Source organism: Cnephaeus nilssonii, assembly GCF_951640355.1.
Source record: "Cnephaeus nilssonii genome assembly, chromosome: 24".
NCBI lineage: Eukaryota > Metazoa > Chordata > Mammalia > Chiroptera > Vespertilionidae > Cnephaeus > Cnephaeus nilssonii.
This window is the reverse complement of record NC_137095.1, coordinates 12461479-12728220: the sequence shown is the minus strand read 5'-3', so window position 1 is coordinate 12728220 and position 266742 is coordinate 12461479. Positions and strand designations below refer to the sequence as shown.

The 266742-nt window shown below is 47.8% G+C and overlaps 2 protein-coding genes across 13 annotated transcripts; one reads left to right on the top strand and one right to left on the bottom strand.

Moving 5' to 3' along the window:
• The first annotated feature begins 27569 nt into the window (after positions 1-27569).
• KLHL25 (kelch like family member 25) lies at positions 27570-42584 on the top strand. 3 transcript variants are annotated; one of them, XM_079764015.1, is made up of 3 exons: positions 27570-27702; positions 38010-39806; positions 40845-42584. In XM_079764015.1, exon 2 carries the CDS (start codon positions 38021-38023, stop codon positions 39788-39790), a length of 1770 nt encoding a protein of 589 aa, XP_079620141.1. In that variant the 5' UTR covers positions 27570-27702; positions 38010-38020; the 3' UTR covers positions 39791-39806; positions 40845-42584. The 3 variants fall into 3 exon arrangements, with proteins under 3 accessions (XP_079620141.1, XP_079620142.1, XP_079620140.1); XM_079764016.1 differs by lacking the exon at positions 27570-27702 and adding an exon at positions 37094-37182; XM_079764014.1 differs by lacking the exon at positions 27570-27702 and having other exon boundaries at positions 37901-39806.
• Positions 42585-45754: 3170 nt separating this feature from the next.
• On the bottom strand, positions 45755-230291 carry AKAP13 (A-kinase anchoring protein 13). 10 transcript variants are annotated; one of them, XM_079763884.1, is made up of 38 exons: positions 230082-230291; positions 183944-183987; positions 167124-167271; positions 158358-158654; positions 150910-151093; positions 141410-141608; positions 136523-139625; positions 131715-131848; positions 107007-107082; positions 103354-103490; positions 98749-99119; positions 97748-97801; positions 93752-93817; positions 91898-92090; positions 88937-89045; positions 83620-83662; positions 82435-82567; positions 76613-76787; positions 69174-69241; positions 67983-68049; positions 66151-66286; positions 65223-65335; positions 64474-64626; positions 63632-63882; positions 62480-62605; positions 62257-62374; positions 60852-61100; positions 58595-58671; positions 57395-57576; positions 57199-57281; positions 55934-56128; positions 55079-55249; positions 54605-54672; positions 54100-54144; positions 53419-53466; positions 52071-52520; positions 50280-50610; positions 45755-49784 (listed from the first exon to the last, which is right to left on the bottom strand). In XM_079763884.1, exons 2-38 carry the CDS (start codon positions 183974-183976, stop codon positions 49735-49737), a joined length of 8436 nt encoding a protein of 2811 aa, XP_079620010.1. In that variant the 5' UTR covers positions 183977-183987; positions 230082-230291; the 3' UTR covers positions 45755-49734. The 10 variants fall into 10 exon arrangements, with proteins under 10 accessions (XP_079620010.1, XP_079620007.1, XP_079620009.1 ...); XM_079763881.1 differs by having other exon boundaries at positions 53419-53469; positions 230082-230290; XM_079763883.1 differs by having other exon boundaries at positions 53419-53469; positions 64474-64623; positions 230082-230290.
• Positions 230292-266742: the final 36451 nt, after the last annotated feature.

The following is a 266742-nucleotide window of genomic DNA, read 5'->3' as shown; positions in this document are numbered from 1 at the left end:
GCCTGCCTGCTGGTCGAACTCCTGGTCGAGGGGACAATTTGCATATTAGCCTTTTATTATATAGGATATACACTGAGTGGCCAGATTCTTATGCGTTCAGAGATCATCATCATCTGGCCACTCAGTGTATATTTTTACTGATTTCAGAGAGGAAGGGAGAGGGAGAGAGAGAGAGAGAAACATCGGTGGTGAGAGAGCAGCATAGATCGGCTGCCTCCTGCAGGCCCCACCCCCAACCCAGGCATGTGCCCTGCCCTGACCAGGAATCGAATGGTGACCTCCTGGTTCATAGGTCGACGCTCAACCACTGAACCCGCCCGCCGGCCAGGCCTCTTTGCCTTCTGTAAGTTTGAAAGTTTTCCAAAGGAGGTTGATGCCAGTACATGTTCAGAACGTCACGAAAGCACCATGCCGCCGGGGAGGAAAGTCTCACGAAAACCCAATGGACCCAGCCGCCTCCTGCACTTACTGGGCACCGACTGTGCGCCCAGCCAGGCAGCGCGGCAAGGCCGAGCCTTCCTAAGGTGGCCTTGGACCCCTGGACACATGTAAGCCCCTCTAATCCATTTCACAAAAGCAGGGCGATAATGAGTCTCCTTCGGAGCTGATACAATTCAATGTGTCGTCCTGACCTTTCATCCCGTCCCCAGCATTTTTAATTAATAGACAGACACCTATTAAGGCGGCTGCAACCGCGATCAGCCACATTAACGGAGATTTACACAATGGAACAGCTCACCCAACGCCATCTGCTTTGGCCTCCGTTCCTTTGGTCTTTCAAATTTGTGAAGGACTGCGAAGGCTATTTTTGGAACCCCCCATTACGGCCGAATGAACAGTGCCTATTCTTTCATACTGTGAGTCTGGCCAAAAAAAAAAAAGAAAAAAGAAAAAAGAAAAAAGAAAGGCAAGTCCCTGAGAATCAGGAGATAGGATCGCATACCCCAGACTCTGCCAGGGACGCAACGCGTGACTCAAGACAGTCCCTTACCGGCTGAGTCTTGGGCTCCGCGTGGCAGGGAATACGGCTGATTGTAACGGTCACACATGTTATAGGGGGGACACAAAATGATGCCTACTCCCATAGGACAGGGATTATGCAAAAATACACGAGATGGTTTGGCTCAGTGGATAGAGCGTCGGCCTGCGGACTGAAAGGTCCCAGGTTCGATTCCGGTCAAGGGCATGTACCTTGGTGGCGGGCACATCCCCATTAGGAGGTGTGCAGGAGGCAGCTGATCGATGTTTCTTTCTCATCAATGTTTCTGGCTCTCTGTCCCTCTCCCTTCCTCTCTGTAAAAAAGCAATAAAATATTTTTTAAAAAATACATGAGATGTGTGGGAAGCCATGTGGTTTTTTGCGTTATTCTACCTGCTCACGGGACTCCCTGAGGACATCGCTCCGTGGATGATGCCCAGTTCCATTCCCTTTGTCCTCACACCTTCACCGCGGTCACGAGGCTCTACCCAGACCCACAGGACGAGACCCCCACGACGCTGCTCGCTGCCCGAGGGGCTCGGCCTCCCCTAGAAGCACAGCAGGGAGAAGCGGGTCCCCGGGAAGAGGATCCTGTTTTCTAGGCAAAGGGTGGCTTTAAGGGCTGGGAATTGGATCGCGTCCAAGGAGAGATTTCTTCCCGTAGGGACGTTGGAAAGAAACCAACAGGAGGAACCGAAGGAGGCACTTGGCGCAGCCACGGTGGAGAACAGTATGGCGTTTCCTCAAAAAATTAAACATGGGACTCCCATGGGACCCAGCGGTCCCACTCCTAGGAATATATCCCAAGGAACCAGAAACACCAATCGGAAAGGATATAGGCACCCAGTCAGAGAAAGGTAAAGGTCACATGATCTCACTCATTCGTGGGATATAACGAACAACATAAACTGATGAACACAAACAGAGCCAGAGTCACAGAAGCATGGAGCAGACTGTCCAACCTCTGAGGGAAGGCGGGGGAGAGGGGGTAAGAGATCAACCAGAGGACTTGGATGCCTGCATATGAGCATAAACCCATGGACACAGATAGTAGGGGGGTGAGGGCATGTGCTGGGGGGTAGGGGTGGCCGGGGAGAGGTCGATGGGGTGCAGCGGGGAGAAGACTCATGCAATACTTTAAACAATAAAGAATTTTTAAAAAGACGAAGAAGTAGGCACTGCCATCATGAATATTATTTTGTGGATAAGAGCAACCTGGGCTAAACCTATTAAGAATTCGCAAGAGCCTTTGATGCAACGACCGTATCATCCCAATGAGGCCGACCATCGAATATTTTCGGCGAGCACGAGGACAGAACATCTGGATCGAGGGAGGGGCTGGGAGGCGAGGGGAGCAGGACGTGGCTGAGCACATGCCCTTAATCCTTCCACAGAGGGGAATTTCCAGGCATAAGCATCATCGCCATTCCCCCCCAGCCCCCGAAGAGACACTTCAGACCCCCCACCTCTCGCAGTCTGTAGAGGAGGAAGCCATGGTACTCACCCCCGCCGGAATCGTGTAACTCGTAGCTCGAAAACGGCCTTGCCTCCTCTTCTTTGATTCGTGTTTGTGTCGAAGCAGATTTTCCGGACACTCTTGAACTCGAGTGTGAGTCACGGAGCCTGAGACGCTGCCCGGTGAGGAGAGGGAGAGTCACACGCCGATGGGAAAGCTCCGGGGATGCGTCCCGCCCCGTCGGCAATAGCCCGTGTCCACGTTTAAAGAAAATGAGCGCTGGGCCGGCCTCAGGGAGAGCTGAAATAAACAGGAAACCATTTTTTTAATGCGGGAGGAGGTATCTCTTGCAAAGCGCCTCCCAAACCACTACAACGTAAGGTGTTCACTTTATAGATGGAGAGAGAAAGAGAGAGAGAGAGATTGATTGATTGATTGACTTCAGAAAAGAAGGGAGAGGGAGAGAGAGACAGAAACATCAATGATGAGAGAGAATCATGGATCGGCTGCCTCCTGCACACCCCACACTGGGGATCGAGCCCGCAACCCAGGCATGTGCCCTGACAGGGAATCAAACCGTGACCTCCTGATTCATAGGTCACCGCTCAACCACTGAACCACACCAGCCAGACTGATGTCCTTTTCATTTCAATCCTACAAATAATCTCAGACAAGGTATACGTTAATTCCCGTTCCTCCTTCCTTCTTCCCAGCATTTCTACCTCTTCAGCTCCTCCTTATTATTATTTTTTTAATCCTCACTTGAGGATATTTTTCCATTGATTTTTAGAGTGGAAGGGAGGGAGAGAGAGCAGAGGGAGAGAAACATCGATGTGAGAGAGACACATCAATTGGTTGCCTCCCACACACGTCCCAACCAGGGCCGGGGAGTGAGCCTGCAACTGGGTTACGTGCCCTTGACCAGAATCGAACCCAGGCCCCTTCAGTCCGAGGACCAAAGCTCTATCACTGAGGCCTTGTTTTCTTTTATTTTTTAAAAATATATTTTTATTGATTTCAGAGAGGAAGGGAGAAGGAGGGAGAGAGAGAAACATCCATGATGAGAGAGAATCATGGATCGGCTGCCTCCTGCACGCCCCACACTGGGAATCGAGCCTGCAACCCGGGCATGTACCCTTGACCAGAATCGAACTGGGACCCTTCAGGCTGCAGGCCGACACTCTACCCACTAAGCCACACCGGCCAGGGCAGCGCCTGCTATTTTCAACCACCTCCCAGATCCCACGCCCTTCGCCAGAGCGGCTGCCGGTCCCGTTTGGGAGTATGGAGACCGGGAGGGGCATGAGCAGGGCTGGTTCAAGGGCAAAGGGACAGCTGGTACTTCCAGCTGCTCTCCCCCTTTCCCCGCCAGCCTGGGGAGGGCAGCGCGGGCCCGGGGGAGGAGAGAGCAGGGAGGCTGGCCGCAGCTCCACAGCCACGGCCAGAGCCGAGCCTGACAAGGCTTAACTGTCCCCGCGCGCACTGATGGGGAGGAGCAGGTGTGCCCACGGCTGAATGGGCATCTCGGCTCCCTCAGGGGCGCAGGGTGGGGCCGACTGGGCAGGGAACGGCAGGAAAGCGAGGACCGAGGCACAGCCAGGCCCCGGCAGAGCAGCTGGGCGCAGCAGCCTGGGGCTGCAGGGACCGGCGCCTAAGGGGATAGAAAGACGTGACCCTCAGCCAATCGGAGGCCAACGGCAATGCTACTCCGAGGCGGTCCTTACACGACCAGCCTCAGCATCAGCACAGGCTCAGGCCCCGCCCACACCTGCATCAGAACCCGCATTTTTAAAAACATATTCTTATTGCTTTCAGAGAGGAAGGAGAGGGAGAGAGAGAAACATCAATGATGAGGGGGAATCATGGATCGGCCGCCTCCTGCACGCCCCCCTCCTGGGGATCCAGCCCTCAATCCGGGCATGTGCCCTGACCGGGAATTGAACCGTGACCTCCTGGTTCCTAGGTCGATGCTCAACCACTGAGCCACACCAGCTGGGCCAGAACCAGCATTTTAACAAGACTTCCAGATGACCCTGTGCACGTTCAAGTTTAAGAAGCAGGGGGCCGAAGAGTGATGTCCAGACCAGCAGCAGCAGCTGAGAATCTACACTAATAAAAGAGAAATATGCAAATTGGCTGTACTTCCGCGATGCCCACCAGCCAATCAGGAGTGAGTATGCAAATTAACCCAACAAAGCTAGAGGGTTAATTTGAATATGCAGGCACGGAGCCGCCAGGCGGGGCAGGATGCCTGCTATGAGGGGAAGGGTGGGGGTGGAGGGAGATACAGGAGCGGCGCTCCAGCCAGAGCAGAGAAGACTGAAGCTTCTCACTGGAGTGAACACTCCGGCCAGAGCGAAGGCCTGGGTCCCGGGTGCTGGAGGAAAACCGGTGCCAGCAGCCAGAGGAAGGAAGGCCTATTGCACAAATCTTTGTGCAACAGGCCTCTAGTTTGCTAGAAATACCCACTGTCAGGCGTTCTTCACAGGCCTCGGGGATGGGGCTCGGCTAACGATTACCAAGCCATCCATGTAGATCCGAGGCACATTCAACTTTGAGCAGCATCACCCGGCCAGGGTGGCTCAGCGGTTGAGTGTCAACCCATGAACCAGGAGGTCACGGTTCGATTCCTGGTCAGGGCACATGCCCAGGTTGTGGGCTCCATCCCCAGTAGGGGGCGTGCAGGAGGCGGACACCCATGATTCTCTCTCATCACTGATGCTTCTATCTCTCTCTCTCTCTCCCTCTTCCTTCCTCTCTGAAATCAATAAAAACATATTTAAAAAAGAAGAACTATCCAACCAAGCCCCGGCCTGCTCACCTTACATCAGACAAACCCCAGACAATATGAACAATAATAAATGATTGAGGCGATTTTAAGCTCCGGAGTTTGGGGGTGGTTTGTTACGCAGCATTATTGCTGCACTTGCTAACCAATACACTTATATGTACACACACACACACACACACACATACATGCATGCATAAAGCATCTCCCAGAGGACTGAGTATATAGTAGATACTCTATAAACAGTAACGCTATTCCCTCTCCCCGCTACATTCAAAGTATGTGCTGGGACTACAGAGGCAAATAAACCTCATATCCTCGAAAATCCTTTCAGTAGTGGAATAAGAACGGTATCAGGGATGGAAGGGGAAAGCAATGAACCGTTCTCCCCAGAACATGATCAAACAGAGATTCTGCCAAGACAGAGATCGCCACCACTTCTTGAGGCCTCATCCCTCAGATACTTTCATGCGTTCGAGAAAGAAGGATGGGGAGGGGCGGGGAGAGCTTTCAGAGTTGTGTCTGCGCCTGGTCTTCCACGAAATCTCTGTTCAAGTCCTCGGGGACCAGCCTGGTTTGGGTGGTGAAGTGAGAGGAAGTGGCGAATCCCGCTACCATGAACTTGGAGCAGAAAGGGCCCTTCGAGCGAGATGAAAGCGCTTTTTCCCTTCATCGGGGCTGGAGGAAGTCGTTCAAACGTGGACCTACTTTTCTGCAGACAAAATGCACTCTCCGCAGCTGCCGACTGATGAAAGGGAGCCGATCTCGAGAGGGGCTTTGTCTACAACGGAAGAATGAAATCCACCAGCAGACACAGCACACAGATGTGAGGGATTTTTTAAAATATATATATATATATGTGTGTGTATTTTTATTATTGATTTCAGAGAGGAATAGAGAAATAGAAACATCAATGATGAAAGAGAATCATGGATTGGCTGCCTCCTGCATGCCTCACACTAGGAATCGAGCCCGCAACCTGGGCATGTGCCCTGCTGGTTCATAGGTCGACGACGTTCAATCATCGGACCACACTGGCCGGGCCGCACAGTCTTCCTGGCTCAGACCGAGATGGCCAGAGAACAGCAGCTGAGCCACGCCGGCCGGGCCGATGTGAAGGATTTTACCACCGGCCGTGTAATGCCTGTCACTGGCATGTCCATCCACTCTCGGGACGGCCCGATGAACTCCTCCGCGTCCTAAATCTCTGCTGTCAGGGAGCCACAGACACGGTTCTATTCTGTGCCCTTTGAAATGACCATTCGATACGAGCGGTCTGGGCCTCCCGGGGAATTATTGGTTTTTCGCTTGTCAGCTCAGAGGAAACGTGTGTGATGCCACTTGGCAGCCGAGGCGGCTGGCGGACAAAAAGGCACCAAGATGTGAAGCCTGGAGTCTGGAGGGACCGGCATTGTCCAGAATACACTCAGGCCTCCACCCCGGTGAGGGTGGGCGCCCCCAGGACAGGGACCTGGCTTAGGAGAGACGTGTTTACCTGATCAGACCCTGCTGGGGCGGGGGGGAGGGGGTATGGTAGCCAGGGCAGCAGGCTTCTCACTCTGATGACCTGAATTCCATCCCCTCCGCATGTCTCCAGGGCAAAGCACTCACTGTGTGAGCTCACCTTAGCCTTATAGCTCATATCACCTGAATGCATTAGAGCAGCAGAAACTGCAGGTGTCCGATTGCTTTTGATCTACAAAAACTGCAAGTTCGAGAAACATGCTGATATTTTTGGTCAGGCACAGTAAAATTCAAGCTTCTTTGAAAAATATGTTTTTATTGATTTCAGAGAGGAAGATAGAGGGAGAGAGAGAAACATCCATGATGGGAGAGAATCATGGATCGGCTGCCTCCTGCACACCCCACACTGGGGATGGAGCCCGCCACCCGGGCATGTGGCCTGACCGGGAGTTGAACCGTGACTTCCTGGTTCCTAGGTGGATGCTCAACCACTGAGCCACACCATCTGGGCAGCAATCTGCTGTCATCACTGGCATTGCTAACAGATATGGGGTGGTACCTGACTGTGGTTTTAATTTACTTACGTTTTCCTAGTAACTGCTAATACTGAGCATCGTTTCCTATGCTTTACTTCTGACCTATGGATCTTCCTTGGTAAAGTGTCTGCTCGGGTCTTTTGCCCCGTTTTTTTCAAACTGGGTTATTTGCCTTCTTATTGAAATACTAGAGGCCCAGTGCACGAATTCGTGCACGGGTGGGGTCTGGCCGGCCCTCCCGGAGGGAGGGGACATGGGAGGTTGGCCGGCCAGCCCCGCCCCTGATCGAACTCGCGGTTGAGGCGACAATTTGCATATTAGCCTTTTATTATATAGGATGGTTAACATCTAGACCAGTGATGGGCAACCTTTTGAGCTTGGTGTGTCAAACTTCGCCAAAAAACTGAGCATAACTCGGGCAGTGTGTCACTTTGAGGAAAAACTAACTCCAAGACTCTAGTCGCAAATGTTTCATCCTCAGGAGCAGCAAATGTTTCATCCTCGGCATGCGGCCGCGTGTCATCAGAAATGGCTACGCGTGTCAGCGCTGTCACGCGTGTCATAGGTTCGCCATCACTGATCTAGACACTAGTCCTTCAACGGGTATGTGCTTTGCACATATTCTTTTCCGTGACCGTCTTGTCTCTTTCTTGGCTTAAGCAGCGTCTTCTGAAGAGCTTCTGAAGGCTTTTCAATGTTGATCAAGTTCAATGTGTCTTTTTTTTCTTTTTCAAGGGTCCTGCTTTTTGTGTCCTATATGAGACGTCTTGGCCTAACCTGAGGTCACCAGGGTTTTCTCCTGTGTTTTCTTCGGCGAAGTTTCATAGTGTTAGCTTTTCCGTGTATGTCTATGATGGGCTCATGTTTGCATTGGGTTTAGGTCTGGTTCAAGGTTTATTTTATATTATTTTATATTTTGTATTTACTGTATTATTTCGTTTCAGTTTGCATATACACGCCCCATGTCCCAGCACCGTTGGTGGGAAAGACCAGGCTTTCTCTATTGAACAGCTGTGGCATCTTTGTCGAAACCAATTGACCGTGTGCGTGTGGCCTGTTTCTAGCCGCTATTCTACCCCATCGACCTTGCGGCTGCTCTTTTCCCGATACCGCATGGTCTTCATTACGTGGCTTCGTGTGTGCTTCCTTTCAAAGCTGTTTCTGGCTATTCCTGTCCCTTTGCTTTTTTCAGATACATTTTATTTTTAAAAATTATCTTTTTATTGATTTCACAGAGGAAGGGAGAGGGGGAGAGAGATAGGAACATCAATGACGAAGAGAGAATCATGGATCGGCTGCCCCCTGCACACCCCCTACTGGAGATCCAGCCCACAACCCGGGCATGTGCCCTGACGGGGAATCGAACCGTGACCTCCTGGTCCCTAGGTCGGCGCTCAACCCCTGAGCCACGCCGGCCGGGCAGATTCCGGCTTCAATAACGATCATGCCCTGTCCTGCGAACAAGTCTGTTCCAGCTTCTGCTTTGGTTTCCGGACCAGCATGCCCCGTGTCCGCTGGGAAGGAAGCACAGCTCAGAGCCCTCTCAGCTGGTGCTCATTCACCCCGCCGTGCCCGCTCCGGACCTCGCCATGGTTTCCCTGGGGCCTGTGCCCACCTGCTGGGCTTATCCTCTGTCTCTACCCGCTTCTCAAACCCAGCCCAGATACTTCTCCCGCCGGGGGCAGCCCCATACCCTGCAGCTGGGAGGCAGATAGGATTTGGAACCAGACAGAACTCTGCTTGCAACCCAGGATCTGCATTTCGGGCCAAGACAGTCCATTTTCTGAGTCTCCTTTTCCTTGTGCATAAGATGCCCCACCGCCTGCCGGGAAGCCACAGGGGAATAAGGCCTCGGGAGCGTCTGGCACATCCCTGGCCGTCATCAGCACCCGTGTGTCCCCCTTAACCACGCCCCCCACTCAGGCCTGCTCCCATTCCCCCCTCCCCAGCCCATACCACGTGTAAGGCATCCAGACCCCAGCAGAACCCCAGTGTGCGTGTGAGTCTGTCCCAGCCCGCGGTGTGGAAACAACCTGAGGGAGGAGGGAGACTCGGCCACAGGATATTCAGAACCCCGCGCCCCCCATGGCCAGAGCCGGACGCCCTCCACCCGAACCCCCCTGGGCTCCCGTGGTTGAAGAGAAAGGGGCGTTTATTCTTCACGACCCAGAACACAAGCCCTTTTGCACGTGGAGAAGGGAACCCAAGCTTACTAGCTGACTCTACCGGACCGTCTTCCTCACTTTTAATGGTGAGAGAGCCTGTCTCCCACGCGGACAGTTCTGGAAGGACAGGGGGCAGGACTCCAGATTGCATTTTTTTTTTCTAATTAGAAAATTCACAAGTGGCAGGTAAAGAGAGAGAGAGAGAGAGAGAGAGAGAGAGAGAGAGAGAGAGTGTGTGTGTGTGTGTGTGGTGTGTGTGTGTGTGGTGCCTTGGTGGCTGCTGCCACCTAGTGGATCTTCCCGTCACAGCAGGCGCGGGAGCTGACATTCAGCATTCAGGGTCACGGCATGCAAATGAGCTGCCCTCCTCCACCGGCCCGCTAAGGAGGGGCGGTGAAAGGTTTAAGCCCTTTTTAAATATACATATACATGTATTTTTTTTTTATTGATTTCACAGAGTGAGGGAGAGGGAGAGAGAGAAATGACGAGAGGGAATCACGGATCGGCGGCTGCCTCCTGCACACCCCACCCTGCGGGGAAAGATTTGAGCCTGTTCAGACATGCACCGATCCTCTGCTGGGCTGGGGATCCCCCAAGGTGAGGCCTGACCTCAGGCTCCAGGGGAAAACCAGCTCAAGAGCACAGGATACCCGGCTGAGGGCCAGGAAGCTCAGTGGGCAGCCCAGGTGCAAGGAGCCATCACGGTCCCACCTGCACCCTCGGTGACCGACAGTCTCGGAGGAGGACTGGGTTCCAAGGAAAACCCGGGCTCTCTCTCCACCTGCCAGTGCGCACATGTCAGCAGAAGGAGGTCTGGCCAGCAGCCCAGGGCGGGGCCCCGAGGCCCACAGTCCCCTGGGGGCTGGCTCTGTGTGTGGAAGCCCAGGACATGCCATCACATGTGTGTGTTCACTCCTTTGCCCTGAAGTGGAGAAGGACTGTCACCTTCACCCCCACAGATGAGAAAACCTGATCATCAGGAAGACGGCCGGTCTCCCAGAGGCCCTAATTTATTCATTTTTTTATAATATATATTTTTATTGATTACAGAGAGGAAGGGAGAGGGAGAGATAGAAACATCAATGATGAGAGAGAATCATGGATTAGCTGCCTCCTGCACGCCCCCTACTGGGGATCGAGCCCGCAACCCAGGATTGTGCCCTTGACCGGAATCGAACCTGGGACACCTTTCAGTCCGCAGGCCGATGCTCCATCCACTGAGTCAAACCAGCTAGGGCCCGGGGGCCACTAATTTAATTCCTGGCAAAGCCAAAGTCCATGCCGGTGGCTCCATTTCTCCCCAGAACTAGCATTTAGGGGTGGATACCAACACAGGAAATAACTTACACTATCAGAGAATCCTAATCAGGCCCAGCCTGTGTGGTTCAGTGGTTGAGCACCAACCCATGAACCAGGAGGTCACAGTTCGATTCCCGGTCAGGACACATGCCTGGGTTTGCCGGCTCCATCCCCAATCGGGGGCGTGCGGGAGGCAGCCGATCCATGATTCTCTCCCATCATGGATGTTTCTGTCTCTCTAGCCCTCTCCCTTCCTGTCTCTGAAAAAATAAAAATAAAAATGAAGTTTTAGGGTCAGCTCGAATATGCAAACTTCCCAAGGATGTGGGAGGAAGTGTCAAATGTCCACTTATAAATATTTCATTTTTTCTCTTAAGGGCTGAATGTTCTGCATGCGCCACAGTGACATGCCTCGAATTTTTTTTTTTTTTGCATCATGTATTATTAATAAAAGTCTGAAACGGGAGCCATGGCTCCTTCGTGGCCCCAACTCCACCTGCCAATCACATCTGTCTTTGCAGCCACTTACACTTAGGGTCCACGGTGTCTGTCTGAGGTCCCGGCTTTCTCCCCGAGGGCAAAGGGCTACGTGCAAAAAAATGCAAAACACTTACATAGGTTCATCGAATTAGCCCATTTTTTCTGGATTTCATTTTTTTTTTTTTTATTTTACAGAATCAGGAATGTGTTAGAAAAGGATGCATCCGCGTTACGTATGGTTAGAGCTGCCACCGCAGCGTTGGGGAATTTTAAAATTTCAACAGTCTTGCTTCTTGAGAATTGCTCTTCGTTTTAGTCATCCCATTATTTGGAAGGAATAAGATTCGGAATTTCTGATCCCTCGTTACTGCGAGGAAGATTTTTTCCCCCTTCAGGTATTGCATTTTTGGGGGGAAGCACAGACTCACTGGAGAAGTTAATCTAGGCCGGAGAAGTTCGCATGTTGTAATATGTTGCCAAATAAGCTCAAGTAAGCTGAGCCGTAGCGAGAACACCGTGGGATACTGCTCAGCAGTCACCAAGGAACAAACTACTGGTACATGCAGCATAAATCTCCAGAGGGGCACGCTGCAGGAACAAAGTCAACCCAAAAGGTAACATACTAGCCCTGGCTGGTGTGGCTCAGTGGATAGAGCATCGGCCTGCGGACTGAAAGGTCCCAGGTTTGATTCCGGTCAAGGGCACATACCCGGGTTGCGGGCTCAATCCCTAGTAGGAGGCGTGCAGGAGGCGGCTGATCAATGATTCTCTCTCATCAATGTTTCTGACTCTCTATCCCTCTCCCTTCCTCTCTGTAAAAAAATCAATTAAAAATATTTTTTTAAAAAAAGGGACAATGGGAGGGACTTTGTGATGGAAATGTCCGTGTCTTCACAGCATGAAGGTCCATGTCCCGACTGTGATATTGTACCTGGAGATGCTACCAGATCCATGCCCCGACTGTGATATTGTACCTGGAGATGCTACCAACCGGGAGAGATGGGTAAAGAGGACATGAGGTCGCTCTCTGTTATTCTGTTATCCTATATAATAAAAGCCTAATATGCTAAGTGTCCGGCCATCCAGTCATCCATTCAACCAATCAAAGCGTAATATGCTAACGATATGCTAAGGCTGCTCACCGCTTGCTATACCAGGGGGCAGACGCTCTGACCGGTAGGTTAGCTTGCTGCTGGGGTCCAGCGGATCAGGACTGAGTGAGACGGGCCGGACATGCCCTGGAGCCCTCCCACGGTCCCTCCCCAGCTGGCCAACCTCCTGCATCCCTCCCCAGGCCCGATCGTGCACCAGTGCGGTCCCTCAGCCTAGCCTGCACCCTCTCGCAATCCGGGACCCCTCGGGGGATGTCAGAGAGCTGGTTTCGGCCCCATCCCATAGGCCAGGCCAAGGGACCCCACTGGTGCATGAATTCGTGCACCAGGCCTCTAGTGTCTTATAACTGCATGTGAACCTACAACGACCTCAAAATAAAACTTTAAGAAACAGTCCGTGACAAATGTCGGAGAGGTTGTGGGAAAAAAGGGGAGCCCTCGTCCCCTGCTGGTGGGCATGTAGAGCAGTACAACCACAATGGAAAGCGTTCTGGTGGTTTTTCAAAAAATTAAAAACGGACCCACCCATCTGTATCCTGGGCATATACCCGAAAAACTCAGGTTGTGGGCTCGATCCCCAGTTGGGAGCATGCAGGAGGCAGCCTATCCATGATTCTCTCTCATCATTGATGTTTGTTTCTCTCTCTCCCTCCCTCTCCCTTCCTCTCTGAAATCAATAAAAATATATTTTTTAAAAAAAGAAAGAAAGAAAAGAAACAGTCATAGAGTCCCTGTGGATGCTTACAATGGTTGAACAAGCTGAGGTCACAAACAGTCTTTTTTTTTTTTTTTTTTAACCCTCACCCGAGGATATTTTTCCACTGATTTTTAGAGAGAGGGAAAAACAGAGAGAAACATTGATGTGAGAGAAACACATCAATCGGATGCCTCCTGCACGTGCCCCTATCAGGGGAGGAGCCTGCAACTGAGGTACGTGCCCTTGACGGGAATCGAACCCGGGACCCTTCAGTCCGCAGGCCGACGCTCTATTCACTGAGCCAAACGGGCCAGGGCAAAATTGAAAATACTTTGAAATAGTATTTAAATAATACTATTATTTAAAACCCAATGGAGGGCCATAACCGGTTTGGCTCAGTGGATAGAGCGTCAGCCTGCGGACTGAAGGGTCCCAGGTTCGATTCCGGTCAAGGGCATGTACCTTGGTTGCGGGCACATCCCCAGTAGGGCGTGTGCAGGAGGCAGCTGATCGATGTTTCTCTCTCATCGATGTTTCTCTATCCCTCTCCCTTCCTCTCTGTAAAAAAATCAATAAAATATATCTAAAAAAAACCCAAAAATACCAATGGAGGCAGTGCCCTCGGTGTGCCCGGATCTGTCTCCTGCTTCAACAGTGATTGGAGGGAACAGACCCGGAAGCCCCCTCTTCGAGGCTCCACCACCCTCCACCTTCCTTTCCAGTCGCCACCTTCAGAGCCACCTCAGCCAACACTGGTTTTTTTCTTTTTTTTCTTTCTGCCATAACTCCTTATTGCCAAACAACCACGAGCTCCCAAGTTCGTCAGAATTATTCCCCGAGGTGGCAGCCCCGTCACCGCCTGGCCGCCTGCCCCTGCGGGCCTCGCACACCTACCTCTCGGGGCTTCTGTCTCGAGGGCGGGCGCCATGTCTTCCTCAAGGAGGCGGAGGAGAAGCGAGAGGCCCGAGCGTCACTTAAAGATGCAAACCCAGCGCCGTGGCCGCGTTCTCTCCAGGACGAGCTGCCGCCTCCCCAGGGGAGTGGGGGGCACTCAGGACCCCACAGGGCCGCCCTGGCCTTAGAGGGGACCCTGACCCGGGCCCTTGTGGAGCGGCAGGCCCTGGTTCCGCGGCGCAGACCCGCGTCCCTGTGACTTCCGGCAGAACCACTTCCGGGGGCGGGGGAGGCTCATCAGGAGGATGGGCAGCACCTGGCTCGCCTGGCAGGCGGCCCCCAGGCGGGGCGGGGAGAGTGTCCCAAAGGCTCCCCCTCAAGCAGGACCAGGAGCCTGAGGGGCCCCTCTGCATCCCCTGGTGTCTCTGGCTTTTGCCTGAGCCTCTTCCTGAAACTACCAGCCATTCTTCTAACCACCCTGGAGCCCACTCCCATGCATTGGACCAAATATTAAAGCTTTATGCAGGGGAAAAAAAATTAATGAAAAAATATCCTCAGGTGAGGATAAAAAAATAAAAAGGAATACTAGGAAATGCCCAAAAGAGCTATTCAGGTAAAATGTCAATGATACACATATTCTTTCAAAAATATTGCTCAGGTCCTTTTTCATTCTTTCCTCTCTTGTCTCTCTCTCCATGAAAATGAAAATGAAGAATGATTTGCCTGAAAATGGGAGATAGCTGCAATACTAACAACAATAAATATATATATTTTTAAAAGAATGATTTGCTCGGCCAGTGTGGCTCAGTGGTTGAGCATAGATCTATGAACCAGAAGGTCACACAGTTCAATTCCAGGTCAGGGCACATGCCCAGGTTGCAGGCTCGATCCCCAGTAGAGGGCATGCAGGAGGTAGCCGATCCATGATTCTCTCTCATCATTGATGTTTCTCTCTCTCTCTCTCTCTCTCCCTTCAGTAAAAATATTTTTTAGAAAAGAATAATTTGCCTCTCGGAATAGTCTGGAATTCCTGAAAAGCAAACAACCAGACTGAGGGCTGTTTTTAGGCTGGCCACACCCCCTTCAGGGTGGGGGTCCCCACTGGGGTGCCTGGCCAGCCTGGGTGAGGGGCTGATGGTTGTTTGCAGGCTGGCCATGCCCCCCAGTGATCCAGGCTCCCAGCCCCTCCTTTTTTTCTTTTCTTTCTTTTTTTTCAGTGCCTCCTTGAGCAAAGGCCAGGGCCGGCTGGAAGCAGGTATCTTGGATTTATTTATCTTCTATAATTGAAACTTTGTAGGCTTTTTAAAAAATTTCTTTATTGATTAAGGTATCACTGAACTTTCTAGCCTTGAGCAGAGGCCAGGGCCGGCCAGGGCAGGTGGGAAGCTTGGCTTCCTCCATTGCTAGGGGCAACCCAAGCCTCCTGCTCGCTCCAGCTCCATGGCTGCTGCCATCTTGGTTGGGCTAATTTGCATATTCACTCCTGATTGGCTGTGGGTGTAGCAGAGTGATGGTCAATTTGCATGTTTCTCTTTTATTAGTGTAGATTGACTTCAGAGAGGACGGGAGAGGGAGAGGGGGAGAGAGAAACATCAATGATGACAGAGAATCATGGATCAACTGCCTCCTGCACGCCCCCTCCTGGGGATTGAGCCCACACTCCGGGGCATGTGCCGTTGACCAGAATCGAACCCAGGACCCTTCAGTCTGCAGGCCGACGCTCTACCATTGAGCCAAACCGGCTAGGGCTGCAAACGCATGTATACAGAGAGCCTGGGATACCCACGTTTAAGGGAGAGCGATGGTAAGTGTGTAGACGTATAGTCACAGGGAGACCTGCATGTCTGGGCCCGTGTAACATTTTCCACCGTCACACCCTGGGAACACCCGCATTGCCAGCCACCCCAGCTCCCCGGGGCGAGCTCCTGCAAAGACATCTTGCACAAATGCAAAGGCAACCTCAGCTCACCCCAGGCTCCCAGCATGCCTCGCCTCCCAGCCGCAGGCCTTAGAGAGCGCTTGGGTCCAAGCGCCAGGCGAAGGGAGCGGTGTCATAGGAATGTCTCCTCCTTCTTGCCCCTCACCGCCTGGCACTGTGGGAGAGGGGTCCCTTGATCCTCTCAGCTCTTTGACAGCCGCACATCAACAGTTCCTGCTGCAGCGCTGACTTTTCTGAACATTCAGAAACTCACACACACACACAGACACACACACACACACACACACACACACACACACACACACACACACGGGCCTCCCATAAATGTGTAAACTTGTTACCATGGAGACAGGCCCTGGGTCCGACAAATGTGGATCAACAGTGCCACCTAGTGGGGCGCCGGTTAACCTGCATCCCCAAGCGGCACAATGTTGCATGAGAGGGGACCTTTTTTTTTTGTCTTTTTTTCTTTCTTTCTTTCTTTTTCTTTTCTTTTATTGTTTAAGGTATCTGTTTGTCTTTTAATATATTTTTTATTGATTTCAGAGAGGAAAGGAGAGGGAGAGAGAGGTAGAAACATTAATGATGAGAATCACTGATTGGCTGCCTCCTGCACGCCCTCTACTGGGGATCGAGCCCGCAACCCGGCATGTGCCCTTGACCGGGATTCGGACCCGGGACCATTTCGGCTGCAGGCTGACGCTCTATCCACTGAGCCAAACCGGCTAGGGTTATTATTATTATTATTATTATTATTATTATTAGCTATCTGGTGTTCTCCTTCAATATCTCTAGGGATCTGGCCACCCATATCTACTTCAACCAACTCATTTTTTTTAAATATATTTTATTGATTTTTTACAGAGAGGAAGGGAGAGGGATAGAGAGTTAGAAACATCGATGAGAGAGAAACATCGATCAGCTGCCTCCTGCACAACCCCTACCGGGGATGTGCCCGCAACCAAGGTACATGCCCTTGACCAGAATCGAACCTGGGACCCTTCAGTCCGCAGGCCGACGCTCTATCCACTGAGCCACACCGGATTCGGCCCAACCAACTCTTATTTCCGGCTCTTTGCTTCCCACCTGTAGAAACTGAGTCCCATCTCCTTCCCATCGTATGAATGCTCTGCCCCACCACCCCATCCGTAGCCCTAAATAAGTCAGGAACTGCTGTGGATGTCGCATACAATGACAAACGTGAGCCGACGCCTGACATGTAGGAGAACAAGGTGCGTGGGGCGCGGGGGGGCGGGGGGGGCGGTAAAATCAGTAAGGTCCTCCTTTCTCATCTTGTTCACCTGTTCCGACAGTGTGGCTCCCGCAAACATACATGTGCAAGACGTAGGTTTTCTTTGTGTCCTGTCGATGAAGGTGCCCATTCTATCGAGGCCGCAGAACCTCGGAACCAGCAAATCCGGGGGCGCCTGCCCTCGCTCTACCCAAGTTTCAGAGACGCGTGTGGCCCTGAGTCTGGGGGCAGGGCGGGTCCTCAGGGTCTGCCAGGCCATGACCCCCCCCCCCCCCGCCCCGCGCGCAGAATGTGCTGCCTCAGCCACCCCTGCTGGTCCTCAGCTTAGGCACAAAAAGTGGTCTCCTGCCCTGGCCGGGTTGCTCAGTGGTTAGAGTGCCGGCCTGTGGACCGAAGGGTCGCAATTCCCGGTCAAGGGCACGTACCTGGGTTGAAGGTTCCCCAGCCCCCGTCGGGGCACATGCAAGAGGCAATCAATCGATGTTTCTCTCTCACATGGCTGTTTCTCTCTCTCTCTCTTTCTTTTTCTGTATATGAATTCTCGAACCAGTGACATTTCTAACGCAGCAGTGTGAATACCCAGGCAATATACAAGCAACTATGTGAGGCAGATGGCATGGTCTGCACGGTGACTTTTGCCCCTCTGTCAAAATCTTTATACAAAATCTTTTAAAACACACCCATTTGGCATCGTCTGCAACATTTCCATGAACATTAGTCACCCAGCCATCGCTAAGTGTGGCCTCAACATTTCTTCAGCACTTACCAAGACGGGACCCAAAACCCGGAATATAAGACCCATCAGGCCCTATCCCTGTCTGGCTCAGTGGATAGAGCATCATCGGCCTGCAGACGGAAGGGGCCTGGGTTCGATTCCCGTCAAGGGCACATGCCCGGGGTTGTGGGGTCGATCCCTAGTAAGGGGTATGTGGGAGGCAGCCGATCAATGATTTTCTTTATATATTTTTTTTTTATTAATTTTTTACAGAGAGGAAGGGAGAGGGATACAGAGTTAGAAACATCGATGAGAGAGAAATATCATGAGAGAGAAACATCGATCAGCTGCCTCCTGCACACTCCCTACTGGGGATGTGCCCACAACCAAGGTACATGCCCTTGACCGGAATGGAACCTGGGACCCTTCAGTCCCCAGGCCGACGCTCTATCCACTGAGCCAGACCAGTTAGGGCCCAATCAATGATTTTCATCGTTGATGTTTCTGTCTCTCTCTCCCTCTCCCTTCCTCTCTGAAATCAAGAAGAGTACATATATTAAAAAAAAAAAAAGACCCAGAATGACCTTGCCTGAACTAAGGGGCAGGCTCATCCTTTGCCTGCCCGGCCCACCCAGAAATTGGCAGGCAACGCCGCCCCGAGCTGTAAAAGATGCTAAGGCAACTCGGAGAGCCGGGAGGCGGGAAGCAGAGTGGGCTGTTTCTGGATTACGTCTATTCTCCCGGGCTGCATACATCAGCCCCAACTCCACTGAGCTAAGCTTCCTGCAAACGGTGGGGAGGGAAAACCAGGTTACTGAAGACACTCGAGGCATGAAACCACATATATACACTGCGTGGCCAGATGATGATGATCTCTGGACACATAATAATCTGGCCACTCAGGGTATATCCTATATAATAAAAGGCTAATATGCAAATTGTCCCCTCGACCAGGAGTTCGACCAGCAGGCAGGCCAGCCAACCGCCCATGTCCCCTCCCCCTGGCCAGGCAGGCCGGACCCCACCCATGCACGAATTCATGCACCGGGCCTCTAATACATATATATATACTGAGTGGCCAGATTATTATGCATTCAGAGATCATAATAATCTGGCCACTCGGTGTATTTAATGCCCTGGAAATGTGCAGTGGGTCTTCGTGAAAAGTGATCCGACCGAGGAGAAGAAAGTGGGGTGCTATGGGGGAGGTAGGTCAGTCCGTGACACTCCCTCCCCGCCACCCCGACCGGAAGGAGTCTTGGGTTGGGTCCTATTTTGCTACCTGGAGCTCACAGCAAAGCCTCGGCCACCGATTCAGCAAGACCACCTTGAAGACCGACCTCATGCTCAATCCTGCGTTAAGCACGGAGTTGGGACAACGAATACCATTCCATCGAGACAAGATTTGGTCCAAAGCGGGAGACTTGAGCAGCCTACCAGTGATGGCGAACCTATGACACGCGTGTCAGCACTGACACGCGTAGCCATTTCTGATGACACGCGGCCGCATGCCGAGGATGAAACATTCGCTGCTCCTGAGGATGAAACATTTGCGACTAGAGTCTTGGAGTTAGTTTTTTCCTCCAAGTGACACACTGCCCGAGTTAATGCTCAGTTTTTTGGCGAAGTTTGACACACCAAGCTCAAAAGGTTGCCCATCACTGGCCCTAGGCTGACAGGCAGGTCAGATGACAGGTAGCCAGCCAGCCCTGCAGTTAAGCCCCTGAGGCTTGACAATATGCGATCTGTGGCCACCAGAGGGCGCGCCGGCGCCTTCCTGAGCTCAAAGGGCCTAAGTGAGCTGGGCAGCAGTGGCTCCTGGAGGTTTCCTCCCACCGCACCCCCTCCCTGGACGGGGCGGGGGCGGGGGGGGCCCCTGGGACCCACAGCCTCTGCAATTACCTGCAGACAAGACAACCAGGGAGTCCGCGCCTACTGTCTGGCCTGGCAGAGATGGAGATGAAGAATAGAAGGAGGGAGGGAGGGAGGGAGGGAGGGAGGGAGGGAGGGAGGGAGGGAGGGAGGGAGGATATCGGGCTTGGCTAAATGCTTTCCCATCACTCATTTCATGTTTTACTTATGAATCAGTCCGAAAATAGAAGAGGAGGTGAAGCACAGAGGATATTCGTTTCGTTCCTGGCAGAGACTGTCCAGTTGGGACCTCCCTTTCATTCCCACTGCAAAAAAGGGGATGGGTTCCGTGCCCCCACCCAACCCCACAGTCCAGGCCCACTTCTGCATATGGAGTCTCCAGCTAGGGGGGGCACCTTAGGATCCTGCCCCAGCGCGCGCCCCCTACTCCCCAGAGTGATTTCAGAGAGGTAGGGAGAGGGAGAGAGGGAGAGAGAGAGAGAGAGAGAGAGAGAGAGAGAGAGAGAGAAACATCAACGATGAGAGAGAATCATGGATCGGCTGCCTCCTGCACGCCCCCTACTGGGGATCGAGCCTGCAGCCCGGGCATGTGCCCTGACCTGGTTCATAGGTCCATGCTCAACCACTGAGCCACGCCAGCCGGGCAGGGTTCGTTTTCTGATCGCCCTCACAGGGTCTTCACTTGCATTTACAAGTGTACCTTCTGATGCCCACCACCCCCCACCCCTCCCTCGCCTTGGAGCCTCGGGGGTAGCTCACTAGAGCCGCTGTTCTGCATCTCCCACAGCCGGCCACGACCCATTCCTGCGACGGTGTCTTCCTCCTGGCTTCTGGGAAAGCCGGGAGTGGGGCCGGCCCCGGCCAACATTTCTAAAAGGAGGCGTTTGTTCTGGGACGCTCTCTTATCTGTCTTCCTGCCGCTCGTTCCCACCCCCTCAGCCCGGCTCCTCCACAGCTGGCACTGCACCTGAGTCTGCCTGTGCCCGGCTCCACGGGCCCAGTCAGCCAGCCCCCGGCCCTTCCCATGCGGCTGCGTGCACGGTACGGGACAGCTGCACGGATCTGCTTTCTCTGTCAGATAAAGGGCCAGCCCCATGGGCGTGGCTCCGTGGCTGAGGGATGACCCCTGTGAACCAGGAGGCCACGGTTCGATTCCCGCTCAGGGCACGTGCCTGGGTTGCGGGCTCGGTCTCTCGTCAGGGATGTTTCTCCCTCTCTCTCCCTCTCCCTTCCTCTCTGAAATCAATAAAAATACTTTTTTTTAAATCCTCACCCGAGGATATTTTTCCACTGATCTTTAGAGACAGAGGAAGAGAGAGGGAAAGACAGAGAGAAATACCGATGTGAGGGAAACACATCGATTGCTTGCCTCCTGCACGTGCCCCGATCTGGGCGTGGACTGCGGAGGAGCCTGCAGCCAAGGTAGGTGCCCTTGACCGGAATCGAACCCGGGACCCTTCGATCCGTAGGCCACTGCTCTATCCACTGAACCAAACCAGCTAGGGCAGTGGTCGGCAAACTCATGAGTCCACAGAGCCAACTATCAACAGGACAACGATTGACATTTCTTTTCAGAGCCAAATTTTTTTAAACTTAAACTTCTTCTAACGCCACTTCTTCAAAATAGACTCGCCCAGGCCGTGGTATTTTGTGGAAGAGCCACACTCAAGGGGGCCAAAGAGCCGCATGTGGCTTGCAAGCCGCAGTTTGCCGACCACGGAGCTAGGGCAATAAAAATACATTTTTTAAAAAATAAAATAAAGGGTCCTAACCGGTTTGGCTCAGTGGATAGAGCGTCGGCCTGCAGACTGAAAGGTCCTGGGTTCGATTCCGGTCAAGGGCATGTACCTTGGTTGCGGGCACATCCCCAGTGGGGGGTGTGCAGGAGGCAGCTGATGGATGTTCCTCTCTCATAGATGTTTCTAACTCTCTATCCTTCTCCCTTCCTCTTTGTAAAAAATCAATAAAATATATTTTAAAAAATAAATAAATAAAATAAAGGGCTAGTATATTTTTTTAAAACTATAGTATCTTTTTAAAAAAAATGTATTTTATTGATTTTTTACAGAGAGGAAGGGAGAGGGACAGAGAGTTAGAAACATCGATGAGAGAGAAACATCGATCAGCTGCCTCCTGCACACCCCCTACTGGGGATGTGCCCGCAACCAAGATACATGCCCTTGACCAGAATCGAACCTGGGACCTTTCAGTCTGCAGGCCGACGCTCTATCCACTGAGCCACACCGGTTTTTGCATGGGCTGGTATATTTTCCGTGGTTGGGGACAGGGGTTTCGTGGGCACCGCTAGAATGGAGACGGCCGAGTGGCTACGCTGCGTGGGGGTGGAGCAACAAGGTCAAAGGGTGCCCTCCTCCCACGGTGCCCACACCACCAGCAGGTGCAGCAGGACACCCTCCCGCCTCCGGTAGACTCTGTCCCTGCCAGCCCAGCCCCGCCCTGCTCCTCTCTGCACCCAAGGCTGACGCAGTGACTCACCAGTGACCTTGATCCCAGCTGCACCCCCAGCAGGGCAACCACCACCTACCCAGCCCAGCCCTTGGGCACCGGAGCTGAGGAGACCATAGAGATTGGCAGCCCCACGGGACCAGGGGTTCTACCTTTTAGAAGCTTAATAAAAAGTGGAAGACCGGCCGGGCCAGGGCGGCCCAGGGGTTGAGCCCCACCGGGCAGGCCGCATATACACTGAGTGGCCAGATTATTATGATCTCTGAACGCATAGTAATCTGGCCACTCAGTGTGTGTGTGTGTGTGTGTGTGTGTGTGTGTGTGTGTGTGTGTGTGTGTGTATTAGAGGCCCAGTGCATGAATTCGTGCATGGGTGGGGTCCGGCCAGCCTGGCCAGGGGGAGGGGACATGGGCGGTTGGCCAGCCTGCCTGCTGGTCGAGGGGACAAACAGGATGCAGCCTGTTTAAACAAAGCTGGTACCATTGGGAGGCATACACCTGCTCTTCGGCTCGGCTCTCCGTCCTTCCTCCTGCCTGGAAAGTGGATGTTAGAGTCGGCGCTCCAGCAGCCATCTGGGGCCATGAAGCCCACGTGCAAAAATGGAAACCGAGCATGAAGGATAGTAGAGGGGAAACAGAGGAGCCCATGTTCTTGAGAACTCTAGAGCTGCCAACCAGTCATGGATTACTTAATGTTAAATGCATTTTGCATGAGCAAGAAATAAACTGCTATCTCTTAAAAAATACACACACACACACACACACACACACACACACACACACACACTGAGTGGCCAGATTATTTTGATCTCTGAACGCATAATAATCTGGCCAGTTTGTGTGTATATATATGTATTAGAGGCCCAGTGCATGAATTTGTGCATGGGTGGGGTCCGGCCAGCCTGGCCAGGGGGAAGGGACATGGGCTGTTGGCTGGCCTGCCTGCTGGTCGAACTCCTGGTCGAAGGGACAATTTGCATATTAGCCTTTTATTATATGGGATATACACTGAGTGGCCAGATTATTATGCGTTCAGAGATCACAATAATCTGGCCACTCAGTGTGTATTTCAGAGAGGAAGGGAGAGGGAAAGAGAGAGAGAGAAACACCAATGATGAGAGGGAACCATGGATCGGCTGCCTCCTGCACGCCCCACACTGGAGATGGAGCCCACAACCCCGGGCATGTGCCCTGACAGGGAATCGAACCGTGACCTGGTTCATAGGTCGACGCTCAAGCCCTGAGCTACAGGGGCCAGGCTGTGTTATTTCTTTAACGGACCCATTATTTTGATACCGCCTTTTCCCCCATGGAAGGCACCTTCACAGCACCCTCAGCCAGCTCTTACCTCTGGCCACGACTGCTCTTAACTATCTCACATCTTAAAAGTCTCCAGCTCTGGGCCAAATGGAGGCAAATCTGCACGGAGCACGTTCCAGGTGCCATGCCCATCACATACGTTCTCTGATTTCATCTTTACGATAAGCCTGTCAAGACAGGTTCTAGAATTCTCCCTTCACCAGTGAGAATCTCACAACGCACAAGCCAGAGCAATCCTCCTGTTCTACTCAGCATTTGAGGGTTCAAAGCCAGATCTCAGGCTGCTTGCCTCCACACCATACTGCCACCCCCCCAACCCCCACCAACAGTCACCACACGAAAACGCCCCCTCTGTGAGGTCTCCCCTATCATCTCGCAGCCTGTTAAGTCTGGAACCTCTCTTGTCCACTCTAAGCAGCTTTCTGCCCACAGGCTCTCCTCTCCCGTGTCCACCAGTCAAAGTCCTACTCCCTTTTCCAAATCTTTTGTGTACCCCCTCCTCCTCCCCGCACCTCCCACCAACACGGCTTCTACTTCCTGGGAGTTCTCCCTGCCGCGTGCTTGGGAGCTTAATCAAAAGTGGAAGACCAGTGTGGTTTAGTGGTTGAGTGTCCACCTATGAACGTACCACTTTTCTTGTCTTTTTTTTCTTATATATATATTTTATTGATTTTTTTACAGAGAGGAAGGGAGAGGGATAGAGAGTTAGAAACATCGATGAGAGAGAAACATCGATCAGCTGCCTTCTGCACACCTCTTACTGGGGATGTGCCCGCAACCAAGGTACGTGCCCTTGACCGGAATCGAACCCAGGACCCTTCAGTCCTCAGGCTGACGCTCTATCCACTGAGCCAAACCGGTCAGGGCTTGTCTTTTTTTTTTTTTTTTTAAATTATTCGTTTGTTGTTGTTAATCTCACCCAAGGGTATTTTTCCATTTAGGTTTAAGGAGAGTGGAAGAGAGAGGGAAAGACGGAGAGAAACATTGATGTGAGAGAAACACATCGATTGGTTGCCTCCTGTACGAGCCCCGAACAGGGCCCGGGCCGGGGAGGAGCCTGCAACCAAGGTACATGCCCTTGACCGGAATCGAACCCGGGACCCTTTGGTCCACAGGACGATGCTCTATCCACTGAGCCACACTGGCTTCGGCTGAACTTGCCACTTTCTATACTTTCCCAAGGCCCTATATCTTGTGTGAGGTCTGGTCAAATAATCAAATCGATACCCCCTCCCCTGGGAACTGACCTTTAGGCCACTTCACAATGGACATTGCCTGCGGCTGAGACCACATTCCACTTGCTAAGACCATTTATCCTTTCCCTTCAAACTTCCCCAGGTTCCAGACCCGCCCAGAGCGTTTCCCGCCGAAAAAGCCATGTCGAGTCCTTTAAAGGCTCTGACTCCCCATCTGGGGTGCTGGCGCCATTTTGGGGCTCAGCCCCTCTGGGCTGGATGACCTAATAAATTCACAACCCCTTACGACGCTTGGCCTCGTGCGTTCCTCCTTCGGCGACCCTAACCCTTGTCCCTTTTCAGCAGGAGGGAGAAAAGAGGGGACGCTCATTGTGCACTTACTTGTGGCTTTGTCTCCGTTAATCCTGAAAATAATCGTACGAGGACTTTCCCCCTGCCCGCAACCTGGGCACGTGCCCTGACCCGGAAACAAACAGGAACCCACCGGGAAACCGAAACCGCGACTTCCTGGTTCATAGGTCAACGCTCAACCACTGAGCCACGTGGTGTTCTTTTAATAATTTATTGATTTCAGAGAGAAAGAGAGAGGGAGAGACAGACAGAAACATCAATGATGAGAGAGAACCATTGATCGGCTGCCTCCCGCACGCCCGCCCCCACTGGGGATGGAGCCCGCAACCTGGGCATGTGTCCTTGGCGGGAATCGAACCCGGGACCCTTCAGTCCGCAGGCCGACACTCTATCCACTGAGCCAAACCGGCCAAGGCCTGAGCCACGTTTTAACAGATGGTCATTGGTGCCAAGTCAATGCCAACAGGCAACCCCAATTGGGGTGCACAGGAAAACATTTTACTCAGTGCCAGCCGCTCAGGTGTGATGCAGCACCTGTGGAGAAGCATGGCTGGGAGTCGGCCCTCTCTACACAGCACCCCGAGTGGGCACTGGGCAGTGGCTGGGCTCTGCCAGGCTGGCTTGCTCCAGCTCCGGCCTGGCAGAAATGCACAGTCTTTAGTGGATTGAGAAAATGCACTCCCCCAACCCCAGGGAGCGGACTTATATATCCAGAAGTCTCCGCCCCCGACCCCTCATTGGTCCGTCATCATGCAAATGAGGACTCCTAAGACAGTTTGACTGGCCCAGAAAGCACTGTCCGGATTGGTCAGAATGGAGCTGCTCTGATTGGTTGGGGAAGAGGCTCATGGGCGGGGGAATCCAGCTGTGCGTGTCTCATTGGATGGGGAAGTTCTCAGTCCTATTGGCTGAGCTAGGGTTTCAGGAATTCCTCTCTCAGGGATGGTTCAGCCATGGGAAACCCAGCGCAGGGAGGCAGTTGTTCAGGGCAGTGAGCAGGCAGCTCGCCTGGGCGGCCCTTGCTTAGAGCGGGCTGCTAAGCTGTTTGTTTTTCTTTTGTTTTAATAATTCTTCATTGTTGAAAGTATTGCATATGTCCCCTTTTTGTATCCAGCCCTATTGTCTGTGGCCCTGGGCCTTGCATATATGCATACAAGGTTCTTGGTTGGTTACTTCCCACCCACCCTTGCTAACCTCACCTTTTATTATTTTTATTTTTAAATTTTTTTTTCTTTTCTCCCCCCATCCCGCCTTTTAAATTTGAGCCCAATTAGCCACGCCTTACAGATGTGTCTGCAGGATACACATCAACCTGAAGCGGTGAATGAGATTCGAATCCCGGAAGGTAAGGAGACATGACAGACCGTTCTATGCCACCAAGACGAGCACATCCCACAGGCGTCCCGTACGTGTTTGTGGAATGAATTAGTGACTAGATGAATGAATGGTTAAAGAAAGGTCTCCTTATAGAAGGAACTTAAAAATGAGACAGGTAGTGTTGGGGCAGAAATAGCATATTGGGGGACTAGCTATTAGTTATAAGAAATATGAATCATTGCTCTGTTGTTAACCCTGATGGTTTTATTCTGATTAAAGAAAGCACATTCTAACCTGGCCAGGAGTTGTAAGCCCCTGGGACCTGGGAATCACCCTTGAAATGTGGTCCCATTATCATGGAAAGATTAACAACTTTGTTGCCCAAAACCATGCAGGGCCCCTTCCCACGACCCCTTCCCCCCCCGCCCCCCCCCCCCCCCCCCCCACACACACTGCTTGTAAGCTGTAACCATTATACCCATTTTTATTCCTTTTGCCTACTTCCCCAGGCCTGGAATATCCATTTTGCATACCCACTCTTTTTTTTTTTTTTTTTTACCTCCTTCTCCATGTAATCTTTGTTCTAGCCAATACAAGCAGATGGTGTATTGGGGTCGGTGGGGGGAGGAGCAGATGTTTGTGGATGACTTGCTGCTCTCCCATGCTGCCTGCATTATTGGAATAAATAAACGCTCATACAGGACTCAATCCTATCTTTGCTGCATTGGCTCAAGTCGTGACAGGCAGCCCGGACCCATTGGTTGTCCAGTTTTCAGCGGGAGCCCTTCAGGACCCTGAGAAATACGTATTCCAAATACAGGCAGGGTTTAGTTTAGCGGCTGCAAAAAAAAAATCCCAAACACTAAAACAAGCCCAGAGCACCAAAAAAAAAAAAAAAAAAAATGTTTCCTCCACGCTTGCTTTCAAAAAACTGAAAGTGGAGCTCCCATAGACCCGGTGCAGGAGGGGCATCTGCAAGCCATAAAGCTTCCCTCCTTCTGAAAACCCTCCAGCACCACTGGGTTTTTTTGTTCCCAAACTTCCTCCGCCGCCTGTCCCTTTAAGAATCTGGTCGAAGTCCTTTTCCTCTCCCCGCCCCGCCCCCTCACGGTACCGGTAGGGGCGCCCGCCCCCTTATCCTCCTCCGGACCAGATGACAGGTTCGGCCGCCGTTCGTCACAGAGGCGTCGCCTCTGATTGGCTGCTGCGCTACGGGCCGGGGGGCGGGGCGGGAAGGCCGGAGAAACTAGTTTGTTGGAGGCGCCGGGGCTGCACCGGGAGCGGCGGAGGCTCGGGCGCTGAGCGAGCCGGGGGAGGGGAGCCGGGCGGCGGCGGCGGCGGCGGCGGCGGCGGCGGCGACGGGTCGGGGCTGAGCGGGCGGCGGCGGCGGCGGCGCCCCGAGCGGTGAGTACCTGAGCGGGCGGCGGGCGCAGCCTCGGGCCGGGGGAGCCGCGACCCGGCGCCGGCGTTGGCACCGGTCACCCCCCCCGCCCCCGCCGGGCCCTGCGCGGCCCTCGCGGGAGGCCCGTGTGGGTGAGCGCGCCTCGGCGGGGCCGGGTTCCGGAGGCGCCGGGGGACAATGGTGGGGGTGGGGACGGGCCCGCAGCCCGGTCCCCGCAGCCGCCCCTCCGGCCTGGCGGGGCCTGGAGACCCGGCGGGCGAGGGGGTGGATGCCTTCGCTGCGAGCTCTGCACCGGGGAATGAATTGTTTTTTGCAAATGGATGGGGCGCGCGGGAGCTGGCGACGCTTTCCCCCGGGGAGTGGTTGATTCATTGAGTTCGCGGACTCTCCTTTTTTTAAAAAAAATTGCTATCGATCCTGGAAAGAGGAGTCCCCGCACTCTAGACCCCGCGGGCCAGGGGGCTGCCTGCCTGCCTGCCTGGGGCCGAGCGGGGCCGAGAGAGGGTTTACCCAGCGCAGCGCCCGCCGCCCCTGGGACCCCCTTGTCTGCCCACCGGGTGGCAGCCCCCGGGCCAGCCTCCTCCTCTGGCCGGCTTGTCCCTCCCCGTGCGCCCCTCCCTCCCCCCCCAACTTGCCCTGACTGCAGGACCCCTCACACTGGGCACGGTCCCCCTCCTCTTCCTTGTCAACCCCTAGTTACTGGAGTAGCTTTTCCTTTGGGGGACTCGGCCCCCAGGGACTCCAGGCCCTTTTGTGCTGCTGCTGCTCCTGCTGCAGACCCTCCAAGTTTCATTTACATTCTCTGCGAGCAAAGAAAAACCTTCATTCGGGACTGATCAAAGGGTCCCGGGGCCCTGAAGGTCTAGTCTGGCTATTCTTGGGTGCTGCTGGGTTGCCCTGGGGGGCGGGGGGGGTAGGCCCCCTGAATGTCAGCCTCCCCGGTGAGTCCGCACGGAAGGCAGCAGGTGTCTGGGGCTTTTAGGGTTCACTCTGGCGCTGGGACAGAGGGTGGGAAGTTGTCAGTGGCACTGGGGGGAGATGCAGGAACCCCCGTTTCTTACCATGGGCCAGACTCCGGTGACTGACGTGGCTCAGGTCCTTGGGGACCGTGAGCGTCCGTCGCCCATTCTCAGGTGGGACTGATGCTTCACGGGCCCAGGTGTGCTGTTAGGGCTCCTTAGGGGATGTGGGTGAAGGCCAGCATTTGGGGGACTGGGAAGAGGGAGGACACAAGCTCCATCCAATGGGGGGCAGGTTTGGTGTCCTGAGTAGGACCAGGCAGGCGTCCCGGGTCCCCCAAGCTGTGCTGTGCGGGCCCATGGCGTCAGCCCCCTTTCAGGCCCGGCAGCTCTGTCTGGAGTGATTCCGTGTGTCGGGAAGTGACTCCAGGGAGGTGGGGAATAGGAAGGTAGAGAGAAATGGTAGAAACCTTCACCCGGGGGCGCGGGCTGCAGCCGGATCTGTGTGGGGTGCAGCGAGAGGGGCTGTGGGCGACCCGCACACTCCACGTGCCCCTTAATAGCGCCTGGAACCTGTGGGAACCGGGTGTGGGGAGAGGCGGGCAGGAAGGACGGGAGACCGACTGCCTGGGCCTGGCGCTGTGTGGTTTGCAGTGAGAGGCCTGGGTGTTTTTTTTTTTCCCCATTTGTCTCTGTGAGGCTTGAGGGAGTCTTACCTAGTGGGGGTTTGTTGACTAGTGTTGGTTGGTTGTGGGAAGGGTCTTTGTTGGAGCCCTGCCCTCAGGGAGCTGCTAGGTGAACTGGCCCGTGGACTCAGCGTCCCTGGGAGTCCCCAGGGAGATGATGGCTTCTGGGTGCAGCCTTTCTGCCCGGGGGGTCCTGGGAGAACCCACTCGGCCAGCCCCCAAGACCAGCGCATTGCCTGAGCCCTCAGTCCCTCTGGACCAGCCTGCAGGGTGGGTGTGGCCTGGCCGGGGAGGGGGCGGGCCGTGGCCAGACACAGGCAATTCAATTGGCTGGGTGAGACGCTGGTTTTCACCCACGGTGGGAAGTTTCACCATGGAGGTGGCTCAGCCAGGGCTGTTGAAGCGTTTTCCCAGCCAGAAAGCACTGAGCCGGGACAGCGGGGAGGGGGCAGGTGCTCATCCCCAGCTTTTCCTCCCAGCACCTCAGCAGGACTCCCCCTTACTCATCTGGGTCTGTCACCGGGTGGGGGGTGTCAGCCCCGTGTCCACAGCAGGTTCCAGCCCTTTCCTGGACCCCAGACCCCTGGGCACCACCTCCCCAGCCTCGTCCAAAGGTAGCTAAAGCAGTACCTTCCCTTCAGGGGCTCCCCTTGCCAGACCGAGGCCAGGTTAGGAGCTGGGAGCGGGTGCTGTGGGGATGGGGGAGGGGGGTAGAGGAGGGCTCTGTTCAGTCTCCTCCGCGCAAGGTCAGGGGAAAGGGCATGGGCCGGGGAGCTGGACGTGGGTGCCCACGTGCCTGTGTGTCTCCTGGGCCTCAGCCACCACCACACACTGCTGTGCTGGCGCCAACAGACGGTCCTTGCTCACTGCGAACCCTCTCCTTCAGCCTGTCAGTGCCTTCCGGATGAAAAGGGGTGGGCGTTGGTGGCCCGCTGACCTGTTTGTAAAAGCGCCCGCTCTGTGGTCTCAGAAATCCAGTCCCGTTGGGAAATGTCCTTGTCTTTCCTGCAGCTATAGAAGACCCTTCCGGCCAGCCTCCCCCTGCTCCCCACAACGCTCTCCTGCACCCCTGGGTCGTGGGCGAGGCTTCCGGGGCTTACCTGTTTCAGTGGGACAGGCCCGGGGCCGGCGCCACCTCTCCGTGAGTCCACAGTGGGAACCCTCACGCCTGGAGCCTGCGGGCAGAAAGAGCACTTCAGTGGGGGGTCTGGGAGTCCTTCTCTGCCCCTACCCCGGCTGTATGACTTCATGTGGGTCCCCTTACCTTTTGCGGCCTCAGTTTGCTCTCCTGTAGAATGGGTGGATGCTCTTCTGTACAGTGCTTCTCTTGACGGCAAATGAGCCGCTGTAAAATCTCAGAAGTCTTTGCAACCTCTGGTGTTTCGTAGTTTTATGAGGCTTGAATTATTGGCTAAACCCTTGTGGGCAGGAAAAGCTTGAGGAGCAGCTGACAGGGCACACGGGCTGACTTAGGAGTCAGGAGTCTGCAGGCCTAGTTCCAGGACTGCCCTGATGTGCTGTGGGGCTTTGGGCAAGTCGTCATCCCTCTCTGGGCCCTATTTCCCTCCCACCTGCAGAAGGAAAGGAGTGCAGCGGGCTAAGCTCCCAGTTTCTTTTCCCTTCTTGGTGAGTAAATCGCCTCTGCCCAGGTACATGCGAAGGACCCCCAGGCAGCGGGTGTGCCGGTAGGCGAGGGGCTGGTGAAGCCAGAGGACTGGGTCCAGGCAGCACCAAGCTGGGCGCAAAGGCAGGTGGCTTGTGGGTGACTCATTTCCCAGGGGTGCTGGGGCTGGTCCTGTGAGGCGAGCGGGCCGCGATGTGGGAGCAGTTAGGGGAGCCCGTTATGCCCCCCAGAACAGGTGGCACCTAGCCTGTATGGTTTCTCCGGGGCGTGGAGCCAGGGCCACCTCTGAGAAGAGAGATGGACAAAGAGCTCCCAAGAGCAAGAGGCACTGAAGGGAGCCCCAGAGACTTCCCTGCAAGACCAGTTGGATGGCTCCTCCCACCAGGAGGCGGGCGCTGAGCAGGTTCTGGGAGAGTCTGCTGCAGCCAGAGCAGAGGCAAGTTGGCCATGGTGTCTCCCCACCCACCTCCCACCTCCGTCTGCCAGGAAGGCTCTGATTGGCAGAGCAGGATGCGGGCATCAAATGGAAACCCGCAGCCTGTCACTCTCTACCTGCTCCCGGCGGGTCCCCTCGGGGAGGCTGACCACCCATCAGTCCGGCTGAATGGAGTTCCTTTCCTGGTGAAGACAGAGAGGCTTTGCTCCTGTTAGGAGGGGCTGCCTGCCCGGTTTGCAGCGGGCCAGGCCGGAGGTGTCTGGGCCAAGAGACAGGCTGTCTTTCTAGCAAGTCCTGGGGCTTGTGAGACCCTGGTCCGGAGGCCACCCCTCCCCCCGCGGTGATGTTGGGCTCACACAGTGCCGCGGTGCCAGCAGATGGCCCACACCTCCCGGTCCAGGGTCCCAACCTGGAACGTGCAGATGGTCACCGGACGGGAGGCCGTGGCGGGGATTAGCAGACACTCAGATCAGTGCCTCCTCCATAGTGAGTCCTCGTAACGACAGTCTATTGCGATAGTACTGTCATTGCCATCCATCCCTGGGCGGTTATTTCCCCTTGTTTGCAAATGACAGAAACGGGACATGTGCTAGGGTTGTACTCCTGGTCCTCTGGGGAGTGGGTGAAGTCATGTGACTCGTGTTGGCCAATTAGATGGGAGCAGGAGCAGTGAGTGTCCCTCCAGGCCTTGCACTGAATTGTCTGTGCCCACACTTTCCACGGTGCTCTCTCTCGTTTCTCTTTGGCCTGGTGGCTGCTCTGTCACCTGGGTCCCCGGGAGCGACAGTGATGAGACAGGTGCCCCCACACACACACACACACCCCCACCACTGGAACTACGATGCATGTGGTATGAGCAAGAAATCCATCTCTGTCCTCTAAAGCCACCGAGATTTGGGGGTGTTTGTTGCTGCAGCACAACCTAACCCGCCCTGATTAAAGCTGTCAAAACCTCCGCAGGCTCGGCTGGGAGGACTGAGGGATAAATCTTCCACGTGGGATGCCTGCACACTGTAGGTCTACGGCAGGCCTGTTCTGATTGGCTCCCCTCCCGACCGCAGTTCCTTACCGACTCTTTGCAACAAGTGTTGCCACATCCTCCACTGGGTTTCACAGACCTTGACCCCTTACCTCCTGGCCGCGCCTTCTCCGGGAAAGCCAGCCTGCCCTTCCTCCAGGAGCGATGCGTCCGCAGCATCCAGCAGCTTGCAGGGCTGCCATCCATCATGGAAGCTAAAGTGGCTGCCTTCGGTCAAGTGTGCTTAACACGCGGTGCATTAAGTAAGAAGGCTGGGCCCGTGCGGATGGGGCGCGGAAGCATTGGCCCGCCCTCTGGGTCTGCTGGGACCCCCCTCCCCCTCCCAGGCCTTGGCTGCAGGCAGATGGGGGGCTGCGTGAAGGGTAAGGTCAGGACTCCCTGCCCACCTGGGACTCGGTGTGTGTGGCCCATTTGAGAGAGCAGGTGGGAACCAGGTTGTCTCGCAACGGGCTCAGGGTGTGGAGGTGTGGGGGTTCTGCCCTGGGGGGTGAGCTCAGGGGCAGGCTGGCCGCCCACCCCTTCTCCCCTTCCCGGGAGCTGATACGGAGACATCCTGGGCCTGCCTGAAGAGGAATGGCATTGACTGCCAAGTGGTGTATGAAGCGGCATCCTCACCCTGCCCCAGCCTGGCTGTGCTCCGGGCCGACACGGCCCGCCCATCCCCTGCAGGAGAGGTGGGGTTGAGGGGAGGCAAGGATGCAAGGGAGGGGTGAGGCCCAGGGCTGGGGCGGGCCGGGCGGCAGCCAGCAGACTAACCCCCTGAAAGCAGAGGCATGCGGTATCTAATTCTCGGTCAGTCCTGCAGCCTTGAAACCTTTCACACACACAAAAAGCTGGAAAACAAAATCGAAATCAATCCACAGCAAATATGAACAATTCTAACCCATTGCATTTTAGATGAAGACCAGGGCACGCATCCCTTTTGACTATTTATACATTTTTTTGTGAAGAAGGGGGCCATTGGGAGGCAGGGACAGCTAGAAAAAGGACCCATTGTCCTGGTGGTTGCCGCGTATCGGGAATGATCTGTGGCGCTGATTCAGTTACAGTGGTCATACCAATTTTCCTTTCAATTAACAATTAGATTTGTGTGCTTAATAGGCTGCTTCGTTTGTTTTCCACTTGAAAATTGGAAGGATGGATACGCCTGCACCCCGAGGGCTCCCTGAGGTCCTCGCAGTCGGGGGCGGGCGGGCCTCTGAGCCAGCGCGGCACTTGTGGGTCTGCCCACAGCGCCAGCCCGGGGAGGGCTGTTGCCCCAGGCAGCCTTGCATGTGTGTGATATGTGACTGGTGCCTAAGCCCTGTCATTACAGTGCTGGGAGTGACCCAGATCCAGCCGGCCGGACCAAAACAAACAAACAAAAACTCTAGTGTTTTTCCTGGTTGTTAAAATACTATCCAGTCTAGATCAAACCACTTACAAACGGCTACACAGTGAAAATCCGCCTTATTCCAAGTGGAGGGTAGGGCTGGGGCAGGGGTGGGGAATGACTGCTGGGTTCTTCCTTCAGCGACATTGGTAAGGACACAACGGGACTAAAGCAGCTGCCGGGTAGGCATGCTGGGCCCAGGCGCTCTGAATGCGAACCACTTCCTGTTTCATTTAATTCTCACAAAGTAGTGACTGTTGTCATCATCCCGTTATAGTTAGAAAAGATAAAAAGTGGACGGAGAGAGGCATGTTAACTTTCCCAAGGTCACACAGCAATGGCCGAGCTGTCGTCAGGGGCCCTGAGCCTAACCACTGGCATCGAGGAACTTTGACCTTTCTGGCATTGAGGACCTTTGACTTTTCCTTCCGGCGGCTTTGTCACAGTCCTATCAATGCTGGCTGCCTCCCCCGCCTGGCCTCTTGCCCGCCTTGTTTGCATGCTTGCATTTGTGTTGTGCATGCGTGTTGCACAGCCCAGCAGTTAAGGTCATGCGTGCCATGTTGGCCTTTGCTTTCTTAGCCCTCAGCATGGCCTGCAGGTGCTCCGTCAGGACTTGTCTCGGGGTTTTGGATGGGTGATGTGTGACCCTGGTAATCTCTGGGCCGTGTGTCTGGAGGACCCCGGTTCTGACTGCTGGCTAGGGAGCCCTCTGCAGTGGCCGGAACGTCCAAGGTGAGTTCTTCACTCCGATGTCTGGAACATCCGCAGGGCGGCTTGAGCCTCCTCACAGTATGGCTGCCGGTTTCACACGCTTGGAGGGCTGGCTTCCCCTTGAGAAGCATCAGGAGAGGAATGGAGGCTGCCCATCTCTGAAGGCCTGGCCCAGAACGGGCACCGTGTTGCCTGGGTCCTGTCTGCTCAGTCCCAGCAGTCCCAGCACCCGCCCAGGGACACGGGCCCAGCTCTCAATGCGAGGCTGCCACAGATCTGTCCCTCTTCAGTGCCCCCGCTGGCCTGGGATCGTGCCCTGCCTGTGCCCCGTCTCCCTGGCCTTCCTCTTCCCTGAGGGGCCACCCTCGCTCCCACCCAGCCTTTGCACTCGCTGGCCCTCCATCTGGAACCCTCCTTACACCCATCATCATCCTGGCTCCAGTTTCGGTTCACATCCCCTCTTCCTAGGGGCCTACCTGAGCCCACTGGCTTCTTGCCACGCTCTGTGGCTCGTTGCGGTTTGATTTTCTTCAAACTTCCAGGACGTGAAAATGTCCTGTTCACTGGCTGTTTCCTCATATGCCGGCCACCCCAGCCCCACCCCATGGAGCAGGAACCTGGTCTCTGCCCATCACTGTCTCCCATGCTGGCACCGGGCCACATGGGAGCTGATGGGAAACTTAGGGTGAGTGAGCGACCAGGAACCACATTACCTGCACCTTACCAGGGGCCTCGGCCTTTCCCACTCCCTCTGGCCTCCCTCAGACACCCTCATTATGCGGACCGCTGACTCCTGGCTGGGGAGGGGTCAGCGACCCCGGAAGCTGCTGTGACCGGCCCTGGTGCATTTTCCTCTCAGAATATGGGCCATTCACTGCTAGTTGCTGCTCTTAGTAAAGCAGGGGAGTGTTTCTGCAGGCCTTGCCCCTTCGCTACTTTGTTTCCTGTGCATTCAGTTAACTTCCAAGGCTGCTGAGCGGTGGAAACATTGTTATTTGGTGGCCCAGCGCTTCCCTGCAGGTGGGGACGGCGTGGGGAGCGGGGTGCTGCCTGAGGTCCCTCAGGGCCTCTAAACAGGATGGCAGCTGCCACTCTGGGGCATGGCAGTGTCGTGCAGTTACATGCTGTGCCTTAAACCCATCGAAGCCAGGACGACGCTCATATCCACTGGGAGTCCTCCACACTGCCCCCCCCCCCCCCCCCGCTCCTTGCGTGGCGCACAGACCAGAGGCCCCCTCGTGACAGGGTGGATGGAGTCACTGGGTGAAAGGCCACATTTTGCAAAGTGTCTGATGACTGAGTGACAGAAGCCAGAGTGAGGATTTAGCAATCACAGCACCATTCGGGGAAAGGTGTTGCAGGGTCCGGAATTCAGATTGGGCAATTCAGCTCGGGGGTGGGGAGCATCCTGCAGGCCAGGCCAGGCCCGGGCAGCCTCTGGTTTCCATGACACTGGTCCCAGGGCCAGGCTTGGAGATGGTGCCCTGTAAATAATTGCCCGTGAATCCCAGCCTGTGTGGCTCAGTGGTCGAGCATCAACCTATGAACCAAGGAGGTCACCGTTCACTTCTGGGTCAGGGCACATGCCCAGGTTGCAGGCTCAATCCCCGTTGTGGGGCGTGCAGGAGGCAGTCAATCCATGATTCTCATCATTGATGTTTCTCTTTCTCTCCCACTCCTGTCCTCTCTCTGAAATCAATAAAAATATACACTTTTTAAAAAGTCCTGTTGGCAGCCACTCGCCCTGGGCTCCTCCTGTGCGGAGAGTTTGGGGTTTGTGGCTCTGGGAGGGAACTGCAGGGACAGCCGCCAGGGCCCCCGAGCTGAGTCCCTTTCCTGCACGAGCCCCACCTCTGGACTCCCTCTTGCGCCCCCTGTGTTGCACGCGCCCTGCCGAGGAGTCAGCGATCTGGGCCAGCGTTTAGAGGTCTGGGCAGGCTCGGGGAGGTATCAGTGACTGAGTTGTGTGGTTTTGGGGCGGGGGCCATTCCCCTCACTTTCCTGTGAATCTGACTGTCACCCTCCCTGGCATGGAGATCCGCTAGCCCCACCTTCTGGGCTCCCAGCGGCCCCACCCGCCCCACTCCTGGTGACTCCGCCCTGCTGAGGTCTGGGCAGAATCCAGGGCAGACTGGGTTGTGTGGCTCTGGGCGGTGGCCTCTCGTCCTGCCTTCCCCAAGCCTGGCTGGCACCTCACCCTCTCGGGATCCATGAGACCCGTCCTCCCCGCTACCGCAGCCCCACCGGCTGAGCTCGGGCTCCTCTGGGCAGAGCTGGGACCCGCGTTGCGCGTTGCACGGTTCCAGGACGGGCACAGAGCCAAACTGTGGTCTGTCTGGGGCTGATAAACTGCTGACCTCACCCTGACAGCCCCACCCCACCACAGAGTTGTTTGGGCACCCAGAGGGTGGCAGCTGGACTTGGTTTACCAGCGACGTTTGCCGAGGGGCCTCAGACCCAGCCGGCACCGAGGGTGAAGGCCTCCTTGCTCCTACCTGGTGACTGAGAACTAGTCTCATGTGACTTGAGCGGTGCCAGAGAGTGACTGAGCCCAACAGGTAGAGGCAGGCAGAGGCGGATCTCGGGGGGACCTTGGGACTCTTGTTGGCCTGCCCCTGGCCCCTGGGGCCGGGCATCCAGCCTGCAACCGAGGTAGGTGCCCTTGACGGGAATTGAGTCCGGGACCCTTCAATCCTCGGGCTGACGCTCTATCCACTGAGCCACACCGGCCAGGGCTGTTTGCTTGTTTTTTGTAGCCACGGGAGGCACAGCTTGGACCCTCCCGGGGGTGGCTCATAACCAGGCCAAGACCTTTGGTTCCAGAGTGGATCCAAACTCGGGAGAGCAAAACCAGTTTTCTAAGGGCGGGTGAAGCCAGCCCATGCCGCTGTGTGGCCCTCGAGATGGAGTCAGTTGACATGAGGGACAGAGCTGAGCAGAGAGGAGGGGAGGGGGCGGGCCAGGCCACAGGGGACTCAGGGTCTGTGCTTCCATCCCAAGTCACTGCGTCAAGAATGGCCCCTCTTGCCCTAGCTCAGTGGTCGGCAAACTCATTAGTCAACAGAGCCAAATAACAACAGTACAATGATTGAAATTTCTTTTGAGAGCCACATTTTTTAAACTTAAACTTCTTCTAACACCACTTCTTCAACATAGACTCGCCCAGGCCATGGTATTTTGTGGAAGAGCCACACTCAAGGGGCCAAAGAGCCGCATGTGGCTCGCAAGCCACAGTTTGCCGACCACTGCCCTAGCTGGTTTGGCTCAGTGGATAGAGCATCAGCCTGCGGACTGAAGGGTCCAGGGTTCGATTCCGGTCAAGGGCACAAGCCTGAGTTGTGGGTTCGATCCCCGTGGGGGGTGCGCAGGAGGCAGCCGATCAGTGATCCTCATCGTTGATTCTGTCTCTCCCTTTCCCTTCCTCTCTGAAGTCAATAAAAAGAGAATGGCCGCTCTCACCTGTGTCCCTGTGCCCGCAGGTTGGCTCGGCATGTCGGTCAGCGTCCACGAGACCCGCAAGTCGCGGAGCAGCACGGGCTCCATGAACATCACGCTCTTCCACAAGGCGTCGCACCCCGACTGCGTGCTGGCCCACCTCAACACGCTGCGCAAGCACTGCATGTTCACCGACGTCACGCTCTGGGCCGGCGACCGCGCCTTCCCCTGCCACCGCGCCGTGCTGGCCGCCTCCAGCCGCTACTTCGAGGCCATGTTCAGCCACGGGCTGCGGGAGAGCCGGGACGACACGGTCAACTTCCAGGACAACCTACACCCCGAGGTGCTGGAGCTGCTGCTGGACTTCGCCTACTCGTCGCGCATCGTCCTCAACGAGGAGAACGCCGAGTCGCTGCTGGAGGCGGGCGACATGCTGCAGTTCCACGACGTGCGGGATGCGGCCGCCGAGTTCCTGGAGAAGAACCTCTTCCCCTCCAACTGCCTGGGCATGATGCTGCTGTCCGACGCCCACCAGTGCCGCCGGCTGCACGAGCTCGCCTGGCGCATGTGCCTGGCGCACTTCGAGACGGTGCGGCACAGCGAGGACTTCAACAGCCTCTCCAAGGACAAGCTGCTGGACCTCATCTCCAGCGACGAGCTGGAGGCCGAGGACGAGCGGGCGGTGCTCGAGGCTGTCCTGCGGTGGGTGCGGCACGACCTCGAGGGGCGCCGCGCCCACCTGCCCGAGCTGCTGCGGGGCGTGCGGCTGGCCCTGCTGCCCTCCGACTGCCTGAAGGAGGCCGTGGCCCGCGAGGCCCCGCTCCTGGCGGGCGAGCGCACCAAGGGCATGTTCGACGAGGCGCTGCGCTGCAAGGCCAGGATCCTGCAGAACGACGGCGTGGTGACCAGCCCCTGCGCCCGGCCGCGCAAGGCGGGCCACACGCTGCTCATCCTGGGCGGCCAGACCTTCATGTGCGACAAGGTGTACCAGGTGGACCACAAGGCCAAGGAGATCATCCCCAAGGCCGACCTGCCCAGCCCCCGGAAGGAGTTCAGCGCCTCGGCCATCGGCTGCAAGGTCTACGTGACGGGGGGCCGGGGCTCCGAGAACGGGGTGTCCAAGGACGTGTGGGTGTACGACACCGTCCACGAGGAGTGGTCCAAGGCGGCCCCCATGCTGATCGCCCGCTTCGGCCACGGCTCGGCCGAGCTCGAGAACTGCCTCTACGTGGTGGGCGGACACACGTCGCTGGCGGGCGTCTTCCCCGCCTCCCCGTCCGTCTCCCTGAAGCAGGTGGAGAAGTACGACCCCGGGGCCAACAAGTGGAGCATGGTGGCGCCGCTGAGGGACGGCGTGAGCAACGCGGCGGTGGTGAGCGCCAAGCTGAAGCTCTTCGTGTTCGGCGGGACCAGCATCCACCGGGACATGGTGTCCAAAGTCCAGTGCTACGACCCCGCCGAGAACCGGTGGACCATCAAGGCGGAGTGCCCCCAGCCCTGGCGGTACACGGCGGCGGCCGTGCTGGGCAGCCAGATCTTCATCATGGGCGGCGACACCGAGTTCACGGCCGCCTCCGCCTACCGCTTCGACTGCGAGACCAACCAGTGGACGCGGATCGGGGACATGACGGCCAAGCGCATGTCCTGCCACGCCCTGGCCTCGGGCAACAAGCTCTACGTGGTGGGCGGCTACTTCGGGACCCAGCGGTGTAAGACCCTGGACTGCTACGACCCCACGGCGGACACGTGGAGCTGTGTCACCACCGTGCCCTACTCGCTCATCCCCACGGCCTTCGTCAGCACCTGGAAGCACCTGCCTGCCTGAGGGCCCTGTGAGCCAGGTGAGCCCCTGGCACGGGCCTGTCCCCCCCTGGGAGGGGCAGCAGGTGACGGGGGGCGGAGGGGAGTTCTGGACCCTTCTTCAGAGCCAACGCCTGGCTCTGCGCCTTCCTTGCAGCTGACCTCGAACGAAGCAGGTGACCCCTCTGCCGAATGGGGTACAGCCTTAGGCTGGGGGGTGGTTCCCAGACATGGCTGCCTATCAGAACCACCCGGCTCTTCTGACAGTTCGGCACTGAGTCCAGGCCAGTCTGCCAAGTCCGAGGGCACACTCACCAAGCCACAGTGTCCTCACTTCTGACACCAGCTGCAAGCTAGGGGCGTCCCAGAATGCACTGAGGCTGTAGTTCAGGGTCATGTCTCATTACAGGAAAGGATATAGATTAAGATCAGCTACGGGCAGAGGGGCACGGGGGCGGGGCGGTCACAGCGCACAGCATCCTCTCCCTGTGGAGTCAGGACTGTGACCGTCCTGGCCTCAGAGAGGGACAATGCGCAGAGAACCCTGCCGGCCAGGGACACCGCTCACACCCAGCACTTAGGCAGGATCACTGGAATGCCCGCGTGGTTACGAGGTCCCAGGTCAGCTGGTACCGCAGGACCCAGAGCCCCCACCCTAAGTCACATGATGGCCCCACTCCCACCCTCAGCCAACACGCTGCTCTCAGGCGTGACATAGGTCACCTCCCAGACCCACAGGCAAAGGCCAGACCTCTGTTTGGACAAGGCCAATGTCTCGGCCGCCCAAAAGGCCACACCCAGGCCACGTGAGCCAGGCCTCCAGTGTGCAGCCGAGGGGAGACCCAGCCCGGGGTCCTGTGAGGAAGAGCGGGCAGATGCCGGGGTGGAGCTGGGCACCCCTGGAAGCTGTGGGGGTGCCGGGGCTTTGGGGCAGGCGCCTGGGACTGCCCGCCTCTTACCTGCTGGATGGGTGGAGACGCAGGTTGGCTTCCCTTTTCCCTCTCGGAGTCAGTGTGAGGCCTCCCCGGGCATGTGTCCACGTAGGCGCCATCCCCAGCCTCGTCTCTGTTGCTCCGCAGGCTCTGCGTGTCTCCCCACATCACGGCTGCAGCCGTCACAGGGGCCCCGTCTCTGTCGGCCACAGCGGGAAGCTCAGCGCTCCGAGCGGCCGCCCACCAGCTCTGGGAGCTGCTCTGAGTTTTAGACGAGAGAAGACGCCGTCTCCAGCACCAGGGTGTCTGCCTGAGGCTTTTCCCGCTCTGCAGTGGTTTTGGGGGACAGGATCTCCCAGAGGGGCGTGCGCACACCCGGGCTCCCTCTGACTCCGGGAGGACGCGTTTGCAGGACTTTGAGGTCACCTGTTTCCGCAAGTCCTGGACGGGGCGGGGGCCAGGCACGGAGAGCCCTGGATGGGGGGCAGCACCCCCCGCAGCCTGTGACTCACGTCCCTGTCCTGCTGGGTGTCACCCACAGAGGGCGTCCCAGGTCTCGGGGAGACGGCCCAGCAGGACTGAGGGCAGGAGCTACCGAGGAGAGAACCGAGGACACGTTGTATAAGGGCAGAAACCCGTGGGGCGACCTCAGTGACCTCCGCGAGGCCTCATTGGCGATGACCCCGGGCAGCTGGGTTAAAGACGAAACCTCCTGGCCCCTCCCCAGAGCTGGGCTTGCCCTTGTGACCTTGCCACCTCCCGGTCAGGCTGGCCGTGGCCCATCACACAGCAGGACCCAGGACCTTGGGTACCACATGCCGCTGGACCGGGGTGCCACCCCTCCTCAGAGCACATCACAAGCACCAGCAATGCCCCCGACTCCTGATGGGGACCCAGAGGGACTCCAGGGACATCCCCCAGGCTGGACGCATCTCAGTGTGGAGGTCAGCCACGAGGTCACCGCTCCGACCCCGCTGGCCCCTGGCACCCTGGCCTTCCAGCTGGTGACTGGATCTGCCCCATCTGCCCCCGGGCTCACAAAGCCCGCTCCGTCCCAAGAGAACGGCCAGACATCTGTTCGTTGTTTCTCACCTTCCAAGTGGCTGGTCCCTCAGTGTATCCCAAGCCCAGCCCGCCCCTCCCGGCCCCTCCATGCAGGCACCAGCCTTGGGGCTTCTCTTGGGGACTTGGACCTTGAAGTGGGGTTCACTCACTGATGCGCCCCAGCTGCCACTCGGGAACGTCCGAGAGCAGAAGGTACACCTCCAGTCTTCAGACTCTGCTGCTCCCTCTCGGCCCCCCTGCAGCCAGGGTCCCCCCCCAGGAGATGGCTCTGCTGGGAAGCTGGGGAGCCCTGGCCGCGGGGGCCTGGGCGGGAAGCAGCCTGCCCTGGTCTCAGGGCCCTGCCCTGTCAGCGCTGAGCTGAGCTGAGCGCGTCTCACAGCACAAAGGACCTCGGGTGCTCTCCCTGGCGGGACCTCTCTCCGCTTCTAAGTTAATAAATGAATTGAGAACGTTCTTGCTTTCTTTGGGCTCTGGGGCCTGCCTTGGGGGACACAGTCACAGGCTGACATCGATGGTCACCCCTCCAGGCAGGGCTCGGGGTCTGCCCCTCCTGTGAACGAGGGAGGCTCAGCCCGGTTCCCCCCGGCACCCAGATATCAGAGCTCCCCTTTCTGAGGTTGTTTGGCAGTTGTTTCCATGGGTTCTGACACTGTTCCCCGTTCCCCCGAGAGTCACCGTCTCCTGGAAAAGCCGTGGTGAGCGCTCACTTGAGAAATGCCATCGTCTCCACGCTCCTGCCTATGCGCTCCGAGCTCCCAGCGGACACTCATTTGTGTGAAATAACAAGCGCATCAAGGCGGGCGCCTTACTCCCAGTTGTTACCGCGGCCTGTCTGTCCCCTGCCGGGAGTCGGAGCTGTGCCCTGGGGTCCAGTGGAGGCCCCTGCAGACGTGTGGGTCCCTCCAGCTGAGCTCCGGGGGCACAGCGCAGGGTTGGGGACCCACGGGCTCCGGCCTCAGCTCCTTGCACACGGCTGGCTTTCCTTTGCAGGGTCCCTTTCTCGGGTGCAGAGGTTACCAAACTTCCTTCCTCAACGTCCATTTCCTTCGCCCCTTCATACTGCGAGCTTCCAGCTAATGTGTGTGAGGTTCTAGCCCGGCTGGCGTGGCTCAGTGGTTGAGCGTCGACCTATGAACCAGGAGGTCAGGGTTCAATCGCCATTCAGGGCACATGCCAGGCCAGCCGATGGATGTCTGTCTCTCATCAGTGATGTTTCCTATCTCTTCCTCTCCCTTTTTCTGAAATCAATAAGAAAATACTTTTAAAAGTTTTTATAAAAAAGAATCTAGAAAGAAAAGGCATCCCAAATGTTTGTGGGGAGTCAAAGGGAACCCCATTAGAAATATGTTTTCCTCTTAGCCCTGGCCGCCGGGAAGCTCAGAGCGGCTGTGTTTCAGCGTAGAGGCCGCGATTTCCCTCTTGGCACCGTGCCTCCTCCCATGCCTGGATTGTCGCGCCCCGAGCCACCCTGGGGACCCGGTTTACTGCAGTCCGAGGCCCCGCCCCTCCTTGGGAAGTGGACTTAATGACCCTGGCTTCGGCCTCCTGCTTCTGAGACTTGGAGAGGCAGAACAGCCGGGCCCCTGTGGGTGCCGGGAGCCTGTGCCAGGTGGTCCGCGGCCCCTCCTATGGACCCAAGGCAAGGCTGGGTAGACCGAGGTTGTCCAGGCAACTGCCCGGCTCCAAGGCTGCAGCTGGGGGTGGGGTGGGAAGTTCAGGGACCCTCCAAGAGACGGGGCAGCGAGGGAGGTTTCACCAGGAGCCAGTTCCAGTCACTCCCCTCCCCCCGTCAGCTCTCCCCTCCAGACAGTTCCCAGGGGGCCTTCCTGGGACCCTCTCCCCACACCCCTCCAGACAGGGTTTCCCACGGAGGAGGCAGGGCCCACAAAGGCGCCAGGAGGGAGGCACAACCCTAACTCTGTGGGGACTATTTCTAGCTGAGCAGAGCGGCAATTAGCATATGAAAGGAGCCTGGGGCCTGGCCAGGCTGTGACTGGGATACCAAACGTGGCTGGAGACTTGTAGGGGTGGGAGTGGGAAGGGCCGGGGGGGGGGGGGGGGGGGGGGGGGAGGGGGGGCGGGGGGGGGGGCGGCCTGCAATCCACGTTTCCAGAATTGGGTGCAGGGCAACTCCAGCCCAGCCAGGCCTCCTTTCCCCCTGCGCCTCCTCACAGGACACCCCCTCTCCCCCGGGGTGGCAGGGCAGTGCCCACGGGCTGGCCTCACCATACGAGACCCACAAGCTTCCGGGAACAGGAACTGTGGGGAGGCAGGCCTCTGGGAGGGACTTCTCACTGACACGGTGACATCCAGGCTACTAGGGGATGAGGTGCCAGGTCCCCAACATGTTCCCCGTCTTATTTCTGAGGCCCTGCAGCTCAGCTGACCTCGGTTCTGCTTGTTACTGCTTCCGAGGAAAGAAAACCTGCGCGCTGCATTTTCCCCTCCCCCTGCAAGCTCTTTTCTGGCCTTTAAAAATATATATATTTTATTGACTTTTTACAGAGAGGAAGGGAGAGGAATAGAGTTGGAAACATAGGATGAGAGAGAAACATCCATCAGCTGCCTCCTGCACACCTCCCACTGGGGATGTGCCTGCAACCAAGGTACATGCCCCTGACCAGAATCGAACCCGGGACCCCTCAGTCTGCAGGCCGATGCTCTATCCACTGAGCCAAACTGGTCAGGGCTTTTCTGGCCTCTTGGCTTCCTTTTATTTCTGACTCAGATTTCTGCCCTGGGCATTAGTTACCAACTTCCTGTCCGGGCAGAGCCGTTGCTGCAACCCAATCTGAGGCGGTTTGTACACCCCGGACTCTCCCTCGGGCACGGGACCTGCGGACAGAAAAATGCCACGTCTGTGTAAGCCACTCAGCAGCCAGCTCTGGGCTGGGGCCCAGGCTCAGCCCAGCAGGGTCCCTGGGGAGCAGGAGGGTCCGGCAGCCCTGGCGAGTGGCTGTCAGTATTCTGGCAGCCCTGAGCGCATTGTGCACCTGTTCGGGAAGGAAGGATGGAACCTCCTCGCGCTTCTTGCCTCCCAGACAGACCCCCGTCCCCGGCTCAAACCCAAGGACCATGGGAGGCCTTGCTGAGTGGGACAGGCACTCAGGAGGGTAGGGGATGCTGCAGCCGCAGTGACAGCCAAGGGCGGTGAGTGGGTGGGAAGGGACCCGTGTGTCACTGCCTGGGGAGAGGGGGGGTGTGGGGGGAGGCACAGCTGTTGCCAAAGCTGGAGAAGACTTTATTGACTTCAGAGAGGAAGGGGGAGAGAGAAACATCAATGATGAGGATCAATGATCAGTTGCCTCCTGCACACCCCCTACTGGGGGTCGAGCCGGCAACCGCAGCATGTGCCCTGACTGGGAATTGGAGTTTCTTCTTCCCGTTGTTGCGAGAGGAGCTTGTAAGTGGCAAAGCCAAGATCCCAGGCAGCTTTGCATGGCACCATGGGGCACAGTGCCAGGGTCCAGGGGGCCGGGGGGCCTCTTGCAGGAGCAGCAGGCGGCTCAGCACAGCCCCTCCGCTGTGGTGTGCGGCACGGTTTCTCGGTAGAGCCCGCATGCTGTGATCAAATCCAGCCAATCCCTGTGGGGCTCGAGGCAAATAAAATTTTCCTTCCTGAATCAGGTTTTGACAGTTGCCCTGTTTGGAGAGTAGGATGGGGGTGGAGAAAACTGGCAGAGAGGCAAATTCTCCATCTTTTCACATAGAGGATCCTATGGCACAGGGCATTTTCCACTACGTTGATTTAACTGGAGAGAGTTCCTGCACTTGGCACCCCCGGGGTTTGCGGTCCCGGCTGCAGCGAGAGTGGGAGTCCCCGAGGAGCCACAGTGCTTCAGGCTCTCCTGCTTCCTGTCCCCAAATGCAGAAATAGGTTCCACTGGAAGAAGGCTCTCCTCGGGGTTGGGGAGGGGGTCCCCCTGCACCAGGAACCCAGAGTCATCTCCAGCCAGCCCAGACCCGGATGGACAGCAACACACCAGCTGCAGTCGAGACGTAAAGAACATTTATTTTTTTGGAAGGGTCGGGGGGGACTTTACACGAATCTGAAGCCAGTAACTAGACAGGAAGATAAATAAAATACAAAGCCAGTATGTTGTGGCAAAATTCCAGAAAACACACTGAAAAAAATCTTTACAGTTTAGAACTGTTTACTTTATACATAATTACAAATGCATATACAGCACATGGGTTTCACCCATTACTTAATGGGATCAGCACAGAAATGGTCACACAGCAGGGGAAACACGGAGGAGAGCGGAGACGCGGGTGTGCGGTCGCCCTCCTGCCTGTCCGGCGCCCCCGCGCCCCCTGGGGTGCGTGACACACAGGAAGCCACAGCTGAACCGTGCCCACAGGGCAGGGCCCGGTCGGTGCTCTCGCTGCCCTTCCTGTCGGGCGGCTGCAAAAGGCAGAGGTGACACGCGGGGTGCAGACCGGGGGCTGGGGCCGATCCTCCGTTGGCCGCAGGGAGGCCCGGCCCAGGCCGGCTCCGGCTGGGTGTCCGCAGCGGCTCAGCAGGGTCTGCGGCGGAGAGCCTGGACCACTTGGGTTTGCCCATCTTTGAACCTCACGTGACGGAGAAGTGATTCGGGGCCTGTCTCTTTGCATAACTTCCATTAGAGGAGGACGGGGAGGAAGCAGCCTGTGTGTGTGTGTTTCCTACTGTGGCCGCATGAACATACGTGTCACCCTAACACCCGGCCAGCAGGCAGTCCGTTCCAAGGCGCTGGTTCAGGAGGAATGGTACGCTACGTTGAAAGAAAAAGGAAGCAGCAGGCCAAGCACACTGTGCCCCTCCCCGTCTTTTCGGGCCAGTCAGAGCGCCGGGGCCCGGCCGGTCAGGACCACCGCCGTGCTGTCCGACGGTCCTGGGCAGGGGCCAGGCACCACCCCCCTCCGCCCACCACCGTCACTGCAGGCTGTTCTGGGCTCCGCGTTCCAAGGGCACGTGGAGGGGGGTCGATGCCAGTGCCCCTCCAAACCTCCCTCTTTGTGGCCCTGGAGACCCCTCACCGGCCCATCTCTACACCCCTCCCAGGACTCGCTGTCCTCTGGCACAACTGCACCATCGACATGGGAGTAGAACGCGGCTCCCCTGTCAATGCTCGCACCCCCGGAGGAAAGACCCGCTGGGGAGAAAGAACCCCGGAGACAAGGACGGAGGAGGAAGGACTTCTGTGAGGAGCAACTTCTGGAGCACGTCTGGCCTCGAAGGTTACGCGTGGTCCCCCTTTTATTAAGGCAGAGCCCATTCTGTGAAACCCTCTGCGCTCTATTCCCGCCCCCGAAAGGTCCCAAAACCCCCAGGGCCTCACACTGCGCTTACCCTGCTAAGGCCGGGCTGGGAAGGCGACAGAAGGGGCGATGAGCAGAGGGACAAGTTTCAGTGGAATTACCCTGAGCCTTAAGAGGGAAAAAGGTAAGATTCGTACCTTTTCCAAAAAAACCTTGACACGGATTTCTTGCCCGCATACAGCTTACGGGGGTAGGAGGGAACGTTGGCTAAGGTTGAATTGTGGCAATTTGCGTGTTTGTGACCTTCTGCGTGTTCCAAGAAGGGAACAGCCGACACAGTGGGCACAAAAGCGAAGCCAGCCGACAGCATGGAAAGTGCACGGCACCCAGGCAGGGTGGCAATTACTGAGATGACAGACTGAGGGAAGGTGCCCCTCCTTCCGGAGAGCTTATTCCATTCTGGAAACCTGGGGACTCCGGAAGGTGTCTCCCTCGTCCCCCCAAAACTTAAACACAATGTTGGGCACCTGACCTCCGGAGGCTGATGGAGAAGCACAGCGTCCTCGCGTGGGGACACGAGGACTTGAACCTGAGTCACCCGAGAAGACAGCCCCTTCTCCCAGGGAAGAAACCCGGGCGGGGCTTCGCCTCCGCCACGAGGGAGCAGTTCCCAGGTCAGAAGCACAGGCACAGCAGCAAAACCCCCACGTTCAACCTGGGGGGGGGGGGGGGGGGGGGAGTCTCAGGCTGAAGCCAAGCTGTGCAGCCACACACACAGGCCCTGTCCCCCGCCTCTGGGCCGCAGCCCCGACAGCCAATCGCATCGTCCCTGGGCACAGCGGCCGGGGGTCCCCCCAGCAGGTGACAAGAAGACAGCTGAGCTCCGGGAGAGCCAGACGCACACGCACGGCTGTGCCGCGAAGCTGGGGACCGGCTGCTGGCTGTTTCGGGTCTTTGGTGGTGGGCGAGGGGTGGGGTGTGCACATGGTTACGGGAGAAACGGAGGAACCGGATGGTTTTATTCCTCAGGCCTATTGCTGCAGGGTAAGAAACCTCAATGACAGAATCAGGCAAGCGTCCCTCCTCGGTGGCAAGAAGACACCCCTAGGCCAGAGGATGCGCTGGGGGTGGGGGGGCAGGAGAGGGACCTTCCCCCCTTCATTTCTTTTGGGGCCTTCAAGGCACTTGCAGACACTGAGGAGTGAGCAGCCGCCGCCGTTCACCCTCCACAGTGATCAGAGAGGAAACCGTTGGGATAGTATGTTCGCCCTGAACACACACAGACACGGACACAGACACGGACACACACACACAATAAATAAAACGAAACTAGCTAACAATCTTAAACCAGACCTCTTCCAAATAAACTGAAAGATAAATATCTCCATCTGCAAGGCCAGCTTGCAATTCATCAAGCACCAAGTTACAGATTTTTTTTTTTTTAAAAAGGATGGTCAGGGCTCCCGAGGGGCAGAGGCAGGGGTGGGAGCCGCTGTAAAGCACGCGTCCCGGTGTCCCTCCGCAGCCACAGCGGGGCCGGTGCGGGCCTCGCGGGAGCCACGCCCACGAACCGCCCGCACCGCCCAGCTGGTGACACGCCGAAAGCAAATACAGACCCGACACACAAGGAAAAAAGGAGAGAAGACAGATGTGAAACAGGCCGCATCTGAGGCATCTCCAAAGGGGCAGAGCGCAATAACCAACAGGCCTCCAGGTTTTTTAAGAACTTTTTAAGAAGTTAAATTCTGCCAAGCCTCCGAGCCAGAGTGAGAGCCCTCCCAGCCACAGGCCGGCCCTCCTCCCCGGTGCTGGTGGAGAGCGCTGTTCACCCCTTCACTGAGCGACTGCTCAGCGAGGGCCTGGCCTAGCCGGGGGCGGGGACAAGCTCGCCGCGGGAGAAGCGGGTCCCTGTTGGTGGAGGCCAGGCAGGATCAGCGTCCTCGGGAGCCACCGTGGCCCTCAGGAACACTGCCAGGAGGCTGTGGCCACTTCTGACTGGTCGGTGACAACCAAAAAGTGTCACCCTGCAGGGGTCGTGCTGAGGAGGCCTCCGCGTCATCGCGCCCAGAACACGTGGGCAAACACCTTGGAAAGCCAGGGCAGAATTGCTTCCCAAGTGATCCATGAAATTTGACCCTTTTTTCTGCTGACTGCAACACCAAAATCGGGAGGTGCAGATCGTATGCTTTTGAAACACACCCAGTCTTTTCTCACTGGTTTTCACACGTGTCCGTCATCCCTTCTACATGCAAACAGGGGTGCGGAGCGGGGGGTGGGAAACCACCCCGGGGCCCAGCGGTGAGAGCCAGGCCTGCACGCGCCTGCGCAGTGCTCAACCGACGGACTGCGCGATCCTGCCAGCCGCACACGCACACGCAGACGGGGACTGTGCCTGCACACACAGGAGTCCCCTCCACCTGCGGCTGAGTTTCAGAGGCGGCCCCCGCGCTTCACACCTCACTGGGAACATTCTTTCAGCTCTAGGAGTCCTGACACGGCCCACGCCATCGCCGGCACTTCCGGGGACACTCTTTCAGTGTGACACCCTCCACAGGCCCGGCCCCAACCCAGTCGCCAGGGTGGGGAAGTCCGGGGCCTCCTCACCCACCGACGCGCGGGACCTTGCCCTCAGGTCCCGGCCCTGCAGTGCGGAGGAGCGATGCTTGAAGAGTGCGGTGTCCACGCAGGGACGCGGGAGGCGGGCTGGTGCCACGGCCAGCGGGGAGCGGAGTCAGCAGAAGATCTCCTCCCCCTCGGCGGGCACTTCCGACGCGGGGCCGTCTGGAAAAGGGGGCACAGAAGGAAAAAGAAATTCAGAAAAAATCAAACTCCCCCCTTTTCCTCCCCAAACACAAGGCTCCTAAGCTGCAGACAGATGGCGGGCTGGGGGGCCGCCCCTGCTCGCCGCCCTCATTCCTGCCAGGAGCCTGCGTGATACTGAAGTCCCTGGACGAGGCCGAGGAAGGGGGGAGGCTGGGGTGCTCCCGGTCGGTGGGTTCATTCCTGAGCTAGATGAACGCCTGCGAGGGACGCCTGCCCTCTGCACGCATGTGCCGCCCCCGACACGCATGTGCCGCCCCAAGCTCCCTGGAAGGCTCCCCGAACTGGTGTCTTGGTTTGTTGCGGGCGGTGCAAGGGGGTTTGGTGAGAAGGAGAACAGTTTGGCTGTCATACACCCCAAGGGTCCCTCTCATTAACCTGCCCCGCGCCACTAACATCCACCCGCTCCTCGGGCTCCAAGGACCCCCGGCCACCGGGAGCCGGTGAGTGACTCACCCCCAGATGGAGAGCGGCCTTTGTTCTTCTTCTTCTTCTCCTTCTTGTCCTTGGGCTTTGCCAATCCAAACAGGCGGGCGGAGGAGGAGGGGGGCGCCGGGGCCTGGCCGGGGCCCTCGGGCACTCTGCTGGCCTGGCTGGCGGAGCTCAGTATGTGAAAAGGCCCCCTGTCTTTGTGTGTCCGAGAGATGCTGTTCCTTTTCGGGGACACCGCGAGTTCCGAGTCCAACGACCCCGACTTGGCTATCGAAGGCGCGGGCGGCGAGGGGGGCTCCTCGGGGTTGGGGAGGAAGGACGGGATCCGCAGCAGCTTGGTGTGTGGGTGGGAAACCTGCACGCGAGCAAGAGAGGGGTGCTCAGGGCTGCGGCGCCCGGCGCTCCCTCCAGGGAGGCTGGCCAGGGCGTGGCCCCTTCCCTGAGCCCCAGTCCTCAATACGGAGATTCAGAACTGCTTCCCGGCGCCCCCCACGCAGTGTCTCTGACAGCGTGGAAAACATCACCTCTGACACCATTACTATTTCCACTGCGTGCACTTAACGCCTGCGTCATAAAGAATTAATGGGACCTGGGACGAGGCAGCTAAAAAAGAACTCCCACGCCCTGAAGAAAGGGGGCTGCGGCTCTGAAGGCTGATGCACAGGGACGTGGGGATTACTTCGGGGCTGAGAGAGTCCAGAAGCTGTTTAGGGAGACGCAGAGCAGCTGCAGTGGCGTTTGCACCAGGATTCTACTCTGGTCAAAGGCCAAACCAAGATAAAGCGGGACGAGGGCCGCCAGCCAACCCGAGCTCTCGGTGCCCGTGGGAGCCCGAGGACTGGACGGGGCGGGGAGGGAGGAGCCCTCCTGCGTCACACACACACACAGGACTCTGTAGGGAGCAGAACCGCCCCTTCCAGAAGCTGTCAGCTGAACGCTCTTTCACAGTCCAAGGTCAATCGATCCATCAAATGGCCCAGGATGTGCGGCTCGAGCAGGCGATCTGCCCACCCAGGCTTCCCCTCTGCCCCAGCGTCTGCTCCGGCATCTCCACGGGGCCCTCGTAGCTGTCAGTGCTGCCGAGGGAAAGCCTGCTTCCCGCGAGGAGCAGCTACAGAACGAGGGCCTCCACCCGCACCCCAGCACCCCAGCACGGACACCCTCTCGCACAAGAGCAGCTGCCTCCCTCCCAGGGGTGGGCTCCCCGGACTGACGCCCTGAGCCCACCGCCCCGTCCTCAGAGCCCTCCCTGCCCCGGTGCTCACAGGCTCGGCATGTCCCTGAGCCTGGCCCGTTTCCCCACACCGGCTACAGGCTCCTTCGGGGGCGTTCTGATTGCTTTCTTGTTGTTACCCCTCACCTGAGGATGTTTTCCATTGGTTTTCAGAGTGGAATGACGGGAGATAGAGGAGAGAGAGGGGAACATCGACGTGAGAGATTGAATCTGCAACCCAGGTAGGTGCCTTTGACCGGGAATTGAATCTGAGACCCTCTGATCCACAGGCCGGTGCTCTGACCACTGATCCACACCGGCCAGGGCCGCTCTGATTTCTCCCGTGGGACAGAGCAGAGGGGCTGCTCCTAAGTCCCAGCTGGCTGGCCACCATGTCAGACACGCTGAGGAAGTGCCACCAGCATTTCCATTCGCCCACCAACCTCCCGGGGATGAAAACGGGAGGAAAGACTCACCCCCTCCCCGCCCCTTTATGTGACCAGAGAGCCTATACAACGGCCTGTCCCTCGCTTCCTTCCTCCTGGTGCCGAGCACACAGGCTCCAGTTGCCCGCTGTCCCCGGCAGGCACCGCGCCCGTTACCTGACAGGCGTCGCGGTCCAGCTGCCTCTGGCCGAGCCGCTCCGCGTCCCGCTTCAGCTGCTCCTGCTCCCTCTCGAGCTGCTTCTGGGCCGTGCGCAGCCGCTCCAGGTCGTACTGGTAGGCCCCCCGCTTCTGCAGCAGCGCCTCCCGGTCCCGCTCCAGGTCCTGCTGGCCCCGCTGCACCTCCTCCTCGCGCTGGGCCAGCCGGGCCTCGCGCTCCTGCAGCGCCCGCTCCCGGGCCTCCCACTCGCGCTCCCGCCGCCGCCGCTCCTCCAGGTGCTGCACCTGCTGCCTCTGCAGGTCGGCCAGGTCCTGGCGCTGCCGCTCCAGGCTGCGCTGCTTCTCCTGCTCCACCAGGGAGCTGGGCCGGGACGAGCTGCGGGCCAGCGCCCTCTCGCTCAGCAGCAGCTTCTGGTCCTCGATGTAGCTGTCCTGCTGCAGCACCACCCCCTGCGGGGCACCAGGAGGGACAGGTGAGGGGCTGGCCGGGAACTGCGCGTCCTGCCCCTCCTGCCCTGGGCCAGGGGCACCGGGCACTAGACAGGACTCTGCCCTCACATTGGAGCTGGCCTGGGGAACACCCTCCGGGAGAGCCGGGGGTGCAGCCACCAGGGAAGCCAATGGTGTGGGGACCCAGTTTTGTGTCAAACTTGGCACGTGCTGCCTGCAGCCACGGGCACTGCCCGGGTGGGGAGTGTGTGCCTGGAGGTGGGAGCAGGTAGGATGGGATTGGGTAGATTTTCGAGAATGGAAGTGAGCAGAAGGGCAGGATGTTCCCAGAAAGCACTCAAGAGGAGGTATTTGGGCCCTGGCCAGTTTGGCTCAGTGGATAGAGCGCTGGCCTGCAGACTGAAGGGTCCCGGGTTCGATTCCAGACAAGGGCATGTACCTAGGTTGCAGGCTCCTCCCGGGCTCGGGCCCTGGTCAGGGCACATGCAGGAGGCAACCAATCAATGTGTTTCCCTCACATCAATATTAAAAAAAAAAAGGAAGAGTAGGTGTTTGGGAGGGCCGCGCCACACCCCAGAGCAACATGGGCCAGGGGCACGCGGATCACACTCAGGCCCGAGGAGAGTGAAATGGCCTGTGCAGGGCAGCGCCCTGTGCTTCGTGGCGCGGCCTCCCAGGCCCCCAGCGCTCCTGCCGCCTCGGCCCATCCAGACTGAGAAGGCTGACCGAACTCCAACCGCTGCGTCCAAGCCTTTCCTCACCGCGAGGGCCCCCTTCTCTACACCGAGGGCCCCACTGACCCGTAAGTAACCTAGAACCTAAAAACCCAGGCCGCCACGTCCCCCCTTACTGTTCTCCTGGAAGGCAATGCGTGCGGGGCGGGAGAGGAGGCACGCACCTGCAGAGTGCTGAGGAGCTCGTGGAGGTGAACGATGCTCTGGACCACCTGCTGCGGGGACACACGGAGACTCCCGTCAGGACGAGCCCTCCCCTAGCCCCCCGCCGGCCATCTGACCCACAACCTCCCCACGCACAGCAAGGCGCCTGCATTCCAACCGAGGACTTTCCAACTGAAAGCACCCAAGAGAAGAAGCGGGTTCAGGTAGCCAAGAAAAACACCACCAAACAAAGAACGGAGTGTAGGCGGGGCCTCAGAGCATAGTAAAATGTATTAAGAAGCTCCGGGTATTTAAAACCAGTGCCACAGAAATGACACACCTACCGATCTAACAGGACAGAAAGCCACAAAGCCAACGGTAAGAATTCAGCATGTGGTAAAGGAGCATTTGTAAACCAACGGGGAAGAACACGCAATGAAGTGTTCTGAGAAAATTAGCTAGATCTTTGGGAAAAATGAAGTTTGAACCCTGGCTCACACAAAAAACATTCAAATAGATTAAAACGTCCAGCGTAAAAGAGCCATAACAGAGCTCTAAGGAAACAGGCAACACTTCGGCACAAAGCCACGTGACGCCGGTGCCAGCCTGACAGCCCAGCCCGGAGCCAGCCTGCTCACACCAGGAAAACAAGCGAGGGTATTTCTAATGGAGCAATTACAACGAAGTCACAGCGCCCTTACCTCGTTGTTTCTCTTTAGCATAAACGCCAGGTTAGCATTCCCACCCTATGAAACAAAAACCAGAGTTTGCAATGTAAAAGCACGAAGCTGCCGGGGCAGCAATCACATCCAGCGTGCGTCTAGGTCACACTGCGCGCTCCTCTGTCCTGTTCTACCTCAGCCACTCGTGCAGGGCAATGAAGGTTCCAGGCTGAGCTGCTACTCGAGCCTTGTCAAGAGTTCAGGTTGGTCTGGGCCCTTTACACAAACCTCTCGACAAAACTGGTCCTGCAGGGCCGAGCCATGAATGTAAACATGAAGCTCTAAGCCGAGAGGCCACGCGGCCAGGGGTACGGGGCCTCCTAACAGGGCCGCGTGCTTAAACACGCGCTTTCCTCTTCAAATCAAGTGGGAAACAAAAACGGCAAGTCGGGAATCCAAACGAGACCAAAGTGGAGGAATTTGAAAGACTATGAGATCAGAGCGGAGTGCCCAGGAGGCCGTAGTGCGTTTTGGGAAAACCTGCCTTTTTCAGACCGCTGTCCGATTCCGTTCGCCGCAGATCCTGGCCATCGTCTCCCTCTTCCTTGTCTCCTAAACAAGCAAGCAGGTGTGTTCTTTCAGCTGTGAGACAGGTTAGCCAGGAAAGGAACACAACATACACGGCTTAGGGATACGATATTTCTGAACCCCACTGAGGACAAAGACTGGGAGGCCGCCTGGAGGCGGCCAAGTGATTCCTAATCCTTCCTACTGACGCAGAAGACCCGGAAGCAAATGGAAAGGGGAGTGCTATGCCTCGCTGCAGCCTCGCTGAGACCCAGGAATCCCTTTGTTATTCGACGTGAACCTGACACTGAGACAGGTCCCTGCGTGTTTGGGCAGCAGGTCCTTCTCAGAGTCTCACTGAGACATCACGGATGGTTGAGACAGGTGACGGCTTTTAGTTCTGTGCACTAGCCCAGGACTGCCTATGAAGCACGAGCGCACACTCACTCACCTTTGGAAGCGTTCATCTGATGGCTGTCGAATCCCCCGAAGGTCTCTGCTCTCCGGGGCAAGGAGACGGGGCCGACGGGGCCCACGGTGCCCTCCTGCCCCACAGGGCTGCTCCCCGCCTGTCCGAGGGGGCCCCCCAGGCTTCCACTCACCAAACCCTGAAGGAGCTCCACTGGAGAGAGGAAACATGCAAACCCCGCGTTAAAAAGCTCAGACTTTTCCAACATAAACTGTGTGGAAAAGGGTGATGGGAGGGGCTGTATATTAAACCTTACACGTAAAAACACAGGAGCAAGACTAAGCAGTAGTGTCTACAAAGAGTACGTGGCCATAAACCACGAAGAAATGCCAGTGATCACCGTAAAAGTGACAGTACCTGCCTTCAGTACCTCTTTTTGGAGGGAGGGAGCCGGCTCTGACGGGGACAGGATGTGGAAGGGCTGCGGGGTGACTGGCCACAGTTTATTTCTTGACCTGGGTAGTGACTACAAGGTGCTCACCAGGCCCTGGCCGTGTGGCTCAGTTGGTTGGAGCACTGTCCCATACACCAAGAGGTTGTGGGTTCGACTCCTAGTCAGGGCACATAGCCAGGTTGCAGGTTTGATTCCAGATTGGGAAGCATACGGGAGGCAACGGATGGATGTTTCTCTCCCTTCCTCTCTCTTGCTCTCTCTCTCACCCTCCCTCCTTTCCCCTGTCTCTAAAATCATTTTTTTTTAAAGGTGCTCACCCGGGAGCTCACTAAAGTGAAGTATTTGTTTGGGGTTGTTTTCTGTGTTTGCGCTGTGTAACAATAAAAAGTAACCGTGTGTAAACCACACTGGGGAAAGAAGGGGCAGCAATGAACGTAGCTTACCCTCATTTATTGCACTTTTCATTAAAGGTCCTCCCTTGAGCGCTTCCTCTGTGTTGGAGCGGAAGAGGATTCGAGGGCTGAGGGTTGGGGAGCACTCCTCCGGCAAGGGGGTGCTGCACTCCGTCATGTCCCGAAAGATCACCTCCTTCTCTTCCAGCAGGAGCAGGATCTGCTGGTCCTTCTGCTGAAGTTGTTCTGAGGTGGGTGGAGAAAAGGACTGGTGGTTTGATCCCTTAAGATGCGGTGACTAAGACACGAGCGCCACCTTGTGGTATCTTATGGGACAGCAGACAACACAGCTTCCCCCCCCTTTAATTTTCATCCTGGAGAATGACTATATCAAGTTTTCCCTCTGTAATTTCTATCTAGTAACCTCCCCTGGTCTTTCTAAGCAAACACGGGGATTCCTGACGTCACAAGCCAGCGCTCTTTTCCACGCCCACACTTCCTGCTTGCTCCTCAACCCTCTCTCTGGCTTTTGCCCATCACTACATCGACTCGCTCCAAGGTCATAAGGAGGTTTTTTATGTCATCCTTTCCAGCACGGGGGCCCCTTGGTCCCACCCTGGGCTGCTGTCTAGCCTTACACACCTTCCTCTTGGGGCCTCCTTCACTCCCAGGGCTTCAATTACTGCTGGTGCTAATACCCCAGCACCGGCAAAGGGGGGTGAACACTCGGCTCTGCTGTCAGAGGAGACAGGGAGCAAAATCCTGGCTCTGCCGTGAATTGTAGGTGGGCCCTGGTTTACTCGGCCTTTGTGCGCCTCAGCTTTCTCATCTGCATAATGGGCACGAGAATCCAAGTCTTGCAGGGATATTGATAAGACCACACAAAACAGTAGGGACTTCATAGTGGTCAAGCGTAATCAATAGGCACACTTCTCCCCAAACCTCCTCATAACTCATTTGTGAACGTATGGCACGGTAGCCAGGGTAACATAAAAACAGATTGACTGGAAAATTCTTTTCCTCAAGTACCCTTCCTTCTTGGTTTAATCTTAGATGTGACCTTGATTTTTGCAAAATCTTCTGTGGCAAAGGGTCCCAGACGACTGATACTGAGACAAGAGAATCAACATTCCTGGGATCTAGGGTGGGACACGGTCTTACGTCTGCTCTGTATCAGGACTGTGGCAGCTCAGACCTGGTTTCTCTTGTGAGAAGCTCTTGATCCCCCGTTTTCGAGTGTCTGCAGGGCAACTCTGGAACCCAGGCCCTGGGAGGACACCACAGACAGGGTCTCCGGCCACTTCCAACAGCTTTACCTTTTAACTCCCGGGCTTTGGTGTCCAGCATTTTCTTCTCTTCCTCATTCTCACTAGGAATGCCCTCATCTTCATCTCTGTTCCTAACACAACCAAAAGAAAAGGAGAGGAAAGAGTCCTAAGACGTGGATTACCCCGGGGCTGCCGGGCTTTAGGAAAGCGCGAGGCCGGAGGTCGGGCGGGCGTGCGGGCTTACAGGGTGTTGATTGTGTCCTGGATGCTCTGGATCCAGCTGTTGCGCTCCTCTTTGGAGCTGGCGTGGACTTCCACCATCTCCGGGTCCTTTATCCCCATGCTGATGAGGAACAGCCCCTTCTCCTCGTGCGCCACCTCCCGCACAATCAGCTTCTTCAAGGAGATCACTGTGGACTTCTGGTCCTGGAAGGGGGTGGGGGGGGAGGGGCAGATGTAAGAAATGTTCACAACAGTCTAACTCTTAGGGACAACTTCAATCTCAGGTGAGAACGGATGCCTTTTTGTTTGTTTTTTTATTGATTTCAGAGAGGAAGGGGGGGGGGGGGAGAGAAACATCAATCATGAGAATCATTGATCAGCTGCCTCTTGCACACCACCTACTGGGGATGGAGCCAACAACCTGGGCATGTGCCCTGACCTGGAATCGAACCATGACCATGGTTTGTAGGTTGATGCTCAACCACTGAGCCACACCAGCCAGGCAAGATGCCTTTTTAAAGCACATGGTTAAACAATGGTATATGTAGGATAAAGAGAAATATCTCATTATTTTACTTACATTTTATCAAACAGAAAAAAGTTCCACAAAGGGAATGACAATTTATGGCTATGCAGGTTTGAGTCATGTTTTCTACATGATGAATCCTTCCATGTTCCTCACAGAATCTGGCTAGCAATATTATAAATTAGCATAATTTATGGGGCATAATAGGTGAGAAATACTCCAGTGATCAAATGTCCAAGGCTCTCAAAAGGATTGTAAAGAAACAGAAAAAAACAAAAACTATATTTGGGGGTATGGGGGAGTTTGGGAGAGGGACAGAAAACTGTTGTTACATAAGAAATGATCCAGCCCTAGCCGGTTTGGCTCAGTGGATGGAGCGTTGGCCTTCGGACTGAAGGGTCCCAGGTTCGATTCCAGTCAAGGGCATGTACCTTGGTTGCGGGCACATCCCCAGTAGGAGGTGTGCAGGAGGCAGCTGATGGATGTTTCTAACTCTATCCCTCTCTCTTCCTCTCTGTAAAAAATCAATAAAATATATATTTTTAAAAAATGATCCAGACAAATTTGTCCTGAGCTGATTGATTCTGAGAGCCTGGGAGACCAACAATACAGTGTTTAATTTATGTTCAATTTACCCTAAACTGTCCTGAATACTGTTATTAATTACAAACAGAAGAGGCGAACAATTGAGCTTACCAATGACGCAAAGACGTACTTCTGGTCTTTTTCTTGAAGGAAAACTAAAATGTCAGTCAGCAGAACTGCTTGGACCTCTGCAGTGGGGGAGAGAAGAGAACAATGGCTGTTGAACAGGGAAGCTCAGGAACAGCACTTCCATCGGTAACTCGGCAGCACGCCGGAGCCAGGCAGGGCAGCCTGCAGGCCTCACGTGGCGCCATGGCCTGGATCTGGTCACCAGGCTTTAGAGGCGTTTCAAAATGGGATTTTTATCACCGATGCCCTGTCTCGGAAACGTTCAAGTATTTAGTTCTGAAAAGATGCAGCTCATGCGGAAAGATTTGAAGAATAAAATACTTGAGGAATATAATTGGAGAGCAGGACTTGAACAGATGTTAGATAGCAACATATTCCACAAAACAGCCCAGGTCACAGACTTCCCACCTTCTGATCAGAGGGATGGGAAAGGCGTGGGATCGCAGGCAGGAAGGCTGCCAAAGGTGATGCAGAAAGCCAGCTGAGTGTGAGAAGAGCAGGGCTGCACACCGCCCTCTGATTCACAGGCAGGTGTGAGCACGCGGGCTTGGTGTCACGTCCGCCTCAGCCTCTCCATGCATGGAAACAGCCTTCTCTGCTCCTCAAGTAACACACATGAACATCTCTAGCTGGATCTAGGAATCACAAGGCCACAGCCTGGCCGGCGTGGCTCAGTGGCTGAGCAACAACCAATGAACCAGGAGGTCGAGGTTCGATTCCAGGTCGGGGCACATGCCTGGGATGCAAGCTCAATCCCCAGGAGGGGGCGTGCAGGAGACAGCCGATCCATGATTCTCTCTCTTCATTGATGTTTCTCTCTCTCTCCCTCTCCCTTCCTCTCTGAAATCAATTATTTATTTATATATATATTTTTAAAGGACACCAACTCTTGATGTAACCCTGTAGGAGCACAGATGACACCCTGCATTACTGCCTTAAGGGTAAAGTCGGACATCTCTGCAGTGAGCCATCTCCTGGGCATCCTCTCTGGAAAGGGGACCCCGATTCCTCGGGGAGAATGGCACGGACATGCGCAGCCCTCCTGCCGCTCCTGCCGCAGCGAGACCCCCTTCCGGGTAATCACCGCACAGCCAGGGAGGAAACGGAAGCGAGGATGCCTCCCTTCTAGGGAGGGCGCGCTTTCCAGCCTGGGTGACAGTCCTTTTCCCTGCACTGCCTTTTTCTTTTAAGTTTACTTTTAAGTAACTCAGGTGCCTGCCAAAAAAAAAATTCTAAAACACAAGTTTCACCCTCAGCGGATCCTGAGGTTTGCATGCTCAGTGTCAGGGGCCCGGAGAAAACCCCTCTTCAACGGGCACCCACACAGTACGGGCTGTTCCTGGCACGAGTTCACTTGGGGTGAGAATGACTCAACACCCACTTCTATCTGCGCTGGCGGCCTTTCAGGTCAGAAAACCTATTGCTCCGCTGCGGGCTGGACCACAACTTCATGCCAACAGCTGGGACCGATTAGTTTTTGTTCGGGGAGTGGATAAACGGCTTTGTAAAGGGAAGAATGAGGAGCCAGCTCCAGGCAGCCGCAGCTCTGGAAAATCCAGGCCTCACGGAGGGGGGGGGCAGGTGTTTCTGACCGGCCAGCAGCTCAGAGACAGCGGGAGAGGGCCGTGCGGACGGCCGCAGCCAGGCCAGTTGGGCTGTTGCCCTTCTCTTGTAGGGACATACACCCTCCTTAACACCTGCGTGTCAAACTCACCCCTTGCTTTGTTTCCTAAAATCTTCTTTTCCAGTGTCCCCACTACATTTCCCTATAAACTTGCTGTACTTTTTTTTTTAATTAATCCTCACCCGAGGATATTTTTCCATTGATTTTCAGAGAGAGTGGGAGAGGGAAAGACAGAGAGAAACATCGATGTGAGAGAAACACATCGATTGGTTGCCTCCTGCACGGCCCGACCAGGGCCTGGGCCAGGGAGGAGCCTGCAACAGAGGTACATGCCCGTGACCCGAATCGAACCCGGGACCCTTTGGTCCACAGGCTGACGTTCTATCCACTGAGCCAAGGGCTAACCTCGGTGTGTTTACATGATTTTATAAGCTATCTCAAACCAGACCTTTTGGATACAAGATTAAGAACGATTAAATGATGGTTGTTCCCGCATGATGTCTGGGTATGGGCTCCCTCAGAAAAACCTGGTGGTGAGTTTCTAACAAAATACTTGGGTTTTGCCTGCTGTCCTCTGGCACCTGCTCAGAGCGAGAGAGAAAGCGCGAACCCCACCTTTCAACCTGCCCGCCGCGTTCTTCAGAAACACACTCCCGTCCCGCACCAGCTTCTTCCGCTTCAAGTCCTCCTTGGCAAACATCTGGCCGCTCTTCATCCTCATGATCGACTTGCTGTCTGTCTTCGTGTAAATCTCATTCAGACGTACTTTCTTCTCGTAACTCGCCACTTTGCTGTCCACGGCTCCAATCACGTCCTTCACGAGGCTCAGGGACTGAGCCAGGTCTTCCTGCTCCACCTCATTGTCTGCAAAGGAAAGGAGAATGGTTTCCCAGGGAGCCTTTCAGACAGGGCCGAAGGAGGGGCCCTGCCCTCCCCCCCAGCCCTCTCCCCGTGGGCACGCTGTCGGAGCAATGCCAGGCTGTCTGCGGTCACGTGCCTATCCCGCTCTTGGGCACAAGTTTGAATCTAAGTAAAGCTAGATATTCGCAATAATATAGGGAACATACAATTATATGCTACGTTCTCAAGTAGGAGGAGCCAAACCTTTTTAGGGAGGAAGAGGAGCAACAAGTATCTTACTTGTCTGTGGCAGCTCCTCTTCCATGTAACGGCCTACGAGCAGGATTAGCCGCGAGAGACTGGCAGCCTGAGTGCGTGAGGAGGAGCGGCAATCCCAGCGCTCACGGGAGGAAGCGGCGGGAACTACCCCCCGTCCCGTGACAGGGAGAAGTTATTCGGATCACTGCACTCTTCCCCCCCCCCAAAACTAGGAAAGTTTATTTAGGAAGTCACGGAGGCAGAAGGGAGCCTAGAAGACGTGGGCTCAAGGAAACAGGTTACAGAGGCAACAGAAGGGCCCTTGGGACCTGGGGGTGAGGATCCCGGGGGAGGGATACGAGCCTTCAGAGGCGGAAGAGGAAGGAAAGGTGCCCGCATGCTCCAGAGAGACAGACAGACAGACGGAAGAAAGGGAGGGAGGATGCTTGATGGGATCAATAAACGGTTCCTTTCCTTCTTACTCTGATCCACTCTAAGTCTGCTGACATAATGTTTCAAGTTTTTGTTTGTTAACCCTCACCCGAGGATCTTTTCCCATTGAATTTTAGAGAGTGGAAGGGAGGGGGAGAAACAGAGAGAGAAACATTGATGTGAGAGAGACACATCAATTGGTTGCCTCCACATGTACACTACCAGGGCCAGGGATTGAGCCTGCAACTGAGGTACAAGCCCTTGACCAGAATCGAACCAGGGACCCTTCAGTCCATGGGCCAGCCCTCTAGCCACGGAGCCACACTGGCCAGGGCGAATGTTTCACGTTTTTATTAAAACACCACGGTTTTGAAGATAAAAACCCAGGACCCCTTTAGGCGCCTAAAGCAGGCACGCACTCCTCAGTGGCTCTCTAGGATGGGGGCACCCAGGCACGGGCCCGGGCGCGGTGCAGGGCCAGGGTGCTCACCTTTGGTGCACTGCAGGATCCTCTGGAACAGCACGGGGTACTTGGTGATCCGCTGGGTGACCAGCAGTATGCACTCGGGGATGCCCAGCCGCCTCACGACCGCGCTGCTCATCTTCTTCTGCAAGGGAGCAAGAGAGCGTCAGCACCCGCCAGCGGAGGCGCGGCTCACGCTGCGTGACAGGGCGCCCGGGACCACCCGGGTGTTCGTGCGGCACGTCACTACCTTCACGAAGGCCTGGAAGCGCTTGTCCTTGGTGTAGAGGTCTTTGAAGTAGTTCACAGACTGGTTGTGCTGCCCACAGAACTTGCCGTACGTCTTCTTCAGGCGCTCGGCGTTCTCCCCTGAAAACTGCACAGAGGAGAGCGGAAGTTAGGCCGTAACTCGGGCGCTAAATTTGGAGCAGCATTTTGTACAAAGCTGCCAGTCTGTCTGTAGAACCCAAGATACTTCCTCATAAACTGCCCTGAAGGATTAAAAGGGTACAGCGGCTTTGGCAAACAGTCTGGCCGTTCCTCCAGAAGTTAAATAACGCAGCAGGTTCACTCCTAGACATAAAGCCATGTGCACAGCCCAGCTGGTGTGGCTCCTGAGCACTGTCCCATGCACCAGGAGGTCCCCCAGGCTCGACTGCTGGTCAGGGCACAGGCCCGGAGGGCGGCCCGATCCCCAGGAGGGGGCATGCAGGAGGCAGCTGAGAGATGTGTTTCTCTCATCCATGTTTCTCTCTCTTCCTCTCCCTTCCCATCTAAAAGTCAATAAAAACATGTATTTAAAAAATGTGTCCACACAAAAACGTACATACATATGTTCATCATTCATTATTCAAATAGCCCCAAAGTGGAACTAACCCAAATGTCCATCAAAGGATAGATGTACACATAAATTGTGACATACATGAATATTACTCAGCCACAGAAGGAAAAGAAATACTGATTTCATACATGCCACAATACTGATGAAACTTGAAAGCATTTTTCTAAATGAAAAGAGCCAATCATAGCCTCGGTGTGGCTCAGTGGTTGAGCACTGACCTATGAACCAGAGGTCAGGGTTCGATTCCTGGTCAGGGCACATGCCCTGGTTGCGGGCTTGATCCCTGGTAGGGGGCGTGCAGGAGGCAGCCAATCAATGATCATCTCATCACTGATGCTTCTCTCTCTCTCTCTCCCTCTCCCTGCCTCTCTCTGAAATCAACAATATTAACACAACAAAAAACAAAAACGTATTAGGAGAGAAAAGCTCCTGTCCTCATTTACAGAAAAGGAAACTGAGGCTCGGAGAGAGAAACAATTTGCCTGAGCACCAAGTTAACAGACGCTACAGCCGAGATGCGAGTGCCTGGCTGCCGAGCCCCGGGCCTCCCTCCCCCCTCACCTGATTCACAAGCACGTCGCCCATCCTCCTGATGAGGAAGTTCCTCTCGCTCTTGTCCACCAGGGACTCCTTCTTCCGCTCCAGGATCCTCTGGAAGAACTGGCTGTGGATGCTGATCAGCTCGTCCAGGCAGGGGAACAGCTTCTCCACCATCTGCTGCTCAAACAGCAGCTCGGTCATCATGCCCCGGCTGTACACGTCGCTCATGATCTTGAGCGTGCGGATGTGGTGCAGCTCCGTCTGCATCAGCTCTGCGGGGACAACGCTCGGTGGTCAGGGGTCAGGGGTCAGGGGCGCCGCTACAGGGCCCTCCTCCCAGACCCTGCCGCTGCCAACAGCCCCCGGGGTCTCAGGCTATCAGAGCCACGTTACAGAGTAACCCTCGGTCAGCAGCTGCCTTTCTCCCAGTGCTTTCCTCCTCCTCCTCCCGCTCCCCTGGGGCCCGCAGCAGGTGCTGGAGGCCTCGTCACCCGCGGCTTCCCCATCAGTCTTCACTGGAATTGAAACCTTTCATAATGCACTTTGTTCCTATTTCCTAGAAACAGGAAATAGTGGCCCGTCCCTAGTGCGGCGGAGGCAATAAGCTGCCAGAGACTTCTTGTCCGGCCTGTGGCATCAATAAGCACTCATATTAAAGAAAATGGCCAATAAAATGAGAGAAAACAACTTCAAAGAGAGGAAGAGGGCTAGGGAGAAGATCATGTCTCTATACCTCAAAGTTTTAAAGGAAAATCTTTGAGATGCTACAGATGAGAACTGACTCTCCACAGCCCAGTGAATGAGCCCACAGCACCCCCGGGCACGCGCACATCCGGTGCCACAGGGCCAGGGAAGGATCTCACCATAGATCACCTCCTGCCGCTTGACCGCATCCTTCTTTTGCTGCTTCAGAAACTTGCTGTCCACGACGCGGCTCCAGGACTCGGCCTCCAGCTGCTTGGACTCGCTCTCAAAGTCGCCCATCAGCTGCCCTTCATTCATGTCTGTACCTACTCCTCAAAACAGCAACAAGCCAGCGTCAGAGCCCTGCTCTGTGACCTCTCAGAAGCCCGGGTAGAAACCAGTGCCTTGGCTGCCGACACTCCGCATTAACCCGGGGGAGTCACAGACCACCTTCCAGTGTGAGAAGGGACTCGCTGCCTGTTTGGGAGCGGCAGGCTCTCGCCAAGGCTCTGCTAGAGTGGAGAGCATCACACAAACCAACTGTCATTAAGACACGATTCCTACGTGAAGTAGGAATTGGATGGGACCTGGTAACTTCGCTGGTTTAAGACAGTAGGCTTACCACTGAGCCGAGAGAGCTAGAACTTAAAAGTCTGGGGGCGGGGGGATGGGGAGGCAGAGAGAAAGCTTTTGTACTAGAATATGACCATATTAAAAGCAAGGACATCTTTCAATGGACAGCTATCTAACAAGTGGGCAGGTCTGATTACCAATTTATCACAAAGCACTGGATGTTTTAGAGACAATTCAGACAATCTTCACAGGGGTAAGGGAGAGGCAGGCACTAGATCCCACCAACGCCTCCATGCTGGGTGGTGCAATGGCACAGTCTCTACAGAAACGCAGAGTAGCCCACACTTCCTCTTACCCTCGTCAGTCAGGGACTCCGTGGACTCGTTGACCTTGACGATCTTATTCAGTGAGTCTGTTGAGTGCGACAGGAATTTCCAGGTGTTTGATATGTTCTCATCATTGCCAACTCTGGGGACAAAGAGCAGCGCGTCACATACACTGTGGTGAGCCGTGGTTTACGTTCTCCCCCGAGGACCTGGACGATCACAGTGACCGCGGCCCGATGGACTGCGTGACCACAGACACAGGCTTCCGCGGGAACCCAGGAACCAGAACTACCAATCCAAGCTAAACTTGAACTTAACGTCACTGCAAACTTGAACTTTTTGAGCCTTGGGTTTTCTTAAAATGATAGTTAAGAAGGAAAATACTCTCCCCCCAAACTGTATACACATTATACAAGAAATTTCTGTTGGAAACTCACTGTCTAACCACTGCATTTTCCCTCCTGTTCCCCAATTATAGACTGAGCACTTACAATACACTGGATTTTTTTAAAAATTTTTTTTAATATTTTTTATTAAATTTATTGGGGTGACATTGGTTACTCTTTTGCTCTCTTGACCCCAACTCACCAGCTAGCACAGTAGGCACCAGTAAATGTTTGTGATATGACACAAGTGATTGGCACTCACAATTCAGAATGAAATCATCTCTTTTCCTATTCGTACTTCTTATTTTGATTGGAAATCACCCTTTCAGAACTCAGGGGCTTAGAAGCGGGGTAATGATATACAGAAGCACAGGACCACCTGGCCCGATGAGGGTGTTTAAAGGGGATCCTTGTCACAAACTGTGGCCACAGCAGTGATCAAACGTAATCCTCCTTCTCCTCGGAATCACCCCGTGCACTCCACACCCAGTACCAAGAATCCTTCTGTCAAATGATACGACTGTGCCCTTGTCACCCGGATGTCACTGTGCTATCCCTGAACCCCACTCACCCAGCGATGTTCTGTATGGAGACACTTTTGGACAGCGACACGCACTGCTGGGACCGTCTATTGGAGAACATGGGGGCGGCAGTGGCCTCCTCGGCCAGGAGGACAGCGGACCGAGGGCGCTCCTTGGGCTGCGAGGCTGTGAAGGGAGAGAAGACACCAACTGAGCGTCACGGCTCCTCGCCCACCAGGCCTGACTCATCTGACAAAGGCCACAGAGAAGCCGCTGCTCCACAGCCAACTTGCCCTGGGAGTGCGCATGGGTGGAAAACTCCAGGGAGGACAATTTGGCAATTTCTATTAAAACTGTATATGCCTATACACTTTGATCTAATAATTCTATTTCAGGATACGTTTATTCCAGAAGATAAACTTGTTTGTATTTGAAATGACACATGTTCAAAGTTATTCAATGCAACGTTATTGATAAAAGATTGGAAATGATACAAATGAATATAAAAAGAAGATCAATTAATAAATTATGGCCTGGCCAGCGTGGCTCAGGGGTTGAGCATCAACCCAGGAACCAGGAGGTTGCTGGTTCGATTCCCGGTTAGGGCATGCCTGGGTTGCAGGCTTGTTCTCCAGAGGGGGCTGTGCAGGAGGCAGCCAATCAATGATTTTCTCTCATCATCATCATCATCATCCTCCTTCTTCTTCTCTCTCTCTCTCTCTCGCTCTCTCTCTCTCTCTTCCTCTCTGAAATCAATAAATACGTTTATTTTTTTAAAAAACACACAGATCACTGGGCTAAACCTCTGGAATTTCTGACTCAGTAGGTCTGGGTAGGGTCCAAGAATCTGCACTTCTAATTAACCCAGAAACTACAGTTGAAAAACATTGCCTCAGGGGTAAGTCGCACACAGGTTCCCATAGAGCCAATTAAGACGGCATCATTACTGCTTTATTTATGGCAGCAGTTGGAAACTCAGACATCCAGATTTGGGGGAACTGGCAATTAAAGCGTGGTGAATATTTATGGGAGAACACCATGCAGCAGTCTTAAACATGACGGATTAGAGGACGCACATTAGACATACTACAGTCGGCACCCAGGAGGGAAAGGAACGAGAAAGGGGATGGAGAATGAAAATGGGAGCTGTGATAATATTGTATGCCAACTGCAACTGAAAAGTAAATATTATTAGTAAAAAAGGGAACTATATTACGTAAAACCAAAGTGGAGCCTTGCGCAGACCGGTGAACACACAGCCGGATGTGAACGGGAGTATGATTTTCGTTACGTGGACCACTTGAAGCCTTTGAAAAGAAAGAAGCGCTTCCCAGTCTATCAAGCCGTTTAATAAGCAAGAGCGCTTTTGATTCACGCCAGGGTGAGGCACTAACAGCAAGTATAACTGCAACTCACCGAGTAGGAATTTCAGGTGCACAGGGGGTCACTGGCTTAAACAGCCAGGATCTCGGTGCTGCCTTTTTAAAAATTCTCATCCAAGGATGCGTTTTTGATTTCTTAGACAGAGAGGAAGGGAGAGAACTATCGATGTGAGAGAGAAACATCGACCAGCTGCCTCCCGCACACGCCAGACCGGGGATTGAACTCGCAACCTTTCGGTGTAGGGGATGACGCTCCACCAACCGAGCCGCCTGGCCGGGGCACGGTGCCGCCTTTAAGCGAACACACACACTAACTAGAAACCTTCTGAGAGACTGATGATGACATGGGAAGCTTTTGGTCAATGTGTCTGCAGCCTTCTCTGACGTAACACAAAACAGACATTCACATCGTGATCAGTAACCAACGAACAGACGTGCGGACGTTTAGGTCTTGAACGAGAGGGGCAAGAAGAACCACGAGAGGCGGCGGGGCTACTTACGCTTGCTCCTCATGATGACGGTGGGCAGGGACGACGTGTCGTGCGCCTGAAGGCTCCCTTTGGGCTGCTGAACGGAGAGAAAGGCAACCGTGAGGGTGGCATCTTCTCTTCACCTTCTGCCACGTTTCCAGACGCCACAGGAGAAAGGCGGCCAGGTGCTCCCCCTTCCCCGCGGTGTCCTCGGCAAAGTCCTCAGCACCCTCGTCCCAGCCAGTCCCCTGCGGGCTGTCCCCCGAGCCCACCACTCGCTCGGATCCCACAAATGTGCTCTCTCCTGCCTGGAAGGAGCCCACCATCCCTGGATGGCACTCGCTACCTCGTGGCCACCTGAGCATCCCCTCGTGGCCAACGGCCCATCAGCTCTTTCTTCTCACCCACGGCAGCGACGGGCACCCCTCATGAGACCCGGGTACGAGTCTGTCACCTCCACACGGGTTCCAGCTAGGGACTCGCTAGAAATGCACATCCCGACCAGGAACCTGAATCTCTGAAGGAGGGCCCGGTCAGCTGACTTCTAACAAGCCCCGAGGTGAGTCTGATGCACATTGGAGTTTGGGGCCAAGGCACTGGGTAAGCGTGTCTGGTTATCAATGAATCACACGGCACACTGAGCACGCGTGTAGACGTAGCTGGAGAGACTGTGGGTGACTACAACACACCGGGCACCTAAAAGCTATGCCCCAAACCCACGCTCTTCTCTTCCTGCCGCCTGAGAAGCAGGGTGCACCACCACACACTGCGACACAGCACGCATGCTCAGGCAGGGACCATCCCATGCCCCGCGAGAAAGGGGCTGCCGGACAAGCATCTCACCCTAACACCCCAGCCCGAGCACGGCAGAGCCCCCGCCCCCCGCCTGCGCCCCCGGGGTCCTGCATGAGGAAGCCGTATGTGAACAGCAGAGTAGGTCTGCAGACGTAGCTAAGGAGAAAATCACTCTAAAAGCGACACAATGAGAACCCCAAGAAATGTATCTAACATGAACAAGTTCTGAAAACACTGCATTTTCCAAAAGCCAGAAATTCCCAAGTATGGTCATTGGAAAGAGAATAAATTCCTTAAGAGGAAAACATTTATTTGGGGGGTTATTTTGGTCTCAAAGTTGGTACCAAAGGATGAAAAGAAACAAACCCCCCACACCTCCCCTCTCCCGGCTCTGAGACCTGATGGGTTCAGGCAGAAAGGTCTTACCTTCATCTTGACCTTCGCACAGGAGGCCAGGCTTTCTCGACAGCTTTTGTGGACAAAGGCACTGCAGTCTGAAAAGGAAGCAAAAACCCACAGGTGTCATTCACAGAGCAAACCGGGCCCCGGTTCCGACGTGGGCCCCAGCAGCTCAGAGCTCCCGGGGCCGTGCTCACACGGGGAACAGAGTGACGGAGCGCGGCCGCCGGGCCTTCTCCCAGGCGGGCGTGTGATGTCACCCGGAGGCGGAGAGAAGCAAGAGCAGATGTGGTTTCTGATTCACAAGGACTCGAAGTCTGGGATCTCAGGCAGGAAGCCGAAAGGCTCCCAGAACTAAAACTAAGAGTGTCTGCCATCGATACGCCACCCTGAGTCACGAGGAAATTCCTAAGTAAAGCCCCCGTCAAAGGGGCTGGGAAATGGGTGACTATGTCAGAGGCAGCGTGTGAGTCTGAAAACCTGTGTATGTCCTTCTACCTGGGCCCCCCCCGAATCAAGAGCCACAGAAGACAGGTCATGAGAACACCCCGAAGCACCTCTGGCAGCCCTGACTCAGCAAATGGGGAGACTTCCCTGACAGATGAAGACAAAACAGTTTGCCACGGACACAATTTTATTTCAACTCTGTTGTTTGTTTGCTTGCTTTTTTTTTTTAATTAAAAAATATATATTTTATTGATTCTTTATAGAGAGGAAGGGAGAGGGACAGAGAGTCAGAAACATCGATGCGACAGAAACATCTATCAGCTGCCTCCTGCACACCCCCTACTGGGGATGTGCCCGCAACCAAGGTCCATGCCCTTGACCAGAATCGAACCTGGGATCCCTCAGTCCGTAGGCCGACGCTCTATCCATTGAGCCAAACCAGCCAGGGCTGTTTGCTTGCTTTTTAATCCTCAGTGACGGATACTCCCTCCACTGATTTTAGAGAGCGTGGAAGGGAGGGGTAGGGAGAGAGGAGAGAAACATGGATGTGAGGGATCCACATCAATCAGCTGCCTGCCAGGCTGGGGAACCCGCAACCCAGGTACGTGCCCTTGACCGGAATCAAACCTGGAACTCTTCGGACCAGGGCCGATGCTCTAACCACTGAGGCACGCCGGCCAGGGCACCTCAATTCTTACTTGTCACTCTCTTGGCCTAACAGGGCCGCTGGCGGGGCAGCCCAGCCCTCTGTGCCTCAGAGGGGCCAGCCGTGCTCACTGCTGCCATGACGTCAGACACCAGGACCGAGCCAGAAGGCCAGAGGTGAAGTCCAAACAAATAAGACGTCCCTCTGTGGGGACAACTGCCTCTCCAGGGAACAGGCTCCCTGAGAATAGGAACCAGATGTCATCCATTAAGCAACGCTTCACACAGATTCAGGAACTACACAGCACAGCTCCTGCGCATGCCAACTCCCTCACTATGGGCCGAGATGTTCTCTTAGCTCGTACATATGGATGGGACGGGGGTGTGGTAGGGGTATGGAGTAATGATGAGGAGGGGATGACACTAGGATGGGGACTGCCAGAATCCAGACCCCAAGGCCTTCTCCCATTCCTTCCTCTACAGTGGCTCCTCAACGCCTGCCTACTTGGTCCACGTTCCTCTGTCATCGATGTTTCCATCTCTGTATCCCTCTCCCTTCCTCTCTCTCAAGAAATAAAGGGGGAGGGGGATTAAACAAACAAAAACTGACCAACGAGCACCCCGTGAGCAGGCCTTGCAGCCCGATGAGGCCCATCGCCCTACGGAGAATGACGTCACTCGCTGAGGGCGTGGTGCTAATACTTAGACTTCAGCAATACTCAAGTGCTCCGGCCAATGTTTGAGATTTAAAAGACAACTTCAGCTGAAGAATCATAAAAGCAGATGTAATGTTTAAAATGTGCTTCTGGTAAACAACTTTTCACACGAAGTCACTTTTCGGACACATGGCCCCACACCCACCACCCAGATGAAACGCTAACATGGTCACATGTCTTAGTGATCAACACTTTGCATGGACATCTGCTTCACACACTCAAGGGCCTACTTGACCACCACTCGGCCTGGTCCCGAGCTGTGCTGACTCCGCACAGCCACGGGCTCGGCGGTGTGCGTGGGTGACTTAGGAACTGCTGCCCCCCTCGCATCAGCCAGAGTCATGAGGCTGAAACCTTATTCTCTGTTCTGGAAATCAGACATTTACCAAGAACACAAGCTTCAGAGACAAATCTATTACTTTTTTCAAGCTCCCTGCCACAAACCATACCATGTTGTTAGGGAAGGCAAAGAATTATCTGGCCTTTTACTTATTGTTAAAGACGATTTCCTAACAGCAGTAAGCAATACGCCTTCATTTTTCAAAATTCTTGCAAGAGGTCTTGGCACAGAGAGTGATGGGAACAGAGCCCACCCCTCATTAGACTCCTCTCAGCTTAAAAGAGCAAACAACCCCGACTTCCATTTCTTTGCTGCACGAAGGGAATCGGCATCAAACACAAGACAAGGAAAACCCACAGGGCTGGGCACTACCATCTTATCTGTTGCTGCTGTTTTTCCTCTTTAAGCTCTGCCATCAACCACCTCAAATCTTTGGGGAACGTATATACTGTACATTCCTTCTCTTTCAGCAGACAAATAAAACCACCCATTAGTGAGAGCATCTGAGGAAGATCAGCTCTATGACGGTGAAGAGGAGTGGCCAGGCCCAAGGACCTGGAGTTACAGAATCCATGAACATGGACTGCCCCCGAGTGAGGGCTCACCTTCTTCAGTTCCACGCAGTCAGCGCTCTGAAAGAAGGGGCTTCTCAAACTGCAGGCCACTGACCATTGGGACATATGCTACAAAGTTCTGATTATTCTGGGGAAAACTCTGATGCTTCCTAAGGTCACAGGTTAAAGAAAGAGTTATATGTCCGGCCGGTGTGGCTCAGTGGTTCATCATCAACCCATGAACCCCCTGCAGAGGTCACAGTTTGATTCCTGGTCAGGGCACACGCCTGGTTGATGATGATTCTCTCTCATCATTGATGTTTCTATCTCTTTCTCCCTCTCCCTTCCTCTCTGAAGTAAAAAAAAAAAAAACCTTGTTTTTTTTTTGAAGATTTAGTTTACTTAAGGACAGAAAGATGCAACTTCTTCCTATCATTTCAAACCTAACCAAGCAAACTAAAGCAACACAAACAACACAAACCGCTTCAATAGGAGCAGTGGAGAAATATGTGCTCCACAATCCTTTCTGCTCCGTCTCGTGAGCCATCTGTGGGGAGTGGGAGACGCTGCCTGGTCTGGATGGACGAAGCTCAGAGGCAAAGGCCTATAAGACGTGCTCGGTAGCTGGTGTAATAACCACAGGCTGAGGTACAGAACAAGAGGAAAGCCACAAAAAAGAGCCAACTCATCCTAGCTGAAGGCCTCCTGTAACAGCATTTTCGTAAGAACACGCAGACAAGAATCGAACAGATGCCGCAGCGAGATGGAGGAGATGGTTTGCAATATGTAGAAACATTTTTTCTGGCTTATCGTGGCTAAGGATCACCATCCAATTCAGATATCTAAGACATCAATCTGCATTCTTACAATGGTATTATTATTTTGTTGTTGTTAATCCTTACTTAAGAATATTTTTCCATTGATTTTGAGAGAGAGTGGAAGGGAGGGGGAGAGACAGAGAGAGAGAAACATCGATGTGAGAGAGACACACTGATTGGTTGCCTCCCACATGCACCCCAACCAGGGCCAGGGACCGAGCCTGCAACCAAGGTACGAGCCCTTGACCGGAATTGAACCTGAGCCCCTTCAGACAGGCGGCTGACACACTAACACTGAGCAACCAGCCAGGGCTTATATTGGTATTTTTAAGAGACAACACATGACATTCAGTTAAGTAGAAGAAAAACAAAATGAAAATGCTCCCTCTCTGATCAATAACTGACTCTATTAGGCTCTTCTTTCAAATCTTCCTTTTCCCTAAACAATGAACTTCTTTAATCAATTGTATGTATTTTACTATTTCATGTAAGGAACGCACTCTACATGTGAGAAAACGCCTGTCTAGAGACCTGCCTTTCAAACCCAAAGTGAAACCCAACCATCACACACACCCTGAACTCTTGTGTTTCCTGCTTAGATCGCAGCTGGTCTACTTGTTTATTTTTTTAATCAAGAGAAACAGCCTACCACAAAAGTACTCAGAAGCTGCGAACACAACAGAAAATGAATCAACAATAATCTCAGTATCATTTTACATCTGTTTAAAGCAAACAAAAACAGAACCACTGGCCAAATCCAAAAACCCAAACATAACAGATTCCTCTGCAGGACTCCACCAAGGATTCCAACAACCACATCGCCGCGGCCGCTGGAGAGAGTGGCTGGCAGGCTGCTCAGAGGGCTCCACGCAACTGGGGAAGAGAGAACCGCCCCTCCTCTCCCATCAAGGTGACCTGATCCTAAATCACGGGTTGAATTTTGATTTCGGATCAAAAACTAAATCAAAATTAAAAAAACAAAACACAACTACAACAATGCGATGCAAACAGAAATGCCAGGTTTCTCCTCAATTCAGTCGCTGTGAGGTCCTGACAAGGGGCTTCCTTCCGTCGGTGCTCCCACTGCTGTCCCCACGCCCCAGAGGCGGCCACGAGAGGCCTGTGCTGGCGGCTCTGCTCCCGGCTGCTCCTGTGCCCGTGACCATGAGCATTGCCGCCCACGTCCACATCAGGGACTCAGCTCTGGATTCCAGTGGAGTTAAGAGATGCTGACTTGCTTGGGGACATTCTATCCAACTGAACCTATTAGTATTTGCATGCAAGAGGGTATCTTTATTTAAAATATATTCTTATTGATTTCAGAGAGGAAGGGAGAAGTAGAGAGGGAAACATCAATGAACAGAGAGAATCATGGATCGGCTGCCTCCTGCACGCCCCCCACTGAGGATCGAGCCCGCAACCTGGGCATGTGCCCGGACGAGAAATCGAACCGTGAAAGTGACTCAAGACGTTTGGAAGAAGGTGCAAATCAATACCGGCCATCACAACGCCATCATGATGCACTATGTGGCTGGGCTTCGAAACCACAAGTCAGCACTGGCTGAGCAGCTGCTTGAAGTCTGAGGGTCAGGGTCCGAAAAGAGAGTTCTGCTAAAGCAAAGGAAGCTAAGGGCACAAGGGAGGCAAGTGGCCGACTGGAAGCCACAATTCCTGAGACTCCTGGGAAGATCCTGAACACGAGGGGATGGAGCGAAGGGAAAAAAGACTGAGTCCCCGAATTACTCAGATTTTCCACTTCCTGCCGAGATAACAGATGGGGCCTCAGACACACAATACTCACTGCAGGCTGTCCTTCAGGAAGCGGGGAACCAGCCCATGACTTCATTCCTTTTGCTTCTTTGGGAACATGACTACTCATTGCTCCTTTCCTCTCAAGCCTTGATTCTCCCCTCATTATTTTGTTAAGTGACAGGCTGAGCACACTGTCACACATAAACCTTCATGCCACCACTAACTACCCCTGGAAGTGAGCGCTAAGCTACAGTGAGGCCAGGAGTGCCTCAGTTTGGGGCGGGGGGCGGAAGGGGGGGGCGGCCCTGGTACGCAAATTTAAAATGTATTTTTGAACCTTAGGTGCACACTGGCCCTACCAAACTGTTCCTTTCTGCCATCTGGTTCTTTCCATTTCATACTGCCAATCAAGAAATCTGATCTCGCCCGGCCCGTGTGGCTCAGTGGTTAGGCATTGACCCATGAACCAAGATGTCACCAGTCTGATTCCTGGTCAGGGCACATGCCCAGGTTGTGGGCTTGATCCCCAGTGGGGAGCGTGCAGGAGGCAGCCGACTGATGTTTCTCATCAATGTTTCTACCTCTCTATCCTTTTCTCTTCCTCTCTCTAAAAAAATCAATTAAAGTAATTTTTTAAAATAAATAAATTGCACAGTAAGACAAATATGGCTGCAGACAACATTTGGGGTATAATATATCCAGAGAAGTAATTTTACAAGAATGTGAGTGATACAGCCAGCCCTAAAAAGTCACAACCTCTGTAGCACAGAGAAGATCAGCTGTGGGCTATGTGTTAGCTGTTCTGCTCAGGAAAGGGATGGGAATTATTATTGCAGTAACTTCGAATCTGCTCAAATGAACTTTACAAAATTCCCAATTCCAGCAAGATCACTATTTTTAGTAACAGATCACTTGGGACACTCCACACAAATGACCCAAAACAAGATAACGTCATGACGTCACAGTCGGAGAAGTGCTTCTTGGAGTCTGAATTAGTCACTACTTAGTCTGAACTGTTCACAGGGATGACACGATGCCAATCGCCTTAGCTGTCCGGTGACGGGCTGGGCTCGGGGCCGCTGGGTCTCCAGACTGGTCCCCTCTGAGCACAGCAGCCTCCTTGGTTTGCTTGGGTGTGTGCTACCTTCACTTTCTGCCTGTGCAGCGTTTTCAGGCGTCGTGCCGTGGAGCAGGGTACAACGAATGACTGCATGTGGGTCAACGCCGGCCCATGACCTACTTTCGTGTGTCCATGAGCTACCAAGGGTTTTCACATTTTTAAATGTTTGGAAAAGTAAAAAAGATTAATATGTCCTAACACATGAAAATTACATACAATTCCATTTCACTGTCCATAAAGGAAGTTTACCGGGACCCAGTCATGCTCATTGGTTTAGGCATTGTCTACGCTGATTTTGCATTAAAACCGCACAATGCAGTAGTGGTTGCCGCCAGGTCTAAGGTATCTGCTATCTGGTCCTTGACAGAAACAGTCAGCCAATCTCCATCTCAGAGCAGCAGCATCTTATCAAAAGCAGGAACCACCCGGCCCGAGTGGCTCAGCGGCCAGAGTGGCTCAGCGGTTGAGCGTCGACCAATGAACCAGGAGGTCACAGTTTGATTCCTGGTCAGGGCACAAGCCCAGGTTGTGGGCTTGATCCCCAGTAGGGGGCGTGCAGGACGCAGCCGATCAATGATTCTCATCATTGATGCTTCTCTCTCTCTCTCCCTCTCCCTTCCTCTCCGAAATCAATAAAAATATACTAAAAAAGAAAAAGAAAACCAGGAACCATGCTCAGGGAACAGACCAGGGTTCCAGGTGATTTTCAGCAGGTCGGCAATGGTCACATGGAACACCCCTGCACAAAGGAGTCTCCCTTGGCCGTCTGCACACCTGGCTGCGGGCAGGCTGCTGATGCACACACCAGGTTCCAGAATAAAATGGAGCACGCTGACCTGACCTGGGACGACTGGTGGCTTTTAGGTTGGTGCCTATGAGACCGCTCTGGGGCTGAGGGACAGCAGGAAAAAAAAGGCTCTATGTTCTCCACCTCGAATGTCCTTCTTCAGGGGTGTTTAAAGAAAGACACAAAAAGGGCTACTTCTCCATCTAAAGGAGGAAGAGATAGGGGCAGGGTGGCCAGGAAGCGAGAACGGAGCGTCCGTGCGCGAGGACAGAGGAAGCGCGTCTTACTTGCACAAGTGTAGGCGTCTCTGCTGGTGAAGGCCTTCGCACACTGGCTGCAGCTGATGGGGCCCACGACGGGAATGGCACTAAAAGAATGGCCGTTGAGGAGCTTCCTGTCCTTCTCCTTCTCTTTGGAATCCTTCTCCTTCTCCTTGGTTTTCTCTTTCTCTTTCTCCTTTTCCTGCCGCAGAAGAGAATCAATGGTGAACGGGACGCTGGAAGGCCTTCCCTTCCCCTGAGCCACCCAGATGGCACGTGGTCAGCAGTGGCGGGCGAATGCTTGGAACAAAAGTTAGGAACGCTGTCCTAGACAACTTATGGTTTATTTTATTTTTATGTTTTGTTAATCCTCACCTGAGGATATTTCCCCATTGCTTCTTCAGGAAGAATAGATAGGAAGGAGGAAGTAGGGAGGGAGGGAAGGAGGGAGAGAGAAGCATCAGTTGTGAGAGAGACACATGGATTGGCCACCTCCCACACGTGGCCCCGACTGGGGGCAGGGAGCTAAACTGCAACCCGGGTGTCTGCCAGAAACCCAGGTATGGGCCTTGACCAGGAATCAAACCTGTGACCCTTCGGTGTGCAGGCTCACGCTCTACCCATTGACCAAAACTGGCCAGGGCAACCATTTTTAAAAAATTAACTTGTGAAAAACCACAGGAAGACTGGCCAGGCGAAGCAGCTGTCACTGGCTTACTCAGTGCTTCTTTACACCGACAAACACCATGCCCAGGGCCCACACCGGAAAGAGGCCCCGGTGCCAGAGAAGGTGGCGGCGTCTGCAGAGGCCGAGAACCCAAGCACAGCCGCACAGCAGCGAGCAGTGAGCTGGGGGGCAGCTGCAGGCCCGGGGCGGAGGGACGGCGGGAACTCGGGAGCAGCCTGAGGGAGAGGAAGATGATGGAGGGGCACAAAAAATGACCGAGGTTCCTCTCTGACTTCCTACACCCATCACAAACCCCAAGTGAGGACACATCTCTGAGGTGGTCACCCTCACCCTAGCCAGAAGTATGACACACACACCCACATATACATGTTCAGTTTTACTCACTGGAATTCCAAGGTTCACGATGTTCACGTTGGCCCAGTTTTCAAACTGGGGGGAGGAGGAATTTAAAGTCAACAACGTAAAGGTCACTTAGCACTGTCAGCGCATTCAGCTGGCTCATCAATGCCAGTGACTAGCTTCCTTTCACACCAACTGGACCGTGAACTACAAGCCACAGAGTAGGAAGAATGCACTCAGTGGTCCTCTAATCACCACCTGTGGGTGCCGTTTTCCAGGGAACACAATTCTGTTGTTGCAATCTAAAAAACCTCCTGGAAAATGAGCACCCCAAAGCCAGCGATAATGACAACTACTGAAGGCCTCACATTCTGAGTCAACGCCTTCCACACACTCTTTCATCTGATTCAGCAACTCTGAGGTAGGTGTGTGTGTGTGTATGTGGGTGTGTGTGTGTGTGTGTGGGGGGGGCATTGTGCTTCCCATTTACAACTAATAAAGATAAAGAGCAGCTAAATTTTTAAAAAATATTTTATTGTGTTTTTTTTTTACAGAGAGGAAGGGAGAGGGAGAGAGAGTTAGAAACATCGATGAGAGAGAAACACTGATCAGCTGCCTCCTGCACACCCCCTACTGGGGATGTGCCCACAACCAAGGTACATGCCCTTGACTGGAATCGAACCTGGGACCCTTCAGTCTGCAGGCCGATACTCTATCCACTGAGCCAAACCAGTTAGAGCAAGAGCAGCTAAATATTTGAATAGCTCCTATGTGCCAAGCACTGTCAAAAGCAATTTACATGCATTTTCTCACAAAAACCCAAGGAGTCAGTAAGTCCTAGTTATTAGCTTAGAGATGGTGAATACTGCATTTGCGGCCATACACGAGTAATTCCCAGCTGGAATTACAATGCAAACCTGGCCGACCCTGCAGCTCCGCTCCGTTCACGTCATTCCCCTGCCAGGAGCCGGAGAGGCTTGTTGACTCACAAAAGGTCACACAGCAAGCGATCAGCAGAACCCAGGTCTCCCGCCTGCTACTCAGAACCGAAACGATGACTGTTTGCTAAGTCTATGGTGCAGGCAAAGTCCTTTTTAGCAGAACACACAATAAAAATCTAAGCACCGAATTGCTACACTTTAGAACTATAAAAAAATAACAAGAGGAAGGGAGAGAAACTACTGTACTTCACTTTACAAAACAGGAAACTGTTCTGAGGGGAAATTAGTAACCGCTAAAGGACATAAAGCTCTAATAAAAGTCAATAACAAAAATGAAGTTTTTCAAGTAATTTCTTTCTTTGAACAAAATTTTGTTGAAGGCTTTTACACACACACACACACACACACACACACACACACACACACAATGTTCATCTGAAAAGCACCTGACTTTCTGCTCAAGAAAGCTAATGCATTCTCCAAGAGTAAAACAAATCTATGGCAACTTATTCTCTCAAACCTTGCAATGACTTTCAAGTCTGAATATATAACAAATAAGATCCTCATCCTTACAACAACCCAAAGCAGTCCTTCCAAGGATAAAACAAAACAAAACAATCAACTCCATTGTCGCTGTGTTTATTAGCATTCAGCGCTTTAAAGAAGCCAGGCTCTTACCTCCCCATGTTTTGATCCTATGAACCTCACTGTTATTTGGGGTACATCATAGAACCGACCCCATCTGACCGACATGATGGACCGCCATGCCAGGAAAGGTGTTCTCACAGGAGGAGGGGCTCATGCCAGCCGGGGCGAGCCCAGCAGCTTCGTGCTGCCATCAGAGAAAGCTTCAGAGGAAGCCCGGGACTGGTTGAGAAAGGGAGGGAGGAGGAAGGAGGGAGGGTGAGGCTGCTGGCTTCCTTCACACAAGCTTAACCATTTGAATGCTGCCTGTAAGCCAACTACCCTGGTGACGAGGACACAGGAAATGAAACAAAACGAATTCCCCAAAACACAGTGTGCGTGTGGGATGGGAACTCTGACAAGGATGGAAGCCAATTTGTTAACACCAGAAGCGAAGGAATACATCTTACCTATTTAAAAACAGATGCCTTGCCCTGGCCAGTGGCTACAGTGTCAGCCGTGGCCTGAAGGGTCCTGGGTTTGATTTCGGTCAAGGGCAAGTGCCTTAGTTGCAGAGTAGATCCCCAGCCCTGGTCGGGGCGTGTGGGGGAGGCCACCAATGGATGTGTCTCTCTCACATCAATGTTTCTCTCTCTCTCCGTCTCCCTTCCACTCTCTCTAAAAATCAATGGGAAAATATCCTCGGGTGAGGATTAACAACAACAAAAGAATTAAAAACAAATGCCTCATTTTATAAAAAGCATTAGACAAGCAATTGAATTTTTTTAAAAAATCAGAGACACTCTGGACAACTGGGAAGCAGGCTGTGATTATGCAACCTGTCGCACTGCCGATCTCCAAGAAGGCATCGGAGATGAGGAATCTGCCTAACACTGCTGACCGTGGCCCCGGTGTCTGCAGAGGACAGCTGTGTGGCAGGCTGGCTTCAAGGGGGCCGCCCACGCTCCTGTGAGCGAGAACATTGTGTGTGTGCACACTGTGCCTGAACGCTCTGTAGCAAGCAGCTTACTTAGCAGGAAACAGTCCTCTCTGTCAAAGGTACTGAGAGACAAAAGCAGAAACTGCCCGTCTTCCTGTTCCACTTCCTGTTTAGGCTCTCCGCCTTTCGAAAACACGACCAATACGTTTACCTGTAACTCATGCCACCTACTGATAATTCTTAAAAGGACATGTGAAGATCGGTCTCAATTTCTCAAACCCTGTGTGTATGTAGCTACAGGCAAACTGTATTTATTTTTTTTTTCGACTGTCTGAAATTTCTATAACCTTGCTCCGGATGCAGCAGGGCAAGGCCTCAAACCGTTCCAAAATGTTCTGGCAAGCACTGTAGGAATGCACAGGGTCACCCCAGACCCAAGCACGCTGGAGGCTTGCAGCAGGCAAACTGTATTACCCAGAAGAGGCACCGTCAGACACCCAGCGGCGGGCTCTGGGATCCTCTGAATATTATATAACTGTTTATTACCATATATTTAAAACTAACGTAACAAATTAACATAATGACTGTAATATATCTTGGTTAATAACGTCAAATTACTTTATATGTCTATATATGATCCTTAATTATAAGGAAAGTAGAAATTTCCAAACCACTTCTAGAGACTTTAGGAAGAAAATGCTGAAATTTTCCCTTTAAAAGCAGGAATGCTTACATTGTACATCAATAAAAACAGATTAGATGAGCTCTAGTAATATCTCTTTAAAAAATAATTTAAAAGTAAAAATGTGTCCTTTTCGTAAAAATAGCATTTCTAGTTTTTTAGCATTATGGAAAAGTCACATTGTTCAAGAACTAAGAAATTATCCACTTATTTCTGTGTTATCATTCAGAGCAGCGATTTTCAACCTTTTCCATCTCATGGCAAACATGAACTAAGTACTAAAATTCCGTGGCACTCCACTCACACTGGACGCCTGCTGGTGTGTAGGCTGTTCTCAGGTTTTTATTTGACCATCTAAGGGAAAAGAGGTCAGAGCCCCGGACTAAATACTCAGGTACTGCTTGTTTTAAACATTCTCGTAGCACACTGGTTGAAAATCACTGGTTTAAAATCATTGGTTTAGAGAACAAAATACTTTTGCATAATAACGCTCTACTGTTAGTGCAATGACATATAAAACCAGGGTATTAATGTAACTTAAAAATGTTACTCTGGCCTGTGTGGCTCAGTCGCTGAGTATTGACCTATGAACCAGGAGGTCACGGTTCAATTCCTGGTCAGGGCACATGCCCGGATCATGGGCCGGATCCCCAGTAGGGGCCATGCAGGAGGCAGCCGATCAATGATTCTCTCTCATCATTGATGTTTCTATCTCTCTCCAAATCCCTTCCTCTCTGAAATCAATAAAAACTATATTTTAAAGTATTGCTTCAATATTTCCCCTATTTCTTACTATCACTTGGTACACTGACAAAAGCTAAAATGTTCTACTGGAGGTTCTAAAACAATCCTAATTAAAGTTAGGTAGCAACAATTATGAAAGGTGACGCTTAAACCTCTTAATATATTTGGCCACCGGGGTACTCTAAACATCGCAGAATATGAAATAGATTGCAATCAAGGTTACAGACCTGCAATTTTCGAGGTTTCCACTGCTAGAGATAGCACTAGCCCCCCGAGATTAAATCTTGAAGCCAAGAGAGAAAGAGGAACCACCTCCTTGCAAAAGAGTGTTGCCATTTGGACAAGAGGTCAACAGATACAATTTCTGCCAGTGATGACAGACTTCCTTTTCTCCTGCCCTTTCTCTTCACCTCCCACTGGTAAACTCCAATCCTCTGAGATTAGTAAAAGAGTTAAAAAGAAAAGGACAATATTTAGTGACAGATTTGTTGAAAGGTGAGCCTGAAACGTCAAGAACTACTTGCTGGAAGTTGACCACACGAGGTTCTGCCTTAGTATTATCTAGTTCTGTGGCCTCAAACACACTTCTTTGTGCTTCATTCTGTGAAAGGAGGAGGCTGGGACTTTTTTTAAAGGTCAGGTTCCAGTTTCTTAGTTCAGTCTTTTTAAAAATATATATATTTTTATTGACTTCAGAGAGGGAGAAGGCAAGAGAGGTAGAAACATCAATGATGAGAGAGAATCATTGATCGCTGCCTCCCGCATACCTAACAATGGGGATGGAGCCCACAACCCCGGCATGTGCTCTGACCGGAAACAGAACTGGTGACCTCCTGGTTCATGGATCAAGGCTCACCACGGACCCACGCCGGCCGGACCAATGGCACTTACTTTGCTCTTTTTGCTGCTGGACATTTTATTCTTGATGTAGCTGAAAGTGCGGCTGACTTTTGTTCCACTCTTCCCTTCGAAGTCTTTCTTGGAGGGGCTCTGTGGTAGGAAGCTGTAGTTCTCCTCTGATATACTAGATAAAAACAAGAAGACTGGTTTTGAAAAGAAAAAGACTACAGAAGTTATTTTTAAAAAGTTAAAACAGCTTCTACATCCTTCTTCATGCCCATTCTGGTCAGGTGTCAGTGTAGCTACGAGTCAGGTGCCTGATGTTCTCACGTGGAAACGGGAGGCAGAGTGAGAGGGGGCAGGGGCTGCTGAACATTTGATACAATAACGTCAGAGAACAGCCTCCACAATGCCCATGTCCTGTTGCCAAAGGCACCGTATCATCTCACATTATCACAAGAAGGGGGAGTCCAGGACAGTAAGAGACTTCGAGAAAGACCATATTCACACAACTTTTATTACAATCTATTGTTATAACTATACTATTTTTATAGTTATTACTAATCTCTCACTGTGCCTAATTTACACTGAGTGGCCAGATTATGATGATCTCCGGATGCATAATAATCTGGCCACTCAGTATATATATATTAGAGGCCTGGTGCATGAATTCGTGCATGGGAATGAATTCGTGCATGAATTCATTCAGAGATCATAATAATCTGGCCACTCAGTGTATAAACTTTATCATTCGTATGTCTATATAGAAAAAATACAGTATACCTAGTGTTTGGTACTATTGCAGTTTCAGGCAGCCCTGGGGATTTTGGAATGTAGCCCCTGAGGACAAGGGGGACCACTGTACACACACACACACACACACACACACACACACACACACACACACACCCCAAAATGGTGTTAAGACTTATGAAGCAAAAACCCCCATAAGCGAAGAGCACAAAAGTTCATAAAGTCCAACAGAAGTGTTTCTCATGTGCATAAATGCAAGCCCTTTGTCATTAGGAGAGTGTGAAGAATAAAAGTGGAAAAAGTACTGAAGACATTATTTAAAAAGGATACAGTCTTCATTACAAACCACTTCTAACCACTGTTCCAAGTTTATCTCTCAAAAAAGTAAGAACCCAATGAACTCAATTAATTAAAGGCCACAACACATTTTGGATTCTCTTCATTTCACCTTGGGAAAAGGAGTAACAAAGAAATGTCTAGTACCTCTCCGTCAGATTAGCGCTGGTGTTGTGGAAAGACCGGGAACCTAGAACACAAAAATGGCGGCAAAATAGTTAGAACCAAAGGCTTGTACCCAAACGACAGAGAAAATGTCTAAAATGTTTACAATGACCCGGATGAAGCAGAGATGGCATCTGAAAGCCAGTGTGTGCTGCCTTCTCCTCCTAAGGGTTTGGTAGAAAGAAAATTAAAACTTGAAACCTTCAAATTAGAACTATGATAGGGAGTGAATTTCCCGGGACAAATGTTTAATCCAGGATTCAAGTAATAGAACAACCCTCAAATTAAGATTTTTTTCTAATGGTCAAACATACATAAGACATTTTTACATAATTCTTGTTCTTACCAAATTCAGTTCCTATTGGCCATCATTCATAGATGATGTCACAGGAAGAATACAAAATAGGAAATTAGACGTCATATTTGGCATGCTGTTTATTTTGCACTCAGACATTTCTATACTAAAAGCCTAGCTAATGTGCACGATCTTTTCCTGAGCATTGCTGGGAACGGGTTAGTGAACGGGAAGGAGCATCCGAGCTGGTGCAGGAGGCCTTGGCCGTGCGTGTCTCTAACTTGGGCCGAGATCTCAGGATTTCATCGGGGAAAGGAGGGGGTGACACAGATGTTGAGGTCCTCTCCAGGGTGGTGCTTGATAAACCTAGCAGCGCAGGTCCATCCTTTCTCCTTCCACAACTCCCGGACCAGGGGGTCAAGACGAAGGCTAAGCCCCCCCGAGGTTCCCCTGCTGCTTCCTCCATCCTAGGCCCTCCCCTGTCCCACTGTCCCCAGCCTTAACAAACGTCCTCTCAAAACAAAGAAAATAGCCGAAACCGGTGTGGCTCAGTGGATAGAGTGTCGGCCTGCGGACTGAAGGGTCCCAGGTTCGATTCCGGTCAAGGGCATGTACCTTGGTTGTGGGCACATCCCCAGTGGGGGGTGTGCAGGAGGCAGCTGATCGATGTTTCTCTCTCATCGATGTTTCTAACTCTCTATCCCCCTCTCTTCCTCTCTAAAATATCAATAAAATATATTAACAAACAAACAAACAAAAAAACACAAAGAAAATAAAAAAGCGAAGGCTGCCTCCGACAGCAGGGCAGTAAGGAGAACAAACAGAGGGCACACCATTATGATTAACCCTTAAACGCCCAAATTGTTCTAGATTATGAACAGAAACGCAAAATTGTAGTTATTACTCAGTACACAGTCAACAGGTGGGAATAATGCCCCTGCCATGCTGACCTATTTCCCACACTACTATGAATACATTGAGATGAACAGCCTTGTCAAGTTTCTAAACTGGGTAACGTCCAATAAGAACATACTAACCTGAAACCTACAGTGAGAAAAAGGACTGTGGGAGGCGGGGGGAGGGGAGTTCCAAGGAAAGAAAATAGGAGGAAAAGGCAAGAAGAAAAAGTTTAACATTCCCTTTTAAATACCAGGAGTGGACATCTAGATATCTGTCCTGTGAGACAGAATAAGTAAAACCAGAGGAAGGGAAAGTAAGTGCCTGATGAAACGGCAAGTTCTGTGAGGTCAGCGTCACAGAAGGTACGAGGTGGGATGGGAACACCCGCTGAGCCTTTGAAGGCCTCTGTGTCCTGGGACGGTATCTCATGCCCTGGAATCAGGCCACTGGGTTAATCAGTGTAGGGAGTGTACAGAGGACAAAAACGGTTTTATCCAAATTAATTCCCAAGCAAAGCATGAAGACGAATGGTTTAGGATGGTGGCATGCAGGGGGAGAAAAGCCCCCATCAGCCTCTTAGTACAGAGCCCAGAGCATTCAGTGCCGGTCAGAGCCTGGGGAGCAGCGCTGGACAGCCAAGGCGCTACTTACTCTGCAGCTCCTCCTCCTCCTCACTGGAATGGGAAGAGCCGAGAGAAAAGAGGGTTTTAGACTTAAGGAGGAGCGGAGAGATGCTGACGGAGAAGGAGATCCGCCGTGCGGGCTGCGGCTGCGGCTGCGCTGAGGAGTGGTTAACGGGAGACGTTAGAATAGGCACCTCCGACCCACACACACAGAGTAACGTCACTGGCCTGTGGGGCTCCTGTCTAGGTAAACGATGCAATTTATACCATGTGCGTCTTCATTTCTGAATTCGGAGGATTCTGACGCAGCTTAACAAATCCATTAAGCAAGATGGACTCCTCAGGTTATGGGAACAAGTGAATTGTTTTCAATGGGCGTAACGTATGGCTAGAGCTTCCTTTCCCTTCAAAGAAAAGCAGCAGCAGCGGGCGCTCAGGACTCGAGCCTGGCTCTCCTGCTCCTCGCTCACTCCCACCACGTGCACTGGTGACGCGTAACTTCTCTCTCAGGCCACACCCCCCCTTCGTGCAGGAGAAGCATTCACCTCACTGCTCTCCTGCAGGGGTATCTCACACGCAGCTCCAACCAAACAGGCACATCCGTCAACTTGTCTCTTCCTCCAGACCTGCTCCTGCCCTCTACCCCTCCCTTTGGTGAGTGGGACCCGAAGATAACTCAGTATTGAAAACAGAAAGGTGGGCACCACCCTGGAGTCCTGCCATCACAGCCAAGTCCTTCTGATTTGGTCTTCTAGAATTCTCTGGATATCAGCTTCTTCCCAATGCCACTGCTCCAGGGCCTGGGTCAGGCCACCAAACTCTCATCACAGTCATGCAACAGCCTCTCACTGCTCTGCCCGCTTCTCCACCCAACACGCTCTTCAGTGTGGTCTCTCTGAAGTGTTTCATTCAATGAACTAATCAGTTTAATCAACCTAAATCACTCCATTGCCCTCAGATAAGAAGCCCAAATCCCTCAGCCCTGCTTCCCACATACTAATTCACTGAGCAAATTCCTACTTTTGTTTTGGTCTGAAGTTTGATATTGCTAAACACAGGTTAAAGTGTGTATGTATGTATGTAATGTAAAATATATAATACGTACATGCACTTAACTATGCCTACATTCCACACTTGTTAATCAAAAGACCAATAGGAAAAAACTCTTATTTGCCTGACAGATCTATCCATGTTATCTTTGCCCAATAGCATTCTAAGGAAATACATGCATTCCCATCAGTTCTCATCCCACTGTCCACAGTTAGAAAAAGACAAAGTGAGCAGAGGAAGTAGAGGTAAAAGCCCTTATCAGTCCTGAGGGCTAACTTTCCAGGGGTGCACCCTGGTCTCTAGCCACTTGCATTGGAGATCTGGTGCATATTATACATGCAAGCGGCACAGGTCAGCTCCTTAGACTGACTCCGCTTTCAGTCTAATGCAAACTATTCAATGAAAGCCCGTGTTTCCACTTGGCCAATTCCCAAGCGTGGAGTGACGAAGGCACACGAAGGACGTGAAGGGCAAGCACGACCGTGAACGCCATTCCCTGTGATAACCATGCAAATCAAAGGGGGAAATGAATCCCATGAAAGAAGCCTGTGAAGTGAAAACATCTCCTGGGGACACCTCTCCTTTCAACCTTCCCGCCACTGATGTGCTCGAGTTCTTCCAGGGATGCAATGGATCAAGCAGTTTCTCTACTTTTCGCAGGCATCTGCTGGATGCAAGCAATGAAAAGCTTAAAAACCGGCCCCAGCTGGTGTGATTGGGCATCAACCTATGAACCAGGAGGTCAAAGTTCGATTCCTGGTCAAAGCACATGCCCAGGTTGCGGGCTCAATCCCCACCCAGTAGGGGGCGTGCAGGAGGCAGCTGATCAATGATTCTATCTCATCATTGATGTTTCTATCTCTCTCTCTCTCTCTCTCTCCCCCTCGCCCTTCCTTTATGAAATAAAAATATTAAAAACAAAACAAAGCCCAGAATTATTCTGTACAGCAAAAGTGAAGTTTATTCTTAAGTTCTGTCCGGAAACTATGTAAGTCTCCACCCAGTCCTCTGTGGTGCAAGCGGAGAAATGCTGTACACGTTTCCTGGAGCGGGTCCTCTGAGGGCCGCCCTGCCGGCATTTTCCCACACCACACAGGCAGCGCCAGAGCTCTCGGACCCTCTAAAAGGAGTGGGCAAGTCCATCGCGTTCACCCGTCAACGCGGCAAACCGAGGACCTGCGTCGGGAAGCTTTCCCACCCAGGGTGGTTCCTGAGTGAGCTGCCGCCCGTCTCGTTTTCCGCCCAGAAAGTGAGACAGAAATACTTTAGTCACCACCTTTACTCAGTATTTCCCTCTACATCAATGGATTTTTGCAACGGATCCGGCTGAGAAGGAAGGCTGAGTTTGTCTGTTTTTCTAATCTAACAAATGATACACGACATTTCAGATGGCAGCTCAGGGAACGTACACTTTCAGAAATGTCCAAACGTGGAAGACTGGTAGAAGCAGCCGATTTCTTTAAAGGAAGACGACAGAGCAAAGGCAAAAGCTGGAAAGTAGTGAGACAAGGCTGATTCTAGAAAGGATTTTGCTCCTAGACAAGTGTGTTCACTAGACAAAGCCATTTAAAGAACACGAGGGACCATGTCCTAGTTTCGTTAACGTTGTCAAAACTCTGGTCAGAGAAAGATGGACCTGGCTCTGCCAAGAGCTTTAAATCTGCATTTAAGCCTTATCACATTATATTCGAAAATATATTAGAAAAAAAATTTTTTTTAAGATTTCACACTGACTATTCGTAACACCAAAAAGTGCGTTTCTCAAAGAACAGCTGCCTTTCTGTGACCAATACCTGGATCCAACGCAAATATGTTTTTGAGCATCTTTCATTGCAAACGCCCCGTGCTTAAGGAAGTCAGCCATCTATACAACTGCTTAGCCAACGGCCCTAGAATTTGAATTCAATTGCATTAATCAGTTTCAGACATAACTCCTTGGCACTCACTTAACTAAACCCCTACCTCAGTCTTTGTCCTTCATGAACTTGACATTTTTGGAGAGCTCAGGAAAATAACACTGGGAAAAAGGTGTATATCTGAACTGTGGTGAAATAAGACCGTGTCCTTATGATATAAGGGCACCATCTCTGCTAACATTTGGGGGCTCCAGGTGAAGAATTCTTTGTACTGTTTTTGCAACTCATTTTAGAGTCTACAATTATTTCAAAAGAGAGTTTTAAAAAACGTGTCCAGTTTAGGCCCCCAAATACAATAATAAAGTATTAAGGAGATATTTAGGTAGTAAGAGGAGGAAGATCACAAAACTGAAATCTCTCTACCCTTTTCTGTTTAAATGATGAGCCATTCATGCAGAGGAAGAGGCAAGCAAATTTTGGAAGGTAATGTCATAGGGAGTAAAAGTGAAAAGAAAAAAAAAAAGACAGAATAAGTGTTAAATATAGTTAATTTTTTTAAAAAAGAGCATACTCACTGTCGAACCCAGGATGGCTGATTGTCATTAACGAGACGGATTTTGTCAAAGTGGAAGAAACGGCTGACGTGCAGTAATTGAATCCCTGTTGTTTAGATCTGTGACAGGTCTGTAAACAGAAAGTGGAGAGCAGGTTCTAAGTACGTGCTCTCATATTCCAGATGAGCCCAAAACTTCACCTTCCAGCCCAAGCTAGGGAGGGAAGGCAGCACACAGTCAGACTCCACTCAACAGCTGCTCAACTGCCAGAAGTGACTCATCCTTTCTGAGCCTTAGTTTCTTATCTGTAACCTGGGGGTAATCAGCGTATCCATCCTTTATGGTGGTAGTAATACCTAACAATGTTTCAAACTTACTGAGGGTTTGTTTAACACCTGCTGAATGCATCATCAGGTAAAAGATTTCACTAGAAATATCAAACAAGCTGCAGTTCTTATTCTTTGAAAACCTAAATATCTCTTACAAAAGTATAGTACCGTATTTTCCGGCATATAAGACGACTTTTTAACCCAGGAAAATCTTCTATACGCCCAGTCGTTTTATACGCTGGGAAATACGGTAATAATATTCTGATCTTAAAGAGTTAGAAAAAAAAAAAAAGAGTTGGAAACAGCTGGACAGTGTGGCTTAGTGGATGAGCGTTGACCTATGAACCAGGAGGTCACGATCCGATTCCTTGTCAGGGCACATGCCCGCCCAGGGTGCAGGCTCGATCCTCAAGAGGGTATGGGGGAAGCAGCGGTCATGATTCTCTCTCATCACTGATGTTTCTCTCTCCCCCTCTCCCTTGCTCTCTGAAATCAATAAAAATGTTTTTTAAAGTATATGTATTTTTAAAAGAGTTGGAAACAGAGATGCAAGAAAAAGAGTTTTGAGATCGCAAGCAAAGTAACCCTATATCTGGAAAGAAGCCTAAATCTCCTCACTTCCTCTTCTCAGATCAGATTGCTTCTCTACATGAGGGAGACCGAAATGGGATCCTTTAACTCCCTCAGTAAACTCACTGCAGCTTCAAGAGGTTCCTGCAGTAGCAGCTCTGACATAGCATCAGTCAGTGGTTCCCAGCCCACTTCGGTTGTTTGGAGAGCCTGTTCTAATTGTTAATAACGTGATGATAAATCCCTTCCCTTCACGGCAGGCTGAAATCCGCCCCCTTCTGACTTGCATTGGAGGGAAGCAATGAAACCCCGTTAGTAGCATTAACTGGACTGGCCTGCACTGAGGACTTCTGATTATTTAGAGCTGTTTCCTGTGTAACCATGGAGTCAGGGGCCCCGTTGCTATGTTTCCAATACAACTGTGAGGTCTGAAACATGACCTCAGGCAAAGGCGGAGACTTCTAACAGGAAGTAGGCTGCAGACAACTTGTCCACATCAGAGATACAAGAGCTTGAATGCCAGCTCCGAGGCTGCACACGAGATACAAACTGTTAAGTGAGCAGAGTTGCAGGAAGGCGAGGCACAGTGACAACCCTTGAGGCATTCAATTTGCTTTTCATTAGGCCTCAATGCCCTCGGGGACATTGACTAGTAAGGTAACCCCCCTGGTGCCAAATTTATTTGGCCACATCATTGCTATACAGTAGGAAGCAATAAAAATTAAATTTCTAAACAAACCTGTCACCTATTCATGGTACAGGCTGTTGAACATTTTTGTTTGCTTGTTTAATTAGAAATGTTTCGGGGCGGGGGAGGTAGAAGAGGGTACTGGGAGGACAAACAGTGAAGGAAGGAGGCTTGACATGGGGTGGTGCGCACACACATTATACAGATGATGTATTGTAGAATTATATACCTGAAACCTATATAATTTTATTAATTAATGTCACCCCAATAAATACAAGAAAAAAAAGAAAAAAGAAATGTTTCACTGTGTTTCTACCTAAAACTCCACTCACCTATCCAGGTGTTGAGCTTTTTGTTTGCTCGTTAGAAATGGTTCACTTGGGTGTGTGTCCTGGAAGCCGCTCAGAAATGAAATCAATAAAAGTCTCCTCTGCCCAGAGGCTGGGAGCAGCACAGGTGTGAGCAAGGCACATAATTCACATTCTCAGCTCAACCCCCCAGGGGCTGTCAGAAGAGAGGACAATAAAGGTCACTTGGTTTGGTAGACAAGGAAACCATGACCTTCAAGACAGGACGTTCATGAGAGTCACCGTGGGGGGCAGTAAGAGGTGATCGGGGCTGAGACTAAGCAGGCAGGCGAATAGAAGGCAGGCCTCTTGAGAATGCTGGCAGCGACAGGAAGGAGAGAGAACAGTCCTCTCCTAGACACGTGAGGAGATAAAGAAGGCATTTCTTCCAGGAAGGAGACGCCTGTGACACGTTTTTGAGAACTGGGAAATTTGATAATGCTATGTAACACCTTTCGAGACTCATTTCACTATTGGCGTGGTGAAAGAAGTTCTCGGAAAAGAAGGAAAATCTCGGCTTAATATCCTGGGTACGTTCCTAATTTTTTTAAAAATTGCTTTGCCCTAGAGGTTTGGCTCAGTGGATAGAGCGTCAGCCCTGGGACTGAAGGGGCCTGAGTTGGAATCTGACCAAGGGCATGTACCTTGGTTGAGGGCTAGATCACTGGCCCTGAGCGCGCTGGTCCGGGCACGTGCAAAAGGCAGCCAATTGATGTGTCTGTCTCTCTCACACAGATGTTTCTCTCTGTCTCTCCCCCTCCCTTCCACTCTAAAAAAAAATCAATGGAAAAATATCCTCGAGTGAGGATTCACGAAAAAAAAAAAAATTGCTTTGATGGTGTATTTAAATCTATGCAGATTAATGATATTCTTTAATTAGTGTTACGTGCTAAAATCTGGCTTTGAATTAGATTCGGGGTAAGTCTTCATAGTTGCTAGCCTCATATTAACATGCCCATTGCCTTCTTTGTTCCTAATATGAGGATATATTTAGGAAAATAAGATGAAGGTTTTCCAAATCAGCAACATGTCCGCATTTCAGCCTTACCTGATGACCAAACATCCTGTGTTCTCTCTGGCCCGATTCCAGATCCTCTTCTGAAAGGGACACCAGGGAGTCACCCCGCTCCTCACCCCCGAAAGGGTGCCTGAGCTCTTGGGCGTGTGCAGCGCTTCCTTCCAGAGACGAGGATGGCGTGTTTCCGACACCTGCTCCCCCTGCCAAGCCTTCCAGGCTGAAACTGAACACAGAGGGGAGTCTCAGGAGGAGAGGGGGCCCAAGCCCCTTTAGCGGTATCTCTCTCGTATGCTATTTCCATGCCACACATCAAGGCTGTGTACCAGGGCACAGCACAGATGCGCACCGCCTCCCTGTCCCGCACAGGCGTGGCATGCCGAGAAAGAATACTGCATGTAGACTTGCTTACCTCATTCAACTGTTCAAATACTGGACCATCTAAGGTCATTTTCTCAGATTCTTTTTCAATAGATCATATTGACAGACTATACTGAACCTTTTATTTACATGTTTTCCCATGACCTTTGCCGGAATCTAACTCTGCTAATGCCAAATAACCAAATGGCACCCAGCGAGTCTGAGCGTAAGTAACCCTAGAAGGCACCGGAGACTCAGATGTGCCGCCGAGGGCATTAGGTAGACCTTCGTAACCACACATTCAACCCCAGTCTGGCTGAGCTCTACAGCTTCACAGGTAGGCATCCACCCCCCGAAACCCAACTGCCACTCCGGAGCGTTCTCATCGGGGAGCGCCTGGCCGCACAACTGCTCCCCGGGTCCCTGCGATTGTTAGCTGCAGACAGGCACACAGGGCACCCTAAAAACAGAAGCTGAAAGCCACTGAGTCTAAGAGCCCTAATTTTTTTGTCCTGATAGTGACTGGGAGTGGGGTGGCGGAGGGGGGGGGGGAGGCAAAGTCAGGGTTTGGTATCCAAAATGGGATCCCGGGAGTAAAGAATTTTGCAGTTTGCAGAGTAAAAAGCACTTTCTAGAAGCAGGTGGCTGCAGGGAAAGGTCAGCCTCTCTCCTCCTCGGGTTTCTAGCCAGAGTGGCTCAATCTGTTACAACTACAGAGGAAGCTGCTTCAAATAAGCAGCTGAACTGATCTGAAGGGAGACTGGAGCTATTTAGTTCTTTCTGCTCAAACTGTACAGTTAATTGCTACAAATAATTCACAAATGCCAGTCCAGAAAGGCTTATATTTGCTTTTTTGTTTCACAAATTACTTACTACGAATTGAAACCATATGTTTTCTCTAGTGGGTAAATTAAACAATGAGTTTTGTTTTCCTTATTTCAATCTGACAATAGAAATCATGACTAACTCCGAGTACGAGTAATGTCTCTTGGAAAAGCCATTTTTTAATACCAGGAATAAGACGGGCTAATGAAGAAGAAATTTAGTTTTCTATTGTGAGTGATTTGTAAAGCCTGAGAAAACCAGATCTATGCTTCCCACAAAACTTAACCCTGGAAATGTTTTAGAAATAAAATCTGGCTACTCAGTAAAGAGAAGAACATGAACCTCGGAGTCTGCATTTGGGATCTAAAGGGATTGGTGGGAGTTGGTGTCAGGCAGTGGGAATTCCCAGGGTCTGGGAATGAGGGAAGACCAAAACAGAGACGTGGGCGAGCGCACCGTGGAGACAAGGCTGCAGAAAACACCAAGTCACAGCTCTGGAGACAAACGGGATGCGCAGGGCACACCATCCGACTTCTGGATGTGCCCCTCAACCGGATTAGCGGTGCCGAGAGCAAGGCCACGGGACAGTGCGCGCACAGACAAAGCAGGCCGCAGACGCGATCCAGCCAGGAAGCCAGTCCAAGCCAAAGCCCGCGCCACACTCTGGTCCCCCGTGACGCTGGACACGGAATGATACCATACCTTCGGTAATTAAAGTCGGCACTCAGAGCAGCAGAGCACTGCACGCCAGAGGGACACCAGCTCATACTGGGGATGACATCAGAGACAGAAATAGGAACGGAGGGAGGAAAGAGGAAGCAGGGACGGGGTGATGGGTTTAAAAAGAAAGGACATAGTTAGAGACAGGTGGATTTATCTGAACATCCAAAAATTAGAAATGCAACATTTTTTCTTTTAGAAAGAGGCCAGAACAAAAACCACGGAATCTACAAACTGTTCTATTGATGTCCATCGACAGGATGTCTTGGGAGTGATCACGTGAGCTCTTTACAGGGTGACCAATCCAATCTGAAACCAGACTACTTCTAGGGAAGCCTGAACCAACAGCCCACCCTGCTGGCCTCCTGCCATGGGGGTGTTCAGCCTCCGTTTCTGGGGACGGTCTCTTGGATCCCCCCGCACTCCCTCACCCCCGCATCTCCAGGCCTTAACTAAGAGGAACGGTGACAGACTACACTGCGGTGGCAGCTCACTGAGTCATCCGTGTGTTTTTTTCATGTGTTTCCAGTAAGGATCCATTTAAGCCAGACGATTCATAAATCTTGCATAATAAGGATACCCAGTCAAGACTCACATCCATCTTCAAACCCTACTCTAGGGGGCCTCCTAGGCTAAAGATGAAGCATATAACAAAGGTGACATTTCAATGATGATAAAGGGATTCTTTTTTTAAAATATATTTTTATTGATTTCAGAGAGGAAGGGAGAGGGAGGGAGAGAGAGAGAAACATCAATGATGAGAGAGTCATTGATCGGCTGCCTCCTGCACACCCCACACTGGGGACCAAGCCTGCAACCCGGGCATGTGCCTTAACTGGGAATCAAACTGGTGACCTCTTGGTTCCTGGGTTGATCCTCAACTGCTGAGCCATACCCAGCTGGGCACGAAGGTATTCTTTTAAAGGGGTTATATCATACTCAGGAATTTGTCTTTTTAATTTTCATACAAAAATTTAAAAATCCATTTGTTCATCTACTTCCTTGATTATCTAAGCACTGATGTTTATTCTCAAGCAGCAGGGACAGGCAATATTCCAGGTTGAAAAGGCTAAATATAATCAGCTAGAAAATAATCAATTAGAAAATATCAGTTACTCTGTAAAGGGAACTGCATCAACAGGTCATGATCTTTTATTAACAAAAGCTATCATTTAAAAATAAACTGCTATCGCCCTGCCGGACTGGCTCAGTGGCTGAGCATGGACCCATGAACCAGGAGGTCACGGTTCGATTCCTGATCAGGACACAGGCCTGGGTTGCGGGCTCCATCCCCAGTAGGGGGCGTGCAGGTGGCACTGCTGATCAGTGATTCTCATCACTGAGGTTTCTAGCTCTCCCTCCTCTCTGAAATCAATAAAAAAAAATTAAATAAATAAAAATAAACTGCTATAATTTGGGCTTCAAGTTCTCTGAGACATGCCTTTGTTTTCGGAAGAGGGACAGCAGTAAAACTACTCAGCTCCCTCCTGAATCTTGGAAATGGGAAGACCAGCAGACACCCGAAGGCCCTCACATCTTGAATTCAGTAGACCCTTAGCAGTGGTTTTGTTTTCTAAGGTTTCAGTTACCAGGGCCTAAAAATATTCAATAGGAAACCCCAGAAATAAACAAATAATGAGTTGTAAAGCATGTGTCTGTCTGAGCAGTGTGACAAAATGTCTCACCACCCCATCTTCCACCCGCAGCTGCATCATCCCTGTGCAGCTTCCCGCGCTGTCCTCGCTCCCCGCCGCTTAGTCAGCTCCTCAGCAGCCACCTTGGTCACCAGCCTGCCTGCCCAGGTATCACAGGACTTGTGTCCAAGTTACCCCCGTTTACTTAATCATGGCCTCAAGCCAGTCACATCACTTCTATGACAAAACATTGCTGTAACTGTTCCGTTTTAGTATTAGTTGTTGTTAATCTCTTAATGTGCTTAAGTTATAAATTAAACTATCATAGGTACATGATAAAACAGTATATGAAGGGTTTGGTACTATCCACTGGGGGTCTTGGTACATATCCCCCGTGGATAAGGGAGAACCTACTATCCACCTAATAACTTTCTTTGGTTGACGAATGGGGGTTTTTGAGAGAGGAGAGGAGAAGAGAGGAGGGGAGGAAAATATAAGAGCTACCCCTATGGCCCTTCTAAAAGTAAAAATCTTTAATATAATTTTTAAATACTTTCCATTGTTAAACACTCTAAATCAGATTAAATTGATAGTACAAAGGTCCCAGGTGGGAAGCAGAAAGCAGACATACACAGCTGGGCACACCGCTAGCCTGGAGAGCGAGGTCAGACTGACTATAACGCACTGGCGTGAGGAGAAGGGAGCCTCCATGTAGTTTTCAAGCAAACACGAGACTCAGATTCTTTAAAATTGTTAACTTAATTGCAAATCTCCAAACTGTTAATAAAGAGGCATATTACACCTAAATATCCAACTTATTAATAACACGATGTGGTTAGTCAGCAACTGAGCATACATTACCAACTTACAAATTACATATATAATTTTATTGTATAGAAATAATCTCCTTCTGCAGATTTAAACATCCCTTTCCTCTCGGAAATGGTACGTGAGAGACTGGGATGAAATGGAAGGTGAAGAGGACGGACAGCCACAGGCAGACAGACAGAGGGACATGCTTTCCCAAGAGCCCGGAAGCTGCAGATGGTCCTACAGCAGCAGGAACCCGGCCTTCCCGCAGCAGCAAACACCTCCACAAAGAAGGGCATTTCTGAGAGCACCTAATGTTCCCGACTCCTCAGGTGGTGGGGGGTACATTTACTGGTTCCTGGGCTTTGTTTTCAAATTAGAAAGTCCTAGATTTAAAAAAAATCCCTATTCTTCTCCCCCATCTTTTAAAAAAATATATTGTTCATTGTTGACATTACAGATATCTCTTGGAATACTTGTTGGAATGTTTCAATTTTACTAGTTAAGGCTTAATACACAACTTAAAAGTATGCCTCGGCTTCTTCCCACAGACTATGACTCAGGGCGAGGCTGTCGCTGAGTGGCCGGACGGCTGGAACTGTTTGCCAACTTGGACGGCACCCAGCACCTGCCATCTTCCAGGGCCTTCAAGTGCATGGTTTCAGTAAGTTCCGATCACAGAGCTTCCATAGGGAGCCCGACATGACCTATGACCCGTTCCGCTGAAAAAACCCTTCACCAGAGTCATGGTTATCTGAGATTCATGAGAATATTTGTATGTGAACTCAATTCTGCACTTAACTCTAGAGTGCAAGGGAGCAGCCACTTGAAAGACACAGTGGGCAAGATCACCATTTGCCTGCTTCCCACAAACACCTTCAGCTAATGTTAAGAATACCTCTTTATGCCCGGCTGGCGTGGCTCAGTGGTTGAGTGTTGACCCATGACCCAGGAAAAGTCACGGTGCGATTCCCAGTCATATGCCTGGGTTTCGGGCTCGATCCCCAAAAGGGGGCATGCAGGAAGCAGCCAATCAATGGTTCTCTCTCATCACAGATGTTTCTCTCTCTCTTTCCCTCTCCCTTCCTCTCTGAAATCAATCAATAAATGAAAAAAAAATTTTTAAATGTGTTGAAAATATTTTAAGGCCTTAATTTAATACTTTTAAACTTTGTATTAAGCAGGTATTTCTGGTTCTTCTCCATCCCGCCCCTTCCCCCCGCCCCCTCTTTTTTGGAAAGGAAAAAAAAACCTTCTCCCTCAGGTCCATTAGAGAGGCACAACGTCAACATGTCTTCAAACTGTTCTGTTTGAGAAAGTTGGGGAGACCCTATTATCAAAACTTCAGACTCAAGAAACTATTTCATATGGAATGGGCGTCAGCAATTAAGTTCCTGTATTTTATTGGCCTGAAGCAGATGTGACGTTATTTGAAAACAGCTGTTTAACCTTGGAGTAAGCAGAATAACGAGATGCTGGTTAGTATACGCTCAGAGGCAACAAGGTTAGTCCAACGAATGAGTGAACTCTGTACCTTCTCCTATGAATGGGAGGTCTCCTGACAACATCCCCAAGTACTCGCATTGAACTGAAAATGAATGGTGCGAGAGGTCAGTGGTGAGGTGAAACAAAATGGACACAGACACATGAAACATACAGACATCACACCAGGAAGAGAGACAATCCCCAAGGAGAAACAGTACCGGAAGTAAAGGATGAAGGAAAGTGGAATGAGAAAAACATCAGACCCCAAGGGGCCTGGCCACTTCTGCGGAGGGCTGACTTTGCTCCCTCCTTGCTCCAAGGAGTTAATCAGATGACGAGGAACGAGGTTTACTAAATTAAAAAGGTAAAAGGATCAGGAGAAACAAAGGCCATTCAAAACTTACAAAGGGTTTTCTTAACACTTAAAATTCCAGGCTCCACTGTATGCAGGCAATACCAGGAGCATTCGTCAAGCTAATTAAAAGTGATACCGCATCCCATTATCTCCAGAGACAGTGGGGCGGTGATGCTGGGTAATCCTTAATGCTAAGCTCAAATAGGAGGTTCTCATTAACAGGCTGAAAATATAAATATTTTAGGTGATAGGGTTCTTCTCTTAGTTCAATCAAAGGATCACTATGTAATCCTGGGCAAATCATTTAATCTGAGCTTCAATTTCCTCATCTGAGCTCAATGATCCATAAAGTCCCATCCAGCTCTAAAATCAAGGTCATGGCAAAGGGATCCACAGTGGGTTATAAAGAAAAAGGATTTATGTATAAAGCAAACACTCATTTCTTGACACTGTTGCCATCTAAGACAAGAATGTCTGGCTGTAAGAATCTTTTCCTACACCCTTATGTTTTCTATTGGTGTGAATGCTTTAAAGAAAAAAAAAGGTAACAGCATGAATGCAGCTAAAAAGAAAAGCTTTTAGAAATTGCTTTTTATGTAATTTAGGTATTCAATCTTTCACCAACGATAACCCCAAAGCAGAAGTTCTCAAAAACAAGCACACAGAGAGACTAAGCCAGCAGCCCGGCCCCTCACCTCCGGTGGTTCATTTCTCCGTCGCTGGCTGCGTTCTTGCCAGGGCCCCAGCTGTGCCTCCGGAAAGGGGACAGAGAGCGCATGGAGCTCCTCCGCACGGAGCAGCTGGCAGGCACTTCGGTGATGCTGTCCATCTCCTCCTCCTCCATCTCACCGGAGCCAGCGGGCTCGCTCTCACTCTCGCGCCCCTCCGCTCCCAGCCCGTGGCTGTAGAGGCCGTCGAGGGGCTGCTGGTCTCGGGACCTGTGCAGAGCTGGCATCTGGGGGAGGGACACATCGCTGCCATGCGAAGAGTGTCGGTCCAGGGAGGCGGTGTCGTCGGTGGAAGAGCTGGATCCGGTGATGTCACAGACCGACTGCTCTTCCTCGGGCTGCAATGGAAGGAAGCACATGTGGCTGAAGAGCGGAACCAGGAAGACAGCCTGCTATTCCTGATCGAGCCGGTGGCTTCATGGTGGGAGGATGGGCAGATTGCAATTGGCTTCAACAGCAATTTCATATATATAAAAAATATATTTTATTTTTACAGAGAGGAAGGGAGAGGGATAGAGAGTTAGAAACATCGATGAGAGAGAAACATCCATCAGCTGCCTCTTGCATACCCCCCTACTGGGGAAGTGCCCGCAACCAAGGTACATGCCCTTGACCGGAATTGAACCTGGGACCCTTCAATCCGCAGGCCGACGCTCTATCCACTGAGCCAAACCACTCAGGGCCGAGATTTCTTTTTTAAAGCGTGATCACAGCTGGATTAAATGGCCTCCCGTAAAGGGATGGTCCAGGGTCTATGCTCTTTCTACCCTCTTACTGGGGCACTAGACTAGAAGCCCATTAATTTTCCCTTTCTAACTCATGTCAGTTCCTTCTGTCAGTAACCCAACTGAAATGAAGGGAACCCTGTCTCTGGGTTTCTGCTGTATGAAATGCTAAATTGAGATCCTATTAGGTTCAATTCTCACAAGCCTTACCTAACAACAAGGTTGTCTGCTTGACTACAGGGATGATGTGCTGAGGCTAACATTCCAAAAGCAATTCAGTGATTGCTTTTAGTGGTCTTTTGGAAAAGTGTGAGGTAATGAGCCCACCTAAAATCTTCCATAAATGCCCAAATTCTGGCCACCGATTCTTAAATATAAGAACTCTATGCCTGGTCAGTGTGGCTCAGCGGTTAAGCATTGATCTAGGAACCAAGAGGTCACTGGGTTCGATTGCCAGTCAGGGCACATGCCTGGGTTGCAGACTCAATCCCCAATAGAGGCGGTGCAGGAGGCAGCCAACTGATGATGTTTCTCTTTCACTGATGTTTCTCTCTCTCTATCCCTGTCCCTTCCTCTCTCTAAAATCAATAAAAATATATACTTGAAAGAAAGAAAGAAAGAAAGAAAGAAAGAAAGAAAGAAAGAAAGAAAGAAAGAAATCTATTCTTTTTTCCCACTTCACTGAGAATTGGCTAAGTATTATCAGGCCAAATTGTACGTAAAATAATCCATCTGGGCAACAGAGTCTTTTATAAAGTGATGGTGCAGGGTGGGGGGTGGGAGAATAAACATGAAGCTCATAACACTCACCCAAAAGTCACACTATTTCGCAGGCGGCAGACTGAATGGGATATAAAGTCTGTGACAAACACGGCAGGCTGTTAGAGGGGCCTCTGTGAGGCCAGTCACACTGAGGCTGCAGGAAGTGACCTAACGCACACGCATGGTTCGCATTAAAGATGTCGCAACGGCTCTCCCACAGACTGTATTTCAGAGGAGGGGGGCGAAGGGGCTGGAGCCTGGGAAGGACCTCGGGGACAGCCTGCTGTGGCAGCGCACATGGGGGTGACCACCGAGAAGGACTTTAAGTAGCGGATGGGCCGTCTGCCACGGCTGTGCTTCTATGTAAATCAGTGGCTATTAAAGCCGGTGTTGGGAGATAAAATAAACAAATTTTAGAGTCAGGTCTAGGAACAAATCTCAATTCTGTTGCCAGCGGAGTAATTCTGAGTGCCGAGTGAATAGTAAGTAGTCTGTAAGTATCAGTCTGCCTCTCTCCTTTCCGTCCATATGCAAAGCCTTGGTCTTAATAATGAATGCTAGAGAAAACATTTATCACAAAACCTCTCCTGGGCACACCGGGGGAGTGGGACCACGAAGAGGGAGAACCCACGGGTCTCTGAGAGGCCACTGGACATTCCGGTGCGAGCAGGGCCAGCTGAGAAGTGCACCCCCCCCACCCCCCCACCCCCCCCCCCCCCCGCACCCCCGCTTTCCTGAGGGCTCGGCTGTGAAACCAGGGAAGACAATTTGCGGAGTAAAAATTGTATCGCACGGCCGGCGGGGCTCAGTGGTTGAGCGTCAACCTATGAACCAGGAGGGCACAGATGAATTCCCAGTCAGGGCACATGCCTGGGTTGTGGGCTCGATCCCCAGTGTGGAGCCTGTAGGAGACAGCTGATCAATGACGCTTTCATCATTATTATTTCTAGCTTTCCCTCTCCCTTCCTCTCTGAAATCAATAAAAAAAATATATATATTTTTAAAAAATTGTACCTATCTGGTCATCCTGAAAAAAACTAAATCTAGCACTGGCCATTGGTGTGAACAATCTTATAAATGCTTTTGGCAGTTTGAAAAGCCGGTAAAACATATCAGATGCTAATTCTGCGTAGCTAGGAAAATCATTCAATTTAGGGAGCAGAAATAACTACCCTTCTGTAGAGATGGTAACATCCAGGGAAAGTGTCATGCACTAGGAGCGAAGACTTTTCCATTTTTATCAGGTTTTTTACTGCACACTTAAACGTTTAACAGAACACGTGCGTATCCATGACACCAATCAGGGATTAGCGATGATTCAAACTTAAAGCTGGAATGTAGAGATATTATCTAATATATTTATCTCAGACAAAAGCAATTTATTTTCAAAGATCAGCATCTCCAGAATGGCATTCCGCAGAGATTGTGTGTGTGTGTGTGTGTGTGTGTGTGTGTGTGTGTGTGTGTTGGGGGGGGGGGGGTAAGGGGGCAGGAGACTGGTGGTACAGGTGGAGGAGACTTGAGAAGTCCTTATAATGAAAACCTCAAGATTATAGTGAAAATTACCCAAATTCTGTTTTTTTGTGTGTGTTTTTTAAAATGCTATTGGTTTCCCTCTTCCTAAATAACTTCAGAAAAGGACAGACCTTCCCAAGTATGTGGAATTTTTACTTGACACACTCTCGAGTCAACCATCCACTCTGAGCAACGACGACAGGAACCCTGAAGCTCCATAAATCTTTGCAAGCCCCTGGAGAAGATGCGGAGCACACGGGAAAGGAGCCAGGAGGAAAGTCAGGGAAGGCCAAATGGACACAGGGCCGCTCGGGCAGCAGTGAGAGTGTCTGAAGGTCACTCACAGAGGCTTGAATACGTTGTGGACCAGAACCCCCAAACGTTAACCTTTTGCACTCGGATGTCGAGTGTGACTCGACACGGTTAGCATCGGTAGCAGCTCTTTTTATACTCTTTGAATGTATCAATAATTTGAAATATAAAAAAATCCAAATAAATAAGTTTGTATGAAAAAAAAAACTCTAGTTTTTTATTCTACTGCCACGCTTTGTAAAATCTGGGGTATTTAAAAAATTAAATCCCGAGTAGAATAAAGGAATCGAGAAAAAAGCAAGCGAGTGCAAAGGGTTAAAGCCTCCATTCTTTTTCTTTTTTAATTTCAGAGAGGAAGGGAGAGGGAGAGAGAGAGAAACATCAATGATGAGAGAGAATCATGGCTGGCAGCCTCCTGCACGCCCCCTACTGGGGGATCGAGCCCACAACCCAGGCATGTGCCCGGACCGGGAATAGAACCGTGACCTCCTGGTTCATAGGTTGACGCTCGACCACGGAGCCATGCCGGCCGGTCAAGTCTCCATGCTTCTATCATAACTTTGCAATGGCACCACCACGCGGGCCTGGAGAATGTATCTACCCACTGGCACAACTGCTCCCGTCACTGCCCCAAAGTCACCAGGAACCGTCACACAGGCCTCGCCTGCCCCACCCCCTCGCTGCACAGACTCCTGCAGGCACAGAGCTGGCTGCTGGTGCCGACCCTGCCGCGGGAAAGGCCTCTGGTTTTCTTAGGAAGCAAAGCAGAACTCGATGCAACTAGGTGCCAAAAAAAAAAAAAAAAAGGAAGCCACCTCCACCCTTAGAGGGCCTCAAATTATAAGAAAAACACGAGGTGATTCATGTGGCTGGGCTGGGCTTTTCACAGAGAAAGCCTGGGCTCCCTAGCAGAGATCTAGAAAGTTCCAATTAAGCCGCTTGACATCACCCAGCTCCGCAGTGAGCCCCAGGCCTAAGCACATTAATCAGAATGACTCTGTGGTTAGTTTATACACATGACATCATGCAGCCTGGGCCGCGGTCCTTCCTGCCCACGGACAAGTCCTCATTGTCATCTGACTCCATTCACTTCCAGTTCTTGCCATGATGCTGCAGAAAATAAAGAGGCCTATGCCTTGTCCGAAGCCCCTGGGGACCTGGCGCCCCTTCTCTGAGGGACCCCGACACCGCTCGGGCAGGGACCACGGCAGAGCCAGAGAGGCCCGCCAGGCGCCACTCAGCGAAGCCGCAGGCGTACCTTGGAGAAGACGACGCTGTCCACGTCCTCACTGGGCGAGTGGAAGAGGTCGGAGTCACTCCCGGATTCTCTTTTAAGGTCTCCTTGTGTGGGGGCACACCCCCGGCCCAGCCCGACATCCAGGAAGTTCTCACATTCTGAAAAAGAGGCGGATTCGATCACTACGTTAAAAAGTCCGTTTCTTTTCCTTCCAGCGGTCAGACCAGGGGGTGTGGGGCTTCACTAAACGGGGCGGCCAATGGGCTGAGCCTCCTAAAGTAACAAGATGTTGTGTCGCCCGGCCAGTGGGGCCCAGGGGTTTAGCATTGACTATGAACCGGGAGGTCACAGTTCCATTCCCGGTCAGGGCACATGCCTGGGTCGCGGGCTCCATCCCCAGTAGGGGGCGTGCAAGAGGTAGCGGATCCATGATTCTCTCTCATCACTGATATTTCTCTCTCGCCCTCTCCCATTGTCTCTGAAATCAATAAGAAAAAACAAAAATCACGGGTCTTCTGGAGTGCCCCGCCACACACACACACACACACCCACACACACACACACCCACACACACACTTCAGAGAGTATGGTACCCTGGGTGGAGCGGGTGGGTGTGAGCTTTCCACTCCTTCCACCCGTGGAAAAATCAAAAACCCCGCCCCGTGGCCGAGGGAAAACGGGGGCTGGCAGGAAGGGAAGGGCTGTCCCAGCCCGTGCTGAGCCCCGGCAGGCCGGCTGGCAGCCTAGCAGAGCACGTCCCGGCTCCGGCCTGGAGAGCACCAGCCCTGGCCATTCGAGTGGAAAAGCCACGGGAGGACCCGGGGCAGCCCCCGCAGCAGCTGCCCCCGAACAGAGCTCCGCACCGCGGGGACGCTGGCCCAGGCGACCACGGCGAGGAGCGTCACTGTGGGAGGTGCTGGTGCCTGCTGAGCCGGGGAGGGGGCAGAGCAGGGGAACAGGGAGGAAGGAAGGAAAGGACTTTAAGCCGTTAGGAAACCCCGCAAATGGGGGGAGGGAGGGTTAAAGGCAAGCTAACCCACACCCCACCTCACGTGTGTGGTAAATTGTCAACATGAATAAAATCTTTCCTTTCTTCCTGCGTGTCCCCTTCCTAATGAAGCCACTTAACCCCCTCAAGTCCCCACTTCCACGCCAGTGACATGGGGTGATGGGGAGCCCCCTGAAATAGCTGTAGCGACAGTTAGAAATGATTTACATATACAGCCATCGGAGCCCTGCCCCTCAGCACACAACAGGCGTGTGCTCAGCATGTCTAACGAAGTTAGGGCTCCATCGACCTGTAACGTGTGACTCAAGAAGCCTGGAGTCAGGAGGCCGTGAGGTGGGCCAGACCCGTTTTATGACCCTTCTACAAATGTCACCGACTTCTGTGTCCTGAGCCATTAGCTTTTTCACAGCTAGCCAAACGAGTACTTGTAAAGACGCTATCTAGTCACCTGGGTATAAAATTATATGTATGCCAACAAATGATAGTCGGGGTAGGGTAGGGTCGGAACATTCCAGCAGCACTCACTGGGCTCAGCATAGTGCTTTCTTGCATTTACTTTCCCAGAATTTAAAAATATACAAAGTAGTTTTAAAAGATATTCTCTCATTTGTTTAGCAGCAGTAGTTGGACACTACTGCTGCCCTGCGCTGTGTTCATGAAGCAAAAGAAGAAAACCTGCCTAGAATTCACCAGAAAAACTATGCCTGAAAGTAAAAAACCTCATGTCTGAAGTTCAGAAGCATAAACCAGATGTTGGATTTTATTAAGCTGAAGTTTAAAAACACGAAAGGGGTATGTTCAGGGATGGAGTAGGAGCGGGGTGGGGGGGGGGGCGGGGGGTGTCAACAAAATTCAAGATCATTTCTTTAAACAAGTAAATGAAACTACAGCACATGGAGAAGCTCCTGTGAATATTCAGACTGTGAGGCAACCTCATTCCCCCTTCACAGGACAGACAGTTCATTGCTTGGGTGGCTGGGAATAATTACACTTTAAGAAAAAGCCCCAGACAGCTTATGGGATAAAGTAAGGGGAAACTTTTAGATAAAAGGTTCTAAGGGGCTGGACCGGGGCCGTTTCAGCTGCACCTGAACAGGGTCAATCTTATAACATGAGAGGCCCTAAACACAACTACAGCCTGTTAATGTCCTTTAACCGCTTTCTCCACGTGTGACAAAGGTAGAGAAAAACATTTTGCACGTCTATTTCCAACACTTTCTTTGGAGTGAACTCAGTTGAGAATCAGTAGGAAAACCCTCTGGAGAAAGAGGATTGAAGTTCGTCTTTAAAAGTTTGTGTGGTTTTTTTAATACATTTTGATGGGCTTCAGAGAGAGGAAGAGAGGGACAGAAAAGAAACATCAATGATGAGAGAGAATCATGGATTGGCTGCCTCCTGTACTCCCCACACTGGGGATCAAGCCCACAACCCCGGCATGTGCCCGTAGTCGGAATCGAACCATGACCTCCTGGTTCACAGGTTGATGCTCAACCACTGAGCCATGCAGGCCGGGCTGAAGTGCGTCTTTAAATGTAAGACTACTGCAGTACAACCACAGCCAAATGGTTTCTAGAAAGGCCTGTAAATGACGCCTCTGTAGTTTTCAAAGCAGGTTATTAAAATCTGGAAAGGTAAACAAGTTTTGGGGGGTAATGTAGACTTAAGAGGCCAGAATGTAATCAGCCAGTGTTCATGGCAGCTGCAGGGACAGGCAATGGGTTACAGATGACACCAAGGCATTCGGATGACACCCGGTAAGAAAAGCTGGTGATGCTCGGGAGGTCAGAGACAATGGGGCACAGCGACATGAGGGAACGTGCCTTCGTCACTGTGAATTGTTGGCTACACCTGGGTAAACAGCCCGGGACTCCTAACTAACCACAGCCACGTGCTGTGTTATTACCAAGCCAGGTCCTAAGCGCATTACACCCTCGTGTGTTGTTCCTGAGACCTCCTGAGCACTTAGGGACAGACTCAGTTCCTGACAATACTTGCAAAGTTTACGGTTCTTAATGGCTGGCTGCACGGGGGAGCGACCAAAGGAACTTTCAAAGAGTGTGATGCCCAGGCCACACCCCCCAGAGCAAGGAAATCAGACTCTCTGGGGTAGGACCCAGGCATCCATGTACCTTAACGCTCCCAAGATACTTTTTAAAAAATTTTTCATTCTGGAATGTGAAGCTGTTTTTAATTACAGTTGACATAAAATGTTATATTCGTTTCACGTGTACAACACAGTGATCTGATATTTGTATTCCTTACAAAGCGATCACCATGAGAACTCCAGTAACCATCGGTCGCGGTACCAAGTTGTTGCGGTATCACTGACCGTATTCCCTATGCTGTCCATTACACCCCATGACTGACTTACGTTGTAACTCTAAGGTTGCACCTCTCGATCCCCTTCACCTTTTTGCCCATGCCCCCATCGCTCAACCCTGCCAAGATACTTCCAATGTGTAGCTATGGTTGAGAGCCACAGATTTAGTCCTTCACAATATGTATTTATAGTTTTACTGGATTGAGAAATTTTATTATGTTATTGTCTATCACGCTAAGGAAGAACAGATCTCTAAATCGAACGACCTGGTGTTGGTGGCTGTAGAATAGGTGCATTGTGGACACTGGGGCTCAAGCAATTCGGAAAGGGGAAATCCCTGCTTACCTGGGCTCTGTGTGGGAGCCAACAGGGAGGCTCCATCAGCACACGGCTCAATGGTGCACCAGCTTTCCCGGTTTATCTGAAGGAGGAAAAGCAGACTGAGTTTCAGACAGTGGGGCCAGGTGGGACGCTTTTCCAGCAGCTGCAAGTGCATACACTGCTCCATCACTCCCATCTTTTTCTTTAAAACTTTACTGCAAAGTGGGTAAAATTATTTTAAGACAAAAATACCTTTACACAATACACACAAGGCAATCGATAATTAATGCTCTGGGAGATTTTTGATAAAACTTAGGCATATAAGTCATTTTTATTAAATCTAATATAATTTTTAAATTACCATTAGAGATTTTAACACTCCTCTCTCCGTAATTGCTAAAACAAGTAGACATAAAATCCGTAAGGATACAGAAAACTTGAAAGACATTATCAACCAATTTGATCTAACAAACATACAGAGCACTTCCCGCAATAATAACAGAACACATTCTTTTGGAGTGTGCATGGGAGATAGATCATATTTCGCAGAAATCAATGCAGTAGAAAAGAGAGAAACAATAAAATAAATAAAAATCAAAAGGTGATTTCCTTGAAAAGATCAATGATATTGATAAAACTCTAGCTAGGCTGAACAAGAACAAAAGTTACAAACTGCCAGTACCAGAAATTAAAGGGGGACATTATCACAGAACCTATAGACACTGAAAAGATAACCAAGAAATACTATGGACAATTTTACTGCATATCATTATAACCCAGATTAGAGACCTTGTCCTTAGATGTGTGTGAGGGGCATAAAAGCCCCAAGGTGTAGAAACAGGAACGAAGAATGGCTCTGAGTACATACATGTAGCACATCTGTTGTCATGTTAGTCTCCTTTCCAAAAGGTGGCCTCTGAGACTGGGGTTTTTACATTAACAAATAAGCCAGTTCTTTGTACTATCAACACCCTTCTTAGCCAGCTCTGAGACGAAGATTCTGATGGCCAAATTAGGATTAGGAGACACAACAGAAAGAAACAACAGTGTTGAGACTACTACTAACTTGAGTTTTAAGAGAAAAACAAAGATGGTGATGATCCCCTCTATCCCGATTTTCCCCTGATAGACTCTGTTAGCCATTAGGCAAATACAGGATTGACAACAGACTGAATGGGCTGAGGAAGGAATAGTTCAAGATCATTCACAAATTTTTGAGCAAGTAGTTCAAAATGAGGAAAACAGAAACTTGGCCATTAAATATTCGTAACTTTTGGAGGGATAAGTCACCAAAACAGAGTTTCTGGCTCTGGCCACATTCACGAATCTTTAAATAAAAAAACAAAGTTAGTCTTTTGTTCATATCGTCTCCATGACAAAAAGATCATGGCCACTGCAGGTATTCAACATCCTGAGTTCTGGTGCACGTGCCACAGGGGTAAGAGACGTTCCTTCCGAAGAAATGCCAGAACCCTCGCCCCAACCCCGCCCACGCGTTACTTTTCATTCCCTGGGACCCCTTGCGATTACGTAAACCACACCCACGCTGTGTTCCCATCAGTCTGAAAATAGAGCTGTACATATTTTCAGCGCAGAGGGAGCTGGCTTGTGTTTTTGGCAGCGCGTCTGCTACTGTTTATATCCGAACATCCTAATAACACAGCCCACGGTCACACCCAGCCTTCCCAGCCCCTGCCCGTATTGACTTCCTCTGCAACTGTCTCAGGAGATCCAGCCAGAGCTCCAACTCGGAACAAAAGGAAGCAAAACCCACCATCCGGACATGGGAGCCAACACTTGAGTCAGTCTTTTCAGGGAATCAGACTGTCACGGAGCAGATGCCGTGGCTATCTTCAGTCCTCAGCCCCCGTATCTTTCATTAAAGACCATGTGCAAGTCTCTTAGAGCAAGCCAGCTTTCCAAGCATGCACATTTCTCTGGAAAATAACACTGGCGTTAAAGACAAACCACTCCTTCGGCTTTAGCTGTGAGGTCAAGTGGCCTGCGAACATCATGAATAGGGGGGAGGGGATCCTCTGTAACCGCTTTCATCCAGTGCAAACAAAACGTGGTTGCAAATCTTTCAGCCAGCCACCCGCAACTCTGAATTACTGGCTACAAAGTGTTAATCACCAGCTACAAAGTATGCTCATCAAACACGTGAGAAAACAGTACCCAAAATTATAGTAGAACAGAAGTGGCCCCCGGACTACACCGGTTCAATCACCAGTTAATCCTCGGTTCTGACCCTCTTCTTTTTGGGATGCTAGTTCTGCCAAATTTCTGATCCTTGCTGTCCTCTTGTGTTGAGAATGGCCTCAGGAATGCTTATCGTGAGTCAGCTACTGAACTGCATTGGGCGAAAGCTCCTGTCATTCACTAGCTAACTAAAGGAGTTGAGGAAAAGAGGCAGCAGATACCTAGGGGATTCTGCTAACAATTAAAAATATTACACATCCCAGTTTGAGCATGTGATTTATAAATGCCAACCATTGACCCCAGGAGCCCAAGGTCATGTGCATTAGGAGAGAGTAACCAAAGGACTGTCACACAGGGGGAGGAGCAATGTGTGTGTGTAGACTTGGATGGGGGACCGAGGGGGAGGTGACAAGGATACTACCAGCTTATGTGTTATTATTTAGGGGGGATTCAGAAAGGAAGTAAGATCTGGGATGTTGGGGTTGATGATGGGAACAAGAGCTGCCGTGACGATAAAGACCAATGTACGTAGCCTCAGGGAAATCTAAGGCCGATGCAGAAGAACTACCCAGAAACTATACAGACCTGACAAAGGGGAGAGAGACCAGAGTGCAGAATAAGCCAACAAAGTGTGGGTACATAAGGATGGGAATTTTGAAGCTAACCTACAGTGGAGTGTTAGGATGCCAATGGAAGGGACTGGAGCTGTAAATGTGTAATACCAAAACGCTGGGCTCAAAATCTCAATTTTATGATGATTGTCATACTTCATCTCTGTGATGTCTATACCTTATCAGTAACTAAATAGAGTTTATATAAAGTGATGCTTATGAATCCACACTTACAAATCTTAAAAGATTAACTCATTCAATTAGCAAATACCTAGTATTTTTATTGTTGTTAATACTCACCCAAGGATATTTTTTCCCATTGCTTTTCAGAGAGAGTGGAAAGAAGGGAGGGAAGAGGAGAGAAACAGAAGAGAGACACATCGATTGGTTGTCTCCTGCATACGCCCCACTTGGGAGTGAGGGTGGGATCGAACCTGCAACCCAGGTGCATGGCCTTGACTGGGAATGAAACTCTTCCATGTGAGGGCTGACGCTCTAACCACTGAACCATGCCAGCCAGGGCCTTACCAAGTATTTAATCTGAATCAGGGACAGTGCTCTGAGTGCTTAGAAATGTCTAGTGAACATATGAAAAAATTTCAAGCTCCTCAGTATGAAAAGCAAACTTCCACAGATAAAAGTGGATTGCAAACATACACATGATCACTTGAGATCTGAAGTATACCCAATACCATTATTTTTAAAAAACACTGATTAAAGATACTGAAATTCAAAATGCAAGATAATTGGAGAGCACTTCTGAATAATTTTTTAAGAATTACGGGGAAAATCTGCTACAAAGTGTGTGAGAAACTGCAAGTGTAAGAGCTGGTGCACCTGCCCAACGTTTTCACAGGAGGCGCTGTCCTGAGAAAGAAGTGGTGGTGTAGCTTCTAGGACTTCTCCCCACATGAAAGGTCTAAGACAGAAAAGGTATGCATTTATACATGGAAATAACAACTGACATGCATATTCATGTGATAAAAGGACTGGTCGCCTCAGAGAAAAGGTCTAGGATAGCAAGAACAAACATGGACTTTGAAAGCAATCGGTTCTGGGGCTGCATCCTACCAGCTAACGGGTATGAGCCATGAGACCTTCAGAAAATGACGGACTATCGGAATCTGTTTTTCCGTGAGTAAAACGAGACTAGGAATGTAAAAACTGAATGCCTGTATCTCCTATCCATCCACTTCTTCCCACTGTGACCACGAAACCATTTATCGTGCCCGGACTACCACGATGGCAGCCCAACTGATGCCCACACAGTCAGAAGATCCTGTGTCAACATAAACTGAGAAGAGCTGTATCCAAACAAAGCCAATTCCTCACCATGGCTGTCAAGACCTTGCTTTGTCAGGTCCCCACTCCGCCTCCAGCTCCCTGCCACTCCCCACTTACTCAGGATGCTCCTGTCACATGGGCCAGCCAGCTCCCTCCCACTGCGGGGCCTTTACTTGCTGTTCTCGCTTTCTAAAACACCTTCCCCTTGGTGTGACAGGCATATTCTTAGCCTGTAGGGATCAGTTTTTTTATTTTTTTAATGTCATCACCTGAGAAGGATCTTGATCTAAAATAGGGTTTGCCCAGCAGGCATGGCACAGTGGTTGAGCATCGACCTATGAACCAGGAGGTCATGGTTCGATTCCCAGTCAGGGCACATGCCCAGGTTGCGGGCTCCATCCCCAGTGTGAGGAGTGCAGGAGGCAGCCGATCCATGACTCTCTCTCATCATTGATATTTCTCTCTCTCCCTCTCCCTTCCTCTCTGAAATCAATGCAAATATTTAAAAAAATGAAACTGTAAAATCGCATCTGAGGCCAGTAAGCCTGTGATTTTGCTCCACATAGTTTCCACGCCCAGGTCGAGCCCAGAGTTCCTCACATTTTAGCATTTTTTAAATGTATGATGTTCCTGTGAGACTGAGATCTATCTCCCCTTCCTCTTGTCCTTTTCCCTCCTCCCCTCCCCCCAGACATGTAAAATCATGGAGAGTCAAGCATATAGAGGTCCTAAACACTAGGCTCTCCCAAGTATCTGAGGACAAACGTTTTAAAACATGAGTATGATTTCATAAAGGAAATCACATTTCAGAGAAACTAAAATGAATACTATCTTAGAGCAACTTCAAAATGCCAAGTGCCCAGCTGCTCCCAGGCTAGGCCTGGCAGGTCAAACCACCACCTGGTAGCGAGGACAGAGGGACAATGACACCATCACACTCCTGCACCAGCCCCTGTCCAGTGTGGTATTTCACTGGCTCCTGTCGATTCTTCTGGGCCCATTATTGGCCTCAATGGACCGATGAAACAATGAGGGTGCCTCAAGCAATGGACTGACTTGATAAATCAATACAATAGCTCCACAATTTCCTGGACCCGGGCAATGCATTACCGCTTTGCCTGGACTTCCCAGCTCCGCACTCACACAAGTTTGGGAACTGAGGTTCCGTTCGGCATCTCTAAGCCACTTGGGAAGCTTCCAATTTCCCCTGCTTTTGCCAGAACACTGCTAACCTTCCAATAAGCACGCCATAAGTCACCCAATATTCCCAGACTCCCAACTTCTGACTGGAGCAGTCCTTACTAATTTTAGATCCCAGGATGCCTTCTGTGAGCAATTAGCCACCCAGAGGCTCCGCCCCCATCCTGCTTAGACACCTCACACTGAGCAAACAAACAGCCATCAACAGTCTAGGCTAGACCTGAAAAGCAGTCAGCCCAGCCAAAGCACCACCTCGCCACCTGGTAAATACACTGATCGGAGAACCTTTCAAGGAGTTGTGAGTGAAGAGATGGCAGGAGCCACAGAAAAGGCTCAGACAAAAGACAGAGATGCGGAGACAGAGGCAGCTGGAGAAAGATGCCCAGACAGATGGGGGCAGGGTGGGCGGTGAGGGGGCAGCGATGACAGGGAGGAGGGACAGACAGACATCGCAGGAAGAGCAACTCTAAGGAGGAATCTCTCCCTTTGAGATTTTCAAGACTAGGAGGTTCTCCTGGGAGTAAGAATGCATTCTGAAGCAGGTACAGTGACATTTAAACAGTAAGTGGCTCACTGCTGAATCTCAAGTCCCAGTTTTTGTTCAGATAGTCCTTTATTTTATTAATCCTCACCCAAGGATATTTTTCCCATTGATTTTATTTTTTTTATTTTTAGAAAGAGTGAAGGGAGGGGGAGAGAGAGAAACATTGATGAGAGAAAGACACATAGACTGGTTACCTCCTACACTCACGGGGAAGGGGGGGGGGGGGGGGGGTTTAGCCTGCAACTGAGGTACATAACTTTGACCGGAATTAAACCTGGACCCTTCAAGTCCACGGGCCGACGCACATCAGCTCAGCTAGGACCAGATATTCCTTTAAGAATCCTAAAATCGCCAACCGGACCCCCCCTATCCACACACATACTCCTCAGCCCTTCTCCCTGCAGGTGGCCAGGGCGCAGCTATGGCATTCCAGAGGACAGAGCCCGAGAGGTGGGAACGGAGCACGGGTGGCCTTACCTTCAGCAACACCACGTCCACAGTCCTGTCCACCTTGGAGATGTCACACAGGCTGTAGCGCCGCTTGTGCCGCTCATACATCCTGACCAGCACAGAGAGGAACAGTGCCGATGTGCCCGGGGGTGACTTGGGGACCAGCGCCCTCCGCCAGTCCAGAGTTCCAAGCTCCTCCCCGGGAGGGAGCTGCCGGGGACCGGGCCTTCCACACAGCGCTCTGTGCAGAGCCCTCACCGGGTCAGAAACGAATTCAACAGAAACCCGGCAGAATCCACTTCCTTGAACTGACCCAGAACTTTCTGACAACTCCGGAGCACTGGAATAATGAGTTTATAATTCATAATATAAACAATACATGCCTCCTGGTGCTATACTTTATGCAGATCTTGGCTGAAAGAGAAGCACACGCTGTTTCCATCACTGGTGATAACTCCAGTAGAAAAATTAAGAATGAACTGGCTGAGCATAATGGCCGACGCACGTGGGGGAAGAGACGAAAGCAAGCAATAAAAATCCAGTATGTACTTTGTCAGAAAAAGAGAAAAAAAGGGAAGACAACTCTATTGCAAAGGGATGGCATAAAAAAAAAAAATCCCATTAAACTGTTCTTGCTTTTAAAAGAAAAATAAAGAGAGAGACAGGAAAATAAAATTTTCTCTATGGAAGAAAAAAGCAGAAGCTTGGAGAGCCTGTCTGAAGCCCAGAGCCTTTCAGGTCCGTGTCTGCTCCCAGGCAGCAGGGCTGGGTTCTGATTTAAGTTGAAAATATGTAATGACAGCAGAGGAGAAGGAGGAAAAGGCCCCTCCTCCCCCCTCCCCTCTAGGGCGCTGGCCCTGCCCAAGCACAGCACTCCCCCCCCCTTCTCCTCACTCACAGGGACGTCAAGACTTGCCCTTTCAGCTCCGCACCAGCCGCCTTGGAGGCTCGAAAACCTAATTGCAGCGGTGGGAGCATGATTCACCCGCGAAGGAAGGAGAGGAAAACAAGGCTTCCTTTTCCAGCCGCTTCCTCCTCCTCCTCCAACTGTCCCCTCTGAGCTGGCTCTGTCGGGCGGCCCAGATGCTTTGATGCCAGGGCAGGAGGGGAATGGAGGGAGGGGGATGTCACCCTGAACACCACCAGCATGTGCAACACGCTTATCTCTCCACCAAGTACAGAAAATTGAAACTACCCAAGGCACACGCTGGAGCAGCTAGCTCCTTGCCAAACGCAAAGCAATGATTTCACGTGAGAAAAATGTGAGCCAAACATTTCAGGGTGGTTTCTCTAGGATCCAGAAGTGGCCACAAAGGTGTCCGACAAGGTTTAAAAATCACCAAGAGTTCAGCTTTTTATTTTTTTATGTTTTGGGGGGGTCGATGGTCAGAAGGGGGCTTTAAAGAGAATGAAAGAGGAAAGCAGGAAAATGAATGGGGACATGTGTCAACACTCTTTGTGACGAAGGAAGTCACCTGGCTGGGGCTTCTCTGCCTTCAGAGCGCCCGTTCACATGCATGCAGCCTTGTGCAGCCCTGTACGTGGCCGCTACCGCATTTGCCTGTTTTTTACTATTTGAGACCTCGTTAGCCCCACCCGTTGGAACATTCTCCGGGCCAGACCTCTTCCAGAATTCACTCTCTCACTCCAGACATTCCCTCACTGAGGTTGAAAATGATTTGGGAGAGAAAGGAGGAAGGGAGGAGGAACTGGGGGAAGTAAAGGGAGAAAGAGTGAAGAAAGAAAGAAGAAATAGATTTGTCTCCGGGGCATTAGCCTGACTTTCCTCAACTGGCCAGGTGTCCTAGCTGCACCTGGAGGGTGTGAATGAGGGGGTTCAAATGCCACAACAGCAAGGAAGAAAAGAGACTTAACACCATGGATATGGCAAGCAGAGCTGGAGACGGGGTTTTTCAGGAACTGTATGTACAGGGGGAAGAGACGTCTGATGAGTCACCATTTCCCCAGGCCAGGCATTCACTTGTTAACTAGCTCAAAGGACAGGGAGGCAAGCATTCTCCATTTCCATGCTAACTCACAGCTGCAGCTCCGGCCACTCAAAGCCCCGGTCCCCCAGCCTCACTGCCCGCCCTCACTGCTTCGGGAGAGCAGACAGCCTCCCTCCCCACATGCCCCAGGACAGTGAACAAGGGGCGCTGCTCATCCCAGTGCAGATGGGAACCAGTGGAAACACGATGATTGGGGGAAGATTAAAAGCTGTAAATGAAATTCTTGCTCAGGAGTATTACCAAAAGGATGCGAACCCGGTCAGCAATTCACAAACACTTTGAAACTATGTGACCTGCGGCACCAACGGAAAGATCCTTTAGGCTTTAGTGTATGGAAAATGTAATAATTTATCTTTTCTGTACGGGCTTTCGCCAAGCTATAATTCAGCACTCTTTCCCCTCCCCATATGCACACAGAGCTGCCTCCCCTCTGTCCTCAATATGGTTTATTCCTCTCCGCCACTCCCTTCTGTTTTAATTAGATTCAAATGTTTCCAAGGTTCCCAGGCATCTCTCTAGGGACCAGATGCTTTAATCACAATAAAGCCTTTCTATGCCCAGCCTCCTCTATTGACATCAATGTACATAATCTATACTGACTTAACAGCTATTTTGTGCCGTGCAGTGAAGGCAAACAAAATAAATAACAAGGTCTGTCCTCACGAAGTTTATATAATTAGAGAGGAATCTGCTTCAAAATAATATAATTATCTGAAATCGCCCAGATTGCTGTTTTGAGACATATAGATGAACCTTTTTAATTTCTGACTGTCTGCTGGCTTTGTGCTACCCGCTGCGAATGGAGATTTCTTACTTTTTCTGGACACTTAAATGTATTTCAATGATCTAGACTCGTCTTTACGTATTCTGTTCCTTCTTGGAGCAGAAATGCCCTGGGTGGGGAAGAGTCTGTTTTTCTCTCCCCTCTGGATCGGATCGGCACTCCCCAACAGGAGACAGACTCCATAGTCCTGTGCTTTTGCTGCTGATGGTGACAATTCCAAGTTTTAATCAAAAACATCTGGACCCGCTAAACAGTTATTCTGTTAGAATTTTGAAACGCCGCAACCAATCACTTCAAATCCAAACTAGAGCTGAGAGTTACAAATTTTCATTTTGAGAATGTTCCCTTTTTCCTTTAATTTTGGGAACTTGTAATTATGTAATAATCTATGTATTATTTACAATAGTAGTTATTTACAAGATTAATTATACCTCCTTCTCTCTGTGTCCTTCTATCCGCAACAAGGGCTTCCAAATTCCTCAACAGAAGAACGAACCAGTGCTTTTAGTCTGTTCAGACCACAGGCTCGACATATGTTCTTAAAATTCCAGAAAATGAAGAATAACAGTATTTTATGCATTTTAATTTATAGCATTTCTGTTCAAGAATTAAATTCTCTCCTGGTTTGTTCAACGACAAGATCTAACCCCTTACCCGAATTATTTAACCTTCCTAAAGGGCACCTCTATTTGGCTCCTTTTGTTCCAGTTGGGGCAGAGCCCTGAGTCCCACAGTCGGTTCTGCGTTAGGGCGCCACCTAGTGGGTGTGCTGTGGATCCAAACAGAATGCTCAAGGCCAGTAAACAGAACAGCAGCATATGACTGGGCCCTGGTTAAGTGACTCACCAGTGACTCATTTAGTCTCTGCAGGAACGTCAGGTAGGGTGAAAACCAAGGGTTCTTTCCATTCTGGGGTGTGCCATTATCTCCCTTAGCAACCTGGGACAATTACTCCGACTCTCTGGACTTAGGTTTCCAAAACTGAAAACTGAGAGGGTATGGACACTGTATCATACTTGAAATTCCTTCTTGATCTGATACCATCAGACTGAGACTAAGACATATTTATCACCTGCCATATAGCTAGCTCATAGGAACTGAGAAATTTGCTCAAAACCTGTTGTAGAAAACCTGCAGTATTTTCTTGCACAATTACATCTGCCACCTCCACTTTTCACATGAAACGGGAAGGAAGGAAAGGTCTAACCCAGTTGATAATTTTCATTAATCTATGATTTCATTAACCTCAACATGTGACTCATTCCGAGTTGCACACTGGTTGGCCAAATTTACTAGAATACAGGTGAAACATTAGCCTCCACTTGAGCAACTCCAGGCTGCTTAGAATAACAGTCTGCTTGGAATATGATGTCTGGTACTTACAGGAGAAAGGAGAACATGACTTACAATGACTGCAAAGGCAGTTTCCATCTCCGGTTTCCTTTTTCATCTCAGCACTGCTGGTCCTGGCATTTCTCTGACCAGCAGATTGGAGATCCCCAGGTTAAAAGAGTGACAGGAGAAGAGGAAGGCCTAAAGGGTGAGCAACCAGCTACTCTTTTCAAATCAGTCTAGACAGCAGCAAGCCACTCCATTGCTTTAACCCTCGAGGGCAGTGAGTCTCAACCTTTCTAATGCCGCGACCCTGTAATCCAGCTCCTCGTGTTGTGGTGACCCCCGACCATACAATTATTTTCGTTGCTACTTCATAACTGTAATTTTGCTACTATTAATAAATCGTAATGTAAATATCTGTGTTTTCCGATGGTCTTAGGCTCTACAGCAGCGGTTCTCAACCTGTGGGTCGCCTAAGACCATGGGAAAACACAGATATTTACATTACGATTCATAACAGTAGCAAAATTACAGTTATGAAGTAGCAACGAAAATAATTGTATGGTCGGGGGTCACCACAACACGAGGAGCTGGATTAAAGGGTCGCGACATCAGGAAGGTTGAGAAACACTGCTCTAGGGCTTTGCAAGAAGAAACCTTAAGACAATTTAGCTGGGAGCTAACTATGGCAAAAAGAAATTAAGATGGGAGAATATAAGGAAAGACAAAGCTTTAAAAAGGTCTCTTCGCAAACTTGTGCTCCTTACAGGAGACAGGTCCCTGGAACAAGCCCCCAAATGGTAAGCTTTATTAAAATTACCAACTGCGTGTGAAATTAAAGGAGGGAGCAGGGAGGAGAGGGAGACAGCAGAATCATAATCTCAGTAGGAAAAGCAGTGACGGGATCCTTTCACGTCGAGGAAAGGCCTCCTGGGGCAGTGGTCGGCAAACTGCGGCTCCCGAGCTTCGGCTTGCCGCTCTGTTGACCAATGAGTTTGCCGACCACTGTCCTGGGGCAAGATTCATTAGTAACAACACTAGTGAGTCTTCCTGCTTCTCGGGGGCTTCCACACGTACACTTCCACGTGCTCCTCATAAAAAGGCTGTGAGGTAAACGTTACTGTCCACAGACAAGGAGAACGCGCACTCAGAGTCTAAGTCAGCTGTACCAGGGCACACAGCTCAGAAAACGAGTCTACATTAAACTGACTTCTGTAAATCTTTCTTCCCACCAAATGTCCTTTTTAAAAATATTATTTTTATTGATTTCAGAGAGGAAGGGAGAGGGAGAGAGAATCACTCATCGGCTGCCTCCTGCACGCCCCCTACTAGGGATCGAACCCGCAACCCAGACATGTGCCCTGACTGCGAATTGAACCATGACCTCCTGGTTCATAGGTCGAAGCTCAACCACTGAGCCACGCCGGCCGGGCATGGAACAGTAGTTCTTTAAAAAGGTCAACATGGACCAGGAACGCAGATGCAAGAGTCAGTCTTGGGAAAAGAAGAAAAAAGCCTCTTCATTTGAGGCAAAAGGAAAGAAGTAATAAAAGGCAGATATTTATAGATTATTTTCCTGGCCAATCCCCAAGTGCCTAATTTGGACGGGACTTCTGGTGCCCTGAACGATCCCCACCAGAGGCTGGAATAGCAGTGAGCACTGGGCTAAAGAGCACCGAGCTGCGCTCCGACGGGACTCTGGGAGAAAAGCCCAGCAGCCTGACTCCTCTGTGGCCTTTTCTCACCTCTCCTCGGACCTCCTGCACTGCAGCTGCGCAGTCAGATGACTGTGCTCAGCCTGCGTCCCACACCTGGCCGCCTCCATGCCCATGCTCCAGCCCTGAGCACTCCTGTCACACTGGAAGCACCCGGGTCAGCACAGTTAGCTGGGAATCTGTTCTACAAGGCTCTTGAGCAACGTAGCTCCTATTTCTTTGGATTTCCTTCAGGTTCTTGGCCTTCGCCTTCACCAAATGGTTCCTGTTTGAATGAATAAACAGCCATCTCTGTCTGAAAAGACTCTTTCAGGTAAGACTACATTCTCAGGACGAGATCTAATGAGTGCAGGCAATCTAGATTCAGAAGCTCCTTCATTCGTAAATTGAAATGGGTTCCTGGGTGCAGAGATACGCACTAGAGGAAAGGGGCATCTCTACTCTGCTCACTACAAACAAGTGACATGAGCACATTGGACCTTATCAACAAATGGGACGTGTCAGCCTGGCCAGGTATGCTCAGTGGATAGAGCACCGGCCTGCAGACTAAAGGGTCGCAGGTTTGATTTGGTCTACAGCACGTTCCTCAGTTGTGGGAGGCAACCAAATGATGTGTCTCACATTGATGGTTCTCTCTGTCTCCCCCCTCCCTTCCATTCTCTCTAAAAATCAACGGAAAAATATCCTTGGGTAAGGATTAACAACAACAACAACACACACACACACACACACATACTCTGCACAAAATGGTGCATTACTAGAGACCAAGTTTCATGGAAGCATTTTGCTAACTTGTTCAGATGTGTGTGTGCTGGGTCAGATGACTGGCAGCACTGACTGGTGGTGAGCTATGTAAGGACAGTGCATCGGACAAATCAGGTAACCCAAGGAGATAGTTTAAGTAACAGATAAGATCATCAAGTTTATCAGGGCCAACCCTTGAGCTTCCAGCACTGAGCAGGACACTCTTGTCCCTCCACTTGCCCTCTACAAGACTAGCAGTAACATCTCTCCTCCGCTTCCCCTATGAGGATGCTATGAGAATAAGCATCAGTTATTTAATATTGCCTACTGTTACCACCTTTGTTTCATACAAGTATAGTTTTCTGGGTCTGAATTCTAATGGTTCTATGCCTCCAATTCTCAGGCTGATAAACCTGAGGAAGCTTAATCTATTGTTTCACTACAAAGGCAATTATACAAACTGTACACAGACAGAGATGAGCCATTTTTCTTGGTTCAACCCTTAAAGGCTCAGATCAATGGGTATCAAAATAATGAGCTTCCTTTTCTCCACTTGACTTTTAGTTGCAACTCCTGCCATACTGACTAAAACCAGGTTTTTGTTTTGTTTTGTTTTAATATGTTTTTACTGATTTCAGAGAGGAAGGGAGAGGGGGAGAAAGAGAGAACATCATTGATGAGAAAGAATCACTGATCAGCTGCCTCCTGCACGCCCCACACTGGGGATTGAGCCTGCAACCGGGCATGTGCCCTGATTGGGAAGTGAACCTTGACCTCCTGGTTCATAGGTCGATGCTCGACCATTTAGCCACGCTAGCTGGGCCGATATGAGTGATTCTTTAATGCAAGTTACTGTACTACTACTAGTAGGATTAGTGTCCACTGATACACATCTTCATGAAGTAACAGTCAGTGCTAGCCATAATGACATTTCTGAGACATCAAGAGGAGGAAAAACGGTGTTCGGTGTTTAATAAGCCAGCCAAGTGCATAGATATTTTAGAAATATTCTACAATACAGATTTCCAAATCAAAGCTCCCGCCCTTAAAGTTTTAGCTCAGGCTACCTGAAAACCCTGCCACTTCAAAAGATTCACTTGTTCAAGGTTCCATGGAGAGGAAATGCTCTAATCTAATTATAAGACGGTCTTCCTCCTGGGGCAGGTAATATGGGGACTCACAAGCCACAATCCTCAGGAATGGAAGTTAAAAACACCTTGCGGAAGACTTCACACACATTTCCTTTCCCTGGCAAAGTCGAGTTTTCCCTCAGCTCAGCTATTCCTGTGATCATCAGAATACATATGCTTTGCGGGGGTGGGGAATAATGCATCCCTTTTAAAGGGTTGCCTTGTTAAACTGTAAAAATCAATGGCATGCATTTGTGAAATATTTTAATTACTATCTATACATATAAAAGGCTAATATTCTAATATATATATAAAAGACTAATAATATCCGGGTAATGACGTCACGTAGCTAACACCCAACTTCCTCTCCCTAGCGACTAGCCTCCTTGGAGTTTCTTCATCCCAGGAATACGACTTGCTTTATAGCCAGGTGGAAACATTTTACATTGTAACCAAATGTCTGTGAAGCATTTCCCCGTGCCTCATCTCATTTGATCCTCACAGAAGTCCTGGAGTGGGTAGATAGGAGACTCGGTGGAATCCTATTTTCTTTTCATTAGCCGGAAAAGAGAGATTTAGAAAGCTTAGAAACTTGACCCGACTGAAAAGAAGTAAGAAATGGTGGACCTTGAAAATGACTTCAGGTTTTCTCATTGCGCAGAATATAGTCAAATAATGCTGCAGTTAAATATTTTACTCTTTGTTCTCCTGTGTGATCTATAATAATAATCTGCTACGTGTTGATATTTACTGCGGTGTTGCTGACAATTACCTGAAAGAGAAGTTGGGGTGCTTCACTGGGCTGGAAAAGGTTTAGCTAAATCAGAAAGCAGGTCTAATTAAGTAAGTTTATCTATGTATATAAAGCTCTTGCTGGCGCCAATCGCACACGTGTGTTTCGATCTGTCATTGTCAATTGTGAATTTGGTTGACACTTCTATTATAGAGAAAGGGCGAAGAGCAATATTAAAATATTTCTTCTAATTAATTTCCTTGCAATGTGCACGAATTTGTGCACCGGGCCACTAGTTTGCTTATAAAAAGACCTTCCTAAAGGTACATTAGTTTTGTGAAAATAAATGCCAATATTTAAAGTCCTGTCTTTCACATTAAAAATGGCCCAGCAGTGCCTCCACTTAGCAGCAGCTGTTTAAATTTCCTGAATAGTTATGTGTATCTAAAAGCAAAAGGTTTGCTTTTGAAAATATTCGCCAACTTCCACTTTTTAACTTACATATAGATTTGTGTAATCATCTCCCTCCGTTACACTAAATTAGTTATGTGATCAAATCCTTTTCAGAGGAAAAGAATCAACTAGCCCTCTCTTCTTCTTTTATTAAAATTAAAAGCTCATTTCACATCCCCTCTTCCTTGCTCTATGCTGGACGATAGATTACAAATTAGAGGAACAACTGCCAGGAGAATCAGACAGCTTGGCTCGGCCACAGCTGCTGCTGCCGCGCTTTCACAGCTTGGTCAGGGCCCCTGCAGGCGCTGTGAAGAGACTTGTTTCGTGACCCTTCTGCCTCCCCACCCCCACCACGTTAAAGCTCTCCATCTTCCTTGTCCTTGGTGGTACCTCCCTCCTTCCTGCTCCCAGCTCCCACTACCTAGAGCTTTAAGGAGGGAGGATCGAGGCCACTTTTCACATCAGTCAAGTTCAGGGCACCTTCATGTTTATCCACCAACAAGTGGCTGGTATTAGATAACCCCTAGAGGGAGTCTAAGCTTTAAAAAAACAACACGGTTTGTTCAGAGATCATATTCTTAAAAGGGCAGGCAATACTTTGTTTTCTGTTTAGCCCCCACTCCTTCCTGGAGAGCCGGGCCAAGAAACAGACGCCTGGCAGTACAGACACAGAGACAAGGAAACTCGGCATTATTCAGCCCTGAGGAGCTTACCACCCCCTTCCTCTCTTCCAGGGACAGTGAGCAGGTACAGACACTCTGTACCTGACCCTAAGCAGATGTCAATCATCTGAATTCACCATGGACAAGCATCGCCTAAGAACCTCCCCTGGAGTGGGGTGTGCCAATGACAAACTATTTCTCAAAGTCTCTAGGACAGTCTTTTGACTTAAAAAGCAGACCTAAGAGCACGGTTCACATTACCGTCGACCAATCTTCAAACAGTATTCGTCTCACAGCTTTAGGAACTCCTTTGAATAGATTTAGCTGCAACAGCAATTGCATTAGAGTGACAGGTCAAGAAAGCCAGGATTTCAGTCCTTTCCCTGAGACAAGAAGGAACAAACAGTCTCAGACGAGGAGAAAAACAATGCGGAGAGCCTGCGGTGAGCAGACCAGCACCAGGCTCGGCGCGAATGAGGGAGGAGGGCCACAGCTCTGTCTCCCTCCCTCCGACCATCCCATTAGGGACACCTCATGGCTCCTGGGAAGGAACACAGCCCATTGTGTTGTGAGTGCGATGGTGACAGGAACAGGAGGTGCTCCATGGCAACACAATCATGACACATGCATCACTTGCTGGAACTGGAATAAAAAGACCGACTTCCCATTTCCAGGCCAGCCATGCTATCAACGGGGAAAAATCCCTGGAGTGAAACGTTTAGTATTCCACTTAACGCCTCATGGTACAATGCCACCAAAGGCAAACAGCAGAGAGAACGCTGGTGTGGGCAGGCCTCAACAACAGGTAACGCCTCTCCAGGTCCCATGACCCAGGTGTCACTCCCGGCTCATTACTTGGTCTCTCTCAACAGGTCTTCTTTGGGGGTACATCTTACTCATTTGACCCTTCATGGCATTCCCAGTTTCTATTACAATGTTCAACACACAAACCGGTGTGTGTGTGAAGAGTATAAGGCTCGATTTACTTTTGGAAATGCACAATAGTAACTCCCTTAAGAAAGGAATCCATTCTAACACACCATTTATTTAGGAATCTTTGTTATTAGTGTTTAAAGTAAGGAACTCAAGCATGAATATATGTGTGCCATCTGCCCTGCTGACAAGTCAGTCTATAGCTCCCGCAATCTCTGGCCTCACAGGGTGGATTAAGAGAAAAATTCCTGAGCCTCTTCGAATGAATGTCCTATTGCCCACAAAGTGGAGGTGACACATTTTATGGAGTCTGGGATTCTTGTCATGCACCCTCCTCCAGACGGGCCCAGGCCCTGAACCAATCTCAAGAGGCCTGTGGCTGAGGCACCCTCAGAATAAACATAAAGTAACATGGTACCCTACATGAGTAGCACTATGGCCTGATAGAGTTGGTAAACTTACTTTTGCCACCCTCTGCATAGACACACACACAGATATATTCTTCAGCCACAAAAAAAGAATGAAATCTTGCCATTTGCAACCACCTGGATGGACCGCAATGGCATTATGCTAAGTGAAATAAGTCAGACAGAGAAGGACAAATACTGCACGACCTCTCATGTGTGGAACGAATCTACCTACCTATCAAACTCACAGACACAGAGAACAGATGGGTGGTTGCAAGGGATGGAGATGGGAGGGGAGATGATGGGTGAACTGTTTCTGTTTTGTTTAAATGAACTGAATTTTTAAAAAATGAACAGAAGTGAATAATGCAAAAATATGGATGAAAAAAGTGGCAAGAGGAACCAAGAAGTGACCAGTTTTGGGGGAACCAAGATGGAGGCATAGATAAACGTCAGCACTCGCATTATGAGGGTGCCAGAAGAAGAACCTATTTGAAGAAATAATGACAGAAAACTTCCCCTACTTGGTGAAAGAAATAGATTGACAAGTCTAGGATGCGCAAAAAGTCCCAAACAAGAGGAACCCAAAGAGGCCCACACCAAGATACATCATAATTAAAATGCCAAGGATTAAAGACAAAGAGAATCTAAAAAGCAGAAGAAAAAAAAAAGAAAAGCAATTAGTTACCTACAAGGGAGCACCCATATGACTGTCAGCTGATTTTTCAACAGAAACTATGCAGGCCAGAAGGGAATGGCAAGAAATACTCAAAGTGATGAATAGCAAAGACCTACAACCAAGATTTCTCTATCCAGCAAAGCTATCATTTAGAATTGAAAGTCAAATAAAGAGCTTCACAGACAAGAATAAGCTAAAGAAGTTCATCACCACCAAACCAGTATCACATGAAATGTTAAAAGGTATTCTTGAAGAAGAGAAAGAAGAAGAAAGATAAAAAATATGAACCATAAAATGGCAATAACAACATATTTATCACAAATGAATCTAGAAAATAGAATCAGAGGCATGGAAACATAGAGAAGGGGCGTGGGAAGAGATTAACCAAAGATCTTATATGCATATATGCATTATCTATGGATATAGACAATAGAGTGATAAAGGCCTGGGTGGGGCAGGAACCGGGTGAAAGGGGATGTTGGGGGAGAGGGGGAGAGACATATATAATACTCTCAACAATAAAGATTTAAATAGTAAAAAAAAAAGAGTGATAAGCATCAAATGTGTTTCTTTTGTCCCCAAAGGAGGAAAAAAGGTACATAGACTCCTCCAAAAATGGACCTATGACCTGAAATTAAGCAGTTCTAAAAAATAAAAAAGGAGATTATTAATATGATTTATTTTTAGACTCCAGGGGGGGAAAATATCCTTGGAAAATGTTCCCTAAAAAGAGATTAGTTAAGAATTTTGCTGTTAAAGAAAGGATGATTTTAAAAGTCCCACATGATTGTCTGTTCAGTCCAACACATGAGATATACACCCCAATATGTATTCATTTATTCCAATCATTTCACACTGATCAAGATTTAAGATCTGCAAGGAACTTTAGAGAGCACCTAACCACTATCAAAGGAGAAAATAGAGATGAGAGAAATTAAATAGCTCAAGGTCACTTAAAAATATATAGCCAGGTCAGTAAGTTACACCCTCACATATATTACCTACAGAAATATTTATACTAAGGTTATAGTTTTTCCACTTGTGGCTTTACGACCTGGGGTTCCTCTCTGCGGCACTTGTTTTGCAACTATCTCCTGTAGAAGAATATGTGCAGAAATTTCCTGGAAACTCCATTTCAGAGGAGACATAAAAAGAGCAGCTCCAAAAACTTTGTATGAAAAAGCTGAGGAGTAAGTTTCCCTGTGGTTGAAACTAATTCTAGCTTTGGACCCAAAAGGGCTAATTAGGGGCAGTCTGTTGGCAACTGCTAGAGGCCAATTTGTCTTTTCCTAGGTGACACATACACCACAGAACTACACATGCAAATATGACAGCAGGGACATCTTTTAAGGGGCTTTTTAAAAACTGAAATGGTTAAGTGAGGGTAGGATCTGTGAGCCATTTTGAGCAGCAGTGTGCGGCTGTCAGGTTCCCTACCAAACCCCCTGAGAGCGGCCCTCCTTTCCTCTGGCAGCGGTGCAGGAGGGCTGCGAGGAGCCGCACGAAAGGAAAGCTTTTCTCCAGACTCCTGGACTAGGGATGGAAATGCAAGCTCGCCCCCTTGAGACAAGAGAAAGGAAACATAGTGTTCCACTGAAAATAATAAAGGCGGAGAGAGAATTAAGGAGACGATACTAACCAGAATCTGTCCAACCCTACACTCATCACAACCTTGAAGAGGCAAGTATTGATGCTGTTATAAAAATAACTAGGAATGGAAATTCAGCAACTTTGATGTTTGGCTGTGAAGCTATAAAAAGGGGAGCAGGGTTCTGATTTAAAACGCTTTCTTAAATGAAGATAGACTTTCCCAGGAACCCAATACTCACTCAACATATGGGATTTTAGAGTTGTGTTTGAACACATTTGCTCCTGAGTATTTGGCTGCTAGGACCACGGGCATCCTGACAAGATACACTGGCTTACTGAATTAACTGTTCCAAATGGCTAATAAGCTTATGCGATGAGCATTTGGAAAAGGAATTATTACAGAGATACCTCAATGAACGGATACCCCAGGGAGGCAAGTTCCTTCTAATGAACTTGGCCACATACTGAAGAGAAGGTTCACATGAGACGTGGCATGCTGGTCTGCAGCATGGGGAGTTGGGGAAAGAAGCAGGAGACAGAATTCTTTCCTGGCCAGCGTGGAGCACAGCTCAAGGTGAATGACCCACAAAGGCTTCTAGTCTGGACGAAAGGGTTCGATGTCATCTCTATACCTAGTCATCTCATTCTTTTGAAAATAAAAGGCAGATCTGGAAAATCTTAATTTCTGCACCAAAAAACAAACTCTTTGGACAAACACCATCTTGGTGATATTTTGCTGAAGCTAACCAGATTATAGTAAGAACATGAGACTTGTTTAAAAATGAGTCAGCTTTGGTCCTGAGATGGCAAATGGAATTTCTTCAACTATCACTGAGAGCATGGCAGGCTAAAGGAATGGCTTTAGAACTTCGGTGTGGATGAGCCTCAGTCAGGGGCACTTGTTTAAAATGCTGAAACCCACCCCACGTGACCTGGACTCCCCAGAGTGGCTCCTCAGGATGGCTCTCCTGGAAACCACAGCACATCGGGTAGGAACAGCGCTCACAGAAGTGAGTCTAGTCTACAGAGGTAACTGGTGAGATGAGGCACGCCACTTAACCGCGCTGAATCCATTTCCTCTCCTTGAAGGTAAAGGTGTTGAACTTCAGATAATCGTTCAGGTTCATTAAAATTCTAAATGTCTCGAGGTAAAACAAGCTCCCAGGCTCCCATCTTAAATTAAGGTCTGATGCTTTTCTTGCAGCTTTTATAGTAATGTTCAAGAAGCAGAAACCGAGTCTCGATTGTTCCAGGAACCACCATAGGCCACTGGTTACTTAAGTGGGTGAAAAGAACACTGGACTCTGAAGCGATGAAACCGGCTGATGCTAAGCTGTCCTCACTGGGCCAGGCTCGGTGCCTGATATACATTAACTCACTGAGGGGAGACAGGACAGAACAAAGGCAAACTGAGAATCTTCAAACCAGGAAGTGTGTAAGAGGGGATAATGTTGAATATTAAACTGTAACTTAATGTTACAGCTTTTGGCAATACTTAATAACAAACCACAACCGTACTGTGTATGACTCAATGACCTGGCCTCCTAAGCCGCGGGCTCCACGTCTGAACAATTTTCAGCCCAGTGGAGGAACATCTGTTAGGACCATCTATAGTCTACGGAGAAACCTGCAGCAGTAATCACATAAATGTGTTTTCTCTGAAAAATAAGCAAGCACTAATCTTGCTATTGCCCAATTCCTTCATGAATCATGATTTTCAGCATTATTAGCCTCTAAAGTAAGAGCTCATTTATAGCACAACATGTCAAGCAGGTTAAGGAATGAAAAAAAATCACTCCTCAGGTTTGTATGACAGGTATCAGACGACTGAACTAAAAGCAAACAGGAACCTAATTGTACTTGGTAGTGCCACACTCAACCGAGGTCCCTGTCTAGTGACAATAAATACGTTGAGAAGGTTACCAAACAGGAAGACTTCTAAAAGAATTTAAAATAGAGTCCTTATTGACGTATGCTAGAAAATGGCCATAAATGCACCAGCAGAGCGTCATATACACAAATTCTTCCTGTTTTACCTTTAGAAGAGGATGATTCAGTGAAACAATGATTCGATGAAGCAAGGCCTGGCCTATTCCCAAGGCCAACACAGGGACTGGGCATGTGTCAGAAAGATCGGATTAAATAATATTAAACAAACGCCACTCCACCCTCAACTACAACCACAAGCTCAAGCAACCCTTTCAGACTGCAAACAGATTCCAGAGGTTAAAGCGAGAGGAGAAACGGAGGAGGACCCTGAGCTGTGGAGAAGCTAAGTCACACAGCTAGTTCGGAGAGACACAGACCGGAGCTCTGCCTTCCTGCTTGCTGTTAGTAACTAGAGCGCTCACCACGAAACCAATGACCAATATAGAAAACAAGCCTATTTGCTCTTTCTTTTCATCCACTGATGCGCAATATTCTCTAGGCCAGGAGCCCACTGCCTGTTTTCTGTACAGCCTATGACAAAACCTAAAAGCGGGTTTTACATTATTACATGATTCAAAACTATTATCCAAAAAAAGAGTATTTTGTAACACATGAACATTATATGAAATTCAAATTTTAATGTCTATAAATAAAGCTTTTTCTGTGTGTGTTTTTTTGTTTGTTTGTTTGTTTTTTGGTAACCCTCACTTGAGGATATTTTTCCATTGATTTTTAGAAAGTGGAAGGGAGGGGCCTGCAGGCTGGGGGCAGCTCCTGCGTTGAGCGTCTGCCCCCCAGTGGTCAGTGCGCATCATTGCAACCGGTCGTTCCGCCATTTAGTCAATTGGCATATTAGGCTTTTATTATATAGGACTAGGAGCCCGTTGCAGGAAGATTCCTGCAAGCGGCCGCCTCGGCCAGTGCGCTGTCCCTCCCCGTCCCGCACGCTGCCGCCCGCCCTGCCCGCGCTTTCCCTCTGGCAGCCGTCTTGCTTTCCGCTTTCCCTCTCTCTTCCTTCTATGCTGTCTTCAGTCTTCACTCCTCCCTCCCTCAGCGAATGCAAATTAACTGCCCTCTTTGTTGGGTTAATTTGCATACTCGCTCTGATTGGCTGTGGGCGTAGCGAAGGTACGGTCAATTAGCATTTTTCTCTTTTATTAGTGTAGATGAGGCACACTGACCAACCAGAGGAATGTGTGCCTCATTCTATGTGTGCCTTATCTTTCTCAATGCCTAAAACTATCTTTCTCAATGCCTAAAACTAGAGAACAAGAGAGATGAGGGAGCTTTTTATTTTTAAAAATGTTTTGTCTTCTTTATAATGGACAAAATACCATCACCATGGAGATATCGCTCATCAGAACGCAAGCATCGGGCTGTGCTCAGTGACACTAACCTCTGCCCTGTTGAGACGGAGGACTGGGAAACAGAGGCATTTGAATTCAAGGATATGAGTTTGTTCCTTCTCTTTTTGTAGGGGCTTCTGGAAACAAACACATGTACCCTCCCCATGCAGGGTGTGTTCTCTTTTCTTTCCCCAGAGGCAAAAGCAACATTTGTCTGAAACGCCTGCTATACAAGGAGCCACCCAGGCATTAGTCATGAGTATTATCTGCAATAGGAGCGGGTTAGAACAGTCAGCACCTCCCTCCCCATGCACTCCAATAAAACCAGGCTTGTTTATCACAGTTCAGACACTGGAAACAGTTGGGGAGGGTGCCGTGCTGTTTACCTACCAGTGGAACTTAAAGAAGATATAGCACTTAGCCCTCTGAAGAACAAAACCAGTGCCCCATCTGGTCTAGACTAGGAGGACTGATTTTCTGAGAGGCAATATAATTGAGTGCAGTAACTTGATTTTCAGTTTCTGAAAGGTTTTTGTTTTTCTTAAACCAGCGTGGAATCTCAAATTGAAAGCAATGTTTCTCTCTACAAGTTGAAGTTCCTTGTTTTTAAAATTCATAGCTTTAAAAAAGAAGTAATTTCAAGAACCTGAAGGAAAGCATTTTAAAACCTACTGAATGCTAAATACAGAATTGCCATATGACCCAGCAAATCCACTACTAGGTATATGAAAACGTATGTCCATACAAACTTGTATGCAAGGTTGCATAGCAGTATTATTCACAATGGCCAAAAAACAATCCAAATGTACAACAAAATGTGGTATATCTCAGAATGGACTATTACTTACCAAGAAAAAGAAATGAAATACGGATCAATGTTACATGGATGAACCCTGAAACACTATGCTAGGGAAAGACCCACATACTGTATAATTCCATGTATATGCAATGCCGGAATGGACAAATCCATAGACAGAGAGAGGATTAGTGACCACCAGGAGATGGGGGAGCATGGGTGGACTGCTAATAAAGCGGGGTTTAAAAGAAAAAGTGGTGTTTCTTTTGTGGGATAACCATACTGTCCTAAAATTAGATAGTTGCACGACTCTCTAAAGCTATTAAAAACTACAAAATTGTGCATTTTACTTGAATGAGTATGATTTCATAGTATGAGAACTACATCACAATAAAGCTGTTATAAAAAAAAAAAAATCTAGTCCTAGTCATTTTGCTCAGTGGTTAGAGCGTCAGCCCGAGGGCTGAAGGGTGTTTGAGTCCGGTTAGGGACACGTACCTCGGTTGCAGGCTTGATCTCCAGCCCAGAGTTGGTACATGCATGGGGGGCAACCAATCGATGTGTCTCTCTCACATCAATGTTTCTCTCTTTCTCCCCCCCTCCCTCCTTCCCTTCCACTCTCTATAAAAAGAAAATCAATTGAAAAAATATCCTTGGGTGAGGATTAACAAAAAGAAATAATATCTCAATAGAGCTATTATGAAAAAAAAAACACACACACACTTACTAAACATTTTTTTCCTCACTAAAAATGACATACTTCATATTGCAGACAGATAACATTGAGCTGTAAGTTAAAATCTCATTTTTGCTGCTATCAGTTTCTATATACAGAAAAAGAAAGGATCAGGTTTAAAAAGGGCTAACATCCCTTTGGTAATTCTCGTTTTGTGACACATTAAACTTGATGACTAACTGAAAGATCTTGTGCTCAAAGGGAAAATAAAATCTTTTCCATTACCATCGCCAAGGGACCCACTCGGGAAGGCCCATTACAGAACTCGCCCGTGGTGTACACCACTTATGAAGGCTTACTGCATGCACATCCACGGTTATATGTCATGGAACAAGAGAGAAAGGGAAAATAACACTACTGTGAAAAAGAAAATCCCACAAACAAAAAAACAAGGCCGTAAATCAGACCCGCCAGACCACGCTAAACAGAGTTTGTGCCGGTGAAGATCGAGGCCACTCACCGTCTGCGTCTTCAGGCCTTGTCTCGTCCCCGAAGGTGCAGCTGTGTCGCCTCCAGCCACCTCTTCAGACACTGAACTCTGCCTGGGATTCCTCAGAAAGTCCACCTCGTCATCAGCCTTGGTGTCTGGCATTTCTGAAGAGAACACGAGGGTTACAAAGTGGATCTGAAAAATTGATTCCTGTGCCTTACTATTTACACAACACGCTCCAGGTTTCGTGTGTTTTTGTGTGTTTTGTTTTGTTTTTTTGCTTTGGGGCTACATGGAAAAGTTGGTGTCATTTCTGACCCTATGCTGAGCTATTCCTTTATGACATGGTTGCATGGTTCTCCCTGGCTTTCGTATGGGTTTGTAGGTAAGGGAAGGTCCAATTCAATGTTCATTGAACTTCCGTTTTCACCACAGACTTTTCATGACAAATCGGAGTGTAGTGCTGACTTACATATGCTCCAAGGTAACAGATTAACAGCTGAAGCTGGTGGTCCACCTTGACCATCATCCAAGAGGCAAGAGATGCTTGCATTTGTACAGGACAAAAAAGAAAGCACTGAGGTAAAGCCTTTGAGAAGAGTCTTTCTTTAAAAAATACTACATACAGCCTGACCAGAATGGCTCAGTGGTTGAGTGTTGACCTATGAACCAGGAGGTCATGGTTTGATTCCCGGTCAGGACACATGCCCAGGTTGCGGGCTTGATCCCCAGTGTGGGGGCGTGCAGGAGACAGCCAATCAATGGTTCTCTCTCATCTACCTATCTCTCCCTCTCCCTTCCTCTCTGAAATCAATAAAAAAAAATTTTTTAAATAAAAAACACTACATACACTCATTTACCCAGAACTGCAATTGGTAAGACTGAACTGTTCTACTAAGCTAAATTTTTTGTTTTAACTTTTGCTTCTTCCCAAATCAAGACATAATCACAAACTAGCAATTCCTATTTATTTATTTTTTTAAGAAAAAGTTTTTACATGTCTTCTCTAGAATTATGCTCAACACAGACCAAACAACAGTGGTTACCTGGCCACCATATGGTTAAGCAAATACAGGAAGGACGTGCTAAAATGTCTGAAGCAAATTTAGGCTTTGGCACTACTTTGAAGGGGACTGATGACCGAACAGGCAAAATTCACCTTGATAATCCAAACACAAATGGAACGGTCATCTCAATTTCACGTGGAAAACTTCCTGCGGTTGTTATTAATCTAGTCATGCCACCGCTCTGGCAGAGGGAACTGCTCCCTACACCAAAGAGCTGAGAGGCTTCCTTCACCAAAGAAGGGATTATATTAAACTAGTGGCCCGGTGCACGGATCTGTGCACAGTGAAAAGAAATTAATTAGAAGAAATATTTTAGTATTGCTATTCGCCCTTTATAATAGAAGTGTCAGAGATGAAAGAAAATTAGTAAAGTGTATATGAAAATATATAAATTGATTAATAAACAGTAACAACATGATATAACGAAGACATGATATAGACACAACAAAAACATGATTTAAAGACATTGATAAAAACAATGACTGATAAATTGATTCAACTCATTCTACTATCTCCCTATATACCACATTAAGAGTAAAAACACTTTCAGAGTGTTTGACTCATTTCCCTTGTGATGAAGTATTTGCAACTTTAACTTGAACGTCACACGCTCTTCGAACTCGAGAGAAAGCGACATATAACTGACCATGTCCGAAAAAGGGTTCAGGTAGGAATATTCCTACTCTGTCTAGAGTTTGTCCTTGTGATTTGTTAACAGTCATCGAAAATGCTGGCGTCACAGGAATCTGTCTTTGAATTAATTTAAATGGGAGGCCAGTGTCAGACGGGGACAAATAAATTCTTGGGATCAGAACAACCTCTCCTTCCGCAGATCCCGTGAATACTTCAGCTTCCATTATGTTAGTTCGCAATCTTTTGATAATAAATCTAGTACCATTACAAAGACCCCATGTACTATTAAGATTTCTCATTAGCATGATGATTGCACCTACCTTCAATTTTAATTTATGACATGGCATACCTGAAGGAGTAATACTATTAAGAAATTCGATGGGAGCTTTATATGTATCACGCATGCGCGAGTCAATGTTTATTTTTAAATTGCCAGTGTGTGGCATGTGCCGGCCGGCTGGTCGGATAGACAGACAGTTGGTCACTTAGCCTTTTATATATGTAGATTTTGTCCTAATAGGGCACTGTGACATGCACAAGGGTCTACTTTAGACTTAGGAAAGTTCTATTTCTATAAACAAACCTTTATAAATCTCTCCTTTCTTTGACCCTGTAATTATATAATCTTACTAGCAATTTAAAAACAGGCAAGGAAATCCGAAGAACCAAACTCAGTCCTATATTTCAAAAATGTGATTAAATTAAAAAAATCTGACTAAGCCATGCCCTAGAAGCATTCCTTGACCAAGATATTTCAAGGTGAACCAGAGTAGACTTTTTAGTGTTGTTGAGTTTTGTTTTCTTTTTATTTTATTTACTTGGGGATGTGATTTTTGGCATGACCTTGCTATCCTTTACCCATCAAGTGATAATACGGCTTTTTGGCAAGCACTGGCCAGTCTCGACGGTAAACAGTGATTACTGACACTTGACTGGCCCTGCTCACTGAGGTACAAGCAGTTTCCCACAGACCTGTGCCCAGCGCTCTCGGGGCAGGCCCAGCCCCTCTTTCTAACCAGAAGTGTGTGTTTTCCCCCCTTTCAATTTCTATTTGGCTTAATCCACAGCAGCGAACAAAAAAACAGAAGCCAGGGCCATGGGGCTCCTTCCCAATCAGCAGGTAAACGCAGGTCCCCTCACTCAGGCAACAGGCTGGTTACACTCATGAACGGAATACGAACCTCCTAGAAAATACCCTTTTGCTCTGAGATCACACTCTGGGGCTTTTTTCCAGGGCGATGTGACCAGGGGCTTTCCCCAATCCGGGCCATTTTCTGAAGAAAGCAGAGATTTTGATCACTGGCCACGTCCCTCTGTAATTTGAGACCATGGGCACTGAGCACATATGACTCCTCTTGGGAACTGAACAAGTCGCTCGCCCACACACATCAACCAACAACCCCAAACCCAGAGATACTGGTGAACTGGCGTTCGCCTCATTTTCCTTCCTGAAACTTTAAGATCTTTGCTATACCTACGTGGTAATAAATACCGAAGTCTGAAATTCTCCCTGGTTTATACCTTTTCTCAGAGGACACTAGAGGCACAAAGCTCATACAGTTCACATTGCCTCGCGTTAATTTTTACTGAGCCAGAGAGAGAAATCATTCCGGCCCATTGGCCAAAGGCGCAAGCACCCAAAGGAAAGGAACACAGCCAGGCGTCAGCTTACAGCCATTCCCATTCTTCCGAAATGTCAACCTGCCCGGCCCCCAAAATAGACTTGTTTTTGTGCCTTATTTTAAAGAGTAGAGACCTTCTCACTGAGACAGCAGCCAACAGATTTCTCCCACTAACAATATAAAACATTAATAAAATTAAATCCTAAAGTCACCAAAAAATGCTACCGAAAGTTTCTTCAATACCTCAATTGAATTTTTTTTTAAAAAGGTTATAAATGATTAACAATGCTTTTTCGGGGAAATGACAATTGTGTTTGCCCTGCTCTATTTCCTAAGCAACGCCTTTTCGAGTTCTGTTTGTTCATTTCTCTACACACCCCACCCCCACACTCTTAACTCATACTCCACTTAAAGGCATTTTCAAAAATTAAGAAAAAGCATCAAAAACACAATCCAACAATAAAAACAAAACAGGCTAGGTCTTACCTACAACAGCCTGGGGTCAAACATGGAGACGGGTCCTCTGTCTACACCTGGGAACGGGTGGTGGGATCAAAGCGAACCGAACTGACCTTGACAGGTTTCGGGAGTAACACGGAGCCTGACTCCAGCTTCAGCTCCGGGCCACTCCCAGGGAGAAGTTTTACTCCGAGAGCTGCTTTCGCTGCGCAGCGGTGGTGCTCTGCTCTGTGGGCATGGAGCAGGCTGCCGGGTGAGCAATCAGCTCCCTGCAGCTGCTTCACCGAGATAAGCAGACACCACGTCTGCCCGGTGACAGCAGCTCACAGACTGCGCTGGGGCGGAAATCCTGCATCCGATGCCTGCACCGGGCAGGGGCCTGCATTCCCAGACTGCTGCCCAAAAGCCACAGGCCATGGGACGCGAGGTCTGGTCCTAGAGCAGGAAGAGGAGGGGTCCCCCCCACACACACACACGCACACACACGATGACCTAATACCACCATTTGGGATGTTAGGCCATCGGCTTAGACTGATACTTACAGCTAAGTTATTCATGAAACCACTCTGACTCTAAATTTGCTCAGAACACAGACTAGGACAGGGGAAGGAGGAGTTTCAGGCTTGTAAATGAAACACTCTTTTTTCAGCACTGTCTCTGATGGCTCTAGAGAAAAGTCCTAAGAATACAGACACCTGCTAAATTCCTTTATCATTTTACAACAGCAGGGACCTAGCAGACATGGCGCTCCAGGTTAAGAAGACTGTACTCGCCCCCCCCCCCCCCGCACACACCCCCCCCAGGGTGGCAAACAGAGCACCTACAGACTCAGGCAATCAAGCCGGGGTCTACAATCCAGAAAGCAACATCTGTTTGGCACTGGGGGGGCGGGAGGGGGCGTGCCTCTCCTGGGGGTGGCGACTATTCATTTAGCAACCTGCCCAATGAATGCAAGACCTCTCACCAGCCAGGACACCTCTAATGCTACTTGCACATCACAGAGACAGACGCGCGAGGGAATTTGTCTCTCAGGTTAACGTCATGTTGTTTCGCTCACCTGCTGCCGGCTCAGGTCCCTGAACCGGCGGAATCATCTTCTCTGGCTCCTCCCTCGCAGCAAAACGCCCGGCAGGGCTCCCAGGTGTACTGCCCGCTGCTGGGGTCCCCGCAGGCAGGAGGGCGGGCACTTTCTGGGCCGAAGCGCTCTCCAGCTCATCAGCCCCTGGTCCTGACTCTGCAGGACCCGACGGTGGCATGTGACTGATGTCCCCCTCTGTGAGCAGGGCCCCTGAGGCCTTGACTCGCTCGATGACGGCATCGACTATACGACTCGCAGCCTCCTCGATGGAGTCTCCTCTCTCAGGCAGGTGCCCGGCCTCGGCAGACGCAGCATGAGGGACAGGGGGAGCGCCCCTGTCCCTGCTGGGGGCCTTGTCATCACTGGTGGCGAGCCCGGTCTCTGCGGGGCGCTCCTTGGCAGTGTGCTGCAGGGGGACGGAGCGTGTGCCGTCCATCGGGGCCTCCTCGGAGGCATCCCTGCTACAGCTGAGGTGGGCTCCCTCCAGCTTCCCTTTGTCCCAAACAGGAGGCACCGTCTCTGGGGTTGCGGCACCCTGGAGGTCAGCCCCACCTTGGTCTGGTAAGGCTCCTGGCAAAACCTGGATCCCATTCTCGTGGCTCAGCAAGCCTTCCGGAACGGGGAGGTCTTGGGCACTGTGGGATAAGGCCGTTCCTCTGGCTTCCGCAGTTCCATGTAGAGCGTTACCCCCTGCGACATCCAGTGCCATGTTTCCCCTCGCCGCGCAGGCAGCCGTCTCTCCCTGGGCTTGAGTGTCTGTCACTCCATCCACCGCAAAAGGTCCGTTGCAGTCAGGAGCCCGAGATGCATCTGGTGACAGACCCGGCGGCGGCGGCGAGCTGCTCTGCTCTGCACCCACGGCTTCCTGGCCCGAGCCTGCAGCCAGCCCTGCTCCTGGTGGCACCGGGCTCTGGGCGGCCCCACCTTCAGTCAGCAGTGAGGCTGGTGGGGCCACTTCCTTGTTGTGTTTAGCTTCTGCGTTCAGACAGGCCGAGGGTGTGCCCCGGGAACCACCGCGTTCAAGTGCCGTGTCCCGGGCACAGGCAGCTGAGCCAGGTTCTCCCTGGACCCCTGGGAACTCCTGCCCCGGAGGGTCTGGCCCCTGCTCTTCCCGCAGCGCCCCTGAAGGACGAGTGTCTTCCTTGGTGGAGGAGCAAATCACTGCTTTAAGTCTGTCACCTTGTCCCTGAGCTGCAGAGCTTTCTGGAACCACCGGGTTGTTTCCTTCTTCAGTCACATTGGAATCAGAGGCCAAAGGGGCGTCAGCCACACGGAGCCGGGAGGAGTCGGGGCCCCCCTCCATGTTCCTAGCTTCAGGGGCTGCCGGGAGGCGGGGGCCCTCCTGCTCCCCACCGAATCCTAGAGGACTGGCGTTCCCCATGCTGGGCGGAGGGTCCGGGGCAGTGGCGGGGGTGGGCAGGCCTGCGGCACGGTCTTCTAGTGGCTGCTTATCTGGATCACTCCCACCTCCGCCATCTCTCCAGTCTGTGGCGGGACGTGGCTGGGGAGTTGCTGTTCCCTTTTCATTCTGGGAGGGGACAAGGGAAAGGGCGTCGTCTTTCGTTACTGATTCACTGCCTGGACTGCCTGCCGGAGAGAAAGTCCGGCCTGCTGTCCCCGCCTGGTCTGGCTCTGGCCCTCGCTCTGCTTCGGGGAGAACAGCGTGTGGCTGCGGCCCCACTTCAAGCGCATTTGTGAGAGGCGTTTCCGAGTTCAAACCTCCTGTTTGGCCCTCTCTGTCCAAAACTTCAAGGAGACAAACACCCACATCTTCCGGGGTGTCCCTTCCAGGGCCAGGGGTGACGGTGTCAGCCTGTGGGCCTTCCGGGCAGACGGCAGCGGGCGGGGGCTGTGCGTGGGGCGGGCCCGGGGCGGGGCCCACGGGCTGGGTCACTGTGTCACCACGATGCTCTGCAGCCCGCGCACCACCAGACGCCCCTGCGCTCTGTCCACCTGCAGAGGCAGCTCGCGGTTCCTCGTCTGCAGGTGGGGAGCAGGTGGGCGGCTTGTCGTCCTGGCTCTGAAGATGAGGTGAACTCGTTTCTGCTTTCTCCTTCGGCAGAGCATCTTTCTGAGGCCGGGGGACGGTTAGATCAGTGGGTGACACGGCCCCGCCCGTGCGCGCTAAGGGAGCGTCCTCTGGGACGCCGTCTGACATCTTGCCAATTGCAGCAGCTGGAACGATGGCAGGGCTCTGATCACCAGCACTCGCGTCACGACGTCTGGAAGTTTCCGTTTCGGCAGTTTTTTCAGTAGGGGCTCCTCCATTACTCAGCACAAGGACCGACTCAGCCGGCGGGTCACCGTCCAGGGAGCTGGTGGCGGGCACGCGGTTTGGAACCATGGCTGTATCCACCGGCTTCCTTGTGTCTGTGACGTCAGAGGCGGCAGCTGCACTGACATCAGAGTTCTCCGGTCTTTCCTGTGTCCTTTCCCCAGCTTCCAGCACCTTCTTCTGGGTGGTGGCATCTGGGTGCATGAGACCACGTTCCGTCCCCTCTGCAGTGTCTGGGACACCAGCACCTACTGCTGAGCTGCCTCCCTGTTCACCTGCAGGGACATGCGGGGCCGGGCCTGACTCCATGAGGGTGACCCCCGGCAGGGCAGCCCCCCCACTGCTCAGAGACCCCGGGGCTGTGGCCACTGTGGCAGAGGTGGCTCTAGTTTCTTCACTTCCGATGTCACAGGGTGGAAGGCCTTCTGTCCCCTTCTCCCCACAATCAGACCTGCTCTGAAGGCAGCTTTGGGGATTAGACAGAGTCTCAGAGTCCACGGCAGGCTCCGCCTCTTCCTCTTTTCTCTCCACGCCTTTATTTTTCTTCCTACAGGAACAATCTGTGTTCTCTTCCTTGCCAGCGCTGGAGAAGTCAGAGGGACGTTCCGCCTGCGCAGCCGGGATCCCGGGGCCGCACGGAGAGCGCTCGGCGCCGGCAGGAGGAGAGGGAGGCTGCGGGCTGTCCATGGACGCTGCTGCACGGGGAAGGAACGAGCCCTCGGCATCTTGGGCAGCGAGCAGACCTGAAGGATCCTGGGCTGCCACCATTAAGGGCATAAGATTGTCCATCTGCTTGAGGTTTGTTTTCTACAAGGAAATGAAAGAAAATGTTTAAAAACTGCTCATGGGAAAAGATGTCACTGACACCTATAAACAAAAATCTAGTTGGAGAAAACGGACGACCATTCCAGCTCTTCTGAGGATGCACCATGAGCTGATCCAAGTAAATACAGAGACGTTTTCTCCTGTTCTCGGTATCACTTATAGCTCCATAGCCGCTAGTATGATAAAAATAAACAATAATATAAAAGGTGAGCCCAGCCAGTGTGACTCAGTGGTTGAGCATGCACTTATGAACCAGGAGGTCATGGTTCGATTCCCGGTCAGGGCACTTTCCTGGGTAGCAGGCTCGATCCCCAGTGGGGGGTCTGCAGGAGGCAGCCGATCAATGATTCTCTCTTATCACTGATGATATCCCAATGATTCGGGATTTCACTAACTGTTCCATCCTCCTCAGGAGAGGCCACAAATGGGTTAAATAAAAACTACAGGATTGCTCCCTAAGGATGTCATTTTGATCAAGATAAAAAAGAAAGCTGGTTTCTCTCTCTCCCTCTCTGAAATCAATAAAAATAAAATAGATAAATAAATACGTAAACAAAAGCTTCTGTGCTATGCTCCTTCGCATATTCAAAATTAGCTTGCTTCCAGTTCCTGTTGAAAGCGTAACCATTTCCTAAAAATTACGAAAGCAGCTCATTAAATTTAATAACAGCAGAACATGACAGAACAGAGACTGGCAGAAACAAGTGGCATTTCTTTAAAAACGTTAGATGCTCCTAACACATGCATCCTTGGACAGTTTGAGTATCTCATGTTTTTTTATCAACTATTCCCATACCTTAAGGTAGCTTTAACACCTGCAAACTGATATTTTCAGTTGGACTCTGATTCACCCAGGAAGAAAAGGCCTCAGGAAAGCCCGACTTCCTGGCAGTCATTCACAGGAAAATAATATGACACCTGTTCTGGAACAAACACGATTGGGAAAGGCAGAGGCAAGCTCCTCATCCAACTCCACAGTGAAGTGTGTTGGCCTGCTGGCCTCAGAAATAAGGCCTGCTCCCAAAGAAGCTTCTGGCACTGAGCTGACCCTAGGTGACCTTAAATGAAATTATTGCCCAGCTTTTTCCAAATCAAATCATCTCTGAAATCAACTGGGTGGAAAAATGATCTAAACTTAGCCTTTCAGATGTTATGGCCGGAGAGCGGTACCCACATGACGTTCGTATTATCCATAATCAAAGCTATCAGGGAGTCTGTAATGTTTTTATGTCTGGCAACAACTTCATCTTGGAGGCCTTGAGTGGATTATAAAATCTTTATTTTTTTTGGTGATCTTTGTACCATATAACTATCGATTCAAATACAGCAGCACTATCATCACTCATCTAAAAAGTTGTGAAAAGGCTTTCTTCTGAGGAAATCTGGTTCTTGCTCTTTAGCAACAATATCAGAAGCTACTTTGCCCATTTAGTTTTATAAAGTTAAACCAATAAATTTATAAAGATAAACAGACAAATTTCCTTCCATGCCAGGAAAATTTAGTTCTGGTTGTTACATATTTCTATATCTGCAATGTGTCTGTGTATCTTTCATTATTACAAAAACGTGGCAAAATCCAATGAAAAATTCTCTCAGCCTCCTACTGCTACAAACCCAACACTATTTCTCATCTATAAGCAGAAAACTGCTTTATTTACAGGTTTCGCAATCTTTAAGGGAAGCGTTTTGGTTTTAAATATAGCCAAGGTTCACTGGGGGAAGGAGTGAGGGCACAAAGGCCTTAAAATGGAAATTTGCTGCCTTACCATCAGCTGCTGTTGGATGTTCATAAGTTTAAAAATGTGCCCAGTGCAACTGTCCGCAGGAAGTGGGGGTTCATGGTGAGCCTGGGTCTCTGAGGTTAATGTGTAGACATCCAGCTCTCGATGGTGCCTCACAGAACAGTCTCCACAGGGAATTTCATAGGATAAACTGCTCCAGGAATCGGGTTCTCCAGCATTCTCCCTGTAAGCAAGCAGCCTATGGTTAATACAGCTCCGTCCTGCCTCCCAGGCACAGGTTTAACCCTAAGACTCACGTAGTATTGCCACCCTGACTGCCTTTTTTTTTTTTTTTTAATTGATTCCCGAGAGGAAGGGAAAGGGAAAGGGAGGGAGGGAGGAGGGGAGAGAGGGGGAGAGAGAGAGAGAGAGAGAGAGAGAGAGAGAGAGAGAGAGAGAGAGAGAAACATCAGTGATGACAGAGAATCATTGATCAGCTGCCTCCTGCATGCCCCACATTGGGGATCGAACCCACAACCTGGGCATGTGCCCTGACCGGGAATTGAACCATGACCTTCTGGTTCATAGGTCAACACTCAAGTACTGAGCCATGCTGGCCGGGCCATCTGGTTTGGACAGTTCCCCAGTGATTCGGGGTATCACTAATTGTTCCATCCTCTCCACGAGAGGCCACAAGTGGGTTAAATAAAAACTACAGGATTCCTCCCTAAGGAATTTTGATCAAGATAAAAAGAAATCTGGGTTCTTAAAAATAGTTAATGTTATGCTAACAACCCAATAATGAGGAAATGTTAAGGAGGATGACTCTAGCCTGGTTTTCAACAGAAGCCAGGCTTGTTAAACATTTCTCTTAAAATTGGCTACACCATAGACGGTTATATTGGGTATGGAAGGACCTATCACTCCACCCATGCAATGCAAGGGCACTCCAACTGTTGTTAACCTTAGGTGGAGGAAGCACATTCAAGATTCTTAAGTCATCACACAGGGAAAACCACTCCAATGACGTATCATGTTCTCCTTGTCAATATGATGATCAAATCCTATTCTGAATGAAGCCTTGGTTACAAGAATTTCGAGTTCAAGTTTTTTTCATTAAAAGACAGAACTTTGCCGAAACTGGTTTGGCTCAGTGGACAGAGCGTCGGCCTGCAGACTGAAGGGTCCCAGGTTCAATTCCGGTCAAGGGCATGTACCTTGGTTGTGGGCACATCCCCAGTAGGGGGTGTGCAGGAGGCAGCGGATCGATGTTTCTCTCTCACTGATGTTTCTAACTCTCTATCCCTCTCCCTTCCTCTCTGTAAAAAATCAATAAAATATATTTTTTTAAAAAAAGAAGCACCCTCTTTTAAAAATAAATAATAAATAAATTAAAAATAAATAAAAGACAGAACTTTGCTCAACTCATATCATTACAAATATACCTACCTTCTGTACAAATAAAGCCGACAAAGGTACAGGGATGTGAAAAAGCATTTCTCAGCTAAACCTCAAAACATGAAACATCATCGATCCGCTGCCTCCTACACCTCCCCTAGTGGGGATCAAGCCAGCAATCCGGGCATGTGCCGTGACCAAGAATCAAACTGGTAACCTCTTGGTTCCTGGGTTGACACTCAACTACTGAGCCACTCAGGCTGGGCTGTAAATTTAACTTTGAAGCTTGGTTTGATAATGTGACTAACTCTAATTAACTGTCTGACAGACATTACTGGCATATCTGCTTACTTAGATTAGCACATATAGACATCTATAGATATAAAAGCCTAAGCGACCAAACGACCGGTTGCTATGATGCGCACTGACCACCAGGGGACAGACGCTCAACGCAGGAGCTGCCCCCCTGGTGGTCAGTGCACTCCCACAGCAAACCTCCTGCATCCGGCCAACCTCCCACGGTCCTTCCCCCCAGCCGGCTGCCCCAATCACAGGCCAGGCGGAGGGACCCCACCTGTGCACAAATTCGTGCACTGAGCCTCTAGTTCTCCAATAAGCAAAAAGCCTTTGATGGCATAACTTGCTCTACTTACCACCACTCTGGACGCTCTTTGTTAAGGCAGAAACAAAAAGTGATACAGTCCCTTCCCAGCAAAATTACTTTCTATTAACCTTCCCTTTCTAATACGTAAACCTTGGGAAATTCCCTTCTGCAACAACCACCTATTGACCATCTACCTCTCCCATGCTCTCCTTCCAGAGGAATGTGCTTCTGTTGCTATAATTACTTCCAAGAGCTGACCCTCCAGGCTCCCAATTCACTGTCCCTGTGGCCTTTTCTTGCTTCCTAGCCCGCCTAGAGACCAAAGACTATTCACTGCAATTCTTCTCCCACGGCAATTCTCCCATGAATACTGACTCTCCTCCAACCTATCTGGTCGGCGGGTCTGGGTGTACCCACGTGTTCAGCAAGTACTCACATGCCAGGCCCTATTCCCATGTCCTGCGGGAGTTTATCTCTGTAGCAAGGGGGACAAGAGCATTCAGGTAAATAAAACACCTAGGATTCTGGAAGACAGCAAGAGCCACGTAGAAAGATAAAGCAGGTATGAGGGCTGCGATTTTAAATATGGTGGGTCAGGGAAGACCTCGCTGAGGTAACACTGAAGCCAGTACATTTTCTGCTGGGTTCAGTACTGTGTAAACCTTTACTGGGCCCACTAATAAAATCTGGCAGAGCTCTATGTAAAAGAATATTCACTGCAACTTAAAGTATAATTGTATTAAAAATTAGAAGCAACCTAGCCAAGTCAGTAATTAGAGGGCAGTTGGTTAAATTAAAGAACAGATCTACAGACTATTAAAAAATAGCCATTAAAAAATAAAGCGAGTGCATGAAAAGGCCAGAATTTGTACCCAGACTTTCCACTTCCACAGTGATACCCCCCTCTATAGTAGTTTCAAACTTTGACCACATTCAAATAATATAAACTGTAAGTCTGATATAATATTTATGAGAAGCTAATCAGGTATGCTAATTAGGTTCTGTTATCATAAATTTTACAGGATCCAAAGCAAGTTTTCAACTGTAGGAAACCACAATCAAGAGGCCATTCCTCAGACACTGGGGTTATCGGACCCAAACTGACTATCCACATCTGGTTCCTAAAGTCAGGATTCATGTATGTGGTACAGTAACATTCAATAAGCCCAGAGTGAACGCCAACTAACTTCCCAGTGTCCTGGCTGCTATGCACCAATCCACAGCCACCCAGCCTCTGCTTCTTACCTTGTCCAGCATGGCGCAACTCACAACAAAGTTCAAATTTGATGTTCACATACTGTCAAACCCTGTCAAACCAACTGCAGACAAAAACAACACATTTTTTTTCTAGTACTAACAACACTAGTCATTCAGGGGAAGTTCAAAGATACATCGGTTGAGGTACAACAAAAAAGTCCGATCGAATGTCAGAGAATAAACGACGAAGACCAACAAGGTGTCAGTTTGTACTCACTTGTGGCTGCCCACGCACCACGAATATCGCAAGCCCATTCTACTTGGGTCCGGGCCTCACACTGCAGCTTTAAGAGAGGAGAGCCGCGGCCAGGTCGGCCCTGCCCAAAGGCGTGTTTTGCTGTCTCCTTCTGACAGGAAGTGCAGCACCTAGTTCCTTATTTGAGGGCCGCTGCAGTATCTTTCACGAAACCACATCACCATCACAGTGCCAAGCCTCAAGGAGTCCTACCAACTCAACCACAACGCCACTAAAATGGAGCAGGAGAAGCTAAATTGAGGGGTGGGGGGAGGGAATCAGTGACACCCCGAAATGAACAGGAGGCTACTCACTGTGGGGAACTCATTGCTAGGCTAGTTATGGATTAATGTACATGCAAATTCACTAGAAATTTTAGCACTGATAACTTTCTCTCTTCCCTCTTTTTTTTTTTTGGGGGGGGGGGGGCAGTTACTTCCATTTCTCTGAAGCTCAATGCCCTCATCTGTAAAGTGAGAATGCCAAGTTCATTGTGAGATCAAATGCATGTGAAGGGTTGGCATAGGGCTTGGCCCTCCCAAAGTGCGATTGGCTGCTGTAGTTCTAATGAACAAAAAGAAGGGAGTTTCTGAGTATGAGTCATTAAAAATAAAAAGGCACAGGAGCCTTGGAGGTAACTGTCAGGCAACTACACAGGTGCCATCCTAAACTATTTACTCCAGAAAACTTGAGAGGAAAATGGGGCTTTAATTCCCTAGTGTTTCAAGGGATAGCATTCCAGCTGGGGGTGGCACCGACCTGACAGAAGTATGTCAGAAACTGATGGTGGAGCAGCCAGGCCATACTCATTCATTTAAGGCTGAGGATCACCTTATTGCCCATGAATCTTCGTTCCTAGCTCTCCAAATAAAGGGGCCGCTACGTTCCTAAGAACTGCACGAGCATGCTCTCATTTAATCTTTTGCTGTTGTTAATCCTCACCCAAGGGTACTTTTTCCATTGACTTTTTTTATTTTTAAAAAGAGTAATTTGGGGGGGGGGGTGAGGGCAGCCGGGGAGTGGTCAAGGGGGGGGGGGGGGGGAAGGAGACTTATGTAATACCTTAAACAATAAAGAATTTAAATTTTAAAAAAAGAATAATTTTTACTCCTCTTAATAATAAATGCAGGTAAAATTTTCAAGTCACTTGTATGACTTCAAGGAAACTTCAAAATTGAACAACAACATCAAAAACCAATGTGTGATGGTTCGTAAAGGTTTGTGTTTTTCAGAAAATGGAAGGTGCCAACTGATCCTTCATTTGCTCACACGCAAATGTCACGTCCTATCACAGGTTCATGTTTTCTTCCCCTCAGGTCTATAGCGAAGTCAGAAATGTTTCCCAAACCACATGCTGTTGCCACGGAGAATGTGTTCTCACGGGCTAAGATGTGTAACCTCACAACTCTTTGAAGAAACACTCCGAGGCCGAAACACTCAGAGGCTGGGCATCTGCCTGCGTAGAGCAGGGAGGGAAGAGAAGTGGACCGCAGGAAGCACAAGACATATGGATCGGCTGTTACTGCAGCCCCCTTCCACCACCAATCCGTGTTCTCAGAAAGTCCAGACAGTGTAACCAAGTCCACGGGCTTAGGAGTTACAGCCTCGTTCCAATTCCCGCTCCATTACTTGCCAGCTATGGCGGTCATCTGGTGAAGTGAGGCTAAAATGCCCGCCCCTTAGGGGTTAGGGAGAGGATAAAATATATGAGAATTTATGCAAAATGCCTAGCAGAAATACAGATGGCAACTGGTGCTACTGTATAAATTCAAGCATTGTCCTCAGAAAGTGCATTTTGTAATTTCTCAGCATGTTGCCAGATAGAGAAATCCTGAAATTATTATTTGAATGGCTTTGAAAAAACAAACACACACAAAAAGAAACTATGAAATGTCAAAATTCTAAAAATGCTTCAGTGGAAAATTTAACAGAAAAGGGGGAAAAAGGTAATTGAAAACCAGATCTATGAGCCAGTGGAATCAGTTTGGTTAAAAGACTGACAATGTCACCGAACGTGACTGCTCATAAAATCCTATCAATAAAGCTTAAAAACAGCAGGCTTGTGAATCATGGCAATGTTGCCCACATAGCCTTGGGCAAGGTATTTAGCCTCCCTGGGTCTCTTTTCTCATCGGTAGAGGAGTACAGTACTGACCACACTTTAGATGTTTGCTGAGAAATTTTAATGAGAATACATGTAAAGCACCAATGTAGCAGATATTCACCATTTAATAAGTGTTACTGCCCTTCCCTCACTTTCTAGTTTCCACTCAGTTCCAGCACCGTATCTTTACTAAAAGACAAAGACCCCATCGTATGGTGAGAAAGGAGGGCAGGAAGATGGATGGATGAATACATGGATAAATGAACGGATGGACAAATGGACAGATGGATGTGGCTCAGGCTAGATGAATGCAAGGCATATTTTAAAAACCCTGGCTATTATTTTGAAGGTTCGTTTACTTCAATCTTTCCTCCCCTAAGGAAAAGCAAAAGCTCCAAACTGGTTATGCACCAGATGGGCTACTAAGGACCCACTAAAGAGTACTTGAAGGGGACCGTAAGGAGGCAATCACTATGTTAACAGAACATCTTGCTCAACTGCACTCGGCTCCATTGTGAAATACGTACACTTGAGTAGCTACTCTACCCTCTGACCTGAACCCAGGTGTCAAGTGCAAATGTGTCAAAAGAAGGACCTGAGAAACTAGAGACACTAACTCTCTGCAAGGGGCCACATCACCCACCACAGTAGACCATGACTCACGGCCTAGTGTCTGCCAGGCTGGGCCTGTGCACGTGTGTCATCCCAAACTGGGCAGATCGCTGGACTCTGGTCCTGGGCCTGGTTCTGTTACTTTTAGCCTTATGACTTTGAGAACTCACTTCATCTCTCTGGCCTCAGTTTCCTCGATTACAAAACAGGGGTATACCTACCCTCCTCACTCATTAAATTGTCGCAGGAATGAAATATAAAAAGACTGGCTAAATGTAACCGACAATACGTTGAAAGCCCTCTGATGGGTAATATAAACGTCAAGTTATGGTACTGAGACTCCTGTTTCCCTCAGGCAAGGAGAGGCTAGGACTGAATGGAAAACTTAGAGCCTTTTCCTCATCAAGTGCCAGCCATACTCTATCCCAGTGGTCTCTTCCTGAGTCTGCCAGATTTCTGCAGAGGGAATAATATGGGCCTCAGAATTCCACAGATGTGCATGTAACCGCAGCTTGATCACTTTTCTATAAAGCATTGAGCTAGTCACTGGAGTTCTCTGAGCCTTCATAATTCATCAGTAAAATACATATAATGCCTATTTAAGAAAGGCTGTTATAAGGTTGAAATGAAATATTACCTATAACATATCAACAATGCACTGCAGACATGCAATAAAGAGTTGTTGAACTGATACTGAAAATGAGATGGTTATAAGGACAAACATTTTTGCACTCGCTCTTTGGACAAATGAAATGTTTCGCCATTTTTATGTCAATACTCTACAGTTAAAACCCTTAAGAGAAATATTCCTTTTGTAAGGGTGGCCGCATTGTAAATGATTCCTTAACGACCTAGAGTTCCCTGTGCCATCAACCCAGAGGCATCGACATCACAGCCTGTGTCAGAGAGCCAAACTAATTCTTTTAAAGTGTTATCTATTTCATTTGGGAATAATTTCAAACTCTTATCAAGTAGGGACATCCAAATGCTGCCTGGAAATATTTCAAGATTTTGCAAAAATTTCCTTAATGGATGAAAAACTGATACAGACCTAGAGGGAAAGGAGGAAAATTAAGAAAAGGGCAATAAGAGAGAATATTTTTGTCAGTCACTCTGCTATGCACTCTCCATGCATTCTTTTGTTGGTGGTGGTGTTAATCCTCACTCGAGGATATTATTCCATTGATTTTTAGAGAGAGTGGAAAGGAGGGGGAGAGACAGAGAGAGAAACCTCGATGTGGGAGAGACATATCAATTGGTTGCCTCCCGCACGCACCCTGACCAGGGCCAGGAATGAAGCCTGCAACTGAGGTACGTACTCTTGATTGGAATCGAACGTGGGGCCCCTCAGTCCGTGGGCCAACACTCTACCCATTGAGCCAAACCGGCTAGGGCTCTCCAAGCATGCTTTCATTTATTTATCAAAGCAACCCATTCTTACTTGAAATTCTAGCAAAGTCTACTGATATCACAGTAAGACTGGGGGACTTAGTAAAAATCACCCCATAAGCTTTTTAAATTGTTAACTATGACCCAGCACTGTTTCTGGGCGACAGAACCGCAGCCTAGAGGAACAGCCAGAAGAACCCCGGTTCGGGCTGGACCTGCAGCGCCGCGCTCACGCTCTCCGCTTGCGGTCCTCTGTGCGTGTTTCCGAATCTGCCTTTCCCCTTCCTTACGGTGGGATGAGTGGCCTTCCCACATAACAGGGGCAGCACTGTGAAGCAAGCCCAGCCTCTGCTCCAAGCACACACACTCGTTTCCTTTAAGCTGTGCTGCAACAGGTCTTGTGACACCCTCACCGAGCATATAATGCAGCTGTGGTAACCACTTCATTTCCCCATTTGGATGGCAATCCTTAACCAACCCCGCCTCCCAGCAAAAACCCTGGGCCCTAACGTCACATTTAGGGGAACTGCGTTGGGACCGCCTGATAGTTATACTAAGGCACTTGTTTCAGCTCCTGGAACGAGGCCCGTCTTCCGGAGGCCAGGAGGCGCGCAGCAGAGGGAATCCAATCACCGGCCAGATGGGAAGTGCGCAGGAATGGAGCCCATCGCTTCTGGAATACTGTCATGGGGAGCTCAAGTCTCCACAGCTCATTTGAGATGCAGGGCGCCCGCCCCTCCTCCCGTCACTGTATCTGCAGCGCCCATGACAAAGCCTTCTGCTAAGAACCTTCTGTCTGGCTCAACTGGGAAAGCCGTAAGCGTGGCACGTAACGCAGAAACAAACAAAACAGCTGTTTATATGACAGTGAGAAGCATTACATTCAGACATCTCTTCTGGGCCTTAGTACACTGTCCCACACTCACAGCTAAAAACAGTCAACTATAAACTGCAACTAAATGAAGTCTACCATGAGCAAAACATCTGAGAATTGGGGAACACTGACTTAATTTCCAAGGATCCCTCAACTGCTCAAGACCATAGAGCCAAGGTTCATTCTTCAGTTACGGAGCAGAAAGAAGATAATGATCATAACACAATAAAAATATATTAAATAAGAAAAACTGTACTTGAAATTTCTGCGTTTTATAAATATTCCAATGGGAAAATGTTGCCTGCTATAATGCATTTATTTTCTATTTACAAAAGAAAAAAGAATCCGAGTATTTTAACTAATAGCCTTTCTTCAGAAAACTCTCTGAAGAGTCAGACTGCATGACAACTGAAAACACACACACACACACACACACACACACACACACACACACACAGGCTTTCCTACAGCGATTTCCAAGACAACTCGGTTGCTTTTTACTGCTATTCACACGAATAGACGATTGCTCTGATTTTATTCACAGGAATTACATTCCAACCTAACCTCCGTGGTTCAGTATATTTGCTGCATGCAGTTATATCCAAGTACTCACTTCCAATGAACTCTTACAAGTGTTGAAGACATACCACAAAAAAGGTACGGCTTCCTCTTGTACTAAACAGGGATCAACTAGACACATGGCAATAGAATGCTACCCCCACAGACAAGACTTCTAACAAGAGGCAAGAGCGGCGCAGGCAGGGAGGCAGAGGAGAGGGAGATGGTGGTGTGACTTACGTGGGTCCCTCTCACAGTGAGGCAGTAGCAGGCTCACAAAGCCTCCAGCAGAAGGCAAGGCACGGAGCTGCGGTTATCATTTGTGGCAAACACAACGAGATGCCAAGTGGGTGGTACAAGCATGAATCAGGGGTGGGGCTGCTGGGGAGGGGAGGGGAGGGGAGGGGAGGGGAGGGGAGGGGAGGGGAGGGGAGGGGAGGGGGAGGGGAGGGGAGGGGAGGGGAGGGGAGGGGAGGGGAGGGGAGGGGAGGGGGAAGGCAGAGCGAGCACTTACTCGGTCAGAAGTTTGTGCAACTTGTGATGACCCCGCTGCAAGGCCAAGCTCGCAGGTGTCGCTCCTTCCTGGTTGTGGACGCTGAGCGCCCCGCGGCCGCCTGGCTTCTGCAGCAGGAGCCACGCCAACCTCAGCAGTCCCAGCCGCACGGCGAAGTGCATCAGTGTCTCGCGGGGGCCCCCATCTGCAGCCGGGGAGAAATGAGAAGAAGCCAGAGGAGAACGTGAAGAACAGCAGCAAACCAGCAGAAAGACAAGGTAGGTGAACACCACGATCTCCAAGGACCCAAGATCCTAAAGCGAAGGCCACAACATACAACATGAACAATTTTGTAGTGGCCGAGGAAAAACAGCTCTCAAGGGAAAACAGAATAAAGTTAGAAAAAACTATGAGAAGCAAAATCTCCAACAGGAGACAGTTCCACAAGAGGATCAAGCCACTTCTACATTCCAACTTAATACACCTAATTTATAAGGGCGGCTCCACACATATACTCTTTTCCTTACCAAAAAAGAGCGGGTGGCCCAGCAGGTGTGGCCCAGTGGTTGAGAGTCCACCTATGAAGCAGGAGGTCACGGTTCGATTCCTGGTCAGGGCACATGCCTGGGTTGTGGGCTCGATCCCCAGTGCAGGAGGCAGCCAGTCAATGATTCTCTGTCATCATAGATATTTTTTTCTCTCCCCCCCGCCCCTTCCTCTCTGAAATCAATAAAAATATACGTATTCTTTAAAAAGTGGATGTAGGTCACAACATGGGGATCCAACGGGAAGAGTTATTGATTTTCTTCCTTTTGTATCCGTTTAAACGCTAGTTTAAACCTACAATTTAGGGTTAATCTCTCTTTCCTCTCTATATCTATATATTTTTCCTCTGATGTTCCTTTGTATTTTTCCTCTGTTCTGAGAGTTACTCAGCTGTGTTTTCAGATCACTAACTGCATTTCCTATGATGTCAATGGGGTCCTCTGTCCCAGTCTGAATTGGATTATGCCATGGGATTCTGGATGTCCTCGCATCATGTCAGCCAACTCCCTGTCCATCTTTGCCCTCATTGTGATGGCTTTTCTGCAGATGTAATTAAAGCCCCTAATCAGCTCATTTAATAAGGAAGAGATCCCGGGTAGTCTGGGTGGGCCTGAGGCAGTTGGAAGGCTTCAAAGGCAGGGCCGGTTTTCCCCTGGAGAGAGAACCCGCCTGTGTGAGGCGGCTGGCGGTGTCTCTGCTCCAGAGCTCCATCCCGCTCCGTCTCCCCTTCCTACTGAGGACCACACTCTGGCTCACGCTGGTGACTCTGAGCTTGCCTGCCCGTGACCTTCTATTCTCGCCCTACAAATTGGGGCTTGCTTAGTCAGCCCGCACAATCACGCAAGCTAGTCCCGATAATAAAATTGTTTAAAATATATTTTTATCTGAGAGGAAGGAAGAAGGAGAGAGAGATAGAAACATCAATGATGAGGGAGAATCATGGATCGGCTGCCTCCTGCACACCCCCTACTGGGGATCCAGCCCACAACCAGGGCATGTGCCCTGACCAGGAATCAAACCGTGACCTCCTTGTTCATAGGTCGAAGCTCAACCTCTGAGCCATACGGCTGGGCTCCCTGTAATAAATCTTAATACATATTTGTCCCCCCTAATGGTTCTGATTCTCTGGCTGAAACCTGACTGACATACTCATTAAACCCATTTTTCTCCTTGCTGCTTCCTTCTCTAATTTCATTATAAGTCTGCCTTCTTCAATCTTTTAAAGGACAAATGGAAAATCTCCTCTAAATTTTTCTTTGGTTTCTTAAAGAAAATTATACGCAGAGAGCCTTCCATCTGAACACTCATTATATCTTCCCATTCCCTTCATGCTGTAATGTTATTTTGTAGGCCATATGTTGGCTGGTTGGTTTTCCTGGTTAGCCGTCCATTGGAAAAATCCCTATGTAGCCCCGCTCTTACCCACAGAGAAGGTGTAGGAAATGCCGAAGTCCCCCTTGCTATCTACTCAGATGCTGGAAGCACCTCTGTACACACGTGCCCAGATGTGCAGAGCAAGCTGATGTGCCTGGTGGGCGTTCAGCTATGAAATGCGAGCTGGCGGCATCTTCTTCACATTGCCAGAGTCTCTAACCAAGCAAAGTGCTGTAGGTTCCGTGAACAATAGGAATCAAAGCCTATGTGTACTTTTCTCACCCCCTCGATCCACCCAGAGGCCCTGCTTCAGTCATTTCCGAACCTCTATCTATGAGACGCCAATCTCCACATTCTTTCTGCTATTCTGAGCTGCCTCTCAAATACACCCGAAGCTCATGTGACGCAGGAAATCTACACCCCGTGGGGAAGAACAAAAGGCCGGTGTGAGGCGTGGGCTCTTGGGAAAATGACACTTGTAATCTTGCGACAGAATCAAGGTTTGACAGGCAACAAAGCCTGGAGGAGCTGAGGTCCTGCCATTGCTAGAAACTGCTTGTCTTGGAGTCAAGATAGTAGTAATCCTCTGTGAAGAGAAAAATCCCCCAGCAGTCTTTTCCTATTTTATTATTTTCTTTTGTAGTAGATATGACAGCTGAAAAATACACAAATGCTAGTGAGTGCAGCTAAGGAAAAATTTCCATGAAAACCTAAGGAAAAAGTTTGAAACAGGCAGCAAGTGATTATGGTTGAGGTTCTATTAACCAACATCAGACACACAGAACTGAGAACGAACAGGCTGTTTTCAGCAAAGTCTTTCTTAAACCCGTCTCCTCCTCCTCTCCACCCAAATTTCTCCTTGTGGGAGGATCCCCCCTCCCAGGACGGGGAGATTTCCTGTTCTCCTAGTCATACAATACCATGACTAAATAAGAATGAGATGTCCCCAGCATGTTTCTCCTCCTTACTTTAGTCTTCAATAGGCTCACCCTCTTACCTGAGAGGTATGCTGATTGCTACCGTACCAGGTTCTTGCAGGAAAAAAAAGCATCTTAATTCATCATTTTCACTAACCACTGAGGCATTAAAAAGCTAAAACAACTAGCCCAGTCGGTGTGGCTCAGCAGTAGAGCACTGACCCAGGAACCAACAGGTCACTGGTTCAATTCTTGGTCAGGACAGATGCCCGCGTTGTGGGCTCCATCCCCAGTAGGGGGCGTGCAGGAGGCAACCAATCAATGATTCTCTCTCATCATTTGTTTTTATTTCTCTCCCTCTCTCTTCCCTTCTGAAATCAATAAAAATACACTTGAAAAAAAGAAAAGCCCTAGCGGATTTGGCTCAGTGGATAGAGCATCGGCCTGAGACTGAAGGGTCCTGGGTTCAATTCCAGTCAAGGGCATGTACCTGGGTTGCAGGCTCGATCCCTGGCCCCGGTCGGGGCTCATGCGGGAGGCAACAAATCGTTGTCTCTCTCTCACACTGATGTTTCTCTTTTTCTTTGTCTCTTTCCCTCCCTTTCACTCTCTCTAAGAATCAAGAGAAAATATCCTTGGGTGAGATTAACTAACTACATACATACATGTATGCAATTAAAAAAAAAAAAAGCTAAAACAACTGATACTTGGTAACTCACAGGGAAGGTACCCTTACCCCACCATCTCCCTCCCCCTCCCCCATGAATCCTTACTGCATTTAAGGCAGAACTAAGGCTAAAAGAACAGTGTACAGGCTGCTTTAGGCAACTAGAGATTAAAGAACACTTAGAATTGAAATGGACGAACGCCCTCTTGCTCATGTTTAAAGTGAGGATTAACTTTAGAAATAAATTAAAGCAAAAGAGAAACAGTCTCATTATGCTGTTCTTTCCTTTTATAAGACATGTTCCCTTCCCTCATCAGAGCTCAAAGTTTGTCTCTAAAAGGTTACTGCATATTGGCCCTGGCATGTTCAAAATGCACAGCTCTGCTAACTAGCGCACACTATCCAAATACATTTTCCTCCACTTTACACGTGAAGAAATGGAGAAACAGATTAGTATTCTGCACAAACACTTGCAATGAAGCCAGGATATAAACAAATTGACTCCACTGCCTATGTTCTTTCCCGTTTACAATCTGAAAGCTAAACCAGAAGTTCTTAATTTCATGTTCATTCCTGCGGTTCAAGGCAGCTATAAATCCCTGAAATTATATGTAAATTTCTGCAGGCCTATATGTATTTTTTTCCCGTAGGAGAAATCTGAGCTGTTTTAAAAGGAGCCACTGACCTGAAAAAAAAAATTTTTTTTAAAGCTCTGCATCCAAACAATTAGTATGAGGATTAAGCACAAATCTTACACGACTCCTTTGTACAAGCATTAAGCTGGAATACCAGTAAACACCCTCGCTTTTAATAGCAAGTAGTCCTGTTAGGTAACAAGTGCCCTATTTACCTGTTTCATTATCCCAGGCCACAAGCTCACTTGGTACCTTCTTTCTTTTAACAACTTTTAAAAAGTATTAGAGGCACAACTCGACGTGAGCAGAATGTTCCTCTACATTCATCCTGGGACAGCAAGCAAGCCTCTCTCAACTGAAGCTACTCTGCCCTTAAAATACTCAGTCTTTGGAGACTCTAATCCACAACGGATTGAACAGTTAAAACTGCAGAATTCGAATCTAGCTCCTGAGATCAGATTCCTGCTCGAAATTGTTGACTCAAAGGCAGGCATATATATCAAGATCTTCCCATGCATTTCACCTTGTAAAGTATGCCCCTAACTTGTTCATTTTCGTTTGTTCTTTTAATTATGTTCAATGTATGTAAAAATTCACTTTTGTACAGTCTCGTGACTTGGAACACATGCATGTGTTCTTATAACCACCACTGCCACAATGCAGAACCACTGCAACACCCAAAGAATTCCCTCAGATACCCCTCTGCTGTCAGCTTCTCCCCACCCCTAGACTTGGCAACGACCAATCTAGTTTCTGTGCCTTTTCCAGAATGTCTCATAAATGAAATCACAGAGTAAACACCCTTTGGACACTGACTTTTGTACTTAGCACAATGCATTTCAAATGCATCCAAGTTGTTGCACATGTCAATAGTTCTTATCGCTGAGTAATATTCAACTGTGTGGATGTACCGGCTTGTTTATATATTTGCCGAGTGGGAGAGATCTGGGTTACTTCCAGTTTTTGGTGATTATAAATAACTTGCCATAGGCATACTTGTGTGAAGATTTTTTGAGCGAATGTAAGATTTCAGTTCTCTAGGATGAATCGGCAGAAGTGGAATTGCTGGGTCATACAGAAATGCACATGTAACATTATAAGAAAACTGCCCAACTGTCTTCCAGAGTGGTGATGTCACTCTGCACTCCCACAGAGTGGAAGGGAAGGTGAGGACAGAGCGAGAGAAACATCGATGTGAGAGAGACACATCGATTGGTCGCCTCCCGCAAGTACCCTGACCAGGGCCGGGGTTCAAGCCTGCAACCGAGGTGCATGCCCCTTGACCTGAATCGAAAGTGGACCCTTCAGTCCGCAGGCCGATGCTCTATCCACTGAGCCACACCGACCAGGGCTGGCATTTTTAACCTTAGCTTTCCTCATAGGTGTGTAATGGTATCTTACTGTGATTTTAATGCATTTTCCTAAGTGTCCACATTTGATTTAACCTGTGCTAGCACTACTTGAGCAATTGTTCAACAGAAGCTTAAGAAGCACACGGAAGCCAAAACCGGTTTGGCTCAGTGGATAGAGCGTCGGCCTGCGGACTCAAGGGTCCCAGATTCGATTCCGGTCAGGGGCGTGTACCTTGGTTGCGGGCACATTCCCAGTGGGGGATGTGCAAGAGGCAGCTGATCGATGTTTCTCTCTCATCGATGTTTCTAACTCTCTATCCCTCTGTCTTCCTCTCTGTAAAAAATCAATAAAATATATTAAAAAAATAATAATAATAATTAAAAAAAAAGAAGCACACGGAAAGTCCACAAAAATATTAAAGCTGGCCAGTTCTATGGAAGACAAGGAAGCGAAGGCCCAGAGAGGGGAACTGATACGCCTAAGCTTCAGACCTGCGCTTTTTCTAATACAGCTGACCTTTGAACAACAAGGGGGTAGGGGCACCGCCTGCGCAGTCAAAAACCAGCGTGTAACTAAGTCAGCCCTCTGCACAGGGGGATTCCCAACCGTGGACAGAAAACACGCGTCTGAGAGTGCCTGCGCAGTTGGAACCCATGTTGTTCAGGGTGAAATGGATTTCTTGTTAATATGGTAACATGAACAAACTATCCAACTCCCGTGCCTTCTTTAAACAAACAAACAAACAAAACCATAGAAACATCGGGAGCTCCACAAGTAACCACTGCAGCCCATCCTGACAGAGATGCATGAATGGCAGCCGGAATACGCATTCCCAGGCCACGCAGACGCGGTGGGGCTGTGGGCATCTGGCCCCAACATTACGGTCTGGAAAGGAGCTCACGCCCTACACGAGGGCAAACACGCTGATCTCTAGGTCTTGGCATTGCAGAGGGTTCTTGGACTCTGTATTAGCAAGAAAAAGGCAGGAAACGTCATTTCTTCCTGACTTGATTTCAGAGTCTAATATTCCTTTGTGTTCTACCTGGGCAGGACGGCCTTGGCATGTCCAGTAAGTCCCTGAGGGTAGGGGGCGGCATTTCTGCTGCTGATCACAGGTCTAACTGTTCAAGTCAGTGAATACAAGAGACGCAAAGCTGGCGAACACCCCTCACCAATCTTCCACGGGGTCCTGGGAGGAAGAAGACATGTAGCTGATGGGTCTGTGGGAGCAGGAACTGAACATGCCCCTGGCTCAGCCTCCTCTGGGCATCCCTCCTCAGGGTCTGCTACCTGCAGAGGGGTGACTTCCGGTCCGCTCTCCCTAAATAACACGGTCACCAAAGCTGGGTGGACACTGAAGGGCAGTCCTGTGACTGTCCAGCTCTTTGGAGAGATAAGGCAGAAAGGACAGCAAATCCTTCGGGCAGGAGGTCTAATGTCAGTCCTCCAGTCTAGCTTTATCAGGAACAGAAAAACATTTCCGCCTCCAGCTGTGTAACTGCTAAATCTCCCAACTGGATTTGAACTCAGGGGGGGGGAAGAGGCTGTTATTTACTGGACCCCAGGTTTAGACTGTTTCATTTAAATTCGTATATAAAACCATGACATCCAGCAGATGGCATCCGCCACAAGAATAACTACGTGGGAAACCCTATCTGACTAAGGAATATCAGTGTGGGGTTTCTTTGTTGTTGTTTTGTGTGTCGGCCCATGGACTGAAGGATCTCGGGTTCGATTCCTGACGGTTGCAGGTTCCCCAGACCTGGTGGGGGCAGTGCAGGAGGCAACCAATCGATGTGTCACCCTCACTGATGTTTCTCTTTCTCTCTCTCTCTCCCCCTCCTCCCTCCCTTTCATGCTCTCTGGAAATCAATGGGAAAAATATCCTCCCGTGAGAATTAAAACAAAACAAACAAACCAAAAAACCCTGTAAGGATTCCAAACTCAGCGTGTCCTGGGGGGCATTTAAGTTCTTACCGTGCAAAGTCTGATTGGCCCCCAACACATTCCACTCCGCCGGCAGCTTCAGGTGTCGGAAAGCGAGGGCCACCTTCTCATCCAGGGAATTCACGTCTGTAGACGGGGGTCCTGACCGGTCAAGAAAGCGGGTGAAGTTCAGCGCCTGCTGGTTCCCAGCGCTGGTGGCCAGGAACTGGGCTGCATCGTACGCCTCGTCCTGGATGAACTCGAAGTCCTCTTCCGCCACCACAAACACGGGGAGGCCCTCTTTGGAAGCACACAGCAGCACCTTCACCGTCTCACAGCAGTCGTGACCTGGAGGAAATACACGGAACGAGGAAGACAGTACAGTGTTAGCGTCCTCCCGCTGAAAGGACTCGCATGGCCTCCCTGCCCTTCTTGCATGACAGGCCAGTTCCCTTCCTAGAAGCCCTCCTTCCCTGAACTGACAGCCATCTTCCAAGCTTCTTAAACCTCCATTTCCAGCTCTACTGTTTGCAAGTACCAGGTAGTCCCTTAGCAAACAGCAGACAACTGTATCTCAGTTGTCACCATACGTACAGCATAATGCCTGGCACTGAACAGTCTCTGAGTATCTCAATATATACTGAACTGTGGCTGTTCAATTTGAACAAACTAAAAAAATGAAAGCTCGCCCAGCTGGCATGGCTCAGTGGTTGAGCATCGACCTATGAAACAGGAGGTGATGGTTTAATTCCTGGTAAGGGCACGTGCCTGGGGTGCGGGCTCGATCCCCAGTAGGGGGCATGCCAGAGGCAGCTGATCAAGGATTCATCATTGATGTTTCTGTCTCTCCCTCTCCCTTCCTTTATGAAATCAATTTATATATATATATATATAAGGCTAATATGCAAAGTGTCCCCTCGGGAGTTCGACCGAGAGACTGGAAATTCAATTGCTCGCTATGCCATGCGCTGACCACCAGGTGGTGGCACGGAACAAAGGAAGGCCCCGGCCTGCTGCCAGCAATAGGGGAAGGGAGGCCCTGGCCGGCAGCCAGAAGGCCCTGATCGGCCCTGATCGCTGGCCAGGCCTAGGGACCCTACCCGTGCCCGAATTTCGTGCACCGGGCCTCTAGAAAAAATATATTTTTAAAAAATACCTTTCTGATGAGAACAAAGTAAAGGAGAGGGAATTGATGTTGCTTTGCCTCATTAGCTGCAGGCACCTGCACATCCATGGCTCCCCTGAGTCCATTCCCACGCAGGGACTGCTTTTCCGCGGGCGGGAGGCCCAGTGAAACCCCTACATGGCCCATGACCCTGGGCACATGCGAACAGAGGTTTCAGACTTGGACAGAACAGACTAAGCTTTCGGTTGTCTTTGCTAGAGAAAACAGTCATTCCCCCCCCCCCCCCCCCCCCCCCCGTCTCCAATGAGAATAAGAAAAGTGATTTTCCACATACTTTTCCCCCAGGGACCTCCTAAGCCCTTTACCCTGTAACAGAAGAAGTCTCTCACTGCTGTGTGATTGCAGAGTGGTAATAAGTATTTACTAACCAAGTACCTACTACATACCAGGCATTTTCTCTACACAACAAAGTGGGGAGCTATGTATTTATTAAGTGTTGTCCTCATATTATGGATGAGAGAACTGAGACCTCAAGGTTACACACCCATTATTCCAATTCAAGTTTGACGCCAAAGGACAGGGCCTAATACACACGATGATGCGAGAGTTTTGTACCGAATTGCTTATAACCAAAGGAGGAAGAGTGATAGCTTTGTCCCTGCCTGAAAGGCGCCCATCACTTGGAATGAGAAGCCAGTATAACGATTAGGCCAAAATAACAGGTTCATGAACCACCAAGATCGTCTCCCTATAAACACACAACTCTACCAGATACTCCCACTGCCTTCGGAGTTGAATTCTTTCTATGAAGTTTTGAAGAAACTAAAGGACCCTCTGTGTGTGTGCATGTGCGTACACCCATGTACACATTTCAGCTCAATATGTACTTTGAACTTGCAATAAAATGAGGGGGGAAAACCTTAATCTTTCTTTGAAGGGCAGCCAACCTAATTACATAAGACAGCCATGTCAGCAGAAACAAGTCCACTGAGTCAGGGAGTAGGCTGGGTGTTTTTCTGGCAGAAAGTGAGTATTATCTTTTCAACTGTTCTAACATCTAACAATAGCTGGACAGCCACCAAGCCCCAGGAACTGTGATTAGAAGGTAAAGATGAGTAAGGTAAGCCTCAGCCCTTCCGAAGTTTCCGGTTTACAAACAGGAATCAAACAAGCTGTAGATAACTGCCAAGTCACAATGGAATGGGTTCCATAAGAGACATACAAGCCCAGCAGGCGTGGCTCCGTGGCTGAGCCACAGTTCGATTCCAGGTCAAGGCACATGGCCAGGTTTCGAGCTCCATCCCCAGTGGGGGGCCTTCAGGAGGCAGCAAGTCGATGATTCTCATTCATTGATGTTTCTATCTCTCTCTCCCTTGCCCTTCCTTTCTGAAATCAATAAAAATATAGTTAAAAAATAAAAACAAACAGTCCTGATTCTTGCTTACCCGTCTCCTTCCCCACACCTATGCAAAGGTGAGAAACCTGAAATCTGGAACCAGAAAGGGGGTCGCAATGCCACTAAAATTAATACCATTTACGGCACTGCAACATCACCTGGATATACACAGAGAGTTCAGACCATATTCCAGTTCTTCAACTTCATATCTCTCTCCCCCCCCCTTCTCTCTCTCTCTCTCTCTCTCTCTCACATACACACACACACAGCAATGGCCACAGGGAAGCAATACCACCTGACTCCTAACTAGAGAGTACAGAAGCAGTGTACCTGGAATTGCTAAGAGGACTGTTTACTTTGCTCGGAAGGGTGGGGACAAAGGAGGGAAGAGAAATAGAAGAGGGTGAGGGGTATGAGGTATGTGTGCAAGCCAAGTGCTCAGCAACGTAGGCACACACGTCTCTTCCGCTGCTTTAGCAGAAGAATTTGTTTAGAAAGTGGCTGGGAGAACTACTGGCAGCTCTGTTTGCATAAAGTGAAAATAAAACTGTGCACTAGAGGAGGCAGAATGTCAGAAAAGGCCATGAGAGAGATATGTAAGAGAAGCCATCTGACTGTTAGCCCAGAATTTCCCCTTCAGACATGAACTCACAACCTAGAGGAGAAACTATGAATCATCTTAAGCGAACAGTGCCATAAAGCTGGAATTTGTTTGATATGATTATAGGCTTGCTTCTTTTTCAAAAGGAAAACTGGGGATTAAAAGAGGACCGGAGAACTGAGGGTTTCCTGGATTCGTCTCCACTAAACAGAGTAAACTGGAAGAGTTACTACCGATGAAGAACCAGGGCCTCGCCCTGCAGTCTGGAATCCAACCACACGGGGCTGGCAGGGGTCCTCTCCACATTAATGTTTCCTATCAGGCTCAGGAGCTTCTTAAGATTCGTTTCTCATCCTTCTAACCTTTCAGATCAAGCGTCTAGAGAAAAAAATCTACACTTTGAAAACCAGGTTACCGGGGTCTATAATACAATAAAACTAAAATCACTGCAGATGCACACACAGGACCTCTGGCTGCCACAAATCAGCTCTGGAGACATGGCTATGTGCAGGGGCCGCTCGTTTCCCGATTGCCTTTGTGCACACAGAAACGCAAGGTGCCTACATCTACACCGCATACCCAGTTCAATATAATACCCAATTCCAAAACATCCAATGCAATGTGACCATCACCATTTAACTTCTTTCTATGGGAAACAGAGGCTGCAATGGAGAGAAGAGTAGCAAGGTCCAATTCCATGGTGTTTCCCTTCCACTCAATCCTCCAGCAACAAAGGAAAATAAAAATCACGGGTCTTTTTAAAAAGGGAAGTTCTGAAAAACTGGCTGTGCTTCTTCTGAAGGAAGTTCGCCCAGGGCCGTGGTCGGCAAATCGTGGCTCGCGAGCCACATGCGGCTCTTTGGCCCCTTGAGTGTGGCTCTTCCACAAAATACCACGGCCTGGGCGAGTCTATTTTGAAGAAGTGGCGTTAGAAGAAGTTTAAGTTTTAAAAATGTGGCTCTCAAAAGAAATTTCAATCATTGTACTGTTGATATTTGGCTCTGTTGACTAATGAGTTTGCCGACCACTGGCCCAGGGGATTCGGAGAGGGAAAGAAGAGAGATAAACTGTTAAAGACACATGACCTTCACTGTAATTCCAATTTTTAAGTTGCCTTCTGACTTTATCCCACAGGCAGGTCCAGTTCATTTACAATAGAAATACAAAGTAAATTATGGGGTGAGAGAGGGCTGTTCCTAATTGAATGAAATCAACGGAAGGGGTCCTAAAGCAGCAGCTGTAGAGTCAGAAAACATTAGCTTTGAATCTCACCCTCCGCAGACAGTCTGGGATTTCCTGAAAGTCATTCAACCATGAAGCCTGTTTGCTTGTGCACAAAGGTATGCTATCACCAGACGTAAAACAGGTATCTAAAACTGTTAGCTGTTATTATTATCCCTTAGTAAATGCTCGCTTGGCTCACTCCAGAAAACAGCCCTGAGAGTCTGCAGAGCTCTGTAACCATGGCCCATGAAGCTTCTAGAGCTGGATGTTGCCTTTGGCAGAACAGAAAAAATTAAGGGAAGGGGAAGAATGCAGAATAAACAAAAACACGAGAGAGAAACAAAATGTAACTGCTCATGGTCCTCTTCAAAGCATCTAACCCAAACCGTTTGTAGCCTGCAGGCCAGGAGGCGTGTGCTCATGAGGTCGGAAGAGCTTTTCCACAGGTCTCTTATCACTCCAGGAAGCACCCGTCGCCATGGAAACGAAATAGTGCTACAGATAAACAAACTGCTGAAGCGTGGCCCAAGAATGACTTCATTTCCTGTTAAGCTAAAAGCGGCGCACATCCCATCCGGGCCTTCTCTTCTGGGGATGAAACAATGGGGACTTTGTTTCCCCGGCTCTCCAAAAAGAAGCCCTCAAAGTGCTTGCTGGTTCAGTCAAGCCCAGACCCACTCTGAACACCTTCTAACAGAAAGGCTGCATTATTAGTCAATGGTGGAAAACAGAAAAATAATGTCTTTTTCTTCCCTTTGAAGTGGCTAAACAGGGTTAAAGGAAATTTTTAGTCTTCAACCCAGACTCTACCAGATGAGATGATATGCACAAGTATGCACCCACTGCAAGTTTTTGGTAGCCTAATGATAGATGCCCAAATTTGGTGTGTAAAACGTGTTTGCATGTACATGAGAATTTTTTAAAATGTATTTTATAAATATATAACTATAAATACATATTAATTGATTCCTAAGAGGCAAGTCATCAATGATGACAGAATCATTGATTGGCTGCCTCCTGCATACCCCCTCTACTGGGGATCAAGCCCACAACCTGGGCATGTGCCCTGACCGGGAATCAAACCATGACCTCCTGGCTCATAGGTCGACACTCAACCACTGAGCCACGCTGGCCGAGCATCACAGTCTTTCAACTATAGGTAAGTCAAGAAAAGATTACTTTTGTTCAGCTGGTATGACGCAGTAGGGGGTGTGCAGGAGGTAGCCAATCAATGATTCTCTCTTATCACTGATGTTTCTCTCTCTCCCTCTTCCTTTCTCTCTGAAATCAATACAAATATACTTTAAAAAAGAAGAAATGCTTTTAAAATCCTTTACAACTTCTTTATGAACACACACAAGTCATTATAAACTTCTCACCAGGAAACAAGCAAAACAGTGAGAAAATAGAAGAAATAATATCTAAGTCAAAGAGGTGTGTTTTTTAAATATATTTTTATGGATTTCAGAAAGGGAGTGTGAGGGAGAGAGAGATAGAAAATCAATGATGAGAGGGAATCACTGACTGGCTGCCTCCTGCACGTTGGACCGAGCCCGCAACCCAGGCATGTGCCCTTGACCGGAATTGAACTGGGACCCTTCAGTGCGCAGGCTGACGCTCTATCCACTGAGCCAAACCAGCCAGGGCGAGGTGGTATTGTTTTTAAGGAGACAATTTAGAAATGTCTTATTCCCCTCCAAATAAAAGGTTAGAGATGAACATCAAGAAGTAGCTGCCTCAAAGGTCAACCAATCATCTCGTTAGTAAAAATTAAAATATTACAAAACATGGACAGCAAAACACACAGAAAACTCAAGAGAAACCAGAGCCAGCCGTCGGTCTGAAACACGACATGAAAAGCAAGAACAAGGCACAAAGCTCTTTTCTTCCCGTGGTCAGCAAACTGACCAGGACTGCAGAGCTAGTGCCACACGTGAGCGGAGAGCACGCAGACACCCGCACAGCGGCAGCGGCAGGCAGACTGCACATGTGTCCAGTAACTGGGATGCACAAAGCAAGTACAGGCCTTCCATGAAGCATCCTGACTAATGTGACTCTGCCCTCAGCAGACAGGAAGTCGGAGGCTATCAACGCGGCTCACTGACGCACAGAATGATCAGAGGTAGCTCTGGGAAGAGGGCACAGACTCCTGCCCGAGCCAGAACTCAATTCAAGAAAGAAGAGACTCCTTTGCATTTTTCAAAAGAAAGAGTGCATGTGTGTGCCCATGAGTGTGTGCACGTGTGCCTGCACCAGTGCACAACTTTCTAAAAGAGTAACTTCTAAGAACCAGAATGAACTGGGACACAGTGAAAACCCTGTGCCATCGCGTGGCAGGGGTTCCTAAAACAAGCCTTTCTTAGCGTACACCAGTGACCAAAACTGACAAAATCACATGCCAGCTCCGCTGGCCTGGCTCAGTGGTTGAGCGTCAACCTATGAACCAGGAGGTCACAGTTCAATTCCCGGTCAGGGCACATGCCCGGGTTGCGGGCTCGATCCCCAGTGTGGGTCATGCAGGAGGCAGCCAATCCATGATTCTCTCTCATCATTGATGTTTCTCTCCCTCCCTCCCCCTTTCTCTCGGAAATCAAAATTTTAAAATTTTAAAAATCACACACCAATGAAGGTGAAGGCCCGTGGGACATAACTACCTCCAGCCAAGAGGCCAGACTCTCCTGGTCCTCGTGACTGAGGATCTCAGCGAGGGCCCAGGGCTACACCCCTTACATCTGTCCTTTCTCATAGCTGCTTGCACTCGCCTTGTAGGTGATGCTTCCCTGCACTCTCTCTCTCTCCCTCTCCCACCCACCCCGCCCCCAAACTTTGACTCCTAAGGTCTGTATAATTCAGGAAGGAATAATTTTATAAAAATTACCTCCGTGCCTTGCTCAATCAGATCCTCCCCACTGAGGAGCTGCTCCTAGTCACCCCGCACACTAAAATGCTGGCCAGTGGTGACACTACAGGGACCTGCGAGTGAGCAGCCCTCCACCTCCAGGTCAGCCTTTCGGACATGACACACATCACAGGAAACAAGAGGAGTGCAGCTTCAAATTACAGAGAAGGAGACTTAATACTCTTTAGAAAGAAATCAGTATCTATCCTGAAGTCCTTGTTAAATTTCCTCTCTCGAAAATTTGGGGGTGGGGGGAGAGAATATTCACAAAATTGCCTAGTATCTTTAAATCCTTTACTTTTAAAACTCTTTTTGCCAAGTAGAAGGATAAATACAGATTTCAACTGTCATTATCCCAGTTCTTGAATGTGGTACAATTTCCAGGATTTGATATGAAGTTAATTTAGATAAAATGGCACAGCAACAAAACATTGGCAATCTGATTCAGTACTGGCAAGACCAGATATGGAATAATTTTTTACAGCATTTGTTTTAATAAAGTGGAACCAGGGTTATATAAAAACACTAGTAAAAAGAAATGTTTCCGTTAAAATTAAATCTATTTTATTCTCTAAAGAAAAAGAGTTCAATTGTCAACACTTCGTAGGGATTCCCCCCAAATGTGTTTGCTTTTGTTTTCTGATAAAAACTGGCCAATTAGCCCTAACTGGTTTGGCTCAGTGGATAGAGCGTCGGCCTGCAGACTGAAAGGTCCCAGGTTCGATCCTGGTCAAGGGCATGTACCTTGGTTTCGGGCACATCGCCAACAGGGAGTGTGCAGGAGGCAGCTGATCAATGTTTCTCTCTCCTCGATGTTTCTAACTCTCTATCCCTCTCCCTTCCTCTCTGTAAAAAAATCAATAAAATATATATATTTTTTAAATTGGTCAATTATGAACTTTGAAGCAAGGTCAATTAAGGAGAGCAGCTCATCTCCAAACACAAATCAATGCATCTTTAGATGTTAGGATAGGTCAAGAGATAGTCCTTATTTTATCAGCCATTTCTGTGGATACAGCATTGACTTTGGAAAAAAAATTTAATAAGTAAACATTTTTCTTTTAACTGTTAAAATTATAAATGTAACAGCAACAAAGTACTCGTTCTACCATGACTATAATTAGTTAATTTGGGGCAAGTCTGGCTTGTATGGAGATTTTTTAAGCCTTTCCCCCACAGATACTGAGGAATGTGTTACGGATGTTTCGACCTCTGTGACAGAACCAGATATGCAGTCACACCGGTGACCCCATGAGAGCGTTCACCTTCGCGTGTGCTTTAGTTTCCCCAAATCTCAGCATTCCAATAAACTGATATTTTTGCTGAGCCTGATTTTCATCTTTTCATTTATGGCACCATTTTATTTCATTTATTTTTAGTAGGCTCCAATTTTTTGTGGAACAAGCAAGGTCTGACAGAAACAGTTAATTTTAAAATGTATTTAAAAATGAAGATGTGACCATAGTTCTATCACCCTGATGCACGTTTCCCATCGCTCCATACTAGTGAGCACAGAATAAAAGTGTTCGAGAACTCGTAAAGACTGGTGAAGATTGCACTCAAATACTCACCAGGAGTAATGGTCTCCAGCGTATCAGAACTGACCTTCCGGGTACTTGTACAGTGATGGAGGGTAGACCCCGAAAACACCAAGTAAAACACTACATCATCCTCAACTTTGTCCTCTTCAGCAAGCAACACAGTGACAACACAGTCGCCCTAGGAAAGGGAGAGATGAGCAAGGAGGCGTTAGTACGGTTCCTCTTGGGAGTCTCTCTTTACAAAACACCACGTTTAAGGCAAATCGCATGTATTATCATCTCAGCTGTGCCCCACTCTAGGAGGTTTACACGAATACAAACACCGATTGAGCACCGACATACCAGTCAGTATTCTAGGCACTGAGAATACGAAGTGACCTAAAAATAAGATCTCTGCCCTCTTTAGGCTTACATTTTATTACAGGTCATTAGACAAATAAGTAAACTAACAAGATAACAGGTGGCATATTTACTTGATGAATTTGGGGGGAGGGGAGTGAGAGGGAGAAATCAAGACAAATCTAAAAACAAGGCAGAGAGGATGGAGGAGGCATATGATGAATTGCCCTTAACCTGTGTTCCAGCTGAGGAGTAATTCTCTAAATCCTACCCCCTAGAAAGCACTGCCGGGCCCACCCATTCCCCAGCAAAGGTGGGGGCGTCTGACAGAGCTGGCCTGGCAGCGGCCGAGTGCAAAGAGCATAAGCTTGGGCACATCAATGAAGATAACACCTCTCTCTTAACAGCTAAAACAGGCTGGGGCCAAAGGAGGTTTACAGGTGTGCGTACACAAAACACAGTTCATTCTGGTATTATTATTTATTAATTATACGACTGTTAACCTACTTTTGCCCCACCAGTTATATAAAAACTTTTGGAACACATTCAGCTTTATGATAATACTAGTAGCCCATTTGCAGGAAAATCCTGCAAGCGGCTGTTGCGGCCGCGTGCGCTGCCGCTGCCGCCGCCTTTGCAGCCACCGCCACTGCCGCCCGCCCCGCTCCACCCCGCTCCGCCCCGCCCCACCCCGTTCCACCCCGCTCTGCCCCGTTCCACCCCGCTCCGCCCCGCCCGGACTTTCCCTCTGGCAGCCACCTTGCTTTCCGCTTTTCCTCCCTCTTCCTTCTAAGTTGTCTTCAGTCTTCACTCCTCCCTCTCTCAGCGTATGCAAATTAACCGCCATCTTTGTTGGGTAATTTGCATACTCGCCCTGATTGGCTGGTGGGTGTGGCTTTGGCTGGTGGGCGTGGCTTTGTCGTAGCGAAGGTGCGGTCAATTTGCATATTACTATTTTATTAGGTAGGATTCTTAATCTATAAGGATGGGGGGGGGGGTTTCTTACAATTTGTGTTTCCTGACCATCTGGAATCCCTACTCCGCTTTACACACCCACCACTAAACTCTTGGAGTCAGGCAAAAATCTTGGGCCAATAACTTTGCCCACGACTCTGCAACTATTCAGAGATATTCTTTTATTAGTTTTATATGTTAATTTTTTAAATGGAGGCCAGTGGCTAAATTAAACACAGTCTATGAAATACAGCCCTAACTACCATTCTCCCAACCAGCAACATTATATAATTCGTGTTGTGACCATAAACAAAAGATTTTAAAGCACTGCGGCTCAGTATTGTGTAAATCTTAATAATGCACAGTGGAAAAACCAATTTAGAGAAAGCCATGTTAGACTATCTCTTGACCTATCCTAACATCTAAAGATGCATTGATTTGTGTTTGGAGATGAGCTGCTCTTCTTAATTGACCTTGCTTCAAAGTTTATAATTGACCAATTTAAAAAATATATGCCATGTTAAGTAGGGGAGAGAATTCTCATTACTCACAGTATGTTTTAAGCCTTTCCATTTTAGCAACAAGCAAGCCATGCCCACAGGAGAACCATGCCACCCTGTGGCCACAGCTATCTAAGCCCAGCAGCATAACGGGGAAGCCGGTAGTGTGTTACCAAACACTGAAAACGAAACTCGTCAAGTCAAACCTGGACCAAGGCTGTTACCAGAAATGCTGCAATCGGCTGGCTGTGGAAACACAGTTGAAAACACTGCCCAAAGCCCTGTGCAAGGCAGGCGCTCGTAGCTGTAGGGTGCAGCAGGAAGCAGCCAGAACGAAGGACACGTCCGCTGTCACTTACTGGAAAGCTGCAAAGCACCCTGACACAAGGAACAGCGCAGACCTCAGTCCTACGGGTACTTTAGACCTGGAGATACCTGAAGAGCTTAAGCTGGTAGAACCTTTAGTGTCCTCTGCCATAATAAACCACAGCCGGTTAAAGTGTCTGCAGCACATGAAATGGGCCAACTGCTCAAGGCACTAAGATGCCATTACAACCTGGAAAAGGTGTAATGAAAGTCCTAAAGCTTCCTCCTCTGACTACAGGGTGATCGGGGCCAAAACCAGCCCTTTGCTTGACTTTGTATGGCTCACAGCTGACAAAGGGTTTCACATTTTTTAATATTTGAAAAAAATCAAAAGAGAAAAAGCTTCAACATTTTAGCCCAGCCGGCGTGGCTCAGGGGTTGAATGTGGACCTGTGAACCAGGCGGTCGTGATTCAATTCCCGATCAGGGCACAGGCCCAGGTTGCGGGCTCAATCCCCCGTAGCGGGCGTGCAGGAGGCAGCCGATCAATGATTCTCTCTCATCATTGATGTCCCTCTCCCTCTCCCTTCCTTTCTAAAATCAATAAAAATACATTGTAAAAAAAGAAAAAAGATAAAGCTGTATTGAAGCACAGCCACCCCCATTTGCTTACATACTGTCTACGGCTACGTGTGCACTAGAATGGGCGGGCCACAGCCGTGTGGAGTGGTGGCTACAGACACTCCGTGGCCCTCAAACCTAAATTATTTACAATGTGGACTTTTGCAGAAAAGAAGTTTTTCTCACTTAGGTATCTAACCAGAATTCTAAGAATATAGCTTCCTTTTCTAGATCAAGGATTTTCTCTCCAGAGAAATCCTTGAACTGGGGGACAGGAGAATCGGTTAATATAGTGGTTCTCAACCTTTCTAATGCCGCGACCCTTTAATACAGTTCCTCATGTTGTGGTGACCCCCAACCATAAAGACCATCGGAAAACACAGATATTTACATGACGATTCATTAACAGCAGCAAAATTACAGTTATGAAGCATCAACAAAAATAATTTTATGGTTGGGGGTCACCACAACATGAGGAACTGTATTAAAGGGCGCGGCATTAGGAAGGTTGAGAACCACTGGGCTAATAGGTAGTTGATACCCTTTTAACGGAGCTCGCAAAATCAACCTTTTTTCATTCCCAAGACAATAGTAAGTAAGTTTCAAATTGCTTTCATAGCTTTATTTAAGTTTTTCTTTTTTTACATTAAGACAAACTACCCCAAATATGAAGTAGAATGGCACACAGACGGCTCAATCACTTTAAAGCCACTTGAAATGGATTCCAAGGGGGCCTGGGTTTAGAGTCCCTGCTTCCCCTGGAGGAGTATCCTCTGCATTCTGATAAAATCACTGACGGTAAATAACAAACATTCTTACTGAGTTTCCACCACGTGACTCCCACTTTACTGCGTACGTACCAGGCACCTACTATTACTTCAGATGGCCTTGAAAGATTAAGCAAGTGGAGTGGTGATTAAAAAATAAAAATGAAAACCAGATCTAAGTAAGAATTTTTGCTGAGGGGGTGGCTTTAATCACACCCTCCTTGAGGGATACCCTTGGCAAATGATTTTGCTGCCTCAGGAAGGCCAGCCCCCTGGAACAGATAGATAAATCAAATGGCTGTCCAGTGTACAAGTCTGTCACGTTTCTAACTACAACAGATAAACTTATTAACAAGGGCAACTTCAAGACGTTCTTGATTCACATATTAGCTGGACCCAACCCCAGGAGAGAATGCATCTACGCCCCTACTTCTCCAATAATCTCAACTCAAGAAACAGGACACTATTCTTACAATAGATGTGATGTACAGCATGGTGACGATAGTTTTAACTAGTTAAGAACACTGTATCGTGTATTTGTAAGTTCCAAGGAGAGAGATCTTAAAAGTTATAATAAAAAATGCTGCAGCCCTAGCCGGTTTGGCTCAGTGGATAGAGCCTCGGCCTTCGGACTGAAGGATCCCAGGTTCGATTCTGGTCAAGGGCACATGCCCAAATTGTGTTCTTGATCCCCAGTGTGTGGCATGCAGGAAGCAGCCGATCAGTGATTCTCTCTCATCATTGATATTTCCATCTCTCTCTCCCTCTCCCTTCCTCTCTGGAATCAATAAAAATGTATTTTTTTAAATGCTGCAACTGTATGTGGTAATGGATGTATTCACTACATTTATTGTGGCGACCATTTCAAATTACATACACGTACCAAAATCATTATGCTGTATATCTGAAACAATGTTATATGTCAGTTACATCTCAATAAATAACTATTATTTATCAGAATGTAAGCCCCATGCGAGCATGTTTTCTTCACTGAACTATCCCTTTTGTCTAGAATACGTGGCAAATGCTCAAAACACACACTTGGAAAAAAGAAAAAGGAGACACTAAAATTTTAATAGCCGTTATTCCTAAACAGTGATTGAGAGGCCGATTTTAATATACTCAATGCTTTCCAATTTTTTAAAATAAAACATGATTCGGACAAGAAAAAATACAGCTTTGTGAGGTATGTGTTGGGAGACAATTGGGGTAAGCGGGTAGAGAATGCCATGTTATAAGCAGCAAATGTTCGAGAAAGGTTTATCTCACAGCAGTATCCTAACAAGAAAAACAGAGAATAGAGACAAGGAAACCACTTAAGGACAATACTAGCTTTTGGCATAAACGGAATTCATTCCAGATACACAGGCGGGTTGATTTCAGTGTTAGAAAATATTTGACAGGTAAGTTACCTTTTACTTCAATCAGGCTAATCTTTTGCCAGACAAAAACATGGGTCAGTGAGATCTCTACAACCTGCCTTCTTCGTTTGTAATCACCTGCCTTCTTCATTCGTAAAGCACCACTTTCCTAACGCTGACACAAAGCGATTATTTACAATGTTACTACCAACAATAGTCAAAATTCACCTTGACTTCCAGCTTTGTAATTTTGTAACCCTAAGATATGTATGCAAATTCTTAAAGATTTCCAAGCAGCACCTCTTCGGCCCATTAACATAAAACCAGCAGGTGGCGCTCAATCAATCTGTTGAGTTCTCTGTGTGGTTTTACAGACCATTCTCCCTAATGGGGAAGAATCTTGAAACTTCAGCTGGAAAAGGAATCAAATTACAAAAAGTTTGGAAATCATTTAATGTAGGGTTTCTTTAATGGGAAGGTTCCTTAAAAAGAAGAGAGTTTTAAAAAGTCCTAAGAGCCGAAGTCTTTTATTTCACTGTACAACCCTGCTTCTCAGTCTATCTACTCTTGTTTAAGCAAAGCTAAACTGGTCGGAGGGTGTTGCCTGGTGTCAAAAAAACCCCAGCCTCTCCCTCCCACAAATGTTTCACAACCCTGGAACTGCTAGAATAATTAGGTCAACACTTAAAGAGACAGCCTTCCCTTTCCTATTGGGACCAGATATTTGGATAAATGCAGAGAAGATAGGATTTTCATTAATTCTTGGTAGAAATTTAATGAAAGAATTGGAAGTGATTAAATAAATCACCCTCTCTACCCTCTCTCCCCTGAAATGGGGACAATCTCTAAAATCTATCAGCTTGACTCTGTTCTCACCCGTCTCACACACTCACTCACCAAGCTTCCTCGGTCAGTTCCCCTGGCTTTCCTCTAAAAATCACCATGAAATCGGTCTCCAGGCTTCTGGGTTAGCCCTATACACACTAGGAAGCAAGAGAAGAGTCTCCACAATTCAATGTGACCAGGTTACCCCCCTGAAACTCTTGAATGGCCAACAGGACATGTTGACTCTTGAGCATGTCCCTTCAATTCGTGGCAAACAAGTCCCTCCACAGTCTAGCCCTTGCTGCCCCGCTCCAGCCTCCTCTCCCTCACAGAGCCTTCTCCAACACGCACTCACTGCTCACTGTGACAGACCACAGCATTGTCGGTTCAAGAACACACCAAGAGTGTTCAAGCCTCACTCTTTGTTGTTGTTGTTGTTGTTAATCCTCACGGGAGGGTATTCTTTCCGCTGAACTTTTTTTAGAGAGAGTGGAAGGGAGGGGAAGAGAGAAACATCAATGCAAGAGACACGTCGAAAGGTTGCCTCCTGCATGTGCCCTGATCAGGGCCAGGGATCGAGCCTGCAACGGAGGAATGTGCCCTTGACTGGAATCAAACCCGAGATCCATCAGTCCGCAGGCTGATGCACTAACCACTGAGTAACCCAGTGAGGGCTAAGCCTCACTCTTACTACTCGTCTCACTGCTTGGCCATGCTGCTCCCTTTACCTGTCACATCCTCCTCTCCCCTGACGGATGGTTACAGCAAGACAGTAAAGCATGAGACGAGACAATGCCTTCCCTTCCTGAGTGACAGCTGGTCCCTTCCTCAGGGGAAAGGCCTCCTTTCCTGGTCTAACGCCGTGCCTCACCCACCGCATGTGCATCAAGGTCTCCTTCCATTCCCTGAGCCTGTCCAGTTGGGGCCAGTGTATGGGCAATGCCTAAGGAGGGGACCCCAGCAGGTCAAGTTGAATCACACCCGCTCACATCTCATTCCCAACTCCGGGCACGGCAGGCGGCGAGGCCACAGAAAGGCATTCAGAGCTGGCAGGTAGGACACGGTCAGCCACACAGGATAAGAAGGGAAGATGCAAATGCAAGACCACAGGCTTTGAAATCTGGGGATGCCAGCTGCACTGTTACCAGCTCCGGCATTGTTTGGGGAACTAGACCTCATGTTTTTGGGGTACGGCTACATTGTAAACTCTTATTGTACTCACATATCTGAAGTGCATGCAACAATAATAATGGCTCTCTCATCAACTGCTAACTCTACATCCTGTTTTCAGTGTCCTACACAGATTAGAATACCACTGAACCCCTCAACAACCGTAAAAGCAAGCACTGGTATTTTAACAAGTATCTAGCAAACAATACTCGGCACAAAGTAAATGTTCCCACCATTCCCAGGTAAATAAAAATATCCCACATTTCAGAATTCCTATGTCTTTGCTTTCCTTAAAATCTCAAGTAACACATGTTATTTCTCAAACAAAGCCAAATAAAGTAACAGAGTTTACTATTTGGGGGATTTATTTAATTATGGGTAACGAATTTTCACTGGATGGCAAACTTGGCTTTATATTATAAAACTCTGAAAAGCGGTCATCGGGAGTGCAGAAAGAGTAAAACAATATTCATTTTAAAGGTAAATTACAAAGCTTTTTGAAAACTGACTAATCTTTCTAATTGATAACAAATAGCTATTTTGGCATTAAACAATCCAAAGTACTTAAAAACCCTAAGGGTAGTAAGAAGAACTATTCTATCATTTCAGATAATAGTAACATTTTTCCTATTCACCATTACTGATAAAACCATTTCCCATAAATATTACAGCTTTTGTAAGTTTTCTTTCAAAGTGTAACTTTTTAAAAAAGAAGTGAACTAGCTTTATGAAAACCTATCTAAGGTGCATTACACATTCCCCGGCCTCCTTAAATACAGACAGGAAGGGAGGGGCACTGACTGAACAGCTACCATGTGCTAGGACCTTTATTTTTATTGATTTTTTTAATATATTGATTTCAGAGAGGAAGGGAGAGGAGAGAGACAGAAACCTCAATTATGAGAGAGAATCATTGATTGGCTGCCTCCTGTATGCTCACCACCACCCCCACCACCCCTTACTGGGGATGGAGCCCGCAACCTGGACATGTGCCCTGACCTGGAATTGAACCATGACCTCCTGGTTCATAGGTCGGTGCTCAACCACTGAGCCACACCGGCCAGGTGCCAGGACCTTTATATGTGGGGACAATATTTAAGTGTTGAAGAGGGAATGATATATGAGAAGCACTTCTCAAAGTACCTGGTACTTAATAAATGCTAGATGTTATTGTCATTTTAATATATTTAATCCTCACAAAAACCTTGTATTCTAGGTATTACTCTGCTGAATTTTACAGATGAAGAATCCAGGCTCTGCCGAAACCGGTTTGGCTCAGTGGATAGAGCGTCGGCCTGCGGACTCAAGGGTCCCAGGTTCGATTCCGGTCAAGGGCATGTACCTTGGTTGCAGGCACACCCCCAGTAGGGGGTGTGCAAGAGGCAGCTGATTGACGTTTCTAACTTTCTATCCCTCTCTCTTCCTCTCTGTAATAAATTAATAAAATATATTAAAAAAAAAAGAATCCAGGCTCCCAGAGCTGGTTAGTACCAGTGCAGGAATTTAAACCCACATGCACGTGACTCCTAAGCCCCTGAACTTCACTTAGGTTCTCACAGTGTTGTCCCAGACCAGCTGCATCACGCCCTGCCCCTGGGGAACTTACTAGAAATGCAGCCCATTTCTGGCTCATGGTGAAGGAGAAGATCCACTTTTAATTCTGACACTTAGTAAAATATGGACAACATATAATCATGCGACTATCCTGTGCCAAGGATAAAATGACCCATTTCAAAGAGATATGGAAAATGGGGATTTGTGGAGGAAAGCTACTGGCTAAGAGAAACACCACAGCAATCGCTTCTTAATATTATACTGCCGGGATCCCTTAACCACACAAGACAGGACGAACTAGAATGTCAGCAAAACCTCGTGAACTTTACTTAAAGTAGAACTGAGGGGTGTGCGAGGTGACCGGTAAGAAGCTCATATTCGTGAGAGGAAGGTAAGACCATCCCTGGCCAGTAACAGTGCAAGATGACAGGAATGGTAGGCAATGAGCCCCAATCAGATCGGTGGGTCTCGTGGACCTAAAAAGGAATGTAACTTTGCCTGAGGAGACAGATAAAACTCACATTTCCTTGTGTGGACATAACAAAGAGAGACAGCTGAGAATTCCACCCGAGCTGCCAGATGCTCGTGTATCTGATGGGGCCAGCAGTTAATCCAAACAGAGCTTTGTGAAGGACTCCGAGGATGCACAAGAGCCCATAGCTCTTCTTGGTTTAAAAGCCAGTAAACAAACAAAACTCTTGAGAGCACAGATGACATTCTCTGTACTAGGAACAGGCCCCTTACGATCCCCTCATAAAAGGAAACAATTGGAATCTCTGGAGGAGAAATGTGCACGAATGAGAAAAATTACTAAAGGTGTGCATTACCAGCCCATTAATTAATCAATCAGTTAGTATATGGAGCACATGGTTGGTCTTGAACAGGTACTGCACGTGCTGTCATTTAACTCCTCCTGCATCGGAGCCCCTGTGAAAGCATCGAATCCTTAAGACCCGATCCTCCATTCGCTTCCCCAGGGTTTCACAAATACCGAATGAATGAATGAATTAAAGGTACAGAGCGTTACACTTGGTCTTGCTTGGATAGCAAGACTTCTTCACTAGAACCAAATGAAAATTTTAACTCCAACCCCCTCCCCACAGTTGTTCTGATGCTTGAGGAACACCAAGTTACTGTAACAGCATCCTCTAGACAGGCCCCGAAGCCACTGACCCATGGATCTTCATCTGCTCTGAAAATGCCCAGGAAAACTAGGAGCATGCTACCTGCAAACCCAAAGCATGTTAACCTCCAAGCGAGTTTCTGGAGACTGATTAAAAAGCCCAACAGGAGGAAACCAAAGTTCTGTGAAACCATCAAAGCTAGATTGAGGCCCTTGCTGGTTTGGTTCAGTGGTTAGAGTGTGAGTCTGCAGACTGAAGGGTCTGGAGTTTGATTCCCTGTCAAGGGCACGTACCTCAGTTGCAGGTTTGATCCTCGGCACTGGTCAGGCGCATGGACGAGGCAACCAATCAATGCATCTGTCTCACATTCTCTCTCTCTCTGCCCTCTCTCCCTCCCTCTAGAAATCAATGGAAAAAAATATCCTCGGGTGAGGATTAAAAAAAAAAAAGCTAGATTGAGGAACACTTGACTTCCTTATTTCTTTTGGCACTAGTGATAAAGTGTCCTTATTTAAACACAGTCCTCAGATCTGGCTGGAAAGGCTACCAGTCTATGAAATCTTGGAGCTGACCCACCAGACATGTATTGTTAAGGCAAAGGCAGGTAATTCATTTACGAGATCGGAAGGCTGATAAAGCTCTCTTTGTGCAAGCAGTATATAACCCAGCAGCCAAACAAGAGGCACCGCCAGGTTATTTCGACTCCGGCTATGGAAACACATTGCCCAGGAAGAATAAAATGCTACCATTACTGCCCGGCCAGTGTGGCTCAGTGGTTGAGCATCAGAGGTCACAGTTCAATTCCTGGTCAGGGCACATGCCCGGGTTGTGGGCTCAATCCCCAGTAGGGGGCAGTCGATCAGTGATTCTCATTGAAGTTTCTATCTCTCCCTCTCCCTTCGTCTCTGAAATCAATAAAACCATACATATTTTAAATGCTACCATTACCAAGTAGGTCATCTTCCCTCCAATGAGCACAGTAAGCCGTGGTAACCTAAATTCTGTGGCCCTTCATAATTTTGAGTATTTATACAAACTCCACTTATTCAAGAACAAATTTTTTTAATTGATAAAAATTTTAAAACCCCTTCTTTCTGAGCCCATCCCCACTCGCATCCTCTGGTATGTGCGGGCTCTGAGGTCTGTTCTGAGGATTAGCAGACACAACACACATCTATCCACCACCCTCACCCCCACCCCGTCTTCCCTGAGGCTGGAAACATAGGCCCAGAGTCAACATGAACCCAATGTGGTGGCAGGAAATGAGTCCAAGTTTTGCTCAAGGTCTACATGCCAGTCAAGTGGATATGCTCCTCTGATTTCCCTGCATTCAACGGGCTCTAACATCACACACAGGACGCCCCAGCGGTTCACCAGAGCTGTGCACCTCAGACAAGTTGGGGCTCCTTTGCATTCTCACTTCCCTGGCTATAAAGTGAAAATATTTACCAAATCTTGTATGTCCGTTGTGAAGTTTAAATCAGGGAAATGTGTATCAAGTGCCCACCTCGCCAGAGTAGGTTCTGAACCAATATCAGTCCCCTCACCTGCTTTCCCTTCCTTGGGAAAAGAGAGAGTATCATCATCAGAAATGGTCCCTATTCTAATAGAAACCATCGTAACCATTGGATATTGCGTTGTTTTGTACATTTTCAATAAAGATATTCTTTTTTATGGTATTTCTCTATCACCAGGATATTTTTGCCTCCTCTCAGAAGCAGTTACAAGCAAAAACATTCAGTACTAAGGAAAAAGAAGAAAGGAAGGACATAATAAACCAGATCTGTTGGGGTTCTGGAAATTTGTTTTGTAATTGGAATGGCTCTTCTTGAAAATCTAATACATGTGGGTTTTATCCAAACATATGGCAGGTAATGATAATTATCCCATATAACCTTGGAGCATAATTCACACCTTATATCCAAGAACCTCTCTGGTTTTTAAAAGTATTTAAAATTTGTAAGGGAAAATGCCTCTTGGCTTTCCAGAGGGAGACCTAGAGATGTGTTCAGTAGAGCTTGGGGACACACAAAAACAAGTTTATAACGGAAGAATCTGAGAAACGCACCCCAAGTTTTCCCTCTTTAAATCCATTCGATGCTCGTGTTAGTTAGCGAATCATCAGCAATATAAACGTTCTCAGGCAGTGTCAGCCACGGCCACCACCCACGCGGAGAATCATTAGCCATAAAGTGCCCAGTGCCCACGAGAACACTTTGAAACCGGTACAGAACATTATTCTAATACATAAAAGCATCAAAGAGCTGCAGGAACTGCAATTTACAAGAAAAATACTTTTACTGTTACAACCCTTTGACAAACATCAATCATTGTAGAAATAGGTAGATATAGAAATCGATATAGGTGTGTGTGGTCCTTCTACACACACACACACACACACACACACACACACACAGTGTATATATATAACATATTGTGTCAGTTATCAATAGCTTAACATAACACTTTTGGGAATATATCCAAAGAAACCAGAAACACGAATTCGAAAGAATATATGCACCCCTATATTCACTGCAGCATTATTTAAATAGCCAAGATTTGAGGCAGCCCAAGTGCCCATGAGTAGATGAGTGGATAAAACAACTATAGTACATTTACACAATGAAATACTACTCAGCTGTAAAAAAAGAAGAAAATGTTACCCTTTGCGACAGCATGGATGGACCTGGAGAGCATTATGCTAAGTGAAATAAGCCAGTCAGAGAAAGACAGTACCATATGATTTTACTTATATGTGGAATCTAATAAACAAAATAAATCTATAATAAAAACATAATATGCTAATTAGACCAGACAGCTGAACAACCTTCTGGACATCCTTCTGGACTAAGCTGCAGCGGCGGGGGACAAAGGCAAATAGGGGTGATCAGGCAGGCAGGCAAGCAGTTAGGGGCAATCAGGCAGGCAGGCAGAGTGTTTAGGGGCGATGAGGCAGGCAGGCGAGTGGTTAGGAGCCAGAAATCCCGGATTGGGAGAGGGTGCAGGCTGGGCTGAGGGACCCTTCCCCCCCTCCGTGCACGAATTTTGTGCACCAGGCCTCTAGTTTAACAAATAAAATAGAAACATACAGATACAGAGAACAGACTGACAGCTGTGAGAGGGAAGGGGGATGGAGGCTGGGTGGAAAAGGTGAAGGAATTAAGTAAAAAAAAAAAAAGTAAAAACTCATAGACACACACACATAAAACAATACATTTTATTTTTACTGCTTTTTCCACTTAAGAGAGATTCCAAGTAATAGCGGTTAACTATTCTCCAACATGTCTACAGCCCATAAAGACATTTCCTGTTCACTCCTCTGAAAAAGCAGATCAATGCTATCTTTTCAAATATCCCTCTCTTCTTCCAATCTTCCCTTTGCTACTATTTTTCCTGTTACTTAGCACATTTATTGAGTCTTGTACTATAACTTCTCTATGCATGTACTTGAACTCTTAAATTCAAGCCAACTGACGACCTGCCTCCTGTAACACTTCCTAAGCTAATTATTTGCTGATTCTGATACCTGACCAGTTGTATCACAACCCCCATGAAACTTTAGGTTAATCCCTCAGTCTCTCTGTGGCTCAGTTTCTTCACTCTTCCAGAAGACTGGGTTCAACAACACCGAAAATAACAATGATCCCTATGACTCATCAAATTCTCCTCCAGCCTTCACCTCTCCCACAAAGTTCATTCCCACACGTAGACCTGCCTGTGGGACACTCACTTGGCTGCATCATCACTCTTTTGGAGAAAAAGAGTACAAAACGATGACAGGGGAGGGAAAGTGACTTCCTCTGGTATGTGGAGTATGGGATTAATCCAGGTCTCTATTTTTGACACATACTGTACCTCGTAGAGATTCAGGCCTGGCCTCCAGATCTCTTCCAGAATAAGCCTGGGGCCTAAGATAAGAGGCATCTGAAGACCCTTTCCTCCTCCTCCTCCTCCTTCCGAAGTTTAAAAATCTTGCTTCCTTTTCAGCTGTTAGTCTGGGGGAGGATTTGTTTACTGTTGCTAGTGTCCAGTTGTTAGGTTGCTAGGTCAGTGGGGCTTACTGTGTGGGTGGTGATAGGGCCTATTTTATTTGTTTTATAAATAAATGCCAACACTTGTTTCACGTGCCTTTTTTTTTTTTTTTTAACCATCTGACAGCATCCTTTGTCCCCTACTCCTCCGGGGGAAAGTGTATGCTTATATCTCGACAGTGAGAAGGGCTATGGAGCCAAAGCGCCCATGAACTGTGTTCATAAACACGTATTAGCAGTCACGTGGTTTGTTGTGTGTAGTTTACTGTAAACAAGAGACTCAGATCATAAGTCCCATTAGGACTAGAAATAGTAATTCAGAAACAACATTAAAGGGGAAAGTGAACAATTACACCATCTTCTTTAAATGCCCAATTCCTCTGAAACAGATAAATTATACAAACTCAACACCACAATAACCAAGAGATCAAAGTTTACATCTCCAATAATTGGACAAGAATATAGTATGTGTTCTCCTAATATGATACACCAATCAGGGCATCATTTATGTAGTATTCCTGTCCCAATCAGGAGAAAACATTATACAAACCCAAACTGCTACAAACTAACAGGACTCTAATTTTCCAAAATGTCAATATGACGAAAGACAGAGAAGCAGAGGGACCATTCAGAGACTAAACAGACATACGCACAATGTGTAATCCTGGATTAAATCCTGGATTGGGGAGAGGCTAAGGAGGAGGATGCTATAAAGGACATTATTGGGATAATCACAGAAATTTGAATATGGACTTACATTACGTAAGAGTATTACATCAATGTTACAATTCCTGTTTTTGTTAATTGTACGGTGGTTATGGAAGAGAATGTCCTAGTTCTTAGGAAATATTTAGGGAAATAGGGTATGATGTTTGCAACTTTCAAACAACTAAAAAGTGTGTAATACAGAGAAAGATAAGCTAATGTGACTAAATGTTCATAAGAGATGAATAGAGGTGAGTTGTATTCCTGCAACTTTTCTGTAAATCTGAACTTATTTCAAGTAAAACATTAAAAAAATTTTAAAACGTGAAATGGAAGATTAAACTTGGATTGCTTATTTTTAAAAAGGACTTTGATTGTGCAAGTCTCCACCATTAAGTGCTGTGAGATTTGTGTGTTTTTATGTTTCTCAGGATCCAGACTTTTTCCGTATTTACTAACAGTTTCCTCTCTTCTGCTGATACTCACCCCTGCAGATCCCAAATATAAACTGAAAGAAGACTTCCACATACACGCTTTGTCCTTCTGTGTATCATTTCTTCCTCTCGGGGCAGGGAACCGACCCCCTCTCTGATGGACTGCCGTGTGACAGTTACTTTTCTTCACCCAAACAGCCTAAGTCCCTGTGCCCTGACCTAGTTCATGGAGAACGAAGTACACTCACTCTCCTTGTGAAAAACGGGAAAACAAACTGCCCCCTGAGTGTCCTGCTGACAGAAACACTTGAAACCTGAAGTTTAAAAATTCTCAGTAGAGTCTGCCCAACTAACCACACAATCACACTTACTTCCACAGAGAACTATCAACCCTAGAGTCATATCCCTAAGTATGAGGGCTAAAACTATGAAACTGCTGGAAGAAAACATAGCAGTAAATCTGTGACCTTGAGCTAGGCAAAGCCTTCTTAGATGATACCAAAAGTGCAAGCAATAAAAGAAATAGGTAAACTGCACATATTCAAATTAAAAACTTCTGTGCTTCAAAGGGCACCATCAAGAAAGTGAAGTGTTGCCCTAGCTGGTTTGGCTCAGTGAACAGAGCGTCAGCCTGCGGACTGAAGGGTCCCGGGTTCAATTCCGGTCAAGGGCACAAGCCTGGGTTGCAGGCTCAATCCCTAGTAGGGGTCGTGCAGGAGGCAGCCAATCAATGATTCTCTCTCATCATTGATGTTTCTATCTTTCTCTCTCCCTCTCCCTTCCTCTCTGAAATCAATATAAATATTTTGTTTTAAAGTGAAGTGTTAACCCATAGAATAGGAAAAATATTGTGCAAATCATATATCTGAAAAGGGACTTGTATCCAGAATATATAAAGAACACTTACAACGTAATAATAAAAGACACGTAACCCCATTTCAAAATGGGCAAAGGATCTGAGTATACATTTCTCTAGAGATATATAAATGGCCCATAAGCACACATAAAGATGCCTGAAATCATCAGCCATTGGGGAAATGCAAATCAAAACCACAGTCAATTACTATTTCACACCCACTGGGATGGCAACAATAAAAAAGTCAGGTGACAGAAAGTGTTGGCATGAATATAGAAACATTGAAACTTCAACATTACTGGTGGAGATGTAAAATGGTGCAGTTGCTGTAGAAAACTGGCAATTCCTCACATGTTAAAGTTACCATGTAGCGAAGCAGTTATATGCTTACGTATATACCAAGAGGAAAGAAAACATATGCCTACACCTAAAAAAAAATTACTGTTCAAAGCATCCTTATTCATACTAGCCCCAAAGAGAAAACCACCTAAATGCCAATCTATCAATTGATGAATGGACAAAATGTGGTATATCCATACAATGGAATATTACTTGCCAATAAAAAGGAGCAAGTATGGATACATGCTCCAACATGAGCTTTAAAACATTACGCTAAGTGAAAAAAAGCCAGTCACAAACGGCCACATATTGCATGAGTCCATCTATCTGAACTCTCCAGACCATAATAACTCCAAATCCACTGGCCTCTCACGGCTCTAACCATCCATCCCTCGTAGCTGGTGCCTCACCAAACAGGCGCTTTTCACCACCCCAGTTCAGATAATTCAGTCTCATGAAAATTTAAAAAAAAAAAAAAAAACACCTAAAAATTTCTCTCTCCAGCCCTGATTCATTCATTTATCCATGTCATCTTACAGTTCCCTCACTTCAGGGAGATGGTACATCAGCTTTTCATTCAGACTCCCAGAGTAAGCAGCTCTCTCGCCAATGGCAGGGTGCCACCTAGTTGCAGCACCGGGTAACACACTGGCAGTAGGAAGAGCACCCTACCCTAACGGAAATGCACTTAAGTGAAAGTAAGAAGCCACAAAATCATTTTGCAGAGCAATGCAATTGTTTCATATGTGCATCTTATCACCCTAACTAGTTTAGCTCACGGTCTTACATGCATGTATTAGTCATTTCGAACTGACTACATCAAATTTCATTTCCAAATTGTGTTAAGCCTATAAATTCATGTGTAGATGGTTAAAAATACTATGACAGTGTTTTGGGGTTTATTATAAGTAAGTAAGCAGGAGAGATAAGTATAAAATGAAAAGAAATTTCATAATTTACTCACATATAATGGAGCTTGCTGTGGATTAAGTTTCATGACCCAGGACACTGAAAAAGAGAAGGGGAAGAAATCAATGAGAATAAAATTAAAAGCTATTGCCAAAAACATAAAACCACCTGAAGCCTCAGATGCCGGGCATGGCTATCTGAGCTCAAGCAGAAGTCCAAAACTGTGGGTTTCAGAAGGGAGGTCCTTTGCCAAATACCCAAATTTGAGAATAAATTGACCCCATCTTCATACGTCAGAGAAGCAGGCCAAAGTGGTTTCATTATAATTTGGCCTAAGAAGTCTTACCTGTCCCTAACAGGAAACTGAATTAAAGCACATACTAACCAGCAATATAAACAACAGTACAGAAATGTCATTCATAAATGAAAAAATAGATACAATCCCACGTTTTGTGTTCCATCAGATCACAGAATCTCATTAAGAATAAACTGAAGTCGCCAAAACCCGTTTGGCTCAGTGGATGGAGCGTCGGCCTGCAGACTCAGGGGTCCCAGGTTCGATTCCGGTCAAGGGCATGTACCTGGGTTGCGGGCACATCCCCAGTGGGGGATGTGCAAGAGGCAGCTGATCAATGTTTCTCTCTCGTCGATGTTTCTAACTCTCTATTCCTCTCCCTTCCTCTCTGTAAAAAATCAATAAAATATATTTTTTAAAAAAGAAAGAATAAACTGAAGTCCAAACAGAATAATAAATAAGAGGTTATCAATGACAAAATGTTTAGAATAAACAATGCCTTAGTGACAGCGCATACTTTAAGAACAAAATCCTCTCACTATTACAATCTTCACGGATCTGCCCGTTTGGGCAGGAAGTGTACGTCTGAGATTAAGGCTCACCTAAGGAACAGCTAACACACTTGGGGGTGTCTGTAACCAGACTCCTAAACCCACTCAACTCCAGCCAGAGGCAGGGTGCAGGCTTCAGTATGTTCTACTGGACAAAGGCAGGATGATGCCGACAGCCAGCTGGCTGACCACCTTCATGCCCACCCTGGTTCATTCTCTGGCCCACCCCACACACTCAGGGCCATCTTTCCTTCCTGCCTGCCTTCACTTAACATTTTTGTACCCTTAGGTGCTAAAATCACCTGCAGAAATCCACAATGAACGCCAAGCTTGAGATATGTAGCAAGAACCAACTCTTGTAGTAGAAAAATAAAGATTTCCAGCCCATCAGATTCAAATAGCAAGCATGGATTAAAAAGAGAGATTGAAGCGCTTGAGTACTTTCTCAGTGCATTAAATATCCATTTAATTTAAAATTAAGCTCACTGTGCTCACTGGACTTTTAATCAGCTTTCTAGGTCCTGTTCAGACTTGCCTGGAACAAAGGATTCAAAGAACCTATAAATTTATGAACCAATTTGCCTGAACTTAAGTGTTCTTGCCGTCACAAGCAGAAGAAATACCAGTGGAAACTAAAACATGAATTAAAACTTTGGTAATCTGCCCAGGCAGTGAGGCTCAGTGTCTGAGCATCAACCTATGAACCAGGAGGTCACAGTTTGATTCCCGGTCTGGGCACATGCCAGGTTGAGGGCTCGATTTCCAGCGTGGGGCGTGCAGGAAGCAGCTGATCACTGATGTTTCTGTCTCTCTCTCCCTCTCCCTTCCTCTCTGAAATCAATAAAAGTATATATATATATATATATATATATATATATATAGAGAGAGAGAGAGAGAGAGAGAGAGAGAGAGAGAGAGAGAGAGAGAGATTGAGAGAGAAAGCGCGCACGCTTAAGGCTTGCAGTATAATTACCTGATACCATGTTGGGAGCCTATGATTCTGACAACCCTGGACATTGCATTAATTGTGGAGTTTCTGTTAAAAGCTTCTCTAGCAAAATGTGTCTGAACAAATGAATGCAAAACCTTAGAAGCCTAAATAAAAATTGGTGTCCACAGCAGCAGTCAGCAAACATTTTCTGCAAAGAGCCAGAAGGTAATTATTTCAGGCTTTGCAGGTCTGTTGTAATATGTAAATGAATGGGTGTGGCATGTTCCAATAAAGCTTTATTTCCAAAAAGGAGAAGCAGGCTAGATTCAGCCACTGAGCCATTGAATGCCAACATCCAGTCAAAAACAAACAAGCTATCCTATATAATAAAAGGCTAATATGCAACTTGTCCCCTTGGGAGTTCGACCGACCGGGAGTTCGACTGCTCGCTCTGATGTGCACTGACCACCCGGGGATGGCGCGGAACGAAGGAAGGCCATGACTGGCCCTGATCGCTGGCCAGGCCTAGGGACCCTACCTGTGCACAAATTTCGTGCACCAGGCCTCTAGTTTCTTAATAAGTCAAAGAAGTAATGTGTCCTCATCATTTTACAGCTTTAGACATCTCAATATTATCCACTAAAAAAAGACACTTCTCAATACAAGAAAGGCATAAGGTGCTACACAATATTCTCTAGACATGAAATCTAATTAAATGGGTAGGCATCCCAAGTTCTTTACTGATTAACTTTGAGCAAGTCACTTAACTTGCCTAACTCTGTCTCCTTATGTTGTTTCTACACATAAGGCACAGTAACCCCTGCCTATACTGTAGAGTTGGTGACAAAATTCTAAGAGATAATCCAAGTGAAATGCTTAAATAAGCACACTGCCAGGCACAGAGTAGAAGCCACAGTTTCTTCTTCCTCGCAGTTTCTGGGTCTCACTGGAGACTACCAAGTAAAATACACTGGAAACCATAATGGTTAAATGAAAGGCTGCAGGTACATCAGAGAGGTATTTGTGTCTTAAAATATGCTGGTGGGTAAATTACAATTCAAACATATAACCAAATAATCATAGGAAAGAATCTGGAGGAACAAATACCAAAATGTTAAGTATGCATATTTCTGGGAATTACAGGGAATTTTCATTCCTAAATTATCGGTTTCTTAATCACAACTATTCAAACAATGAACAGATACTATTTTCTTGTAATCGGGAAGAAAGCATTACACACAGCACATCTCTTTTAAGTCCTCTGCCATTAAATGTATCACAACTGAACTGCAAGTGAGTAAAAAGACATTTTTTCCTGCATGTGCAAACTGAAGAAATCTACAATTGACAGTCCCTAAAGCTAATTTAAGAAGGCAATTAAAACAAAAATGTCTGTCCCATATGTCGTACATAAACCAAACTCACTGTTGTTTAGCCATGCCCACACATTATACTAGGGAAGCCTTTACCAGGAGCTCCACAATTAAGGAAATTAATTGAAGTCTGGGGTTGTGGGGTTCATAGGCCCCCAACACTGTATCAGGTAATTATACTGCAAGCTGTAAACTCTCTGGAACCTGTTAGCTTGGTGATCTCGGCCCACTCCCTAGAACCAGCTGCTCCAGGTTTGACAAACCAATCACTTCAGTGGACATGGTTTTTGTCATTCACAACCAAGACGTTTCCAAATGCACCCAAAAAAACCTGTAAACCATCCCCCCCAACGACCCCCAGTCTCTATCCGAGGAGTGCAGCTGTTTGGGATCCAGCCAAGTATAGACAGAAATGTTTTACCTACAGGCTACCTGCACAGCAGAATATGCTTCAAACGAATGTCCATGCCAGGGCTCCTTCCTGCAAAGACTGAGCTACAGTAAATCCTTCGAAACCCACAAACATTTGGATGAGGGTTAACATGAAAATGACAATACATACTCTGAATTTTTGTTTAACAGTCAATGTTCAGCAGTTTCTCAGTCAGAAGTCTTCCCATAATAATTTCTTCAAGACTTAAGAAAATTTACTCCCATTGAAAAATCAGAACTCTGACTTTCTTACACTCATCTTAGAGCTTACTTTGAAATGGTAGAGCACACCATAACCTTCTCGGTGCTTAGGGTCTCCTTTTCTTTATCTACGTGCATAATATCTGCCTGGCACACTAGCTAATTTCATATTTCTGAGCCCCAAGAATGTTACATGTATACAGCTAATTGCTGCGCTTTAGGGATAAATACTACATGGCAACCACCAGCTTACGGGACACACATGTAAACAGATAATGATATTATAGTGTGATAAAAATAATAAAAATTTTACAGGGATCGGGAAGGAGCAATAAACTCTCTAGAAGGTGGAGGCCCAGGCAGCTGCCCAGAGGAGGCCAAGTTTCACCACGAGGACACAGGCGAAGCACAGTGACAAAGGGACACAGCACAGTGAGTTAAGAGCTACAGGGAAGAATAAGAGTGTAAGCAGGAGATGATGGGCGAGGAGTCAGGAGAGAGCGCCCTGGGAATCCCCATACCTCACAAGCTGCTTGGCCTTAGAAGCCAAAGAAGGTAGATAGAAAATACACAAACCTCTGGCACAGATCTGCCCTACAGAAATTACAGCCACACCCGGCCGGCAGGGCTCTGTGGCTGAGCATTGAACCAGGAGGTCATGGTTCGATTCCCGGTCAGAGCACATGCCCAGGTTGCGAGCTCAATCCCCAATAGGGGGCGTGCAGGAGGCAACTGATGGATGATTCTCTCTCATCATTGATATTTCTCTCTCTCTCTCTCTCTCTCTCTCTCTCTCTCTCTCTCTCTCTCCCTCCCTCTCCTTTCCTCTCTGAAATCAATAAAAATATATTTTTAAGAAATTATAGCCACACAACAGCTATGGCATCAACAAATCTCTGCTTTGCTTTTCCTTTTCTTTACTTTTTTTTTTTTTTAAAGCCCAGCTCAAATGTTTGTGCATTCACAACTGCAGATTCAAGCTTCACAAACGGTAGCACTGGAGAAGGTGGTAATCGTGTAGGTTAAACTCAAACCCAGGCGCAGCAAGAATCTGTTGTGTTACAACCAGTAAGACCAGGCCGGACCCACTGTGACTTCCCTGAGGTACAGCCAGCGGCTCCCAATCAATTCCCACCTAAACCCTAGCCATATCCTGTCAGCCACAGAACTTTATCATTACAAGGGGTCTCAGAAGCAGCCCATACCCCGCCTCCCCACGCAGGAGTCGCTGGCAGGCTGTCTACCTGCCTCTGCTTGCAGACGTGAGTGAGTGCCTTATCGCCTTGAGAAAATCTCTCCTGCTCCATCTGCACCTCTGACTCAGCCTTCCCACAGGCCATTTCGCTCTGGAGCTCCCCTCTGCCAACACGGGAGTAAGAACCTTTGAGAAAGGTGCTTTTGGCGTGCCCACCTCTTTTCTTTAGAAAGTTCTAGGAGATAGCTCTAAAATGTGGCCTGGCCGGTGCGGCTCAGTGGCTGAGCATGCAGGAGGCAGCCGATCAATGATTCTCGCTCATCGTTGATATTTCTGTTCCTCTCTCCCTCTCCCTTCCTCTCTGAAATCGATAAAAACATACTTAATAAATAAAGTCTAGTCCCAGAAGTGTAACCGAATAGCTCATTAAAGGTAGCATGGATCCTGCCAGGTGTTAAGAAATCTCGCCTGATCGATGTGCTTAATGGGCCAGAGAGGTGTACAGGGACCAGCGTAGGGGAACTCGGCAGCATCTACCTGGACAAGCTCGAAGCAAAGGCCGAGGAGCTGCTGAACGCTATCCTTAGCTCCCACAGGAAGGTGGTGCCTCTGGGAAGGGGAACTCATGCACATGTTATTTCAATTCTCTTTTGGTGTTGAACACACGGGCTTGTGGTTTCCTGCAAAAATGGCCTGCGCTGCTTTGCAGAGACCTCTGCTGTATGGAGGAGAAAGCTCCAAATGGCTGGCGATTCCACAGGTGAGGGCCCGGCCACCAGCTGTATCCTGTTATCCAAAGGAAACGGAACTATCAGCTGCAGGAGGTCCAGGCGCAGGAGAGCAAGACCATAATTTGAGTAAGTGCTGACACTCCTATCCCTATGGCTGTCAGAATAAGAGGCTTTAAATTTAGAAATATCTGCACACAGCTGGGCTTTATGTAAATTAACTTCAGAGGGGGCTAAAATAGATATCCGGTAAAGAGACTGCCAAGTTCAAGCCTTTATACTTCCTTCACCCTCCCCAACCTTTATGGCCCAAAAAGCAAGCAGTCCAATGTATTAACCCAATTACTTAGAAATCATTTGGAAAGACTAACTACTCCAGGCAAGTAGGCCCTCACACAGTGTGACATTACTGAGCTGGCTAACCTTACCTGGACATATGCCAGGGCCTGGAGTGGCCACTCTGTTGGGAATTATTCAGTGACATACAGCCCACCTTCTTGGACAAATTACATGGCAAAAGCACTATCAGATTACCACCCTGAGTGGCAGGCAGGAGAGGTGTCAGAAACAGACAACAGAAAGGTTTCAATGTTTTAAATTGTGAAAATGGTTACTTTGTTTCGGGGATTTTGAGACATTGTCTTCAATGAAGTCGAAATCTTTCTCAACCTCTCACACAGGGGAAAGGGATCCCTCCCTAACCTCTCAGAGTAACACCCAGGCTGGGGCTACAGGAACCCAACCTGCATTCCCTCCGGCCACAGTGGAGGAGGTAAGGTTCCTAGGCATTTTGAAAACGCTAATGTACAAAAAGCTGGGGCTTATTCTGTTGGCTATTAATAAAGATAATTCCCTTTCAATTCAGACATACTGCTTCAGAAAACAAACATAACAAGTGTTTGACAATACTAAGATAATGGGTAAGATTAGTTCTCAACTAAGTTTAAAATCTACTACCAGGTTAAAAAACATCCTAATGTATTGATCAGTGCATTGAAAATGGTTTAAAAAGTATGATTTAAAGGGCAGCTTTTCATCCAATTAAAAAGTTACTGCTAGTGTAAGTTTGGGTGGTATTACATTTGTTCTGTAATTAGAAATAACAGATACACATGAAACTTTAGAGATTATTCCTTGAATTTCCAATGTTAATAGGAAACTCTTAGAGGGCCACATATGTTCATAACTTATCAAACACTGCACAGATGGAAAATCAATTTCCCCAGTTGAACTAAGTTAAAAAATAAAGTTGTCTTAAGAAATACAAAACTGATGCTTTAAAACATTTTAGGATTTCTAGCTGTGTGTGAGGAGCTAAATGGCATATATCACAAAGGCATAATGATTATCATTTTCTGTAAATGCAGAAACAGACCAAATTACTATGCATGTGAGATTCTAAATATTTAATATATTTAAGGGAGAAATAGTTAGGCATCTACCACACAGTACCCTTGCCTTTAAATTACACTTCAAAATTCAAAAGAATACATACTATAGATGTTTCATGATATCAATGTTATAATAGAATGACCCAATTGTTAATAATTTGGTCATAATGATCAATTCAATTGGCTCCTTTTCCTGAGAACCTTTACAATAAAAACAAATTAATTGGGGGGGGCGCTAAAGATTATCAGGCATACTGTCCTAAAAGTAAAACTTGCTTTGCAGGTTTGTTAACTGGGAACCAGGGTAGAAGGGAGAAGCTGCCAGCTGCGTCCTCAGAGAGCCCAGGCATCCAGGAGGCAATTCAGTCCAGAAGGGATGGAGAGGTGCAGAGCAAGCATGTCAAACTCACGGCCTCGCGGGCGACATGCCTCATTTATTTGGCCCTTGTTAGCCTTTGAGTCTGACATGCTTGGCGTAAAGCATGCAAACAGAAGATACATGAAAGGTGACAACAGGGAATCATTCAACTCAACAAAAAGCTAAACGTGTGCTCTAGACCAGCGGTTGCCAACCTCTCGGACCTCACAGACCACCGATTGGTGACCGCTGCTCTAGACAGAGACTGTGGATGGAACAACAAACTATAAATAGCCCAAATAAACTCTCCAGAGAGCTCTGAGATCTTGACTTCCTGAGATCTTGCTGCTGTGGGGCCCACTTACATTAAACCACTTACATTAAATGGGCCCCACAGCAGCACCTACACACACACACACACACACACACACACACACACACACACACCAGCAAACAGTCGGCTCAGCGCTAGAACAGTCATGGTCAGGAGACGGCCAAAATTCAGACTGATCTGAAAGACAGAAGAGCTGAGGTTGCTCCAAAAATCAGAGCTGGCCACGGCAAAGAATCACATCTTGACCATCCAGCCCCAACTGAGAAAGGGTGGGCTGCTGTGGGCACTGCAGGTGGGCGAGGTGGGAGGAGGGAGCTGTCGTCCAACCCCTTGCTCGCTCACTATAGGGCCTTTCTCCTCTGTCTGAGACACAGTCTCATCACTCGCCTCTGATCAGGTCAAATACACCTGTGCAGCACTAACGTGGTGCGTGGCGACACAGAAGATGCTCTAAAGTGTTGTCCTTCACTGACAGCAGCCTAGCAAACAGGCACGCCTGGCGTAGGACACCCAACAAGAAAAAAAGTCATGCAAGGTAGGAAACCAGAAGCAAAATCCTTACTGCTCACTTGCAGAGCCCTTGAAAAATAGGTCCCACTCGCCCTGGCCGGTTTGGTTCAGTGGATAGAGCATCAGCCCGCAGACTTCAGGGTCCTGGGTTCGATTCCAGTCAAGGGCAAGTACCTTGGTTACGGGCTCGATCCCCCACCCTGGTGAGGGTACAATCAATTCTCTCTCTCTCACACTGATGTTTCTCTCTCTCTCTGCCTCTCCCCCTCCCACTCTCTCTAAAATAATCAATGGAAAATATCCTAAGGGGGAGGATTAACAAAAAGAAAACAAAATAAGTAGATCCCACTCAAATTCCCAGCACTTTGGAAGTTTCAAGTTCAAGCCTCAGGAAGACCAGTTCTCCCTCTAAGATGAAAAAGGGTTTCTGACTACCAAACTTCGGCTCAGAACAGTTGTCTCTGCGGCTGGCTCTCCATCAGCAGGAAGCAGACGGTAAAAACCACATGCCAGCCCAATCTCAGCCCCTGCCCCGTGAGGTAAAAGCTCTTCAGTCAACTTCTCTCATAGTTTTAAAAATATACTCCTGATTCCTCTTTCCTTCCCTCCGTTCCCCTTCGCAAATGCCGGTACAACCAAACCGAAGATCACATTCTAAATCATCTCCAGGAGCATTTAAATGGAACCCAACTGCCCCAGTACCTCCTCCAGGAAAAAGCTAAGCAAAGATGAAGGCAAGGAGTGACTACTGGCTCCCCCCAATTTCTCCCCCCCGCCCGGGCTCCTCCTCCCCAGCCTGGCACATGACATTTGCATGGAGAGACCTGTCATTTTCTATCTCATCTGTCTGCACAGAAATAGGGACACTGGTAAATGTTCAAAGAACAGAGGGAAAGGATTGGCAACGAGCTCCAATTACACCAACTGATCTCATCCTCTTGTTACAAGCTGCTTCCTGGCATCTCAAATCCATTTCTGAAACTCAAGGGCATTTAAAAATCACCCCCACCCTCACTCTCTTTCTCAAGCACACACTGAAAACACACATATTTGATGGCTTTCGGAATGCATATCTTTCAAAAACCACACAACATACATGTAACTCACTGACAGGAAAGTTGTCACCTGTGGTTGTACTCACTGTGTGTTCTTCTCATTAGTTCATCCAAAAGGTGAACACCCTAACTCTACAGTTCTGACATCTTGTAGCTTATCAACTACAGAGACATAACTGCCAACATCATCTTCGCTGGCATTACTGTTCCAGTCGCCTCGCTAACCCTCACACTAATGAAGAGATGCATGGGTAAAGTCACCTGTATACGGTCACACAGCCTGTAAGTAGTGAGAGCCCAAATCTGAGCCCAGATCCGACTCAAAAATCCATGCTCTTAACCTCTCTACCTGCTGCCTCGTCTCGTCTGCAGCGGGACTCCGGACCTCCCTTTCTTATGCTGTGAATGAAGGAGCTGGATTAGGCAATCGGGGAAGTTCCTCCCATCTCTAGCATGGCACAATCCCACAAACAGAAATGCTGGCTCCCTTAGGTGTATCACAAATGAGGCCGGGTGACTTCCTGAGGTGGGGACTAAACACAGTGGGATGCGAAGGAAGAGAAGTTCTTCTCATTCATTTAAATGGAAAACACTTTGAAGAAGAGGCAGTTCACAGATTGAAAGACTGAAGGGAGAAGAGAAGGCAGAGGCATGGATGGGTCTGTTTAAAGCTGCTCTGCAGACTATTCATGGGCCTCATCTCCCTAAGGTGCCCCGCTCTGCTTTCCCGGTACAGAGAACCGCCCACAGAAAAAGTCAGCTACGGAGTTACCCAACAAGTAAAGCAACTCCACAGACCAACATGCTCCTACCCACATCCAGTGGGAATGTTGACGAGCTTGACAATCAGCTGGAATGGACTCCCTCCTGCACAAACACAGGCGAACACCCCCAGCTGAAATCTGCCGCCCCAGTGACTTAGTTAGAGAAGCCACAGGACCGTCTGAGAATGTTTTCCCCCTGAAGCCTACAAAAATCTGGAGTAATCAAGCTTCAACACCAATACCCAAGCTTACAGAGCATGAACAGGGAGATGTTCACATTCAAAAGTGCAGTGTTTTTATCGATAACTTATTGAAATTCAAAGTGGAATAAGGAGCAGACGGCCTAACACTTCATGGCACATATTGAAAGGGACTCTGACTTTTCTTACAGGGAATTAGCAGTCTTGAAGTTTGCTATAAAGCTGAACAGAAAATCATAAAACAAAGCAGTTACAAAGCAAGGTGGACAGACTAAAGACACACATACCACAACCTTCTATTATAGACCCTGATCCCTACCCCAGATGAGAGCAGGAGCCAATAAAGAATGCAGATGGGAGATAAAGAATACCAGAGCTGGGGAATCTGAAAGTCTCCAAGGAGACATCCTTGGTTAACACACAGGTGCAGGCTAACCAAAGCCTCACCGCTTCTGCGATGACAGTCGTGGCAGCCCTATTGGGCCTGTGAACTTCAGTCTCCTCTCTAAAGAGACAAGAGGAAGAAACTCCCCGTTTTCAACTCCCTCTGGCATTCATCCCTTAAAACAGAATGGCACACAAAATGTACAAAATGATAAATTACCTAGAATAACTGGTTATGATGAAACCAAGAGAAAAGCAAAGGAATAAATAATCATGTGAAGGGCGTATTACTCTCTACAGATATTTTTGAAGCTTCCAAAACTCCTGAGAAGTGGATATTATCCCTATCCTATAAGAAAATGGACATCGGGGTTCAAAGTACTTGTGTGTGTAAGGATACCCCGGCTCAAGAGTACAAACTCTGCAGTTGGTTCCAAAGCTCTTCCTTTATTAATCCTAGACTGTACGGCCTCCCAAAACCAGTAACTGGATTCCTAACACCTATGCAGGCACACACTGGTGTGCACACATGGATGGGGGTACAGGAGCTGAAGAACAGGCCAGGGAGATGTCTGAATATGTACAACCAGGGAACTCACTGGTCTGATAAAGCCTAGTAGACAGAGGCACCCACCGCTCATGCCAGACTTCAACCTTTGGTTGTTGGATCATAGAATCTGTGTGGTACCTTTTAAAAAAGGGGACCTTAAAAAAAAAAAAAGTGTTGTGTGTGTGTGATTTTTAATTTCAGAAAGGAAGGGAAAGGGAGAGATAAAAACATCAATAATGAGAGAGAATCATTGATTGGCTGCCTCCTGCACGTCCCACACTGGGGATCACACTGTGACCTCTTGGTTCATAGGTTGATGCTCAACCACTGAGCCTCACCAGCCGGGCTTTGGGTGGGTCTAAGCAGGGAAGCGGGAACAGGGGCTTAGGGCAGTATTTCAAACTTGACCAATCAGGATAGCCTCATCAGTGCATGCTAGCTGTGTGTGAGCATGCAAGCCTGCCTTTCTGAAAGGTTAAGGTCAGAATCGGAGGACTCTGGCATCCACGTTTCATCCAAGGCACGTTAACAACTCATTGCCAAGGGCTCCCAGCACGCCACCAACATCGTCATCCAGGAGAGAAAAGCCACGACCCAACAGATGCCTCCCGACTGGTATCAACAGAACTCCCTGCCTCTGATGTGGCCACTCCAGCTCACATGTCTCCCTTCGCCCTCTCTCAGAAACAAGAAGAGGGGAGCAGGAAAGGAGGGCAGAGAAGAGAGGCAAAGGGGAAAGCAGCACACACACAGAGAGCCAGTGCTCGCTGCAGACGTCCACAAGAACCCGCCCCGGCACGTTTCAAAAAACCAGCATCTTCTACCGTTCTGTGCAGTTTAGTCTTGGCTGCAACCTAATCTCCCACCTCATAACGGTGCGATCTCAAGACCCAGAAAGGAACACTATGGGGTTGGAAACAGGCAGGCCTGTTAAAACCGGACATTTGGGGAAAAGTAGGACAACCAAGCCTCAATTCCTCCCGGGCTCTCTGCTCATCCTTTTCCTCCTCCTTATAAACAATGTCAAACAGTAATGATTTCTGCTGAATTCTTCCATTAAATTTAGGAAATGTTTATCCCTATTCCTTCAAAGATTGTTTTTCTATCCCATTCACCCTCTCTTCCTCCTAAGACTTCAATTACATGCATATCAGAGTCTTTTTTGTTTTGTTTCATTGTCCCACAGATCCCTGGGGTTCTGTTCATTGTTGTTTCAATCTCTTCTCTCTGTTCTTCAGATTAAATAATTCTTATCGATCTAAAACAGGTGTCCTCAAACTATGGCCCGCAGGCCACATGCGGGTGTTTTTGCCATTTTGTTTTTTTACTTCAAAATAAGGTATGTGCAGTGTGCATAGGAATTTGTTCATAGTTTTTTTAAACTATAGTCCGGCCTTCCAACGGTCTGAGGGACAGTGAACTGGCCCCCTGTTTAAAAAGTTTGAGGACCCCTGATCTAAAAGTTCAGTGATTTTTGGGGGGTCATCTCTGTTAAGAGCATCCTATAAAATTTTTATTTCAGATCATTTTTCTTGTTTCACGTTTTTATTTCTGTGCCGAGATTTTGTAGCTTTTCATTACAAGTAGTTCTTCCTGCGTACAGTAACACTAGCTGCTTTTAAATCCTTATCCGCTTAATCCAACACTTGGGTCATCTTGGGAGCAATCTTCATTGACTAGATTTCTCTTCGGAATGGGTCACCTTTTCCCGCTACTTCGTATTTTGCTTAATTTTTAGATTGAATCCTCGATATTGTGGTGGCTCTGGATTGTTCCATTCCTCCAAAGAGTCTCTGTTTGAGCAGTCAGCTAACTCACTCACATCAACATTTGGCTCTTAGATGGCAGCTCCATCTCCATTCAGTTTCAGCCACAGGTTGGCTGCCCCATTTGTGTACAGATCACTCCAATGTTCAGTGATTGTTCCTGGGAGATTATGGGTCACTTTCATTTTTCATCTACTTCAAGTTCTAAGTTTCCATAAGTTAAGTTATACACCTTTCCATACTGAGCACATATTACAAGTCAGGATAAAGAGGGTACTTACTTTGAAGGGATACTTAAAGGTTAGTGGGACAGGTGCCTCACCCCTTGAAGAGACCTACTTCTATTTGGCAAACATTCAAATCTCTTTTCATGGCACGTTTACTTAGAAGGGTCAAATGTGGCCTGGCCGGCGTGGAGCTACTGAGTGTCAACCAGGAGGCCACGATTCCATTCCCTGTCAGGGCACATGCCTGTGTTGTGGGCTCGATCCCCAGTGGGAAGCGAGCAGGAGACAGCCGATCTGTAATTCTCTCTCATCACTGATGTTTCTATTTCTCTCTCCCTCTCCCTTCCTCTCTGACATCAACCTTCATCTCTGAAATCAATAAAAATATACTGGGGGGAAAAAAAGAAAGGTCAAATACAGCATTCACTACAATTAAGCAATGTGGTCACAACTCAAAGTCATCCTTCACCCCGGGCTACAGCTCTGTATGTGAAGACAGACACAGTTCATGGAAAAGCCTGATATAAAAGCAAAGCACTGTGTCTGTTACCACGCAGCAGATGTCTGCACTGGACAAGGCCTGAGGAAACAGCTGTGCCCAGGAGAGTGACTACAGATCACTGCAAGGAGTCAAGGACTACAACTAGCCCCCATGGCGCTGCGGCATCATCTCCACCCACTTCTATGGCTCCCACTGCACACAGATGAGCAGATTCCACCCGCTACCTCCCAGAAGAATGGTAGGTCCTCTCTTTTAAGAAACTCCTAATGGCTCCCCGCTTTTATTTTTTTGTAAAGCCTTTAAAAGCCAAGAATGTATTTTCTTCAACTTCATATTCTCTAAAGCACCTGGCACAGTACCACACCACAGTGGACCCTCAATAGCAATGGGGGGGGGGGGGAGAGGAGAAACACTCACTTTCGAGGTGAAATAGACCTGGATTAGAGTTCTAGGTGTGCCTCTTACTATTTTAGATTAAGTTACTTTAAAAGATTGATAAAAATGCTGATAGAGAATTATTTCTATGAGGTCTGAAGCATTTCATTTGACTTCTCTAACCTTCAGTCAAAATCGAGCAGATCATATTTTCTTACAACACTCTTGGGAGGATTAAGCAGAAAATGTAAGTAGAATGCTTAGCTACAGTCAGTGCCTGGCACACCGCAGATAGTAAATTACAGTGACTGTTGGTAAGTATTGAATGGACTCAGAAAATACCTCCCCAGAGCTTAACCTCGCGGAACTTTGAGGGAGGCTCATGAGCTCAGGAAAAGCCAGTAACCCGACATGAGGTGAGGGCGCACGGTGGGAGCAGAGCTGCTACCCGGAGCCCTAAGAAAAGAGCAAGTGGGAGTAGCGCGTTTCCTACAGACTCTGAGGCAGTGCATTCCTTATTATTTGGCTTCTGATGAAGAAGAAGTGCTCAGGATTAGTTCTCATCTCTAACACCTCATTAACAATCATCTCCAACCAGAGCAGAAAGGCCTGTTTAACTGAAACGGTCCGTGTGTGTATCTGAGTGACTAACAATTAAACACTTCTGAATTTGCTTATAACAAGAAGGAGGACTTATCACAGTTTAGAGAAAGGACAGAAGGGTATGATTCTTTCCTCCAAAGGCGAAAGCTTAGAACATGCTGTGGACTATAAAAGGACTTTTCTATTTCCCCATGTGCGAGGCAAGGCAAATAAGGAAGAGTACAAAAGGAAGTACATCAAGGAATTCCTTATCTATTTTATTTCCTTCTTTTCTACCAATGAGAATGAACTTCAGACTGCATGAAATAGAATCAATGACAGCAAGGAAAAAACAACAGCCCAAGACACGGAGAAAGTTTCAATGTCTGGTTTAAAGGAGTTTGTCCCAGGCCAGAGAGTTACTTCCTGAGTCCTAAAAGATGATTTAAGAATAAAAGAGACAGAAGATTATTTTGCAGAAGGAAAGCAGAGTTCTTTTTTTCTTAGCAACTGTCTTCATCCACTGGATTGATAAGTGTGTCTAAATTTCAACAAATACCTGCCCAAATCTCCCATGATACTGTTGTGAAGAAATCTGGGTAAAAGGGACATGGTTTGGCTCAGTGGATAGAGCGTCGGCCTGTGGACTGAAGGGTCCCGGGTTCGATTCCAGTCAAGGGCATGTACCTTGGCTGCGGGCACATCCCCAGTAGGGGGTGTGCAGGAGGCAGTTGATCGATGTTTCTAATTCTCTATCCCTCTCCCTTTCTCGCTGTAAAAAATCAATAAAATATATATATTTTTAAAAAAGGACATGGTGGCCCTAGTTATATGACTAAAATTTAGATTTTAGTATGATCAAAATTCTCTCTCCCCCAACACATGCTTTCATGTGTGCTGCTAAAGCCACAGTATATGCTTCTAGGTTAAAGCATATTGTTGTTCTAGGAATTGGGGAAGCAATACAGGAGGAGGAGAATACGCCCCAAACCTCACAATTGCCATCCCCGACCCTATAATAGTTTCAACAACAAAGCAAAATTAATAACTGATGAATGCCTCTAGGAAACAAGGTTTCTATCAGAGGCAAATGCAACTTTCCCCCACCCCACCTCTGACCAATTCTGATGAACACTTTGCCAAGGTCTTGAATATCTAATAACAAAATGATTAAATATACAGACTATCTGAGATTCATTAAGAATACTAATACACTGAAAGTTAGACTGAAGATCCAAAATCCCTGAATGGCTAAAAACAGATACATGAGAGGCTAAATGTATCAAGATGAAATTTAATTCGGATACAAATGAATCCAACATTTCTACATCAACACCCAGGACTCAGGTCAAAACACCCAGTGAACAGAGAGAAGACAGAAGAAACCTGTCATATTAGCATATGCAGAAAGACCTGTGGCTTTTGGTAGCCAACTTTCTCTCCTCTGTCAACAAGATAAATTAAGGTTATGGGTCAAAGAAGGGGATAATCTGGCTCAATTTTTTAATGGCTGTTAGGAGTGCAAATAAAAAAAAAAGTGAACGAGCTTCATTCAGATAGCTTAGGTGAGTTAATTCAAGATAAAACAGTTATTAAATGCTTGGTCAAGATGATGCTCAGGGGGGTAGGGGGATGATAATGTTGTAAGATTAATGTGGGGACTGTAAAGAACTCTGAATATACTAAAAGCCATGGAACTGTATGCTTTAAATAGGTGAATTATATGGCATGTGAATTATATCGCAACAAAGCTGTTTTAAGAGAGTTAAGAATGGAACCCAGGTCCATACCTTTTCCATTTTGTTGAAGAGCTCTTATTATTTTAAAAAGCAAAGCAGAGCTTGTCATTTTCTGACTACACACCCTTGTTTGGCTTACCTCTTTCCCCAGTTTTTCCTTACAGTTCGGAAAGCAGGATCAGGAACACAAAGTCCTGTCAAGTAGCACACCAAAACCCAGTGAAGTCACGGAAACCATGGCTCAAGCCTTCCCGCACGCTGTTTGATTTGGCACTGACTTTGCTCCAAAACAAAAAAGGAATCTCATTTACCTGACTTCCATTTCGAAGAGTGTGACCAACATGCACAGTCTACAACAACATTATCCAACACACAGGGTCAATGTCATCCGTCTACACTATTCCACAACTCCATTTCTCTGCCTTTATTACAGGATTATGGTTATTTCTATCTGGGCCACACAATTCTGTACTTGATACATATTAGAATGGTTCTTCTATGACCTCTAGTTACCTAAAGTTCACACATTCATTTAACATATAATCACAGAGCTCCTATCACATGCTAGGAGACATACCAGACACAGTGGAGACAATGCTGAGTCCAGTGTTTCCCAGTGCTCAGAGCGTTGGCCGAGCACCAAAGGGTCACGGGTTCAATTCCCAGTCAAGGGCACATACCTCTAGGGTTGAGGTTTGCTACCCGCCCCGAGTCAGGGCGAGTGCAGGAGGCAACCAGTCAATGTGTCTCTCTCACATCGATGTCTGGCTGTCTCCCTCCCTCCCATCCTCACAGTCTCTCTGAAAAGCAATGGAAAAAATATCCTGAGGTGAGAATTAACAAAAAAAATAAATTTTAAAAGTAGGGGTCATGATTAGATTTTTATTTTTAAAAAATCACTTGTCTGTATAATGCACAACACATGAACTAATAAACAGAATGGTAATATACAGTGATGAAAGCTATGCCTAAGTCACTTCCCACTTGAGCCAATTTTCTGAAAAATTCTAGCTGAGCAATAATAGAAAACAGTTTTCAGGAAACTACTCTAAAACTTCACTAAAGGTGAGTGACTATCACACACTCCGGTTTTTAGGCAGACCTCAAAAAACCCACATGCTAAATTATCAGGAATAGTCCCCCCAAAACTAGAATGGGTTCCATACTGGATTTCTGCTTCCAGCACCATATCTTTTCCCAAAACCGTCTTCTCTGTTGTACTAAACAAGTAAGCCGTTATGACATTCTCGAATAAAAATGTTAAAACACCAATTATCTTACTTTAATCTTTAAAAGTCCTTCTTTGTTTTGTACACTTATTGCTAGGATACACTATCTCTCGAGTCCTGCTTCTAGGAATGACAGTATCAAAGCTAAAAGGAAATGTTAACGATAGAGTTCCATCCCCTTTATCTCACAGAAAAGGTCACTGAGGCCCTAAGAAGTAACTTGCCCACTGGTGGAACTGAATAGCACTCAAACCCTGACTAGCCAACCCCCACCGCTGCCAAGGCAGGTCTTTTCAACATAAAATATTACTTCTACTTATTGCACCCTTACTAAAGTTCTAATGATGAACTGATGTGATGGATTTTAAATTAAATTCTCTTCACCAGAGCCCAAAGCTTTAGGAAGGGCTGAGCAGAGTGGGAAGGAAGAAATGGCATGTGTACACCCCGCCGGCGTGGCTCAGTGGTTGAGCGTTGGCCTACGAACCATGAGGTCACAGTTCGATTCCCAGTCAGGGCACATGCCTGGGTTGCAGGTCCAGTGGGGGGCGTGCGGGAGGGAGTCAATCATGATTCTCTCTCATCAGTGATGTTTCTCTCCCTCTCCCTTGCTCTCTGAAATCAATCTATATCTATATCTATATCTATCTATCTATCTATCTATCTATTTATTTATTTTAAAGAATAAGGCATGTTTACCTAGCCAGACAACCTAGGCAACTTCTCTCCGGATAGCCCACACCCAACAACCATTTTTTCATCCCATTCCCTCAGTTTCAGCTCACTTACATGTAGCTTGCTCCTGACGTGTTCTGCACCCGCTGCATCCTCTACGCTCCCATCTGTCCTTCATCCTCATTAACAGTCTCCCGTCAAGTTCTCGTGCAACTATTTCCTTCTCCTTAACCTCCTGCTTGTACCTCAACAAACCCTGTTTATTGTACCTCTACCGTGTCTCCTGATCGGTCCCTACTCACCCAAGCCCTCACCCTCTCCCTTGGACTGTAGCTTCCCTCCTGTTCTCCCTGCCTCCAAGCAAAATCTGTCCTCCACATTATCACAAGTTCAAGTTCAACTCGCCCCCAATGTGGATGTGATTCGTGTGTCAATTCTCTGATAAATCCTTCCAAGGACCGCTTGCTTTTTCACAATAAGGCCAAACCCCCTAGCCCCCACTTACTTCCTGCTGCCATCACAATTCCAACAACAGCAGGCTGCTCACCCATCATGGCACTTGTACAACTAAGTAAAAATAAGAGGAAAAACTCCTCTTCAGGTGCCGTGCCATTCCAATGAGACAAATACAAATAACTTCTGGCCCTCTGCATCCCTGGCTTAATCTCACTAATAGATTGAATTTCGTTAATGACCTCTTTCTCCCCAAGTCAGCCCACAGGTAAGGACTGTAATAAAGATCAATAACTGCCTATCGGAGCCCAAAGGAAGATGCAGTTCAATGAATCCTCATCACAGCACACTGCTCCCTAAACTTCCATATGATAAGACAGGCAGACAGAATTAAATGACGTTTCAGGACACAGGATACCCTAAACAACAAACGTCTTCCTTCAATGATCCATAAAAATCCTAAGATGTATCAGTTTATGTTTCTGGTTTCAAAGTTAGAACATACCAGTCAGTGTCCTCTGGGCTGACTCCCGGGGGTGCCTTCTCGGCCTGCAACTCTCACCGGGAGCTCTCTCAGCGTAGAGTGGCGCGTGGATCACGTGTTCCTGCTATCCCAGGGGTCTCAAAAGCAAGGCCCACACACTGTGCCAACTAAGTACTCCTTAAAATTATCTCCCACCTTTTCAAACATGTAAATAACCCCGAGGAGGTTCATTCCAAAGAACTGTTTGATCAGATAATGCCCCAGTACTTTCCAAGATCGGAGGATAAGGGCTCTTTAATTGAATCAGCCTATAGAGGATGAGGGAAAAGAAGTCACTTAAGGTCTTACATATTTTAGGGGGGAGAAATAAGTCGCATTTTAGGAGAAGACATTAAATGGAAAAACAATACACATGACCTTGAGCAAATTCTCCCTACCTTAATTTCCTCAGCTGTAAAAGCAGTTTTCAAACCAGCTGTGATGACTGTAGCATATGAAGAGTTAGCTTCTGTGGTAAAAGAAGAGAAAGGCTCCAGGCAGTGAGAGATCCAACAAGGGAAGTAGAAGGTCAAGAACAAAATCCAGGCATAGGGAGTGTTGCTGGAATCCTGGTTTGAGCCCTACTGAGTATTTTATTTTTTATGTTTTTATTTATTTCAGAGAAGAAGGGAGAGGAAGAGAGAGATAGAATCATCAATAATGAGATTCACTGATTGGCTGCCTCCTACTAGGGATCAAGCCCACAACCTGGGCATGTGCCCTGACCGGGAATTGAAACATGGCCTCCTGGTTCATAGGTCAACGTGCAACCACTGAGCCACACCAGCTGGGCAGCCTCACTGAGTTTCAAGTGAATTGTAATCTATGTGGCCATGTCTCTTGAAAAAGATTAAGATGGATTCTGTAGTCCCTCCTAGACATCCTAAAAGGATTATGTTTTGTTTGTTAGTGTTTCATTCAACCACTAACAGCTTTGCTTTCCCATTTTTCTGAACAAGTGAAAGCAAAAATAACAACCAATGCAAAGTAAAGATTTTACTTTACAAACAACTTATTCCCGTGTGGATTTCTTCGGCAACCAAGACAAAGGTTCATTGGCACTATTAGAGTAAGAGGGATGAAAACAACTCACTAGTAATTTCTTTTAGGGTTTCTTTTCCACACCTAAACCACCTTGTAGCATCCTGCATGCTGATTAACTGGTCCAAACATGTTAAGATGGTCACTGGAACCTGTGACTTTTGGTTGTTTTCTGTTTTAATGCGTTGGTGTAGCAGCAAGAAGCTCCACTCTAGCCTGAGTTCTAATGTTCAGCCCAAACAAAACATTCATCAGGAATAAATGCAATTTATATAACAAGTAGTTGGCTTAAATGGAAAGCCCTGAATCACTGAACAAAACAGTTTAGTGATTAACAGAGCGGTTAGGTTAATATAAAGAACTCTTCTTTTTCACTGTCCCGAGTCCAAACATTCCACCTCCCTTTGCACTCATTATACCCCCAAGCCTTCACCTGAAGCAGTAAGAACCAAATTTCTGCTGGCAAATGTCAACGAGGGAGGGGAAGAAATCTGGATTCCTGTACAAACATATCATCCACCTTTCTGTTTCCAGACAGGATGCTATGGCAACAGCATAAGCAACAGATTAGAACAAGCCATGCTATTGGATACAGTGAGGGCTGTCAATGGGAAGTTCTGGCTGTCAGGAAGGCCGTCACTGTCAACACAACTCCTAAAGGGAGGAGGAAGGAAAACTAGACACCGAGATCACAAATATCCTACACACACACACACACCCTCTATTTACATAAAAAGAAGAGTACATCAATCCAATTGAAGGACGTTTCATAGTTAAAAAGTCTCTTCTTTATCTTCTATTCGGCTAACAAGCGCCAAAGTTAAAAACTGAGGCTCTCAAAGTTGAAAGCACAGCACAGAAAGGAGAAGAGAAACAAGCCTTAATTTGAGCAAGACCTGAGGGGATCTTGGAACTTCTAGTTTTGATAGAGATTAAAAGGGAGGCCACGTGAGCGAGAAAAGGAAGAAAAAGAGAACTACTTGATCCTTTCTTTTTTTAAAGCCTTTCAAACCATGAAAGAAAACACAGGAAAATGATTTTAACCAAAAGACGCTCATGTTTTCCCCCTGATATTCAGATTATCGCTGACTAGCTGAATGACAGTGGGCCATTTATTTAACTCAAGCCTATAAAAGAGAAAGGGGGAGGTAAGAAGGATGGGAAAAGGGAAATGTTTTAAGTAGGATTTTAATGTAATTGTAATACCTCATTCATACAGCTTTGTGAAGTATAAGGCCTGGCTTACAATAGATGATCATCAAATATTTGCACCTAACCTTTCTCTTTGTGCAAGAAAACAGGCCTGAATCCACCAGTAAATCCAAATATTGTTCCAAGGAACTATGCTGTCCAGAGTCCATATACCAATCACACAAAATTAAAAGTACTCCTGTGACAAAATCAGAATGGCAGTGATGGGGCAAGAAAAGTTTTCCCTTATACTTTGGTAATTTCAAAAAGTTTTTGTAATAAACAGTTTACTTTTATGGTTAGAAATAACTGTTTGGAAAAAGAAAAGAAAATGTTTCAAGAAGGGTTTTATCATCTTGTGTTAGAACTATTTTTAACAAATGTTCAAGTTAGCTTACACTATTCTATGCTTATCTGACCCAAACTATGTGTTAAAATAAGATTTTATAATCAACCCTCAGAAGGATAAGATATCAGAGCAATGTCTTAACTAAAGACAAACTGGCCGGTGTGTCTCAGTGGTTGAGCATCAACCTATGAGCCAGGAGGTCACAGTTCAATGGCCACTGGGGCACATGCGGAGTTGTGGGCTCGATCCCCAGTGGGGGGCATGCAGAAGGCAGCTGATTAATGATTCTCATTATTCATGTCTCCATCTCTCTCTCCCTCTCCCTTCCTCTCTTTGAAATCAATAAAAAATGGACTTTTAAAAAACAGAAGATAAGCTAGCTAAAACTCTACTCACTGTTTACAAAGGCTCTGTGGATGTCTCAATCAAATCAGAACCAAGCAGAGCAAACTATGGTACAATAAGGCTAAGACCCAAGACAAACCTTTTCCTGCTCTCCAAACTCAGAGAAGGAAGGCTTTTGCTCATTAGCATATCCAAGACTGAGCGGTAGTAATAATGGAGCTTAAAGGAACAGAACTTCTAAGAGTCTTTTCAACAAATGACAGAACAAGTGGATACCCACATGTTAAATAAAAATAAGTATTTTTTCAAAAACACACACAAAACTCTTGGGTCACACCACACATAAAAATTAACCCAAAAGTGAATCAGAGACATAAATGTAAGAGCTAAAACTAAAGACACTATAAAGAAAAGGAAAAGACAAGCCAGAGACTAGGAGAACATATCTGCAGGGCAAGGATCTGATAAAAGATGTGTATCCAGAACATATAAAGAACACACAGAGAGGAGATGGCATGTGACAACACGGGCAGAGACTGGAGCGATGTGCCTGCAAGCCAAGAACACCACAGATGCCCGCAAATGCAAGAAGCGAGGAGGGAGGCAGGGAAGGCTCTTCCCCTACACCAGTGCTCGGCAAACTCATTAGTCAGCAGAGCCAAATATCAACAGGCAATGATTGAAATTTCTTTTGACAGCCAAATTTTTTAAACTTAAACTTCTTCTAACGCCACTTCTTCAAAATAGACTCGCCCAGGCCGTGGTATTTTGTGGAAGAGCCACACTCAAGGGGCCAAAGAGCCGCATGTGGCTCGCGAGCCGTAGTTTGCTGATCACGGCCCTACAAGTTTCAGAGGAAGAAATAGCCCTATTGACCCCCTCGCTATGGACGTCTCATCTCCAGAATCATGAGACCATACAATATTATTGTTCTAAACCACCCAGTCTTGTGGTATTTTGCTATTGCCACCTTAGGAACCTGATAAAAATCATGATACACGTAATTTGGATTTTTGATAATTTGGACAAAATGTGTGATACATTTCACATTAAAGTTTTTCATTAAATAGACCCCCCCAAAATAAAAAGAATATACTGCTCAAAAATATAAAAAGAAAAAGAATATCCACTTGCACTATTTAAACCATTCTACGTTTTGTTTTTTAATTTTTCAATTTAAAATTTAAAAATTTTTAAATTAAGTCACCATGATCACTTTGTTAGAAGCTAGGAAAAGAGACAAGCAAACTTGTTCAAATTGCACACGTGGCAAAATTAAATGGCTCCGAGAAGGGCGTTTTCCCAGGAAAAGGAGAGGTGTGTGAGAGCTGTGATGCACCACCCGGATGACACCTTTGTGACTGCTTAGCATCTCCCCTCCCTTTCTGGTGCCTCGCTGGCCTCACGGTAAGTGAAAGCCGGTAAAAGAAAAGACTCGCTTACGCAGTACCGGACAACTTCTCCCTGTGAATCAGAAGAGACCTCTTTTCTCTGTATGACAACTGCTGCTTAAGACTCTGCATCAGCCCTCTCTTCACTATCAAAGTCAGGTCCTTCCTGGGTGGGATCCGTGAGTTTACAATTTGGTCAGTAATTTAGAGCACATACATAGATTCCAGAAAAAGAGAAATTTAAATTAAGAAAATGTTTCACCTACAAAACAGAAATATGCCCAATAAATCTAAAGCCAAAGTTGTATAAAACAAGTCTGTAACCTATAAGCAAGCTGAGCATTGCGGGGAGGAGATGACCGAGGCGTTGGCTGTGATGAAGGGAGGTTAGAGAGCTCCGGACTGGTTCTTCTGGAGGCTCAAACTGGTTCAGCCGCAGCAATTGCTAAATCTATAAAGGATGGGCCTAGAGCACCATAAACATGGAGAGCTTTGTTGGGTGTTCTTTTTCCTTCACAGGGAATTTCCAAATGCGTAACCATTCAGTGAGAACCTGGTTTTAAAGAAACCACTACCTGGTCTACCACAAACATTCCTCTGTTTAGGAAGCTTAGCTAATAATATAAAGGGATGATCAAGAAGTCCCCAGAATTCGGTTCAGACCAAAACAAAGGCCAAGGAGCTTATGAACTGACTAGGTAGCTAGTCGTAACATTTCTAAGACAGGAATAATCTCACTGTATTTTCCCACCTATAAATGAAGAAAGGGAAGGAAAACGAAAGTGCCCACTGCTGCCCAGCCGATATGGCTCAGTGGCTGAGCGTCAAACTATAAACCAGGAGGCCACGGTTCGATTCCCGGTCAGGGCACATATCTAGGTTCGATGCCCTGTCGGGGTATGTGCAGGAGGCAACCAATCAATGTTTCTCTCTCACATCCTTGTTTCTTTCTCTCTCACTCTCCCTTCCTCTCTCTTCCTTCCTCTCTCGTAAATCAATAAAAAAAAGGGAAACAAACAAAGCTGTCAGAAATCTGCCCAGAGCCTCTCTCAATAGTTTTCTGCTCTTTTAGAATAAACTGACTGTAAGTGACAGAGATCAGTCTGTGGCTTTTTTTTGCCTTCTAATAGCTTAATAAAGTCCAATTTTACAAAGCAAAGTAAATGAAAATGGAGTCGTATGTTGAGGCTTACATTCACCTAGGCCTTTTACAGGTAACAAAGTAAAGTTTTTCCTGGTTTCTATTCTGAAGTAAACTCTTAACTGACTCCTTCTAAACCTACAACTTTCCCAGAACAATAAAGACATCAACAGTAATCTGTTATCACCAGTAAGCTGCTACTGAATGATGCCTTGACAGAGAATTCAGTAGAAACCTCCCACATTTCACAAACCACTCCTACATAAGTGCTTCAGTTATCCTCAAACTCAACCAACTTTTTTTTTTTTTTTTTAAAGACTGGCAGAGGCTTGAACAGAGCTCAAGGGGTTAGGAAAATAATGGGAGGGAGGGGGAGATAATCCAAAATAAGTATGAGTTAGCTTGCATTTTTCTCCCTCACCAAAAGAAAAATACATTTTTATAAAGATAAAAAGTGGGCAGTATTTTGCAGCCAAAATAAACTATAAAGTTAGGCAAAGCTAGGAATGAGGTTAGAATGAGTTGAGACAGCTAAAAAAGAAAGCTGTTTTTTATCGTTCTTAGGCTAAAGTACATATTCCACTGAAAAGGAAGAAATGAGAACTAATCTGGTATGTAGCATACTCACCAATACAGGATCCCAGAAAGAGTTGGGAAGAGTTCTCATCGAAATGGCCTCCCAATGACATTTGGAAGTCATTAGTCAAAAAGAAGTATTTCTATCAATTGAAGAGCTTTTGAAATTTTTCTCAAATGCTCAGCTATTATTTCAGTTATTATTAATATCAGATGGTGACAAAGAATCATAAAATCTTTGACTTGGAAAAATTCTTAGAAATCATCTGCTCCAGTCCATCCGCTGGTCTACACGCAACCAAAGAATGACATTTCTGCTGTGGCTGTAAGACTGCAACACAAATTATACCAACCCCTTTTCTGATTAGTAACTGCCCCCTGACATCGCCTTTGCCTGCATCCATACAACCAAACACAAACACACAAGCACACACAACTCCACCGCATATTTCTCAAGTTACAACTATTGTGGTAATTAATTTTCTTACCACCTACTTCACTTTCGTATTACCTATAAGCAAGATGATTTTGAGCCCTAACTGGTTTGGTTCAGTGGATAGAGCGTCGGCCTGCAGACTAAAGGGTCCCAGGTTCGATTCCGGTCAAGGCACATACCCAGTAGGGAGTGTGCAGGAAGCAGCTGATCAATGTTTCTCTCTCATTGATGTTTCTAACTCTCTATCCCTCTCCCTTCCTCTCTGTAAAAAATCAATAAAGTATTTTTTTTTAAAAAGAATATTTTGAAACATACACCACTTTTAAATGTTCAGAAATATTTCGGAATTTAGAATTTTTATATTCCTAAAGCATATGTATAATACCTAAAGGCTGGACACAGACTTAGCACCTCTGACACAAGTCTGCTTAACACTGAGGGGTAACGTAACCAGGAGCTCCATCACTGACTATCCCCACTGTGGAGCATCTACAGAAGCAATAAATTTAATACAACTATGACTTTCCTATTGGGTCACAATAGCAAGGCAACATTAGAAGCTTACTACATACAAAATACTCTGCTAAGTCCCTCACAGTCTTATTTCATCCTCACAGTCTCTCTCTGAGGAAGGTCCTGGTACTACCCTTGTTTAAGGTGAGGAAACTGAGGATTGGGAGGGTCATTTCCCTGGAGCCACAGAGCTGGCAGAGCTAAGGTATGAATGTAAACAGCCTACGCTCTTAATCACTATGTTGGCAAAACCAGAAGTGTCTTGGGTTTTTCTGATACACCTGGTTCCTACATTTACAACAAATGCGCTTCTAAACGTTACTGCCCTAAGCTGAGCATGAGCCTCTACACCATCAATGTGAACGAATGTCTGAGAAGTAATACTTCATGGTTATTCCATTCCCCAGAATCAAAGTCCCCAGTGATTATAAAAAATGGTGACTGACTAGTCACTGACTATGGCCTTTACCGTCACTAGGAGAACCCACTTGAAGAAGCAAAGGTACTTACTAATTTGATCTGATGAAATCCGGCCTGGTCCTGGCACAGCAAAGTTCAAGTATGGGCTCTGAAGGCAGGCATGGATTTGCATTTGGGCTCTTTAATTTGTTAGCGCTAAGACCTAAGTCAAATATTTAAACCCTCAAAACTTCCATTTTCTCATATGCAAAACATGGTGACAAAAGTACCACACACATGGGTCTTAGTATTAAGCTAAGAAGTGTAAAGCCATCAAGCATGATGCCTGGTATATAGCAAGTATTCAAACGCTATTTGCTGTATGAAATGATTAGAATAGAAGTAAAGACGGCTAGGTAAATAGTGACTAACATTAAAACAGGATGAAATGCAGAAACACTACATGGACCCACAGCATCACGCCAAGCACAAGAGTAGGAATGACTAAGAACTTCAAGACAACAAAACGGTACAGCTGGAAATCAGAGTCTAGTTCAATGAATACAACAAATGGAAGTTTTCAAGAAACAAGTCCACCAACAGCGCCAACATCCATGTCATGCATCTCCCCTGATGGAAAGGATTCTGAGTCAGACAGACAACATCTCCCGCTATAAATGAGAGAAAGTGTCAGAATATTCTATACAGAGAATAGAGTTTACAACTTCAATTAATTTCAAACTGCTTGGGAAAGATAATTAAGTAACAAATGTTAATGAACTACAGAAAATTTTACTATTTGAATGTAGATAAGTTGAAACTAGGAACCAATAAAACACTGCCAAGAAGAGATTCTCAGTGACCTTCTACAATGATTAAAGCATGTAATTAGCACACACAAAAGTGCCCTTTAGGATAAGCTTTATCCCAGTCTGCCTCCAAAATACAAATTTAACAGTTAAAATTAATGAGGCTTTACAGAATATGGTGATGCTTTCCTATTAAATACACAAATCTACCCCCAAAGATATACATATCACTGAAGTCTACTTCACTAGGTTCTACAAAGAAGTCCTAGAAAGACAATTACTTCCACATTGGAAATTATGCTTAAGGCAATCATAGATTACATTCACCGATCTAACTAGACAAAAGGCACCCCAAGTTCAACCATTCCCACTTCACAGTAAAGTACAGGAGAAAGTCCAGGGAAAATGCACAGGTTTACTGAGAGGATAAAAACAAACCTGTTTCTGAGAACTAAGAAAATAAAAGATTCTCCTTGATGGCATCAATCATGGTGCATATCAGAATCCCAGATTCCTGCCCCCCGCCCGCCCCGGACATTCTGATTCTGAGCCAGGACTGAGAACCACAGCCTCCCTGCAGTAACTATATCCATTTTTTGCTCCCTTTCTCCTAAACAGAGAGCGGTTTGTCTGGTTTTGGTTGGTTGGTTGGCTGGCTGGATGCTTGGTTAGAAAATCTATGGCCTTGTGGCACTTATCACAAAGCCAATTGTGCATACTTGAACTCCCAAACTAAATCCTACATTTCCTGAGGGCCAGAAGGAAGGTTACCATTTTCCTGGGCACCTACACAAACCATGTCAGCAAGCGCACTCTAGTAGATGGTCAACCAGTGAAGTAAATTAGTCCAATAAAAACAAAATATGAAGGAACAGCTTAGGGAATTACCTCCCATGCTTTCCTCTTCCCTGACCTGAAAAACAACTTTCCGATGGACCATTAGTCTTGTGAGGGAGAGAGGAAGGGAGAAGATCAGCTGGGGAAACTCTAGAAGGAGCACATGATCCCAAGTTAGAAATGCAAGAAAATCAAGAACTCAAGAAAAGCCACTAGGGAAAAAGGGAAAACACAGATCAAGAGCCTAAGAAGTATGAAAGTAAACAATTAGGTAGGAAAAGAATGGTGGTTGTTAGACCATTCTAAACAAGAGAAACATAATCTCTTCTGTGGTCACAAAATAAATGTCATGCAAGATCTTTTGAGCCAAGACACAATTGAATTCAAATTCCAGCTCCACTAGCTAATAACAATACTTCATTCATGTGCCACACTTTCTCTCTTCAAAATAAAAATAAAAAGGCCCTTCCCAGTTGCTCAATGGTTAGAGCTTTGGCCCATTGACAGAAGGGTCACGGGTTCAATTCCTGGTCAAGGACACATACCTCAGTTGCAGAGTCAGGGCACATGAGGGAGGCAACCAGTTGATGTCTCTCACATAGATGTTTCTCTCTCCCCTCCTCCCTCCCTTCCACTCTCTAAATGAGAAAAAAGTATCCTCAGGTGAGGATTAAAACAAACAAACACTAATACGCTTACTGGGATATGGAGAAGGAATACCTTATTTCACCAGAACGTAACACCAGAAAACTTTGCTAAGGGTCAACCGTAGGAACCAGAGGTACATTTTGAAGCAGGTCAAGGGCTAGCTATTTTATGTGAGAGAAGTTATCTGAAAAGCATGGAATCTCAAAGTCCAAAAACCACTGGAAGCTCAGCTGGTGTATCTTCAAAAAGGCCTGGCCCTACCGAGGAAGAACATATTGATATTTCCAGTATCAATCCAGAATTTAATATCAGACAATCAGCAAAAGATAAAAAACAACGAAAATGCCCTTTGTTTCTAAGTTAGCAAGCTTAGAAGGAAAACTTAATGCCAAAAAAATCAGTTGTTCAAGCATCAATTTTCCTTTTTTTTAAAAAAAAAAAATATTTTTTTTATTGATTTTCTACAGAGAGGAAGGAAGGGGGACAGAGAGTTAGAAACATCGATGAGAGAGAAACATCGATCAGCTGCCTCCTGCACACCCCCTACTGGGGATGTGCCCACAACCAAGGTACATGCCCTTGACCAGAATCGAACCTGGGACCCTTCAGTCCGCAGGCCGACGCTCTATCCACTGAGCCAAACCGGTTAGGGCCAATTTTCCTTTGATGAAGAACCGAGGAAGACAAACTGACTGGTGAACAGAATCCCTTATTTCGTATTGAAACATAGCACATTTCTATAGCAAACTTCACCATAGATAACAAATGTCAATTCTGTAAGTACATAAGCCTTTGTGGACAGGCCATCTTTCCTGTTACAGTACAATTTTAAGGAAGCATGTGTGTAGGATGCCTAAAATTTGCTATCTTTAATAGAGAGGGAGACTACGGCCTTGGTGAGGATGGAGTAGAGTGAACATCTTGGTTTTCAGAAGGGTTCATTTTTGGCAGAATGACCTTGACACCATCTCAAACATTCAAATATATACCAAAATTCCCATAATCATCATAGATGTAATTTGATATTTTATATGTCCAGTAAGTTAAAGCAAATTACCCAACTTGTTTAAAATTTTCTTTTCCCCACTAAAAACCAGTTAGCTGTAGACAAAATTAAGCACCTTGGACAAACTCATTAACCACGAGCGTTCCCAAAATGATTGTGGCTATCAGTCATGCCCATGGATACTACGGGGGAGAGGTATAAGGTATGACTTTACATTAATGAGATGGATGATTTCCAAAGTGGCTTAGCAGGGAGCGAGAAGGAAAAACAAAACAAAACACAGAATGAAGAAAAAGGCACCAGCCTGCCACAGCACCTGGCTACCCATAAGTGAATCTCAAACCAAACATTATTGAAGCTGTTCATAAAGTGCCCCCCAAAGTTACTAAGGTAGGACCACCATCTATTTGTTTTTTAACTCCTTCCCCAAGCACCTAGTACAGTGCTAAACATAGCTGCACAATGAGTAGAGTTCTTTATAGACTAATTCTTCTTTTGTTGTGGATAACCTCACCCAAGGATATTTTTCCATTGATTTCTGGAAACAGTGGAAGGGAGAGGGAGAGACAGAGAGAAACATGGATGTGAGAGAGACACGTCGATTGGATGCCTCTCACACACACCCCAATTGGGGCTGGAGGCTGCAACCCAGGTACGTGAACTTAACAGGGATCGAACCTAGGATCCCTCAGTCCACAAGCCGACGCTTTATCCACTGAGCAAAACTGGCTAGGGCTAGACTAATTCTTAAGTGTCCACTTACATAATAGGCAGCTCAGTGAACTCTGGGTTTATAGAAGGGTGATCCCATCCATTCTTCATTAATGCTCTCACAGATCTAGAATGTCCTTCCCTACCCAACGCCTCATGGCAGACACAGCTGCTCTATCATCTGTTTCCACCTCACTCTGTCCAAATCTTTCTAAGTCTCTCTAACATGTACCATACTGACTCATTTTTCTGTTTAGCAAGTCTTCCTCGATGCATGAGTTCTGAGCTCAGGAACAGAGACACACATGCTAACTCCAGCGCTGAACCTCCTGGCACTTCTTAGAAGCTAATAGTCGATATGCTTATGTCTCACTTTAAAAGCTCATTTCTCTCAGAAATCTCTCAGGAGACTGGCCAAAGGAAAATTAACATAACCCTTTACCAGCCCAAACTTGAAACTAAAATTTAATACAACACTCCAACCCAGAGCACTTAACCCAAAAACTCACAACACTCTGTCACACTCTTAAATTACAGTAAGTCCCTCCCCCACCCCTCACGGTCACAAAGCTGCCATTCCACAAGATACAAGCCCAGAATGAACTTTAGAGAATAGATTCCTAACTGTTCTCCCAGACCATTTCAGTCATATCCAGTCACATAGTCCCCAAACACAATGGGAAGGCTAAAAGGAGAAAAAGTTCCAAGCAGATGCCAGCAGTCTCTGAGTTAGAACATCCTTTCAATTTGTCATCTGCTCAAAGACAGACATTGAAAAGAACCAAGAACAAATTAACCATTCATCTTAGAAATGCATCCACACCAAGAGAAGGCATTCTGACATCAGAATTCACAAAACATGGAGTCCACCAACTTGCTTATCCAATTTTGGAGCTCCCTAACTTTTTCCAAGTTGCTAAATAAAAGAAAACTGGACCCGTAACATTTGTATGAATAGTCTATTTCCCATTGTCATTCTATATGTCACCATCTATACCTCACTACTATATTTTTATTTATGTACAGGAATCTTTTTTGTTAATTAGCACTGGAATAAAAGCTATTGACTATTTCAGAGGAAGAAAAAGCACAATGACCATATTCCTCTTCTGTCTTTTTACTGTGCAACTATTCATAAGTTCTTGCTTTGTTTTCCCCTCATTTTAAAGCTCCTTCACACAATTAGCAATTCACTTCTACCACAAAATACCATTTCAGAAATGAAAGGCAATCTTTACAACAGTTTAAATTAGCCCCCTGTCAGAGTCTATTTACATAATACAAATCTGAAAGGCAAGTTCCAATTATACACTGGCCACAGCAGCGCTGAGTGAAAGGAAGGCTGGATTTGAAGGCACAGGAAGAAAGTCAGAGAGAAATCTGAAATAAAGCCTGATTTAATCAAGACCGAAATATAAGCGGGCCCTTGACCGGAATAGAACCTAAGACCCTTTAGTCCAAGGGCCGACACTAACCACTGAGCCAAATTGGCCAGGGCTTGCAAAGACAATTTTCAGCTATCTAAGTAATGGAAAGCTGAGTTGTTAAGCATGTGGGCCACTGAAATACACACACTTGGAGGTTCCTGGTCAGCAAGCCCACCAAGGAGAAAATGATCCCAATTGAGAGGGCCTGACAACACACCGCGCTTCACCCCCAGATGAACCCGCGGCAACTTCTGTTCCTGTGCAAGGTGCGTGGGTCAAGGGCAGCCCTCTGCTCAGGCTGTGCTCCCACACCTGCCTTCATCTCCGTAACCCAGGAGCCTCGGATCAGACCGACGGCTCTGCTCCTGCTCCTGCTCCTCACTGTCACCTGCCTTCTTCTCCGTAACCCAGGAGCCTCGGATCAGACCAACGGCTCTGCTCCTGCTCCTGCTCCTCACTGTCACCTGCCTTCTTCTCCGTAACCCAGGAGCCTCGGATCAGACCGACGGCTCTGCTCCTGCTCCTGCTCCTCACTGTCACCTGACTTCAACTCCATTCCCATTTCCTTCTCTCCCAGTGGGAAACCTCCTTTCTGATCTGAAATAACACTTTCAGGGGACCTAAGGGTTTTGCATCCTTGAATGAAATCAAGAAGGGTAACTAGCACAAGCAGTGGCCTCTGAATTCTAAATCTCCCCAGCCTGAGCTACGTCTACACATTACCTACTACTGATCTCTAAGAAATTAAGCCTCTGGACTCCAGTAAGGGTCTCTTCTGAAGTTCTGCTCACCTTCAACTCAACAACAAAACAACCCAGTTAAAAAATGGGTCCAGAATCTGAACAGGCACGCCTCCAAAGAAGACATACAAATGGCCAAGAAACAGGTGAAAAGATGCTCAATTTATCACTAATCGTCAGAGAAATGCAAATCAAAATCACAATGAGATACTTACCTCACTCCTATTATGATGACTAATAATTAAAAAAAACACACAACTATTGGAGAGGATGTGGAGAAGTTGGAGTTCTTGTGCACTGCTGGTGGGAATGTAAAATGGTGCAGTCGCTATGGAAAACAGTATGGTGGGTCCTCGAAAAAATTAAAAGCAGAATTACTACAAGATCCAAAAATAATTGGCTCTTTCAGGGCCTAGCCCAGAATATGCTGTTTCAAATGTTTGCTGAACAGAATCCCAAAAAATTGAAAGCAGGGACTTGAAGAGATATTCGCACACCCATGTTCATAGCAGCATTATTCACAAGAGGAACAGGTGGAAGTAACACAAATCTCCATGGATAGACGATGAGTGAATAAACAAAATGTGGTGTATACATACGGTGAAATACTATTCATCCTAACAGGGAAGGATATTCCCACACCCTGATGGCCCTTAAGGACATTACACTAAGTGAAATAAGCCCGTCACAAAAAGACAAATACTGTATGGCTGCATTTATGTAAGGTACCCAGAAGAGCCAAATTCTTAGAGAAAGAAAGTAGAATGGCGGTTGCCAGGGGCTTGGGGTGGGGGAACGGGCAGTTATTGTTTAATGGGTACAGAGTTTTAGTTCTGAAGATGGATGATGGTGATGGTCACATAACAATATGAATGTGCTTAATACCACTGACCTGATTGGTAAATTTTATGTTATGTGTATTCCACCAACATTAAAAAATTTTAATGTAAGAAAGATTACTGGCACACAGTAGTACGCAGATGCTGTTTCCTGCATGAATAAATGAACTCTAAACAGACTGCAGGCAAAAGCAAACAGCCACTTTGAAAGCGGTTATCTAAGCCAACCTCAGAAGTCACCTCCTCCAGGAAGTCTACTGCATCCGCATGCCAGAATGAATCATGCCCCTCAGTACACAATCATTCACCAAGCAGCCTAAGCTGGGACCCAGTCATCCTGGACAAACTCAATCCACGCGACCTTGAAAATGTCCAGGGGATCTGCTAGCACCCTCTCCTCACTGCACTGCCACTCAGGCCCTGGTCACCCCTGCCCTACACTATTGTCATGGTCCCCGCTAACGTTTCTCTGCCCCCCGAGTCACTATCCATAGTGCTCCCAGAATGAGCTATCCAAAATAAAAGCAGACTGTCCTGCCCCGGCTATTGTGGCTCAGTCGGTTAAGCGTTGTCCCATGCACCGACGGGTGGCTGGTTTGATTCCTGATCAGGGCACATGCCCAGGTTGCAGGTTCAGTCCCAGGTAGGGGTGCATGTGGGAGGCAACCAATTGATGTTTCTCTCACTTGGATGTTTCTCTCTGTCCCCCCTTCCTCTCCCTAAAACATCAATTTTTTAAAAGTTTGAATTGGTTAAAACATTTGACCCATACATTCATAAGCCCTAGACGTATCCCCATGTCATATTAAGAAACCCTATGGTAACGCTTTAAGGAAACACAAAACAAACCTTACACAATGGCAAAGTAAACTCACCCGTGTGTCATAGGATACAGCATTCTAGATACAATAGAATGTATCTTTATTTCAAAAAAGCCATTGCCACATAAGGCCCTGCTTCACAGCCCTATGTAAGGTTACTAAGAATGTACAAACACAATGACAATCGCCGGAAGGAGGCAAGTGCAACCAAGGAAAGCAGAACTTCAAAGGTAACTAACAATTTGCCCAACAAAAGCAAATTAGACATTGATTGTTTTCAACACCGCTACAATCTAACACGTCATTAAATACCACTGAGTCCCTACCATAGGCAGGGGGTTAGGGCTGGGGCAATGTGTGACACTAGCCCAGCAAAGGGCCTAAGACATAACATAAAATTTACCATACAGGATAGAAAGCTGTGTGCCAGAAAAGGTTTGAGAAGTCAGAAAAAGAGATTACATACAACTATAAGAATAAAGGAGGGTTTATATAGGAAATAGCCTTCAAGACGCGTATCAAAAGCTATGGCAAATGTGAAAAAGAATAAAAGAAGCCCAAGCGGGCTTGGCTCAGTGGATAGAGCGTCAGCCTGCGGACCGAAGGGTCCTGGGTTCGATTCGAGCCGAGGGCACATGCCTGGGTTGCGGGCTTGATCCCTAGTGGGGGGTGTGCAGGAGGCAGCCGATCAATGATTCTCTCTCATCATTGATGTTTCTATCGCTCTCTCCTTCTCCCTTCCTCTCTGAAATCAATAAAGAAATATATTATATAAAAAAAAGAATAAAAGAAAAAAAATTAAATTAAAAAAAATTTTTTTAAAGCTATATCAAATGTGGACATGCAGAGATGGGAAGGAAAACTGTGTGTCCCCAGAGTCCATCCTCAGCACTGGCATGCAAAGTGATCAATACCTATTTCTCCAATGGATAATAACAGAACCCGTATCTTGTAAGGATTAAGATGAATAAGGGAGTGCACTGTACTAATCTTGGCATACAAAAAGAGTAATCTGATGGTAATTATGACTATTATTATTGTCACCGGCATATTAATCAAGAAACAAAATCTAAGTGCTTTAAGGGGAGTGACCAAGTCTTATTTGTGTTCATCCCTGGGTCCCCAGCACCTAACAGGGCCCCTGAGAGCAGGCCTCCAATAAATGTTTGCTGGATAAAGTACACCTAAAATCAACTAATTAAGCTCCTTGCACCTCAATTTCCTCTTATGGCAAAATCATAAAAACATCTTGCAGAGGTGAGAATGATAAACATAAGACACTAAATTCAATTAATAAACATAGGACACTTCGACATTTATAGGTCCCCAATAAATGACAGCTATTAAATCAGTGAACTTGACCCTGTAGATTTCAACAGGCATCAGGGCTAAAGGGAGAGAACAGCTAGAACATTTCCTCTGAATTTCCTTTCGTATTTGGGTCCTGAGGTACCACACAGATGAACCATTACTTTTATTTGGACTCAGGAGATAAAATTTTCCACTTAACGGGCACACATCCTAGCGAGCTAACTATTAAAGTGGTAAGCTTTAGACTGCCACAATCCTTTTGGCAAAGCGGCCAAAATAGTACTTCACCACAGAGAGGGGGGGAAAGTGTGGTATTTCAGAGAATCCATGAGCTTAGGACAAAATATATACAAATGGGGCCATGAAAAACAGTGGATCAATTGTTCTTGGGGCTTCAAAGGAAAGCTTTAAAGATGATGCTCTGAATTAGAAAGCAACACTTTGAATAGACATTGCCAAATGAATTATTAAGGAAGTACAAAATTTATGAAGGCAGCCGATTACCTGAAACTATTTTCTTCACCAAAATCAAAATAAATGGGAATGTATTTTAAGAAGAAAAACAGATCTCCGGGGGGAAAAAGAAATCACTAAATTCTATGAGGGGAGGTGGAAAAACTACTCACATAAACCAAAAATAATCTTTTATAAATCAGAACATTTTTATACTAGTATTAAGAGGAACAGTCATTAAAAAAAAAAACACAACACAACTTACGGGAGAATAACTGAAAAACTGCAGAGATCAGTAATTTGTGCAGCTTTATTTAATTTTCCATGTCTAATTTGATAGAAACCTCAGATTTCATACAAAAGTGCTTAATATAAGGTTTATGGTTCTATTCATGTAATGATTCTGTTGAAAGGAAAAAAGGCTACTCAGCACTCATTTGCTGAGTTAAAGATGTCTGTTCCGAATCCTGGCAACATACCATGCCATGATGTACAGAGACAGTTCATGGTTACAGTATTATAAACTGGAGTAAAAAATGCCATTAAAAATCACTAGTGAGAAGATAATAGTTCGGTAATGACTTTCAATACAACTAGAATAAATATATTAAAGTTTAGCAGAAGTAAATGTTACTGTATATGAATTATATCAATGAAACTGCTATTTTAAAAAACGACATATGCAGAGAATGGCAAAAATCTTACTAATTTGCAACCAATCGATATTTCTCTGCCTCCCTCCTTTCCTCTCTCTCTAAAAATAAAAAAAAAGGGAACAGATCCCCATTCGTGATAAAAATTTAATTAAATGTGCACGCCACGCTCTCAGAATTCTCCCTTTGCCATCACTTACTAAGATTTCTCTGGCCAGGGCAAGCAGACAAAGATTCATGAACAGGTTCCTCTGAAGGACCAGGATACACACAATGACAAAAAGGAACCTGCATGTCCTGTCCTAGGAAGTCACCTAGACTCAATATTTATTAAATGGTTCTATTTATTGCTCTGCAGTAAAAAAAAAAAAAAAAAAAAAAGATGTTTAAAGTAGAGTAATGTGGTTGGCAACAATAGCAAATAATAAATTAATTATTCCAACCATAGTAGGAAGGAAGAAGTCATTGCAACTTGAGGAATTCTCACCGATGTAAAAATTTCCTGTGTCCCATTTCATGTCCAAGATCCCAAGTTTTATATCCTCCTCCAGCCAGCCCTCTTGGACTCAATGAAAAGTGCGCCATTCACATTATTGCACAGAACTGAAGAATTCAAGGGCAGAAGAAAAGCAGTAACCTACTCAAGGTCACACAGCTAGGTATGTGACAGAAACACAGCTGAACTGGGACTAGAGTCTCCTTCCAAATCCTCTCCCAACCATACAACCTTGCCAAGGAAAAGCCATTGTGTTGGGCGAGGAAGGGAAAAGAGAGGGAATCAGGTGACAGACAAGTGGTGGTGAGGACACTAGCAAAGTATTCAGTTACAGTTATCTCCTAAGCAGGAGTAAAAAAGAAAAGAATCTTTTTCCCAGAAATTAGCATGTGTAATGACTGTTTATTTGCCAGAATCACTTCCTGAGCCTCAAAACCCCCACAGGAGTTAATAAAGAACAATTCGCATTTAAGGGACCACAGGAAAAAAAAAGGCTGTAATACAGTTCATTGAATCACCCAGATCTTTCCCCAAATATCCTGAACCTGGTGTCTTTTCTTCAGTCTACACAATTCCATCCCCTTTGCATTAAGCAGATACACCCCCCAAAAAAACACACACATGCTTGATGTGAGCTAAATTGGGCACGAAGCTGGGAAGTGAATGAAGTTATTTAATTCTGCATGGTGTTTGCCTGCGTTTTTCTCACTGGAGACTTGCTCCTTATCCCCTTCACACTTCAGTACTGCTAAAATGAGCCCCCAAAACTGGTTTTTCAACTTCCAAAATAGGTTAAACATGAACTAATTAACTGTTTGCAAAAACACTTTGTGGATGTGAAAGAGTGTGCAAATGTTAATTATTAATGTTGATCCACAAGGCTCCTGCATCTGAAAACACAATTCTATGCTGGCAAGTTTCTGCTACTTTCAAGGCACAAACACAAGAGCCCTGCAGGTTTTTAAGAATTCTAGGGAAACTTTAAGGGCAAACCACAACGATTTTCTATTTACAAGAACAAGCTGGATTTCTAAACTGGCTGTTTTGGATATAACTATATCAGTGGGGGGAAATGTGACTTTAAGGCATATACAGCAAAACTAGAGTATGTTGATAGCCACAAGTCCTGGATGAAAATTATGGTTAACTGATTTGAGAGAAGCAAACTAAAATCTATGACCCTCAGTTTTCTCGCCAAAAAAGGCGGGGGCTTGCCGTAGCCGGTTTGGCTCAGTGGATAGAGCGTCGGCCTGCGGACTCAAGGGTCCCGGGTTCAGTTCCGGTCAAGGGCATGTACCTTGGTTGCGGGCACATCCCCAGTGGGTGGTGTGCAGGAGGCAGCTGATCGATGTTTCTCTCTCATCGATGTTTCTGACTCTCTATCCCTCTCCCTTCCTCTCTGTAAAAAATCAATAAAATATATATTTTTTTTAAAAAAGTCGGGGACGTGGGGGGAAGCGTACCTATTTTATAGAGTTACTGTAAGGAATTAAGAAATGTAAATGAACATACAATATGCAGACAGGCACCCAGGAAGTACAGTTTCTTCTTCCCTTTAATGACTTCACTTTTTAGAGAATATCTATTAGGAAATAGCCTGCCTCTAGACTGGGAAAGTCTTTTAAATACTCACTATCCTAGCCTCTAAGGTCTAAGCATACATACAATAACATTTTAGCAGGAGGGCCTAGGCAAAAGCTAGGTCATTCCTGTCCAATGACTCATAGACATCCTTAGTCCTCAAACAGAGAGAGCACCTATCTACAAAAAAAAATCAGATATCCTTAAGAGACTGGAAATATACAGCACATCTCACTAATACTATTTTTATCGTGCTTAGAGGAGAAAAGTTTTCAGCGTGTGTGGAGTCCTAACTGCTATGATACACAAGGTATTGTTTTAGGTCACTCCCACCTTCCTTCCTTCCTATCTAATCCCCCATAGTTATACCTAGTTGTTGATTACCATTGTCATTATTATTACTAACTACCATGCCATGTACCCCTCCTTGTGCCAGGAGCTTTACATATCCCTAATTCCCACCATAACCCTACCCCAGTCTCCCCTCTCTACAACTGTCTAATTCTTATATCCAGTCCAGACTTCATCCCTGAACTCCAAGTTGGCATACCCAAATACTAGTACCGTCACTTAAAAGTCTCACACATCAAACTCAACATGTCCAAAAGAGAAGTCACAATTCCTTCCTCCCAGCAAACTCACTCCACATCTTCCCCAACTAGGAATCACCCATTATTCCTTTCTTTCCTTCAAAGCCTTCTTCCAATCCGTAAGAAATCCTATCAGTTCTATCTTCAAATTGTGTATTGACTCCAATCACCTCTCACCAGTTCCACTGCCACCACCCTAACCCGAACCACCACCCTCTCCAGCTGGACTCCTCCTGCGCATGCGCAGCCCTGAACCAGTCTCCGTTTCCACCCCTGCTTCCTACACATCACAGAGAAACTCCGAAAACCTAAATCAGCCCTGGTCACTCCTCGATTAAACCCTTCAGTTCTTCCCACTGTACTTAATAGCCATCTGACCTGGTTTCCTCCTACAGACACGACGGTATAGCCTACAGTTAGTTCTCTGTTCTCACCCCATCCCCGCCGCATGAGCATCCCTGGTCAGACTCCCACCTAAAGCCCTCTGACCTTGTGTTCCTTCTGCTCAGAACATCCAGGGATCTTCAAGTGGCTCTCCTCCTTCACTTCCTTCAGATCTCTGCTCAACTCTAGCTCCTCAGAAACGCTTTGTTTGACCTCCCCAAATTCTGCTAATACTCTTCATATTCGTCCTAGAATTATCACCACCAGAGATCACAGAAATTGTTTGTACATTTATGTTCTGCTTCTCTCACTAGAATTTCAGCTTCTTGATTGATGGCAGCAACAACCGTTTGTCGTTGAATCCCCGTCATCTAGAACAATGCCCAATGTACAGACGGTGCCAAAATCTGTGTTGAATAAATGAACAGCCCTACATAGAATAAATGTTATAGGCCCATCTTACAAAAAAACTGAACTTCACCCCTAACCCGTTTGGCTCAGTGGATAGAGCATTGGCCTGCAGACTGAAGGGTCCCAGGTTCGATTCCAGTCGAGGGCATGTACCTTGGTTGTGGGCACATCCCCAGTAGGAAGTGTGCAGGAGGCAGCTGATTGATGTTTCTCTCTCATTGATGTTTCTAACTCTCTATCCCTCTCTCTTTCACTCTGTAAAAAATCAATAAAAATTTAAAAAAAAACACCTGAACTTCAGAGACAAACAACTTATCCAAAGCCACACAGCAAAATGTCACCAAGTGCATCTGAAAGAGCCAATTCTCTAGCTACTGACTCACGACCTTTTTTGTGCCATAAAACGGAACCGTACATACATACGAAGAAACAAGTATAACAAAGCATTTCTATTTGAAAATATTAGACAACAGTGACCTTTCTGTTCACTACTAGACCATTTCATGGCTGTGGTTAGTCATATGTAGAGTATGTACTATGTATGTACCTCTTCAACTGGAAGAGATCTAGTTTTCTCATAATCCCCAGAGCATAAGGGCTAAGCTATAGACAGCAGACATTTAACAAATGTTTCTTTGATGTTTATACCCCAAAGACTTAAAGAATTCTGTAACGAAACTTTCAGCACCACCACTCTTCCAAGGACTTCAATTTCCAATCATGATGGAGTAACTGAATCCAGATTTATCCTGCCACACCCCTCCAACCACCAGAAAAATGGATAAAATATATGAGGCAACATCTTCTAGACACTGGACAGCTGGCACAACAGGACTGCGATCCCTAATGGAAGGAAACAGATGAGATGAGCCCCACAATTGGACCAGCTTTCTCAGCTGGAGGCACATCCTGGACCTGGGTACAGTGAGGAGGATCCCAGGCAGCACATGGCAGTCTGGTAGGGTTGGGAATCAGACATAAGAGTTTGGAAGACTGAGGAATCTAAAAGCTGCTGGGTACCAGAAAGGAGAGAGCTCCATGAAGGACCCCCAGAAATCAGAACAGAGGCCTGCTGGAGTCAGACAGTGAGTAGCAAATTATGCACGCATATTGGAAAAAATCTATGAGGGCGGGCAAAGAATGACCCAATGCCCAGCCAGCATGGCTCAGTGGTTGAGTGTCCACCTATGAACCAGGAGGACACGGTTCGATTCCCGGTCAGGGCACATGCCCGGGTTGTGGGCTCGATCCCCAGTGTGGGGCATGCAGGAGACAGCCAATCGATGATTCTATCTCATCATTGATATTTCTCTCTCTCCCTTCCTCTCTGAAATCAATTATATATATATATATATATATATATATATATATATATATATATATATATTTTTTTTTTTTTTTTTAACCACACACACGAACAAACCAACATTAAAAATAGGCAGTAGGCCAGATTTGGCCTGTGTCCGTCTGATAGTCTGAGGATATAGTTTATCCTAACGTAGACAAAACTACAGTTTCGGAAAGTAGAATAGTGGTAGCCTATGGTAAGGTAGGCAATGGGGTGAGGGCTGTGGCACAAGGGAACTTTCTAGAGTAATAGAAATGCTCTCTATCTTAGTTGTGCTGTTACATGCATGGATACATTTGAAAAATGAATCAAACTCTATCTACTTCTAATGGGCATATAAATACTATCTCAATAAACATGATTTACTTTTCAGAGGCACTCTTTCAAGCTGATAGTATTGATGATGTGAAAAGCATTACCTTTGGAGTCAGAATAATTTGAGTTCAAATTTTGGGATCATAGTTTAATAGCTTAGTTTCATGTGACCGCTGTCTAATCACTTTTGGGTCTATTCCCTCATCCTAAACTGATTAATAATTCAATAAGAAATGTAGGTAAGACACAAAGTGTAACACCTGGCACACTCCCCTGATTTGCGTAAACCAATTTAAAAACAATAATAATTTAAGAAAATGAGTAAAACTGAGACAACGACACTACCTTCCTTTGTACTCTTCTGAAATATTCTGACAGTCTTTGCTCATTGTTTACTGTGGTTTCCCCTGACTTCAAGTACTGGCATCCAGTGTCAGTTCCTGAGATTTCACAGTAACTTGGGCACGTGCAGGAGGCAATCAATGGGTGTGTCTCTCTCATCTCTCCTATCTCCCTCCCTCCCTCCTTCCCACTTTCTGAAAATCAATGGAAACAATATCCTCGTGTGAGGATTAACAACAACAAAAACAGTTATCTTGAAGGGGAAGTGAGTGATTTGTTCATGTCTCTGAACTGTACCACACTACATTTAACGCCCAGTCCAGTTCTATCTTAAGCAAGTTTGAGAAATGCAGTCAAAATCCTTATCTATCACTTTTCAAAACTAATGTAAAATAAGGAAGAAAAGCCGGAACTGTCCAAATAACGATTACAAATGTTGAAAACAATTTCCTAAACACTATAAATGCATAGAGTTCTACCCAACCAAGCCACTCTGCCAGGTCCACTCAAATCAAGTGATTGAGCAAGTAAAAGCTGTTTCTATTAACATTCAGTTCAACTACCACCTTAAAAACTTACATCTGATGAAGACTAGATTAGCAGGAGGATCCCTTATGACAGAAGTATCTAACTAAACTCCTATACTCAGAAGCATCAGATTTTTAAAAATACATTTTTAAGTCATACAAAATGTAGCAAAAGTATTAGGCACCTACTTGATGTTAGGCACACAATTTCATTTATCCATAAAAATACTGAAAGTATGCCAGTACACCTTCCACAGTAGGAAACCCAAGCTCTGAGAAGTTAAGTGGCCTGCTCAAGGCTACACTAGTCGTGACACCTTAATCAATAAAGAAATTTAAAAAAAAAAAGGCTACACTAGTCAATGGAAGGTGGCGATTTAAACTCCGATTTACCTAGCTTCAAAGAATGTCTCTTCTTCTCAACTGTGCTATCTCCCCGTTTCACAACAGGGAAGTAGGCAGTGTGCGAATAAATTAATCGTTTCACCAAAAAAAGAGAGAAAATTTCTAAATCAGAACTACTTTTGGAAATCCATAGTGCACTATTTAAGCCTCGCTTCTTTTCAAGAATTAACAGATTAAAAGGAAAAATTAGAAACTCTTTTAAAGTAAACTAAATTCCTGCCGTGGCCGGTTTGCTCAATGGTTAGAGCCTCGTCCCGAGGACAAAGGGTCTCGGGTTTGATTCCTGGTCAAGGGCACGTACTTCAGTTGCAGGCTCGATCCCGTTAGGGAGCGTGCGGGAGGCAACCATCATGCATGCGCATCTCTCATATCTCTCCCGCGCCCCCCCCCCCCCCACCACCACTTTCTCTGAAAAAGTCAATGGAAAAAAATATCCTTGGGTGAAGATTTAAAAATAAATTCCATCAGAGATCTGGAAGTGAACTGTCACTCTGGACAAGTCCCCGGAGTTAGCGTTTCTATGTGCACAACCACCATTGAAGACAAAGCACTTCAACCATTGCAAACGCATACTGAACACCTGCGTTCGTTTTAAGCCTCCTTCCTGGCAAAGAGGGAACAGAGTGAATTCAGGTGCATCACAGGCCCCAAGGAGTCAAACTAGAGGCGGAGTCCATTTACACTACATATGCATAGCTAGCATTAGTCAGGCAAATAAACGATGTGTGAGGAACCCTAAAGCAAAAGTATGCACAACAGGCTCACAGCTGAGAAGGAAAGCAACTGGCCTACTTGTCACGTTGTGTTGTAATCGTGTCTGTTTGCATTTTGTTCCTCCCTGACAACCCCTTCCAACCTCCTGCCTCACAATCCCCCACACATTCACGCCAAACCTACACCTTGTTGTAGATTATTATTTAGTTTAAAAGTACAATGCTTGCTTTTTGTTGATATGTGCATTTTACTTGATGTAAGCATTTAAGAAAAAAGCACCATGCTGACGCACCATTAGGGCCTTTTTCTTTGGCCTCATCAGGTGAAGAAAGTTGATTTCTTAAAGCAAGATGAGGCAAACCAACCAGGAAAACCCAGAACACTTCTCTAAGGTACTCACTCAGCAGGAGAAATCAATCAAAGCACACTGACGGCGCACACCCTATTTCTCCAAAATGTTCTTTTTAGTTTAGCAGATGGCAAAGGGAGGTAACAACTGATACTAACAACATCCTGGTCATTTTGTTTCACTAAGAATTTCAACATTTAAACCAGTTCCGACTACAGGACTTAAACAGAGTATCACGATAAACTAAATGAACCAAATTCAGTAGAATCATGCACCCAAAATCTGACAACGAGGCCGGTACTTACAGCAGTCTGCAAACCCCCAAGAGACCAGGAAGGAATACAAGAACTGCAACAGTGCTTCATCTCAACCAACCAAAAATCAACTTTGCAAAACAGCAGCATTTGTCCTGATCTGGGCAACCCCATGTTTTAGAAAAATGGAATAAGCTGCTGCTTCTGAAAATAAAGGGGAACCAGAAGAAAAAAAAAAGGGGGGGGGGGAGGCACATGGCTTTTCCTTTAGTTCTTTATGCCTGGGGCAAAAAAAAAACTCTCAAAGTACCTTCACTGAGTGTAAAAGCTGAGAATGAACCCCGGGAACACAATCCAACTTTCACTGTGAATCCTAACTTCACGGTAAGATAAATGTGATGGAATCACTTTGCTCTAAAGAACTATTTCCTAAAATACAAACAAACAAAAAAACACTAAAACTAAAGAAACAAACAGCCCTAGCCAGTTTGGCTCAGTGGATAGAGCATCGGCCTGCGGACTGAAGGATACCGGTTCCATTCCGGTCAAGGGCACAGGCCCGGGTTGTGGGCTCCATCCCCAGTAGGGGGCGTACAGGAGGCAGCCGACCCATGATTCTCTCTCATCACTGATGTTTCCATCTCTCCATTCCTCTCCGAAATCAATAAAAATATAGTTTAAACACACACACACACGCACACACACACAAAACAAATCTATGTTTCTCTTCTTCTGATGTAAAAATATTGTGAGGGTTTTCCCCAAACTGTTTTAAAACTCTTCACATACTGGTTGGCTTCGGGGGTGGGGGAAAGAAGTGTCCGAAACCCATGTTTACAAATAAAAAAAGTTTTTGGTTGGTCTCAAAGGAAGGCTGCACTCGAAGTCGTACAGAGTTGAGCCCAAGGCACTCTGCACGGTCCCAGGGCGGGTCCCCGGTCCCGCGCGCCCGTCTCCGACCCGCACGGGTCCCCCCCGGCCGCGCCCCCCGAAAAGCAGGCGCCCAAAGCGGCCCCCGAAGGCGGGCCCGGCCCGGCGTGTGGACCGTCCGCGTCCCTAGCACTTGGAAGCGGACTCGGTCGGCCGAGAGGGACCCACGGAGCAGCCGACGTTCCCCGCCCCATTCGGAGCCCACGGCGGGGGGGAAGCACGGGGCTCGGAGGTCCGGGCCTCAAAGGATGAAGGCGCAGCCATCGCGCGGGAGGCGGCCGCGCCCCCCACCCTGGGAGCTGGGGCCGCCCCGAGGTTGGGCGGCGACCAGACAATGCGGGAGGTCGGACGCGGAGGGAGGCGGGGGCCGCGGGACCCGGGCGGGGGGCGCTCCGCCGCCGCCCATTCATCCCCGCCCGCCCGCCCGCGCGCGCGCCCCCTCCCCGTCCCCGTCCCCGCGGCCCTGCTCCCCTCCCCCTCCCGAGCCCAACAGCAGTCGCAGGGGGAGGGCCCCGCGCTCCGGGCCGACCCCCTCCTCAAATCACAAAACTTCCCCCCAACTCCAACAACTAAAGTTGCGCTCTCACCGTGCGGCGCCGGGGGCTCCCCCGCGGACCGAGTCGGGGCAGCTCGGCACCTTCGCCGCGGAGAGAAACAATGGGCGGCCGCTCCCCCGACGGACGGCTGGAGGCTGCAGCGGCGGAGGCGAGGAGCGAGGAAGGCGCTCTCGGCGGAGGCTCTCCGCGGCTGCTGGGTCCGCGCTGGCTCTGCGCACAGCCCGAGCCCGCCGGCGCATGCGCTACCGGGCGCTCTTAGAAGGGCGGGCTACCCCGGGAGGGCGGGGAGGCCTACGGGGGGAGCCCAGGGCTGAGAGCTGGGATTGCCTAGCAAGGCTGTCCGTCAAGTTCCATGGGACCAATAGGAAGACGCCTGGGCGGTGCGCTCAGGTTGCTAAGGGAAGCTGAAGTTGCAAGCCACGGCTGCGCTGCGCCAAAGTGATCGAAGTGGGGTGGCTGCTTGAGGCTGCTCAGGAAAATGCCACCCCCCCCCCCACCCTCTCCGCTCCGTCGTAACTCCGGAAACCGCACTTCCTCTGGGTGCTGGTGCCTACCTGAGCTGTGGCACTCCCCACACATACTGAAATGATTTGCTTTTCTATTTCCCTCCACTTAAAATCAGGAGGGGTTTAGTGTTCTCTGTGTCCAGTGCCCAGGAGCGTTACTGCTGGGTATTCAACAAGTGTTTTGGATGGATGGATGGATGGATGGATGGATGGATGGATGGATGGATGGATGGATGGATGGATGGATGGGGTATATGGCCGCATCAGGACTGTGACAATGTATTCCAGGAACTTTGAGCTACTCGGTGACGACAAAATCATACAGTCTTTGAGTTGCAAAGGACCTCAGAAATCATGTGGTGGGCATTTGATAAAATGTGGTCTGTTGGTACAGGAAGAAACTTATTCGTTGTTTTTAATATATTTTTTTTATTGAGTTCAAAGAAGAAGGCGGGAGGGAGAGATAGAAACATTGATGATGGGAGAGAATCATTGATTGGCTGCCTCCTGCACGCCCCCTACTGGGGATCGAGCTGGCAACCAGGGCATGTGCCCTGGGTCAGAATTGAACCCGGGACCCTTCAGTGCGCAGGCAGAAGCTCCACTGAGCCACACCAGCTAGGGCGGAACTTACTGTTTTTATAGTTGTGTGTTTATTTTAATGCAGATGGGAGATGGGCAGGGAAAATGTCTATCGTGTCAAACCATCATTTCATTGACTTCATTTCTTAGATCAAATGGGACGTTATAAAAAGCGAGCCTACTTAAGGAAAAATATTTTTTAAGAAGTGATTGAGTGAGCCTCGACCTGTGAAACAGGAGATCACGGTTCTATTATTCCCCGTTGGGCCACAAACCTGGGTTGCGGGCTCCATCCCCAGCGTGCAGGAGGCAGCTGATCAATGACTCTCTCATCATTGGTGTTTCTATCTCTCCCTCCCTCTCCCTTCCTCTCTGAAATCAATAAAAATCTATTTTTAAAAAAAAAATTATCTTTATTGTTGAAAGTATTATAGATGTCTCCTTTTTTTCTCATTGACCCTCTCCACCCTGGACCGGTACAACCCCCTACCCTACCCCCACCCCCAGGCCTTCACCACACTTTTGTCTGTGCCCATTGGTTATATGCATATAAATTCTTTGGTTAATCTCTCCCCACCTACCCACCCACCCCCGCCTAATCTCTTTTGTAAAGCATTAGAACAAATTTGTACCAGGGCTTTTCTTTCACAAGCAGTGGACATTTTATTGCTTTTAAGATACAAACAGTACCCTGGGGTTGCTTTGAGGGAATTTCTACTTTTAGCCCCTGGCTTGGGGGGCAGCCATATCCACCAAGACCTCAATTCCAATTCCGTGGCTTCCGCGCATGATCACACCTGAGGCAATCAATTCATCTTATCTACAGGCAACAATGATTAGTTCAGGGTTGGGCATCTGACCTCAAACAGGTCAGTCCGGGGCAACGGGAGTCAATTCTACTCTGTTTAAACTATCAAGGTAGCTGACTTTTTTTCCAACCGGAACGGGGAAGGCTATGCTTCTCGGCCATCTTGTTACCATGAGGGAAGAATCTCTTCAGCCCTGACTGGTTTGGCTCAGTGGATGGAGCGTGGGCCTGCGGACTCAGGGGTCCCAGGTTCAATTCTGGTCGGGGGCATGTGCCTTGGTTTCGGGCACATCCCCAGTGAGGGGTGTGCAGGAGGAAGCTGATTGATGTTTCTCTCTCATCTATGTTTCTAACTCTCCCTCTCCCTTCCTCTCGGTAAAAAATCAATAAAATATATATATATTTTAAAAAAAGAATCTCTTCAAATGGAGCCAACACCGTGGAAAGGTTGAGAGATAAAGAAAAGCAATGTTTGGTGACATGGATTGAACTGCTGAATTGAACAACACAGACTTGTCAACTGTGTACGCCAATAAAGCCAGTGGAAGAGTCTGTCACTTGTATCCACAAGAGTTCTAATGGACACACGGGACCCCATGAGCTGATGACGCCTGACCAGCTTCTCAGTTCAATTAGCAAATAGCTATTGAGGGCTGACTGTGTTCCTCCTTAGGGTTGGTCCTGGCATTAGAGACAAAGAGCAAGGTAAAGTAGGTCTTGGAGGACAACCCATCTGGCGAAGAAGAAGAGGGGGGTCGTGTAGGAGACTTGGGTGTGTTTGTGCACCCGCAGCTGCGGACCTTCCCAGAAAAAGGAAGAGCAAATGCAAAGACGGGATAGATCAGAAACACAACACGCAGGAGAAACTGGAGAGGAAGCAAGGCAAAGTCAGGTGTCGCTGCCTTGCTAAGGAGCGCAATGTTCATTCTGCAAGGCCGAGAGGAACCCTCAAAAGACTGAAGCAGTCTGTTGGGAACAGATGTTCCCCTGAGATCACCCTAGCTAGCATCATGTACTTCGGTTGGACGTAAGTGGGGGGTGAGGAGGAGGGTGCAGACAGAGGAACAGCTATGAGAAACCTAGCTCCAGGTAGGAGGTTTTGCAGTCCAGAGCTACATTTTCACTTGTTGAGTGGCAGAGGGAAACTTTCTTCCTCAATGTCAAGCTCAATGCTGCCCAATCAATAGAAGTATATGGTAGCCCTGGCCGGTTTGGCTCAGTGGACAGAGCGTCAGCCTGCGGACTGAAGAGTCCCAGATTCGATTCCGATCAAGGGCATGTACCTTGGTTGCGGGCACATCCCCAGTAGGGGGTGTGTGGGAGGCAGCTGATCGATGTTTCTCTCTCATCAATGTCTCTAGCGCTCTATTCCTCTCCCTTCCTCTCTGTAAAAATTCAATAAAATATTTTTTAAAAAAAGAAGTATATGGTAAATATATATGATTTAAAACTTTCTAGTAAACGCCTGGTCGGTGTGCCTAAGTGGTTAAAGCGTCAGCCTGCGCACCAAGGGTCTCGGGTTTGATTCCCAGTCAAGGGCATGTACCTAGGTTGCAGGTTCAATCCCTAGCCCCATTTAGGATGTATGCATGCATGCGTGTGGGAGGCAACCAATCAAGGTGACACATGGATGTTTCTCTCTCCCCCTTCCAGAGATATGGCAGCTACCTAGCCTCCTCCCCTCACGTGGTTCCCCAGCCTTTAATTAATATGTGCCAGATGTACCACTTAGTGATAGAACACTATTTAATTTCTGAAACCCTTGCTCTTCTCCATGATGGCCCTTTCCAGGAATACGTTTGCTTAAAGGCTTCTCATGGGATCAAATTAAGCTTCTAAAGTCATATATTTCCAACTAGAGGCCTGGTGCACGAATTCGTGCACGGGTGGGATTCCCTCGGCCTGGCCGGCGATCAGGGCCAATCAGGGCATCTCTCCAAGTCCTGATCAGGCCGATCGGAGCCAGCCAGCAAGGGGGGGAGGGAGGGGGCGGGGGGGGGAGGTTGGCTGTGAGAGCGCACTGACCACCAGGGGGCAGTTCCTGCATTGAGTGCCTGCCCCCTGGTGGTCAGTGCACATCATAGCTACCATCTGGTCGTCTGGTCATAACGGTCACTTAGGCTTTTATATATATAGATGGTGGAAGAGTTAGGGGCTGCTGGGTTGATGGAAGGAAGGGAATCACAAAAGCTTCAGGAGTAAGGAACTACCCTGACCTCAAAAAATAAGTTATTGTCATATTTCTTAGTCAGGAGTCAAGGGGATTTAATTTTAGGATGTAAAAGAGTCCAGAGACTTCCTCCCAGTAACTGCAAAAAGACAAACACCAATACATCGGTCACTTTTGGGAGTCACATTCATTTTGTTAGGTTTGGTTTGTGTTTACTTTAAGCGGAGGTCCTAGTGGAGAAGATGGGGGCTGTGATTCTGATTCCAGAGAGATTTATGGGCTGGCTCAAGAACTGCACATTTCGTCTGATTGCTTTTCTCTTTATGCCCAGCCTTTTCCAGTTTATTCAGCTGCTCTCATAATTATCCCCAATTATTTATAATAGTAGGTTTCTGAAGCTAGAGTTAGAGAAACACCATGTTTTTTGAGCCCTAAACACTATTTAATGGAAATGACTCCAGCAACACATGTGAGCCCCAAACTCAGGTTTTCTTGGGCAGATTTTTTAAAACCTTTTGGTTTCATCTCTAATATAATATTTTCCCCCAAAATTACATAGAGTTTGCAATATTAAAGAACAGAAGTCCATATGTGCACATAACAGTTACCAATAACTACAGTTTCCACACAGCTTAAAATAACTTTTTCGTTTTTTTCAATGGGATGAACATAGCACTTGTAATTTTTTTTTTGGGGGGGAGGAGGGGTTGGGGGTCTTACAATATATAAATTCCCAGATACCAAAGTACTTCAGGAAAGAGCTGGTCAATTAAAATATAATTGAGGCGGAGGGAGGAGTACAGCAAGGGGTGGAGAGAAATAAATAAATAAATAAATAAATAAATAAAATATAATGTAATTGAGTGAGACTCTTGGGGGTTCTTTTTCCTACTTTTTATTATCCAATGTACAATTCATATGCAAACTTCACCATTTGTCCCAGTAAGGATATTTAGAACTATGCGTATTTTTCCCCTAGAGCCTTGGTGAGGATAGTGTAAGGAGCCTCTGGGATGGCTTTAAGCGTACCAATATCCGGATTTTTGGGGTGCCAGAAGAAGAGAGAGAGCAAGATACTGAAAACCTATTTGAAGAAATAATGACAGAAAACTTCCCCCACCTGGTGAAAGAAATAGACTTACAAGTTCAGGAAGCGCACAGAACCCCAAACAAGAGGAATCCAAAGAGGACCACACCAAGACACATCATAATTAAAATGCCAAGGGCAAAAGACAAAGAGAGAATCTTACAAGCAGCAAGAGAAAAACAGTTAGTTACATACAAGGGAGCACCCATACGACTGTCGGCTGATTTCTCAACAGAAACTATGCAGGCCAGACGGGAATGGCAAGAAATATTCAAAGTGATGAATAGTAAGAACCTACAACCAAGACTACTCTACCCAGCAAAGTTATCATTCAGAATTGAAGGGCAGATAAAGAGCATCACAGATAAGAAAAAGCTAAAGGAGTTCATCACCACCAAACCAGTATTATATGAAATGCTGAAAGGTTTTCTTTAAAAAGAGGAAAAAGAAGAAAAAAGTAAAGATAAAAATTATGAACAACAAATACATATCTATCAACAAGTGATCCTAAAAATCAAGTGAATTAAAAATCTGAGGAACAGAATAAACTGGTGAACATAATAGAATCAGAGGCATAGAATGGGAGTGAATTGATAATTCTCAGCGGGAAAGGGGTGTCTGTGTGGGGGGTATGGGAAGAGACTGGACAAAAATCATACACCTATGGATAAGGACAACGGGGGGAGAAACAATTGTAATCTGAACAATAAAGATTTATTTAAAAAAACAACAACTATTTAGCTTTGTTTAATTCCTTATTTCTCAAACTTGTTTGATCATGAAGCCGGTTTCTCGGAAAGCACATCAGTATTTCACTGAGGAAAACGGAAGGACTGTGGACAGAAGCAGGTGGGAGGGTGCCGGGGAGGCAGAATCCGCAGCTGCCCACCTCTCTCACCTTCCCTCGCAAGTTCATTCTCTGTCCTATGTTCCGGCCTCAATCAAGGTTACCGCCTGCGCTGAAACCTGTAAGTCACCGCGGGCATGTTCCTAGGCCCTGCCCCGAACGTCCAGACTGATGCCAAGGGCTTTGACTCTCTAGCTTCACGTGGCACAACATGCCCTCTGGCTTCTTCTTGCCTGCCCCTGTTGATACCTTACCTCTACCCAGAATACCCTCCCATTGCCCCTCTTCCTGGCTAATTCTGCAACTCCTAAAAGCCAGCTCAAGAACACCCCGCCATGAAGCTCCCAGCTTGGAAGGAGTCAGGCGAGTCACCAACTTATAGGGAGATAGTTCTGGGTCTCACTTTTTTTTTTTTCCTCACCCAAGGATATTTTTTCCACTGATATATATATTTTTTTGAGAGAGAGTGGAGGAAATGTGTGGGGTTAGGAGGAGAGAGAGGGAGAGAGAGAGACAGAGAGAGAGAGAGAGAGAAACAGACATCGGACACACCGACTGGTTGCCTCCCACATGCACCTGGACCAGGGTCAGGGATCAAGCATGCAACCCTGCAACCAAGGTACATGCCCTTGACCTGAATGGAACCTTTAACCCTTCAGTCTGAGGGCTGGCACTCTAACCACTGAGCCAGATCGGCCAGGGCCTGGGTCTCACTTTTATGTGAGAGTTGCTCTCACAGTCAAATATAAACCTTGGAAGATGCAGGTAAAAACTGGCCCTGCACCTCCTCCTCCCTCCCCTCCATCCACACAGTCATGTCCCCTTCACACAAAGCAAGTGCTTTGAAAATGCCAGAATTCTAAATGCAGAAACAGCTATTCGTCCACAGCGAAGGCATCAAGACATGTTTTTAAAATTTCACATCTGTGCCTCTCAATTTGTGAAACTTCACTGAAGTTTATGAAAGAACTATTTAATTGTGTTTGCTTTCCCCCCTTCTGGCTTCAGTGTGATGGGTCTCTGTCACATTAGCTCTGTTAATGCACTTAAATCTTGACCTACAGACCCCCGTGGGTGTATAATTCCCGGCTGTGCTGTGACCCGAGCCCCGCACGGAAAGACCTTGGCCTCGGCATACATGAGGAACAAAGCTTGTGACACAAGACACTTTCGCTGGGGTAATTTTAGCCCGTCTCTTACAGTGGGTAGCAGGTCTATTTGCAAATCTGCTTTACCGCTCTTTGTTTTTCTCTCTGGATCTCCGTCTCTCTCTCTTCTCGTTTTAAGTACAACACTCCCTCCTGGTTTTCTCTAAGTATTCAGCGACAGAAAGACAGCAGCTGTATAAAATACATTCTCTCTCTCTCTCTCTCTCTCTCTCTCTCTCTCTCTCTCTCACACACACACACACACACACACACTCACACACTCACAGGAGACGGATTTGAAAAGTAAGCCCAGACCTGCCTCACTTCTGCAGGGTTGCCAAGTCAGAGAGGAGCCTTCGAAATAGCCTTTGTGTGAGGACCCTGGCTTGTCTGTGCTGACAGTTACACATTCCAACTTGTCATTTGTCTCGGACTTACGTTCCCAAATGCTCCCATCGAGCTATGCCACTTATCACCTGCTTAGTATGTGACACTTTATCTGCCAAGACAAATGACATGTTCGAAAAGCCTTCTGGTGAGCGAGGGCCATACAGGATTGCAACACGCAACGTTTGGGCATTTTCTCTGAATCCGCTTTTCAAGTCTGCTTTCCAGATCTTGCCTGTTGCTGGGGTTAGTGGGGTTTTCATTATAGGCCGGCGTGTTGTACTTAGGTTAGAGACAGAGCCTCGGGCAAATGGATCTTTTTTTTGTTTTGTTTTTTTTGTTGTTGTTAATCCTCATCCAAGGACATTTTTCCATTGAATTTTAGAAACAGTGGAAGGGAGGGGAAGAGACGGAGAGTCTCTTAGATGTGAGAGAGACACATCGATTGATTGCCCCCCGCAAGCCCTAACCGGGGGCAGGGATGGAGCCTGCAACCAAGGTCCGTGCCCTTGATGGAAATCAAACCCTGGACCCTTCAGTCCAGGGGGCCAACACTCTATCCACTGAGCCAAACAGGCGAGAGCCAGATAAATGGATCTTGATTGGTAGCACAAACTGCCCTTGAAAACTCCAAAACCCTGACAGTAAATTTGATCAAAAGAAGTGTCAGTGATTAAAAACAAATGTTTTGGGGCTACCAAAAACTGAGGTCATCAGATTTTCAGGGCACTTCTGTGGACTTTTCACATGCAGAATATCTTTTTAATTAAACGAACGACATGCTTCTGAAAGTGAGAGGCTGACAGGTTTGGTCGGGGCCAGAAATAGAAGGCAAGCACTGGAGTGCCTTCACAGAAGACTTTAGAGTCCTGAACTGCTTCTGCTAAGAAATTTCAGGGCTCGGTTACAGCCCCTATGCTCTTTCATGCCCGAGAGACCTCTGAGAATCAGTTTTCCAGACTGAAATTCACCCTCTCCGCATTGGGTAAAAATCTCAGACCTCCAGTGCACGTTGTGATAACCGTAGATATGGCTCTCTGGTGAAAAGAGAGCCAAACGATGGAGTCATAGTGTCAATATATATATATATTTTTTAAATATATTTTATTGACTTTTTACAGAGAGGAAAGGAGAGGGATAGAAAGCCAGAAACATCGATGAGAGAGAAACATCGATCAGCTGCCTCCTGCACACCTCCTACTGGGGATGTGCCCGCAACCAAGGTACATGCCCTTGACCGGAATCGAACCTGGGAACCTTGAGTCCCCAGGCCGACGCTCTATCCACTGAGCCAAACCGGTTTCGGCAATAGTGCCAATACTTCTATTCAGCCCTAGCCGGTTTGCTCAGTGTTAGAACGTGAGCTCGTGGACTGAAGGGTCGCAGGCTCGATTCCGGTCAAGGGCACACTTACCTCGGTTGCGGGTTGGATCCCCAGCCCTGGTCAGGGTACGTACAGGAGGCAGTGAATAGATGTGTCTCTCTCACATCCATGTTTCTCTCTCTCTCTGTCTCTCCCTCTCCGTTCTACTCTCTCTAAAAAATAAAAATCAATGGAAAAATATCCTCGGGTGAGGATTAACAACAATAACAAAAAATCTATTCGGTTCCAATCTCCCCCAACCCCAACAAACAAAACCTAAATCCCATCCAGCATGAGGTCTTTAACAATTTTAATTTCTGAAGATGTAACTTTCTCTTTTCCGTGGCAGGTGGGTTAGGTAGTGTCTTGAGTTTGTATAAACAAGTCCATCTGCCGTGCCGACGTAAATTATCATGGCAATTTAAAAACGTAAATCTGATCATGTTACCCTCCTACTGAGACTGCTTCAAAGACCCTGTACATTTCATGTTAGATCCCCAATTGCATAGCTTAGTTCCCTCTGACCTCTGAGCAACCTCTGCTTGGGTTCCCCTGCCTCAATATCCCTCTGGTCCTGCTGGTCCAATGGTGACTTTACACTCTGGGCCTGTCCATGGGCTGAGCCCATCCTCACCTTCTCTCTTTGCCTGGTCTACTCCTGTTTGCCTTCAGACTCTCAATGCCCCCACTTCCCATCATGCCTTACTTCCCAGCACACACACCCCTGGAGAATTTCCCAGGCATCCCATTTAGATACTCTTCCTGGGACATGCACAGCACTTTATTTTGCCCTAATAGATCTTACCACAATAGTCCTATTTATCTGTTGCCCCTTCTAAACTGAGACCCATAACTCAGTGATCTATTCCCCAGCTCCTGGTTCAGTCCCTAACACAGAAAACGTGTTATCCTTTTTATCACATAAAAGAAGAATGGAATTACCCATCCTGTATCTGGAGCAATAAGTCCTATGTTAGGAAGAAGAGAAAGTGCTAGGGCTCTCACAAGAGAACTTGGTAATAGAGAAAGAAGTACAGGCCAGTCCAGGAAATTGAGTGTCCCAGATATAATTAACTATGAGCCAGACACTGTCCTGCACACTTTATTTATTTTAAAAAAAAAAAAAAAAATATATATATATATATATATATATATATATATATATATATATATATATATACTTTTTTATTTTAGAGAGGAAGGGAGAGGCAGAGATAGAAACATCAATGATGAGAGACAATCATTGATCAGTGGCCTCCTGCATGCCTCCCACTGAGGATTGAGCCTGCAACCTGGGCATGTGCCCTGACTGGGAATGGAACCGTGACCTCCTGGTTCATCGGTCAACACTCAACCACTGAGCCACGCTGGCCGGGCAGAAATACATATTACTGAGACCCTAGGAGCCTAGGTCTGTCTGGAGTATAAGGTGATTCTGAAATCCTCTGACCCTCTTGCCCAGAATTTATTCACAAAATTCAGATTCAGAGAGAGGGGTGGACATGCTGATGCTGGGGAGGACCTGGATCAAGGACAAACTTGTGACAAACCTTCATTTGGCTTAAGTCTCTACAAACCCATGTCATTGGTTTTAGTATAGGCTGCTGTCATTGTACTGACTTTTTATTTTTGGCTAGCTCACATGGCAGACAGTATCCTATCTAATAAAAGAGTAATATGCAGATTGATCATCACTGCAACACACAATATAGCAGCCCCCATGTGGTCAAAGATCCTGCCCCCATGTGGACACAAGATGGCCACCACAAGATGGCCATCAGGAGAGGGCAGTTGGGAGGCACCTGGCCTGCAAGGGAGGGAAGTTGGAGGTGATCAACCCTGCAGAAGAGGGCAGTTAGGGGTGACCAGGCCGGCAGAGGAGGGAAGTTGGGGGCAAACAGGCTGGCAGCAGAGTGGTTAGGGGGTGATCAGACTGGCAGGAAGAAGCGGTTAGGGGCAATCAGGCAGGCAGGCAGGCAAGCAGTTGGGAGCCAGCAGTCCTGGATTGTGAAAGGGATGTCCGACTGCCCGACTGCCCAGTGGGATCGGGCCTAAACGGGCAGTCGGACATCCCTCAAGGGTTCCCATATTGGAGAGGGTACAGGCTGGGCTGAGGGACAACCCCCTCCGTGCACGAATTTCGTGCACCGGGCCTCTAGTATAATAATATAAATGAACCTCCGCTTCATTTTGGATGGATTACACATACTTTCATGGAGGGCCTGGGTGCAGTGAAGAGCGGTTAGGTAGACACACTTTTACCTGTGTGACTGTAGGACACTCTCCTGCCATAGAGGCGCCAATCATGTTTAGTCAGCAACCACAGTTACTGTGATCTGCCCCAGCTCATCCCTCTCAGGCCCAGGAGAACGGCCATTTCTGTCCAGGGCAGTCCATTCCAGTCCTCCTGAGCTTGTGAAACCAGCTGTACCTTGGCAAGCCCTGGCCTAGGATTAACTTGGCCCAAGGTTATTCAGCGATTTCTCTGACTCACAACTTTGGGGCCCGCTCGGAGCACCAAGCCCCAGCCCTGCCCGCTTTTGCTTTCTCTCTGTGCTGAGTCACACTGGGTTGGGATTTTTATTGTCAGAGGTCGTAATTGTGCATGGGCGGGACTGGGATTTTAAAGATGACAGGAGGCCAAGTCTAGGGCTCTGCTAGCTTTCTTATTTACTGTGTCATTTTTTCAGAATAGATTTTAAACTTTATTTAAATATATTTTTATTGATTTCAGAGAGAGAGAGTAAGAGATAAAAACATCAATGATGAGAGAGAGAATCATTGATCAGGTGCCTCCTGCATGCCCACACTGGGGATTGAGCCCACAACCCAGGCATGTGCCCTGAACGGGAATAGAACCATGACCTTCTGGTTCATAGGTCAACTCTCAACCACTGTTCCTTTTTCAAAAACATAGATACCATCCAAAAATTTCCTGATATCCTTGTTTTTATTTTTTTTTTGTTAAACCCCATCCGAAGACATTTTTTCCATTGCTTTTCAGAGAGAGTAGAAGGGAGGGAGAGACGAGGAGAGAGGGAAACATAAATGTGAGAGACATGGAGACTGAGTTCTACACTGATGTGATTGAAGTCCCTCCATAGGCACTTCTGGGGCCCTTCACAATAACTGTTGTGTCCCTTCAGAGTGATGTCCACATTTGCTGGGATGTTGACAGTCTGATTGCTGAGAATGGTCTTCACCCTCACAGTAGATGTGGCAAAACAAAAACAAACAAACAAACAAAAAAGCCACTTATTTATTTATTTTTTAAATCCTCATTTCAGGAATGAGGATATTTTTTTCCCATTGGTTTTTAGAGAAAGTGGAAGGGGTGGGGAGGAGAAACATGGATGTCAGAGACACACACAGATGGGTTGTTTCCTGCTCAAGTCCTGACCAGGGACCAGGAATCAAACCTGCAACCCAGGTACGTGCCCTTGACCGGAAATTGAACCCATGACCCTTTGGTCTTCCAGTCAGCACTCTAACCACTGAGCAAACAGGCCAGGGCCACATTTTTTTTTTTTTTTTAATTGGCAGCAGTCAGTGAAGTGGGAAGGTGTGTCAGCCTGGGTCAGTGGTCGGCAAACTCATTAGTCCACAGAGCCAAATATCAACAGCACAACGATGGAAATTTCTTTTGAGAGCCACATTTTTTAAACTTAAACTTCTTCTAAACGCCACTTCTTCAAAATAGACTCGCCCAGGCCGTGGTATTTTGTGGAAGAGCCACACTCAAGGGGCCAAAGAGCCGCGTGTGGCTCGCGAGCCGCGGTTTGCCGGCCACGGGCCTGGGTGAAAGCCTCGTGGAGATCTGGGTGGACACAGTCCTTCCAACTAGCCATGGGCCCCAGGAGAATGGCACAGGATCACTGCAACAGCGGGTCCCGCTGCCTGAACTCCCCAGACCTGGGACCTGAGGAAATTGACTGTGAACCTTTCTGGGGAGTGGCAGGGGGAGGAACAGGCTTGCGCAGGGAAAGCCTGGTCAAGGCGGGGCCAGGACCATTAACAAGGCCCACTTAGCCGAAACCGGCTTGGCTCAGTGGATAGAGCGTCGGCCTGCGGACTGAAAGGTCCCAGGTTCGATTCCGGTCAAGGGCATGTACCTTGGTTGCGGGCACATCCCCAGGAGGGGTGTGCAGGAGGCAGCTGATGGATGTTTCTCAATCTCATCGATGTTTCTAACTCTCTCTCCCTCTCTCTTCCTCTCTGTAAAAAATCAATAAAATATATTAAAAAAAAAAAAAAGGCCAACGTATGAGTTGATAAGAAACTGTGGCCACTGCGGCTGCTTCTGCTGTCTTTGTTGCACAAGCAGCGGGACGGAGAAATATTCAAATTCCAGTGATAGAGCCAACTGTGCAAATTCCTGCCAGGCAAATTGAGGCCCATTATCTGTAATTACAGTCGCCTGAATTCCATACCAGAGAGACCCTGCTTTCTAGCCGGCAGTCAGCGCAGCTGCTGCTCCGGGGCCAAATGCTTGCAGGGACAGCCCCAAGAATGGAGATGAGCAGCACTCACAGGGTATTCCTGGCAGCCGCTGTCAAGAAAGCCAAATCTCGCCCCGACCAGCGTGGCTCAGTGGTTAAGCGTTGACCCATGAACCAGGAGGTCACCAGTTCGATTTCTCCTCAGGGCACGTGCCTGGGTTGCGGGGTCGATCCCCAGTAGGGGGAGTGCAGGAGACAACTGATCAATGATGCTCTCATCATTGTCTCTCTCGTTCTCCCTTCCTCTCTGAAATCAATAAACATCTTTTATTTTTATTTAAAAAAAAAAAAAGAGGAAAGAAAATACACTGGTCGGGGAAAGTCCTTACAGAGGAGATAGTTAAGCAAAGGCATGAAAAAGCTTAAGTTTTATCTGACTGTCATTAACTCTGAGGCTGGCCCCAAAGGCTCCAGGGAAAGTGACCTTTTTTTCCCTTTGCCTTCTATTTCATTTTATTTTTTTTATTGTCTAAAGTTTTACATATGTCTCCTTTTTCCCCAATTGATCCCTCTTCCCCCAGCCATTCCCACCCTGGGCAAGCCCTCACCGCCCCAGTGTCTGTGTCCATTGGAAAGTGACTTTTTTTGAAAAGCCATTTTGTCAGGATGTTTTCTCTTGTAAGTGACTCAAATTGACTCAAGCAAAAAGTGGGAACGTATTACATCAGGGAATTGAAAAGCACAGGCCAGGCTGGATTCAGGGGTCAAACAATGTCATTAGGATATAAGCTTCTTCATTCGATATCTGTCTTACTCCATTTGGGCTGCTGTAGCAAAAATAGCATAGACATGGGAGCTTAAAAAGCAACCATTTAGCCCTAGCTGGTTTGGCTCAGTGGATAGAGCATCGGCCCACAGACTAAAGGGTTGCAGGTTAGATTCCAGTCAAGGGCATGTACCTGGGTTGCAGGCTAGGTTGGTTGGGGCGCCTGCTGGATGCAATGTTTCTCTCTCTTTGTCTCTCCTCCTCTCTTACACTCTCCTTTAAAAAAAAAAAAATATATATATATATATATATATATATATATATATATATATATATAATTGATTTTTTTACAGAGACGAAGGGAGAGGGAGAGAGAGTTAGAAACATCGATGAGAGAGAAACATCCATCAGCTGCCTCCTGCACACCTCCTACTGGGGATGTGCCCACGACCAAGGTACATGCCCTTGACCGGAATCGAAGCTGGGACCTTTCAGTCTGCAGGCCGACGCTCTAGCCACTGAGTCAAACCGGTTGGGCCACTCTCTCCTTTTATAAGGGCACTAAATTCCATTGATGAGGGATCCACCCTTATGGCCTAATCATCTCCCAAAGGTCCTACCAACTAATACTAATACCATCACATTGGGGTTAGGGTTACAACATATGAATTTGGAGACACAAACATCAGTCCATAGCAGTCTCTCTGCTTTCCTCTGTGGTGAGTTTCTTTTCTAGCTTCACCCATAGGTAAAAAGACTGCTGACAACTCCAGGCCAACATCCTGCCAGGCTCGAACACAGAAGGAAAGACAGTGCCTCCCTACCTACCATCCAAGCAAAAGTCTCATTGCATATCACTGGGTTGCATGTGCATCTGGACACAATGCTGTGTTCAGGAAGGGAACACTTGGCTCTGATTGACTGCATCTGAGGAGAGTCAACCTATCACCAGAAGAGGAGGGCGGGGCCAAAGGAAACTAGGGGTGTTGCTAAAAGGGAAGGTATAACTGCAGAGTGGAGAAAGCAATGAGTTCCCACTATCTCTCTTCTCTAAAAGCATTTTTTTTAAAAATTCATTGTGTGCAAGGTTGAATCAGTGTGCCCCGGGCCCAAAGGATGGTTAAGCATAGATTTCTCCCTAAGGGATGGTCTGCAGAGGGTTTCAGCTTGTTCAGTGGGACTGGTGGTTTGGAGGGTCTCCTGTCACCTTACAGAACGTGTGAGCAGCATGTTCATGGGCAACTGGCCCCTGGGAGATGTGTAGTTTTGGCCTGTGACCTCTTGTGTTTCCTCTGTGGGCTCCAGTGAGCCACATCATAAGTACCTGACATCACCAGTGTCAAAAGTTCATGGCTTTTACAGTCTTGTTCCATTCGTGCCGACTTATCACCCACTGGGCCTGACAACATGCTAAGGCCACAGTCCTGAATTCTAAAAACAGAGCCTACTGCTTTAGTAGAACGGCGCTATTTTTCTATAAAGTTCCATGCTTGTGCTTTGTTATTAGATCCTGGGGCTGACTCCTGACTCCACCACTTACTTGCTGTGCAACCCTAAGCAAGTCATGTTGTAACCGGACAAGCCGTGGGTCCGTGCTGCCTGTCACTACTTGAGCCAATTAAGCAGAGACAGGGTTGGATCATTTATGAGCGTTTATTCCAATACTGCCAGCAGTGTGGGAGAGCAGCAGATCACCCACAAAAATCTGCTCTCCACTTGGAGGATGGGCCCCATTTCCAGGTGAGCTCCCAGGTCCTGGGTGTGTAACTCCCAGCCAGGTTAGAATGTGCCTTCTTTAGCCCTAACCCAGTTTGGCTCAGTGGATAGAGCGTCGCCCTGCAGACTCAAGGGTCTCAGGTGGATTCCGGTCAAAGGCATATGCCTTGGTTGTGGGCACATCCCCAGTAGGGGGTGTGCAGAAGGCAGCTGATCAATGTTTCTCTCTCATCGATGTTTCTAACTCTCTCCCTCTCCCTTCCTCTCTGTAAAAAAAAATCAATTAAAAATGTATAAAAGAGAATGTGCTTTCTTTAATCAGAACAAAACCATCACAGTTAACAGAGGATGATTAATATTTCTTACAAGTGTAGCTGGTCTATACTATTTCTGACCCTTTCAATGTGACTCCCTGAGCCTTGGTTTTTGTCATTTGCATAATGAGGTTATGAAGAAGTGTAAATAAATGACCTTGTAGAAGGAAGCTAGCATAATACAGCCTGGCATGGAGTAAGGGGCTCAGGAAATTTTGTTGATTTTTTTTTTCTTCTTCCCTGATCCCTTTTCCCCGAGTTTACTATCCATCTCTCTTGGAGTCCATATAACGCAGCTTACAGATAAACCTGTCACATACAAAGAAAAGAAATGAGAGGGATGGGCAATTAAACCCTGGGCAGAACTGGAGCGTGAACAGTTGAGTAGGAAATCATCCTTTGGAATCAGGTTGGGTTTGGAGTCCAGAAGGCCCTGGGAAAATTCTTAACATCCCAGAGTTGTTTTTCTCATTGTGGAGATGAGAAAAACATGACTTGCTATTTATGGTTGTTGTGAGGATTAATTGAAATAATGTATGTAAGAAAGCTGGCCTAGAGGTCTTCAATGAGTCTTAGTTCTGTTTTCAAAAGTCATTAATGCCTGAGTGATATCTGATTGACAATCAAGAAACTCACATGAAAATTCCCCGAGAGAATATCTATTTTTTGGAAGACTGGAAAAATCCAGACCTCTGCCTTATTCTCCTAGCCTAGCTCTTTGCTTGTGCATGTTTTTCCTTATGTTGAAGGCTGAGCAGAAGGAAAAGTCAGTAAACAAGGTGTACTGCTATGTGTTATGGGTGGGGAGCCAAATAAATAAAAAAATATGATCCCGACTTTGAGAAGCTTCTGAATTAGGGGAAATAAAACATGCAAAATAGGCCATGTAAAACACTCAACAGTCCAGCTGGTGTGGCTCAGTGGTTGAGCATCAACCCTATGAACCAGGAGATGACAACTCAATTCTGGGTCAGGGCACATGCCCAGGTTGCGGGCTCAATCCCCAGTGTGGGGCGTGCAGGAGGCAGCCAATCAATGATTGTCTCTCATCATTGATATTTCTATCTCTCTCTCTTCCTCTCCTTCCCTCTCTGAAATCAATAAAAATATATTTCTTAAAAAGCCACTCCCAAATAAAATAATAGCCTATTAGCCAAACGCCAAGGTAGACCATGAAGGCGTGACCAGAGTTGGGTGTGCAAAGTCAGGAAGATTTTTAAGGGCAGAGATTAGCAGGGAGCAGAGGCCCCAGAAGGGGAAAGAAAAATCTCCTGGGTGTGGGATGGTGGCCTCCCTCACGGCTGCATACCATGAAGGCATTGTGTGGAGGAGATGAGATAAGAGGCTCTTGGGCAATAGAATGAGGTCAATCGCAAGTAGGTGTTCTTTACCTGTTAATACTGACACAGGTAACGAAGTCAAACCATCTCCCCAAACTGACCAGTTGGAAGAAGAGTTGAAACTCTCTTCCACACAAGGTGGAAGGACCATTCCTGTTATCCTAGTTTTATCTGCGTGTGAACTTTCTGGCAATTCTTATAGAACGGCAAGGCCAGCTTTCTCTGGGTAGGGTTACATTGAGCGAGTCACAGTGCCACCTCTTACTGGAGCTCAATGAATGGATCTGTCACCTCCACAGCTGAGGACAGAGGAGTCTGAAGGTGAGGTTCTTACCTATGGACACTGGTCTGCAGTTTTAATCTTCCAAGCCTGCCTTAACTTCTGGTCAGAACCTTCCTCTGTGCTGTTCTCTGCAGCTGGGTGAAGTCATAGCCTGGCGATTACGGGCATGACTCTGTCTCTTACTTGCTGGGTGGAATTTACTTGCTAGCTAAATATAAAGATGATGCTAATAGTGGTGATTCTCTCCTGCGATTGCTGGGAAGTAATTAATTCAAAAGGCACACAAGTGTCTAGCACACAGCAATCTCTTACTACCTAGTAACTTTCTGTTGTTGTAAACTAGTTTGGTGGCATTGGGATAGTATTCATCTCTACAGCACAAAGCACAGGTTTATGTGGCTCAGAATGGACTGGAGCTCAGGTTAAATCCAGATGTGATTCAGGCTTGGTGGGATGAAGGAATCTTCTGCCTTTAATTTGATGGTGATTTCAGTGTTTGAAACATTCTTCAGTAGGAAGTTTCACGGAGACTGGGTGACACAGAGGCTTGTGTGTGTGTGAACTTTATTTTCTGGGTATTCAAAGTGCAGTTTCTTTCCCCAGGCATTGCTTAGAAATGGACCTCATGTGTATGTCTATTAGGCATAGAGTGATATATACACAGAGTTTATACATGTACCTAAACTACGCCAGGTTTGTTACTCTTCAATATGATGGGCCAGGTGCCACAAGGAGACAGGAAGACTCAACAAAGGCTTCCCACATGCTAAATGTGTGATCTGGAGACAGTCATCTCCTGCCTCCGCTTCCTCAATGGCAAATCGTGGCTCAGTTAACTCACAGGGCTGTTGTGAGGATTAAATGGGATACCAAATGGAATGTGTCTGGCACATAGTAGTATTTCTTTTTAAAAAAAATATTTTTTTATATTAATTTCAGAGAGGGAGACAGAGATAGAAACATCACTGATGAGAGAGAATCATGGATCTGCTGTCTCCTACACATCCCCTACTAGGGATCAAGCCTGCCACCCGGGCACGTGCCCTGACTAGGAATCCAGCCATGACCTCCTGGTTCATAGGTCGAGGCTCAGCCACTGAACCATGCCAGCCAGTCCAGTATTTCATTTTTTAAAAATTTTCTTCAGCCCTAGCTGGCTTGGCTCAGTGGATGGAGCGTCGGCCTGCGGATTGAAGGGTCCCGGGTTTGATTCTGGCCAAGGGGATATGCCTGGGTTTCGGGCTTGATCCCTAGTAGCGGGCGTGCGGAAGGCAGCTGATCAATGATTCTCTCTCATCATTGAAGTTTCTGTTTCTCCTTCTCCCTTCTTCTCTGAAATCAATAAAGAAATATATTTAAAATTTTTTTTTTCTTCAGATGTTAAATAAAAGTTAAACTGGGATATAGAGCATTGTCAACAAAGTCTTGGCATCTTACCCAGCTCTTTTACACTCTAGGCCAGGCGTCCTCAAACTACTGCCCGCGGGCCACATGCGGGTGTTTTTGCCATTTTGTTTTTTTACTTCAAAATAAGATATGTGCAGTGTGCATAGGAATTTGTTCATAGTTTTTTTTTTAAACTATAGTCCGGCCCTCCAACGGTCTGAGGGACAGTGAACTGGCCCCCTGTTTAAAAAGTTTGAGGACCCCTGCGTCTAGGCTCTAGGACAGTTTGGAAGAAATTATAGATAAGAGAACGCCTGCTTGGGGAAGACTTGATGAGGAAGGGAACTGGATAGGTTAACATATTTGATCCTTGATGCAATCCTAATGGGTGTAATGACAACCGGAACCTTCTTCAGACAGATGCTGATGTCATGCAGCCTATCTTGGTAGGAGGTTTCCAAATGAATTGCCTTGGCAGTCGAGCTAGGTTGTTTGGATAGCAGACTGCACTTATGACCTAGATCCACCCTCTCTGGACTGCAGCTGACAACTGGAAGCATCTGGATTCTCCAGGTTGTGCTTTGGAGGCTGGGAGGGTGGAGTTCTGTAGTTCTGGGCTGGGAGTGAAAACACCTGAGCTCTGGTCTCACTTGCTGCTTGCCCATGGACATGTCACTTCATTTCTGGATCTCAGCTTCTGTGGGTTCTAACTGATGTTCTCTAAATTCCTTCCATGTTCTAGTATTTTATTTTATTGGTTAAATATATTTTATTGACTTCAGAGAGGAAGGGAGAGGTAGAGATATCAATGATGAGAGAGAATCATTGATCCGCTGCCTCCTACACGCCCCTTTCTGGGGATTGAGCCTGCAACCCGGCCTGTGACCTGACTGGGGATGGAACAGTGAATTCCTAGTTCATAGGTTGGCGCTCAACCACTGAGACACACCAGCTAGGCTGTTCTAGTATTTTGTAATTTCTCCAATGTGTAACTTGGTTCCTGGCTCAAGAATATGGTCTTAATGGACTGAAGAAATAGCAAAATAATATTGCTTCATTCCGTTATGAAAGGTCTCTGGCTTTCTTAAAGGGGCGGGGAAGAGTTCAGCCAGATTAATAATGAGGATCAGAAGATATGTCACTAAATCCAGGATGCAGAGTCTGGCCTTTAATGACTCAGAGGCGGGACCCTCTGCTGCCTCTACCACCCCTTGATTCCTCCTCGGGGATCCTTGATCCCTCTTGGGAAGAATCTTTTTTTATATATACTTTAAAATTTTTTAAAATGTCTCTATTGATTTTTTCAGAGAGGAAGGGAGAGAGACAGAGAGTTAGAAACATAGATCAGCTGCCTCCTGCACACCCACCACCGGGGATGTGCACGGAACCAAGTCACATTCCCCTGACCGGAATCGAACCTGGGACCTCTCAGTCCACAGGCTGACGCTCCATCCACTGAGCCACACTGGTTTCGGCTCTATTGATTTTTAGAGAGAGAAAGGGAGAGGAATAGAGAGATAGAAACATCGATGAAAGAGAAACATCAATTGGTTGCCTCCTGCCCGCCCCCGACTGGGAATCAGAAATTAAGCCTACAACCCGGGCATGTGCTTTGACTGGGAATTGAACCGGTGACCTCTTGGTTCATGGGTTGACGCTCAACCACTGAGCCACACTGGCCGAGCTGGAAAGAATCTTTTTCACTCTCTGGCCGAGGTTGTTCTCGTGGACCCTGAGCTGGTTTTCAAGTCCGCATCATGTAAGAGAGGCTTCTGTCTGCTCTCAGACTCCCAACTAGGGCTGCCCACGACTTCCTGTGATGGTGATGGATGTGTCAGAGAAAGTCAAGTCATGGGGAAAGCATGAGCTCTCCTCTCTGCTTCCCAAGCAGGTCCCTGGGGCTGTTTGCTCTGGAATCAAGCTCAGTTATTTGAAAAAAAAAAAATCTCCAAAAATCCATGAGGATTGTCTGTTCCCTGGTGAAGTATTTTGTTTGGTTGTGTTTATAAAATAGATAGGCCTCATCTGAGAGAAGGTACCCACTGAGGGATGAGAACTGCTATCAGAATATAACTGGGCATTTTCTAGCACAGGCAAATGATAATCAACCATGTATACATTTTTTAAAAGTGCTTGGCCGGTGATGAAGAAACCCTTTTACGTGTCTTGTATTACCTTATGCAACGATTTTCAACCAGTGTGCCACAAGAATTTTTAAAACAGTTTGGCTCAGTGGATAGAGCATCAGCCTGCGGACTGAAGGGTCCCAGGTTCAATTCTGATCAAGGGCAGTACCTTGGTTGCAGGCTTGATCCCCAGCCCTGGTCTGGGCACATGCGGGAGGCAATCTATCGATGTCTCTCTCTCTATACTCCTGCCTTCCACTCTATCTTAAAAAACAACAACAACAACAACAACAAAAAACAATGGAAAAATATCCTTGGGTGAAGATTAACAAACAAAACAAAATAGACAAAAAAAAAAAGCAATACTTGACTACTTAGCCAAAGGCACTAACCTCTTTTCCCTTAGACGTCAAACAAAAAAATGACAACAGCCAACACAACAATAGCCATCTGGTGTGAATGCATCAAAAGTATGCCTATTTTTTTTTTGTCAGATTGGCAAAATATATATAATTTGTGGAGTGCAGCAGAATTTTAGTAATTAGTTTATGTGTGCCATGAGATGAAACAAGGTTGAAAATCGCTGCCTTACACATATTCCAATATCACTATCTGGTAGGTATTATTAAACCCAATTAACAGATGAGGAAAGTGAAGTTTAGAGAGACTTGGTTTTGTTCAAAGTCACCTAATAAATAGAGACTGAATCTGGGCACCTAAATCCAAGTCTTCTAATCCTGAATTCAGTGTTTTCAACATGAATACAGCCAAACCATGAAGTTGACTCAAATCCACATCCCAGCCCGGCTGGAGTGGCTCAGTGGTTGAGCATCAACCTATGAAGCAGGAGGTTATGGTTCTATTCCTGGGCAGGGCACATGCCTGGGTTGCAGGCTCAATCCCCAGTAGGGGCCATGCAGGAGGCATCTGATCAATGATTCTTTCTCATCATTGATGTTTCTATCTCCCTCTCCCTTCCTCTCTCTGAAATCAATAAAAACATCTTTTTAAAAAATCTACATCCCCCCCCCCCATAAGCAGGAAAAATTCTGTGAGCATTTCTCAGTCACTGATTTTGTGACTCATTGGCCCAACTTTTTTGCTAATATCATTTTTATCGTGGTTTAGTCATTTTCCTGATTCCTATATTGCATGCAAAATAAAATGAAGTAGACAATGGGGCTGCTCATATGAAGTTTATATTCCAGAGAAACAATTCAAGTGAAAGGATAATGTTTTATGGTGTTTCTTTGTTTGTTTGTTTAATAAAGAATAAAGGGCAGGAGACTAAAAAAAAAACCCCACCACTCTATCAAATATTAACAGAGCATCTATTCTGTGTCGAGCTCTCTAAAGCAACTGGGGATACAGTAATGAATAAGACTTAGTCCCTACCATTAAGTAACTCAGTTCCACGGGGGAGACAGGAACATGAACAGGTCATTGCAATAGGGTGTGATCAGGGCCCCAGGAGAAGCATGTATATAAAGGTTTGTGGTTACACTGAGTCAAAAAAGGCTTGACAGAGGAGGTAATATTTTACCCAAGTTGTAAAGGATTAATACAATCTTGCCAAACAAATAAGGGGGAAACGATCATTTCAGAAAATTATCAGCATCCTCAGGACTACCCCATCACCATATAATTACTTCCTGTATGCCCAACCCCGCTCCAAACATTCTGTAGACATGAACTCATCTGATCCCCACAATTAACCACAAGGAGGTTTTGTAATTACCCCCATTTTTCAGAGGAGGAAAATGGACAGAGAGATTAAATGACTTCACCAAAGTCACCCAGCTGGTCAGTGGCGGAATTGGGCCATCCAACGACAGGGACCGTGGTGATGCTTATTCACCTCACAGATGACTCTGGCTCTGCTGGGGTTTGCCTCTCGTCTTTCAGGAGGGACGAGGTAGTCTCTGGAGAGGTTGCTAAAGCTTGCAAAAACAGAGCCAGTCAACTAATGCTTTAGAATTCCTGTAATCTGAGAGGGGAGAAGGTCTGGTGGCAGAAATCCCTGCTCTAGAATGTATCCACTGTGCATCTGGAAGCTGAGAGAAACAGAAGGACAAAATAGGAAAGGAGATCAACAAATACTGTCACTACAAAACATTTACTCAGACAGGCCTCCTCTCTTATCCTAGAGACCAGAAAGGAAGGAACTCCTCCCTTTAGAAAATAGGACTCCCAGAGCAGGGAGACACCCTTGGCCTTGGCCCAAAGCTTGGGAAGGCGAGAGAGAGAGAGAGAGAGAGAGAGAGAGAGAGAGAGAGAGAGAGAGAGAGAGAGAGAGAGATTGATTGGCAAATATTCTACTCTAAACAAATCATCAACTTCTACCTTCTAAACAAGACCGATTTTGCTATAGAAGTATAATAATTATAACTATAAACGTTTATTAAGTTGTTTCTGTGTTCAAGGCATAGCTATAAATCTTTCCACGCATTACCTCATTTCACCTGCACAGTTCTTTAATGTAGATTCTTCTACTATCTTCATGCAAATGAAGACCTTTAAGCACAGAGAAGTTACATGATTCCCCCAAGGTCAGGCAGCTCGTGAGTGGTGAACTTGGGAATGTGGAGGAAGTGTAAGGACTGAATTGAGGGAAACTTGGACTGGAATCTTGGCCCCATTATCTATTAGCTGTGTGACCTTTTGTAAGTTACTTAGACTCCCTGAATCACATTCCCCTCGTTGGAAAAATCAGGTTAATGGGGTGTACGTCACAGGGTTGCTGTGAAAGTTGGACAAGTCTTAGAATTTTGAGTGTTCTGTAACTGAAGGGCTAGTCATTTGGACCAACCTTACGACTGAAAATAACTACGCATGCTGATTAATTTTTCTTCCCATCTTCATAAAAGCGTCAAAGAGCTGATGAAATAATAATAAAATTCCAGTCCTAAATCTAAAAGAAAGCAAGCACCTAAAGAAGAACAAAACCTCTTTTCTTCTGAAGGTATTTGTAAAATGGGATCATCTGATTTACAAATTTATCAAGCAGTTTTTTGCGTTTTTTTTTTTACTTAATTAAAAACATTTTCATATATTTTTATTGATTTCAGAGAGGAAGGGAAAGGGAGAGGGAGATGGAAAAACATCCATGATGAGAGAGAACCATTGATCGCCCCCCCTTACTCGGGACCAAGCCTGAAACCCAGGCACTTGCCCTGACTGGAATCCAACCACTGAGCCACACCAGCCAAGCTATTTTTTTAATCTTACTGCCTCCGGTGAAGTGGTTTGAGGTGTATTTAAGGCACTTCTTTCTTGTGTTACTTTGAGAGAAGGGACAAGGGAACAGAAATAGCAGGATGAGCAATGGAAAAAGGAGGCAGTGGGTTTCAACCTTGGTTCCCAAGAGGCCGCAAAGGAAAAAGGACACAAAGCGAATGAGAAACACAGAAAGTCATTGAAAGGAGAGGGGAATGCCTCCAGGAAATGCGGGAGAAAGCAAAGGCGGAGGAGTAGGAAGTAGACAGAGACTGACAGTCTCAGGCATGGGCACTAAAGGAAGTGGGATACTCCCAGTTGGAGATGAAGGCATTTTCCAGAAAGATGAAAACCTGTCACTGCTGGAAACAAAAAGGAAGTTGGAAGCAAAAAGCATGATGGGGTGGACACCATGCTCTGCCATGGGCCATGTGACAGATGCCAGCTGTTCCTTCTACATGGGCAGACACATGCTGCAGAGCCTTAAAAAACACAGATCCCTTAAAAAACACAGTGAGCCTGGCTGGTGTGGGCTCAGTGGTTGAGCGTCGACCCATGAACCTTGGAAGAGGTCATTGCTTCAGTTCCCGGTCAGGGCACATGCCCAGGTTGTGGGCTTGATCCCCAGTAGGGGATGTGCAGGAGGCAGCCGAATGATGTTTCTCGTCAATGTTTCTATCTCTTTACCCCTCTCCCCCTTCCTCTCTCTAAAATCAATAAAGACATATTTAAAAAAACACACACCACAAAGTGACATTTGGAAGTGGATTTCCAACAATTTACTAGGTGTGCAGGCCTGAGCTAGGAGGAGTCCCTATAGACTCATGTGGAGTAAGCCTCTGACCACAAAGGAGAAGGGTGTGGACTTCGGTTGAGCAGCACAACAATGCTATGAAAGGGTTGCTATCTCGACTTTACAGGTGAACAAAAGGGTGGGGTATAAAGTGACAAAGTATTATTCATTCATTCCCCAAGGTCACACGGCTGACCAGTGTGAAGCTGAGATTCAAACCCCAGTCTTTCCATGCCCAAGCCTCGCCGCTTACATCATCCTAGGCATTGTTTCATTTTTGGAAAGCTCACCTAAGGCCAAGTTCTTTATATACTTTCTCTGAGCTATAACAGGATCCAGCCATGTGCTTAAGTGCCAGCGTGTCAGCATTTCAAAAACCTGCCACTTCCCCATGACCCAAACACCTAGAGCTAAAATTGAACTGGGTCTCAGAGCCCAAGCGTTTTTTTCCTTTTCTGATTGCACCAGGATGGGGTGAGAGAGGAAGTTCTGAGTGGGTAGAGTCCAGATTAGGAAATATATCCTTAACGGGCACTTGGGCTTGCTCTCATATATCCTTTCCTTATATTCAAAGCCTTGTCTAAGAAATATGACCCCCAAAGAAATAAAGAAGAAAAAAAAAAAAAGAAATATGACCCCAGCCATAGCCAGTGGTTGGAGCATTGGCCCATGGACTGAAGGGTAACTGAAAGGTACGGGGTTAGCCCTGACCGGTTTGGCTCAGTGGTTAGAGCGTCGGCCTGCGGACTGAAGGGTCCCAGGTTCGATTCCAGTCAAGGGCATATACCTTGGTTGCAGGCACATACTCAGTGGTGAGTGTACAGGATGCAGCTGATCGATGTTTCTCTCTCATCGATGTTTCTAACTCTCTATCCCCTCTCCCTTCCTCTCTGTAAAAAATCAATAAAATATATATATAAAAAAAAAAGAAAAAAGAAAGGTATGGGGTTAGATTCGGATCAAGGGCACGTACCTGGGTTCTAGGCTTGATCCCTGGCCTTGGTCAGGGCGTGTGTAGGAGGCAACCAATTGAAGTGTCTCTCACATTGATATTTCTCTCTCTAAAAAAAAACCACACAAAACAATCAATGGGAAAAATATCCTCTGGTAAGGATTAACAACAAAAAACAAACAGAAATAAAAATAAATAAATAAAAATAGCTATTTGGGGGAGGGGAACAAACATTCATTGTGAACTTATGTATCAGCTGCGGTAATCTATATTATGTCACTTCTGGGAGAAAAATATTATCTCACTTTATAGGTGAGAAAACTGAGGTTCAGAGACATTACAAAAATGGTAGGTGGCAGGGCTGGGATTTGAACTCAGGGACACTTGAATCTTCACTAGACCACATGCCAGGCTTTCAGAAGGACGTCTGGAGATGAAAGGAGATAAAACCTTGAAGGAGCTAGCTTAGAACCAAATATGGAACAAAGTAAACTTTACATAAATGTTAACTACAGTTACTAGCATTATTATTGTTGGAAGATCATCTGCAAAACCACCTTTCAGAGGATCTCTGATAAGTCTGTTTCTCAACCACATCTGGCAAATCCACCCGTACCTGGAGGTGACATTATTCTGATAACACTGGCGCGTTCTGTTTACAGAGTGATTTGGGCTTTGTAGGCTTCTCAGTGTCTCCATTCTTGGGGGGCCGGTGGGGGGGATGGGGGGAGAGAAGGGCTGTCATATGAGTTTCCAGAAGGCTGTTGGCTTGTCCTTTCATCGTCAACAGCTGGAAGAACAGACACAGGAATTGCATGAGTTCAGGCTGCTGGTGGCGACGTGAAAAAGGCAAACTCAGGTCTTCCCTGCGATGAACAGAAAACAGCCCTGGGTCAGAGATAAGAGACAGGAGGACAGAGGCCGTTGAGAAAGGCTTGCCTGGAACTCTGCCTGCTTGAAATGCTCCTGAGGTTGGTGAAGAGGAAGAGGGGAGCTCCTGACAGAAGACGAGTATCATTAAGTTAGGATCAGAAGGAAGGGCTTATATGGAAGGATTGTGGAATCAAATACCCATTTACTTCAGTTCTCCCCTTTAAAATGTTCTCCATGTGGGCTACTAGTTTGCTATTCAACTTTTCAAGTGTTTAAAAAATAAGTTACATGCCCTAGCTGGTTTGGCTCAGTGGATAGAGCGTGGGCCTGCAGACGGAAGGGTCCTGGGTTCAGTTCCCGTCAAGGGCACATGCCAGGGTTGCCGGCTCGATCCCCAGTAGGGGGTGTACAGGAGGCAGCTGATCAATAATTCTTTCTCATCACTGATGTTTTTAACTCTCTTTCCTTCTCCTGTCGTTTTATTTTTTTAAATGTATTTTTATGGATTTCAGAGAGGACGGGAGAGGGAAGGAGAGAGAAATATCAGTGATGAGAGAAAATCATCGATCGGCTGCCTCCTGCACGTCCCCTACTGGGGATCGAGCCCATAACACAGGCGTGTGCCCTTGACCGGAGTTTAACCGGGACCCTTCAGTCCGAAGACCGATGCTCTATCCACTGAGCCAAACCAGCCAGGGCATATATATATTTTTAAAAAGTTACACTTTGGTTATGGCACCCACACTATTTCCCTCTCTGGGTCTTGCTGAACTGACTGCTCCCCCCTCTCTAATCTAGATAAGACCCTGCGCTTACTTCTCTACCTATATTATAGCTCGTATCACCTTGAATTGATCCTTTTCTGCATAGAAAATATCTGGTATGTGTCTGAGTCTCCTTTGGACAGGAGCACCAACCTGGGCCTTCTGTCATTCATCAACATAGTCAAGAATGAAGATTTGGCCCTAACCGGTTTGGCTCAGTGGATAGAGCGTCGGTTTGTGGACTCAAGAGTCCCAGGTTCGATTCCGGTCAAGGGCATGTACCTTGGTTGCGGGCACATGGCCAGTAGGGAGTGTGCAGGAGGCAGCTGATCGATTGTTTCTCTCTCATCGATGTTTCTAACTCTCTATCCCTCTCTCTTCCTCTCTGTAAAAGAATCAATAAAATATATCAAAAAAAAAAAAAAAAAAGAATGAAGATTTGAACTCAGCTGAACACAGAGTGACCCAATCTCTCAGCTAACCACTCAGATGTTGTTGGAATCACATGGTTAAAAAATAGGCCTGGTCAGTGTTGCTAAGTGGTTAGAACATCGACCTTCGCACCAAAGGGTCTTGGGTTCGATTCCTGGTCAACCAAAGGGTCGAGGGTTCAATTCCCAATCAAGCGCAGGTACTTTGATTGCGGGTTCTCTTTCCTGCTCCTTACGGGGTGCGTGCAGAAGGCAAACAGTCGATGTGAGCAAGACACATAGATGTTTCTCTCTTTCTCTTCCCTTCCTTCTACACTCTCTGAGAAGCAATGGGAAAAATATCCTCTGGTGTGGATTAACAAAAATAAATAAGTAAAAAGTAGTCAACCTTCACTTCCTCTTCCACCAACCCCCTCCCCACCAACTATTCTAATTGCTGAATCCCGTTTTGAGAGATAAAAATGGTATCATGAGGGGTGAATCCAAAAATCTAAAAAAGTGATGACAGGGATGAAATCTTGGGTGATGCATTTTGTCTTTCCCAGGAGGTAGACTTCCCGGGGTCTGTCTGATGTGTTGCCTACAATCAATTCATGTTCCTTTAGGTCAGTGGTCGGCAAACTGATTAGTCCACAGAGCCAAATATCAACAGTACAGCGATTGAAATTTCTTTTGAGAAACAAATTTTTTAAACTTAAACTTCTTCTAACGCCACTTGTTCAAAATAGACTCGCCCAGGCCGTGGTATTTTGTGGAAGAGCCACACTCAAGGGGCCAAAGAGCTGCATGTGGCTCGCGAGCCGCAGTTTGCCGACCACGGCTTTAGGTCAACAGCCAGAAATGGTAGATGCCGGCTCATGGTAGACACAGTCTGCTCTAGTTCATCTTCCACCAGCTCCTCACGGGGATCCATGCCTGGTGTAGGCTATGGTACTCTGGGTTTGAACTTCCCTGGCACGTGTATAAAGCAGTGTGATCCAACTGGTAGCAGAAATTCCATGTTTATGCAGAACAACATCTGCAGATTTTATCTCCAACTCAGCCCAGTCATAGTCACACTCGGCATTTAAGGAATGAAGTGAAGCAACCGCAGAAAGAGATAAAATGACAAGTCCTCTCTGCCCGGAGTCTCTGTAGCTGTCTCAAATATGAGTAGGCTTCACAACTAGAAAAGGAAAAATAGGAAGATTGGGGGGTGGTGAGGGAAAGACAGAGATATGGACACTTATCTATCAGAGCTGACGTATGGAACCAGTTCTGTGTTAGCTTGGGAGCAAAGGGAACAAATTATTTAGAGCTACAAAGAAGTGACTCCTGGCTCTGGCACGTACCAAATGATGTAAGCACTGCGACCTTGTTTATAGTAACAAAAGACTGTAAACAACCCAATATCCAACAATAGAGGGCTAGTTAATTAAATTATGGTATGTCCATACAATAAAATACCGCCTGAGGAAAAGACTGAGGAAGCTCTTAATGTGCTGATATGGAAAGATATACAAGATATTTAAAAAAAAAATATATATATATATGGTTTTATTGATTTCAGAGAGAGAGAAAGGGAGAGGGAGAGATAGAAACATCAATGATGAGAAAGAATCATTGACTGGCTGCCTCCTGCACACTCCCTACTGGGGATTGAGCCCACAACCCAGGCATGTGTCCTGACTGGGAATAGAACCATGACCTCCTGGTCCATAGGTAGATGCTCAACCACTGAGCCACACCGGCCAGGCTACAAGCTATCTTAAGTGAAAAAAAGGCAAGTCACAGAATAGTATGTAGTACAGTATGCCCTATTTTGTATAAAAATGGAGGGGGAAAAAAGTATATTGTTATTAACTGGTAAATGCATAAAGAAATGATGGTGGATTCCTGTATACGTGGCAAAGGAGACGAGAGATGAAGGGAACTGGATATTTGGGGGGCTCAGCGGGGCAAGAGACTTTTGGATTGTATACCTTTCTATGCCTTATGATTTTTGAAATAGTGCTGTATTACCTATTCATAAATAAATCAAAGAAAGAAGCACCTTAGCTCTGCCACTTTGTTACCTACCACCTGGCCCTGAAAAATTACTTCACATCTTCCAGGCTCAGTTTCCACATCAGGGAAAATGGGGACAGTTCTACGGTACTTGCTTCCCTGGCTTGTTAGGTCACGGGACAACAGAACAGAGAGAGTACTAAGCGCAGTACCTGGAGAGGTGCTTACACATGCTGGGTGATTTCCTTTCCCTGTGACAGTGCCAGGGCGGGACTGTGATCCAACGGCTTAGAATTTCTTCAAGGAACTTTTTAGGAGCAGCTTTCTCCTGTTTGCCTTGTTAAGACTTTACCTGAGTCTTCACTCCACCGTGGAAAATGTCCAGGGACCTAAAGAGTTCAGTTGCGTACTGGCCAGTTAGCTCAGTGGTTGGAGCGTCAGTCCGCCTGTAGACTGAAGGGTCCCCGGGTTCCATTCCGGTCAAGGGCACGCACCTCGGTTGCAGGCTTGATCCCCAGCCCTGGTCAGGGCCTGTGCGGGAGGCAATCGATTTGTCTCTCTTACATCGATGTTTCTTTCTCTCTGTCTCTCCCCCCTCCCTTTCACTGTCTCTAAAAAAAATCAATGGAAAAATATCCTCCGGTGAGGATTAATAAAACAAAAAAGGGAAAAAAGAGTTCAGTTGTCTCCGAACACTTCTCTTTCAGGCTTGGGCAGCCTCTGGAAACCTCTTGTTTCGTTTCCTCCCCTCCCTTACCCGATTTCTTCCAAAGGAGCTCCTTTTGCAGCAGTGTCAACTCCGGCCCAGCCTCCTGGGGAGCAGTCGGCAGCCTCAGGCGCCTCCCTGTGAAGGAAGCCGCCTGACCGAGCTTTGAGCACTTGGCAGCATTCAGGTTCCTTTTCTCTCCAGATCAGTTCTCTGGGCTGCAGAAGCCTTGTGTTATCAGGGAACCAAATCTTCTGCACCGGGGGCGGGCGGGCGGGCGGGCGGGAAGGGATCTGAGAGGCAAGGCGGGGCTCTAAGGGGCCACCCAGCACTGCACCCTCCCTTGGTGAAATATTTAGGGGCCGCGGGGTGCTCTGACTTGGAGACTGGTATTTGATCTCCGGCAAAACCGATGCAGAGAGTCGCAAGCAGAAGGCGTGGATGTTATGAAAGAACACAGTGCTGGGGAGGAGGCTGAACAAAGCCGGCTGCAAACCTGCGCGGGGAAGGACCAAGTGCGGCCTCTAGCGGCCTCTCCTAGATCTGCTCCCCTGAGTCTTCACACATGGGGACTGTTCATCTTTTAAAAATATATATATTTTATTTATTTATTTATTTCAGAGAGGAGGGGAGTGGGAGAAAGAGATAGAAACATCCATGATGATGGAGAATCATCGATCGGCTGCCCCACACTGGGAATGGAGCCCGCAACCCGGGCATGTGCCCTGCCCGGGAATTGAACCATGACCTCCTGGTTCATAGGTTCTCGCTCAACCACTGAGTCACGCCAGCTGGGCAGGGGACTGTTCATCTTAAAGTAGGCCACAGCTCCAGAGCCGTGGGAAAGATGCTCAGGACTGCGTGACATTGTCCTTGGAAAACCTTCGCCAGGCAGCCGTGTGGCCTGTCCTGCAGACAAGTGTGTGTGTCTGCCCACCCCGCCTGCCCATGCGGCTTGGGCTGGGTTCCATGGTAAGCCCAGCTTCTTAGCCCAAGAACGCATCCAGACCCCCTCCTCCCCCCGCTCCTTCCTCCAGATCCTCAGTCCTATTCTCCCCTCCCTCAGCTCTGTCCCTTTCCTCCTCAGTAACCAGGGGCTACCTGCACACAATCTCAGGCCATGGTTTGCAGCACTGGTTGCTGCATTCCTTGAAGCTCTTCTTTGCACAGATTCTGGGGCCTCATATCGAATGAATGAATGAACGAATGAATGAAGTCAAGCCAAGTTGGATAAGTTGAGAGTGGACCTGAAGTTGAACCTGCTCAATTCACCGCAACCTATTTTCTAGGTTATTTAAAAACACAACCTTGATTTTTTTTTCTTTCATCGTTACAGAATTTCGGTATTGTGGAATGCTATGGTTGGAAATACTGATCAAACTGACATCACCGATTTCATAGGTCAGTCAGTATAAGTTCCACCTTTGTTCCCTATTGGGGAAAACAACAAAACAAACCAACTCTTGAGCACTCACTGGACACATGAAACTGTTTTAGGAGCTAGGCACTACATTTCCGCTCACCCAAGGTGGGTCCCTTTAGGACAATTAAAAGGATATAACATGGCATTAACGTTTTGCACGTATTCCTTCAGATTTCTGTTTTCTATATTACAAGCTACCATCCACAGAGGGTCATAAATCCCCCAGAGAAGTCATCTGTCAGCCCGTGTGATTAAGCTTTGCATCTGTTTTGCAGCTGTTCACTTTGCAGTTTTATTTTGCCTTTTGGAAACCCTAGAACAGTGCTTCTCAAACATGAATGTGCATACAGATCACTTGGGGATTGTTTTAAAATGCAGATTTTGAGTCAGGAGGTCTAGGGAGGTCTGAGACTGTACAGTTCTAAGGAGGTGCCAGGTGGTGCCAATTCTGCTGCTTGGGACTCCGTAAGCAGACTGGTAAGGTGTTAAAAAGTAGAAACAAAAGGCCGTGGCTGATTTTGCTCAGTGGTTAGCGTGTTGGGCCATGGACCAGAGGGTCACGGGTTCAATCCGGGTCAAGGGCATGTGCCTTGTTGTAGGCTCATCCCCAGGAGGGGGCTGTGCAGGAGGCAGCCGATCAATAATTTTCTCATCATTGATGTTTCTATCCCTCTCCCCCTTCCTCTCTCTCTGAAATCAATAAAAACATATATTTTTTAAATGTCTCCAGGTATTTCCAGATATCAACTTGGGGGCCAAAATTGTCCCTGGTTGAGAACCACTGATGTAGGATAAGGTATAATCTGTCAGTTCTACGGAACATCATCTATCTCCCTTTGCATTATCTATCTGCCTTTTTGAAACTCATCTTATTTTCCCACTTTCTGGTGGAATGTTTCTAACTGGGATGCCACAAAATGAAATTTCTAAACAAGTTAAGCTAAGGCATATGTGTTTGCACTCTGTGTCTATTCCAACTGATTAGTTCTGGCTACTAGAGATACTAGTTTTAAAAGGATTCTGAGGACTTGACTAACATGCGAGGAAAGAACATCATCTTCTATGGGTGTGGGTGTGGAGTAAAGGGACCATTATGCTTGTCATGGGTTTGTCTTGTTTGAAACTGCACATTCTCTTCTTTCCTTGCACCTCAAGTATTTGCTTTGCTTCCCATGGGTCAGTAGCTATGGTAAAATGGAAAGCATGTTGGCCGTGAGATCTGAAGGTTCAAATTGGAATCCCAGTTATGCCATTTACTAAATTTGACCTTGAATGAGTGGGTCATTTAATCTCTTCAGCTTGGAATATAGGCAATTTATACCTAGCTGATAAGGTGGGTATGAGGATTAAAGGAAGCAAATGAAAGTATCTAAATAATTCCAGGTTTATAGGGAGTGCTGAGTAATATATGTGTGATTATACACTCTTTGTTTATTTATTCATCAAATAAATAGGCAATATAAATCTAGGGCCAGGGAATATGATCCTCTATTGAATGTTTGGAGAATTTCAGAAGATGAAAGTAGGGTTCTGAAAGGGCTTGTCCAGAAGGAGAAAGGGAAGAGCTGGGAGGGTCAGGGGCCGGGTTGGGGACTCCATCCCCAGTAGGGGGTGTGCAGGAGGTAGCTGATCAATGATTCTCTTCATCATTGATGTTTTTCTCTCTCTCCCTCTCCCTTCTTCTCTAAAAGCAATAAGAAATATATTTTAAAAAGCAAATAAATAAACAATGTCATTTAAACATACAGAGGCAAAGAGGAAAAAAAGTAGCAATAATATACCTAGTATTTTATATTTTTTATTGTATTTTTAAGAGAGAGAATCATGGATTTGTTATTCCACTTATTTATGCATTCATTGGTTGCTTTTATATCTGACTAAGGATCAAACTCATACCTTGGTGTATCAGGATGATGCTCTAACCAACTGAGCTTCCCAGCCATGGCAAAAAAACATCTATTATTAAAATTCTCAAAAGGAAAGGGGAACATACCATTACTATGTTGTCTTTTAAAAAGAGGCTATAAAAAAGAAACATTCAGAGGACAAAAATGTGCTTCTGGAAATTACAAACTCAATAGAAGAAAAATAAGTCATCCATAGAGTAGAGTCAAGATGATAGAAATGGAAACTAGAATAAAATATATAAGAAAATTAAAGGATCAGTTCAGGAGATCTAATGTCTGAATAACTTGGGTTTCCATAATGAGAAAAAACAAAAGGGGAAGAGTCATCAAGTAAAGAATTTAAGAAGATTTCCCTGAATTGAAGGACATACTAGTAAGTTGTTAGGTTGGAAGTTTCTGTGGAATGTAAAGCAAAATGGATAAAAACAGACTTACAACAAGGCACATATTGAGAAATTCCAGAACAGTGGTAACAAACAGAAGTTTCAACAAGCTTCCAAATAGAAAAAAATTTAAAAGGCAAATAAAAAGGATTGGAGGCCCTGATTGGGTAGCTCAGTTGGTTATAGTGTCATCCCCATACACCAAGGCTGTGGGTTTGATCCCCGGTCAGGGCACAGACAAGAATCAAACAACGAATGCTTAAATGAGTGGAACAACAAATCCATCTCTCTCTCTCTCTCTCAGAACAAGAAATAATTCTTTTTAAAAGGATTGGAAACAAAAATGGTTTTTGACTTTTCAATAGCAACATTGAAAGCAAGAAGATAATAATAGATCAGTACCATCCAAATCCTGAAGGAACATTATTTCCATTTTAGAATTCTATACCCCAACTATCATTTAAGTTTTGGAGTTGAAAAATGACATTTCCGGGTATGAACAATCTCAATACCTTTGTGTTTCAGGCAACCTTTTCCCAGAAACTCATCTCAAGTAGGATGTCCACCACCCAAGAAAGACATGGGACACAGGCATGAGGAGATGCGGTCAGAAAAGATGAGGAGTCCCGGGGAAGATGGAACAAGAAGATTCCAGAGTGGTGGCTGTGCTTGCACAATGGGCAACTGTACAGACTGGAGGAGTGAACTTGAGAGATGAATTGAGTGCTGCCATCAGCAAGTTCCCTCTTGCCATTTACTTTTCTTTTACCTTGAGAACAGCATGTCTGAGTTTCATACTATTGTCTTTTTAATATTTTTATTGATTTCAGAGAGGAAGGGAGAGGGAGAGAAAGAGAGAAACATCAAGGATGAGAGAGAATCATCGATCGGCTGCCTCCTGCACGCCCCGCACTAGGGAATCAAGCCTGAAACCCAGGCATGTGCCCTGACCAGGAATCGAACTGTGACCTTTTGGTTCATAGATTGGTGCTCAACCACTGAGCCATGCTGGCCGGGCCATACTCTCTTTTCAACTTAGCTTTTTAACTCAGCACTGCTACTTAGAGGTGCTGAGGATATTTCACCCCACAGATTGTTCTGTTTACACTTACTCCTGAGAGCTAACAATGAATTATGGGTTTCAAAGCAGAAAATACTCAAGGGTCCATTTAGAATACCAGACGTCCTGTGCCTGGTCCACACTACGGGCCTGCCTGATGCCCCAACTATGGCAAGCTCTGTGTTTCTGAGGGCTCACTGACATGACCTGGCCCTACCGTCTTCACCAGCAGGGGTGGAATTTGAAGCTAGACTGTGACTCAGAGGCTCTAGTCAGCTTTTCTTTTCTTGGGAGACTTCATCTAAAAGAGGCGATACTGCTTGTTCTTTTCATGGTTAAGGGTGTTTATTACTGAGTTTTTAGGAATGAAGTAATGTATCGTTTAGAGATAAATACATCTGTGCTACAGTTTTTTTAAAAATATATATATATTTGTATTGATTTCAGGAGGAAGAGAGAGGGAGAGAGAGATAGAAACATCAATGATAAGAGAGAGAGATTCATTGATTGGTTGCTTCCTGCACACCCCCTACTGGGGATCGAGTCTGCAACCCGAGCATATGCCCTGCCCGGGAAAACTGTGGTTTCCTGGTTCATAGGTTGACGTTCAGCCACTGAGCCACGCCAACTGGTCTATAATACAATTTTTGAAATAAAAATGGGCCTAAAGTCCAGCAGATGGGGATCCTGGAGAGGGTGCTTGAGTTATTTTGAGCCGAAGGTGATAGAGCTAAGGTAGAATTATCTGACTGGGAGAGGAAAAAAATTCCCAATTAGATATTAAATTCTCCTAGGAAGCTTTTTTCCGGACTTGTAGGAACCTGTTCCTCAGGAGTTGAGTCACTGTATTTCTTCTTTACCAACTGCTGGGCTGTGCTCCATTCTCTCTGCCTTAATTCAGATATTACTGGGGAGGGGGGGGGTTGCTA

Excerpts from the sequence above, each read along its gene's own strand:
- KLHL25 (XM_079764014.1), top strand. The coding sequence starts at position 37,976 with ATGGCCGCTCTCACCTGTGTCCCTGTGCCCGCAGGTTGGCTCGGCATG.
- AKAP13 (XM_079763881.1), bottom strand. The coding sequence starts at position 183,976 with ATGAAACTTAATCCACAGCAAGCTCCATTATAT. Across the intron at positions 158,655-167,123 it reads GCTGGAGACCATTACTCCTG|GTCACGACTGCTGTGAGACG; the intron begins GTGAGTATTTGA and ends TATTTCCTCCAG. Across the intron at positions 69,242-76,612 it reads AGACGCCTACACTTGTGCAA|ACTGCAGTGCCTTTGTCCAC; the intron begins GTAAGACGCGCT and ends CTTCCTTTTCAG.